This window comes from Cygnus atratus, chromosome 3 (genome assembly GCF_013377495.2).
Source record: "Cygnus atratus isolate AKBS03 ecotype Queensland, Australia chromosome 3, CAtr_DNAZoo_HiC_assembly, whole genome shotgun sequence".
Lineage (NCBI taxonomy): Eukaryota > Metazoa > Chordata > Aves > Anseriformes > Anatidae > Cygnus > Cygnus atratus.
Window position 1 is genome coordinate 64,254,199 of NC_066364.1, and position 238,803 is coordinate 64,493,001.

At 41.9% G+C, this 238,803-nt stretch overlaps 6 protein-coding genes across 9 annotated transcripts; 4 read left to right on the forward strand and 2 right to left on the reverse strand.

Annotated features, from left to right (window-relative positions):
- Positions 1 to 29,469: 29,469 nt before the first annotated feature.
- ADAT2 (adenosine deaminase tRNA specific 2) lies at positions 29,470 to 40,360 on the reverse strand. 2 transcript variants are annotated; one of them, XM_035538322.2, is made up of 6 exons: positions 40,244 to 40,360; positions 40,050 to 40,154; positions 32,721 to 32,871; positions 32,059 to 32,165; positions 30,483 to 30,555; positions 29,470 to 30,370 (listed from the first exon to the last, which is right to left on the reverse strand). In XM_035538322.2, exons 1-6 carry the CDS (start codon positions 40,292 to 40,294, stop codon positions 30,330 to 30,332), a joined length of 528 nt encoding a protein of 175 aa, XP_035394215.1. In that variant the 5' UTR covers positions 40,295 to 40,360; the 3' UTR covers positions 29,470 to 30,329. The 2 variants fall into 2 exon arrangements, 1 of the variants encoding a protein (XP_035394215.1); XR_007707953.1 differs by lacking the exons at positions 40,050 to 40,154; positions 40,244 to 40,360 and adding an exon at positions 34,573 to 34,899 and having other exon boundaries at positions 32,059 to 32,871.
- PEX3 (peroxisomal biogenesis factor 3) lies at positions 40,357 to 60,954 on the forward strand. Its single transcript, XM_035538321.2, has 12 exons — positions 40,357 to 40,515; positions 46,779 to 46,910; positions 48,331 to 48,412; positions 52,733 to 52,776; positions 54,161 to 54,285; positions 55,987 to 56,053; positions 56,134 to 56,188; positions 56,447 to 56,603; positions 57,493 to 57,563; positions 58,333 to 58,455; positions 59,632 to 59,728; positions 60,159 to 60,954. Exons 1-12 carry the CDS (start codon positions 40,443 to 40,445, stop codon positions 60,240 to 60,242), a joined length of 1,110 nt encoding a protein of 369 aa, XP_035394214.1. The 5' UTR covers positions 40,357 to 40,442; the 3' UTR covers positions 60,243 to 60,954.
- On the reverse strand, positions 60,156 to 72,542 carry FUCA2 (alpha-L-fucosidase 2). Its single transcript, XM_035538318.2, has 8 exons — positions 72,324 to 72,542; positions 69,821 to 70,008; positions 67,953 to 68,292; positions 67,107 to 67,317; positions 64,982 to 65,172; positions 63,634 to 63,742; positions 62,081 to 62,217; positions 60,156 to 60,808 (listed from the first exon to the last, which is right to left on the reverse strand). Exons 1-8 carry the CDS (start codon positions 72,512 to 72,514, stop codon positions 60,511 to 60,513), a joined length of 1,665 nt encoding a protein of 554 aa, XP_035394211.1. The 5' UTR covers positions 72,515 to 72,542; the 3' UTR covers positions 60,156 to 60,510.
- A 3,937-nt stretch (positions 72,543 to 76,479) lies between these two features.
- PHACTR2 (phosphatase and actin regulator 2) lies at positions 76,480 to 210,539 on the forward strand. Of its 3 annotated transcripts, XM_035538778.2 has the most exons (13): positions 131,903 to 132,033; positions 160,737 to 160,904; positions 171,980 to 172,060; positions 174,815 to 174,973; positions 184,923 to 185,159; positions 188,842 to 189,394; positions 190,706 to 190,905; positions 192,688 to 192,844; positions 195,312 to 195,367; positions 201,148 to 201,209; positions 202,333 to 202,470; positions 204,724 to 204,800; positions 208,929 to 210,539. In XM_035538778.2, the coding sequence occupies exons 1-13, from the start codon at positions 131,991 to 131,993 to the stop codon at positions 208,942 to 208,944; spliced, it is 1,947 nt and encodes a 648-aa protein (XP_035394671.1). In that variant the 5' UTR covers positions 131,903 to 131,990; the 3' UTR covers positions 208,945 to 210,539. The 3 variants fall into 3 exon arrangements, with proteins under 3 accessions (XP_035394672.1, XP_035394671.1, XP_035394673.1); XM_035538779.2 differs by lacking the exons at positions 131,903 to 132,033; positions 184,923 to 185,159 and adding an exon at positions 76,480 to 76,701; XM_035538780.2 differs by lacking the exon at positions 184,923 to 185,159.
- Positions 210,540 to 217,322: 6,783 nt separating this feature from the next.
- On the forward strand, positions 217,323 to 226,718 carry LTV1 (LTV1 ribosome biogenesis factor). Its single transcript, XM_035538503.2, has 11 exons — positions 217,323 to 217,584; positions 217,734 to 217,865; positions 218,652 to 218,840; positions 219,815 to 219,902; positions 220,838 to 220,958; positions 221,723 to 221,972; positions 222,701 to 222,828; positions 223,802 to 223,941; positions 224,208 to 224,260; positions 225,041 to 225,241; positions 225,838 to 226,718. Exons 1-11 carry the CDS (start codon positions 217,582 to 217,584, stop codon positions 225,949 to 225,951), a joined length of 1,419 nt encoding a protein of 472 aa, XP_035394396.1. The 5' UTR covers positions 217,323 to 217,581; the 3' UTR covers positions 225,952 to 226,718.
- Positions 226,719 to 226,867: 149 nt separating this feature from the next.
- On the forward strand, positions 226,868 to 235,886 carry ZC2HC1B (zinc finger C2HC-type containing 1B). Its single transcript, XM_035538680.2, has 8 exons — positions 226,868 to 226,885; positions 227,604 to 227,640; positions 228,964 to 229,028; positions 231,086 to 231,205; positions 232,001 to 232,139; positions 234,137 to 234,261; positions 234,991 to 235,096; positions 235,783 to 235,886. The coding sequence occupies exons 1-8, from the start codon at positions 226,868 to 226,870 to the stop codon at positions 235,863 to 235,865; spliced, it is 693 nt and encodes a 230-aa protein (XP_035394573.1). The 3' UTR covers positions 235,866 to 235,886.
- Positions 235,887 to 238,803: the final 2,917 nt, after the last annotated feature.

Here is a 238,803-nt window from a genome sequence, read left to right on the forward strand (position 1 = left end):
TCAAGATAATTTAGTTTCATGAGTACTGATGTCTAGCTGCTCCGGACGAAATTACGTTAAAGGACATGAGGTGGGTGTTGAACCTTGAAATTTAAAATATGGGTTCTATAAACTTCATCAAACAGATGAAATCTGAGTGAATGCTCCTATAGTTGGACCTTTCCAGCCAAGCTATTATGACAAGTGCAGTCCTTAATGACTGTTCTACAGGAAGGCACTGTCAAGTCACTGCAGTCAGGCAAGTCTAAGGAGAAGCTAATGCATCCTGTATTTGTCTGCTCTTTGCCATCGCATGGTCAGGTCACCACTGTCAGAGGACGTGGTGCTAGTGCAGCCCGGTAAGGGGGCTTCTGGCTACCATGAGGCAGTAAAGGTGTTCTGGAGAGCAAAGTGCAGATGCACACAGGGCTACATCAAGCCCAGTGATATGTGTTGGTGCTGCTGGGTGTCTGCAAGGTGTGCTTGAGGCTGAGCAGGGGAATTACTGCTTCAGGAAGAGCGTTGGACCTGGGCTGACTACGTTCATTTGTGCATTGCTGTGGCTGAGCTAAGAGCTCTCGTCAGTGTGTGGGGGATGCAAAACCCTAAAGCTTCTCTTGACAAGACCAGCACTGAGGTGGTACCAGTAAACCCTGCTGGCCCCAAGTTGACTGAGCAGAGCACAAAAAATGGTCAGCACTCCCAAAACTGAGAGGGCACCTCAAAGAAACCTGGCCCAGCTCTGCATGGAACTGGTTTGGGTTCCGTGGCTCCATGCCAGATAAAAATGAGTACCCTGCCTGTGCACTCAAACTGGCTTTGGAAGCAAATTAGCTATAGCCATGTGGCCTTACAATAAGGTTATTAAGCTCTGCTGGACCTGAGCGGAGTTGGCACACATGCACAGTAATTCTGCAACATGCTCTATCCACAGATAACTGGGCTTGATTGTAATAGATGGTTGTTATTGGGGGTGGTTGGATGTCTGTTACTTGCAACAGGCTTTAAAAACTCGGGAAGAGAAGAAAGCATGGATTCAGTCGTGTTTCAGTGAGGTATGAGCTGTTTAAAGTCACTGCTCCTGAAAGCTTTGGTGGCATGTGAAAGTACTGATGGACAATAAATGTGCTAAAGACTGTAGCCGTACTTTCTGACAGCAGCAGTAACAGTGACACACACGGCATTGTGAAAAGATTATCAACTGTGGCTTAGGGTGGGAAGCTCAAAGCACAAACCCTTTACACTGGTCATTTGGAGAACTTGCATAAACCATGTTCTGCTGTTAAGCCTAGCACATTTTTGTGTTTTTTTTTTTTAATTTATTTCACATGGATTGTTTCCGTCACTGAATTCAGGAGTTCATTCTGATGGAAAAGGGTTAGGTAAAAATAAGAAATTCCAAAATGCCACACAGCTATACACACACACTCTGCTGATTCTAATGACTAACTGGATCCACAGATAGGTATCCAAGAGGAAGAAGACTTCTGTTCAGAGGTGCCACATGGGGAAAATTAAAATTATCTTCCCTTTTATCTGTGAAATTGTGAATATTCAGCACCTCAGAAAAATAGACTGCCAAGCTTAGATACCAGTTATGGGCTTAAACCCCTGAGGTTGGAAATATTAGCCAAAGGCAATATATGTGACACAAAATGTGATAGGTTTAATTTGGTTTGAGGAAATTTATAGTATTTGGAGAAGATCTGAACTCAATTTGTCTTCTCAGGTCTCAGAAAGTTCTCCACCTCCTATGAGCTTTGAATCATAGTATTTAAAGTCAAAAAAAATTTAGAGCATTAAATCCAACCTATGATGTATGAACAACGATATAAATAACTTAGGGGCCTGTGTAGCCAGAGTGTGCTCTTCTAGACTGTGTTCATTCCCTTTAGAATTACACAATCCATCATGCTTAAGAAAGATGATGGATGAATGATGACTAAAGTAAAAGTCACTTGTAAACTTGCCAAATTTCAACCATCTTGGCTGAAATTGTCCCTGAAAGGTATTTCTCTTGGGGGAACTATTTTTTTGGTGGAAAACTTTTGTCAGAACAAGTCATCTATTTCCAAGTGAAAGTCTATGAAAAAGACTTTTTTTTTTCTATGTCTAGAAACTTTTCCCTACTTCTGCTGTGGAATTGGTTCTGTGGAAGAAGGATAGCAATTATGTTAGTAACACTTTCTACTTTATGACAAAAATCTACTTGTCATTGTCCAGGTTGTAGGAAAAACATGCCTGCACTTCCCTGTAGCACACAGTTAATTCTCCAAAGTGCTTATGCGTATACAGAGTTTGACTTCCAAGACGCACCAGAATGGGGACTTTGATCTTGGTTCCCATGTATCGTCAATACAAATCTCCAAAGCTGATGCAAATAAAGCTGCCTAGAGCAAATATGAAGGGGACAAAGCTTTGAGGAAAACTTGAGCAATAGGTTGTAGATGAATAAGCTAAATGGAAAGACTCCTAGCCTTTCCCTTGAGAACAGCAGTAAAATTAAATTATTAATATTTGTTAAGTATGTCATAGCTATAATGATAAACCACATAGAAAATTCTGTGAAGGAATCATTAGTTTTGTTGTCAGAGAAGAATATAGCATGCAGTAAATAAGGCAGGCTGCCACACCTTGAATCACAAGGAAAAAACAAAATATGGTTTCATCATTCAGTGAGCACCATCCATCATGTGTTATGAATGAGGCAGAGGAAAAAATATTGTGTGATCATCTAATTAAAGGCGATATCATAATTCATACTCACAAGGGGCCAAATTAAGGTTGAACAGACGGCCTTAATTTTGACATTACCTCACTCTTGAATGCCTGACTTTGCAATCTTAGTAATACTCTCTTGACTTAGTATAAAACATAAAAAAAAAAAAATGAGATTTATTTAAAGCTGGTTAGAATGACTAGCCACAGAGTTGCCATGAATTCGAGTTCAACTGTATGTCCTGTTTGGCTTTACAAAGCTCATTCTCACTTTCTGTGTGCATTTAGATACCCTGAAATGTATTTGCATAGCTCACATACCACTCTGTTACAAAGAGATTGCCATAATTTGCTAACTTTTGCCGCAACTTCAGAATGAAATTATTTTAGTCTGTAATTTGACTTGTGTGTGATAAAGCCATATTTTGCTTTCTCTCTATAGCAACCGTTGCCTTATTTTAAAGGGAGCTGACAAACATTTTCCCCAATATTAAGTTGTTTCTTTGCTTCTCTGCCCACCAGTAGTATTTGCTAAATTGCTACCAGTGCACGTCAAGTCTACTTGGACACTGTGTGTAGAGTGAAAAATGGCTATCCATTCCACAGGCTCCCCAAAGGCTCTTTGTATTGCTAGTAATGATATGATATACAAATGATATACAAAATGGCAGCTTGTAATGATAAGGCATATGTTCTTATTTAATTGTTCATTTTGAATTTGCTATTCAAAGGCTATTTCAAACCGTGACAACAATTTCTTCTTCACCTTTTACTTTCTATAAAGATTGGCCAGTCTGCAAGGCTCTGATACAAGCTTGGGTAGCCTTTGAGGACTCTGATACCATTAGACTGAACACTGAAAGGATTTATAATCTAAAACTTGAGATAAAATATAGTCCTGAAAAGACCATCAACCTGAGGCTAACATCACTGAGGTAGGTTTGGTGTTCCTGCCCTGGGAATAAAGGAGCAAGCAGTGAGAGATGTGTAAGTGTGGTCGCTTCTGAATGCAGCCTTGGAGGAGATATGTTACCAATCCTGTCTTTTAATGCTCCTGTTTTTAATGTGAACAGGGGCAAATGATGGTGACAGATATTTTCCATCAGCAGCAACAAAAGAAAGCTCCTAACCAAATCCTAATGCATACTAGTAGAACAGGTCATTATCCACTAGGGTATCCCAGCTGCTCTGCACTGCTCCTGTGGTTTGGAGCTTCACATGCTGCTTTAGCCAACCACTTAAATGAGGGTCACAGGTGTTGCAGTAAAACCCGGGAGTTTTGTTACGTATTTGGGCCGTTATATTTGGCCCAAGGTGTTCATATGTATTGTAAAACTGCAAATGTCTTCAATGTGTCTGATTGCAGTATTAAAGGTGGGATTTGCACATACAGCTTTGAGTATTTCAGAAGTCCCAAGAAATAAAAGGATTTGCAGGTTTGGTTAATTTGTGCAGGAGTAATGAGCTCTCTTTTTTTTGAAGCAAGAGGAGCAAAGGGGAATGAAATTAGTCTGGAAAGTAAACAGATTTAGCTGTCAACATCTGTTTAGAAACATCCTTAAGCACATGCTGAATTCAAAGCATAGGCACAGGTGCTTTTCAATGCAGAGGCTTTGCTGAATGAGGGTGCAAGCAGACTTGCAGGTGGGATGCTTTCTGCAGTGCTCCTAATGACGTAGTGAATTTGAAGAGCTTTTTGTGCTTAGAGTCTTTTGAGTACAGTGACCTCCTCTTACTTGTATTATTAAAAAACTCTAAAAACAGAACTGTCCAATTTACAGACCATAAACAGCAAATATATTTAATGTATATTCTCCAATATAGGCAATTTTATTTTTATCTAAAATGCACTCTGTTTTGTTCAAATAACAGATGGAAATCAATGGATTTTAATGTAACCCAGAAGAGCAAGATGCAGTCTTACTCCCTTAAATGCCCTTTTCTTGTTCAGACCATGGCTGTAAAAGGATTTGAACCTCAGCACAATAAATGCCAGTACGGAAATTTGAAAGGTAGGCTACAGACTTCTTGGCCCACCGGAGGAGCTATTTGCTGTTCCTTAGAGCTGTGTAAAGAGAGACAGAAGTAAAATAGAATCTGTTTCATATAATCTGTATTGTAGCTAATCATGTTGTCCAAGTTTGGCATTTCATATATAGCTTAAGTATTAAAAAGTAAACATCTACCATTAGAGTGGAGAAGTATCTCTGCAGTGTGCATTCTAAGTAGACTGCTACAGTACAGTCAGAACTAGGACACAATATCTCTTTGCTTTTTTAATATGCAAATGGTCTCCACAGTATGTATATTGTGTATGTCAAAGTTCAGCACACATGCATACATCTATATATACACACATGGCAACACAGACACACATGATCTTCTGTAGAAACAAGTAATGACAGTCAGATGTTAAATGACAGTTACTTGCTTACCATGGAAAGAAATCAGGAGCTATGAAAGGTAACATTCTCGACATGGACAGTAATTCCATCCTATCCCCAAACTTGCAGGTCCTTGTGCTTCCACTTTTCCCCTCGGTGTACGGCTTCTGAGCTGCAGGACATGCTGCCCGTAGCAGTAGGGGCAATCTGCAGCTGCACCACTCTGCACTCCACTGTGGGCAGTTACAGATAGATAACATTTACAGACTGTGCAACTCAGTGCAGTTTGCGTTGCTTAAGAAATTTTTGCTTCTGCATTTCTGGATATTTAATTTGATTTTGCAGGCAGAGCAGTGCCTGGCTAGCCTTCTACATGTAATTGTCCTAGTTTATTTGCTATGTAAAATAAAATAATTTGTTCTTATTTAATAATACTTCCCAATTTGGCTTCCAAGTTTGCACCTGACAGATGTAATGGGATAAAAGAGGGGAAGGTCACCCCTCGTCTGCTACTGGTACTAAGCTGCAAACCATTTTCTCTAGGGGTGGCTTTACCAAATAGGATTATTATTAGTCACAGAGCAGAAGGTGGCAATTAAGTGAAAAATACTTAGGCAGCAAAAATCATGATAATGGGGGACCTCAACTACCTGTATATAGTATGACCAAGAGTCACCATGGGACAAGTTATAAAGAAGGAATTTCTTGAATGATAATTTCTTGAGCAATCAGCTGTGGAGTACACAGAGGAAGAGAGTATTCTCAAACCTGAGAACCACAGAGACTCCTTCAAGATGTAATCCCAGGTGAACCATTAAGTAATATTGACCACAGCATAATGACATTCACCCTCCCTGGGGCAGAAGGGTACCTAAGCTTTGTACAGTGACCCTAAATATCAGAGGGGAGTGGCAGGGAGGACAGGAATGAAAGGGAAAAAAACAAGGTCATTAAAAAAAGCTGTAAAATTGAAATTAGATTTACAGTGTACACGGATTTTACTAGCAAAACATGTGAGCCTTATAGGTCAAGAGCACCAGGTGTGCATGGGGCAGCTCCCCAGGCTGTGCTAAGGGGAATCCCACATGTGCAGACCAGCAGGGCTTGTGTCCCACAGGATGGGCACACTCAGGACATTTTCCCCCAAAGGTCTCAGGCTTGGCCATACCCTCGCACCCATCTGAGGGTGACTTGCCTCCAGCAGAGCCATTATACAAAGCAACTCTCTCGGCACAGACAGTGGCACCCTCTCCCACGCAACAGGGACATCTTGCAGTGAACACTCATGAGGCAGCTCTGCGGAAGCTGTGTAAGAGACAACAAGTGAAGATAAAGTAACCCAGTTAGAAAAAAATCACCTAAGTGTAGCCAACAGCTGGGTGCCTCTCCAGAGAGATGCACTCAGTCAAATTGGGTTTCAGTCTCTCTCTACAGAGACTGTAGATTTATGCAGGATTTTGAAAATGGAAGGAGCTGCTGAGGCCAACCCTCATGCGGAAGTATTGTGATACTTTAAATGTCAGAACCACTGCTGGGATAGGCACAATTAGAGGCATATCTGTGTAGCGGTATGATTGTAGAATCAGAGACTCATCTAAGTTGAAGAAGACCTTCAAGATCACCATGTCCAACCATCAACCTGACCTACATACTATATTCCAGCTATTTCTAATGTTATGGGGTTTTGGAGGGAGCCACAAAACTGAACTGGAGCTAAGCTTAAGTGGTCCACTGGATGGCCTACGATATGATTAAACCAAGAACACCTGTAAAATCAAATATCTGTCTGCTGATGTTAAGGTTACAAAGGTGGTTTTGCTGCACAGATGCAGCATCTTGTTTGTGCTGGACCACATCTTAGCTCTGTGTGATGTGTAGAAGGACCTTTCCTTCAGCAGGAGGTCCACAGAGCCCAAGCTATTCCAGGGGTTAGATGGACATTGGCTGGAAAACCATTTCCAGCAAATACGCTGCTGTGGTTGTGAACGCAGCTCCCATAGGGTGACATACATATTGGCAAGTACCATAGGTATGGTTGGCATGTGTGACTGGAGATTTCAGACTAACTCAAAACAAAACAAAAAAAAAGGAAAGAGAAAAAAAAAAGAACAAGAAAAAAGATGTAAGGCTTTGTTTAATAGAGCATTAATTATGCAGGTACTGGAAGATTTCTAATTCCTTTCAGCACTTTTACTCAGAATTTAGATTCAGCTGGATATACTTAATTTTTTAAAGCCTCTACATTTTGCAGTTTACGCATTTGCATAGCGTAGGACTACTGTCAGGAACATATATCTGCAGATCTGGGGCATGAGCTGTTCTCATCATTTCAGTGGGATGGAGAGAAAACAGTTCAAAGGAGGAGGATGGGGGAAGGGAAGCATTTCCATATATTTTTTTAGGAATCATAAAGAAACACAGGCAAGAGTGTCAATCATGAGACATATTTCTCTCTTTAATATTATCAGGAATACAAAAGTTCATAGAGCACATGTGTGAGAGGATGCTGCGCTGCCTTGACTACATGATCTGCATGATACATGTCAGAAGATGGGAATGTTGCTATGGCAATTGTTCCCGTTCCTGAATACTAAGTTGACGAATAAGCCAGTCCACAATCAGGCAGGCTCATTTATGAACTTATCTGCTTGGAGACATTAAGTGATATTTTCAGTTTCTCTTGAAGAGATGCATAATTTTCTGCCCTGGCTTCTTAAAGCCCCAAGCTCCTCAGCTCCCCCCTCTCCCCTCCACCCAGGGTTTCTGTGATTTGGAAGCTACTGAAGACAGAGATTTAACTGAATTTTGTGCTGAGGACTGTTGGGGTTTTTCCTCAGCTTATACAGAGTTCTTCAATTTCCAGCTTGATAAGAAAGCAACAGACAAATGGCTCTTTCTGCTATATGCTACATTTCCAAAAGCCATCTTGCTATTTTTTTAAATTCTGTATAAGGTAATCCATAAATCTTTACTTTCAGTCTGGAGAAGACTAGCATCTTTCCACTGCCCCCTGGCAGAACAGTAAGGGAGGGATTGGTAGCCTGTTACTTCCCCATTTTAACATTTTAACTGTGCCACCCTGAGATTCCGTCCCATCCTCCCTTGTACTACTGAGCCTTTCCCACTGTGCTGTGTGTGTAGTGTGACAGGAAAGCAATCTCTTTACCATTGACTCTCCAAATTCCACCATTGGTTTCCATTAAAAACAGTATTTTCTTCTACTTTCTGCCCTAAAAATCTGTATAGCACTTCTTTGTGTAATCAAATCAACTAGCATCATCTTTGCAGAGGTGGCAAACTTCAGTAGATACAGTGATTCCTGTATTACTGTGATTCCCGTTGTCCAAGTTGTATCATATTTTCTAGTAGCAGACTGATCTCAGTTATTTTCCTTTTACTTAATTTCATTTTGTGGACTGGAATTTTCCCTGCTAGGAAAATTCTACATGTTTAGTTCAGGCTGAGTATCGAGGGGAAATTTTCTAGTAAGATGGCTGAGGCACTCTGGAATGAAGATAAGGAAAAAAATGGGCTGTATGGCCCATATCAGAAAAAGTGCCTTTGAATTAGATGATCATACCATTTAAAAAAAAAAAAAAAATGAGACTTTTTTTTTTTTGTCAAGATATATATTGCTTTAGGGAACAGTGCAGGGAAGGAGGCTGTAAAAGGCTTATCTGATGTGTAGTAAATGTTCCTAGCAGGACAAGCTAGGAAGTGAAAGAGGAGGAATCCAAAAGCTGTTCTGAAGAACTGGATCCTCTGCTTACATGTGTGATGTTGGAAAAATTACTTAATTTTACCCATTCACAGTTGGCCAGTAACTTTATTTACAGTCTGAAATGTTTATTTAGTACCTCCCATTGGCTCTAAAAGTACTAAAACAAATGAGTTCTGAATGAGCAAATGATCAAGACAAAAGGTATTATTGAAAATTATGGCAGCCTATATGTCAAATCACTCAGATACCCACCTCAAAAAGTGAATGTACCATAAGAGCATATGGATTTATTTTATGCTTCAGTATCCAGATATTAAATAATAAAGCCAATAGAAAATAGAAACGTGACCAAAACAGCAATGAAAGAAATTTTTTCTGTCAAGTTTAATATATGTGCACAAATTCCAGTACAAACCAACCCAAGTGTCTCAGACAACTCACAGGTTTGTGTAGACCCATAGGGATCCACAAACACAGGACATCTTTAGAAACTGCAAGAGCAGGTGCTCTCCATAGAAGTCTGACTTCCTGATGTAACATTCATTCATTCTCTGTAGGAACATGAAAAGAGTGGAAGAATTTCAAATTTAAGGCTTAACTCTGAAATGCTTGTGCAGACTGTCCAGCTGGTCTGAGGTTTTTGATACCCATCTGACTCAGAGACAGAGAGCCTAGCTTCAAACGCAAAGACCAGCAAAGAGATGTCAAAAACTTTCACAGTGCAAGGCACGAAGGCGTAAAAAGCATTTACTTGTTTAGCAGGATTAACCGAGTAAGGACACTTAGCACTTTACCACTATAGAGACCTAGGTTTTTTAAACTATGCATTTATTTCCTTTCCATACGAACTTGTTTTGTTTCCAGAGTTTTAAAGGATGAATTTGAGAAGCCACCCATGCTGCAGGTACTTTCCACGTTTCTGAGCAAGGAGACAAGGAAAAACAGCAGATGAAGTTAATTTTTTACAGTCTTCTGCACCAGATAGGAAAGATGATGTGCTGCAGCCGAAAATTAGATGCAATTTTAGTATACAGAGCAGCTCACCCTGCTGAATGGGGACCAGTATACACCACTTTCTGATAAGCACCACAGCCATGCTCTAGGCCTGTTGCCCAGAGCAGGTGTGAAAGTTGCATCCAGAAGGGCTGAAAAGCTTAGATTTCTCTTTGCAAAGAAGCTCTGCCAACAGCTGTCTGTGATCGGGAAGCATTAACTGGGATGTGACCATGGCAGCTTCCTTGGCCATGCTTATTGCAGGCTACTTGCCTCTCAGGTGACCGCAGCACTATCCCTTCACTTTCCCCACCAGAGCTGAGAATCACTTGCCTGTTCTGAGAAGAGCTCCTCAACATTCATGGCCATGAAAAACCACAAGAGCTAGAGTAAAACAAGATTTATTCAGAAAGAGGCTGTGAATCCAATTAGAGCAAAACGAACAGTCTATATGACACATTTCTTTCTCACCTCTGCAGAAGCTAATCTAGCTAATCCCTCTGTGTTGTAACAGGAAAATAATCAATACTTTACAAATCCACAGCGAGTATCCGAGGACGCAGGCAGCAAATAGCAGCTGTCTGGGCCTCCAGCCCATTCAGCACTGTATTTGTAAGCACACAACTGCCTCTGGTTTGCCCTCCAACTTTCTGCTGCGGTGTCTACACGCAGGCACTGACTTCAGGCCACATCTCATTTTCTTATTCCCAAATAAGCATTCCGCTTTGCTTTGCCATCGTGATGTGAGTTTCCTAAATAAGAAGATGTTCTGGGAAAGAGATCTTCCTCCGTGCTCTTGAGAAAAGATAGTCATTTCTTTCGGAAAGCTTGGCATTCGCACAGGCTGCACTGACATCCTGTGGCTCGATTTCCCAGCCTGAAGTGAAGGCGAGTGCACAGGGACAGCTTCGCCCCCGTTTCCCATCCCTTCTCAACACCACCCCATCTGAGCAAGTCCCTGCCCTGGGCCAGGCTGGCAGAGATCCGAGACCCAACTTCATCACATCCACCATTGTGCTAATGCTGATGGCCGGGGGAGTGAGCTAGTGCCCACCCACCTTTTTGGTGTCCCCTGAATCACAGCCTGCTAAGGCAAGGCTGGGTGAGGGTGAGCTGCAGTGACCCATCGCTTGGTGGGATGTTGCTGGAAGGGCAAGGGCGTTTTTAAGGAAAAACTCATGTAAACCCCTCATACCACACCTCTGCCCACAGGCACCCCAGATAGAACCTGTGGCTGGGGCTAGGCAACCCCAAAGGGTGCCACAGACCCTGGTCAGATGCTGTGTGAAACAGCACCCAGTCCCAGCAGACAGCAAGCCTGATTTTACCTTCCCACTGGGAGCAGCATTAATCTGTAACTTTTTAGGCATCACTCGATCAGCTGAATAACAGCTATTAGCTTTGGACTCTAGGCATTTTTATGAGATATTGGTTCCAGGGCTTGTGGTTTGGCATAGAAAGCATATTATTCACACACAAAACAACGGCATTAAAATAACATTAGGAATCTGGCTTAAACTGACAAAACCTAGGAAACTCAGAATTAAGGCTGAAAGTATGTCCTTAACTCACCCACAGCATGCCTGCTAGGGCAGTTTATATTGCACGTGAAATCCCCTGGCGCTGGCCCCCAGTGGGCCTGTGCTCAGCACAAGACTCGGGGGGGAAACCAGGGCCACAGCTCGCCCAGGACCAGCCAGGGCCACCGCCACCATCACACCCTGGGACAGCCGGGGCACTGCTCCACCTTACCGGGTGGAGACGCCATGCAGCGCCGCCCTGGCAGGCGGCAGCCATTATGTGGCGGGTCAGGCTGAGGCTGCTTTCCTCCCCTCTGGGCCTCGTGCCTGGCCCTCCCAAGCAGCAGGGGTGAAAGGAGACAGACGTGTGGGCTTGAGCGGTGTCTCAACGTGCTGGGGACAACCCAAATGAGGGGAATATGGGGAAAACTAGATGTGGTGAGCGCTGCCTGGAAAACAGCCCTTTCCAAAGCGTGTGGGCAAAATTCTTGCCTTTCATAGGTGCCACTGAATGTGTAGGGAGGCCAGCAATGAAGGGCATGAGCTTTCAATAGACATAAAAAATTATACATCCAGTGCTCAAATTCAGGATTTCTGTGTGTGTGTACCTAGACAGCTGGGTTTCCTACGCTGCCACCACCACCACTGCAGTCAGAAGAGAGCTGCTGAGAAAGCAGTGCAGGCTGAGGAGAAGTTAGTCCAGCGTGTGGCCAGGGGTGAGGCATGAGCCGGGCATGCCAGCCCATGTGGCAACTTGCCCCGATCTGCAGTTGATTTGCTCTGATTGATCGAAGTAGCACAGCCAGGATGAAACGTACCCGGGGCAGGGACTGCCAGGTGATGCCAGGACAGTCGAGGCTGCAGAGGCGGGTTGGAGTAACACTAGAGCAGAGAGGAGGACATGGGCCTTTCTGAAACCTGCCAGGGGAAAATCCTTGGCCCAGAAAACACCTTCTCATGTTCCCTTTGTGGATCATGTTACCGTGGGGGACCGCGGCCAAGTCGGGGCACAGGGACACAGGTTGCTGCCATGGAAGCAGAGGGGAGGAGGGGAACTTGACACTACCAAGCTCTAGCTGTGCTGAAGGGCTCCCTGCCACAGGCCTGCGGTCGGAGGACACCACCATGAGGACCTCAGGAAATTTGTGTCATGGCACCCAGTGGCTGAAAAAAGGAGGGAGGGTCCCCAAAAGAGTCAAAAAACAGCAATTCTGGGGTCATTCCTTGTAGAAACACCTGCTGTGATCCTGTTGTCCTCCCCAAACCCTGCCTTTGGTCACAGGACACAAATATCAAAACCCTCAACTGGCCACTGGCTTTCCAGAAGGTATATCTGAGCTGGAGGTGATCTCAGTTGTGGCAATAAAACAAATAAATGAAAACAGCAGCCACGGCAGTATCAGAGGTCGCATACTCCCAGAAGAGCTCCCTGCAGCTGCCTAGACCCTACGGGAAGGCTGCCCGCTCTGAGCCCTGGTGACACCACCAGCCCCACTCATTTTAAAGCGTACTGCCTCCAGACTGCAGCTAAATCAGCTCCTCTAAAAGCACATTTCAAATAAGTTTCATTTCTGCTGCTCTGCCTATTCCTTTTACTTATGAGCTCTGCCATTTTGTAGGAAACAACCCAAGACATTTGTGCATCAGGCATCTTTAAAGCAGAAATCACATTAAAAAAAAAAAAGTCACAGCCAAAAAAAAGTTGTTCAAATTGCAAGGTTGTCACACTGCTTAGTAAAAAGGGGTGCACCTTAACCATATTGGGTGTGATTTTTTCCTCTCAGTGAGGTGAGAAAGACATTTGCTATTCACGTCTTGGAAGCAAAACAAATAGAATAATTATTTCTTTTCCAAGCAAAGGCAAATGCAGTTGAACTTAGAGCTCTGTGCTTTTTACTTTTATGCCATAAGCCAACACATTCCGTTGCAAACTGACATTTGCAACACACCACAAACACGGTGCTATACCTGGCACCAAATTTGTGTTTGGGGTCAGAATTGAAACATTCAGATGATAAGGTGAAGAATGCTCCTCCTCTGGACACTCTGTCCCAGAAACACTGTAGCTAAGTTTATCACAGGATAATTCCAGTTTAATTCTTAGGAGGCCTTTTAGTGGAAAACAAATGTTTTGCTTATTTTGGGATCATTCTTCAAACATAATTTTGGACCCAAACACCAGATTTCCTTGGTCCTCTTTTAAAGTTGCTGAGTGCCTCCATGTCTCACTGAGTACAGCTAGAGTCACTGGTGTTCACTGGTTTAGAAAGACAGGTCTGAAATGAGTGGGCACTGGCTGCATGAAGTAGGGTACGTGTCCAGAACACGAAAGTGATGACCGTATGTGACTAAACCCTAATCCTCCTCTGCACTTCATAAATCTTAGCCTGAAAATAGAAAATAGCAAAATCTCCTCTGCATTAGGCCCATACCTATCCATGTTGTGTGGGTCAGGAGCAAGTGCAACACTGTTTCTGCTTCTTTGTTGTGCTGCACAGACAACACCATACAACTGAGAGTATCAGCTACCATATTTCTGTATATCATTTCAATTTCACCTTCTGAGCAAAATGGCTTGAATTCCAAAGAATCTGCATACAGGGGCAGCTGCCTCTCTGTGTGACAGAGTCAATGTGACATGGTACAGAGCAAACACCTGTGCCTTGCACTTCCAGAGCTGCAAGGTGCTATGCATTGCCTCCTCTGCACATGAGCTTACACTCGTCCTTTGGCTTTCATGAGACAGAAGTTTGAAGCTGCACCAGTGGGTGTCTGCCAAATAGAAAGTACATGCATGTGTACAGATACACGCAGTGTGTTTACAGAAAACGATAGAAAATAGGCCTGAGTGTTTTTTTAGGGGCTACCTGGAAGGTTTTGTCCCTGCCCATGGCAGGAGGGTTGGAATTAGATGATCTCTTAGGTCTCTTCCAACCCAAAGCATCCTATGGTTCTATGATCAGTTATCTCACCTGTGCACTTGTGCAATCACCACAAATATGTTTTTATTAGAAAACAAAAAGAGGCTGAAACTTCAGGTGTGTGCATCTTATTAAGCACACTATGCCACTTTAAAAATACAATTTAGATGGCAGGTGATTGTTTCCATATTATGGAAGGCTTGAGAATGACTGACAAGATCTGCTTTTGCAGCTCTTATTTCTGCCAACCAAATTACTGAGGACAAGAGTGAATAGTGCATATTTAGAAAATGTATTTTTGAAGTTGGGCTTTGGCTGAACAGTAACTTCATGAGAAAGTGAAGCCTCCCCTTCCCAACTAGCTGTGACTAAAATACAGCAAATGAAACGGGGAAAAAAGAAATGTAGTAAAGAACTGAAGCTATATAACCAAAAGGAAGTTTCACCAGACATGCGCCAGCACCCTGCACCCTCTTCACAGGCTTGGGATCAAAGCTGGGTGCTCATATCCAAGGGCTGATTAACCCTTTCCCGATTAACTCTTTCCTCCCACCCTGGCTACCTCCCACACATCAGATCTTTGACAGTCCCCTCCTTATCTGCTTTTGCTGCCAGGTGGTCTGGCATTCACTTATCATGGCCTCAGAGGACTCTATGCAGCATGGGGGATTAGAAAAACAAACCAAATTCTTCTTCTGAGCCAGGCAGGTAGGTCCCAAGGTGCCTGTCCTCATTACAGAGATTGCTGTGGGAGCTGGATCCAGCTGGCAGAGGTTTCTCATTAGGATGGCAAGGCTGCAAATGTGAAGCTGGAGGGAAAGTATGTAGCTGTTGAGCAGAGGCGGCCTTGAGGCTGGGGTTAAAGAGGTGGTGGAAAGATTTTTATTCTTTTTAAATGAAGTGCTCAGCGTCGTGGGGTTCTGTTAGTTGTGGAAGCAGCAGCATATCTTCGGGTGTGTTCAGGTTTGTTTGGATTCCCCCCCCGTTTCCCCTGCTCTGAAGACATTATAATCTTGCAAGTGTTAAATTTTGACTAGTTCTAGCATAGACTTAGGACAGGAAAAAGCCTGTTTTAGGGCTGCTGGAGTCTGGATCTCATGCAATATGTGGGAGTTGTGCTCCAGCTATTTTTCTATTAAGTATATGAGGAAAGGCAGGGAGAGTGGGAAGAGCTCAGACTCCGCTTATTTTTGTGCTAGCAAACAGTGTAGCTCTGGCAGAGGGGAAAAGATTTGAAGTGTTGACCTGGCATATGAAAGTCATGGGTAACTCCTGGCAGCATTTTCTGTCTTAGAAGTGTCACAGACATATAAGAAGGTGGTCGAGAACATGGGCTGCTGATACTGCCCTTTTGACTGGAAATAGTAGATACCAATAGAATAAAAACAGGGGAAATAAATAAGATGTGGGGCAACAACAGAAGCTTTAGGGGTCTTGGAGACCTAGTGCTTCAGGCCTGCCAGCCCTGCAGAAGCTCTTTCTTGTTTAACATGGTTGGCTCTGTTGCCTGTGTGACAGCTCCCCGAGCAGCTGCTGGGCTGCCTGAGGCACTTTTACAAAAAGCACTTTGTGGGGCTAGTTGTGAGCTATGCAGCACTCTTACAACTGCACAATATTTACTCGTTGGCATTGCTGGGCCAGCTGGACCATTATATATACAGCCACGTGTCTTCCCAGAAGTCGGTGAGGCATGTGTTTGCACATCCAAGGAAGCTTTGCTTGGAGTGCGACTCCAACGTGATTATTTCAGTGGGTTCTCTCTCCCTTGGCTTTGTGCACAGAAGGAGATGTGTTCTGTGTGACTCGGCCAAAAATGGCCAAACTCTGCTCTACGTAAATTTCAAAGGATCAATAAGTCTAGCAGTTGCACTTACTCCGTGATAAATGGCGATAAACACTAGCTGAGGAAGCTATCATCTGTTGAGACAACGTCCTTGTGTCCACTGGCTCCTGGTGTCTCTTATTGTGCTCTTTGCTCTGATGGTACCTGCCAGACCCAGCGTTGCCTCCATGCCAGCTGACCGCAGGATCTATCCATCCGATCGCTTTGCAGTAATAAATTGCTGTATCTGCTGCTGGCTGCATATGGCAGGCCAGTGGCGGTGCCTGGCTGCACGTGGTGAGTCCGCATTGCAGCTCCTGTTTTCTAAAGAATATGCCTGGATAGAGGGGATTTAAAATGTGAAAATAAAAAAAGGACATCCACACAGGTGAAATACTAACGGGGAGAAAAAGAGAGGAGTCTTTTAGTCCTCAGCTCTGTAGCTTAGTTCAGCCGAGGGCATAGGAAGCTGGGCAAACACAAATGAACGGCCAGGCTTCAAAACTAGCCTACCTCGCCCGTCCCTATCCCCGTCCATTGCAGGGAGGTTTAAAATCCCCATGAAGAAAAATGATTATCGTTGAGTCACGCCAATAGCTGCGATGCTGGCTGCCTGCCCCTGCCAGCCTGCTGCACAACTTGTGTGCTAATGTTTGGATTTTAGTGGTGGGAAATGAATGTCAGCCTGTACTCTCTTCATGCACCATTGAGCTGTGCTTATGGTTGCTCTTGGCAGCACCAAATCATTAAACAGATAAAACCATCAGTCTTTTTATTTCCAAACATTAACCTAACTGCTAATAAAGCACAGCCCATGTCATCCTTACGGACTCTGCAGAGCTGAGTCACATTGAAAACAGGATCTGAACGTGGGGAAACGCCTCGTCCTCCTTCCCCGCGCCTCCTGCGTGAGCAGAGCCCGCCTGGAGGAGCTGTGCCTCGGGGCTTTAGTGCAGGAGCCGTGTGGGGACGCTGGCAGAGCTGGGCTCCGGCTGTGAGCTGTGTGGTGTGGTGTGGGTGCCCGGCCTCCCTGCCTCTCCTCTCGCTCCCAGCACCCAGCAGAAAGCCCCTCTCGGCCCCCCAGGCAGGTGGGGAAGGTCTGCCAGGCCCGAAGGTGGGGAGGAGATGGAGTCATTCTTCCCCTCAGTGGACTTCGCCCTCCGTGGCTGAACGTCTTTTTCCCCAAACATCTCCCAGCAAAACCGGAGGGGTTTTGTAAATTCATTATGTCACAGAGGAATCTGTTTAATCAGCTGCCTTTCCCCGGAGGCGCTTTACACTTAATGAGACACTTGATGGAAGGAATCAAAATTGGTTTATACAAGTTGAGCCTCAAACCCCCCAGCTGATGTATTCCTGAGAGCGCTGTAATTTAGAGGAGCAAACTGAGAGGCCGAGCAGTTATCACTCCGTTTGTACAGTCAGTGGAAGAGGTGAGAAGTAAAACCTAGAGCTCTGCACTGCATCCTTCCTTTCCTAGGTATCGTCACGATAAATAGCAAAGGTCTCCATGCTACCAGGAGCCTGATCTATGCCCCCGGTGTAACTTGCCGAGCACTCTTCCTCCCCGTCACAGTTTGCCAGTTATGCACTGAGGCATATCTTCGTCTAGCTTACCTGTGGCTGAGGGTGTCCAACTAATTCAAAAGGTATCCAAACGAGGAATATTGCATGTTCGTGGGAAGGGCATCAAGAGCCTTGTGAGCTAGGTAGTGGGACTACAGAGCTGGAAAATGTAGCAGTTCCCACTTTAGTCTCAAAATCCATTACTAAAATCTTCATGCGTGAGGTTAATGCAGAAGGGAAGGGCACATCTTTGTTCCCTCTCCTTGTTTGCTTTCTCCAGCTGCCCATGCTATGCTGAGTCTTGGGTTAACTTGTGGCCTGCCTTCTTAGCATGGTGTAGGCTGGTGTCGCAGCTTTTCCACTACCAGGCTATGTGTACAGGTGCAGGGTCCTCAGAAAGCTCTCTCTGAAGGACCCTCTACAAACCTGTACATGATGTTGTGCCCTTAGAAACATGCAAAGTATTTTATTGCTGTAAAGTAATTCCCTTTTCCAGTATTTCATTAGCCTTCATCTTGTAGCTTTTTTTTTTTCTTATCCTAAGTAAAGACTAAATTATTTGGAAGCCAATTTTTCAGCAGCGTAATTGCTGTGCTAGCAACAGCAGAATGCTTTTCCTACAGAGGAGGGGATCAAGACACTCTGCCGGGAGTAGAGGGGTGGTTCATCCCTGGTTTTCAGACCTCTCAAGCAGCCAGCACCTGTGTTTTTGCAACACTGCCCTGCTGCACCCCTCAGGTGGCTTTCAGGGAGATGATAGCCAAAAGCCAGAACCTGCAAAACCACTGGCTGCCTTTTGATCCGCTCTGGGTGCTAGCACTCTGAATGTTGAACGGTCCTATATTATGAAGATGCTGTCCCGAATTACACCCCAGAGCTGCATTTATTGAAAAAAAATTTGGAATTTCACAAGGACGAATCCATTAAATTACCTGTCCAGGCATCCAGATGCACACCTGAGGCATCTTTTCTCTGTGGAATTCTGTTTAAAAATTTAGTGGTTTATTACTCATCCGTGCATAGTTTATAATACAGTTCTGTGCAATTGCTTGTTTCTGGGATGTAGATGTTTAGATTTTTGATACAGCTAAAATATACGGTTTGTTTGTGTTAACTTTTTAAAATAGCTTAGAATAAAAAAAAAAAAGTATTTTTCTCACAAAGATGATATGTAACGGATGGTAAAGTAGAAGTACATTCATCACAACGCATTTATTTTACTTTCAGCTGCTACAGTTGATAGTTTATGTAACGTATGCATATGAGTTTTTTTAATATAAATATGGGTTTGTAAGAGTGCCATTTACCATAGGTCTTTAACACATTAACTAGAGATTATTTATGGACCATTGGCATCTTTTCTTTTCTTCTTTTTCTTTTTTTTTTTTTGGTTAAAGTTTAAAAGGACTGAAGATGAAAGCATAATTTAGCATGGAATTGATTTTACATCATCTGGTTTTACAAGAAATAATATTAAGGTATTAAAGAATTGCATTGTCATCTCTTGCTGTGAAGTTGCATTATGTTCTGTAGCCTTGGCTCACTTTTAATCCCTCAGTAACGCACACTTAATTGTTCAGCAAATGACATAACGTGACGAAATAATACCTAGAATGTGATTTATATCATTTCAGGCAAAGACACTGAGAACTGGATTATTTGCCTTTGTTATTCATACCAGAACAGAGAAAGAGCCATAGGATCTGAAAACGGTGGTCAGTTCAGACATCAAACATATTCAAAACGCACCCTGGAAATAAAAGTTATGTCTGCTCTATCAGTCATGCTCAAGCCCAAACCTTGTCTTAAAACTAAACACACACACGATGTATTTACATAGGCATCCTGTGGAGGAGAGGTTCCTGGTGTCTGTGAACTCATGTATTCTGAGCAGGTCAAGCACTGGTGGGATCACCAAAGCCCAACACGGGTGCTGTACACTCACCAAAAGGAGCAGACCTACAGCCAGGTAAATACAGACCGATTCCAGTGGGATACAGAGACACTGAGCCTGCAGGACTTGTAGGGGGCGAGGGAAGGAGGGGCTGGATGAAGAGAAGTGTTTTTTACAACAGATGGGGTTTCCCACTATGAGTCTACCTAGAGTAGAGAAGCCACCTTGCCAACACAAGCATCGGTTCACAGGTTCCTAGATAGTGGCTAGAAGTGGTGGAGAACACAGTGTACTAGAAATAGTTTGAAACAACTGGTTCTCCCACAGCACAAAGATTGCCTCCAGCCCAATCCCAAACTTTGGCATGCCAGACTTTGAGTCTCCCCAAACACAGCATGAATTAAAGATGGACTGCTGCTAAGATCAGTAGAGTATGTAAACTGTGTGGCTCTTTATAATTACATCTCCTTGTGTCTGCTCTCTGCCTTGGAGGACAAAGGGTACAGATCTTCTGGTGCAACCTGCTGTGGAGGGTAGAACCAGCTCAGTCCCTTTGTTCTCCCTTCAGCCTCCAGAAATAGCTCAAGTGCAGAAACCTGGTCTCCACCATCTTCCCTGATTGCATGAGTCATTTGTTTAATTAATTCAAACTCATAGCTTTTATTTTTCTTGCAACTCCATTGCACCCATTCCCCTTGCCTTTTCCCCAAAGTAATTAAAACAAACAAAAAAAAAATACACACACAACTTTTTTTGCAGAAGCAAATTAGGAGAGAGATGTATTAGAAATAGGACTGTCAGCAAAACAGGCTGCCAGGTATGCCCTACACATTTCACAGGATCAAGGCTTTAATGATGTTGCATATTAGCATTTTGCATGTGTAGCACATTGGCTTGCTATATCTTTTGGGTTTATTTGATTTTTTTTCTTTCTGTGACATTTTTTATTAGTCCCCTCTATTTCTCACCTTTTCCTTTTGTCAGGAAGAAAATAAGCATGCTGTATAGAACCAAGTGAAATATCCTGAGATTGCATGAAATGCTGTCCCCGGAAGGCACTCCTTGGGAAGTGTTAAGGCAACGGTAACCTAGTTCAGCCGAGTTTCTGAAGTGTCTCACGTGTTATAGTCCAACTATCTGTAAGAGGTTCTAAGCTCGTTCACAAGTTCAAACCTTGTGTGCCATCTACACAGCTTTTGAGTCTAGCTTGGTTGCAGGCTAGGCTCTAGAAGATGTCTGAAGGGAAGTGCCCAAGCTCTCTGTTAGGTGTTCTGGATGACTCAGGCATGGGCAGACCACAGATCAGGCTACTAGCAAGTTCAGAAAGACCTGAGTTTCATTTGTAGAGTGTGAATGCCCGAAAACAAACTACCTACATGATATACAGAGCTGACAAAGCGGACAGTATAGAAGGAAGGTTGGAGGAGTGGATCACAGAACAAGCAATACTCTTCACCTCACAGTGCTTTCAAACATCATAGGGCTTGAAAACCTTTCCAGGTTCCTTGCCGCAGTATGGGACAGTCCCGAAATCCCATGAAGAATCCTTAATGTTGTTGATTTTCTTGATTCATCTGCTTTGAATCATCAAGCTGCATGGTATTGAGGAAGCAGGATAGTGAGGGTCTCTCATTTGATGTGATTCAGGTGCACAATTGCTTTTTACTTACATTTCTACGGGAAGCAAAAGTTGAGAATCTTTTGCTTACAAAATGGTGGAAAAGCAGAGATTAAGAGCCATGAGGAAATGTCTAGGAACTGCTGGCAGTACAGTTCAGGAAGGAAAGCACAGGGTGTTATGCTGTTCCTGTGTATGGTCATCTGTTGTATGAGCTACAAACTCTGTGGACCTTAACGATGTCTCCTTTGAATTCTAAAATCCTGTAACTAATCTGAGTCATTTGCACAGCTGAACAGACTCAAGGTCTCTTAAGTAAATTGGAAATACCTATAATTCTGCAGAAAATTAGAGAACAGTTAGGTAGTCCCATAGCAGAGGAAGAAATAAAAAGGAGTCATAAAACCTCTGGTCTCTGGGAAAGCTCTGGGTGAAGATGAATTTCTAATAGAATTTTCAAAACTCTTTCAGTCTCACTTGGCTCCTGTCATACGGAAAACATTTCAGAAGACCAAAGAAAAAGGGTTCCATTTCAGCATTAATTGCAGTGTAGGGTTTTCTTAACTCTCTTTCCTAGGAAGTAACTCATTGATGCACCATTTGCAATAATTAAATTACAGGCCAATTCTTTTGACTAATGTGACTCAGAAGACCTAGGTTAAAATAGCATCCAGAAAATTTCTAAACAGCATACCTTATGGATGAGAATTTAGCATATATCTTGAGGTTCACATTAATCAGAAAGCTGCTACAGAGTCTATAGGCCTGTTATTATAATTTGCTATTTTTAAAATTCTCTGAAGTAATCAGAAAATCAACCAGCTCAACATCCCTAAAGAGAGCTGTTTCCCACCCACCAGCAGTGGCTGACTTCACTGTTGACATAAAAACCATGAAGATCTCAGTCTAGTATTCTGCCATGTAATTGTATCCTTAATTTTGGCCTTGTTGAAAGTCTGCTGGAAAACTGAGCTTGTGTGTCCTCATTAGAAGCAATTCATATGTAAATCATTGAAGATTTTCTTTTAACTTGAAGAAAGAAAATGTCCCTGTGACTCAAACATTCTGCAGGCTCTTGCTCCTCTTGTGGTTCCCGTGTGGCTGTGACTCTTGGCAAATCCGATGCAGTGTGAGAGGGTTGCTGGCCACACTCCTGGCTGCTCTTGCCTTAGCTGCTGGGGGAAGGATCTGTCAAGAGACATTACCTTTTGACAACCTTGGCTTAGTCATTGAAAGGACATGAGGTGAACTACGCTATCTTCTGCGCTCTTGTGCCTGGCATATACCCACAGAAGGTGCTTCCTTCTCTTTGGTCAATACTAGCCATCTAGAATCAGCTTTTCTCCATATTAGAAGGCCTCATTTTTCCTCTTTTACATGCAAAAATAAGCTGAAGGGGCAGCTTAGCAGTAGTGGAATAATATCCTAGTGTTAAAAGGGAGTAATGTGGAAAATACATTAAATAAGAAATGGTGAGATGAGTTCTCTGGACAATAAAATTGATAAATATGAGGTAACAGCCAAGTGCTTGATAAGAGTACAGCTTTGATAAAGTTTGAGCACCTCTTTCTTCTGAGCATTTCTGGGTTTGGAAATGGAAGTTATCATAAGTATACTATTGAATATGTTGATATCAATTTGAAGGTGGAAAGGAATGGTGAGTCCTTGCCATGATTTCTGTGCTCTTCAGTTGGATGAGCTCAGTCCATTCACATTCTTAACTGTTCCTGAAATATAACGTGTCTGAGGTATTTGTTTGTAAGAAAGGTGAGTCTTGTTGCTCATGAACAAATTTCAAACTATTGGTGTTCAGAGAATCCCTTTGGCATCTTCTTACTGTAAATATAAAAAATGCAGAAGAGGACTAGGTAGCAGATGATGAAATTCAAGTAAATGAAAAATTGTGTGTCAAAACCTTCTGTTTCCTGTTGTATAAATAATTCTACATGAAAAGGTTAAAAACAAAAGCTAGAGTCCAAGGTAATCTATGAGGCAGGTAATTGTTTATTGTTCGTGACATGTCCAGTTCATTGCAACAAAAAATTACGGCTGCTAAGAATCTGACCTTGTGCCCAGAAATTGTGTAAAAGCACAGCTGGCCCTGTCTAGGCTGGAAATCTTTAAAACTCATGGCAAAGACTTTATTTTGAGAGAGTATTTAGCTTTAAAAATGAATAGGGGCTGCATGTTCCAAATGTCACCTGTCAATTTAACAAATGGCAACTATATACGCATCTCAATGCCAGATTGCTGTTTCATTAGGCTCATTGTGGGTTATCACTCTGTAGGAACTGGCATTATTCTAACAGCAGCAGCAGAAATACAGGAGGGCAGGGGCTCCTCATCACTGTTGCTCTCAGCTATATGGTGCGGCTGTGTATGGCTTTTGGAAGGCGGGAAGGGAGAAAAAGGGCACAAAATGAAAAAATGTGCAGCAAGACGGAGAGGGAGGCATGTGCTTCAGTATGGCTGCGTTGAACTCAGCATAGCACCAGCCACAAGGCATCCTTCAGTTAGTTTTGTAGCTAACTCAGCATGCAGGAAAAGTCCTGCTGGCTGCTGAATAGCCCTGTCTAACAGTGGTCGGAAACATGAAATGAGCAGGCAGGTGGCTCGAAATGGGAGCATTCTGTAACCCTGTCTTAGGGTATAGGTAGCAGGAGGATTTACAAGTTGCCCTACCTTGAATACGCCCTGCAGGAATGAACCAAACGAACTGCCAGTACAACACAGTGAAGCGAACGAGCACTGAGGAAACAGCCATGGCACAGGATTCAGGTGAAGATGGGAAAGGGATGCACCTGAGCCGATCCACTTGGCCCAGCTCCAACCCACCAAAAGGCGATTCCCTAGCTGCCCTCTGCTGCACAGGAGAGCAACAGTTCTGCAAGGACTATGGAAATCCATACTTTAAAACTCCCCAAGCTGCAGCTGCCCACGCCAAAGCTGCCAGATCTTCCTGGTGGTGGAAACGCTACCGAAGTGCCCTACAGTGTAAGTAACCAGGGTTTTGTTGCCACCGCTGCAGAGAGCTTTCAGCCCTCCCTGCTGTAAGTGGCAGCTCAAACGTCCTGATGGAGCTCCCTGACAGGATAAGCGCTCAACTATTAAGAAGTGCACTTGCCAGGTGCCGTTCTGAGTGACTCATTCAGGCTGCTACTGCTGCTGCCAGCACAAGTGCTGCACAACATGACTGGAAATAAGTTGCAGAGGATGAGAAAATGGATTTCTTAGAAAAGAATTCCTTGCTGTCTGCAGGGTCAGGTTTAGCAATAACAGACTGGCCACGACACAAGTGGAGGGTTTCCTTGCTGGGTAACTCTGAGTTCACAGGTGAGGCCAGAGCACGGGAAGGCAGATAGGTAATTTTGTTCCCAGGCTAAACCTACTTCATTTGCTTGTACCACAGCTTTCATGGGAGTTCACTCGGAGATTTGTAAATCACAGATTACACAACTTACTGTTGCCCTGTTCCACAGCACTCCAGCAGGAAGCTGCTTCTCCCTGAGAGTCCCCCTGCTCCAGACAGCGGTCGCAGCCACAGCAGCGGGGCCGCTGCCATCCCCTGCACACCAACACGCATCCCGTAGGGCGAGGGGTAAGTGTGCTGCTGTACCGAGCACCTTGCTGGGAGTCTTGCGGGAAAGGAAAACTGCTCAGGGCCTTCACAAAGCGCTGGCCTGACCCATCTGTGCAAAGGCAGCAGAGGGGGGCTGCTGGGGATTCCAGAGCAGTTTGCCACGAGTCCACAGACTCTTCCAACTTCTTTTCTTAGTCAGACCAGGTGATAGTCAAATTTGTCAAGATGTAGGTGTGCAGGGAGATAGTATGTGGATACATGTACTTATTTTCATTTTACTTTCATTAGGTGTGGGGAAAAAGCTGGTAAGCTATTGAACGCAGTGTCCCCATGGCTGGTTGTTGAAAAGCTTGCCTGTTTTTTCCAACTGTATAATTTGGCTTAGTAAAAGATATTGCCTCTCCCTACAAATCTTGTTTCTCTCACCCAATATGGCTGCACTGATAATGGCAGCTGTTTATAACCTCACAAATTAATGCAACTTTAATGGCTACCTCTCAGACTTCAAAAGGAGAAAGTAGGAATCAAAGTCATGTCAATTTTTATTACACTGCTTCTTTTTTGTAGAGAAAGCTCTGAAGATTACAAAAGTGCCCCCCAAAACCTTCCACCATATGTAAATGTGAAATCCTGACACCATAAAAATCGGTGGCTGAACAATCCCTCCCCAACAGCACTAGCATCTGAGTCATTTCTTAATTTCAGAAACTGCCCCTACTTTATCTAGCAACTCGAGCAGCCCACACAAGCACCACACGAGCTGAAGCTGGCAAGGGTAAGTGCAGCTGAGGTCTCTGCGCCTCTCGTCAGCGGTGAGGAGCCCAAGTTGCTGCTCTGGTTCCCCGCTTGCACAGGCAGGGAAAGACAGAGTTAATTACACCATGCCACACATTCAGGTCTGCAGAGCCCTTCGTTTTCTGTTATCGTCCTTTTTTAAACCGCTTAGATTTTCAAAAGACAAAAGTAAGGCACCATGTAAAAACATCGCTATGGAAACATCACAGGCTCACTTGCACTTGACTGCCAAGCGACTACCTAACTGAAGTTTTACATCCTATTGGATCACTGCTGGCCATCTGCTCTCCTTCAAACTTCTCTGAGTTCTTTATATCCCTGAAAAGTTCATTTTTAGAAAGGAAGGAGGAGGAGGCAAGGGGAGAATCCGGCATTCTTGGCTATCACAGAGCTATTGTGAAAAAGGAAGATAAACTCATTTTGGGGCAGCCCCTTAAAAAGACAAAGATCCATGTTTTGTGAAGTAATTTTGTAGAAAACACCCCATTTTGAGATGCACTTTAATGATAAGGGTGTATATTGGCAGCCACAAGGCAAAACAAACAAACAGCTGCTTCTAGTACTCTAGCACTAATTGTCTTCCTCTCTCCTTTTCTCATTTAGTGTCAAATGTATTTTCTTCTAAAATGTAACAGTTACTGCCTACACTGGAGTTGTTGGCTGCAGGCTCCCCAGTCTTGCTCCAAATAAAACACAGAAATAGATTTCCTGCCAAGCGCTGGGGAAGTTTGAAGACTTTAGTTTTTAAAAATATAATCTTTTTATCAGTGCCCTAAGCCTGCCAAAGGTAATTATGGGCTATGGCACATTTACATTAACGCATAGGACCTACAGACATTTCAAAAGCTTAATGGAGAAACTCCATAAATGTACATATTGAAAAATAAATTAATTAAACTGTCATGTAAAGATATCACTTAATTTTGCAGAGCGGAAGGCGCTCTTAATAGGAGTGGAATGGATCAGTGAGCATTTCAAAACCCAAAGCTATAATTTAAATTCAGCCTCTCTTCTAGTGTGCAAGTCACAAGACATATTTATTATAGCCTTGGATTGTCATTGTAATTGGTTTAGCAGAGACAAAGCCGTGTTGTTTTGCTTCCTTGCCCTCCTAGCTGGGTCAATATATTTTGATGTCAGACTATTGACAAGCAAACCAAATGCTGAAATAAAACCATGCATGCCTGTGATGAACTGGCAAAAATACAGTCCAAGGTAAATGTAATGCTGAAGCCTACATATTTATTTATCAAGTAGCAAGGGAAAAACTGTGATGTGAGGCATTTAAACCTCTTTAAGTAAACCAGTTGAATATATTTACTGCTGCTCTTGAGGCCTGCTATGCAGCAACAGACACAGATATAAATAAGTAAAAGCATCGTGAAAATGAATAGCAGCATTTATAAGCTGCTGCTCTGGGTTTTCCAGGTGGCAGCAACAATTAAGGTTGTTGCACTTGACACTCTTTTAGGGCTAGAGCCAAAGCCTTAGGTCCAGGCCCCTAGCAAGCAGACAGCAACACTTGTTCCACATTGTGTATCAATCAGCTATTGATTCCTGGGGTGCCTCCGGCTTGGTTTGCTGCAAGATCTTGTTTGGTAGCAACAGTTATAAACCAAGCCTGTGCTTCTGCAGCCATGAGCAACTGTCTCCTTCTTGCTAAATAAGCAATCCAACGACAATTTAATTCTTTTTCTGACATTCTTCTTTCTCTATTTCATTAATACTGTTTCTTGTAAGATCATTTTCTGATTTGGGCCAGCATAGCTGGTCAGCTGATCTGGTTGTAACAGTGGTGGCCACCTTCTACCTTCTTCCAGCCCATGTGTACAGGTTGGCCATGGAGATGTTACTCTGAGCCTGAACCAAGAGCTGGTTGCCCAGGATCTCAGACGTCCTTCTTGTGAAGCATTCAGGTTTGTGAATCTTACTCTGAACAACAAACTCAAAACTTACTGTAGAAGTTTAAGGGGGTTGTGTGCTCCGTCTTCTTGATGCATATTGCAGGAAAACATGTTTCTGATAGAGGGAAATAGGGCCAAACGAATTGCGGCCCTAGCTCGGAACAAGACATCTCGCTGTCTGGCTTTGAGAACGCTCAGATCAGACAGAAGCAGTCACCTGCCCACAGAAAATAATTGGAATGATTTCCCCTTCTGAAAAGGCTCTCGGTCCACTCATACTTAGGAAGAGCTGCAACATGTCTGAGACAGGAACAACTGCCCCAGGCACACCTCTGAAGGCAGTGGCAGGTAGAGACAAATAGGACCAGCCTCTCTGGATGCCTGCCCACAAGAAGAGCAGCAGGAGCTGCCGCTACCATTGTGGGAGCCTGGTGGTTTACAGGTAGAGAGGAATAGCACTGAGGAATAGGTGGAAGAGAGAACGAGAGGGCTGCACACATGCAAGTTGTCAAGATGTCATGCCATGGCTCTGCTGAGTGGCTTGTCTTCAAACACAAGTAGTTTCTCTTATAAAAACACCTGTGCATCTGCATTTGTTCTTGCTCACGTAAGTAGTAGGATGTTAAGGAGAATGGGCTGCATTTTTGCTTTCAATGTAATCTTTTAGCAGTCTGTTCCCTAAGATAGTTGAGTATTGTACTTAAAAACCATGCATCTGCATGCGTCTTCCAATACTACTACTACCGCAAATAGTAAACAGAAGAATCTTTTGTAACTTTTCTGTAATACATTTTTTACCTTGCTATGCTATTCTTTCTTGTCCATTATCTAAAATGCACGCTGTTATCCTTGATTGCTCTTCACAGAAATTTTTGACACCCTCTTCAGTCTCCCTGAGCTCAGAGCAGGACTTAAACTGCTTTTTAAACAACAGGTTACCACCAATTCCTATTAAAAAGTATTTTTTATTCCATATGTAAGGATTGTGGAATTGGACACAGCTTTTAAAATGTTTTTTCTATTACCAATAATGTCTGCTTTTTTATGTGGCTCCTACTGTCATAATATGCAAATATCAACACCATTCTTCTTTGAAACAACACAGTGGGGAAGGAAAGTGTTCTTAGTCACTCTGCAGAAGAATAGGTGCCAAGAGACTTAGGTTCTGGTCCAAAACAATATGTAGCTTCCATTTCCTACTGTCATTGGTGTCTGTGAGAGTCTAGAAGCCTAAAGTCTTCCTTTAATTTCAACTTCTTCAAGATATGGAAAAATTATAGTTCAGCTGAGAATTGAATGTATGTATCTGTATGCAGAAATAGCTACCTTGTATTACTAACCAAACACAGTAACCACAGGTGTGACCATTTCTTGGTCATTACAGTCATTAAAAATGGTCTTTTTCTAAATAGCTTTTCCACCATTACTGTCTGTTTTCTTGCAGCTCAGAAGGGGAAAGAATCTCTATTTGTAGTCATAACTACTTTTCCTTATGGAGGGGAAAATATCTGAGTGTTGTAAGTAATGGTCATGGGGTCAGGAGGACAGGATAGGTCACAGATGTAACTTAAGGGGCTCACGTTAAAGGAAGAGTATTTCTAAACTCTGAGATTAGATATTACGGTAAAAATGCTCCTTTCCCTTTTCACTGTGTAAACAGTAAGTAAATACAAAAATATAAATTCTAGACTATTAGGAGCAATGGTGACAAAGTAATGATTTTAATGCTCTTAAAAAAAAACCTGAACAACCTCATTTGAAATCTCTAAAAGGTTTAATTGTACTCAGTTTTTATAGTCATAGAATTCTAAACCACTCTTCCACATTAAAAAAAAAAAAAGTTAAGGCATTTCTCAAATTTCTGAATATCAATGATTTAAACTACATTTCGTGTTTAAGATAACTATCCACTAAGAGCAACATAATCAAGATTGAACTGGGCTTGTATTCTTAATTCATTAGTGGAACTGCAAGGCCCTCTTCTGGATTATAAATTACTGCATGGCTAAGCAAAGTACATGGAAATGACAAAAACAACCAGCGCTATGAAAAGATACAGTATCTCAAATATTTTATTCATTCTATTAGCAATTTCATGTCCTTGTTTTCACATGTATCTGACCATTTTAATTAGTATAATGCAGTAGCTAACTCTTAGCAGATTCTTAATGATAAAGCATTTCTTGTGCTAATATTCATGAGAGGAGTGGATAGTCTGATGAGATTTCACATTCTCCACAACTTTGTATGAAAATGCTGCTGTATGAAAAGCCAAGTGATGTCTGTTTATGCTTATTAGCAATAGCATATGCAAATTGAAACACGCTGTTTTGCATATATCCATGTCTAGATATCTATACGACTTTTAGAACTTGTTTGAAATTTTGGTGTATGCTAGAGGGGGTGTAAAAAACAATGAAGAACTGTTACAACAGTTTTATCTCAAATCTTCAAGGAACATACAGTGCCTTATAGTCTTTTGATTAAACATATGCACCAGGACTGTGAAGGCCTCACAAATGTAACCTTCCAAGAGATTTACGTACTTCCCTAAGCAAACATTTGCTATTGAAATGCAAGATGCTTCTCCAGGCAGAAGAAAATATCCTAGAATGTGCTGTACAGAATGGCTTCATTTTAGTGGGTCCATCTGGCTGTAAACATCTCAACCGGAACCATAAATCTTCCCCTCACCCAAGAAGAGTCACTTATTCTTCTGCTTGGTAATATATAATAACAAGAAATCACAGACATAGGCAGAGACGCAGGAACAGGTAGTATCTCATTAGTAAAAACACCACATAGAACATATTTAACATAGTTTAATTTGACCATACATTCTGAAAAAGAAGGATGCTGAAGAAACCTTCACACACAATGTTTTTGTAAACTTCTGTTTCACATCAGCGTAGGCCTACTTACGATGGTCTTTTTTCCGTACTTTTGATTTTGGTGCTGCCATGAAGAAACAGAAAGGGAGAAAAAACATCAGAAGTGAATTGCAAAATATGAGTGCCAGCATTGCTTTAAGTTGGGAACAAAATAGATCCATTAATGTGAAACCTACCATTAGGATTTTCTTGTCTGTAGAAAGCTTTTAACAGTTCCACTGCTTCTTTGGCATAATAGCCAGAAATGCACTGTTCAAATTAGAATAATGTTTATGAGTGCATCTGAAAATAACAGTCCATGCTTCAAAATAATGCCTTAAGTACAGAGTAATTGTAAACAACCGTACTGTCTATTCTGCTAAGTTAACATGTGCCTTTAACTATTTGGGGGTCAGAAAATCATCTTTCCAGGCTGAATACCTAATATATTTTAAAAATACAATGTCAAGACTCAGTAGAATAAGCCATTTCCCTAGTAACTTAAAAGTTAGGTAAAACTCTCTTAAAAATTAATGCATAAAAATTTTACTTAAGTTACTTTCATGCATTTTCAACTTACACCATATACTTGGCAAGCACTTGGAAATGTAAGAGATGTATATTTGGGTATTTATAGAAATTACCAGAAAACATTCTTTCATACACCATTTTTTATTCCTAATAGTCACCTCTTAGACCTTTTTGGTCCTTCCAAAATATTTTTCCCATCTATGAACATTAATGACAAAGCATTTAAATGTCACTAACACTAAAGGAAATCCCCATCCACAATAGAAAGGAATTCATTACACCTATGCATCCCATTGCAGCTGCCTATAGAAACGAAGGATCTGTAGTATCATGAATCTTCTCCTTTCTTTCCTCAGAACATATAGAAAAATTAAATACCACATGCCAATGTTAGCAAATGAACGCTCCTGCAGTATGGACAATACAAATTAATTCAGATGATAGTCTCACAAACACCCTGACAGAAAGATGCTTACTTAATATGTTAACAGTAGACTGCCAAACTTAAATTCTTTCTGAACCTAGAGCCTTTAGTGTTTATTTACAATGCTGAAATGTACCACCTTTTACATTCATTAAATCATAACTGTTAAGTGCAGAAAAAAATTCTAAGAACTCTAACCTTAAATGACAAAGATGTCTCTTTCTCCCCACTCTGTTCCAATGCTTCATTATCCTTATGGTTCAGAAAAATTTCCTGACACCTAAACCTCTGCTGCTTTTGCGGTCCATATTTGTTTTGGGATTTGAACTATATGAAGTCAATGTAAGGTAATGCATTTCACCTCACGTATGAATAGACCAGAAGCATGAATGCAATCACTTCCAGTGGTTCAGCTAAAAAAAAAAACCTAGTAAGTTGCTGCTACCTGATTTTTATTGATTATATGTTTATATATTCTACAGCTTAAAACAATTTTTCCCTTGTCTCCTCCTGCAGCTGTTACTGTTCTGAGTACTGCCCATCTTTTAGATATACTTATTCTTCACCTTGTACCATGAGTATAATTCTTTCCTCTCTTCTTTGATGCATCCTTTTAAATAATTTATGATTATCAGGCTTTCCCTCAATTTTCTTTTCTTTAAGGACGTATAGTTTTCTTGTTAAGTCAAGTTTACTTGACATCTGATCATCTTTCATCTGGAACCCCTTAAACTGATCCATAACATTCTCAAAGCATAGTACCCTAAGCTAGGCATATTACCCTAGCTCTAAACAAAGGAAAACATTTTATAGCTTACTTCAAATGGTTCTCCTGTGTCTACCATATCATCAGATGAGATGCTCAAAACTGAGCCACAGCCTCCAAATCGCTCATTTTGACAGCCATATATGACCCGTGGAATTTATGTGAATGAGTTAAGGTATTAAGTGAAAACCAAGCAGGAAGTAAAGTAGCCTGATTAAAGTAGTCATTAAATTTCACTAAAATGTACTTGTGCTTTTCAAACTACATTAGTCTGCACTGTAATTCCTCCCTCCTAAAATCAGAACTTATTTCTGAATAATCTAAGATGCGCTGCCGAAGATGCATAACGTTCCTCAGAAGCATGAATCCCAAAACAGAGACATACAAAGCCATGTTTTACTACCTCTTACACTGTTCAAAACTGAACACTGAACTGAGACTAGCTGATTTTATGTAATAGCAATTATTTCTAAAGTGTATTTTTATATCGCTAAGAGAAATCATTGTTTGTCGTAACTGCAACATTCCTCTTTTGTTCTTGAATCTCTCATTACTTACCATGCAGTAAATGGAGGATGGCACAGATTCTCAAGCAATAAGATGGTAACCCTGTTGGCTTTGCCTGACAGTGTCCAGCCCCTCTCTGTAGGCTGGCTACCAAACAACTAACATTTGGACGTGCGGTTTCCCAGCATGAAAACCATTAAAGGATACTCATCAAGCGCACGGCAGCCGCACACATGATACAAGGCTCTACGGTTACGTACAGTACTGAGTTTGAAAACACTTCCTCGTGATTTTTATTGTTTTGCCGGCACCAGTCCAGGACCTGATCAATTGCCACCATTTCTGCATGTCGAGTAGCCTAGGAGATAAAAATAAACATTTTCTTAAAAGTTTGTATTGATTTAGAGCTTTAAACTTCTCACTTATACAGACACAATGGAAATAGAATACAGTGTCATAAAATTATTCGTTCAAGTCAAAGGCGCAATAGCCTGATGTCTAATTTATTAGTAGTGCAATTATTTTCACTTCTGTTGAAGAAGTAACATAAGGCTTTCTTGAGAAGTCCCATGTTAGCACACCACTTTGCTTGTCAAGTTGCAGAAGAGATTTTATGAGAAAACATTTTCAATTCTGTGCAGCCCAAACTGCAGAAGAAATACGTAACCCAAGTAAGAATACATTCAACTTCAATCTCATATGCAGCACATCAAGATCCAGAAGCACACACCTGTTCTTTCTTCTACCTGTTTATAGACAGAGGAGTCTGCTTGGAAATTCTCCTCTCTGTCAAGCCAGCATAAGAAAAGCTCTATTTGCAGATCACGGGACACACAAAGCCCACTAGAACAACTCATCCAGCCCACAGCTTGCTTCCAAGACCAAGAATGCAGGTCAGGTGAATTTCTCTGGCAATAGTAAGAAACTGCTCTTAGCTGGTACCTTTCCCTCTGACAATTTTTAGTGTGCCTGCACAGAACTGAATATATTGTGACTACTTAATAATTTCAGTGCATTTCTGGAATTGATTGGCCTACTATGTAGGCACAGCACTTTCAGTTTGCATGAGGTTTAATACTGGTCAGGAATACATACATACACAGCAAGTCTCTCACCTAATAGGCAGGGACTGCAGCACATGCCTGATTACAAGAATATTGATTTCTCTTTCTTCTATCCAAGATGACTAAATGGTAAGTAGCACAGAGGTCATAGCAATAGGTATGGCACAAAAATGTGAACACAATAGACATGCTGAATTTAATCGCAGATAGCCCCAGAACAATCTGTATTCTCCCAGTATTGCTCCGTAATGGCCGCAGCAGCGTGTTTTGCCGATCAAATGTTACAGTAAAAACATGACAAAGTACTAGCTATGAAAGGAGTCTCCGGTTACAGAGCCTGATACGTATTTGAATTAAGACTGTATTTTCCTTCTTTTTAATCTTCTTGGGAAAAGGGATGTTTCTGATCCAGAAGCTAGATTAAGACTTCAGCAATACAAATTCTACTTCTGCTACATGTCTGTGTGATCTTAGATAACTTGCTCTCAGTACATGAATTTGGGTTAGTTTCAGTACTGCAAAGATAAGTGGTGATAACTGCAAGTTGCTGTACACTATATGGCAAAGGACTCATGTATAAATAAGTTAGTGGCAAGTTTAATATTGTCTAAAAATGTTTTAAAAACTCCTACAGAGATCTATGTTGCCTGTGCCTACATTAACAACAGGAGCATGTCCACAGAGCAGAACAGTGCTGAGGACTTGACACCAATTCAAGGGAGTTCACACTGGACTAGCTCCAGTTTAGTCGCATGGAGTATATTCCCATCAACAGCTGCAGAGCATTAGGTATGCTCTTTGAGTGCATCTTTTCAGTATAGCTTCAGCTGAAAGGAAGAGTTTGCTGTCTCCAAGACACAAACCAAAGCCTGGTAAGCACGCAAGAAATTTATTCCAGGCATGCACTTGTAATTTCAGCTAACATAGTAATGAGCCCACTAGGAATAAAAACATGGATCTGAATCAATATGCAGACATGATTCCTCCAGACCTACTAGTGAAATGGTGTCGTGAAGGTTCCCTTGTTGAATAAATAGATCACGTCAGCTGAAGTCTCAGTGCAGACACATTATGGAGATACCAAATGCAATGCCCTCCTGCAGAATGATCCCTCAGAACTACTACAGCTCCTGTAACTCAAAAGCGTAAGTTGAGGCTACTCTAATTTTGTGCCCCTCAAATCAGAGACGTAAACATCATGGTAGCTTTTCAACTCCTGAGCATGAATTAAAAAAATACAAGCAATCAGCCCTTGTTACCAGAGCACAACATGACTCCAGCCTACAACACTGCTTTGTATAGAGTAAACAAAGTGGCTTTTAGGCCTCTGCTGATCTTGGGAGCAAAAGTTAAGAAGAGCCACGCAGTCGGTGTAAGTCATACCAGCTTCTGTGGTAACAGAAAAGAGAGACACAAAAAAGATTATTACATTACTATAACACAAAACATTACTAGTTCCCAGTGCAGCCACAACTTCAGTGACGCATACTGTTCTGCTGTCCTCACCTCATCAAGTTATGGGAGCGCCAGAACAGATTTGCCACAGGGTGGAAAAAAAAGGTGGTCAAAGTCACAGAACAGTCTCCGAACAGAGACTAACGAGACTATGTCTCTTAAATCACCAGATGACACCATTAGTTTTCCAAGTAAAGAAAACTATGGCAGAGGTTTATAAAAATAATGAAAAATGTGGAAAAACACAGTAAATTTTGATCTATTAATTCCCCTAACAAGTGGGGACCCAATGAAATTAGCAGGCAGCAAATTTAAAACAAACAAAAGGAAGTACTCCTTCACAAAGCTCGTAATTAAATTGAGGAACTCATTCCCACAGGATGCCATGGAAGCCAACAACATAAAAGAGTTCAAAAAAGGTTTAGACAAATTCATGGAGGATATCTGCACAGACAGCTATCAGAAGCAATGATCCAGACACAGTCTTGGGCTCTGGAAGTCCTGAAGCTATTCACTTCCAAAAGTGCAAAGGATATGCAAGGGAAGACTGTACACTAGTCTTTTCTTGCTTCTTGAGCTTCTTCCCTAAGCATCTGCTAAAGGTCACTCCTAAAGACAAGACACGGGGGGAAAAAAAATGGCCTTCTAGGTCTGTCTTAAGGTTTTAATTTATATTGAGCTGTGTCTAGATACTCATTTTTTACTGACATGCTGTGTGTAAAATAACATGAAAAAAGATGATTTTCATCTTGAGTCACTGACTCAGTTCAACGTGTTCTATAAGCCCTATAATTTTTTAATTTGCCCCAGTCTTTTATGTTACTGTAAAGCCAAAACGACAAAAGCAGGTAAAAGTAGAAAGCGGAAAAGAAAAGAAAACTGTTAGAGAGTGGCGAATGGTGTTCCAAGGAGGAATGAGAAGCTGATGTCACCAGGGAAAAAGCCTTGACACTATTAAAATAGTACCCCAAACTGTACAAATGTCTTTACAGACAAATAAAGATATCATCAGCACCCTCTGAAACTCAGACAAGCATTAACAAGTGAGAACAAAGGGGGCCAAAGCTCCAATTTCTATATTGTCCTGCGGCTTCATTAGTAATTTAAGAGTGCAAACAATACTTAATTTCCAATTATCACGTACTGTACATGCAAGATGCTGTGGGCAAAGACATATGCTACAATGACCCAACAGGAGATAACAAAGATGAGAAGCCTGCATGTATCAACAAATGACCTAGAAGAAAGAACATTTCAGTGAGAAACATACGATTGCAACATACATGGAAATAAACACGCCAAAAGACAAAAAAAGCTCTAGTTGGGAGGGGTCACATACATTATAAGGAAGAAAATTTTAAGGTTGGTCTGAGGCAAGACTGCGAACAAGCAAACGAATGCGGGAGCTGCCAGAGGGAACACAGAACTGGCACAAGCTCAAGAACTATCGCCAGGCTGTTGAAAACGAGCGTCTTACACAGACATTCGTTGCACTATTGCCCAGTGAATACAAGTAGTGACATGCCTAACTATTTTGAAGTGCTGACGCCACAGCCATGCTCCTAAAAAATAAATAAATAAATAAAAATAAAAAAACAGAACTGTATGTAAACTCCGGTCTTCCAGCATCAACTTTTTCCAGAAGAGTATGATGATGATCAGTGATTTTGAAAATTACTCCCACAGAGTAAGAAGTAGTATCTCTAATGTTAGTGTGTTCTGCTATGGACACGCAGGGCAGAAAAAGTATGCAAGGTGACAAGAAACAGACTGAAAAAATCTGAAAGCTTTCAGCAACTACATCTTTTTGACAAAACAAGCAGTTTAGGAACTGGATGAAGGCGTAAAGGAGATACTACCTGCACCTAACGCCAGTCAGTTACATCAGAGGACGCAGGGACTTACAGAAGGATACAGGAAGATTATCTGACACAAAGCTTAGTGGTAATTTGACTTCTGAGCAAGGGCAAAGCTGTAGGGAAGGACTGCAGACCTAACTGGATAAATGACTGTTTTTTCAAACGTGGAAAAAGTTTTCTAGGGATGAAGAATGCCATCATGAATCTACATTTTGGATGTCAGCAAGCAAAGACTAAAGTAAGAATCACCAAAAGTCGACCATGTAATATAAATTATGTAAATAGTAAAAATGTCTTGAGACGAAACATGTAAAAAGGTTAGAGCTACTATAGTGACTTTGGCGTGAGACTCAAATATAACACTACTCCAAAACAAAATTAATATTTTGGCTCTTCAGTAAAGACGACACTGAGAATGGGGTGGAAAGGCAGAATAAGAGTACAGAAATTACAGTATGTGAGATACAGAACTGAGACATTAAAACGCTGAAAATACCTGAGGCACAGAATAGGGGCAAAAACCAAGTTGACAGATCATATCCATCACAGAAATACCAAAGAACAGATGCAAGTGGCTGCCAGTCCATAGCTATGCTTTTAATACATCAAGGGAAGAGTATCGCATCACTGAAACCTGTCAGAGCAGAGAGAGTCACTGCAACAAAAAACAGGAAGGACAAACAATTCTGACAACTACAGATCCGGGCTGGTCTCAAGAGCAGAACAACCAACGCAACAAACTTTGAGCATATTATAAGGACTAGTCTGTAAAAGGGAAACAAAATAAAATACAATGTGGATTTGCATCCAGTAGTTGGCACTAAATTAAACTAGTAACTTTCTCTGCCAAATGTTTTTTTCTAGGCAAAAGAAATATCGATCCCTACTCTCTGGGCTTCAAAAAAGTATCTGGCATAGCACAACATAAATAAGTATTGTCGGTCTGGGGAAAACAGAACAGTATGAAAAATCTAAGGTGAGCAAGCAAAGAAGAGAAGTTGCACCGAGAGGGGAAATCTTTGCACAGAGGAAACTTATCAGTAATGACGCTCACAGACTATTTTGATATAAACATTTTGATTATAAACATTTTCAGCTGGGACACTGGCATTAACTGGAGAAACACCTAGATAAAATAGCTAGCAACATGTGATGAAGACATCATCAGAAGAGAGTGTCAGAGTATCACTCAAGAAGTGGATGGTCTTAAAGACAGGAGTGGGGAGAAAACAATACACTAAATATAACAAAATGGCACTAAAGACAAAGGCAGCTCCAAAAAAGAAGGGCAGACTTACTTCCAGGAAGAGTGGAAGTATTACTGCTATCAAACAAGGCCCAAGAGAAAGTCCATCTGGAATAAAACATACAGTTCTGGTTAACGGAATTCCAGAAAGATGAATCAAAACTGGCATGGATGTACAGAAGAATTAGAATGAACACAAAAAGAGAGCTTGTCTTCTGAGAGCCTTGGGAAAAACAAAAGCTGAGAAGGGTTATGACTTTAAATACATCCAAGCTATGTAAAACAAAGGACGATGCTGGCGGGAGAACAGATATAAATGGATCTTAAAAAGTTTAAACTGGAAATCAGACGTTTTCTAGCCATCTAAGGAATGATGTTCCGGAGAAGTCCTCCAATATGAGATGAGGCAAAAAATTAGATTTAAAGTGGAACTTGACAAATTTATGATGTCTGCTGGAACTGCCTCAGTGGTTCCAAAGTTGTTTTTTTTTCCCCCTTCCTCTCCAGGATTGTTCCTAAACAATGCCAGAAGTCCTCACGAGAAAACTGAAAACACTTTCCCACATCCACATTTCCCAGTAAGTGCCTCTCTGGAGCTCACAATTTCTTTCACACTATACGGAACAATTAACTGCATGATCGGAAACTTGGATGCAATGAGCACATCCAGCATTTCCTGTCACTATAATGTAAATGTTTATGAGAATTAAGTGACAAAAGAATTGCAACTTGAGCTAAACAGAAACTTAAAACTGACTTGGCTTTCAAAGATACTAACAGCTTACTGTTTCCAAAATGCAGCTGGAATTTTTGAAGTCAGGCCACTTGGATTTATGTATGTACATTCAAGCAAACCTGATGCTAATATAAAAAAAAGGCAGAAAACTTTCCTAATATTTTAAATTGATTATGATTTTGTTGTCGGTCTCACCAGTTACGTTCTGCTCATTTATTATCATATGATTTGTATGCAGCAGTAACTCTGGCACAATTTTCCCAAAAAGTATCTGCTTTCCTATGGTGTTTACACGGACAGAATCTGAAATACCTATCTTCTATGCCACCTAACTTTCTTGAGTTGTAAAAAAAAATATTTTAATACTTTATGAATGTCTTATAACACAAATTAGTATAATATTTCATCTTTACTGGTATATTTTTGAACCTACAAGACTTATTTGCACCTTTTATCACATTTTGAGAATAGAGACATTAAATATAAATTTCAGCCAGATCCAGCAATCAGATCCATTTACACAGATCTTCCAGCTGCACAAAATCCTCGCTGACTTTAACGTGTCTCTCAGCATGCATAAGATCTAACTTTATAGCTAAAACTGCAAGCATCATGTCTAAAATCTAAAGGTAATACTTTTCAGAAATAACAGCTTTATGAAAGGAACAAGAGTGGAAATCAAACATCAGGTTTTGTTAGCCTATGCGCTCTGCAACCGCACACAACTTCCCAGCTCCTTGTCTTCTCCTTTCCCCCTCCAGAACGATTCCTCTGTTTGTACGGGAGTTTTCCTAGAAAAGCAAGAGAGCTGGATTTCCCGTTTACATTTCACGACCTTTCAAGAAGCTTATAGCGTAATACGAAACTGGGGAGCACTTCTTTGCGGAGAGGCAGTGGAGCAGGAGTCCTCGGGTCCCCGGACAGGCACGAAGGGAGGCCGTTTAGCGACGGGACCCGGCAGGTCGCGCTGGCGGGTGGCCGTGACGATCCCGGAGGCCTTCCCATCCCAGACGACGGCTCGGTAGCACCAAGAGGCCAGCCTGCCGGTAACACCAACCTCTCCCGGCCCCGCTGGGGGCAGCGTGCCGCCGGGACGGCCTCGCAGCCTCCTCCCCCCGACCCTCCCCAGCCTCCCCGGGACGCGGGGCCGAGACCCCCCCGCTCCCCCCTACTCACGTTTTTGGTCTCGTTCACCTCGTTCCTGCCTTCCCCCAGCACCCGGCCTTCGTACACCAGCAGGCAGCCCACGGGCACCTCCCCGACCTCCAGCGCTCCTCGGGCCTGCGGGGGGACACACACACGGCCGGGATGAGCCGGGAGGCGGCGGGGGGGGAGCACGCGAAGCCCGCCCGGCCGCCCCCCGCACCGACCACGTCGAGGGCCCGCTCCATGAAGGCGACCCGCGTCGCCTCGTCCTCCATGGCGGCCCCGGCGGAGCGCGGCGCCGTTTCCGGGGGACGCCCGGCGAGGCACCGCAGGCGGAGCCGGGGCCGCCGCCGCCGCCGCCTCCCCTTCCGCCGCCGCGGGGAGGCGAGGGGCGGCCGTGCCGAGCCGAGCCGAGCGGGCAGGATGCTCCGCTCCCTCTGGAGTTTCCTCAAGCGGCACAAGAAGAAATGCCTCGTCCTCGGCACCTTCCTCGGCGGTGAGCGGCCGGGGAGGGGTTCGTCCCGCGCGGGGGGGAGGAAGGAGAAACCCCCTCGGGTCCCGCTGCTGGCTGGCTCCGGGCCCCTCGGAGCCCTCCCGGCCGGCACGGGGTTATTGGTAGCCGGGATCGGGTTCGGAGCGGCGCCTCGGGTCTGTCCCTGTGCCGTGTAAACGTCTGGTAAAGGGGGGGTCTCCCGAGACTGGGCGCTTCTCACGAGGTACAGCCCCGGCTCTGCCTGCTCAGGCGTCACCTCTGCGTGTGTTTCCTGCGAGTGGCACGGGTGTAAATGTTACTGAGCTGCCGAGGAAGGCTTGGTTTGCTTATACCCCCCGGAACATGCCCAGGGGGTTAAATATTGGGGGCTGAAGTATTTCTGCAGCACATCTTGGCTCTCAGCGTTTGATTCAGGTGAGGGCTCTTGTGGAGGTGTCTGGGTGTAATTCTGACTCCCCGTGGCTGTTGTGGCCTCCGCAGCCTCTCAGCGTGAATTCCTTCGGTAATAAGTTAGGCAGCGGTTACTGAAAGTAGCTGTCGAGCCCCTTTGCCCCTTCTCCTGCGCGTTTTCTGGCTCTATAAGTACAGCAGAAAGTAATATTTATCAGCTTCTGAGCCACCCCGCTTACAGCCCACCGTGGCAAGCTGAGCTGATTTACTTTAACGTGACAAGCTGAAGACTGTGCCCGCTCCCCTTAACTGCCCGTGTGGGAGTGCCAGGTGGGCAAATGGGTCTAGTAAAAGCACAAGTTGGCCTGGTTTCAGCTAGCCAACGTGCAACAGTGTCTGGATGGGCAAGCAGATATCATGGGGCTGATGGCTCTCAGTAGTCCTGATAGCCAGAAATCCTAAATTCATCACACATAAGTGGCCTTCTGTCAGCCCGGGAACCATCCTAGTGTCACTGAACTTGCAGTTTTTTGCTTACGATGGATGCTGTTGAGGTACAGTTTGGTACGACTGTCACTGACATGCTATTGACTGTGTGAAGTACACTGAAAAGATAAAAATTTGGGACTCTGTAGTAAATTGGAGCAACCACGAGCAGGAGAACATCGTTAGCTGCCATCAGCTGCAACTTGCACCATAATGTTTTAAGGCAGCTGGGGAGATGGAGGGATTTACTGCAGAATGCTACACTACACTTGTTTTGCAGCTGAATCACGTGCGCTTTGGCCACCTGTATGTTAGTTATGGATCAGACCTTAATCTAACTCGAGGAGTTATGTCACATCACTGCTAATGAATGAGAACCCCAGAATCCACAACTGATTCTTCAAAAAACATTGCTTAATGCTGAAAGGTAGAATGCAACTTCACCTGATTACTTTTATTTAAAGACAGAATATTCTGAATTGGCTGAATGATGTGAGAAAAGCAGCCTAATCATCTGCTGATACAATGTCAGAGAGTGGAGGCTACGTCTCTCTGATCTATTTTTCTTAAGAGCTGTAGTTGCAGTTTCTGGGAAGGAGGATGTAACAAAGGAAAATGGGACATCGCAAGCTTAATGATTTTAAGTCTTTGACTGGCAAGCGTTCAGAGATTGATGTGAATATTTAATTATTCATTAGACAACACAGGAGAATCTCTACATTATTACTGGTACAATGTTTTATCAGTGTTGCGTTACTGAAGAACCACAAACATCTGAGTTGGTTGGTACCTTTTCTCTGCTTACAAATTCCATGCGTGTTATCAGTGGCTGTTGTTCTTAATGTAATTTGTGTGACTCCCAACACTCATATCTTCATAAATAGAAAAATCTCTTGCAAAACCCTTGAGGTAAGAGCTCAAACTGATGGAAAAGCAATTGAACTGTGTGTAATTTTCGCTTTGATTAAGAAGACCTCAACTTTGCGAAGACCTTAGACAAACCCATTCTTCAGGGGTTTGTTCTTTTAGCAAGAACATACTTGAATTTCTTCCAGCAGGTAAAAATCTAGTGTTCAGGGATCAGAAACATTATTTAAAGAAGAGAGAGTTAGCATGTCTGAGTTCCAAGGACACGAGAGATTCACTTGTTCTTGATGGATGGGTAGATTTAAAGTGGTTTATATGTCAGTGCCCAGCGCTGAAGGCAAGTTAAAATGGATACTGCAAAATGATTCACTGTTTAAATCCTCGTTGCTGTAGAAGAGCAAGTTCAGCGTGTTCGAAATGCATGGTTCTGATTTCAATGGTGAATGAGTTGTTACTCAATTTCATCTGTTGCAACCTTCAGCTTGCAGAAAGAGCATTTCAGTTCAGATGTCTGTCTGCTTGCCCAAGACAGTTGCGTTGGCTTGTGAACGAGTGAAAGGGCATTACATGGGTTTTGGTAGAAGTCAGTGGTGCCAACAGAATAAGGCTTTGGTGCTTTCCTGTTTTATACATAATTTTTAACCATAATGAGATGATTGTATGTCAGTTGATGCATGGTCTACTTGAACATAAGAACAAGCCACAACTTAGGGAGCTGCTGATGTTCTGAAAGGATCCAGGCTTCTGTGTGTTAGCACCGTTTCTAAATAACGAAATTCTTGGAACTGAATTTGGGGGGTACGGGAGGAGGGAGATATGGCAGCGAGAGTGAAAGTTACACAGGGGCAGAAGGAGATTTCCTGAAACTTGATGCCTCCCAGTTGCTGGTTCCACTCTTCTGCTCACCTTTCCATCCCACCTGTGAAGAAAGGAAAGGGCTGAGGGAGAAGGTCATAATTTACACGATGTAAGAGAGATCCCACCTGTTTGAGGCCACTGGCATGAACATGTGAGAGCTGGTGGATTTCGTAAGCTGCTTCCGTTACTTATGTTTGGATGGGAAGAAACTACACAGCAGTGATAATTATCTCAGTTCGCTGCTAAGAGGAGAATCAAAGTGTCACTTCTGCAGAAGATGGGTATTGTAGACCCCAGATATTCATGTGGTGTAGGACAGCCAATACAAACGTAAATGCATTTCACTTTGTAGATCAATTTGAGTTCAGTGTGAAATGTAGTTGGAGAGCCTTGCTGAGGTTCCTGTACCTGAATTCATCGATGTCAGCTGCCATAATCCTTGTTTGTATTTTCCGAACCGTGCGTGGTTCAGAAATGCTGGGACTACAGTTGTTTGTGTAGTTCATGAAGAAGAAAAAAAGATTTACGTAGAAATTATCCTTTGCGCAGTCTCATCATTGCTCAATTTTCTTAACTCCTGGTTCTGTTTGGGTCATAGGGGAAAGGTACTACAAGAAGTTCTATCTGTACAACTGTGTAGCTAATAAGACATGAGCAAAATGTTGCTGCTGATACTTTTTGCTGAGTTCCTATCCCATACTGAGAGGTAAAATTGAGATGCCTTACCTATTGTAAAAAAATGGTGTTTCCTCTGCTCTTAACAGAGACTTTCAACATGTCAGTTTAGTTTCTTACCATCACGTTAGCTGATGTTGACGTTATGGCAGTTCTTAGGACGTGGCTTCCTCTGGTCCCGCTTCCAACTCTAAGCGATGGTACCGTCATGTAATGCATTCAGCCTGGGCTTCGAAGTCTGCATGATTTTCTCGTCTTCCGAATTACTGTTCTGTATGTCCACACAGATACACACAGTAGTTCTACAGCAAACCGTGAACACATGCAGACTCCCAGGCTGGCAGCTCCTTGAGATATCCCACGATCAGGAAGCTTGCAGGGGCTCTGCTGCTGAGCGCAGGCAAGAGTGACCTGTGTGCAGGCATCCCTTGTCTTGGGGCTGGAATTTCCCAAGTGCACTGTCAAGTTCTCCCAGCTGCTTGGAGGCGCTGAGGAGAGCCCTTCCAAGCCATGCAGTTAGTAACAGACTCAGCTTGCTGCTCACATGCATGTTGTGGGTTTTTTTTGTGCCTTTTTTTGTTTTTTTCCTTAAGCTGCGTGCGTGATGCAGCTTTTCCCTTGGCTAGCTTCTAATGTGTTGCATTCTCAAAGATGAAACTGGAGTGTGTGATACCGATTAATGATGGGTCAAAGTTACCACGTCGTTCTGGGCAGGAGGAGAGAAATGCAACTGCTGATATCTGGTGTTGCATCACTTGAACTGAGTGTCTTTTTTTCTGGAAACTCCTTGTTAAACCTGGGCGGCTGCTAATGCAACTTTGGACCCTCATGAGACGCAGCAGCTGGTAGCGCAGAACACTCTCACTGCTTTAACAATCAACTGTTAAGCAATTAGCTGTCTCAATCTTAATTATAAAGGTGCTGCTCCAGCCTATCTCTAGGGCATGCACATGATTCCTCTCAAGTTGTTGTTTTGCTTCTTGTGGTCTCATGACTGCCTGTGCCCTGTATACATACAAGAGCCTTTTTTTTTTTTTTTAAACCTGTGTAACCTTTCTGCCAAAAAAATGGAGGTACATGATTTATTTGGGGCAGAAAAATGAAACAAATGTTGTCTTTTGGATGAACGGTTATGTCTGAATGCATTGTGAAAAATGAGGTGGAAAGAAATGATTGGAAAATATTGTTTTGAAAAACTTTGCTTATACTAAAAAAAGCTAATCGTTGCTGTTTCAGTAAGCAGCAAAAATAAAATCAGTACACTGAAGGTCATGTCCGAGATACACATTCTTGGCAGGAGTGGATTATTCTTTGGAGAAAAGTAATTGTTAGTTTTGAAGTCTCGTTTTGGTTAACAGTTTACAGTGGTGAAATTGTATTTAATGTCTATGGAGCCGTAATATTGAGTTTGTGTCTGATGGGGCGAATCTTCCACTTGTGACAAGTGGTCAGTCTGCCGAAAGGTTGAGGCAGGAGGGACTGATTTCCACTTCTTTTTATTTTGAGGCTTTGAGAAAATAAATGAAAGTGATTACATTTGTTCTGAACCGATCTGGTTTGTAGCTGCCGATGAGGAAGCACACTACTGATACAAATTACCAGATTTGTTTTGTGACCATAAATATTAGGGCACAGACTTGGCAAGCCTCTTGAAATACTGATGATAGTTCTGGAGAACATATTGAAAGGTTTTAATGGTCTAAAAATGTAGCGGAACTCAAAATCGGGGGTGGTGGTGTTAGTTTTTGTGGATCGGGTTATAAAAATAGTTCCATAACTTCCAGGGTGCAGTAACTGTTAAAAGCCTCCTTCATTCAGATAATGATTTTGGATCTTGAAAAGTGGATTTCAAACTGTTTATGACTTTTGAAAGTGCTTGCTGGACAAAAAAAACTCAATTTGATACTCAGATTTCTTCTGTGTAGCATAATTGACTTGAAAGAGTCAGATCTGGCACTCTGTGGAGGGATGTCAATATTTAAGGGATTGCCCAACTTGTACAGCAGCCTTTTCTGCTTGTTTCTTTTTCTCCCCTTTTTCTCCCCACCCTCTCTGCAGCGGGCAAAGGTGCTGATAGGAAGCACAGAAGGCATAGCGGCACCTCGAGGGATGGCTCAGAAAGGGAAGTGGAGATGAGGAAGGATGAGAAGAGGGCTGCGGGCCGGCTGGGGACGCCTGCAGACCCCCAGAGGTGTGGGAAGAGCGGCTGGGGGAGTCTTCAAAGGGATGTGTGGTGGGAGGGGAGGAAGTGAAGAGCAAATATTTTTGGTAGGTCTTTGTGGAGATTCATAGTGAGGGTGAGGTAGGGTGATTAGATCCTCAGGGGTTGCAGGAGATTGGAGCTGGAGAGTAGGAAGCAGGCATGGTAAGAAGTAAGACCTGAGGATGGGAAGAGGGAACGGAGGAGTCCTTGGAGTTGGCGGTGCGCTGAGGGCCACGCTCAGGCCCTGCTAGCCAAGGTTCTTCCTATGTACACATTACGGACCAACGCTTCCTCTGTTTGGTCCTGAAATGTTTTTCTTATGTGATTTTTAAGACTTGAGTTTTATCTTTAACTTATGCTGCTAATTTTAGAAAGATATCTTGCAAGAAAAACCTTTCTTTTCATCCTTTTCCAGGCTTGTGCATTTGATTTTCTTTTCTGTTCCTTGTTTCTGTTACCCTACACCTTTCTCTTCATTATATTTTCTTCAGTCCCTTCAATCCTAGTTGCTCATATTGCTGTAGTACCAAAAATACCTTGTTTGAAAGGAAACATATCTCTTAGAAATGTTTCTTATACTGATTAAAGGCCTTACCCTTTACATTTTACTTCATTTTGAAAATGCTATTTCTGATTATTACCTTTGCTAATTACCATTAAAATACTTGAGACTTGCTTATCTCCCTCAAAAACACTCACCCTTATGGTTTAAAACCAGTGAAAAGGACTGAAGGGGGGCTTTGCTCACGTTTTTAAAGCAGGTTGTAATCTGAAAATCTCTCTGTAGGAGTCTATTTACTGGGAAAATATGGACAGAAGAAAATCAGAGAAATCCAAGAACGAGAGGCAGCTGAATACATCGCCCAAGCACGAAGGCAGTATCATTTTGAAAGTAATCAGAGGACGTGCAATATGACAGGTAAGATAAGGAAATAGTTACTGTTCTCAATAGGTGGAATTATTTGGGGATTTATACTACATAGGGACAGGAATGAAGAAGAACAAGAATTCAAAATCTTCATTAAATACTAGTACGTAAATATAGTCATCTTACAGCATCTTACCGAATCTGAAGAACAGAGGATTGAAGAGATTTTGGGGGGTCATGTCAACCCTTAGCTTGAATATCCCCATTTATAATACATACAAATATACATACAGGCTACGATTTTTGTCAGTTAAAGACCCTTGGTATATTGCCCTAAGCTGTACATAGTATAAGGTGTGAAGCAGCACCCAGAATTTACAGCACAATTAATTATCGTATTCATTATAGTAAATTGGTAGTAAGCTACACAGAGATCTTGGTGGGTAACTTTTATTTACAAATAAGAAGCATATCAGTCCAGTAAATCCCTACACTTGAACAGTTAAAAGGTACCTCACTATATATGGGGAGGAAAAATGAAAAGTGATTTTATTCTAGCATTTGTCTTTAGATTGTGGAGAGGACATGGGTAGAATTAAAATAATAATAATAATAATAATAATAATCCCTGTCATTCTTACAAATAGTTTTGAATGGCTTGTATTTCTATAAAACAAATTGGGCAGCATTTTCTTCTGTTGGAATTTGTAATGGCTTCTCAAGTGGCTGCAAATGGTTTCTGTGTCCCTTGTTTACCCTGACCAATTTGTATTTCATTTTTATCTTTTCCATTTGGTAGTGCTGGGATTGATTTTACTGCAAGGACTAAGTTTTTCTTTGCCATTCTTTGTGCAAAGTACATTCTGTCTGGCAGCATGCATTCTTGTCAAGATTTTTCATATTTTGTTCATAGTATTTATTATGTTACCTGCATGCTTATTTACTGTTTTCTGTTTCCATTGTACAACTGCAGATGAGACCTTGAATCTTCTGAAAGTCAAGGACTTTATCCCACCAGCTTTCCTTTGTTTAAAATGTATCTTTCTTGAGTTTTCTTGTAAAAAAAAAAAAATAATAATAATAATAATAATAATTTTAAAAAATCAAATTTTTCTTCCCATTTGGAGAAATGCAGCAGTGTAGATTTTCACCGGTTTTTCTTCAGCAGAGTTGAAGGCATGTTTATGCAGACATGCAGGATGTGAGCACATATCTGCAGACAGACTAGGAAAAGCTATGTAGCCACATAATGGCATCATTGTGCCCAAAATGGTAAGAGGCAAGCAGGTAATTGCACTTCTGAGTACTTCCAGGACTTCCTATGTTGCTTGTCCTCCCAGCTTTGCTTGTTGAGCAAATAGGACCAACGCTGTAGCAGCTATTGAGAGAGAGTGGGGTATGGATTTATGATTTTTTTTATGTTGACAGATTTTGGTTTGTGTTTTTTTGTATTTTTTTCTTTTAATAACAGTGCTGTCAATGCTCCCAACATTGAGGGATACCTTAATGCATCAATTAAATTCTGAGAGTCTCACATCTCTTCTTAAAAATAGGTAAGACTGTCTCATTGTGTTAAATATAACTTGTTTTGATCACAAGATCATTTTTTTTTTCAAATGATGTATTTATAATGTAGAGAGCAGAAAGCATTTTGTTCTTGTGTCCCACTGAATCACGTAAAATATTTTGAAATTACCACATAAATATTGTGTGTCATGTTAGATAAAGTTTGATGTATGAAGTATGGCTGGCATTCTACAAACATTACTGGAAATAATTGTTACTTTAAGATGCTGCAATGGGAGCCATGGTTTTTGTTGAGTTTATTTAGGGTAGATAAAGTCCTTAAAGTATCTAGTCTTCTCTTAAACTGCGTCTTGACTGTGTTGTTGTTGCATTTGTAAAAATGTTTATGTAATCTCATCGAGGTCAGACATGTGAGCAGTAGTGGAAAGTATCCAAAATGAGGTTACAAATGGAAGTGAGCTATAAGAAGCAGTAGGGGCATGTCATAACTTTATACAAATCACTCCCTGTCAGAAAACACCTTTGTTCTCATTATAACTGCAAGAACAAATGGCATATTTTTTAAATACATAAAATGCATAATAGTATACCTTAAACGCTGCTTGACATTTAGCAAGGAATAGAAGTGTTATGTAGGAAGTTAACACAGGGTTTTTGACTCACTCGAGACTGTCTTTCCAGTTTACCTCCCACTAACTTATTTATATAGCTTTAACTTAATTTATTAAATGCTGGACAGATTACCTATCCTATCATTGTCTTTTTCAGTCAAAAAAAAAAAATCTCTTACAACAATACAACAGAATGTGATATTTAAAATAGGAGTTAGAGCCTAAATTATGTTTTTGTAATAGTGGATCTAAGAAGTGGATACTGTAATTGAGGATTATTTATCCCAAACAACAAGAAATTGGAAAAAAGTTAGCTTCTATGGAACATTTGTTTACCAAAATAAGAATTTTACTTAATAAAAAATTAACCTGAATGAACGAGAAATGTTGTGGATGATCAAATTTGTCTTCTGAACTGTACAGCAAAATATTCTACAAATGCTTGTAGTCCCTTGTTCTCTGGTAAAGACAAGTAATGGCTTAGTTTATTTTCTGTAGCATATATTCTTTTATCAAAACATATCTGGTATCTCTAACTTGTTTGACTAGTTGGAGCAGTTTACAGGTACAGTGACACGCTTCTGAATTCCAATAATACATGCAGCTGAGGTCATGAGTATCCTGTAAGTGTGGGCATCCATTTAGAGTCTATCTTAGAGTTTGTGTCTTAATGCTTCCTTTTTTGACGTACCCTTAGAAAGTTGTAAATAGATGCTTACCCTTTTTGATCTGAAAGGGTAAAAAAGAGGTTGAATGAAACGAGGCTTCAGAATTAGCTTTAAAGTGAGTCTTTCAAGGAGCCTTCTTGTGTTACACGTGAAGGTATAGATTTGTTTTCTTTCCACTTTGATTTCAGAAGATGAATCAAAGGGTTCCAGACCCTTCCAGTGTCAGTCAATATATAAAAGGGTAGATGTGGAGATTTACCTTTCTTAATGTCTCTGAAGATACAGTCTCTTTGTTATATTATCTATGAGAAGATCTTATGTTATTCCTTAAATCAACTGCTTTATCCTAAAATCCTTTCAGTTCTTAAATTTAAATCCTTTTTACATTGTTTTAGTAATTTGGTATGGCCAAGGTTAGGCTGGACATTGTCGGTCTTCCAGAGAAATTTTTAAACAGGGAGCACCACACAAGACCACTGATGTTCTTGCTCTGTCTGCCGTCCTCCTCTTCTCAAAGCAATGTTATTGAGTGAGATCAGGTGAAGTAGTTGCTGCTGTAGTTTGCGGGTGTTACCTATCTCCCACTTACTCAACACTAAGTTTTATTCCAAACCTCTAGTTTATTTTTGCATTACTTCCTGCCTTGCTTCTGTAGCCGATAATGGTTTTCCAAATAAAGAAATGTGAAATAAAAGTTGAGTAGCAGCTGAGTATTAGTCAGTTGCAGCAAATGAAGACTAAAATATCCATTTCCACTTAGGCTTAATACTCACAGTATTAAGCTGTTACCTGGTTGTTGCCTTATGTTGTGAGGAGGAACTTGGTAAGCATGAGCTCTAAATATGTTTTGACATAATGGGTGGAAATGTAGTCGGCTGATGTTGATGTATCGGCTTCTTTGTCTTGCTTCAGTTGGCATGGAAAACTTACCACTTATAAGTAAAAGGTGTAGTTTTGAGTCCTATCATGTGTTTCACCTACAGAAGTATTACTGTATCTTCTCTTTTTTCTTTTTTTCTTTTTAACTCTTTGTTTGACTTTTGAATGGCTTTTAAAACTGTTGATTTTGCTTGCATAATGTAAGGTGTGTAAACTGTCCTTGTACGTGCTATGGATCCTTCTTGTATCTCTTCTATCTATCTTTTTTTGATCTCTCTCTACTTTCTGGAGTTTAATAGTGCTTTAAGAGATTTAATAGTTTATAATATCTGTTCATTTGCCTTATTTGATAGCAATGAGCTTAAAAATTAATTGTTTATGTAATTGATATAATGGTCAAACGAATGCCAAAGTACATATGTTTGTTTCAGAAAGATAAAAGCATTCCTTAATGGTTAACTGGGCCTGTAAGGAGAAATGATTTCTAATGAAAAGTGTGTTCTTTGAATAAATTATGTTACTGTACAATCTAAGCACAGGTTAATCTGAACCATCTGTGCTAAGTATTTAAGTATTACTTCTGATCCCAAGAAATTACCAAATGTTTCCCTAAATTACTTTCACAAATTGTTTCCTCCACAATAGAGATCCAGTAGCCTTACTAACAGTGCTTAACAGAAGGGAATGGTTGATTAAATTTCTTGGATGGTTAGCTTGCTCTTACCTCTGCTACTGCTGCTGTATTGTTAAAATTGTGTCTGGTTAGTAGTTTTAAATTTGTCATACGTCTTAGGTGGTCCAGATGTCTTTATACACACACAGAGTAGGGGACAGGAGGCTGGAGAGCAGCCCCACAGAAAGGGATCCGGGTGTTTTGGTTGACATCAAGTTGAACGTGACCCAGCAGTGTGCCCAGGCAGCCAGGAGGGACAACCATGTCCTCGGGTGCTTTGGGCACAGCATGGCTGGCTGGTTGAGGGAAGGGATTGTGCTTCTCTGTTCTGTGCTGGTGTGGCCTCACCTCGAGTGCTGTGTGCAGTTTTGGGTACCACAATACAAGAAGGACGTAAAACTGTTAGAGATTGTCCAAAGGAGGGCTACAAAGATGGTGGGGTGTCTGGGGGGGAAGGCACATGAGGAGCAGCTGAGGTCCCTTGGTTTGTTCAGCCCAGAGCAGCGCAGGCTGAAGGGAGGCCTCATGGCGGCCTGCAGCTCCCTCACGAGGGGAGCGGAGGGGCAGGCGCTGAGCTCTGCTCTCTGGGGACAGCGACAGGACCCGAGGGAACTCCATGGAGCTGGGACAGGGGAGGGTCAGGCTGGGGGTTAGGGAAAGGTTCTGCACCCAGAGGGTGGTCGGGCACTGAGACAGGCTCCCCAGGGCAGGGGTCATGGCACTGAGCTTGACAGAGTTCAAGAAGCATTTGGACAACGCTCTCAGCCATAGGGTTTGCTTTTTGGGTGGTCCTGTGTGGAGCTAGGAGCTGGACCCAATGATCCTTGTGGATCCCTTCCAACTCAGGATATTCTTTGATTCTATACAATCTGCAGTCTTGCTTTTTGACTGCAGAATATATATAATCTTAGGAATCAGTCAGGTCAAAAAGGTAAATGTTTTTCAAGAGAAGAAAAGAACAAACCCTTGCATTTATGTGGGTAGTGCAAGACTCCTTTTCCACAGATGGTCATGATCTATTTGTTTTTAGGTGATCAAGGCTGAACTTCAATAGAAAGCCAGGCAATGGTAAATCCTGTAAGAAAGTAGGATAGAAATTCTGATCCTGTGCTGCTTACGCACAAGTAGATTACCTGTGCATACTTACTGAACTGAAGTCTGTGTTAAATATAGCCAGGATCAAGGCCCCAGAAAAGACTTACCGCTTTGTACCATCAGTGGGCTTTTTCTAACTGCTTAACGTAGGAACTCAAAATTGATAATGTAACTGTATGTAATTGGCATCAATAAACGCTATGCTTACACATTGAAATGTGAATATTTTTCCTGTGACTTCATAATGCATAGTTTATATACTGTTTTCTTGAATGAGGCAAATCAATGTAGGTGTAATCTGATGTGAATAATTATAATAGTTAAATTAACTTGCCTTAGAGCACTGCAGTTATTTAATATGTTTATTAATTTCCAAGTAAAATATACAATGGCTAATATTTGCATTTATTTTTCCCACAGGCCAGCAAACAAGTTAGAAATATGGGAGGATTTAAAGATAATAAGTAAGTGTAAATAAAAGATTACATCTACATAATATCTAATATAAATTTTAAAATCTTTTATACCCTTTAAAATGTGCACTTCACGCTACAGTGAGTCGTCCTTTCAGTAGATACGAAGATAATGTAGCATACTACATAGCAAACTCCTCCACACTCTGCCAAAGCTCCTCATTAAGGATTTTTTTTAATATCCCCCAGGGAAATCAGATGCTCAAAAACCACCTTGAAGAATCTTATTGGCCCTCATGTTATCCTGCTCAACAAAACTTTGTGCAGACTTTCTGTACCGCCACAGAAAAATCACATCTCTCAGAAATGCAGGCCAGCCATTATATGGCCAGTGTTTTTCTCTTTTTAGCCTGTTTGAGATAACCACCACAGCAGTGGTTATGAACCCTGCCGTTCATCATCTTATGTACTGACTGGTGGAAGCAGTGGAAGGAAAACAATAATAGTGAAGTCAGATAATTATGCAGTGAAATATTACTGAGATGCTGTTATTTTTTTTGTTCACTACTTTTGATTCCTTAGTGCCATTTGTTATCCCCGCCACCACCACTGCCTCTCTGGTTTTCTTTCCTTCCTTAGAGTTATCTTCTTTTCACAACACACCTATAGATCCTGCTTTTGATCTGGTTTGTTTTTTCCTGTGTCCTTGCTACTCAGCGCTCATCCAAATTTATTTGTTACTTCCACACATCCTTTGCTATCTGGTGGCTGGTAGCTGATGCTCATTTTCATTTTCTTTATGCAGATATTATCTGCTTCTGCCTTAGGTAACATTTTTCTTTCTCTGAAACTGCTGTTATGCCTTCTGTGTCTTGACTGCATGATGAGGGCTAATATGCTCTGTGTATTTCGTGGCCTTATGACGAAGGAGGATTTGACAGCACTGCTACATGATACACCTTCTGGAGCAGCTTGTACGGTGTTTTTTTTTTTTCCAAAATAACTTGTGTAACATGCTAAATTATATTAATGTAGGACTTTGGGGCACTGGTACAGGCTCCCCAGGGAAGTGGTCATGGCAGCAAACTTGATGGTGTTCAAGAAGTGTTTGGACAGTGCTCTCAGACGTAGTCTGATTTTTGGGTGGTCTTTGTGGAGACAGGAGCTGAACTAGATGATCCTTGTGAGTCCTTTCCAGCTTGGGATATTCTATGATTCTTGGATTTAAATGGAGCAACACCTTAGCTGTAGCTGCTGTGCATGTTAGACTCATGAACATTTTGGGTATGTTATGAAAGTACATGTTATTACAACCAATGAGAGAAATTGCTATGTATTTAAGAATCATTAGCACTTCTTGTGTCTTGGAGAGTACTCTTCCTCCTGACTCACACTTTTTTCATTGACTTTGAAGTATTTTTTGTCTCTTTTCAAGGTTTCACAAGAAGTATTGTAGCAGTGTACAGTACCTGTATGCTAGTAGTTCTTTTGCGAGTCCAGTTAAATATTATTGGCGGTTACATCTACCTAGATAATGCTGCAGTCTGCAAGAACGGCACAGTAAGTTTCTTGTTTTGTTTCAAAAGTTGAAATTCCACATTCTTGGAGGTGAAAGAATTACTTTGATAAAAAGGGCATAGCTTGAATGAAACTGCGAGTTTTCTAAGAGTGGAAGATGTGAAAGCAGTACTGATAGTAAGGTATATCGATAAATTATAAGAGTTTCTAAATTTGGATGATTTGGTGATACTGTTGCTTACAAAATACTAGCAATATCAAATAATACCTTTTTGTCTGTGTTTGTATTGCTTAAAGAAGGCTTCTTCATATCTGAACGCCAAACTAAAATAATTTTTGCTTTCATTAGTCTTTTGTGAAACAGTAATACTCTATGAATGATCCAAGATATGTAAGCAAGTATGTATAAATGCTTAGCTCTTCATAGCTTGCACATTAATTCCCCCAGTTATTTTTTTTCTGGAGTTAAAGAAAAGCGTTGTCTTAGAAATTTTGACTAGTTTTTAACTCCAAAAGGTCATTTACCTAAATGTTTCTTGATGGGGCCAAGCAAAGTAGAATGGGTTTTGTTTACATGTTGTGCCTATTGCTTAATAACAGTAAATCCTAGAGTAAGCAAATACCCACAGTAAGATTTGTAAATTATTGAACAGATCACCTGAAAATAATGGGTGCAAATCTTGATTAGTTGTCATATGCTCCTCTGTGATACCTCTTGCTGAGAGTCAAAGAAAAGCAGCCTGTGAAGGCAGGTCTGAGGGTTTAGAAAAGCTTTCATTAGGGAGGCCAGAGATGATGGAGGTCATGTTTCATTTTGTCAAGTCCGAAAAAGCTTTTTTAGGCAAGAGGATCTGGAGTAGAAATGTTTCCTTTCTGTCACTTTTCCAGTAGAGGAGTGGGTTGACAGGATCAACTCTGAGGCACTCTGCTGCAGCAAGTTGGGATCCTCTCTCAGTTCCTGAAAGCTGCTTTTCCATCAGCAGATTTCTATGGCTTTGGTTAGGGTTGAGTTTAAATATCCTATTCCACCAGGTTTAATTCTTAGCATGATGGAGGGTCTCATTCTACTTGCAATACAGTTTTTTAAGAGACTTTCCTACATGAATGAAAAGTGAAAGAAGATTTTTAAGATTCTGTGCTACAAAAATGGAAGAGATGTCTGTATAGTATGGAAGAGAGCAATGCGATAGAACTCAAAGACCTACAGGTTGATGGCAGGAAGGGAGAATCAGAAGCTACAGCCTCCAACTGGTGAGAGAGGAGATGATTTGGGACTCGTCTCCCAATTCAAATATGACAACCTGTAAGTGCATATCCGGATCTTCTGAAAAGTGTCCTGCTGTTCCTTGCGGTCTGCTTGAGTATAATGACAAAGTTGGTAGGTGGATGGGCAAGTGCTTGGCCATTACATGTCTGACTGTGATGATTCAGATGTGATTGGAAGGATGGCCACAGCAAACTGACAGGGAAGTCATGATTTATTTTTGATGTCCACTTTCTAAAGTTTTCTTTTAAGAAATTTTTCATCTCCTTATTCTGTTTTGAAACTACTGTGATAAGAAGGAACCTCTCTTTAGCAGAGAAATCAAATGTAGTTGTTTTCTAGAGCTGCATTGATAACGGGGGAATCCATCTGCTACATGGTATTAAAATATTAAGGAAAGTGTTTGCAACCTGTTTGAAATTGATTTTGTATTGTTGTCTACTGTTGATGGGTCACAGAACTTTTCTTTTTCCCCACAGACACCGCTAGCTCCCCCTGAAGTTCAGCAGCAATATTTATCAAGTATTCAGCACCTTTTAGGAGATGGTATGGTGCTTACAAAGTGCTACTTTTTTTCTAGACTTGAGTGAAACCTTAGAATAATTCTGACACTTTTCTTGTTCTAGGACTGACTGAATTAATAACTATTGTTAAACAAGCTGTGCATAAAGTTTTTGGAAGGTAAGAGTCTGTATTTTTCTGTGGTTAACTTTTCATCTTTACTGTGATGACAGTTCCCAAAACAATGAGTTTTATTAGAATCAAAACCAAGGGAGGCATTACTGACTTTATTCAGGCAAAGATTTTGGCAGGCTGAGAGCCTGACATTGCAAACCAACTTTGCAGATTGGGATCCTGTTATTTGTGAGCATATAATCAGCAGATAAACAATGCATCATTACAATGTTGGCTGCAAAATTAACACTTTTTCCTTTCCAGTATTTCCCTTAAGCATGCCCTTTCTCTTCTGGAGCTGGAACAGAAACTTAAAGATATCAGGAAAGTAGTGGAACATAAAGATTCAGATCAGAGTGCACCTTATTCTCCCTTATGTCATTATTTGATGCCAGATGAAGAAAACCCCTTGGCTACCCAGGTACTTGTTTCAGTTTTTCATCTGCCTTTGTTTATTTTGAAGAGGGAGGGGTGCATAACAGTCCTCCAGTTGCACCATGGTAACTGAATCCTTGATAAATGACCGGGCCTCCTCCTTTGCAAGTGAAGTGTCCTTCTCTTACCTTCTTCAGACTCGATTGAAAACAAGGGTCTTCCTCAGCACGTCAGCGACGAACTCAGGAACATAGCCAGATTAGTTGCTTTCAGTCTGTGACGTATGCTGTAACATAGTGCAGCTTAATGTAGTCCTAAGCCAAATTGTATTACCTTGTACTTGTGTACCAGCAAAGAGCGTGGCCAATTGTAGCATCTCTGAGAGAGGTGCTTTGCTGGAAGAAAGTGATGGTGTGCTGGAGTCTTTGGTTGTTTGGGGCTGGAAAATGAAGTCTTGGAGTCAAGAGAGAAGTGTATCTAATCTCAGTTGTAACACTAATTTCTGAAATTTTCTGAAGGTGTTTGTCTCCAGCCACATCACTGATTGGTGAAAACTTGTTCTTAGTTTGTATTATTGCTGGTATAAAGATGAAACTGAGGCTTCATTGTGTGACCGCATGCATTAATCCATTAACTTATGCTAACATGCAGTGTTTATGTCAGTTTTGGTAGTCAAAAGTAGAAAACATATCCTGCTTGATCAGCCTGGCATTTCTTGCTAGTACTAAAGACCAAAAAAAAAAAAAAACCACAGCAATCTGTGCACATGCACAAATTATAAAGAATCTGATTTACTATCATAAATCTTTTCTTTTAAATATATTTGACTTAACACTCACCTTGACTTAATTCCATGGTGCAAAACTATTCTACTTCTGCTCTTAGAGTTGCCAGTATATTTCTCACTAAATAGCATCTGTCTTTGCTTTTTCCAGGCCTGTGGACTCACAGAAAGAGACACTGCTACAATTAAGCTACTTAATGAAACTAGAGATATGCTAGAAAGGTATGCAGAAATACTCTATGCATATTAAACTCCTCCTTGCAACTAGAGTTTATATAAGACAGTTAGTTTCATATAAAAAGCTGGTGAACTTTCATTTGCAAAATATGACCGTTCAGCCACCGTGCTGCATTAAATATTGATTTATATTCACTAATTGCAGGCTGGGATTTTCAAAATATGAGTGTTCTGAAATTCATTTATAAAAAGCAATCCTGCCTTAATAAGACGATGAGGACATCTTTCCCCTTATCTCCTCCTCACATTTTCTGTACTTATATAGAAACAGAGGAGTACTTCTCTTCTGTTATACCAGGGTAAATTGAGAGTAATTTTATTGCATTTACTTGCTCTGATAAAATGAACACCAGTTTTGGCTTATCAGAATTTGTTTTTAATGCACGGTTTTATGAATGGTCGTATGCATCCTTCTACAGGAGCTACTGCAGTGAGGCTTTTATGGTAAGCATTGAATAGGAGTGAACTGAGCCAAAACATTCTTAGAATTTAACTGCTAGAGATCTGGGGCATTTTAAGGACAGGTCCCTTCTATGTTACTGCATAGTAAGAAATAGAGAAGTGAGGAATGCTGTAGGTTTATGTCTTTTAGTGACTCGAGGGTACAGTTTAGGTTGTTGACTGGTTTGCTGTGGAGACACTTGGGGAGCTGGTCTCTCTTGAGATTTGCAGGGTTTTTTAGTTTGGAAAAATAAATCCTAGGAATGAAAAAATGAATCCTAGGAATGAAAACAGCACTTACTTACTTTTTCAGTCCAGACTTCAGTACAGTTTTGAGCACGTGTTTAAACAGAGGATTCAGTCAGCTGCTGGACAACATGGCGGAGTTCTTTAGACCTACTGAACAGGACCTGTCTCAGAACAGCTCTGTAAATAGGTAAATGTCTCCTTTTGTTGTGGTTCTTACATGGTAATTCTTTCGGCCTCATAGTGAATTCTAAAAAGAGCTAGTGATTTTCTTGCCGTGTTGAAGTTCTCATGCTGGAAAGACTTCTGTTTCCTGTTTTTCAAGACTAAATACCATCCCCTCACTTCAGTCAAGCAGAGACCTAGGAGTTACTGCATGTTTCTTCTCACCCATGAGCTTGCTAGAATTTTCCTGAGGTATCTTCCCCACCATAACTTGCAGATGTAACAACAGAAATCGGAAGACCTATGCTTACCAGTGTTTCCTAGTGCTGTACGAGCAGACTGCCTTTCTAGGTTGGAGGATTTACACCACTGGTGGTGACTACTGACAGATGTACTTGTAGTACTCCCCAGTGAGGCCAGGAAGAAAGATAGCTCTATATGCCCCACTTTCTGACTGTTAATTATTGTAGTTCTCAAGGAAGTTGGGCATATTCTCCAAATATATGTAAGCATAAGTACCTACAGAGTTTTTGTTTTCTGACTGGTATGCTGAAAACAATGCTAACATTCAGGATCTTCTGCCTCTTCCCAAAAGACTGTAAAAATGTAGCTTTTATTCTGAAGTTAACTTGCTTTTAAAACAGTAGTGTGCTAGAAATCTGAAAGCTGAGTTCAAATCCTAGAAATGTAATTTCTAAAATATTAAAATGAAGACTTTGAATAATAACTAGCTTATATATGTTTATTTTAATAACTAATGGCTCTTGAGTCATAAGTTTGTATTTAAATGTAGACTATTTGCAATGCTTAGAATATCCAGAAGGCTTTAGGTTGGCTCTCTCTTGGTTTTGAGTTTGAAAGAGCGTGAGATTGCAAACTGACACTTCTAACAACAGTTTACACACACACACACAGGCTGCAGCTAAACCGTGTTTCCCTTGCGTGCAATGCAAGCGTGGAACTGTGTGATAGGAACACGAACAGGCAAGATAAAATTTGCTTTGGTAGTTCTCTGTATTCAATGAAAGACTTAATAGGGACAAAACCTTCCTTTGTATACTCCAGTTTGTGGTCTATGCAAAAGTAAGTTGTTCCAACTTTTACTTTTGAAGTAGTAATTATTTAGAACTGTAATAATCACCGTTCAGTAGTTTTACTGATATCAGAGCGGGTCTAAGTCAATATCTTTGTTCTCTTCTAGTCTTTCCAGTGTCAGTCTTCCTTTAGCCAAGATAATTCCAATAATAAATGGACAGATCCATTCAGTATGCAGTGAAACACCCAGTCACTTTGTTCAGGTAAAAATCATACTTTATTTAAAAGATCCCAAATAAAATTTTGAGATGTTGTATATTTCTTTTTAGGTAACATATCACACTTCGATTGCAATGGCTTAGGAAAAAAAAAAAAGTAGGAACTGGCATAACTTAAACTTTTTGTAAAGTTCTATCTTCCAAAAAGATGTTTCTTTTTTCTCATGGAATCTCTTCCTTGTACTAAACTGTGCAGAAGAAAAAACAGGTCTCAACTTTGTTCTATTTGGAGTTCTCTTCATCAACCTTTCTAATGCAAGAAATCTGAGTTAAATCTCTGTGGGAGTGCCAGGTGTTTTTCTCATGATGAGTACAATCATGTAGTGCAGCAAAACCAGAGAAGTGGCTGTGTGCTTTTGATTAAGTGGTGGGTGTGTTTTTGATTAAGCAAATTTATTCCTTAAATTTCTTCCAGGACCTACTGATGATGGAACAAGTGAAAGATTTTGCTGCTAATGTTTACGAAGCTTTTAGTACCCCTCAGCAACTAGAGAAATGAGCTGCACACTAATAGGAATATATCATGTATTTATAACACAGCCCGTGTGACTACTGATGAGATTTGGGTTAATTTTGTAATGGTGTAGGAGTGGTAGACCAGCAGAAAGAACATACTGAAAAAACTGGGAGCGAGCCTATATTTGTTCTATCTAATAGAATTCTGTTTCAAACACCCATTAAAAATATTCTTGTTGAAAGAATCACTGTATGTAAAGACTTTTCTATTAAAAAGTTGTTAAACTCTTGCATAATTCATTTGATTATTTTTATTGCATCTGGAAGGCATCTGGTGGCAGTATTACAACAAGATATTTAGGAAAAAATAACTTGTTTGTCTGGGGTGTGTTAGGTTTTGGGAAAAACACGAATGACGGTGATCTAAGAATAGCAGTATGAAGTACGGCTTTTCTATTCTTCCACCAGATTTTTCTTTCTGTAAAGAAAAACTCTTCTTTCCTTGACTTTACAAATGTTATTCCAGAGGGTTTCTCATTCTTCAGAAAGCCTTTGCCAACGGATGCACGTGCCTCTTGAACAGGCTGGGGGGGGGTGCTCTCTTTGTTACTGAAAAGAATGTGGATTTTTAGAAGTTCTTGTTTATGCTGTTGAAACAGCTACACTGTACACATTAACTTGTAAATATTTTAGCTTAATTTGTATTAATTTTGAGCCCAATTGTCTGTATTGTAATAAAATATTTTAATGTAAAATTTGTGCGTGTGATAACGTTACTAGCAGAAAAGGCAATACTTTATTAGCCCATTACTTAAAAACTAAAATAGTTGGGCATTTATTAACATTACTCAGGAAAATAAGTCTATGCAAAACTATTCATGCTTTTTGTTGTCCTGTATCTCCCCCTTTTTGCAAACCTCACATTGCAGGTCTACAGTTACTAATCCTGACGCATGATGAGTTTGGGAATTTTTCAAATTGGACACAATCCACTCTCTGCTTAAGATGCTGTCTTCCTGCCAAAGCTGAGGATTCCTAGCAACTCCTCATTATTTCTCAAAAAAAAAAATATTGTTGAAATATATGGGGGTTTTGATTGTTTAGTAGTCCACAGAAGGCACCCTGGTAACTGTAAAAACAATGGATGTAAACAGGAGTCAGCCTTAACCTATGAAATTATACAAAACAGAGAAAGAACTCCCCCTTTACTCAGTAGACAGAATTACTCAAAGGTAGGAGTGTGTAAAATTAGTGATTCTCATGATAAAGAAATTAAAATGTACATATGCATTGCCTCCATGCATTGGTGATGAATTTCTCACCTTCGTAGGATTGTTCTTGCAGATGCATTATTCAGCTCATCTGAAACTACCAGCCACCGGTTGTAGCAAACAATGGGGAAGTTCATTCTTTCCTCTAAAACTGACAGGTTTTCACAATGCAGTTATGTGGAAGTTAGATTTCTTGCTTTAAAGAAGGTGTACAACTAACTTAGGTGTGCAGTTGTCTGATCTGTTGAATATGAGCTTGATTTAGCTTTTGTTCTTTCTCATCGCTTTAAAAAAAAATATACTGCCCTTATTCTTCCCTCCTTTTCAACTTGACCTCTTTTTCTTTTGGCCAGTTTCTTGGCAAGGTAGATGCTCAGTTATTCACACAAGTTCAAAGAAGCAAGTTGTACACAGATATAACGATCTAGTGCTGGATTTCATTTGAGGTCCATTTCATTCCACCTTTTACAATTTATTTATTTTTTTAATAAAGATAGACTGTTACTGATATTTCTCAGTCAAGCAAGTAAGAATTAAAAAACAGTGCAGCAAAGAAGATGGGCAGGAAAAAAACAAACCCTACTAGCTAAGGCTCCAAGGTATGGCTCACTTTATGTCAGTCAGTTGCAAGGTCCAGCCCCACTGACACGGCAGTTGTTTAAGTGTTAACTGAGGTAGAGCTATCATCAGTCCCTTTTCTCCTAATGCAATCCATTTCAGTGGCTCCTTGTAGCCAACAAGCTTCACCTGAAATAGAAACCAGCAGTACACTTAGAACAATGGCTTTTCAAAGTACATATAACTGCATTTTCATCAGGGGAAGCGTTCTTCCATCACTACTATTTGATTAGCCATAAATGCTATTAACAACCAAATTAATGTAAGACAATGAATAAAAGTAAAGGAAAAGGATTTGTGACATAGGTATATAAGTAATAAAGCTAGTGATATTTTGTCTAAATCAGTAGTTAGGTCTGTAAAAGGTACATAAACCTTCGTCAGCAGTATTTGGGATGGGATTTGGGTCTCAGCAGGTAGGTAGGTAGGTTATGAAATGCCTGTTTCCTGTGGTGGAGCTTGTAGTTGTGAATAAGCATCAAATTTCTTAGAGTGCAGCCAGACATTTCAAAGCTGACCCGAAGAACCTGCCCCACTAAAAACAATGTTTTGCAGGGAGACTTGTACGCTAGCTAGTATGAAATGCTAAAAATAGTGGAGCAGCTTAAGAGAACAGTTGAAAATGTCTCTGCCCCTGAGGAACATTATTTTTTTGTGCACAGATAGCCCAAGTGCCTCTCCAAAATGCAAGATACATCTACATTTGTATTCTACACGATGTTTGGAGTGTTCTTGAAGTGACTCTCTTCACCTTCTCACAGGGCCATCTCACTGAAAATTAGGTATTTTTTCAGATGACACTATACGAGAAGCCACAATCCAGAAAAACACAATGCATTTCAACAGCTAGTGGGCATCCAGTGCACGAGACCAGAACTGACCTAAGCCAAAGCAAAGCCTTTAAGTGCAGTAGTGTGGATATTAAGTCCTGAGCACCATGTGTTCTGCTCTATAATTCTGCTTCTAACGGGTCAGGCTACTTGGAGGTGTGGTATCAGCATCCTCAGCTTCTGACCCCTGCTTGCTCTGAACTGCACATTTAGAGTCGCATCCAGTAACTGTTTCATACTCCCAGGCAACCGAAGCCTCTGTGTGCATTCCCTTTGGGCACATGAAACTACCAGACCATTACAGCAATTACAATATCATGAGTGGATATTTATAAAGAAAGGTCATCCTGGGGTAGATTCTACAGTGGAAATGAGAGAGGTGGCCCTGTTGTTTTCCTGCTATTTAGCCTCTTTTTATGATCCTTAGTTTGAAAGGTAAGCTATATCCCAGCAACAACTCAGTCTAACTTTAAGAAGAAACATCCCACTGGGAGGACTATGACAAGGAAGGTCCCAGAACAAAAAACAACATGTTGCTGGGTCTCTTCCAAAGTACTCTGTATGCATTCCCAAAGATGCCAGAAACTAAAATAAACACTGATGGATCATGACAAATCCCGGAGTTGTTTTCCACATCCCTTCAGAGTACGTTCATTTCTCGTAATGTGTTAAAAACCTCACTGTTCTGAGCACAGGGTGGGAAGAGTCTTTTTACCTGTGTTTCTCCAAGCTTAGCCTGTGGCTCACCAAGTTCCAGAGTCCCAGAGATTGGCCAGTTAAGGAAGATGGCATTAACTTTGCCATCTGTGGGTCTGAATGTGTACCTGGTTGGAAATGGGGAACAGACACCCGTTTCAGTCTTTCCTTGTAAGTTTTCTGAAGCAATTTATATCATGCTTTCAAGACTGGAAAATAAATGATTTGCAAAGTCAGCATTCATTACATTTTCACGTGCATAACCTTCACTTCATATGGTCTATACCCTTTAATAAAGTACTATTCCTTGAAAACACATGCTGACAAACTGGAGGTAACAGAGATTATTAAAGAAGTTTATTTAGAAGTAAACATCTGTAGTAACTTCAGCAAGCTTATTATAATTCACTGCTGCCTAGTCATATAAGAAAGAAGATCTGGGGGGTTAAGGTGAATCATTAACAGATACTTGTGGGTTATATTCAGAAAAATGTTGTAATTCACATCTATAGACAAATATACAGATTTTACACTGAAGAATTTCCTAGGAGCCCGTGCAACAACAAAGCTTCCACTTGGCATTGTTAATTTTTTTAAAAATGAATTTCAGCAGACATTATCCACATTATATCCTTGTATATCTTGCACCATACGTTTGAAATATTTCTCCCACCTTCCTTCATTTTAGTTACATTTTTTTTATTTTTCTCAAAAGTGGTTCTACTAAACCTTCAACAATTTCAAGGCTACGGCCAGATAGCAAAAGCTTACTTGGAGCAGGACTAAAGAAAGCCAAGTGAGGCAGAGAAGAGGGTCAGAACAAAAGCCTCATGGATCACTATGGCGCTATAGCAGCTAGAAAGCACAAAGGCACAGCAGAGCTCAGAGGCTGGCTGAGCTTTTTACTGACCAAACAATTGCTATTATTTTCCTGTGTGTTTTTACCTTAAAAAGAAATGGATTTTTCTAGTTTTCTAGATTTCTAGTTTCTCTCCTCTCTAAAGATAAAGCATTCCTGTTATACAGATAAACACCACCTCATAGCAGTTTTGTGTGTCTGGATTTTTTATTTATTATTTTTTATTGTTTCGGATTCCAGCTCCACTAATAAGCACAAGGTCATTAAGGAAACTCTTGCAACCCTCCTTTCAGCCCTGGCATCATCCCAGTACTACATTCTCTGACACCCACTGTCCACCTACATTTTTATACACACTTCCATGCAGTTTCTTAAATAGACAAAAGGGTTCATTTCTTCAGCGCACACAAAGCAAGCTGGTGATTTCCGTAGTATCACACCATTAAGAATTTAGCAATTTCCACACACACTGCTGTACACAGCCCGTATATTGATTCAGTCGCCTTACCACACGTCTGGTGTGACCGTGTCGTTCTGCGCTCTCCACGGCTTTGTCCCATAGATGGCGTCTCCGTTGACTTTCAGCCAGGCACCCATTTGCCTCAGGCGTTCCTCAAATACAACAGCGATGCGACCATCGTGAGTGGGCCCGATATTCATCAGGAGATTTCCTCCGCAAGACACTGTTTCTACAAGTTGCTGAAATGTTTTTAAACACATACGCAGAACATATGGTCACGGCAAATGAAATCATATATTTGAAGTTCTTACTAAAGCCTGGTGTGCTGCTTCAGAATGATGGATTGGACTAGGTACGTTACTGCTGCGTGCTCAGACTTTGGACGTCATCCCAACAGTCGATGCAAAATTGAAGCTCCCATAAAACAAAGCTCTACTGTCAATTTGCATGGCAGGAAGTGGCCCCAAATACATTTGCACACCAGTACGTCTGACTGACTCTACATTAGAATCAGATCCTACAACTTTTTAACATTTTGACTTCTCAATTTCATGAGAGATTTCCCCATAGAACAGTTATAGCATTATTTCTCTGCATGAGAGGAAAACAGGGCTAGTAGATGCCACTTCATTTTTTACTGAAGCAGGGAAAAGCAATTTCATATTCTTCCTCTGTTTGATGCTCTCCCTGTTTTATGGAGACATCTGTAAAACACTATGAAGCTTTACATATTTAGTACAGTTTTCATAAAATATTCAGAAGAAAATGAAGCGGTCTCAATAATTTACGCAGAAAAGAATAAATCTTGTCTCTGAGAGTACTATTAGGATCTTCCTAGTAGTCTACCTTTTACAAATGGAGCCAGTGACAGAACGGGTGTTCATTTTTATGCACAGTAGTCATAGACATTAGTGCCTGTAAAATTCACATTGTACGTAACTATTTCTGTAACACACAATGCACAGACTGGGATTCAAATGAAATGTTCCTACCATTAAAAGAATGGGATGGAGGAGGATGAAAAAGGGGGTGGAAGACTGAATGTGTTTTCATGTCTGTGCACATGGTAGTAATAAAAAAAAAATCCTATTGAAAATCTAGATTTTCAAAGGGTTCATTCATCCTGGAGTAGAGCTTTTCCCAGACCTATTAATCCATGAAGCAACTTAAACAAAAAGAGGCAGACAATTTTACTAATACTTTTTTTTTAATCTCAGCCTCTAAAGATCACATGTTCTAGCACTGAGTCTACACTAATGCCATATTACGAACTTGACAGTCTGCAAATAGACTGATGATCCTTCTAGCGAGTCCATAAATGTTTGTGTTTCCATCCACACTGCCCTCCAGAGATCAGCCTGAGATACACAAGTCTGAGGAACAGACAACTGGAGACAAGCTATTGAATGAATTTAAGACCTTCTCCTCTGAAGAAAGGTTACTTCAGTTTGAAATTATCTTTTGCAAGGACAATACAAAGGACAGATTTGGATTAAGCAACAACAATCTTCCTCTTCAGTAGCTGAGTTTTGCAATTAAATGCATTTTATCTGAAAGATAAGTCTTCCTTTCATTCAGTTCTTCCAAGCTTCAAGTCTTCTTTTTTAATACCTTAGACTAGCAAATTGAATCAATTTTCCATTAACACAAGCTATTTGTATTTCTGGGGGGGTTGTTTTCATTTTTCTTTTTTTTTTTTTTTTTTTAAATATGAAGTAGAATGGAAGGAACGTTTCTAGCTACCAGATAAAAGACTGTTAAGAGTTATAAAATGTTTCTAGCTAGAACGGGGAAAAAGACATAGCCTTCAGACAGGAGTCTCTGTGCAACTGCAGCTGTTTGCTTCTTGTCAACTCAACAGTGCAGTTACTAGAAAACAAAATCCTAGAACAAAGATTATCCAAATCAGTCTTTGACCAGTTCCTCATAGAGGAAATAGCTTCTAAGAAACTGACTGAATTTTTACTAGATAATATTTTTCATAGTATTTTCTATAAAATTAGTAAGAATTACACGGATATTCCATGCTGCCATTGTTAGGCTGCAAATGAACAACATTATTTCATTGCTTCATTATTTAATTAATAATTTTCCTTAAAATAGATGTATAATTGAAATGTACAGTCTAACATAATAACCAGCAGTTGGAGGCAACTCCTTTGTCCCACCGTACCTTCACCAGTTCCTCAATTGTGAGGTAATCGTCAAGCTTCGCGTTCCTCCTGTACCCCCAGGACCACTTGTCAATGGTCATGCAGTTCTCCCACTTGTGAGGCAGAAGGTGTCCAGGGTTGTATCGGTCACTGCACGTGTAGAAGCCACCGTGCTTACAGATGCTGCCGACTCCCCAGCGGTCATTGGTCACAACGGTGTCCCGAACTGGACTGAAAGCAAGGAATACTTAAGTTTATGATTTTTATTCTAGAAATTACAGTCACAGCTAGCATAATCTCTCCCCACCACCACGTCCCTCCCAGAAACTAACATTCTGATGAGTTCTGCGCTATTAATTCATTACTATTAGATTAAGTGCAATTTCAGGAATCCAGTTCTCATCCTCTGCTAGTAAAAAGTCCAGATTGGCATTGGTGGGGAAATATGCTGCAGACTTTCATAGGAGGCCCGCCAGAAAGCAGTCTGCACTTCATACCCACTGCCAGATGTTCAGTGTGTGCTGACAACAATGCACCCCTGTTCTCAAATTATCCCCCTATCCTGTTTGCCTATGCAGCAGACAATACTTCGGAAAGAAAATGACGAGGTAGAATAACCATTGCCATCTTAACTGATGAATTTGCAGATGTGGTTAAAAAAAAAGTACAGAAGTCTTTTTCTAAAGCAAGCTTCAATAGTTTTAGGGAAGACCTGGATTCTTGGCACTCTGAGTTTCAAGAAAATTAAGATTTAATGAAGTCCCCATAAGCAGAGTTTAAAGGTTCTACAAAATATACACAAAACGAGACAAACTAGACACAGAGCAGAATTTCAGATTAGGAGCTAAAATAGCATCATGATACACCTGTCATTATACAGCCAAGCTAGAAAGCCAGTGCTGTTCCAGTAAGTATCTGGTGCATTTCCATCCCCATCAGACCAAACTATTTCTGGTTGGTACTTGGTCACAATTTCATAGAGTTCTGGTAATGATTTACTGGTTGGAAACTTTCTTGTCTTGAAGACATTGGTGGCATCTTCACAGAAGAGAGGATTAAACCATTCAAACAAGGAGTGATACAACCCAAAACGCAAGTCGGTCCTGTTTCTAACAGATGTTGCAAGTTCGGCCACAAGATCTCGTTTTGGTCCCACATCAACAGCATTCCAGTTCCAAGAATATTTGGAACCCCACAAAGTAAAGCCTGCAAAAAGAAAATTAAAAGATAAGAAAGAGAAGCAGAAGAGGGGACATAACGGTTCTTCCTTCTGGGAAGTGATTTAGAAGTATGTTGCAAAAGAAAACAAAATAATAATAAAAATAATACATGTACTAATACAGTTATCATGGTATAAAGCATGCCTATAATCTGTTTATGCACTGTGGCAGTAGCCATAACATCAGAATACAATGCCTGATACATTTATAGATTTTATACATAAACATGCATTTTCTAGTACTGTACTGCTCAGAATAATTATTCCTTCCTCTTTAGTTGTTCACTCCATTCAAATGTCCCAATTAAATTAACCAAAACTACAGCAACTTCTGAGGCAACTAGAGTTTCACGGAACGCGGTAAATACGAACTCTGAATACACATTCAACAACTGGAAGATGAAACACTCCCTGTTGCAAAATACACAAGCTATCATTTGCGTTCAGACTACTCTCCTCCCTTCTGTTTACATCTTATGCAAATGTTCGCTAGTCATTTGTCTCGATATTTAGAACAACTCAGGACATGTATATAAGCAGAGTGCAAAAGCTCTTGAAACAGCTTTTAAAATATCAGCATTAGGTATCAGGAGAGATTTAACTTTTCAGGCATTTGGCAATCCAGCCTGAGCACTTCAGGTACTACTGCGCTGCAGACTTAAACCACTGCCAGAGGAGCTCTGCTCTCACCCTCATGGTCATTGCCTAATGAATCTTGCAGTATTTTTGTGAACTGGAAACGTGTAATCATATCAACCAGACAAACAAGCTAAAAATTCATGCCCAAGGCTACAGGACAGACTAAACGAATTTTGGTTCTTTTGAAGTCAGTGGGAATTACGCCACTGGCATCATCAGGATCAGGATTTTGTTGGTCAGAGATGGGATTAAAATTCACACGTTACTAGCTGCAACTCTTGAGCCCACATCTCCCCAACACATTCACTAAATGCACCCTCATATTGCTGCTTAGCATTTTACACTTTTCTTTGATATTATGTTGCCTTCTAAACCACTTCCTCTTTCTTTACTTTTCTCTGCAGAGCATCTTGACTCCTGGAACATACTGCTAAATTCCCTGGGGAAACCCACAAAGCTAGTTAACTGCCTGTACACAGCAGCTCTCTGTACATGAAACAGTGCAGGATGCACTTTTTTGCTTGCTTGAGCAATAAATTACACAACAATCAGAAATTAACTCATCTAGTTAATTCAGAAATTAACTCGTCTAGAAGCTCACCCCGCTTGCCCCCACCATTTCAGGCAGTCTTACCTATAAGAAGAGAAACGCGGCACAATCTACTCTTCCTTCTATGCAAGCTTCATGACCATAGCTTTGTGCATGCATTTTCCTGACTCTAACACATTTCCTAGGCATTTTTAAACTCTCTGGCTGGATTGGGGCAGGTAACTCTGTAGCTTTCTCTTTCTCTGAGCAGGCCGGGAAGTCACCGGGATTTTTCTTCAGTTAACAGAAATGCAACAATTGCTAACATTCACAAGCTTTCCACTTACCTTCATGATGTTTTGAAGTTAAGACCACATATTTTGCACCTGAAGCCTTCAGAATATCTGCCCACTGGTTGGGATCAAAGAATTCTGCTGTAAACAGTGGCCCAAAATCTTCATAACTGAACCCAGGTGGGTAATTTGCCTCCATAAATTTCACATAGGGCTCTCTCTTTTCCTTCTGCCAGTACCACCTACAAAATACAGATAAAAACCACATATGTTGGTGATGTTTTAGACAAAGAAGAGAGAATTGAAATGATCAGCTCTTACTTGTGTTCATGCTGAGAGTCATGCACACTGGAGGCATATGACACTGGCAACCAGATAAACTGCTTCAGAACACAGCAATATTACTAATAAAAGACTTCCTTTTCTCCGTCCTCTTTCCCCATGCTCTGCATCCTTTAGTCATTTCACTTTGGAAAGGTCACAGAATTTCATTTGTCAAGTCCTGGTCCAGTAATGTCACTACTCCAACTGTTCCCATCCACAAGATTTGGAGCTGCTCTGTGGCCTGATGGTGGTCTCTCACCCTCACCATGGGCAAAGCTCATAAACTGCCAATACAGCATTATTTCTTTTCGGACTGCTCTCTCTCTCTCTCTCTCTCTCTCTCCCCTACCTAGCAATGAAAGAGGAATTCTACAGACAGCATGCAACAGTCCTTACAGAATGAACAGCCTTATTGCTGGAGGCCTTCTAACAATATATATTGTGACTGCTAATATTTAGGGGAACAAGGTTTGAAAGCATTCACCTCCCTATGAATTAAACCAAGCAGCAAAGCTCCTGTTGGCAAATTAAGGCATAAATGAATACACTTTGAAAGTGAGAGAAAGAAAAGAAAGAAAAGAAAGAAAAGAAAAAAGAAAGAAAAGAATGAAAAAGGGAAGAAAAAAATGAAATGAAAAAAAGGAAAAAAAAAAGAACAGAATCTGAATGTTTCAGATTGTGCTTCTCTCTCCCATTCTGAGCTGGTCTCTGACCTCAGCTTTGCATGACCACAGCAGCTGCATGAACTTGTTGTAACCTTCCCAAACAGACTTCAGCATAAGCAAGCAATCTCTAGCAGCCAATGAGAGAAAAAAAAAAAAAGGGAAAAAAGAAGAGGCTGTGACAGTCTTCCTCCATGCAAGAACCTGAAAAAAAAAAAAAAAAAAAACACCTCTGATTTTAAAGTATGTAATTGCATAAAGAGAGGTAACATCCTTCCTTCTTTTTGTTTGTCAACACTTCTGCTCTGACAGGATTAAGTTTTAGAACTGTACTGACCAAGGCTGTGCAGCTCTGAAGGGAAGAAGGCAGACTGGGTGACCATTGGGGTTTTTGACTTTCCCTTTGAAGGTGTCAGCAAAGGACCTCAGCCACCTGGCTGTGCATGCTGCCAGAAGGCCCTGGAGCAGCTCCACACCTATACATACCTACGGATGGGAGGCAACAGGGACATAAACAACTTTATCAACTAAAAAGAACCGGGGGTTGTTTTTAGAAAAACAATAAAAAATTAATATTTGAGCCTGAATCCGTGTACGAATCCTACTCTGGGAGCACAGCACTCAGAGTAAGGCTTGATCCAAAACTTAGCTTTTTTTCACCCCACAGAGTCATTACTTAGTAAATAGAATATACATTAAAAAACTCCTGGTACCCTTAAACATAACTCTGTAAAGAATAAGCCAAATACTGCCTTCAAAAAAGTGGTTTGCTTACGGGGAAGTTGATTTGTTTTACAAATGTTGCATTTAAACTTTACTGTAGCTCTGCTGGAGAGCTGTTGTTAACCTTCATACTGTACATGAGGCAGGACACCTCACTCCAAGTCCTACAGGAAGTATTTGGTAGAGCACGGAAAGAAGGTGGCAAAACAAATAGCTACAGCCAAAGGGCCTGAGCCAGCGAGCACTCAACAAACCCAAGGTTTCATCCAGCCTTTGAACTACAATTACTTGAAGGATCTGGTCTTTCGGTTAAGTGGATAATACCACATAAAACCAGCACCAGCACAAAAGGCGCACAAGAAAACAGGAGGCAGTGTGCCAAGCAAGGGAAGCAATGCGGGGAGCGACGGGCTTCACAAGGGCTGCTCGAAGCCCTCTCAGAGGCTGTGGGGATCTGCAACACCTGTCCTGCACAGATCCTGGGGCAACCTGCTTCTTCTGACCCTTCACTGTGGCACCTGAGTGGTCTCCCTCTAATGCTTTATCTCCTTCACGAACATTGCAGAAAAAGCATCCTCCAGCTCTGGTCCCCCTGCTCACCGGGCTGACGCTGGCCCACCCGCTCAGCAGTGCCAGAGCTGCACACACCGCTGGCCGCACGTACCAGCCTCAAGCCCCTTCCTAACCGGGGCCATGAAGCCCGAGGTCTCTCTGCTCGGCCCCACCTGGGGTACAACACCCTTGGGCTGTGACCCCCGTCCCCGAAGCGCTGCTCCCCGGGCAAGCCCCGTTACCCCCGGAGCGGGGGCCGCCATTTCGGGGGCGGGGGGGCGAGGCGGGGAGCTCACCAGAACCACTCGCTGCCGAAGCTGGGCACCGAGAACACGCCCCAGTGGATGAAGACGCCGAATTTCGCCTCGTCAAACCAGGCGGGAGGTGGCCGGGCATCCAGCGAGCCCCAGGTGGGCTGGTAGCGGGGCCACCCGCCCAGGAGCCCTGGCAGCCCCAACAGCAGCAGCAGCCCCAGCGGGGCAGACATGGCGGCGGCAGGCGGCCGGGCGGAGGCCGGGCACAAGGCGGGGCCGGGGGCGGTGGCTCCTGCCCGCGGGGCCGGCCCCTGCCCGGAGCGAGAGCCCGAGCCAGGTTGGGGCTGATCGGGCTCGACCTGGCCACGGTCACCCGGGTGTGTGCCGGGCTCCTGGGTGGTTCCTGCTGCCATCTGCGCACCCCTCCCAAGCCTTGCTCCTTCCCTGCCTGTCCCCAGGCTGGGCGAGTGAGCCTCGTGGTTCTGCTCTTCTTGTGTGGAAAAGCACACAAGTCGAGGTGTTCCTGCCTGTCAGTACTCCTTCACTTGGCTGCTCTATCAGCAAGGGTTGCCTGAATAGGAGGATTTTAAGGAAAAAAAAAATAATAATTGGCTTCTGTCTTGATCGACATCCAGCCCTTCCTCTTCCTCATGCCCAGGAGGATGGCTGCATGCTGGAAGTGCCTGGCCATGCATGGCTGGTGACCGTCCCAAACACCCAGCCTTCTCCCTCAGTGTTTACCCAAAAAGCTGCTTGCAGGGAGCAGCAGGGCCTGCAGCCAGCACCAGAACTGAATGTCGGCTCTGCTGCCAGCACGCACCTCAGAGGCAGCCCCAGCAGGCTGCCCAGCAGCTGCCCCATGTTAGATAAGGGCTAGTACAAGTTGGCTCCAAAAGGACCCGCTGCTGACCGGAGGTGAGCCATGATGTGACATTGGTTGCATTTCTGTGACAGCAGATTTAAGGAAGGGAAAAACAAACAAACAAACAAAAACCTGCTCTGCAACAGCAGCTGGGAAAGAGAGGAGTGAGACCCAGCACTGCAGACCCCAAGGTCATTGCAGAGGAGGGCAGGGGGTGCTCCAGGCAGGCAGCAGCAGTTCCCCTGCGGCCTGTGGAGAGGCCCCTGGTGGAGCAGGCTGTCCCCCTGCAGCCCTTGGGTCCCACATGGACCAGATCTCCACGCTGCAGCCCGTGGAGGAGCCCCCGGTGGAGCAGGTGGATGTGGCCTGGAGGAGGCTGCGGCCCATGGAGAGCCCCCGCAGGAGCAGACCCCGGGCCGGAGCTGCAGCCCGTGGAGAGGAGCCCACGCAGGAGCAGGAGGTCAGGGGGGGGCTGCCGCCCGTGGGGGACCTGTGCTGGAGCAGTTTGCTCCTGGGGGATGGACCCTGTGGTACAGAGCCATGTGGGAGCAGTTGTTGAAGAGCTGCTGCCTGTGGGAAGCCCATGCAGGATCAATTCAGAAGGACGGCATCCCATGGGAGGGACCCCACGTGGAGCAGGGGCAGAGTGACCATGAAGGAGCAGCAGAGGCGAAGTGCTACAGACTGACTGCAGACCCCATTCTACTAAAAAAGGTAATAAATTTCTCTAATCTCCCTACACTGAGTCTGTTTTGCCCATGCCAATAATTCTTGAGTGATCTTCCTGTCCTTATCTCAACCCTTGAGCCCTTTCCATCTAATTTCCTCCCCCTTTCCTCTTGAGGAGGAGGAGTGAGAGAGAGGTTGTGGTGGAGCTCAGCTGCCCACCTGAATAAAACCACCACACTCACCTCAGCAGGTGATGCTCAGCACTTGTGCAGCAGATCATGGGTTGCAGGCACCTTCTTTAAAACATGTTTTTTCCAGCATCACTTTTGCCCAGGCTAGTGGTTCTCCACTCTCTGATGCCCAAATTGCATATATTTTCATCAGGCCCTAGTGGCCACTGGATGGTCTTTGTGAAATAATTTGGCTTAATCATAAAATAACAGCTTTCCAAAATCATCACGAGTGACAATTTCTTTGGCAATCTTATCAGAACAGTTAATAAATAAGTAAATAAATAAATGAGCAGTCAACTAAATTAATCTTTCTCCACGTCAGAAAGATGTATACTGCTAAGGCTTTTCCTGATCAAGGGAAATAGAACTTCAGTTTCCAGAGCCATTAACCATGGCTGTTACATTTCATCCAAAATTATTGAAAGGGCTGTGTAAAAAAGGGAAGTACCTTTTTTTTTTTTTTTTTTTTTTTTTTTTTCCGGGGGAGGGTGTGGAGGGGGATGGCATTTTCAGTTATATACCTCTATGAGTGTAAGTTGCAGGGTGATAAAAAAAACATTTTTACTTCCATGATATAATTTTTCTGACCGATTGTTCACATTACTCTGATCTACAAGTGCACTTTGATATCACATGTAGGAGCCCTTAGTTTTTTTTTTCGTCTTCTACCTCTTCGTATTCAATACTGACCTACTTTCTCTGGGTCTTCTTTTACCTTCATTTCTGTCATTTTGCTTCTGAAAAGAAACTCTTAAACACCTTTGACCTCTTGCTATGGTATCTTTTCTAGTTTATCTTTAGATTTCTTCGTATTCTGCAACCTTTTCTTTTTGATTGCTGCCAACAACAAAGGATTAGATATGGAGTGGCTCCTTAATGTGGGAGTTTTAAAGTAGACTCTGAAGCTTATTCTGTACAGAACAACAAAGTTACAATTGCTCTGTGGCCCAAAATACTTTGAAGGAAAAATAATCCAAAAAAAAAGCTCCAGGGTCTCACTCAAAGCTCACCGCCATCAGCGAACTATTGACTTTAGTGAGATGTAAAGCATGAACTGTGTATTTTGTTTTATGACCTTTCTCACATTCTTTGAATTACATAAAAAAAAAGGTAGAAAACAGTTCATTAAATAGAAGTCATGAGTACACTTCCGATTAAGTCTTGAACAGGTTCAGAAAATGTCACCAGCCCACACATGCACAGCTGCTGACATCTCCTGTGAGAGAAAAGGTCCTCAGTGCACAGCCACACCTGTAACAATGCAAGCTGTGAGGGGTAAATCATGAAAACAGTACATTATGAGACTTGGAGAATAGTGCAGGACCGATGTCCGTGACTTTACAGGAAGCTTTCTAAATGCAATTTTTCCTGCGCAATGCTGGAGTAACCTGGCCCCCGCAGGAAGGTCTGCAAGCATGGAGCTCCCTGCTGCACCCAGCCAGGAGAAGCCCCTGCCTCTCCCAGCACAGCTCCACTGAGAAAGCTCTCTGCAGATGGGGAAGGAGGAGAGGAACTAATGAAGGCAGTCCCCTGGGAGGCTGCTGAGCAGAAAAGACCTGCTTAATTGCTGACATGTGAGCCTCATGTACTGGATCACTTGCTCGGGGAACGGCGAGTGGTGTGACTGCTGGGAAGGCTGTGAAATGAATGCACCTGGGGAGCTGTGAGGGCTTGGCATTGCAAGGAGTGCCCGGTTCCTGAGCAGGAAGCAGGAGCCAGAAAATAAATGGACGTGGGCACGTTTCAGACCTGATAGGATTTGGTTCAGACTTGGTGAGGGTAGATGCTAGGGTGTTTTCACGTGGTCTGAATGGGACTTTGCACTGGATAGTAGGGTATGCGACAATGGCTGGGTTAAAAAATATTAAAATGTTTAAAATGCCCTGTTGATCTTTGCCATTAATGAAACTTAGGGTTTTCTTTAAGGCAGGATGTGAACTCACTTGCCCAGAAAAAGCAGTGGAACCATTCTTCTGACGTCGCATCACATTCGAAAAGTATGTCTGCGAGACAAACAAACAAAGAATGGAAACCGCAGGGCTCGGTTTCCCTTTGCACCGAGCTGAACGGGGATCCTGCTTCTGAGATGAAAAGCTTCCTAGCCTGCTGGGCAAAAAAAAAGTTGAGCTGTGGGGTTGCAGACTTGTCCCTACAGCGCAGCCAGAGAGCCGGGGTGCGGGTTTGACTCATCGCGGCTATGGGGGGGGTGCAGAGGGATGGAGGGAGGGGACGCGGGGGACCCCCGCGTCCCCTCCCTCCATCCCTCTGCACCCCCCCGGGCTCTTCAGCATCCCCCTGGCGCTCTTCTCCCCCCGTGGCACCACGGGGTCTGGATGCTCGCAGCCTCTCCGAAATCGCACACCCCCAAAAAACCCCATCGCCCTCCCGGCGGGGCGGCTCCGCGGCGGGGCGGTCGGAGCCGAGGGGCGGCTCTTCCTCTGCAAACTTTCCCTCTGCCCTCCCCTCCGGGCTCTCCCTCGCCTCCCTCCCTCTCTCGGCTCCCCGATGGCGATGGCGGGGCGGCCGGGGACCGGAGCGGGGGAGCCGCATCCCGCCTGGCCCTTGCCCGGTCCCCGCGGCCGCTCCCAGAGCGACATCTCGTCCTTCTCCTCCTCCCGGAGGAGCTGCCTGCTCAGGTCCAACGTGGGCGGCTCAGGTAAGGGGGTGCAGGGGGCGAGGGAGCGGGGGGAGGAGGCAGCTCACAGGCTCCCCCGGACCCCCAGCGCGGGGGTCGTCCTGGTCCTCTGGCCAGCGGGGGTCCCCGCTTTGCTGCCCCCCAGCTCTGCCCCTCCAGCGTCGAGCTCCTGGGGTCAGCTTTCTGCAGACCCCAGGGCTGAAGCTTCCCCGGGTGGCAGGGCAGAAGACCCCCGGGAAGGCTGCGGGGAGGGTTGTGCCGGCAGCAGAACTCTTCCTGCTGTCACCTCGCTCATTTCACTCGTGTTGCGTGTTGGGATTGTACTCCACACGCTGGTGTTGCCTTCAGGGTTTTCGCTCGCTGTGCTCCTCCTGTTGGGGTTAACCCCTGTGATCGCGCGTGGGGTGACGCGGGGTTGGAAGCTGGCCCTTTGAGGCAAAGCAGGCTTCCTGCAGGATTAGGAGTAACTCTGCTCTGTAAACGAGAGGAAGCGAGGATCCTACTTTACAGCGTGGATATTTACAAGTGGCCAAAGTAAAATAAATACATACTTGGTTAAGGCTGCTCTTTGCTCAGGCTGTTTCCTGAGGTTGGGTATTAAGGAAAACGAAATTCTGGTCTCACATTTTGGAAGCGTGTGCTTGCCCGGTTACAGATCAGCACTGCCCTGCTGACTGAAATGAGACTGTGAGCGTGTCCCTGGTGCTGTGGATATTTTGGATGGGCTCATGCACTGTTGCACAGAGGTGCCTGTGAGCCCCATCACCATCGGGGCTGTGTGAGCGAGGCAGAGCAGCTCAGAGAGCCCCAGAGCACGCAGGGACCTCCTGTGCCACAGCATCGTCTGGACAGCATGGTGCGTGGTTGGGTCTGCACCTCTCACGTTTGCTCCTCAGGGGGCATTAAGATGAAGCAGACCATTTGCCTGGGGAAGCTCAGATGTCAGGGCACCTGACGAGTAGAGAGGGAGGGAGGTTTGCATAGTCAGGTAGGTGCAAGGAGCCTGTAGCAGATTGAACTCGCAGGGCTGGAGGCCGCAACCAAAAAGAAGCGTGCGTGCCATCTTCTGCATCATTCTCTGCTTTGTGTTTTTCTATTTTTCTACGCAAGTTACATTCAAGCAGATGTGGGGCATGGGGAGGGAGGAAGTGTCAGCGCTGTGACCAAACCAGAAAGGACTACTTTCAGGTGTAAGGTGTTTCATCGGGAAGGGCGCTGCGTGAACAGCACCCTCCAGCTCGATGTGTACGCAAGGCGTTTTAACCTGGACGCAGAGGGATCGTCACAGAGGTGGACAGGGCTGAGCCTACGTCAGTGTTAGAGCACGCTGGTTGTCAGCTTAACTTCAAAGACTGCTAACGATGAGCTGGGTGCTTTAAATGAGAACGGTAAATCCAGTAGAGGTAAAAATGGTGGTGTTTCCAAAGATGCATAGTTATCCGTAGTTTTCTCAAGCAGAAAATTTAGGCCTCCCTGTTGCCCTACTAGATTTTTTTTCTTTTAATTTTGAGGATGTGCTTCCTGCCAGCAAGTGACAAGTGTTGCCTTCTCTGGTTTTTATTTTTTCAAAATCTTTTCTTTCATTCTATATTTTCGCCATTGCTGCTTCCTGTATATCCTTCTGGCTGCTCACTGGGCACAATAAAAATACTTACGTGCTGGCACGCAACTGTTGATTCGCCCTATAAAAAGGAAAGCATGCATTAAAGATTGAAAGCTGTTTAATTTTTAACATGGTGGTCAGAGAATTGTTTTTGTACAGAGATGCCATTAAAATAACCTGCTTTTTCATTCCCCCACTAACCTGGAGAGCAACCATAATGGGGACAGAAATGTGAAGCACTTAGGGGAACCGTATGAACTGCCTTATTATTATTGCTTCTACTTCTTTCTCTGGCTGCATCATTTGATTAATTTAAAGTAGGTCACACATTTACATCAGATGTTACCTGTGCTTTAGCTGCCCCTTTTAGAAAAGAACAACTTGCATTTAAAATAACCTGCAAAATGTTTGCTTACTGCCTGTTCCTAGAGTAGTTCAGCTCCAGCTGTTAGTCACAAGTTGCAGTTTCTGTTGTGTGTTTTCTTCTCTTCTTTTTTCTTTTTAGATTTTCTAAATTCCGATGCTGGTTGCGTTGGGAAGATGATTTTGTCTGCTCACGCTCCCACGGTGATGGGTTGGTACCTACTAATGGTTCACACCATCATTTTGCCACCTCCCGACCCACCACTCTCAATGCAGGGTTTGTCAAGAGATGGTATCTGTAGAGGCCCTTCTAGTTAAGGAAAACAGATCAGCCTTTCTAAAAGCAGCTTTGGCAGTAGTTTGTGAAATCCGCCTGTCTGTTATTCCAGGTCAGAACTGCGCGTATCTCATTAGCACAGCGAGTCTGATGAGGTTCTCCCAATGCTTGTGCTGCATTTGCTTTCTTACCCCCCCGCCCCCTTCCTCTGTTGCTAGCATGTGCTGAAAGCAGCAACTTCCTGGTATCGCCATACAGAATCTCACTGCATCAGCCACAATCCAGTTAGTGAGGATAATAAATTTTTGGTTTTCCCCTACTTCTTAAAGCTGGTCTTTTAATTTAGGGTTAGCAGTAGAGGTTTACTTACTTTCCCTCTCTGGGCTGCGTCACATGCGTCACATCACCCACTGTTGTGTCAGGCCTAGCCTTTACCTTCAGGCACTACTTCTGGTGCAACCCTGGGGAGAAAAAACTCATCCTCGGCATGAGTAGGGGTAGCACGACCTAGGCTTCTGATCTATACCCAAAAAGGTTTAATGTCATACAAGTCTGTAGGCTTTGTGGAGGGCATAGATGTGAATCATTTAAGCATCTTGGCACACCCTGCCTGACAAGGGGCTGTAAGAGCATCTCTAGGAGATTAGTGAGGAAAAGACGCTCTCCTAAAACGTCAGAGCAGTAGTGGTGCCACTCCAAGACCACTGCTTGGGTTGTGTACCCTTATGGCCTCCCACATCGAGTGACTAGACTGAAACCCACCTGAGGGGCAGGTCACATTAGCTGTTTTTCTTGATTTGCCCAGCACAGAGGGGACTGAACTACATTTGAAATGCAGACTCTATTCAAATGCATGCCCAGAAGTTATTCAAAACCCAGGTTTGGTGGCTGTGGGGCCGAGGGCAGCTCTGAGTCTGAGTGGTGGGACCCAGGCCCCAGGCAGAGGGGGATGCCTCTGTTTTGTGTCAGCTGCCTGCAGTGCGGTTCGTGACAGGCTTCATGCACGAACCCCAGCTGCTGCAGCACACAGCCAACATGTAGCCATGCCCGCTCTTTATCTGCATGTCCACGTAGGCAGTTTTTGGTTTGCTCTCTTGTTGTGGGTTTTGCTATATGGCCTGAAGCAAAGAGTCTTGCATTTTATTCCGAAGCTGGTGAGGTTTGTGGTGAGGTGCGTCTTCGTGAAAAGGGAACTTCACTTCTCAGACCAGAAGTCAAAAAAAAACATTTCTCCACTCCATTTAGTGTACTTTGTGCGATTGACACTGTCATATTGTTGCAGTTCCTCTTGAGGTCTTACTCTTTAGCAAGAAGTAGACATGTCAGATAATTTCTTTCACTGCTAAGAAGTGCACCTTTCAGACGGAGAGGTGGGCTCCTAATGCTTGTTTCCAGTCCTTTTTTCCTGTCTTTCCGTTGACTGATGAAAAAATCTACCTGAAAATTCAGACAGCATTCTTCAATATATCAGCCGTACACCACATGCACACCTTTCAGGTGAAAGGTTGAGAGAAAATGACAGTCCTGACTCAAAATTCATGCATCCCAGGTTTATTCTGGGAATTTGTGGCTAGCAAAGTGGTCGTTTGCACATTAACTTACTCAAAATGATAATGAGTAACAGCTAGGATTACTCTTTCTGCTGCCCCCACAATAGGGTGGGCGAAGAGGTGGCTTAAAATCACCCCCTTCATGCCATGACCAGAGCATCCGAGTGGCTGATGTTGGATGGGAAGGAAATTGATGAATTTTGGACATGTTGGAGCTTCTCATAAACAGAGCGCCCCATTTTGCAAATTTCAGATTCTCTTCTTAAAGTGCAAAGGTTTTGGTTAATGCAAAGAAAATAAAACGTTTTTGACAACTGGAGGTATTTTAGCATCTAGCAAGAGCGAAACCCAAAAAACCCTCTTATTTTAGATGTCGGCCTGGCTATCTGGGGGCATAAAACTGAGGGAAAAAGGTAAATGATGGGTAGGTAAGTAGCCGTTTATATTTGCTTGTATTTCGTTATGTTTGTAGAAATATTTGCCAAAATGGCTACAGCTTCCAGCTTCTTGGGTCTTATTGCCATATACACCAAACAAGAGTCCTACCAAGGTCTGTGGGAATGGAGTTCAGTGTTTGTAAAGAAGACATCAGACGTGCTTTGGGAGGGCTGTTAGGAAGACTGTGTCTTTCATTTATCACTTGGGGGTAAGGGGGGCACAGCCTCATGATGTGGGAGTACACTCACAGCTGAAGCAACTCATTTTGGTACATTATATGAAAATAAAGGAGTTAGGGGAAAACATTTTTCTATTGGACTTTCTACAACATAAATCAAACTACAGAATTTGGCAAGATAAGGCAGATAATTCAGGGTAGAAAACTATAGTCAAAGTTAAGACAAATCATCATTCTTGTGATTTAGAGACTAAACTCAACACCTGTGACCGGACTGTGTCATTTCCCTAAATCCACATTGATATTTTCCCACCAATTTGGAAATTTGAACTGTCAGGAATAGGCAGCAATCACAAGCATATACAATTTGACCTGTACTTATACAATCGGAGCATCTCCTCCTTTGTAATGAACTGGAAAAATGCTAAAACCATCATCCCATAATGTTAAATCTGATTCCTGCCATTGTTCTGTGTAACTTGTAGTTTCCAGACTGTGTTGAGGAAAAATCCAGGAATAATTGAACATTATGCAACGAAGTGTCTGCCTGTTTTATACTGGACTAAAAGACATTATTCCACACCAGCTCCTGCAGGATAACTGGAGTAAATTCTTGATATGAGCTCAGCCTAAGCATTCAGATTAACTCTACAATTTACAATACGACATTTACATATGACACAGTTTCTGGAACAACAACTTTGCAACCAAATATTCAGACTTGGTCTGGATGAAAAAAAAGAAGAATATTTTCTAAGTGTGGCAATAACCATTGTGGTTGGCTAAGTAGAGATTGGATTGCAAACATTTGCAGCGTGTGATTGAATGCGTCTTTTGCAGCAACAGATCAGTAGCTCACTCTGTGATCTGTTCAGCATTTTGCCACAGTGTGTGTTTTAGTTTCTGAAGGCCCTTTTGGCATTTAGCACTTCCTGCTGATGTGTGGCTTCTAGCAAGTAACCATTTAGTATCAGATCTCACTTCAAGTCAGAAGCCAGAATAAGTTATTAAGTGGCTGAAGGTGAATTTTTACTCCTCCTTTTGCTGAATGCAAGTAATCAGTTTAAAAAAATAAATACATAAAAAATATAAATTGTTTCTAGAACCTAAGTATTTCATCAGTCAAATCCATCGTTATTATACACCTCCTAGCTTTCTTGCCCTCTCCCGGCCTGGGATGTGGGAATTTTTCAGTGCCAGAAATCCTGTAGGATTTCGGTTTTAACTAACATTGGTATTAGTCTTGCCTCTGAATTTTTAGTGGTTCTCACTGAATATATTCTAGCAGAAGACTAAGATTTTACCTAGTAAGATGCAATTTTTAACAGATGCCAAAGTTTTTCCCAGGTACAAAGCAAGTGGTACAAAAATGCCCAGAAAAAAATAGGAAATCCTGATTTTGTTGGTTTGAGTTCTATTACTTCTTAATTTTTCTGTGTCTGTCTTCAAAAATTGCCTTTGATTAAAAAAAAAAAAAAGTCTTAAAATTGTTAGTCTTAAAACCCGGTACAATAAGAGAAGCTTTTGAATTTCATTCACGTGCAAAACATCATGGTATTCCTGAAATACAAGCAGAGTTTATAGGCAGACAACACTTCCCTCCATAGTCAGATAAGAAAATTTGTTCCTGGTTTTGTGCAGTTTTGAGGCAGAAGTGGACTTTTGATACGTAGCGTTGTATGAATTCTGAGTGCCATCAATGTTAGTAGGATTTTTGAGTTTTGAAAGGCTGAAACAGTGAAATATTAGTAAAGTTTATCTGTATCAAGGACTTTAATATAGCCTCAAGCTTCATTAACTCAATGATAAACTGCAAGTCGGCCTCGCTCTCAAGTAGAGTATTTTGTTAGAAGTGTGGCTAAGGAGCAGCTTAAACCACTGACGGCTTCAGTGGTAAGGTATTTTTCTATCCCCTCTTCTTTCTTATGTTTCTTACATATTTCTGGCAGAGACTAGATTGCCCTTCCCATTTCTTGTGTTATTTCTTGTGTTAAAACCACTTCGCTGTATTCAGAGAAATACGCAGCCAAAACACTGGGGGCTGAGAGGCGAGTGAGGAAGGGGAAGTGTTCTGCCAGTGATGGCAATGTGACTGCTGTTCAAATGCTAAAACACTGTGTGAATATGAATTCTCATTAAAATAGTCATCATATTTTCACTAAAAGCTTTATTTTTCAGAATACGTAGCATTGAATGGTTATTTTTAATTAAACGTATTTTACAGCTTGCCCCATATTTTTTAACATTTGCAGAATCTTATCACAGAATCACAGACTGGTTTGAGTTGGAAGGGACCTTAAAGACCACCCAGTTCCAACCCCCTGCCATGGGCAGGGACACCTCCCACCAGACCAGGTTGCCCAAAGCCCCAGTGAAAAGGCTGAACTCTGGCACAACTCTTTCAGTATTTAAAGTTGTTAAGTTAGCAAATATTTTTTGAATAAAAATGCATGCTGCTGGAATATGGTCTTGTAAAAATCTCACTTTTTTGTCTAAACAGTTCTGATATCAGTCAGGTTTCTGTATTTTTCAGGAGAAATACTTGACAAAGTTTGAAAATGTTAACTTGTCACTTCATAAAATCATTCGGCAATTTTTAGAAAGTTTCATCATATGAAAACTCAATATATGATTTTTTTTCTTCTGATTTGGGGAGCAGGAATAGGAACAAAAGCAGCAGAGAAGTGTCAGAATTTTCCTGGCACAGAAATTTCGCTTTGGCAATTTCATGCACCCCAACCACCTGCACAGGGAACGTGTGATCAGTGCCATTTTATTTTGTTATGGCCAAATTAGTAGATAACAAATTCTTTAAAGGTTATAATGCCTTCTTAAAGGAGTAAGAAAGTTCAGTATTTTCATGGAGCCAGAACCTAGAGAGCATGCTGAACAAAGGTACCCCCCCAGTGCACGTGTTTTCTTTTCCCATTTTTGGTGGAGAATCACAGCCTTTAAGATATATCTGTGACTAATACACCCCATCCTCAAGAAAATTACAGACACTGACTAGAGTTGGTGTTGAGGTATTGTCTTGTATCATCTACAAGCAGAGTAAAGAAAGGGGTTGTGGTACATTTGTAGTTGAACGTGTCCTAATTGTAGGCCTTCTTTGTGTGCAGTCAGGGGCAGCTATATTTAAACTTTGCGAGTGAAAGGATAATTAGCAGTCATCTTTTTTCTTTTTCTTTTTTTTTAAATTTATTTATTTATTTTTTTCCACTCTTGCCTGGCGTCACCGTTGACAGCTAATGTTAGTGGTTTAAGCCACTGTTGAAATGGTGGTTATTTTTAATCTGAAAAAAAGATGAGTACTACCAAAGCAAAGCGTGAAAAGGCCATGTCTGCAAGACATAATTCTGATTTTCTTTTCTGATTAAGAGCAGTTTGGGCAAGATCAGAGTGCTTGGATTTGAAATATGTCCTTATGCTTACACAACTGGCGCAAGTGTAATCCATAGCAGACGAGTGGCAGTCCTGAGAACATCCCAAGACACGACATTAACTGCTCCAGCCCCAGAGATGGAGCATGGTGTGTGCTGCTTTCATTACTTGGGCTGCAGTTTTATGGTGTTTCTCTGAATAGACTCCCAACTCTGAGTTCTTAGGAGTGAGCAGAGAGGGAGATTTACAGATCCCCAGGGACACAGCATCCCCCTTCCATCCTTTTGACTTTTGAGTCCTGAACTTTTTCTTTTTTTTTTAAATGGTATCTTCCTGTTATGCCTTGCTGCAAACAAAACTGAGTGGCGATATTTCACATGATGTTTATTTCAGTGGATGGCAAATACAAAAAATATGCTGCCACCTAGCTACCCAGCTATTTAAGTCTTTGGAGGCACATCTGCTATGAATTTTGTCATATTCTTTGGAATTTGAGAGATAAACAATGGTTTCTCATCTGCAAATAGCAAAAATCATTTTGGAGAAAATTTTCCAAAGGACTGATTCTTTCATTTTCAGAGCTTTCTCTTATTTACCTGATCAACTTGGGATTTGTCCAGAGGGATCTTCACATGGTGAGCAAGTCAATGTGTATATGATTGTGTAGGTGATTGTAGCTCACAAGCCAACAGCACCCGTTTCACTGTGTGGCATGGATGTTTATCGCTGGGTATATGGTACGGTAGGTTTTTCTCTAGGATAGAAAGACAAACATATTTTTAAACTCTAACAGAGCTTTTAGTACATATTAATATATTTCTCCTCAGAGAAAAAGGCCAGTGCCTTCTACCGTGGTTCAAAGCAGAATCTGCTTTTTCAGCCAAGTCCATCTAGCTAGCACAGCGAGTTAAATTGTGAGAGGAAGGGCAGGAGCAGTTCTGAAAAAGGAATACAGCAGGTTTCTGAAACAGCTCTCCAGAGAGGGGAATATTTCTGCCTAAGAGGTTTCCTTCCCACTAGCTGCCACATATCTGAGGGTCACAACTGACCTCCGAAAGAGCGTGTTGTGCATTCAGGGGTCTGTCAGAAAGCAACAGAAAGCTACGGCCTTGTCGTGCAGAGTCAGCCAGGCCTGGAGGGAAACAACAGCATGAATTATTTTATTTCAGCTATCAGGCTGATAGACCTCGGGGTGAGCTCGGGGCTTCAGACATGCCACCAGCCCTTTTTTGGCTCCGTGTCAGAGCTCTCCTGACCATCCCCAGAGCCTGGAAGGAAGTTCCTCCCCTTGCAGCTTCCACGGGGACGCCCAGCGCCAGCCTCTGGCCATGGGGCAGCGCCAGGAGGTGGCAGCTCTGCAGCTTCGCCCGTCCTTGGGCGACGTGGTGGCACATGATCTCGAGATAGCAAGGTCATTGCCTAATAGCAAGCACGGCAGCTACGCTGAAATCGCTCCCAACTCACGCTGGGTTAAGTAAAACGCAAACAAAGCCACTTTTTTTACAATGTCGAAAATTGCACAGTTGCCAGTGTCTTGAAAAGGCAGAGGAAACATCTCTGACAGAGTGAATGCTGAAAAGATGTCTGTAATGGGTCTGCTGAATTCGGGGCTGAAGACCCGCCAGTATGGGTCTCAGTGTCAGTAGTCTATAGAAAGAGCTTCTTTACTATTTTTTCTTATGTCTTCCGTAGAGTTTGTAATTATATTTTCTGTCTGGGATGTTTTTGCACTCTGGTGGTGAAGTTATCATTTATTAAAATTAGAAATTGTCTATTGCAAGAAGCACACAAGCTGGTATCGCATCAATTCCTGTCAAGTAAGAATACCCCAGTGGAGCTCACAGCTTTTGCAACTTTATTGCAGTATTTCGTAAACTCTGTGGGGAAGAAGATTCTGGTTGCCCTAGTTCTAGGCCAAGACTGGCAAAGCGGCCTGAGCATAGACAGGGACGTGTAGAAAAGAGATTTCTTGGGAGTGGGATTTATTGGGTTGCGGAATAGTCTCCTGGGAGAACCAGGGAAAGCCACCCTGCTGGAGGCACTCGGAGTCAGAACTGCAAACACGCTAAAAAGGATGTGGAAAGAAACAGCTTTGCACTGACAAGAAACAGGGTCCTTTGCAGCTGTGGTGTGGTATGTTTTTTTAAATTATTATTATTATTTATTGTCATGTGTTTAGGCCAAGTACACAGTGGGCTAAGGAGGTAAAGATGAATCTTGGGTTTTGGCTGGACAGAAGATGCACATCTGTGTCTTCCTGTCTGTGGCAGGGTGTCCTCTCCACCTATAAAGGGTGTTCCCTCCTCCTTAAAGGCCAAGGGAAGCAAATGAGAGGGGAAGAAATCTTCTAGAGCAGCCAAGGAATAGCTGACAACAAGATGAGAGAAGGGAAAAGGCAAAACCAGAGGAAGTTCTCCCTCTGTGTTTTGAAGAATTGTGTTACACTCACCTTTACCCTAGGATTAAGATAAGCATACATTTAAATGAAGTTAGATGAATATTTAGGATATTTAGATGTTTAGATGAATTCTAGTCAACAGGATCTTGGCAGTGAGAAGTCCATCGAATAAGTTTTGTCTGTCTTCTAAGCCCATCACTAGTTTTAAAGACATGATGCCAAGTAACTTCATACTTCTGCTTCAATTAATTTGTTCCATGTATACCCCATAGGGGAGATAAGACCCAGAAAACTAAACTTTGTGCATATTATGCATGAAGTAAATGAGGTTTGATGCAAAATGTTTTTGTACAAACACTGATTATCATAACAATGAGGGAGACAAAGCCCAGAAAGAGCTCTGTAAATGGCAAATGTGCGTCTGTCTCAGACTCAGGATTAGATGCTCCAGATTATGCACATTTGTAAAAAGGGTATGAGTTTGAAAAATGCATGCAGATAGTTTCCGATACTAATCCTTTTAAATGTCAATAAAAGCTATCAAAATATGCATACCTTCCAATAGGCCTAATCTCCTTTTTTTTTTTTCATGGGAGCTTAATCTCGAAACAGGGTCGTTGCAGCAATAGCTTTCATGTTTGGAGGCTATTTGGGATTACTATGGAAATGATTTGGCAGTGTAGTAATTGTATTGAGGAGAAATCAGAAGCTAGTTTCCTTCGCATTTTCTGGATGCCAGATGTCTGCGTGATTCACTCTGGCGCTGAGGACTCCTGCAGCAAAGGCTGGGGTGTTTCAGGGCACCAAAATTCCTTGCTTGTCTCCTAACGGCATGTCTTCCCTTGGTGCTGCTCTGAAGAGTGCAGTTTCCCAAAGCTTACTGCTCTGAGCCCAGGAATTTCAGAACAGCACTGAACATAGCTCGAGTCGTATGGATAGTGGGCGTTGAAAAACTTTGATACACACCTGCAGGGTGTTTTACAGTAGAGGAGTATATTTTACATGTAAAATTGCAGTGTGGGTTCCTCTGTTGAGAACTCAGGATATGCAAGGAATAAGAGTGCACTAGGTGTGCCCTGTCCATAGTCATTGACAGTTTCTTGGTATGACGATGTGTGTTTATGTGAAGAATGTAATTACCCACCCTCAGTTCAGCCCAGTTCATTTAAATGCCGTTTGTCTAAGTGACTGAAGTGTAAACATCGAGCTGCCAGGCTGGTAGGGCCTTGCTTTCCCTGCTAGAAAATACAAGTATGCAGTCACAGGTGAGGAAGGACTCTGTTGGTACCGATCGGGCATCTGCAAGAGAAAGGCTGAAGGCTGCTGCATGGCCCCCTGCTCCCAGCAGGGCGGCAGGTTTTGGTCACTGTGCTTTCAGACTGCCACTGAAGGAGAAAAGGCTGAGCACCCGCTTCCTTTCCCCCCGCCAGCCTGCGCTGATGTCCTCCCTCCGATTGCAGTGTACTTGGTGTAGCGTTAGTATGTTACATGGACATTTTTATCCCCCAGGGAGTACACTGGCTTTGAGAAAAAGAAGACCCAATGCTTTTAGCAGAGAGCACTCCTCCAAGGAGCTCGCAGCTCGGGTGGTGGCAGCGTGCCAGCCTGCCCCAGCCAAGCCTTCGCCGCGGCTGCCACCCACCCACCCACTGCCCGCCTTCAGCCGCTGCGCAGCCGCCGCCTCGTACCCCAGCAGGATGCTGCTGCTGAAGGCCGAAGCAGAGTTTCTGGTCTGAGATTTCATTAAGGCTTCCTGGCCTTTACTGCTGTTTTGGTTGGGCTCTGACAGTCGTCTCCTCAGTTGTTGGTTTTAGTGGCTGCTGGGCTTCTTTGGTGCAGAAAACTTTTGAAAACATGATCCTGTCATGCTGAGGCATTCAGAAATTAGAAGAAATTAGAAGAAAGAAACATAGAAATCTACTGTTCTCTTTTTTTTTTCCTTTTTTTTTTTTTCTTTTTCTTTTCTAAATTAAGTTATAATATTCTTTCTAGGTCATCCTCATGTTTCTGGAGGCCTGATTCACGTCTGTAGACTTGTGGCTGGCAGTGCTGCTGTCGTCTTCAAGGGGCTTTGGCTCAGGCTGAAATATATTGCTGCAGCTTTTATCCCAAAAAGGGCCCTTCACAATGCTTTACAAAGACAAGGTGACTTGTAGCTCGATACCACAGTCCTTTGGGAGGCTGTTTTGTTCTGTTTCATTTCCCAGTACCAGTCTATTGAGAAAGTGCTGATTTGAATAGACATGAGAAGTATGAAGACATCTTGTGATCACCCAGGCTTAGCAATGATTGAAATAAACGTGCCATCCTAAGCACTGGGAGATTGTTTTCCAAGGGAAAATAAACAAGGAGCAAGTGGAAAGCATCTATAACAATTTGATAGTAGGTAATGTTATAGAGCAACTTCTAACTTCTTTCTGTGAAAGCACGATGGAGGTACACCTGAGGATGTCGGGTGTCCAGGCAGCTTACCTTCATGCGAGAGGATTTCCTTGTGGGATGAGAGCCCTGCTTGGGCTCCTTGTTATCTTGATCAGGACAGGGACAGGGTGGAAATGTCCGTGGTGCATGGAGTTACTCCCACCTCTCCTTCCTGGGAGTGGGACTGAGCAGAGCGTTGGTTCTCTTCTTTGGTAATCCCACCATTATGTCCACAAACAGAGCAAGTGACTTTTTTCTAATTTTATTTTATTTCTTTTTTGACTAGAAAAATCATTTTATTGTCTTCCACCTCTTCCATTTTATCCCCAGCACGCCACCTTTTGCTTCTGCCCCCTTGGCTCCTGTTCAGTGGAAAATCTTTGTTCTCCAGACCTTTAGTATTGCAATACCCAACGAGTATGGAGAAAGCGGGGAAAAATAATTGCTCACCATCTAGCGTTGGTTACTGCAGGAGCCCATCTGCCTGTGCCGGCCAGCAGAGCTGATGTGCTGAACCCTTACCAGCTCTGCCCATCCGTGGAGATGAGGAGAAAAACTGTCCACGTCTCAGGATTTTTTGAACAGCCGAAAAACACTGTGCCTACAACAGAAAACAGCGAGTGAGAAGGTTGTTGCTTTTAAACAACTGGTTTGCATTAAAGTAAGTTACGGAAGAGAGTCTCACTCACATATGAGTGGTCTTTTTTATTTCTCCCTATGCAGTGGACGTATAAAGAAGCCCTTTCACCTGTCCAGCTCCTCGAACCCCTCCAGCTGCAGGGCTGGCGGCCGGGGGACAGCCGTGTGCGGCTGGGGGTTGGACCCGGTGATCTCTTGAGGTCCCTTCCAACCCCTACAGTTCTGTGATCCCTGTGGCCGATGTCGCTGCTGCGTGGGGCCGGCACGCTAGGTGGGGCGGTTGTTACGCCGGATCCCAGCCCTTCCCGCGGCGCGGAGAATTTGAAATGTCGGGTTTGCTGTTGTCAGCGCACAAACCCTTCTGCGGCAGCGTGAAGAGACCGCTCAGAGCCGGCTTTGTTTCACGGCTGCGCCTTTCTGGATGTCCTGGCAGAGCCTTTGTTAGTTTTGGGGTCTTTAAATGCTAACTCAGCAGTCTTTAAAGGCATAAAACCGGAGTGGGGTAGGATAGCATGGCACTGTTTTACACTTCCTGAAGCCCACCCCCCCCCTTTTTTTTTACCTTCGTTTTCTTTTAAGCAATACAATGTATATTTATTTAAACAATACAAAATGTTATCATCAGTCATCTGCCCTTCGCTCAGCCGAGGTAATGCTGCCGGCTCGGCATTATCGGTTGCACTGGTGAAATGGGATCTCCTTGCAGCATTGATTCTGCTGTACTTTGGTCCAGGCTTGTGGTTTCTGTATTGATCCGTCAAAGAAACTGCTGAGGAGCAGGTGAGCAAGGTCTGTTGTCTGTGCTGTTTGGGAACTAACAGAAGCTATTGTTCTTGGTGGGGAGCCTGTTGCACACCTGGACATTGATCCGTTATGAGAGAAGTCTGCTTCAATTAGAGCCTCGTTTTCCAGTATTCGTACAGAGTGCTTCAACTCTGCTCCACAGCAAGGTCATAAATGCAGACTTTCAGGCTGAATTGTTCATTTATTATGTAGTCTTCTGAAAAAAGAACCATTAAAAAGAATCAGACTGAAATTTTTGTACGTGCTGAACTCTGAAGTAGTCTTTTCTAAAATGAAACTCAATGGGATCTATACGATGTATTCAGAAGTACATACTTAGACTTCGGTTGGCAATGTGCATGGAAGCAGATGCTGCTCATCTTGGTGTTTTCCTGGCCTGCTAGAGATTTAAAGGTTATGTATGCAGCTCTAAGGGCAGATGTAAAATCCCTTAACTGAAAGATCCTGAAAATAGGAATTCCTTCTCTCAGCCTGGACATTCTGGAATTGGAATGACTTTCCCCAGAAGCATAAAACAGAAACATCCCTCATTATTTGCAATTCAAAAACAATTTCATGGCAGGAAAAAACAAAACAAAACACTTTTTTCTTTCTTTATTCTTGGAGGAGGATGCCCTGTCTAGGTTTTTTGCTTTTAGGCTGTCTTTCATGATAAACACCCTGGCAATGTTAAGTGCTTCACATACAATTGATAACTATCACAGATAACATCAAAATATTCGTGTATGCTAGTACATGTGCAGCAGAATTTTCTTTTCTATGAGAAAAAACAGAAGTATAAAGACTAAATATGACTACAAGTAAACAAAGACATTTTCCCTTGTCATATCCTCATGCTTTATTGTTTTCCAAATGAAACATAAAAAGAACACTCTTACTAAATTACCAAATCGTCTCTCAGTAATTTATTCAATATTGGCTGAAATGATCATGAAAATGTCTTAGTCATTTCTCACTGAGTCAATTTTATAGAACGTACTCCATGTCCTATAAAATGATGGCATTAGAGTAGTACAAACAAAATCAGAAGTTCAGTAAATTATATCTGTAAGTTCTGGCCATGTCCCATAGAGTAGTACAGATTAATATAACAGGAAAAAAAAAAAAAAAGGTGCCCTTACAGTCTCTCTTATTAGCCAAGTTCTGTTTGAGTACAAGCATCTAGCAGTCGTACACCTCCAATCACCCCCCAAACAGCCATTGCAGCATTTACAAGGCTAATGAGCCCCAAATGCCTCACCCCACAGCAACCACAAGAAGTGCTTTGTGTCTTTCAGCTTCAGCGTCTCAAGAACAGTCAGGACCGCTGCTGGCTTTCTGAAAACTTTGGGGTAGGCTGTGTTGCTAGAGCAGCATGGTGAAAGGTCCTGGACTCTGGTGGAGGAGGCATGGTGTAGTTCCATCCAGGTCACGAAGTGTGTAGTTTTATCCTTACAACAGAATATTGTTATGTCAGGACATAACAGCATAGTTGTTTATTTACTGATTTGAAAATTATGCACGAACTTATTTCAGATTCAGACATATCCTTGACCTAAAGATGCAATAAATAAGGTGGCCTACTTCACTGCCTGTTGCAGCCTTAGGACGATGTAGTATCTGAACGCTTCCTTTTACGTTACCTGTTCAAAATGCTGCCAAAGTGATTTAATTCTTGATATGGACATAAAAGCCTGTTGGAGACATATATCAGAGAATCAGCATGTCCTGGCTAAGCAGATTAGAAGGATTGCACCCAACTTTTCTGCCATCAAATAGAAATGTGATAGTTGAATTTGTAATATGACAGTTTCTTTGTGGACTGGTCTAGTTAAAAAAAAAAAAATTTGTGCTTAGTTACCTTTAAACATCACTGTTTTCAAATGAAGTATGGTAAAATGAATACCAAGTCACTAAAAACATTAAATTTCTGAAATGTTACAGGTCTACTATAACTGTGCAGAGGATGACTGGACTGCATGTCTGATTTCTCACATGGATAAGCAATTGGCAGGATTGGTCCTTTATTTAATATGGGCTCACTGAAATATGCAGGACAAGCACAATCTTTTTCAATCGACTTCATCTCTGCCAGGGTATCTCGTAGACCACACGGCAGCAGCTTGAGAGATTGTATCATCCCAACTGATTTTTGTTTGTATTCATCATAATCACTTCATTTACATTGTTTTCTTCCCCTGTATTTGCTGGGCCTCTCTATGGGTTCTTGTGCTTACTTTGTAGGATTTTCAGGGACAGGATGAATTGTTTTTTATTGATTTCTGTACATTAATCAGAACCTAGTACTGGGAAATCCTCAACCTCGATGAATAGGCCATGCTAGTCCTGCTACAAATTAGTTGTAGTAAACTGGCTAATCACCGCCACTGAAAAGAGGTATGAATTCATGAAAAACTTGATGCAACCCAAGAAAAAATCCTGTCCTGGTAACTCTTGTTCTGTGCTTTCATCAAGACAGTAGATAGTGAATAATCACTAAACATTAGTCGTTTGGGATTTTTTGTTTGGGGGTGGGGGTGGGGACGGGGGGAAGTAGGGTGTGAAGAAAGCTTCTCTGCTGCAAAGAAGAGTATTAATGAGTGACTTGGTATTCCTCTGTAAAAGGTGTATTGAAAGGGGGAGTGGGCAGGCATGTGACTTACCGCCATGTTTCTATGTGGTAGCTGCAGTGTTTCTCCAAAGTCAATAAATAAATGAGACCAAATGAGTGGCAACTCCATTCGCTTTTCTGCTTTTGGAGGGTTAAGTAGCCTACTGAAGGAAAACACTAGATGTATCTTGATTTGATATGTCTTGACTTCAAAGAGGTTTTGGGACTGCTCCACAGGACTGTGTTTTACTGATGAGCTAAGGAAACATGGCCTAGATGTAATCTCCATGAAGTGGGTGTACAACAGGTTGATAAACTTGTCTCAAAAATATTTCTCAGTGGTTTTGTGTCAGATTAAAAGGGCATCTCAAGCAGAATCTTGCAGAGGGCTGTCCTTGACCCAGTTCTACTCAATATTTTAGTTTTGATTTGAATGTTGCAAAATTTGCAACTTTTAGCAAGCCAGAAAAGATGCAAGTGCTTGAGAGGACAACGCTGGGAGTCAAAGCAGTAGTCGCAAGCTCAAACAATGGGGTAATGCAGCTTTCCATTAGTTGGTATAGTCCTTCTTTGGGCTGATTTTCGTGTAAAACATTATCAAAACATCAGTAAAATTCCAACACGCTTGAAAGATTAATCATTGTCAAGTAATTTGTGCCCAACGGTAAGGTTTTGCATGGATTAGAATAAACATGTCTGAAAAAATGCTTTGGAGAAACACAGCAGTTAACACATAGAAATATGCCATTTCAAGCTTTCATTGAAACTCTTGGAGTTCAGGACTCTCCAACTTGAAAACTGTGGCATGAGAGGGCAAGTAAGAGCAGAAGGTTTGGGAGGTTATGGCTATGTATGATCGTGACACAGTCCCACATTGCTAAACAGAAAGCAAATTAGAGGAAGGGAATTATAGAAAGCCAGTATGCCTGTGCTTGAAAACCAAGATGGGAAATTGTGAATAAAAGAAGACACAATCCCCATTGTAATCCCATTGTCCATACTGACTGCAATGACAAAGGAAAAAGATATCAGCAGTGAAATAATTAGCTATTTCAAATTCATTACATTTTAATAATTCAAACATTATCAATAATGCAGATAAAAAGAATATTTCAAATATACTTTTTGCCAGGGTCCCTCTATAATATTCTCCTCCTCACTGAAACAAAGCAGATTATGCTTCTCGCCACCCTGCAATGTAAAGAGAAGGGCAGTGTAGCTCTAAAATGCCTAACCACCTTTTGTAACAGTTTTAATGAGCTTTTCCATATTGCTCTCAAGAGGGCAGCTTTCCCTGCATTTCTAAATATGCTCTCTGGGTAGATTCAAGCAGCAAGTTCCTGATGAAATTTTGTTATTTTTAGAAATAAATGAAGCAGCATACATCATTTTCCCTCCCACACCTTTGTTGATGCCTTAATATAAAGACCTGTGTTCAGAAGTTAATTACAGCATCCTAGATTGCGCACCAAATAGGCACTGCAACGGCAAGTGGGTGCTATTGTAACGGGAAAATAAAAGGAACAATGCCGTACAAATGTCACTTTGGAGTTCTTTTCAGGTCTGATTACCACCCCGGGAAAACAGTACTGACTTGTTTGCCACAAAAAGGATTAAACTGCCTAACGTGACACTCCGGGAATGGATGCCCAGGTGAAAGGCATATTACGGTAAACAGGGTATTTTGGGTAATAGCTAAGAAAGGAAAGAAACATCACAAACCAACTTGCAATACGTATTTGGTCCCTTTTTGAACTTTTATGCAATCTAATACACTGTTTCACGTAGGAGAAGGAATTGTTAGTAGGAACAGGAATCACTTTGGTTTCTTCATCTGTTTGTACGCCAGCTCCTGCTTCCGTGAAGACAGCAGGAGTCAAACGACAGGGCATGGTTTCATTGCTCACAGCTCAGTCTTTTTTTCAGCTGGCATTTGGTGAAGAAGCTCTCCCTAGATTTTCTGGGGGATGTTTTTCCATAGTTCCCCTGGCTACACTGTGGCCTCCTCGGTCAAAGTTTCTGGTCTTTCTGCCCTTCTTACCTGGACACTCATGATTTTGAGCAAAGTAGCACTTGCTCCCAGTGTTTTTAACCAGATTTATGACATTTATAACGTGTCATTGAGTTCATCGTGATGCACCTGTAAGCAGTGGTGCATCACCAACAGTTACCCTCTGCCTCTGTGTGCAGCAGAACGCTGTCAGAGTTTTGACTCAGGATAAAAAGCTTCAGCTGCTGAACTATCAGCGGTACTACCTGAAACAGCTGTGAGGGGTCATTTCTCTTCTGACACGTTGGACAAACACGGTCTGTTGAAAGTACGGCCTATGGTGACACAACCGCATCCTGAGCTGGAAAATATTTATCTTGTCTGCTCATTCACCAAGAGCAAATTGTCGCTAATGCGTATTTTCCCAACACCTGAATATGGCACGCTTCCAGCTTGCCAATTTGTCTGACGTACTTTGCTGATATCAGTTTTGCTCTGTGTTTGTTACACACGTTTTGCAGTAAGTTCTGGCAAACACGTTCGTTATTAAATCACAGTGAAAATAGCTAATGCAATTAACTAGCCTTTTCCAAGGCAAATGTATTTTTATAAGAATTGGAATATACCTGTCCTTTTGTTACCTTCGAAGTGCGTTTGAACATCTGCTTTGTCGCTGGTTTTGGAAAATCACCAAGCTGTGTGAGGTACAGCAGTCCTCTACACGGTACCTAAAGCAGTGAGGACAGGAACTTAGCAAAAGTGAAAGAGAACAGACACTTGTATGACTAACAAGGGTTCTGGGGGTTAAGTAACACATCCATCAACAGGCAATCGATTCACCACACTTTCTGCACTTGAAAAGTGAAGTCAATCTCTGACTATTAGTCATTAAAAAAGTATCCTCTGGTGCGAGTGCTAAGCACCTCGTACTGGCAGTATATGGAGCCGTGATGCTGGTCTAGACGGATCCCTCGAGGAGCTTGATCAAATATAGGAAGTTCTAGTGCATAAATATCTCACTTTGCATCAGGAAACAGCAGGTGAAGCAGACACAGGGAAAAGCATGGGTGTTTTGTTTCAGGTGTCTCTGCAGGCATGATGTAGATTAATCCACTTGGGCATGGTTCACAGTTACACAGCCCATTCAGCTCACGCTGCTGCCCACATAGGAGGAAAGCAATCCTTGCAAATCCATGGAAACTCAGGGGCTGGAGTGATAGTAATCCTAAACTTGAACAGATGAGACCTGAGTCCGTCGGACCTCATACAGCTGCTCAGACAGATGCCGTGACTTGGACTTTAAGTGGGTAGAGTGAATCCCTTCCATGTGGAAGAGAAGCTGCAACTAAGAGAGAATCCAATTCTAGTTCAGTAGTATAGAAAGCAATTTCATATATAAATATAGTGAGATATTGTTTAAAGTTATTTAGGGAGACACACTCAAGCAGTGTCCTTTGCTCTGCTTTGGTTAAGTCCTCCTGCCATTCTCTTGTTTCTAACATTGCAGAACATCTGGCAGCACAGAGATGCTCCTTTATTTAATGGCAACTTCTGGCTGATGGATTTTACTTTTTTCATGTAGAGAATGTACAAAAGCCAACCCTTAGCAGTGAGAATGATGTGATAACTAGCTGGACCTCAGGGGAAGAGATAGTAAGGAAACAAACTGAAGTTATAGCTGTCTTTGCTGGATCTTGTCAGGTGTCTCCTCTGGTTGTTCCTAATTTATGTTTGTTCAAATTTCTGTCTCACGAATAAAGTTATAAAACACTAACTTCCAACACTAACTTCCAAAGAGGCAGTCAAGTTTGTCTGGCAAAATGTACAGTTTATAATGTACAGACCATTCACAATAGCTGTTATTCATCAGCTTTCAGTTTTTGAAAGACTTCTTTTTCTCACTCAGTATTTATCTGATGATATTCCTAAGAGTGGCATTTGACATTTAAGTGATAATTGTCTAGCTGTCACTTGCCTAAATTTTACTCCAAGTGGGAGAGAGGGATTAAGCCAAATGTCAATATAGATCTCAAATTCACTCCTCAATTCCCTTGCTTGAGTCTTTCTTCTTGCATTTTTACTCATACTCCTATCCTTAACACAAACCTGACCACAAGTTTTATGTGCAGAGATAAAGTCCTGGCGCCACTAAAATGGAAATTTTGGTGCTCGCTTGACTGTACTTGGGATCTCACCTCAGCTCCTCAGACCAGGATATATTGTCTCTCCTTGGTCTCCCTTTACTGAATTATCTGTTCACACATTTTAAGAGAAAACAGAAAGAAAGCTACACTTACGCCTCTCAGTAAGGTTAAATTCCCTCTCTTTTTACTGTACATAAGATTACAAGAGAGAAATCTGCAGAACAAAAAAGGGGAAAAGTAGTGAGCAGAAGCTGAGAATAAGGTCCCAAGATGAGGAGCAGGGTAAAAATGTTTTGTAAATCTATTACGTGCAGTCATTAAGGCATGATAGAAGCCTGGTATTTCATTTCGGCAGGGATAATGAAGACTGGCCTTTTTACATAGATTCATAGCACCAATGACAGAGGCGTTATTAGGTCTGATTCGTGCAATACAAGCCCTTAAATTACTCTCATTTACCTTTCTGTTGAGCTAAGTAACTGCTGTTTGATTGGTGTTATCCAGAAAGACACCCAGTCACGATGTGATGACCTCGAGAGACAGAAAACCCACAGATAGCCTTGGTAGCTTAATCACATTTGCTGTTGCAATAGATACTTGCTTTCAAGTATCTACTTGATAGCTACCTACTTGCCTGTTCTCGGTTTCCAACCATTGTTTCTTATTGTGACTGTCTCCGCCAGACTGAACGTCCTCTTTTTAACCTGGTACTTTGTCCCTTATGCAGCAGAAGGCTGCAGCATCTATGTTCACGGGAGCCATCCTCATCCAGTCAAACGCCAAGAGCGGCTGTTGTAGCCGGAGCTTCAATTTTGCCTCTTTGTGCAAAATCTGTCCAAATACAAATATTGCATCTAGCCAAATACCACGATGGTTTCAGAACATTCAAAGATGTTCATGGATTTTCAAAGCCAGAACATTTGATAAACAGGCTTGATAATTGCCTAGTCCAGGTGTGGGAAGCTTGCAGCCCATAAAATGGGCTTTGAGTCTGGGAATTTATTTTGCATTGTACATATGGATACAGATTTTCTAGTTTTTCTTATTACTGGATAACACTGAGGATTATATCATCCCTCTCCTCTACAATTACATTCAAAATTCTTATTTTACCCTGATTTGCCCCGTTTCCTGTGCCTGATTCAGTCTGGCGCTCTGGATAGCAAAGGCCAAGCTCTGAGGTAAGGCTTCTGTTGAAGCTCATCTCTGTTTCCATAGGAATTGCAACATGTTTCAGTGCACTTGTTTGTGATATTTAAAGAGAAAAGGAGAGAGGCTATTTCAGTTTGCTTGACAGAATTCACTTATGTGAGCAATATGTTATATTAACAGATGAACACCAATAACAGAGATTATAAATATCTGTCCAGGTCTTATAGTCTTTCTTGCAGAAGAACATGATATCCCTAATTCCTCCATAGCCATTCGATTTTTTTAAGTCATTTCCATTTTGGGGAGATGTCAGATAGCAAACAGCAGGACACGTTTGGTTTCTGAGGGTTAACGCATTGCAATTCTGTGGAAGATGTGGCCATCTGGGGCCCATGCACCCTCCCTCCAGCCCCGCTCAGGCATGCAGGAGCTGGCACACGGGGGGCTCTGAGAGCTCGGGGTGCATGTGTACGTGGGTGTGAGATGGAGACAGGGCAAGAAGGGTAAGTGCTACAGCAGTCATGGCTGTCCGAGGAGGAGGAGAGGGCATGGATGAGTCTGAGCATCCAGGCGTTTTTACCAGCATGTCAATTAACCCTGGCTCTGAGTAGATTTAATTGGGCTCTGAAGGCAGCCAGTCTGCCAGTAGTTTGGAGCTGGTCTAAGGAGCAGTAAAAATGTTGGAAGCCATGAGCTGGCTTGTTTCTGGGGCTCCCCCTGCCAGCTGTGCAGCTGTGGTCACACAAGCAGGTCTTTCAGTTTTGGTTGTGTCAGGGCATGGAATAACTCGTTAAAGCACAACCAGCTCCAAGAAGTCCATGGCTGGGTGGGCAGCGAGGCAGGTACGGAGCTGCCTGATGCCACGGCAGAATCGGTGGGAAAACCAAAGGAGAGAAACAGGTGCTTGTTTTTCCAGAAATTTTCAACAGTGGCTTGTTCATTGCAAATAGATGCTGTCTGTGGAAGAGTAAAACCAAACACATACTGCACTTCTTTCTAGGTGTGTGTTTGTTAGAAGCAGCAATTCAGGAACAAGTTAGAGTTTATTTAAAGAATGGAGCCTTTAGGGGTGTTCTTCTTGTCCTTGCCTGTATCTCCTGCTGAGCACCCCACTTCACGACATGCTGAATTTTCCTTCTCAACCTCACCCCGTGCCTCTGCCTTCCCCTCCCACCGCCCCCGTGCCTCCCTCCACCCAGCCTTTCCATGCTCTCCCTGCACCATGCGCTGCTGTGCCAAGCCCCTTCCTGCTCCCTCTGCAAACCCATCTGTGCTGTGAAACTCCCCACCTACAAAGACCACACGCTGCTGTCTGGATCCCACTCTCTTCTTGTTTTGTATCAGTTTAAATCTGTTGGCTTCAATGGTGTTGCTTCTCCCCTTGCAGCTTGAAGCAAGAATCACAACTCGGTATCTGGCCGGGCTGTTCAAGGATAAAATCTTCCTGGGGAACAAAAGGCTCCCATTGTTTTCTCAGCAACGTAAAGCTTCCTCTGCACTTAGAGCCACGTGTTGTTAATCAACGTTTCCAGGTTGAACTGTAGCTTTTTTCCCAGGCAAAGAGCATCTTTGCTTGTTGCTGTCCTGCTCTCAAACTCTTCTGTCTCTGCGAGGTGGGGGAAAGGTGTTTGCAAACCCTTCTCCCGCTGACACTGGGAATTGTTGCTGAGGCCGGACCTGCCATGTCACAAACACAAACAATGTCCCGGGCCCCGGGAAACGTGCTCCAGGTACACCACAAAATGTACTGCAGGTACACAGGTTCACTGCTTCCTTGAGAGGCTCTCCCTCATATACCTAGGGCCTGAAGAACGTGAGTCTAATTACTGCGTTATAGGGATGTTCCTAATCACGGGTTTTGGTGCGTTGTACAACACATTCTCTTAGTGGCAATCTTGGTTACTGGCTGGAAGGTTGGAATTTGGCTATAGCAGAGCCCCTTCCTTTACCTTCAAGGTGCCCTTCCTCCTCTCCCCCATGAAACCACCCCACCGTTGGCAAAGATCAGGAGGATGCTTCACAGAAGGAAACACCTCTTGGAAGGACACAAATCCCCTGCACTGAGAGGTCGTTGTCCTGAGACTTGGTCGGTACTCAGAAGAATCGCATGGAGCTGTGTGTTTAGAGAGTCGGCGTTGACTATAAAAACCCACAGCATCTAAAAACAAGGACAGCTTCTCCCAGAGACACCTGCACGATGGTTTCTGCGTGGGAAGAAACAGACACAGTGAAAGCGAAGCGCAACATTTTGCCCGAAATGGCATCTTACCGAGTTGGAGCTACGCAGTGACAGATCTGCGCCCAGCCAAGCCAGCTTCTACATTTTCTAAATGTATTCTCAGGCGCCTTTGTCATGATTGGAAACACCACAGCTGAAGCTGTGCATCGATTCTGTGGGTTTGTCAACCTAAAGTGTTTTTGATGGCCGTGCGGCGAGGTATCTGTTTACCCTGCTTTCTCTATTTGCTTCTTACCTGGGCAGATTGCTGAGCCTCTGTGAATCCTCATTGATTTTCCTGGGAGCGAAATGTCATTACTGCAGCGGGCTGCGCACATCAGGTACATTGAAGAACGGGATCATTAGGGGGCTGTGTCATTAGCTGCGCTCCTAATGTACTCCACAGTGCTTTCTTCTCGAGGAGGTGGCACTGATTACCCGAGCTAGCTGCCTCATCTGCTCTCAACACGGCACCACTGGGTCTTGCACAGCCTCTGGCGTGTTTCTCCCCACACAGCTCAGGTGCAGGGAGCGAGCAGGGTACGCAGCGTTCCTGCGGGAGGTCGGATGCTGGAGGGACTTGCACAAAATCACTCAGGAAGTCTGTGGCCAGGCAAGGAACTGAGCCCAGGCCTTGAAGAGCCCACGGCTGAGATGAACGGTGAGGCAGGGCCGCCTCGTAGCTGGAGGAAACTGTGACACGGGTTGGTGGAGAGTGAGATTTTGGGAAGCAGAGCAGACCTGGTCTCTCAGTCCTTACCCAAAACTGTCCTTTAGCAGACTGGGGTATTGCGGTATCGTGCAGCTATGGATTGTGACGGGGTTGTTCTGTACTCAGAGTTCAGTTTATGCCTGCAATATACGCATGTTTGGCTTTTAAACAGCAGTCACAGCCTGCTATTCAACCCCGCCTAGTATCTGTATCTTTCCTTTGCCTGTGTGCAGTCAGGGAGATATGGCTTTGATCCAACAACTGCATCTGATCAGACACATCTGTTAATTCCTGTTCAATAATCTAATTGCCTACAAGAAAAAATTGCCGTGTGTTTTGTAAAGTTTTCTATTTTTGGAAAGTTCCTAGTGAGATATGTTCAAACGGCAGAGATATAGGTCACAAATCGTATTAAGTTTCCATTTTTAGTCATCTTTCAAGAGTTAATAACATTTTACTTGTCACACAGCCCTGATAAAGCACCCAAACTCATGGCTTATCAAGCTGTTGCAACTGAGACTTCCCACACCCTAGTTAGCACCTTGCAGCCCTGATCCTCAGCTGACCTGAGGCTGCGACTATATCTGAATTGCATGTCAGGGTGGGGTCTGGGCACACATTATCACCTTCCAGGGCTTCTTGGGAAGGAAACGTGTGCGTGGGCAGGAAGGGCCATGTGGCGTGCTCCCACAGGTCTTCTTGTCTGCGTGGTTGGGGGTCCAGCACCCCGAGGGACACCATGAAGCCCATCTGCCCTGCAGGTGGGGGTCAGCCATGGTGCACACACTGGGACCTGCCCGCTACGTAGAAATAGTCACTAGGATTTAAGATGCTTGCATGCCCTTCTGCCCTGACATGGCTTTGTCACCATTCCTGAGTCTTGTCTGGGCTCAGACAGCTGTAGGTGTTGCAGCTCTGCAGAGCCCCGTCTCCAAACCAGGGGATCTCCCCTCTCACACAGACAGCTTGCTTTGCCCTGGGTTGGCTCCATAGGTAAATTGGTCGTTTTTAACCTCTTGCATCGGTGTGGTTACAGCTATCTGAAACACATACTAATGCAACATGCTCATGATAGCTTCTTTTTTTTTTTTTTTATAAGCTCTTTATAAGCCACTTATAAATAGAACCTTAATATGAAGTGTGACAGATTTCTAGTCTTTATTCTCTCCTTAGCCCTCCAAGCGCTTCCTTTCTGTAATACAGAATATATCCAGCGTGCCCTAGATATTCTCCATTCTTGCTGATGACTTTAGCTCTCAGCCATTGATTCTCTCCACTGCTTTATCAGTGCAAATGGATCAGGGCTGCAACTGTCTTTTCATTTAACATTTAGAAAGGACAAATAAGATCAAAGGGGCAGTGAAGGGGTGATGAATGGACGATGTATTTTGTTGCTCATGTGATGCTCTGAGGTTGAGGGGTTTCATGTCAATACAGTACAGACACAAAAATCTGTATTTCATTTCCATTGCAGCAGAGAGGATTGGAGTAGCCGAGTGAATTATCGAAAAGAAGGAGAAAAACATGGCGAGGACGTTGTGTGACATTTATGTAGTGTCAGTACTTTGTGACGTTATGTTTCACCAATGAACTTCACCAAATTCAGTGCATAATGGTCTCCCTTTCACCACGGGGCAAACACAGTGGCACCAAATGCCCAGTTTAGGGTTACACAGAAAAGCAGTGGCAAAAGGGGGATGGAGCCCACATTTACTGTAGCCTCCAAGTTCTGCTTCTGTTCACCCTCTGCTACCAGGAGAGAGATTTTTTATTAAAATAAATTACTTTTTTTTTTTTAATTTATAAGGAGAAAACTCTAGAAGTGTATGAAAGAGAAATGTTTAGAAGTCTATTCTGGTTTTGTTTGTTTTTCTATGGGGAAAAATTCTGTGCATCAGAGACTTGTGTGGTGTTGAAAGTTTAGGAGTAATACCTGTTCATCCCAGCATATGTTGTTCAGATTTTACTGAGCCTAGTCCCTTCAGAGTGCTTTTACTTTAACATTAAAACAAGTAAAGCCCTGTTGTTTCTCTTCACCCTTTCCTTACATTTAGCTATGAACAGTATAATGATGGATGTCTTGAGACAATTAACAGATTGGCATGCAGTTGCAGATAAGCACATCTTCTGTGTTTCTCACTAACCACAGAGAACGTCAGGTGCAGAACTTGTGGGATTTAAAGCACAGCCACAGCTGAGGGCTGCAGACTGTAGTCTAACCTAACGCTTTCTCAGCCATAGATTCCTTCCCCTTTATTTCCTTAAAACTTTTGCTGTTGCGTCACTGATAAATCATAGCCCTTTGCTTTCTAATATATCCCCTTTTTATTTAAAGTTTTGCCTCCCTACCCATTAAACATATCCTCATTAGTGCTGCTTTTACTTTTCAGAAACGTATATTCAATATTATAGGCTCGGAGTTCTTTTGTTTTCTCCCCGAAGAGGTAAAACCCTGGGGGATTTAAGTATCTACTTGATAGGCTCACACAATCTTAATCAGCCTATAATGGAGCTAATGGCTGTTTGTCATCCTTGGAGATATAAATTTCCTGGTGATGTCTACTGCAGTCAGTGCATGAAGTATGCTCTGACTGCCAGCAAGGTCTAATAACCAGGAGAAGGGCAGCCAGCTTCAGCAGCGAGAAGGAGACCGTACTGGCTGCTTTTCTGGGGAACTCTGCTTTTTCAGTACCGAAGGGGGGAAAATGGATAACGCTGGTAAGTGAAATAAAACAGATCTTCCTTCTTAGTGGAGCTACGGGGCTCGTTTTCCTTCTCTCTCACTTGCTGCAGGAGATGTGTTTCTTTAGCCTTTAGCTCCTTCCGTTCCGATGTCCTTTATTAGAGCAAATTTCTATGTGTAAAATGCGACACGCTTAAGTTTTTAACCCTTTATCAGTCAGCTTTTCTGTTTTAAGTCTGTTTTTCCTTGAAATGTGATCAAAACTGTAATGTAGGATCTGCCTTCTTAAGGTTTTCGGTTCTGTTTGAAAAGCTATATGCAGGAAATGTGGAAGGAATGGGAAATGCATATAGCTGAGTAGGAAAATATCTTTCACAGACTGCAATAGGTGTGTATAGGTAACTAAAAAAGCTGACCAAAAGTGGATAGTGCGTATCTCATACCTGCATTATTTTAAGCTGCTTCTATTCCCTCTATATACTAGTTTGCTCTCTCTTATATTTAGAACATAAAATACTGAATACATTTGCACTTTTTATTGTTTTCTTTGATGTTCCAACTTTAGATCATGCATTTTCATGCCAAATAATGCGCTGCATGGTTTCTAAGGAGGTGCACACAATACCAGCATTGCATATGTGATGAAATGGGTTATTTGCATTTCCCTCTTGCATTACCTTGTATGCCTAAGCGTTACAAAAAGTGCTTTTTGCGATGGATGTTTTGCATGTGGCTTTGACTACTGTAAAACTTGAAGGTGTCAGTGTCTCAGTGATTCACTGATAGCAGGACAATTCGTACTGGGATATAGAATTTGCAGTAGACTCAGTGACCTTTGAAACCTGCTCCAATCATCTGATTTGTCTAATATTAACCTTAAAAGTGATGATCACCTCCACAGTGTATGAAAATAATTCTACAGTAGATTTCAGAAGTGATACTATGAGTGCAGCTTTTTTATTTTGTCTTATTTTTATTATTATTTTTAAAATCATATAATAATAGGAAAACTCATACCTATATCAGCTCAGCTGTCCAGGTCAATCCCATCTCAGGTGTGTTGTCATCAATTTCTATGACAAACAAATTCTTGCTCTTATCTCTATAAAATGCAAGACCAAAAATATCCCCTTTTTCTGAAATTAAAATGTTGGCATCATGGAAATTTACATTGCTGGTACCTGTGGGCTCAAAAACTGACTCGGTCCTTGTATAATGTTCATTCCTGCGAAGTAAGATGAGGAATGCTCTTTGCGCTTGGTGCTTTGGCTAGCTCCTGAAAAGACTTAACCTAATGAATGCTAACAACGTGTGTCTGATATTCCATGACGAGGCAGAATTTTCCAGTTAGAGGGGAAGGATCCCTGTTCCCCAGCACAGAATGCCTTTGGGCAAGAGATACCCTAAGCAGTTAATTCCTCCAGGTTTTTAAACTCTCCAGCATCAGCAACTAATACTATGGAAGACAGAGCTATCACTTTAATCCAGCTATAAGAATCTGCTCTGGAATGAGTCACATTTATTTTAAAGGCCATTTTTTCTGGAGGGGGGGTGAAGAGGGAAGCTGGTATCTGAAAACCATAGAAACAGATTTTCCTATGCATTTTTTTTCCACCTTAGGAAGATTCCAGTTTCCTTGAGGTCTGCAAAATTTGGAAGTTAAAGTAAGGCTTTGCCCTTCTGCACAACTTTGCCAACTACTTGCAAAGCCTCTTATAAGGCCAGCTTGCTGAATAGCTCCAGATTTATTTATTTATTTATTCAATTTCGTGCAGAAACAGTGACTGATACTCTGTTTTGGTTGGTTAGTTACTGTTTTTAAGAAAACAGTTTATATACAGTTGAACTTAATTAAAGCAGTGGGAGAATAGTTAAGGACCGGGTAAGAAAACCCAACAACTGGTGGCAGTAAGCCTCACTGAGAAGGTCAATTTGTTCCCAAAGCATCTGCAGAAAGACTTTTAGGGCACTTGACCCCTAATTGCAACCAGAGCTGGGTGCCAGCATGGGAAGTGCACAGCTGGCACCTCTGTGGACCTGGTCCATTCCCCCCGTCATTTCACAGGGATGCCCTGTGCTGCAATCTGGGCATTTCCCAGTTGGTGATCAAACAGAAAGGAGCGGGCTATCTGCAGCCATAAAACTAAGTGCCCCATCAGTTTGTTCTCCAGGAGCTCGCCAGTTGAAATGTAACCATGCCAATGTATACAGACTGGATTACCTGCCTGGATTCCTCTTACAGAGATGCCGTTTCTGGCAGCACAGAACTGCAGAGTCCTAGCTGAGCTGCAAGTTTTAGCCACCGAGCGTCAGAAATAACAACTTAGCTATCGGTGTCAGTGAATCAGGCCTTTGTTATTACATTCATCATGCTGCCAAAGAGACTTTCAGAGTCAGACCATGGATAATTGTTGGGCAAAACTCCATCCCCTGCTCCACATAGCAGAAATATCTCTGTAATTCATCAGTCATATTCTGTGCCATCATCAAAATCATTTTTCTGGCCCAAACTGTTATTTAGAAAGATCAGTGTTGCTAATAGGTCAGCTGATTAGGTCCATGCTACTTCATGGTTTCAAGAAACAAGGTTTTCATTTAAGAAGTCCTTTCATTTCAGTGCTGGATTGCTTATTTTTAATCCATGCCACTGAGACGGCTCCACACAACTGTTGTCTCATGTGCTCTTTTAAAAGCCTTTCCTGGAATAACGATAAAATATTCATCAATCTGTGTATGGCACGGCAGGGCAGTTCTAGCGGCATTTTTTTGCCTGTTTTGGCAGCACTTGTCTCTGACAGTTTGGCCGCAGGTATTCAGCTGTGAGAGTGCCTGCTGCTGCGGGGGGGCACCAGCAGACCCCTGCCCGCCTCCCCCAGTAGGTCCTGGGCTGCAGCTTTGCTGCCTGCCTCTGCTTCGATCCAGGCGCACGGCTGAAGACAGTAATGATATAACAACACTCACGTCAAAAAAAAAAACAACAAGGGAGGGCTGGAAATAACTCATGGGAAAGAAAGAGAATATAGAAGTAGCAAGAAACTTGTGTAGCAGGAAGAGAGGAGCTTGCGGAAACAGACGTGCTCCCAAGTGATGCTTTTTTTGGGATTTCCTGCCAGGAGGAATGAGATCAGCACTACCCCTTCCCCCAGAGCTCTTCCTCCACTCTGTCCTGCCTGCTGGGCATCTCACCTTAAAGCGGACGAGTCTCACGTGCTAGTTCATAACCACAACGCATGCTGGTGCGAGGTGCCTGGGGGCAGGGGTTTGGCAGGGTGAGCCACACCACGGCGAGGTGCCACACCGTGCACGCGATCCTACCCTCAAACAAAACCAGGAGGCCTTGTTTCATCTTTCTTGGGGATTTATGTGACTTCTTTGCACTTGGAATATTATTGTAGCCGTAATGAGCTAGCTGTGGTTAATTGTTACCCTGAATTATGTCGGCTGTATGGCTGGGGCTGCAGCCTGTGTCTCCCAGTAAATAAGCTGTTTTAAAGGGACTGGTAGTCTTGCATATTGAATATCCTGCCTTTGAGGAACATCCAATAGCACATTGAACTTCTTTGACCAGCAGTGAAATTTAGATTAGCCCACAGAAGCAAGACTGCACTCAATCGTGGCGGGGCAGGGTGAATAGCAAGTATCAGCTGAGCCTTCTTCGGCATGGTGGCACGTGTCACAGGAAGGTTAGGAGACACAGGAAGCTGTCTGCTGGCTGTAACTCCCTTGCTTTTGAATTAATGCATCATTTTTGTCTTTCAGTAAGTCAATAGGACTTATTTAGCATCCTTTAGATGTAAGAATGCCAGGATTGAAAGCTCGTTAAGAATTTGACCTTACAGATACCTTGTAATGTCTTACCTGTATTTGTGGCAAACAGTGGATATCTTATTAAAGTATAAGGAAAAACATTCAGGTAGTTGGAAGAGGAAGCTGAGATTTGGGATTCAGATTATGTTCCTGGTTTTCTCATAAACTCTCCGTGTTCAAAGACCGATGTAGAGCAGCTTGTCTGTGTGCAGAATCAGCCGACCCAACAGCTTCACCATGTTCTGTAAGGTTCACTTGGTGCCCATAAAGGGCTCTGAAATCCTTTGGCCATCCATGGCTTAGGCTTGGCTGAATTGTCCCTTTCCATCCGTATCAATTTGGAAACCTGAAACAAAACCACTTGCCGTGCAGACATTGGCAGTGTAACTGTGGGTTTGCCAGCTCTTAACGGGATGGCAACTCCAAACTCCAGCAGCAAAATCAGCCTTGTCCTGCTGGCAGCTTCTGTTTTGACCTTGGGTAGTACCTTGCCCAAGTGACTCGTGTATGCTTATTTATTTTCTCCCCCTACCCCTCCTTTTTTTTTTTCTCTGACAGTGTGAAGATGCTTTTGGAAACCACATCAGCATCTCTTTCGTCTCCATCCCACACTTATGTGTAAGTTCACTCAGTATCTTTGCAAAGCATGGTTATCAGTGAAGTCATGCTGAGTTCTATTGGGTTCACGTGCTGTTTGCTATAGATCACAAAATGGTTTGCACTTGGACAATAAAGTACAAAGCAACGATCAGCTCTTTTACACTACACTGTGTCTTCATTTGCCTCCTATTTGCATTCATGGCCTCAGTTGAGGCAGATGCTGTAGTGTGTCACAGGTCACCACCGTCTGCTAGAAAGCTGACTTTCTTCCTCCTGTAATTTTAGAATAATACCCATGGCATATGCCCCTTTACCCAGAAGCTGGAACAGTACATTTAGAAAGTCATATTCTTGGAAAATGTTTGTCAGGATTAAACTTTCCCGTGAGGATGCAGCTCCCAGTCCGTTTTCAAGTTGGTATTGATGTAGCCTCTGAGTAACTGTACAAACTTGTGTAGGACTAAAATGACGGTGCATCTTCTAACGTAGTGATGGTCCACCAACTCTACTGAGAATGGTTCTTGGGTATCCTTGTGGCCAGAAATGCTGTGGTTGAACTGCACACTCATCACACTCCAGCAACAATTCCAGCCTCCACAACACTTCTTACAAAGAAGCTCCACAAACTCTGGCTGCTTTGGAGAGGTGGTGTGGTGCAGATTTCATTTTCTAACAAATTCTGATTTTGTTCCCTGACCAAAAGAGCTAGCAAGCACCAGCCCATCAGGTACTGAGTTTGTACCTTATATTTACATCTACTGGTCGTGTGTTTTTTGGCAAAACGCCCTCAGACCCCCCTGTTCTGAGCTCTGAATCATCACTGCCACCTGTTGTGAAGAAGGAAGTGTTGTGCACGGACGTGGAAACCCAAATTTGACAGGTACTGTTTCCTCACATGCTTCTAGCAACAACCAGGCCATTGCTGCAGGAGCCAACCATTCTGAGAGCACAAGGGAGCAATCAGGAGGAGGAAAGGTTGTGTTAAGAGGCACTGGCACAAATCGTTCGGATAAAAGCAGCCTGGGCTCCAGGGGCTTGGAAGACCCCAAATTGAGGGGCTTGAAGTTATCCACAAAGGGGGAAGCAACATCATGTGACCAAAAAGCAGGTGGCTGATAATAAGGATCCAGTCTGGTGCCGTTTAATCATCGTTCATTGTCTCTAGCTGTGAATCTTGTAGGAAATTCAATGCTTAATTATGGAGTGCCTTGCAGGGGTATTGCTTTGGGCTTTAAAAGCAGACTGGATGGAATTCTACCAAAAAGCCTCCCCTCCCAGTGTTTAACCATTTTTTATATTTTCATATGAAACATTTATAAAACTTCCTCCCAAAGTAAAATTGGGAAAAAAAAAAAAAAGCTTAGGACTGTAAAGCTGCCTCGCAGCCTTCCCCCAGTAGACACGTGCCAGTACGGAGCAAAGCAGCCCAGCTGCTCTCATCCCCTTCTGCTGGCAGGAGGGGCCAGATGACCTCGACCCTGGCCTGTCGGCAATGGGGTGTCTGAGTTTCTGGGAACACATGGCTCAAACAATGGATTTTGGGGCGGGATAAGGTCCCCGATCACATCTAGTTTTCAAATAAAGCAAAGGGCCCAGGAGAAACAGCTGGCCAGAGCAAATACTTAGTTATTTTTAGTTTGCTCAGCATCAATGTTTCTGTAACATAATTATCAAAAAATAGCTTATTAAATTCTAAAACCCTTTAAAATAATTTTCTGAGTAGTACCAGGATATTTCATAATCACAAAGACAATCCCAGGGTCTTTATGCTCTGCAGGGATGCAGATGCAGTGGGAGACACCTCCAGAAGTAAGCCTCTAATCTCTTGCTTGACCTGTGCTAGCAGAGCACAATTCCAAGAAAATTCCACAAATTCCAAGACAAATGTGACAGCAGCTGGTATTGCCACAGGAGACAAAGTTGGGACGGATTCGTCCTCGCTGCAGCTCCTGCTGACTCACGAGTCCCTTCTGTCTTTCTCCCTGGGGCTTGAGGCGGTCCAAAAAGCGAGGGGCGTTTGGTTACGGAGGCTCGCGTGGAAGCCGTGTGGGGAGAGGAGCCGACAATATGGCTATCTCGAACCAGCAGAAAACGCGTGCTGCTGGGAGCTGCTCGTTGGCATTTAGAGCACAGTCCAGCGACGCTTTGCTTTGCTGAGCTGGGGCCTTGCTGCCAAAGGAAAAGGTCTGTTAGTGCAGGAAGCCTACGGAGCTCTTGTGCGTGCATGTATCGCGGAAATAGTGCGTGTATTTTCGCTTCTTTGTTTGTAGCTGCAGTAGTTATGTCGCTTTTTATCTTTTTTTTTTTCTGTTTCTGTTTTTGTTATTTAATATTATTAAAATAACTAACATGACGCATTATTCTGTTTTAATTTCAAATGAAATTTGGCAACTTCTAGTGGTGGGATAAGGTTTAATTGCTCTTGGCATTTTAAAAAGAGATGCAAATGACAAAGACATTAAACTGACAAATTATGACAGCTCACATAACACTTTTTTCAATGGATTTTTTCCATGCATTTTTAATGCCCAGAATAGTCAGCCGTAATACTACCATATTTACAATAAATCATTATTCTAATGGAGACATTTTGCTTTGTCAGGCAATACACAATCAGCAGTTTTCAACTGAGAATCTGAAAACTGTTTAATTCCGTGCCACAAACTTATAAATGCCAGACAACTTAAAATTGGGGCCAACGTGCTGCCCTTAAATTGGGATATTAAGAAATAATTAGAGCACAGTAAGGGCAGGTTGCCAAATGTAACTTTTAGATTCCCTAGTTCGTGTCACTTAGCACAGTGATTGTAATGTGTTATACGTCTTCTGGAAGGCATATGCATGCATTTCCTACAGGGCAGCTTAAGGTTTTGAGGGGTGCCTGCAAGAGGTCGAAGTGGCTGCTTGCTTCAACGTGCGTGGCTTCAGGAGACGTAAAGCATCACAGAATTTAGGAACAAGGATGGGTTGGGGCTTAAGGTGGGAATGGGAGCCAGTAGCAGTCTCCACTTTGCCTACTTTTCCTACAAAGCTCAGCAATATTTTTTTTCCTTCAGCACTCCATGTGGACTGTGTCAGGGCAAGTTTAGACAGCCTAGACAGTGGGAAAAGTGCTTTCTTACCTACAAGTAGGAGGCTCTGAGGCTGTTGTGAAGTCTTGAGCAAGATTCTGGGATCCATCAAGGTGAGCGATTTCCTCTGCAATGTCAGGAACATCTGAGGGTGACAAATATTATTTTGTTGTCCTCCATTTCAAAATAATGCAACATCTATTAATGGTCATTGTTTTAGTGCTGGGTATTGAACCTTTAACACACATATCACAGGAGTTGAAGTATTTGTATGCAGAGCTCTGGATTTTCAGTTAAATTTCTGTCACCTGGGCAGCCTCTCAAATTCCGTAGGTGCTGTGGGTACTCTTTCATACGGTGTTCAGGAAACTCGCCTGCAAAGTAAGTTGGGCACGTATGATATTGGCAAAGTAGCCAGATTGCTCAGCATAATGTAGAGTGTTCTTTCAGGAGAAAGAATAGCCAGCGTCCTTTCCACCTTCCCACCCCAAAATGTTCCCAGGGAGGGATAAGAGAGGGTGGTGGGACCCCTTCCCCTCTCCGGTGGCTGCCTGCATCGCTCTTTCTTCTGCACCGTGTGTGAACAACCTAATGATATGCCACTGGCGTGAGGGGGCAGATCGCGCGGCCGCTGTTTAAAAGCACTTTTCTGAGAGTAGTGTTCTGCTGTCGCATTAGCAATGCCGTGCGTGCGTTGGTAAAGGCTGCTTCTCTCTGCAGCCCTCTTACCCGTTGTGATGCTGTTGTCTACATGACGCAATGCCTGGCTAATTCAGTGCCATGAAAAGCTCGACTGATGTAAAGGTTGACCTGAGATAAGCTCCCTCACCGCTGCTTGCAGTCACAGCTGGATTTTGTTGCTTTTTTTGTTTGTTTGTTTAAATTAAAAAAAACCCTGAGGGCAAATCTAGCTTTTCTCATCCGTTAGTGCTGATGGCTCTCACATGCTGAAGTTTGTGCACCTCTTCTGGATGTCAACAGACTGAGCAGTAATTTCAGAGGACCACCTCCGGGTGAGCACCAGGTGAAGGCAGAAGTTAGCATCCTTCCCGCGACCAGCACTGAACCATGGTTTTGTGGCATTTCTGCCTCTTGTGCATGATCTCGGCTTCCTTTGCTTTGCCTTGAAGCTTTTTCACAGGTCAATAAATGGCACCTCAGGTAGTACCTCAGACTGCCGATGGAGAAGAGGGTTGTCACTGTCATGAAAGACAGCTGATGTGTGTTTGCCTGAAAAATCAACAAAAATAAACTTAGCAGCAGAGTGTGGATGGAGCTGTGTGACCTCAGTCTCGCTCTTTCTCCTCTTGACTTTTGCACCTTTGCCTTTTTATGGCTTAGGAAACACCTAAAGGCCTGGTAGGATGCAAAGTGTCTGTTGCCTGCTACTGTGATGGACTTGTCCTGATAAGTCCCTTGGTGCCCTCCACTCCCATTTCCACACTGCTCTGCATGCTCTGTGCAAACCTGCACAACTTGGGGGGCTTCTTGTTTGTTTGTTTTTCTTCTTCTGCCACCCTTCACAGTCGCGTTGTATTATAGGCAGAACGAAAAACAGAAAAAAGTGTTTCGAAAATATTAGTAGCTTGGCAGCTGAAGCTTCCCGAGGCTTTGCAGAGGGATTTGGAGTACTTATTTTCTGTACTTTCACGAGTTGTGCTATTCACTGTGCAGTAAAGCTCCAGCTCCGCAGCTGATGCCATGGAAGTAGGTTGCTGTGCTCAGATCTGGCATTTGCCTGTGCATCATCTTCCAGGTTCAGCTTTAGCACTGGCAAGACCACACCTGCACTGGGGGCTTAGGCTGCTTCCCCTGTGGGTGCCACATTGCTGTCTCACGCTATTGGGAAGGGGAGAAGGTGAAATCTTAGCAACAGTTTGGTTTCTAGAAACACAAACAAATTTGGGAAGAGAAAACTTACCTGTATCAAACTGGGCTTCTTTTCAGCTGAGAGAGATATCAGAGAAAGTTTTCATGTGCCCTATGATTTCCCTCCTTGTCAACTCCCTGATCACATTGGCTAGGCACGAACGCACAGAAACTGGATGTTCTTCATGACTGGTACGAGATCACTTCCCACAGCTGAGAAGTGGTCCCTCAGCTATTTTGGATTTTGCCGTGTCAAAGATGACTAGTCCATCTTACCATCTTAAAAAAGCATATCAGCTCCTCCACTTTGCTCCCGATTCTTCTCTCCCGTTTTAGTGAATGTTACATGAAATCACATTCTGTTGCTTGTTCATTTATAGAACAAGCTATCTCTTTGCCATATTTGTGCACAGCTGCATCGCCTGCTTTGTGTGGTTCAGGAGGCATTGCAAATGCATGGGAGCAAAAATGCTTCCTGAGCAAAACAAGGCACCCTGCAGCACACGAACACTGACCTGTGGAGGTGATGCTCAGCCACCGCATGGAGCCTGTGGAAAGCTGGACTGCTGAGGGCCACTGCTGGAGGGGGAGTGCTGGGCTGGATGGACCTTTCCTCTATGTGTAGGAGGAACATGAGCAGAGCAGAGAGATGGAGAGGTCCCAGACTGCTGCAAGATGTGTTAGTATATCATAGTGGATGGGGGATTGTTACCAAAGAGCGCTTTTGTCTCCCTTGTGAGAGAGCTGCATGCTTTTAAAGAAGTGATTATTAATCTGTTATAACAATTTTTAAAAGCAGTAAGTGAGATACACTAGTAATCATTAGCTGGTGAGTCTGACGTCCACCCTGAGCAAAAATATGGAACAGATGATACAGAGACTGAGCCAGAATGAATGAAGGGACTGAATATAAATAATTCCAATTAACATGGGCTTGAGGAAAAACAGGTTTGGGGGAATTATTTCATACATCTAACTTGCTTCATTGGAAGATGCTTGGCTTGGTTCTGCTGTGTAGACCCTAGATATTATCCAATTAATATGTTATGTATCAAATGAGTTATCCAGTGCCTAAATACTGGGTTTCAAAATACAAATGTAATTTGGGAATTTGTTGTCACCCATCTGGTGTGATTCAGGAGGTATCCAGCAAGAGCTGGTTCTCTGCTCCATGCTGTATGGTGCTACTAGAAGTGGCTAGCAAGAAAATATAAAACTATTTTCAGGTGAGAAACCGATGCATTCAATATGGACAGACTCTATAGGCTCTATAGTCTCTAAAGGCTCTATAATCGGGGGGGGGGGGAATTAATTAGGTCATAGTTACAGATTGGGAGTCTCAGCATTGAGAAGCAGTGATTCTGAAAGATACTTGCATAGAAGCACAATGCTGGAAGCACATGGTCAGCCAACAAGCTGTGTCCCAGAGAGCTAATGCACTCTTTAAATGTAGTTGCAACACTGAAAGATAGTGTCTTACCCTGGTCTGAGCACTGGAGTGACGGCTCCTGGGATGTTCGATAACTTCTGGTGTCCCCCATCTTGCCTGGAACATGAAAACCTAGGGAGTATTCAGGTAAGCTTTGTAACTCAGCAACTGGAGTCACTGTGAAGGACTGACCAAAGCAAAATTTCTGATATTCTGAACCTTCTTTGCATCTTACCCTAAAATACCTTTGCACTTCTGTAAGTGTAATCCTGCAAAGAAAACTGTCTCAATAATGTTTCTTACTAGAAAACATTAGTTTGGACCTTTTCATTCACATCTGTGACTAAACATCACCAAGATCTATCTGTAGAAGTACCTTGAGAACTGTACAGATTAGAAAAAGGAAGGTAACTACTGAATACCATCAGGGGAAAAACAGTATTTCAGAAGTTACAGCTGACAGACTGCTAAATAGGCTGAAAGTCAGGGGTCCCAGGTGCTAGAAAGCCTCCAGCAGGATGCTTCCTAATGAAAGCTCACGATTCCTCCTCTCAGTTTAATAAAGCTCCTGTTTACAGGGGAGCTAGCTGTATCTGCCTTTATTGCCAGCTGTTGGACACTGCAGCATGGTAACACGGAGACATACAAGTCTTGGCTACCTCTCAGCATGAGAAAGGCTTCTTGAAATCCTGCCCACTGTAGTGTTTTTCAGTGTGTGTGCAGTAGTTAAACGAAAGATGCTCAGTTCTTTCTCATCATCGTGGAGTCAGCACTGGCCAGGGTTCACATGTAACACATTAACTCGTGGTACTTTTATGCGGTAAGTACTAACAAGTGGGGCTGGTGGGAGAGGCCAGAACCAATTAGATTGATCATCTTCACTTGCTCCAATGGAGGGCGGATTTTGGTGCTGTTGCAGTGTCTGAAATCAGGCATCATCCCCATTTCTCAGTGTTGCTGTCAGCCTGGTGATGCGGTTGGAACTCGGACAGGGCTGCAGTGAGGCCTGGGATAAAAAAAAAAAAAATCACTTTGCTGTTTTGTCTGGTAGGATGGGCTTGCTGACTAAATCTGGCTGCTTAAAAGGCAAATTACTGGTGCTGCTGTTCAGGCTGCAAGGAACCACTTCCTGGCTATATTGCTGTTATTTTATGTAGATGGCATGTTTCTCTCCTCTGATCTGGTGAGAGTTTACTTACATTTTATTTTTCATGTGAAGATTGTCAGCAGGAACTTTAATGCCCTGTCATCCTTCAGGTTTACGATGTCTTTCTCTGGGCGGCACCTAAGGATCCTAAGCCAGGGGCAGCCCTGCGGGAGAGGCCCCTTGGGGCACAGAGCTGGAGGCAGCCCAGCAGGTTGTGGTGAGGGTCAGCGTGCACCAGGGTCTGCAAACTCCACAGTGTCTGAAATAAGGAGCAGTTTGTTAGGCCTCAGGTAACACAGTGTGCGATAACGCAGACTCCTGAGTAGGGCACTGAAAACACTGAAGCATTTTTTGGAAGGAGTACTAGAAAAAAGATCTCTGCCTGAAGCATCACCAGTGTTTCCCCCTAATCCCAGCTGGGAGGACAGAAGTCCCTGAGTACTTGTATGCACCAGCACACAGGTCTGCTTGGCTTGGCCATCAGGAGGAAGGAGAAGCAGGAATTAATCTCTTCAGGCAGAAAAAGGAATTGAATCGAGGCTGCCAGAACTGTTCTGTGCCCTGCCCAAGCTACTGTGTGGGTAGACAGGAAGGGTGCCCCCGTCCGAATGCCGGCCGTGTGTGAGATTTGGCCTGGGGGGAGAGCCCTGAGAGTGGTGAGGAGGTGTGTGGAGCACCTCTGCTTACAGATGGGGTTCGTGACCAAATAGCAGGGCACCTTGCTCCCCAGCACCGTGTTGTCCAGGCTCCTCTCTTGGGAATGGAGCCACCCTATGAGGGAGGATAAGCTTCACTGTCCACAGGCTTTTCCCCCAGGCATGCATTCCTTTGGCAGCCCCGTATCACTTGAAAGCAGGCAGGCTCCTCAAGAAGCACCAGGCTGCTCTCCAGGACTGCGTTAAAGGGACTGGGCAACACTTATCCAGCGGTGTGAGTGCTGACAGGGCACTGCTGTGAGGAAGGCAGCCATGTTGGGACCCGTGTGGACGTTTCGGTACCAAGGAGGAAAGCTTTCAATGGTGCTCGTGTGGTTCAGCAGCAGTGAAGGGGAGGGCTGGGTACTGTGGAGCTGCGTGTTTGTGGGTCTAACCACAGTTCTGTGAAAGGGAATAATTTATCAAGCGGATATCCTGCTACCCCCTAGATTATGCCTGTAGCAGGCCTATTTGCTGGGTTCTGTGAGGTACTCAAACATTGCAATGATGGGGAGCCTGAGACTTGCCTTACCACACAGTTGGTGAGCTCCCATATCTCACACCATGTCAGCTACACAGTGCTTTCAGGAGGAGCATGCCCCTATACCTTGCTCTCTTTCAGCCTGCAACAAGTGGCGTAAAACACTGAACACAATGGAAATACCCTCAGAGTTACTACACACAACATGTGCTTTCTTCATTGTGAAGGGCAGAGGAGTCAAGAAGCCAGGTCTGAGCGTAGGCTGTTGTTCTAACCTTTTGCTCACATTGAGGAACAATGACCTATTGTTATGTTGTTTCCTGCAGATTATACTAAGAACCAGCAAGCAGTGAGGCATGAAAAGTGCTTGGGTTTCTTAGATTGAACTCTAACATAAGAAAGTGTGTCAGCTTTTTAAAGGCCAATCAAAAATGCACAAGAAGGCAAATTGTATAAAATAGAATACAAGGAATTTTGCTGTAACTCTCAAAACTTGAAAACTTCCTGGAAGAAATGGATTTTATACCTTAGGGCCCATGACACTTCTGTTCTTTTCAACTATTTTACAATTTGGCAATTATATATAATATACAATACACATAAATTATATATATAATGTATATAATATATAGATAAATTATAATATACAGTATACATAAATTTCTCCTCTAAAAGTGTAGTCTAATGTTGGTAGTCAAGCTTTCATAAAGGCTTGATTATAATTAAAGCAGGATAGGATATTTTTTTTGTACGTGCAGCATCTATGCAGCGTGCAGTAGGGTATGTGCATTTTCTCTACAGCACGTTTTAGGAACACAGTTGTTAAAAAATCTAAGAATTACGGTCACAGGACACCAGAGTTTGCCTTTCAAGGTGGGGAAGAGTTAGCAGAATGCATCTGGTCGTGAGAAGATGCTCCGTGCTGTGGGATCCCCTTGTCTGTCTTTGGCTGGCAGCAGCAGCAGCTGAAGGTGTTGGGGAGGGAAGGTGTGAGCTCTTATGGGGGTGTTACTTTGCTGGGCAGCTGAACTGCACCACAACCGCTCTCTCGCTCCCCCTCCTCAGAAGAGGAGGGGAAGAAGAAAAGGAAAGAAACAACTCATGGTTTGAGATAAGGATAATTTAATTAAAGGAAAAATAACTACTAAGGGAAAATTATTATTAAATAATTTAACTAAAGGGAAAAGGAAAAAGGGATTACTCTCTACTTCCCACCAACAAGCGATGCTTGACCACGTCCTTGAAGCAGGGCCTTAATGCACGTAGCTGTTGTTCGGAAGGACAGATGTTTTCACAACGAGAGCCTACCGCTCCCGTCTCCATCCTTTTTCCACCTTTTATTGCTGAGTGTGACAACATGTGGTGTGGAATATCCCTTTGGTTGGTTTAGGTCAGCTGCCCTGGTGATGTCCCCTCCCTATCACTTGCCCACCCCCAGCCTGCTGGCTCTGGGCTGCTGCAGGAGATGTTAACTCCATCCCAGCCAGACCCAGCACAGCTCTGTGCGCTTACTCAAGTGTTACAATTATTTGTGCACCAGCAAGTCTGTAATATATTAGGTATAAAACTGATTGTCACTGAAATAAACTTTAGTGACTTCAGTGATATGGCACCAAAGATGCACTGAGTGATGTTCAGCTTACATTTGGGCAATTCAGTAACAAGCTATTAGCAGCAGACTAATGATGTCTGCATGTAAATGTTCTGTCTGCAGAGAAGGTCACGCTCCTCATATTCTGGGTTTTCATTTGTCCTTTAGGGCTGGCTTAGCTTTTAGTGAGCTTTAACCTGGGAGGTGCAAAATATCATGGCACTTCAAAGGCTTTGCTGTCAGACAAATGACGTTCAGTGCGAAAATTAACAGGCAGACAAGCCCAAAGTAACTTCATTGAGGGGATGGGTTTTCCTTACTAAAGCAATGTGGTCCTTTAGTTAACCAATGCTACTAAAGAGCTTACACAAATCAAAAATCCCTTGCTTGAATTGTGAATCCAGTTACTTTATATTAGCAAAGTCAATGTGACAGGGACAATTAGTTATAAAACCAACTAATATTTATCACATGATAAGCAAATACCAAATCCGTGCAGGCTGCCTGCACCATAATTTCTTTACCTACTAGTTTAGTAACAGAATCTCTCAACACTCAGATACTTAATTTTCTTTCTGTTAGACTGGTAAACAGGTCAGTATGATACGTTTCCACACTTTTCCAGTGGATCTGAATGGCACCAGATCTCTCTGTTGGAACTCCTATTCATACCTATAAAAATGGTTTAGGATTAACAGGATGCTGTAACACCAAATCTGGGCACACAGAAAATTTTCAGCAGTGCTGGCTAGAAATTTCTGCCTTTTCACCTGCATTAACATTCAACTGACTCGCATTAGTTTAGCATACCTACTCATGGATAAGCATAAGTTTAGACTTATGATGTTTACTATGCAAAGACGTTTACTAAATAAATGTATTTAAAATCATCCAGCCCTTGTCCACAGATGTCTTATCCCATGCTGATTCATGTGGCTTTTGTGGAATTCAGCTGCACAAAACGAAGGTGGCCCTGTTTTGTCGCTCGACTAAAAGGCGCTCTCTCCTAAGAGCTGCTTTGGAAAGGGGCAAGAATTTTCTCTGCACACATTAAAAAAAAAAGTCTCTGTGTTTTCCTCAGATGCCAGTTCTGCACTCTGATTTATTTTCAGCAGTTTGGGCTAATGAGGATGGCAAACACAGTACACGCTTCTCAGTCACGTAAATAAGTTGTAAAACATGCTGAAAGTTTTCGGCACATCTTCAGCAATGGATCATTAGATAGGAGGAATAAACAAAGGGACCATCAACATGACCTCTGCATAATGCACTTAATGACTGCCAGCTACATTCATAAATTTGCAGACAGTGGGTTTTATCACCACATGTAAATCAAGGTCGAGTTTCATACTTGCTGTGGAGATCATGAGAAAATTGGAGCCTCTGACATCTTGCGTTGCATTTTAGGAGTTTGAGTGAATGGGATGTGGGCTTGAGGGTACTTGGGTACATCATATGGTTAGATGAGACTTTATATAGACTTCTACTTGCTATTTTGGTGGAAAATAATTATTTACTGTGGTACACAACAACTGTTTTAAAATAGAAATGATCTTGTTTGTCTTAGTCTTTTTGGTGTTCTTTTTTTTCCCCTTTTCTTAACACTATTCAGACAAATACAATCATTGAGCCAGCATCGCATGCCCCAGTGACAGGAAAGCCCTACACCGTATAGCACTGGCTCAGGGGACTTCACAGAAAACACTGGAGCACAATGCCAAGCTGGATTTTGCCGATCAAACCCCACAACTGAAGGTATCCGTGCTGCAGCCAGTGGGCCCAGTTCAGGTGGCAAGTGACAGGAAGTGAGGAAACGTCTTCAAGTTACACCAGGGGACGTTTACGTTGGATATTAAGTAGAGTTTCTTCATGGAAAGGGTGGTCAAGCACTGGAGCAGGCTGCCCAGGGAAGCAGTGGAGTTCCCGTCCCTCCCCGGGCAGGCTGTGTTCTTGAAAAGGTGTGTTTTCTTCCTTTGGGAATGGGTCTGGTTGCATTAACTTTTTTCAGCACTCAAATACATTTCGGCACAATAAACACTGTAAAATTAAGTCATTTTTCTCCCAGTAAGTAACATACCAGTAAAGATCTCAGTGCTGGCTCTCCCACATCAGTTGATGACATTGTAATTCAGTGAGCCACAGAACTATGGATATATCTGAAGTATGGTTTCTTTTAAATTGATTTTCTTTACAGACAAGTTTTCTTCCTGGGCATTTTTGTGAAAGCTTCTGTCAACCCTATTTAATTGAATTTGAGCTGAAAACAATAATAGTACATTTACATTAGCTCTAAAAGTCTCTGCATTTTTTCCCCTGCAGCCCATCTGGCTTTAATGCCTCTAAATTTTGATTTAATGAAATTTGTTCATTTTAACTAACTTAATGTGCTGCATTAACGATCTGCTGTATTAAGCAGGTAGTTTAAAAAAAAAAAAGTGTAATATTGATGTTTAGTCTTGGTAAAAGCACTTTCCACAAGAACAATACAGCATTCCTGCTTCAGTTCGTGTAATTAGTTTCCTTCTGCGTGGGTTTTGTAACTGAATGAACCTGAGCTAAAAATGATCTGGATCAGCACAAAAAAACCAACATGACTGGCATGATTACAGCAGGCCGGTTCCCCTGGCCACCAGCACGCAAACGAATGATGCACGAGTATTTAAAAAGCAAAATCGGCCCCACAGATTTACACTTGATTTAAACTATCAGCACGCAGAGACCAAGTGTGATGTGTATGGGAGTCGTTTCAGGCAAACCTCGCCACGCCTTCTGACTCATTAGAAATAGAAAGCCTGCTCAAGGGAGCTGTTGTCGGGTTACTAGAGCAGCATTCCTCCACACCCATCAAAAAGGGTGCGAAGCCTGAGCCTCTGAAACCCTCCCTATCCACAGTCATTCCCTCAGCAGGGAGGATGTGCTTCCCGGCATCGAGGACGGCTCTAGCAGAGGCTGTTAGGTAAAACCTGTCAACAGCAGAACTGCATCCAGTTAGGAAAATTGTTGAAGATACTGAAAGACGGTGGCTGGTTTTGAAGACCAGGAGATGGGGAGCTTGCACCAGACCTGGCAGAGGAGAACCAGCCTGGATCAGTGCTCTGCAGGCACTCAGCTACCTCTGCGGGCAGGCAGAGAGCATCAAGGCCCCAGCAGAGCCAGCCTGGATGGGTTGTCACTCCCCTCTGAAACCTGCAGAGAATTCCAGTGGCAGGGAGGGATGCTCTGCAAGCACCCCTCCTTAGGGAAGCCTCCCATCGGTATTTGCATCTCACTGCAAGGCAGGAACATTGAGCAAAAGCCACAAATCCACGGATCAAAAGTAAACGAACAAACAAACAGGCTACACAAAAGCGGGAGATGTATTTTACACCCTCATTTAGAACCCTTTTACTCGTTGTGGGTTTTTCTAATGAATCCGCAAGGATGCAGGCCAAGTACCACAGCTGTAATTGTGGTAGGTGCAAACAGGGACTTTTCCTTGATAGCCGTAGGAAAAAACTGCCCAGGGCTGGGCTAAATGCCTTGGAGCAGCTGGAGTAAGCAGGCAGAAAATAGCAGGCAGGCTCTGCCAGCAAGGAAACGGGGCTGAGCACAATACCTTCATTGCTTCTGTAGCCAGCCAGACACCCCGAAGAAGGTGAGGTTGAGACAGAGATTTAGGAATTTTTGTTCTGGACGTCGTCTGGGTGGCCCAGCCTGTGCTGGGGAGCAGATCTGTCCCTTCGTGACATGAGCTGGCAGCACTTTCCCTGCTTTTCCCCACAACGCTCCCGATGAAATGTGGAAATCTGACCTTGAGGATAATAATATATCCCTAGGACCAGAGAGGGGTGCTCAAACACTGCAATAAAACACGCCGTATAAGTGCTGCAGATGGAAAGCGGATATGGGTTCAGTATTTGCCAAGTGGGAATAGTAAGGTCAGGCTTGCAGAAGACCCTTTGGGGAGCATGCTGTGCAGCAAAAAGCCCAGCCCGAGGAAAGGGGAGCACCTCCACTGCTGGCCTGTTAGCTGCTTTGCAGGTACCAATGAATTAAGCGTGCAGCGTCGTGCCGCGCAGAGTAAGCGGACCAGCCACGGGAAGATGTCTGACATACATTTAGAGGTGTATTTAATATCGCAGCGCTTCCGGATTCCACTAACATGCTAGGGATTTTGGCATCGGGTCAATGTTTGCATCAGTACCATGTGTCTCTGGAACAGCAGTGCTTACTTTAGAGCTGGCTATGAAAATAGTTTCCATTATAACCCCTTGTTTTCACATGCTTCTTACTTTTTTTTTTTTTGAAAATCCTCTTTTGAGTAAAAAATTTCCATTCTGTATCTTTGCCAAAAGGTGAAGTTCCCCCCCCCCCTATTTTTCTTAAGCTTAGAGGAAGAATCTTTTGGATGTTTTTGAGTCATGGGAGAGTGGAAAAAAAATGCATTTTCCCAGTAGGGAAAGAAAAAGATGCATATTTTCGTAATAGTAGAAAAAAGGGGGAAATGAAACTGAAGGCTGAAACTTGTATTTTTGGCCTAGAGATTTCTGTAGTTAACTCGCATCATAGGGAATGACTTTGATTTAACAAAGGCAGAGATTATTCTGACTTCTGGCAGTTAATCAGGCCCAGGTCCAGGTTTCAAACATTGCTGGTGTTCAGGATATTATTTAAGGTTGTGTCTTTACAGCTGCCCATTTAAAGGGGAAGAAGCTGGTCCCCTGTGGTCTCCTGCCCTTCGGAGCTAATTATAGTCCAGCAGCACATTGAAATTCATTCCAAAATCTCATTGAATGGAGAGGAACTAGAGGAACGGTTGTGCCAAACACTCTCAGCTTTTCCAAAGATGAGAGTTTTCTCAATTCTCGCTCAAGCCAGAAAGAGCAAGTGGATGCGCATTCAGGGCGTTCACGTGTGGCTGGTTTAAGCAGCTGAGAAACTTCATTTTCTGAATTTGCTAATTTTTTGTTGTTACTGTTGCTGATGATGTCTCTTTTCCCCTTTCATACAGGCTAGGAAGCATCAGTGTAAAAATCTGCCGTGCTATGTATAGTTACATTGAGTCAGTTAATGAGCAGACGAGGAAGGAAAGAGATAGGCATCTAGCAGCCACCATGGTCAGTGGGCCTCTGCTGGGCTGCTTTCTGTTACTGGTTTTCCTGGTGGGAGCTGTAGCTGATGCATTCCTGGTAAATCCCCTTCCACACGTCCCACAAAATATACCAGGGGAGCCCCACCGTTGGACTGATGGTACCGTTGTGACCTTCAGATGTGCATTTTCTGGCTTTTTTTGCAACTTTCAGCTATGCAGCCTGAACATTTCATTAAATGTTTCACTTTCTATCATTTAAAACCTGCTCTAAGTGTACGTATGTTTGGCAGAGACATCCCAAATGATGTGTTTATGTTGCTTCGGTGCCAAAAAGCAGTGATTCATTAAGAAGCCTGGAGACGTGGAGGGAAAGCTGCAGCCAGCAACCACGACACATGCTCTGGAGAACAGAAAGCTGTGTTTTCCTACGGAAAATGGTCGGTGCAGTGGGACGGGTATCATAGCTGACTGAAGGGAAGAGGCACTGCTGGACAGGCTGGATAAGTTCTCCTGGATAATTTGGCTTTGTTGCGGCAGCAACAGCCAGGAGGCTGCCATTAAGCACAGATGGGAGAGGGAAAAAATATCCAAGCGAGCCAGTGAAGCTGGTAGGAGCCTTTCCTTGCAGTGCTGAATTGGGGTGTTCCTGTGCTGGGAGCACTGCTACGGTGAAGAAGAGTTGGAGGAGGAGTGGTGGTGTCCCACAGTAGGAACAGACCTCCAGCTGCTTCATTTTCTCTGCTGGGACTATGCCAGCTTCTATCAGTAGTGGGGCCTGCTCACTCTATTTATTGTAACTACCGATATGAACTCCAAGTGGCTGAAGTCTTTGGAAAGCTGGCAAAACCCCAGCTCTTGAGGAATTCCACAACCCGGTATGGCATTTTTACACCAGCGCTCTCTTCTTCCCCAGTGGCCTGAACTAGGACAGGCGGAAGGCTATTAATAATTTTTAATGCAGTCCTTTTTGCCTTTCATCGTAAATCTGGAACCACAGACAAAACTGATACCCGGTGATAAATACACACTTGATTGGAAAATTTCTGACGGTTGTTTTCTGTTTGGAAAAAGGAAACGCTGCCGTGTGCTATCGTAGCGCTGTCACTGCGCCGCGAAGCTCAGCGCAACAGGCAGCTGCCGGGACTGCACAAAGAGAACACGTAGGAATAGCACAAATATTGATAGTTCTTATTATTGACAACAGTAAAAATGTAGAAGAGTTTTTGAACATTTACGGTTTACAATTTAAACCTGAACTTTAGCATTTCAATAAATATATTGAGGTGCTTCAATTCACTTCAATAAGTAAGACCTAATAGACTTTGGATAATACATCATGGGACATCTCTGTGGGGTTCATCTTTTTTTCAGGAATAGCCGGTATAGGGTTAGGGACAAAGTGGGATCGAGTATGTCCGTTCCCCTTTGTGCTTTAAGCAAAGACAGAAGCTAGCTTTTTTTCCCTGTGTGCACAGCAGAGTGCTTTGCTCCTGTTTAAAGAGTAAAACAAAATCTGAGCCCTGAAGAACACATTTTAATAGTGTATTACCTTCCAGTAAGTTCAAAACAAAACAAAACACAGCACTGTTGGTGTCAGAAGGGTCTAATTAATCATCGTCTGAACTGTTCATTTGATCACCTTTCATAATCTTGCACAATTGGGCTCAGAAATTATCTAAAACCTAGATTACACCACTCCTGCTACTTGTGTCATAAGGCTTCAGGTAGCCAGTAACGCCTAAAACAGTAGATGTGAAAGTAATAATGCCCCAAATACTTGTTGAAATACTCTGGGTCTGTGAGTAATGGAAGGTTCCTGTGTAGGTCAGGTTTGCTGAAGCAAAACAGCAACTGACTTCACGTATTTTCAAGTGGGGGAAAAAAAAAAAAGATTGGCAATGAACACAGAATAGAGAAATGTCATAGAATTTAGAATTTGCTCTTATAGAATGTTAAAGAAGGAAAACACTGTAAAGACATTGTGGGAAGTAACGGGGATGGAGGCAAAGCATGTAGAAGCTATTAGAAGGCGGCGCAGCAGGAGAGCAGGGCAGTTTCCGAAGCTGAGGAGCACGGTGCATGCAGGAGGCGAGCACATTTACTTTCCATGCCTCCAGAAACATCTGTGCCAGGACCACGCTCTTTCTGTTTTCTGCCTTTCAACCACACGCGTTATGTAAATTACTTTAAAAGCTCTGTGCCACGAGAAACTGCAAACTGTTATTAAAATGAACACGGGGATTTTTCAATATACTCGCAACGTTCACTTCTGTAGAAGCCTTCCCTAGAACAACTTGCCGGGCACAAGTAACATAAGTCGAAGGGTACAACAAAAGCTACAAATCAGATGTTACAATCACATGGGTAGATCTATAAGCATTCATCACCGACCATTTAAAATCATATCGATGCAGCAGCTATTGTGAAAGTTCCCTCTAGGTACAGACAGCACCGAGTCAGAGAGCATCGCCAGGGCCACACAGCCGGGGGTGCCTAGCACACGGCCCGGATAATAAATTATTGAACTGCTGTGGCAATGAATTGTTTACGTGATTAACCACCGTCTGAAATTTGCCTACAAAGTGTTTGGTGAATAATTTAGGCTAGCAAACAAGTTTGTAAATGCACAGCCTATTTGCAGATGATTTGTGAGCAGAAAGAAAAACTGCCTGTGCCAAATTGCCACGGATAAGTTTGCCCAGCTGTGCTTGCGATGGCAACAAGCTGGGGAGGACAAATACGAGGAGATACTGAAACAGAGCCGAGATCACCTGAACACTGATAAAAGTCTCAGCCCCTCAGACCTCTCTTAGGTAAGGGCCAGCCTAGTGCGGTCTCCCAGCGCAGCCTTACTGCTGTACAAGCAGATCCCATCCAAGGAATGCCCACTATTTGTTTTAATCAGAATAGTCCTCATTAGCATATTAATTGCATTGGCCTAAGGCTTTGAACCCCTAGCTTCCAAATTTAAAGACTGAACTACAGAGGTTCCTCTCAGCTAGCTGCTCTGCATAGCTCCCTTTCATTCGACTATGCAGAAAGTATGTATGTGGGGTTGTTTTGAGGGGGGAAGGGGAAGCCATAGATTGCTGATGATCTCTCAGACACAATGGCCTCCTTTTAAAAAGAGACTTCAAACTCTTCTTGTGCTGTGTTTGTGTATAGGAAATGGGAGGTGACACTGCGAGAACACAGAATTGCTATTGAATGGCTATTCAATATAAAAAAAGGACACAAACATATTTTAAAATATTTTTTTAAATTTATTTCCAAGTGAGAGAACAATCTAGGGTTTTTTTTATTTTGACAGCACCTGTTTAAGAACTACATCCAGTCGATGTTCTAGTCTTGAGCAAACAGGCTCGTGTGGTGCCCTCTCCAGACTCCTCCTGTTTGTAGCTGCAAGCTCTCTACAAGCAGGTACAAATTCGTTGTCCTTGTTATAAACCTTAGTGTGAACCATGACTAAAAAAAAATATTTATCTTCTTGTTCATGTTTGCTCATATCATAACCTTTGCTTTGTTCGCTTAATTACACAGTTCTGCAGTCTGTAGGATGCAGTGCTGCTCCTCTTCTACCAGCTCTGCACTGTATTTTATTTCATATATTTCGATTAATATTTTCCAATTATATATTTTTGATTAATATTTTTTCCTCTTACTAGGTTGAATACTTTTGCCAGTCTTGCATTCTGAATCCTCTGGTTAAATATGGTATCCTCTCCCTATAGCTTCTGTTATGTTTAGTGCCATAACTTAATCTCAGTGACTGAAGGAAGAGTAATATAAATTCACTTTTTAAAAATGCCTCTTTACCGAATGTGATCCTAAAGAGCTCTAAAGATGGGACAACAGCATCCTACATGTTGTAGGTCATGTATTGCCATCAGTCGTCCCAGTATAATAAGCCCACTGAAATACAGCCTTCTTTGAAGCTTTACTGTTGGGATGGAGTTTGTTCTTTGATGTATGAGAGAGGTTAAAAGCTGTGCATTATTCCACTCTCCCTTGGAAACTATTTTGAAATTTTACATTCTCTCCAGTAAAGAGATCTCATTCTAGCCATTTATACAACATGCAGTATTTGTGTTCTGCAAACGCTTCTGAAGTTCACAAAGAAACTATTCTTCCTCTTTTGGTGGAAGATTTGAGCAAGTGCGGAGTTTAACAGAATTCCCTACAGAACCCAACACAATAACTTGGGACAAGAAGGGAAGAAAGGTGCAGGTAGCACAATGCAATCAGATAACCACAGTTCTGACACCAAAACCTAACTAGAACACTGCATCCACTGACCACGTTTATGAGAATGTTGTGTCAGGGCAGCTGGGCACCACTTACTGGGACCTGTGCCACCTATCAGCTGAACCTCAGCTTCCCCACCTGGCTGGAATATATGTCCATGTTTCAACATCTTCTTGCAGCATTTTCCTCAGTACAAGATTATCCCTGGCTAAAATTAAAGTGGAAATTTTAATCCTGGAAATCTCGCTTTTATGTTTTGGGACATTTTAGCTTTGCTTGTAATTCTGGACTTCAGGAAACTTCAGTTCTTCAAAGACTGTAACAACTACAAACGACTGGGTAGTCCATTTGCATCTCATCTCATTATTTTTTTAAAGATGAAGTGGAAAAAACATCTAAAAAAAAAGTGCATTCATACAAATGTATTAATTGCAATCTCAAATCTCTGCTAGAATCAATTGTTATCAAACATTATCATATTCTTAAACTTTTAACTGTCCTGAAAGCCAGCTACATGGCAATAAATTTACTACACAGATTAAAATATCTCTATCATACTGTAGATTGAAAGTCTCTAGACAACTGAATACTAAATGTATGTATTTTATGTGGATGCTCATAGGGGAATGTCAGTAGGATGCTAGAATCTCTTCTATGTGGAGCCAATTGCATAAATATAGCTCTACATATGAGAAATGTAATATATAATTGACTGTCCAGTTTCTCTCATAGTTGATACTGGTAGATGTCTTCTCATACACTGCTGAAGATTCAGAGTACCCTCTTGTTAGTGAGTCATAAGGTGAATTCTTCAATCTAACACCTTAAAAAGCAAGATTTAAGCAGAAAAGTGATGTTTTTTCCACCAATTTAAGACCGCTAATGACTGTGACTGGAGTAGCCCAACAAATATATGTTACTTTTTTTGCATCTCTATGTAGGAGATAAAGCAGAAAGAGACATAAATGTTCTATAGATCAGTGCTATTTTAAATATTTTATTTTTTATGAATATTTCATATTTAACTAGTATTCCCTGTTTGGAAACAAGAGGGAGTGTTTGCTATTGCCCACTTTGCAAAGGCTGAATAAAGGATCTATAAATCTCCTTAATAAGACCTTTAAATGTGCTAATGCAAGCAGATTATTTCTTGTTGAATGTTTGCTCTTTTGGTACATTTTATAATCAGAAGCTTCATTTTGTTATTCTATATGATATGCCTACAGTCTGTTAGTATTATAAATTAATATTTATCTTCCCTAAACTAGAACTGAACTCCCTGACTTTGTAGAGTAGTAGTCCTACCAGAGTAGTTCTGCAACATACCGCTAACCACCACTGAGGTATGGTGGTGACAGGACTCTTGCAATGAGATGGCTGCAAAGAAATGATATAAAAGAAAATCACAACCATCAATTAATTTTTTTTGGGGAAAAAAAAAAAGTATTGGCAATTAATACACCTGGACTGGAGGATGTGATAGCTATACCCATTTAATGTGCTTACGAATAGACTTTGAGGAGTTTATTACCTTCACGGGAATCATTGCAGACAGATGATCTATACATTTGCATTGTAAACGGGGTAGGGGAACACAAATTCCTTTGATAAAATTAATGAGATCCACCAGAGGCAGACAGGAGCACTTTTATGTTCCTGTTTACAAGTAACTCCAAAGGGAGAATTCAACTTTCTCAAAACAAACCCTTTTAAAGTCATTTTTCAAGGTAATAAATGTGGGGAATTGTTGGGAAAAAAAAATCGTCTTCTGAGAAAGACGTGCTAGGATTCAGTTGTTTAAGAAGCTTCAGGAAGCATCTCTTTGCGTGGAAGGAGGGATCATCAGAGCATCTCCTCTAGTCTCCTTCTTAACTCCTGCTGCATAGCTCAGTCTGGTGTCTCTGTACGTGTCCCCATCACTTTTCTACAACACAGTGCTCTGCAGGGGGCTCCTGGATTGCCAGGAGTGCTATAATACTTGCTCTTCTCGCACTTGTATATTGAAATGCAGTACCTGTGTCAGTCTTTCCTGTGCACATCCACACCAAGCCTTTTGCTGGAGAGCACTTGTTGCACTTTGCATCTCATCTTGTGGACTTTGAGTTGTCTCCCAGCTTTCAAAGTTTTTCTAAAGCTGCAGACAGCAGCACTAGACACCATATAGTGTTTTTCATCTGATAAGAAGCACAATGATGTAACTGTATCTCTACTTACCATTTTCCTATTTGCACATCCAAATGAGAATATTACCTTTCCTTTGCATCAGCAGCAGCTCACATGCATGAGCTTTCTCAGATACAGCTCCTGCAGGCTGCATTGCTCAATCCTTTGTGCCTGACTTCGTTCTTCTGACCCTATTCAAACTTACTTGAACGACCTGAGTTTATTAAATAATCCAGATAAGTCTTTGACTGCCTTGTCCTCGTTATCACTCTGGTAATATTTACTCCACCTAAAATTGCTACCAGGAGTGATTTATTTAGCCTTTCAGAGCTGTTTGAAATAATTCCTCTCTAGATGGCCGATGAAAGCACCAAGAGCCTCCCTACAGCTCCCCAACAGAAGCACCCTCGTTAAATGTTAGTGCCCCGCAAGCAATTGGTCTTCTTTTCATTTATCTAGTTCTTCATCTGTTTGTGCTTTAGCAATTTTGTGTTGTCCTCACTTTTTCCTCTCGTACTAAATCAAATAACTGATGGAAGTCTATTACACTCAAGCCAGTACCTTTGGGAACTGGAAGTGTTAATCGCATCGAACAAGGGAATAGGTTTGTTTACTAAGACTAGTTTTCTATAAAAAAACATGAAGATTGGTGTTAGTTGTATTCTTGTCTATTTGTCATGTCTTAGTTGACTACAAGACTCTTCCGCCCATGACTGATGTCAGGCTAAGCGGCTGCTGCTGTTACCTTATTTGCTTTCTGAGCACGGGCCTCACAGTTCTGCATCTCCCGAAACACCATCGCAGTACCAACACCGTGATGTTGGAAGGCCAGAAATCTCCTCAGCCACCCTCTCTAGGACTCCCATGCCACTCAAAACCATGCTAACTTCACCCTGTGTCTCACTAACAGATGTTCCCTGGCGTGTTCTTCACAAGAGCCTTCTGTGTCCTCGTGTGATGCATCTTCCTGCCCGTTCCTAGGTACTGAGCAGCAATAGCCACTAGGCACTTGAGATGTTTGGTTTTTTTGTGTGTTTTTCTTTTTTTTTTTCCTCCATCGGCTAACAGTTACCTGTTTGTTCTAGGATTAAGCCCGCAGCAGGGCTTGGATTACGCATTAAAAGAAAAACAATAACGAAAACTAGAAACTTTGTTCCCTTTGCCCTGCCTGGTGCTAGGCAGGATGCCTCCGTTTGCCCCAAGCCTTCCCCCTTGGCTGATCCCCCTGGCCGCGTCCCTTCTTCCACTTCTCACAGCAGAGGGCCGGCTGCCGGGGGCTGCCGTCCCGGCCCACCACCCGTCACGGCCTCGGGGAGGGCCCCGAGCGGGGCCGAGGCGGTGCCGGGGGCGGGGGCCGCGGTGGGCGCGGCGCCGGGGCCTCCGTCCCGCTCGGAGCCGTGCCCCGGCAGCATGAGGGGCGGCTGCCGGGACACCGCCGCCGCCGCCGCTGCTCCGGGAGCAGCCGCCCCCCGCCAGCCGGCGGGCGGCGCGGCCCCGGCCCCGGCCCCGGCCCCGGCCCCAACCCCCCGGGAGCAGCCGCGGCGGAGGAGGCTGCGCCCCCGGCGGGCGGCGTGACGGCGGGGCGCCTCCCGGCCGAGCCATGGGGCAGACCTCGGTCTCCACGCTGCCCGAGCCGCACGGCGGTGAGTACCGGAGCTCCCCGAGCCCCCCGTGCCCGGCCCGGCCCCGGGCTCCTCCTTCCCTGCCCCCCGGGTAACTAATAGGAGGGAGGAGAAGGGGGCAAAACGGGGAAAAAAAAAAAAAAAAAAGCTGGGGAAGGAAAGGGCTGCTGGCACCTCGCCCGGCAGCGCGGCTGGTAACCCGCCCATCTGGCTGCGCTTGGCTCCGGGACGGTTCGCTGTGTGAGCGGTATTTATTGGGAATAAATAAAGAGCATGTGAGGGGAACTTCGTCTTAGTGTTGTTAATAGAGGAGCCGCAATTACTTGCGGAGTGACTTTCTGGAGGTGGGAAGGAGCCGTGGGTCCCTTCCCGCAGCCGTGGGATGTAGGGGCTGAATTAGTTCCAGCAAGGTCTGAAGTTTCCTGCAGAAATGGCATTGCACGCATGTTTTTCCTCCACGTCTATTTCCCTTGTGTTCATTTTAAAAAAATAAATCCCATTGTAGTCCTTTGTATCAATTGTCTTCTGAACTTCATTCTTAATTCTCTCGCTGCTTTTAACGTAGGAATGTTCTGTCTACCAGGAGACAGTGCAACAGATTTCCTATATCCCCTTTTCCCCCCTTTCTTCTCTTCATGGGACATTCAAGTATAGCTTTAGCAGTAACACCCACGTTTTCAGCAAAGCTTCGTTGTGTTGTCAGTGGTGCAGCTTTCCCCTCGTACCACCCCAGGAAAAAATCTTGGATGATTTTTTCTTCTGCCAAGCGTTACGTTGGACCATTTCCAATGCATTTCCCCATCTTGCTGAAGGTCTTGCCCGGCAGCCAGCACGCTAGGATTGTACCGAGGTAGGCACTGAGGAAACAGCTGTGAGGAAACAGATGTACGGGTTAAAAGCTTTTGTTAAACTTCCTGTACCAAAACGTGTCTGAGGTGCTATGTGCAAAAGTGTATTTTGAGGTTATTTTGGCAGGAGGGGGGCCTGTATTTTGACAAATCATAGCTGGGCTTGCGTTGTCTCCGCAGAATGTGACTGCGCTGTAACTGGGCTGGATTTGTAGGTTTAACTACAAGAAAAAAAGGTCACCCTTGAATATTTCCCTAACAGAAAATGGTATTTCCAATGAGGAGCAATAAGTTGCAGTTATCTGAAGGTGTAGATTATAATGATGCTACCTTGGTGCAGCCAAATAAATTCTTGTCATCACCCATTTAAGAGCAATGGGCTTGAGACACTGCTGGAGCCTTCAGGAGGTCTCGCAGAAGAGCAGTCCCGCTGCAGGTTCAGCCCCATCGGAAATGTTGGGAGAGCATGTCCTCAATGAGAAGCCCTTGGGGCAGGTACGTTCGTGGGTGCCCTGGGTTCCTGGGAGGGGCAGAGCCGTGTATTTTCTCTCATCTGCTGTGCGGGCATGGTCTGAATGCTCGATAAATCACGAAGTTTGGAATGCCTGGTCCAGCTCAGTCAGGGTGGGGGCTGGCTCCCATTGCTTCCGATTGAGACTGATCGCCCCTTACGCAAGGAATCCTAAAATCTTCATTGATTTTGGCACGCCGGCCAACGACAAGCTGTTCAAGTCTTTGACAGCTGCTAGAGATTAGAGTTGAAGGAGATCCCTGTCTTGTACGCACAGTTTTAGTGTTTTAGTGCCAAGGAATCAATAGTGCATTCAGATCCCTAGTGAGCCAAACAAAAGCAGCTGTGAGAAGTCGCTTGCCTGTTGGCTCCATTCTTCTCCCCAAACACGCCAGCCTTTAGGGGTTGTGATCCTGCTCTCTCATGCCCTTCATGTGCCCATGTGGGGTTCAGAGGACTGTTTTCTGGGCACAGCAGGGCACGGTACTGGTGGATCACAGCGGGGCCTCAGCTGGACTGTTAGGCTGAAAATGGTTTGATACAGAAAACTCAAGTAAAAGATTTTTCCTGAAAGGGTATTATAATAAATACAATATACTGTATATTGTATACTCAGTACAAGCACAATTCAATGTCCTGCTTTTTTTTTTCCTCCTTTCTTTAAAGATTTACTTTAAATAAAAGATTTTACTCTTGGAAAGGGAAATATAAACTGAAATATTTAAACAGCCCAACGTCCTGTTGGCACTTTCCCGCTGGGTTAAGTGCAAGACTGAGGCCTTCCTATAAAACTCTTAAGTTCTCAACTCAGCAAATGCATATTCACACCAGCCAGAGCAGAGCTCTGTACAGAGAGGAGGAATCGTGTTTTTGTGTCCCACTGCCTTCCAGCAACTTCTACATGCAACGTTTGTATGCAGCAATGCTCTCTCCTGGGGTTTGCTGTCAGCTGTGGGTGTTCAAGTATTTTCGACAGAAGAACCAGGGCTTTGGTCTCCTCCCCTAACTGTGATGGGTAGATGGACAGCAAAGCAGGTCTTAGCTGTCTGTGGACACCCAGCAGGCAATCTGTTGCTCCTTCTCCCCCTCAGTTCCAATTTCGCTGGCATTTAGATTAATTTTCTAAAGCTTGTTTGTTATTTGTCGTGGTCTGCAACTGTGAACAGAAAAAAGGAATTGGCTAGTGATAGCAAGACAGCACAGATACGTGGAAAAGGATGAGTGCATACTGTCCTTGTTCATCTTCCTTCCTCTTCTGTGATTATCCCATGCCTGGCAGGACTTGATTAAAGTGCTCTCTCTTCATTCATTGGCTAGGGTTTGGTGCTTTTTGGGGTTATCAGCTATCATATGCAAAGGCTATTACTTCTTTCTGATAAAGAGCTTATCAAAAGATAAGAGTTGTGCGTTTTTTCCTTTTGGGTTTGTTCTTGGGTGATTCAGTACCACACAGAGTACTGGCAAACAGCTGAGTACTCAAGTGGAAGCGTGATTGTCATATTGCGAAGCAAACACTTAAAGGAAAAAAAAAGGAAAAAGGGTATTTTCAGTGGGGTAGAAAAGATTTCTGGTGATTTTTTTTCGTAGTTATGACTTGTCAAAAAATGAGGCATGGTAAAAATACATCTACAGGTGTTCCTAGAAGGGCATCCGTCAGTTCAGCATGGAGTCTGTGGAGCACAGCTGAGTGTATAGAGGGGAAGGAGCAGGCTGTAAAGGGCAGGTCTCAAGAACCTCCTGCCCTGATGTCAGGGTGTTCAGCTGTGTGAGCTGAAGACGGGGGCCAGATCCCTGTACTGATCTGCAAAGAGCCGCGTACGTGCGTAATCCATGAGTCTGTTTACTGTGGGATGGGTGGGAGTTCCTTTCATCTTATACATTTAGCAGAAACAGAGCACAAATTGTCAGGCTTGGGTTCATCCTGTTATAGACCAGATTTTTTTTTTTTTTTCCAGGACATGAAAATGTACTTCGACAGCACAGGAAAACCATTTCCCACCCAGCTCACCCCATTAGATGAAAGCAGTTACTCTCAGGATCCTGTTGTTTGTTGACTTTGGCACTCAGTGAAATAATTACCATAGGTCGAAAGTTAACATGTTTCTCAGACTGTTCTTTTTCATCTCTCTTGGCATTATGGGATTTCCTCTTAATTGACAAGAAAACAGCAGCTTCACCTGTGTCTGTGCAGAGAAATTGTAATTGCCTTAACTGGGCAAACTTATCTTAATTCTGAAATGAAATGGAAAACTGATGTTTGTTTCAGCAGTTCCAGGTGTTGACAGACAAATTAGTTGGTTATCAGTGCAGCAATATCAGGGTTTGTCGTGGAAGAGAAGTTATTCCAGCAGCACTCCACAGTAGTAGCTACTTCTGAGCTGTACTGGTGATGCTGCGCTGGAGCAAGAATTTCTGCTCCTATGGAGATATTCAGCAACAGCCTTAATTTTTCATCCTGACTCAGTCCACTGCAAATCTGAAGGTGCAGACAAAGCGCTTATAGTAATAATCCCTAATAGGGGAAAAAAAGTAAAGTTTCTTTTTCTCTTCCAGCTTCTCTTCCTTTTAAAAGTGGAAGAACTTTGACATCATTGCACATTACAGCAGGGTATCTCAAAGCATTTACAGGTGCACTGAGCTACTCACAACACACCTGTTAGCCGGTCATTTCAGTTACTGGTGCACTTTAAAGAAAGGAAAGGCAAGATATTCAGCTGCAAAGTCAAGTCCTGTTTGAGGTGAAGCACTAAATGAGTTGCCCACAGTCTCAAAGGACATTCTTGGCAGAGAGCGTCATCTTTGGTGGTTTTTTCCCAGGTTTAAATTGACTGAGGGCTCTGAGGCTGAATCCTCGCAGTACTGCACTGGGAATCCTATTCTTTTTTTATCCCTTCTTTATGGTTTTGTAAATTCTGGAAGAGTTGTAAGTACGATGTAAAGGGAAATCTGTTTTCAGATTCTGCTAAATTTGCATCCAAAGCTTTTCTGGCTTTGTGGATCTTGAGCATGGGAAACTCTTTCTCATCTTACCTGTGTTGTCAGATGGGGCTGCAGATGTGGTAGCTCCAGGATTTGGACTAATTAAGTGGGCAGTTTGCCCCAGGATTTGGGCTGAGGGACTGAATACTTTAGATGCTTTGTCAAAGGCCCAGAAAGCCCATGTTTTCAGACAGAATGGATAGCCACAAATTCACCTATTGCTAATGGGATCTGTAAGTGTTTAGACCTTTTAAAAGTTGGTCCTTGTGTGTTGTGGGCTGAAACACCAAAATAATAGAAACTCCTGGGTAAATGTGGGTGTCAGTACCCAAAACCACGTTCTGGTTTGTGCTGTCAGGGAAGGTCCAAGTGTGACCATGTGAAGTGAATCACTATTTATATATGGGGCAGTGTGTCACCTCTTCTCACTTTGAGGCTGCTTCAAGGATGCCAAGAGTTCTCCCCTGCTGCTGCCAGCAGAGGTGACCTTTCGTTTCAGGCATGCTGGCTGAGATGGCTTCATGTGCTGATGTTTGGTAGTCACTGATCACCTGTTCGCAGCGTTAACCATCACCTTCCTCATCTGCTATGAGGAGAATGAGAACCGACCCCAAGGAAGTCAGCGCTGACGGGGCTGCGAAGCCCTGTGTGCTGACCGGGTTTGTATGGAGTTGTGTTATCAGATGGCCACCCCGATACCTCCCCCAGAAGCTCCCAGGAGCTCTCATTTCCCCCTGAGCCCCCTGTGCTAAGGCACGCTGAAAACTGATCCCACCCTGTAAGATCTCAGCCGCCCCTTGGATCACTTGTCCTTCCTTCCTAGATCCTCTTCCTCAGCTTTCTTACTGCTCATGGATAATGATGCCTTGTTCTTAGATGGCGTTTCTCATTACAGGTTCCAAAACACTTTCCAGTTGTTTCATAATATTCCTTGATTTAAATGGGAAGACTGAGCCTGAGGAAGCAGGACAGCCTACTTGAAATCACTCGGTGGGCCTAAGACACAACCAGAAGGAGAAAAAAAAGATCTCCCAAGTCCTCGTCAGTGCTTGAGCCCTATCACAGACCCACCTATTAAAAGCAGGAAGTGCTTGAATGTTAATATCTCTCTTCGTGTGTTTTTACCTACTTAGAGTTATCCTTTAATTGTTTTGGACAATGACGCGTTTCTAGGGCTAAAAATGAAGAAGTGGTAACATTTCTGAAAAATACTTCTGAATCACTGCTGGGTTGGGATTTATTTTTTTGCTTTAGTTCTTTTAGAACATGCTGAGGATTAAAAAATAGAGTTCATTTAAGGCTTTGGAGCAATCACTGATGCATTTTTTGCAAATACTTCAGCCAATACTTAGCCTGCTTCTGGAATTTACTTTCGCCTGTAGTTTTTCAGTCGAAGCAATGGCTAGAAAAACATTTCTGATCCACAGAAATGCCTAGACCAGGTGCTATTCAGTCCCATATGGAGGAGGAGTGCTTCTTGAAGAGTCCCTTCATTGCCTTCTCTAGTTGGCCTAAGTGGGATTCCTGATCCTGTGCTCTTTCTGATGGGAACCGTGACAGTGTGATAGAGGGATTTTCATGTGTCTGGGCAAGGCCAGCGCTAGGCATAGGAGGGAAAAATAGAGGTGGAAGTTTGCCGGTGATGGTTATTTGGCTCTGGTAACAGGCAGTTTGATGTTGCATGTGCTTGTGAGTCGACAGAATTTGGTTCTGCCAACATTGCTGAGAAGCCTTTGGTCAGATCTGTTTTCAAGCCACATAATGATATTGATGTTAAAAATACGTGCAAAGAGGAAGAGAAAGAAAACAGGAATACAGACCATCATCAGGCAAGGTAGGCAGGCAGTGAGGGTTTCTTATTTTTTTCCCCAAAACAGAATCAAAGGCAAGCTTCGAGTGTGCCTTTGAACCAGTGAACCAAATTGGGTCATTTACATCTGTTCTCGGGTGATCTCTATAACTCCTAGGTTGCCAGGTGTATTTTTTGGCAAATCTAAAACTATGCTGTGGCTCTAGAGCATGTTATTTTGTATAATGTTGTATTATGGAAATGTTTCAGTAGGAGCAATTCAGGAAGGTCCCTGTGAACATCAAACTGATACAGGTTGTAAAGATGAGCTGTTTTCTCGCTATCTCTGCCTAGAATCTCATGGGTAACAGTGCTGGGTGTCCTCTCTTGGCTTTTTTGGTGCCTTTTTTTCCATTTTCTGGGCTGGGTTATAACAGTACACTTTGTGAATCAATTTAGCCTTGCCCATTTGCAATCCATACGGTGTTTTGGACTAACAGTCTGTACAGACAATGCAGTTACCTCTGTCCATCACGTGGAGGCTCGTTATTAGGGAATTTGATTCCAGACTTGAGTTGCTCACAGGCCTTATACAAGGTTACTGCATAGGAACAAATTTCTTCTGTCTGTGGCTTGGTTTTCAGGCACCTGGAAACAAAGTCTCTGTCCAAAGTGAAAGTCCAGTTTACCTTTGTGTTTTCTCAGTGCTTTAAACAGCCGTGATGACCAGTGCAAGTGGGGAAAAAAAGCTAGGGAGAAATGAGGGTCTGGGTTGCGCTGCCATTTTGTACGGTAGTCAAGGATATGCAGACAGGTTGCATGCAAATAAAATGAGAAAAAATGTGAAGATACTGACTTACTGTCTGGTTTATGGTGATTGGCTATCTGTGAGTTGGACACCACACTTCTATATAATACTGTAAGCCTGTGATAACACTGTCGCTTGGCAGGTCTGACTATTTATACAAAAGCCTGTGACAACGATACCCTTATGAAAATGAAGTTTTATTGAAAAGATGTAAACTGCAAAGTGTGTGTTGCCTTTTCCCTCTCTGATTCCTGCTTTGGTTACCAGCGAATCTGCGTGATGTTTCCTTGAACAGAACCAGGCTGTGGTACCGCTCTCCTAGCTCTGCAAGCTGTCAGGAAAGCAGGTCCTGTTCCCAGAGCTCAGCCTGCACCCCTGCCCCTGCAAATGTGCTTTTTAATTCGTGTTGCGAGATGTCTGCACTCTCACTGCCCAAACCAGCAGAAAACGGTGGTCAAGGCAACTACCTGGATAGGCAACAGAAAGCGATCTGGATCCAAGCTTGTGTTTGGTAGCTACCTGAGCTACATAAAATAGCACTTAGTGGGAGTGAAATTGGGTCTGGGAAGCCAGCTCTGTGTGCCAGCGTCCTTTTTTTGTCCTCAGCAAGCTGCTACCTCTGCTGATGTATCCCAGATCCTAATCTATGTCGATGTGTGTTGTTGCACCGATGCCAAAAGGCACAGCAGTTCATGGCGGAGTCACGATGCTGTAGGCCCAAGTTACGTCCTAATATGCCCCCAGCCAGTTTCTGCAGATACTATAGCGAGTGAGAGGCCTGAGATACTTACTCCTAACCAGCACTTTGTGACCCATGAGGCTTTGGTAAACCTCAGTGTAGCTTGTAGGTCTCCAGCCTCTGCTGTTTAATGGACGCATGGAGATTTCTAATGTTTGGCTGCCAAACAGGCGATGTTAACCAACGCAGTAGCATCCTGAGGCAAAAACACGATGCAGCTGCAAATAGGAAGGGCCTGTCAGCTTTGTGACTTTCATCCTGTACGTTTTCCTTGCTTATAGCCCCCAGGGATCAACTTACCTGAAGCTTACCTGTCATAACAAGCAATATAAAGTCAGCCAGGCTGAGAACTAATCTCCTGGGGGCTTTTTTTCTTTAAACACTCCCACTCCATTCACCCCCTCCCCAAATCCTGTGAGTCAACAAAGAACTGACACTTTCATTTTGCGTTTATGAAACATGTAGATTCAGTGGGGTACAGACAAGCAGTTAGACTTGTAACCACTTAAAGTCATTATAAGCTGGTGGGAAATGATTTTTAGATACTGGCTGTCTTTATGAGGAAAAAAACCACCAAACAATTAATTGCCAAGAAATTGGGCATGTTTAAAGTATACATGTATAATGTGTTATAATTTATTTCATTGGTAATAGCTCAAAACTGGCTGTGTATTTCCTTTCCTGTAAATGTATTCAATGTGTCTGAAGATTACTGGCTTGTTCCTTGCAGTTTTGTAGATTTATTGCATTTCTGAGTGGAAGGAAGTGTTGGTTTTGGCACAGATGCTACGAATATTCTTGTTCTGAAAATGTGAAGTAGTGTTCTAGTACACCGTTAATCTGGCCTCTTTTATGTTGACACAAAGAAGGGTGTAGTGGCTTTGTTGTCCTGTGTGTTATACCATCGTGCATGGTCCTCCTTTTCTGATGAATTGTTCAAGTGATTCATAAAAAGAAGGAAAATACTAGTATTAATAATTCGTATTAAAAATGCATATGTGACTTAAAACAGCTTCATTAATTGTAGAGTAGTTCCTGTGCTTAAATACTGAAATTGAGAAGTTTTGAAGGCTGGTCCAACTCTTCTTAGAAGATAACAGATTTGGTAACTTGGGAAGAAAATGCCGGTTTTGTTTCTTACTTGAATATTGCCACTTTTGAAACATGGAAATGGAATATGGAAGAACTACATAAGGCCCGATTGTGAGACATGAAAGAAGCTATGTCTGTGCAAGTGAGTGAACAATAACACGGACAACTTGAGGTCTGTGGATAAAGCCAAGTTGTCAAGAGCTGGACAAGCACCAGGCAGAAATGAAAGATGGTCTATAGTTTAGTTGGAAGGGAAGTCAGGGAGAGTAGCAGAACATGAGCCAGCAGGAAAAAGGAGATGTGAACTACAAAGCATTGCACAAACTACATGACCATGACGCTTGGCTTTTAAAGCCTTTTGTTTGACAGCGCCATCATGTTTACTGTATGGTGAACATGATTCTGAAGAGAGGACAAAAGTTTTTGCGGGAAGAGTTTGGGGGAATCTGCAGACACCTGAAACTGAAAAATACGTCCTGGGTACTTACGGCAACACCTCTGCCTTAACTCCCCTCTGGTAGTGTTCATTCTGCTAGTTCCACCCCCAGGTGCTTGCTTACCTTCCCCTAAGCAGAAGCTGCTCCTTGCTTAGCTCAGCCCTGCTAGTGTGTGAGTGTTTCCCAAGCTGCGTCCCAGTGCAGAATAAGCACGGCTAGCTGAAACCCTGCATCAGGGTGATTGAAGCTTTTCCACTGACTTTGCCCTGAAGTGGGGTAGGGAGCGTTTGTGTGATCTCTTAGCACACAGGAGTGAAGGCCCCAGCTCATCACCCTGGCATGGACTAGGAAGGTTTGTGTCTCCCAATGCTGAAGTCTTCCATGGGCATTAACCAGTCCTGAAAATGGCCATTGGGTAGTAAATATTGTCATCCTCTCTCCTCACTAAAAATGGAGCATACAAGACCTGGTGAACTGAAAGCTATAGACCAAGTAACTAAGTGAGCAGAAATGAACAAAGTCAGGCCCCGGATTTTTGCATTCACATCTTTCAGCCAGCTGTCCCTGTAGAGAAAACATCTCTCTCCGTGTTGCTCAGCCTGCAGTACATCCAGGGTTTGCTTAACCGCAGAAGAAAAACACTGCAAGAAACATCCGTAGAAGATGAGGTGAACCAAAAAACAAATAAAGTCCTTCATTAAGCGAGTTGAGGGTGGTGGAGGACTCCATCTGGAGATAGTTAGTCACAGCACAGGGTTAACTTGCTTGCTGTCCCTTCAGTTTGTCAATGGGAACAGCCTCCTCTCTCCTCCCACATCTCTGTTACTCTGCCTGTGGTTTAGCAGATAACATAATTACATCATGACAGTCCCTGGATGGGAATGCTGCTGTTTAGCATAGTTGGCAACCTGTTTTTTCCCTGAGGGCTTGTTTCATGGGTTGTATACCAGCAGGGCAGAACTGAGCCTTCAGTGTCTTTTCAGCAGCACAAAGCTGTCTGGCGGCAGAGATCGGGTTTTTTTAACCCCTAAGAACTGACACACCGTCTGTGTTAATGGGGCCACAGGTTTTATTACTATGTTCCAATTTAATTTTTTACTCTTTCTCTTTATGCACTAAATTCCACATGGGAGTGAGAGGAGAGTGGAGGAACAACACAGGAGGCAGAGCTAATTAAATTAGCCATTTCTTAAAAACAAATACCAGGCAGTTCAATCTCATTTAAAAAATAAATAAATACCAGCACGTAGCTCATTTTTATTGGTTCAAGCAGTTACTTCCATGCCCAGATGTTAATGCAGGGACAAATTGCGATTCCCAAGGGGTTTATTTTGTCTTACTCTATTTTTTTATAACTCACTCTGTGCTCCCACCATTTTTGGCATTTTTATTTTTTTACACAAGGGGTGGTAGCAGAAATTTTGAGACAAGCCAAAAATTGTTGTTCTTTAGGGGGTAAAGAAAAAGGAATGTGTTTGGGGTGAGAGAGAAGGGAAATTTGGGTAATACTGAGACAGTGCACCACGTCACCCTTCAAGAGGAGACGGCAAAGAGTTGTTTTTTTTGTTTGTTTGTTTGTTTGTTTTTCCTGACATACTGACAGGAACTTTCCTTTTCTAACCCAAGGATTGGGGCTGGAGTCCCGCAGAGAGCTACACACATGTGTGCAGTCACATATATTTGTAGAAGTTTTTACTATCCGATTAAGACTTATATCCTTGGTGTAAACTTCTGTGGTGAACTTTTCAAGAAAACTGTGACATTTTTCAAAGTATTTCTCGTCTCTTATCAGTTAAAACAGAAATGCCAGAGCTCCGATAGCAATCACTGCAAATGGTTCTTTGTCTAAAACCACTTAAAGAACTGGGACATGAGACACTGAGCAGCGCTCCTCTGTAGCAGGATATAGCGGATTTACGGTAAACCCTGCTACAGCAGGGTTTTGCATAGGTCTCACCAAAGCTGGGTAGGTGCCATAAGCTGTGTCATAAGAGGTGAAAAGGGGTCCTTTAGTTTGGTGGACAGAGCCCTCCGTGTCACCTAGTCTTGCTGTAATTACCTGAGAAGAGAGCCATCTGTGTTACAGAATCACAGAATCGTCTAGGTTGGAAGAGACCTCCAAGATCATCTAGTCCAACCTCTGTCCTAACACTAACAAGACCTCCACTAAACCATATCACTAAGGGCTACATCTAAACGTCTTTTAAAGACCTCCAGGGATGGCGACTCAACCACTTCCCTGGGCAGCCCATTCCAATGCCTAACAACCCTTTCAGTAAAGAAGTTCTTCCTAATATCCAACCTAAACCTCCCCTGGCACAACTTGAGCCCATTCCCCCTCATCCTATCACTGGGCACGTGGGAGAATAGACCAACCCCCACCTCTCTACAGCCTCCTTTAAGGTACCTATAGAGAGCGATGAGGTCTCCCCTGAGCCTCCTCTTCTCCAGGCTAAACAACCCCAGCTCCCTCAGCCGCTCCTCGTAAGACTTGTTCTCCAGACCCCTCACCAGCTTCGTTGCCCTTCTCTGGACTCTCTCGAGCACCTCCATGTCCTTCTTGTAGCGAGGGGCCCAAAGCTGAACACAGTACTCGAGGTGCGGCCTCACCAGAGCAGAGTACAGGGGGACAATCACCTCCCTAGACCTGCTGGCCACACTGTTTCTTATACAAGCCAGGATGCCGTTGGCCTTCTTGGCCACCTGAGCACCCTGCTGGCTCATATTCAGCTGCCTATCAACCAGTACTCCCAGGTCCTTCTCTGCCAGGCAGCTTTCCAGCCACTCATCTCCCAGCCTGTAGCGCTGCTTGGGGTTGTTGCGCCCCAGATGCAGGACCCGGCACTTGGCCTTGTTGAACTTCATACAGTTGACCTCAGCCCATCGGTCCAGCCTGTCCAGATCATCCTGCAGAGCCTTCCTTCCCTCGAGCAGATCAACACACGCACCTAGCTTGGTGTCATCTGCAAACTTACTGAGGGTGCACTCGATCCCCTCATCCAGGTCATTGATAAAGATATTAAAGAGGACCGGCCCCAGCACTGAGCCCTGGGGGACTCCACTAGTAACCGGCCTCCAACTGGATTTGGCTCCATTCACCACAACTCTTTGGGCCCGGTCATCCAGCCAGTTTTTAACCCAACAAAGCGTACGCCAGTCCAAGCCACAGTTGTTACAGTGAACATTAAATTTGACCTGAAATGAAATTGTTGATGATAACTTTGTTCTGAAAAAAACCCAAGCAAACAAGTTCTGTTTTTTATTGTCCACCAGGCACTTTCACCCATTAGTCACCTGCTTTTACTGGCGGGTGCTTTCATGCTTATAAACAAAATACCCAAATAACCCCCCCAAAAAAGTCCTTTGACTCCATATAAAATGTCAACTACGTTCTTTTCAACAGGTTGAATGAAGCACACCAAGGGCAGTATTCTGCCAGCGTGTATTCAGCTCTGCATTTAAGCTCTGTCTTGTTTTAGCCAGGAAATAGGTGGGTTCATCAAAATACTTCATGGAGGCAAAGGTCCTCTCCAAGAGCCAGCATGCAGGGCCGTGAGCTCCAGAGCAGCTATGGTTCTGAAATCAGTTTGAAGACAGGTTTAAGACCGTGGGGGTGCTGACTGTGGAGGACGCCAGTGCTGGTGCTGGAGCTGGGCGGGCAGGCCGCTGGTGGGACCGGGAGCCTCACTCAGCGTGACAGGGCTGTGTCTGTCTGAAGGCCTCTTGAGAGCTGGTGGTGTGACAGGGACCGAGAGAAACCTGGCCGAGCTGTTGCAGTGAAGTCAAAGCGTAAAGCTGGATGAGAAGAAGGGAATGGCAGGACAATCCTGTTAACATCATTACCCTGCCACGGCTGGGCCTCCTGCTGCTGGACACCTGTCTGAACCCCATAGGGCAGCCTTTAAAATAGGAGGTTATATGGTCACTGCTGGCTCCTGTGCGTTCCCTCGTGGTCATAGAATTGTCTCCGTGCTACTGCTGACCCTAGACAGTCAAAAATGATGGGTCAAGCTCATTAGGTCACGACGCATCAAAAATAAGGCTCTGGACCTTTCCTTTTCTTTCTTTGCCACTTGGAAGTCGCTATCTCAAGCTGTCTCTTACAAACACGAAGCTGAAAACTTTGGGTTTATTTTTAAGCGAAAAAAATTAAGTAGAGAACCAGTTCCCAGTGACTTGCTATTCATAAAAGCATGAAATTGCCGTAAGATTTGCCAAGAAGCTTTGAGTTAGTTACATCATGCATACCTCTGGCAGGAGCACCGCGGGAGCGGTGCGGGGTCCCCTGCCCATCCCCTTTTGGGTCCCTGCCGGGTGAAAATTGCCGCCCTCTCGCCGAGCCCGAGCCCGGCAGCCAGCTGGGGTGGAAGGAGGCGAGCCGGGGAGTGAGCACGGGGCTTGGAAATGCTGAGTGCTTGAATGTTTGCACGAGCAAGAGGGAGGTTTAGGGGGAATTATAAACGTTTTTCAAGCCAAGAGAAGTGATTGAACCCTTGATCACTCCTTTTCATTTCCAGAATGTCACAACCACTCCCCTGAGCTCAGGAAACTTGCAGTCAGTTGTTTGCAAGCTGCTTGAAAGCGCTCTTTTAAAAAATAATTGTTAGCCTCTCTGTTTCCTAACCTGCTTTTACACCAAGCCTGTTGCGCTGGAGATGAAGTTACGCATCAGCTTTGTTTGGCGTGTCAAAGAGGGTTTTTTGGGAGGTGTTTTCTGAGGGAAGCAAGTTGCAGCTGGCTGCTGGAGGGGCCCCGTGCCTTTGGCAGGCAGGGAAGTGCAGAGCTGAGCGGGCTTCAGGTGAGGAAATGAGGCTGCAGAGCTGCAGCACCCACGTGAGCGAGGGTGTCCATCGGCTGTGGGCTCCCTTCTTTCCTTTGCCTCCTGTTCTGGGGGCGAGCAGGGTGCTGGGGGAACAGCCAGGCTGTGATGCCTGCTGTGTTCCAGCCAGGAATGCGATTGGGATGCAATCCCTGCGGCTGCTTTGTGCAGCTGTGTCGGACAGCGGGGAATGCCAGGGAGCCGTGGCTGGGGGGAAAGCAGGGACCCCAGAAGCCTGCTGGGAGCAACCCCAGAGAAGGACACCCGTGCAAACACCACCAGAGGAAACTCAGCATTTGAGGCTCATTTCTTTGTGGGAGAACTGATCCACATAGTTTATTAAATGAGCGGATAAATAGCTCGCGCTCTCTGTTGTGGTGACCGCAAGCTGCCAAATCTGTCACGTGAAAGCCCACGATGAGAGTGTGAGGAGCAGTCAGGGCAGGCAAAAACTGAGAGTGGCACTTTCTGGGGTATTCCTGTGGGCTTTTCAAAGAGATGGCACACTTTCCCAGGGACCTCTGGAAACAGTCGTGTGCTCTATCACATAATGTTCCCTCCCTAGGAAAACATTTGGTAGTAGTTTAAAAAAGAAAACTTCAGAGAGCTTATGTAAAGCCGAAGTGAATTTGTTGAACCCTGATGCTGTACATACTTTACTTGGGATGATGTTGAATTTCCAGTGCTGGTTTGAGCTGCTAGCAATAGTTGCAGAGCCTTCCAGTGACGCTCAGGCTTTTTGTACTTTTTTTTTTTTAATCAAATCCTTTTAAACACACAACTAAATACTAACACTTCTGTGTTTTGTTCGTCTGGATCAATGTGGCCACAGTGCTCACAAAGTGGGAAAACTTGACCTTTGTCCTCAACCTTATACACACTTTTTACTGCCTAATCCTATTCCTATCTTTGGCACAAAATTGTGTGTGAATTTCTTCTATAAGCTCTTAAATGTTACGCTTGTTCAATTCACTTTGAAGTGTGTTATATTTCAAGTATGAATGGGTTATTCTTTAATACAGTATTATCCTCCTGAGGATGTGCTACCAGAAACATTGATCTTCCCAGCAGATTATTTTATAGAAATATCCAACAATATCAGCTGCACTTCCGACGTATTCAAGAACTTCAGCTGTCTCCAAGCCCATGACCCTGTTTTGCTTTGCTTCATTTCTCCAGTGGCACTCTGTTTCTTCTGAATCATTAAGCAGCAATACTCTGAAATTTTCAAATGTGTAGGGCAGCTTTAAGTTTGACCTTATCGTCAACAAAAGTACAACAGTGAATGATATTGAAGTTGAGTTACTCATGTTCATAGCTGGTTTTAAGTTGATTTTTGTATTGCTTGCAGTGGCCACAATATTTCAAGTTTTTTTCACCAAGGTACTGCAGAATCGAATATTCATGTTTGTAGCAGTGGCACGTGCTGACGGAGCTGGGTGGTTGCAGTTCCTCCATGTCAGGCAACGGAGCATCACTGCTGAAACTCAGATCAATGCCATGTGCTGAAGCTAAGCACTGCGTGAATGTTGATGGTGTAGCATGAATATGCAGTGTCAGGAACAAGATGGGGTCTTGTGTTGTATAGCTGCTTTGAGGCTCAAGGGATGCTCATCCACTTCCAGCTAAAATAATTCAGTTTAAACTTGTTCGTAGAAATTCAAGTTGATGCTTTATTTTAGCCTATGGATTACAAAGATTGTTCAATGTCAATGTGTGACTGAGGGAGGTTTTAGAAAATTATACGCTGTAAAAAAAGCAAAACCATTTTTTTGTTGACATCTAAAAAATCTTTAAGATGCAACAGCTGAGCAGGTGGCGATGAAAAATCAGAACTCTGCTATTCGAGCTCTTTTCTTTCACTTTGTAGTTAGAGTTGGTGTAAAAATGGTCTCTCTGTTTTTTTGTTTGTACATCTCTTGTCACAAACAGGTCCTGATCTATGACTACACCTCTTAAGCACTGTGATAATACAAGTCATTTATTATTAATGGAGAGCAGAGGAGAAGTGGGGACCTGAAATACAGCATGAAACAAGGAAGTGAGGAAATGAATGTATCAATTATGTATTTGCTGTGTTTATGGTGCTCTTAGAGTTGTTGTTTTCCCCTAAGGGAAAAAGGAAAATTCTGCTGTAAAAGCTGAGCATGTTCTCAGTGCCTTTTCTGATGACAGGATGGCTTCTCCCCATCCAAGGCCTCACCAAGCCATGAGAGCCTCTGGTTGGCTTTGTCAGGGACCTCCAGGAACAGAGACCTGAAGGGGCACCCAGGCTACTTTCAGCCCCTGCTCTGCTCACCTCTCCAGGCTCAGCACCTGGGGCAGCTCGTGGGGCACCTCCCATAAATGCTGATTCAATGGAAAAAATAAAGTTCAAAATGTATACCAATCGGTCTTCAAATCTGCTTAAAGATGATTCTGTAATTCTGTGGTGTTTTACGGTGCCATTAGGTTGCTTGATGGAATTACTACTTCGTGGTTGTGTAGGAAAGGGAATATACCATTTTTATTTATTTAAAGTGTAACTAAATCCTATCGCAAACTGCATATGGACCTTTTTTTTCATGAAAATGCCCCTGAGCTTCAGAGTTTAATTTGGTAAAGGAAGAGCAGCTGGGCTGACAAATATGTCAGCTTGTGTCTGATTTTCTCCACCCTGGCCCTAATAAGGAACAAGATGCAGGGAATAAAACAGCTGTGTGCTGTGCAGCGAGGCATGAGGAGAGTAATGAAACATGATGCTGAAGAAAAGTCAGCTGCAACTTGGCGACTCCCATTTTCTCCTAGCAAATAAGATAACTTCAGCTGTATTCAGGATCCTGGTATTATACACACAGAAAAAATATGAACAGTTTTTGCATGCTGTAGCTTTAGAATTGACAAATTGACATTTTGACTGAGAGGAGCTATGTTTAATCATAAGTAGTTTCTTGTGAGTGTGTTGGAGTTGTATTATTTTTGTTTATCCAAGCTAGTATCTAGCAACAAAGGCAAACAGTTTAAAGGCAGCTAAAAAATAAACTTAAAATAAACACAGTTTTCTCTACAAAGACTGCAGGACTAATAGCCTGCAAAAACGTTTGCAGTGACAGCAACACTCAGAAATTTGCTAGCTGGATTTAAAAGTGTCCTTGACCTCTGCTGGGTTCAGAGGCCAGCTGGGTCACAGAAAGAAACTATTTGCTTCAGGTTTGACTTGCACACTTGTGGACAAGTGCAATATGCTGTTTCCTGTGCTAGAAAAAAGGTGTTGAAGTAGTGCCAGTGTGAAAGAAAACGTCACCTTTAAATGGCAGTACAGCGAGCTCCGGGCTGTGTGCAGGGAATTTAATTACACAGCTGATCAGATTGATCCTAGGATTTTTTGTATGTAAATGTTCTGTTAATTGCAGATCAAGAGCTCATTATTTTACCTAAATGTGAGGAAGCGTTGGGATGGGAGTCCCCCAAAACCAAACCTGCTTTCAGATTTATATACACGTTAACTGTGGAAGACTTGGTTAAAGATGTACGATAATGGGAAAAGCACACATGCAGTGTTCATGCAGAACTGTTTTTGGCAAGGATGTTGGGTAGTCAGGAATGAATTGGGATGGGTGAGCGGGGGAGGAGGGATGCGTAACTACCTTCCCTGGCTTCCTTCATGTGGAAGAAGGAAACAGCCACCACTGTTAGTGCTCCAGGCGGTCATCACGCGAGCCTTTGATGTGGTGTGGGGGTCAGGGCATGCTGCTGTGAGGGCCCCTCCTCTCAGCTCTTGTATCCTTGTGTGAGACCTTACACCACAGGCAGTGAACTGGGGCACTCTTCCTGCTAGAACTCTTCCATCTCTTCCCAAACTCGTCCCCATCCCCTCCTGTCCCCTCCTGCTTGTTCCTGACTGAGCTCCGTGGCACACCACACAGCTCAGTCTTGTCAGCACGCTGTTTAGCTGGCCTTCCTGTGAAGTAGAAAGGAGCTGATTTGTCTTTAAAATTCCATACAAAAAGGTTGTTTTTTCTGCTGGCTCAGCACAGTGATAAAGTGCAGCCTCACAAAGAGCGACCGACATGGTTGTTCAGCTGATGTTTCCACCAAGACGCTGTGAGAACACAGGCTGAAATAGCTGGAAATACGCCTGTGGGCTCAGCATCTCTAGAAAGCCATATCTGCGTACCTACTCCACTGGCAGTGTTGATGCTTTCTGGAGACGTCCCACTGCTCATAGCACTGTGGTGAGCAGTGCGGTTCTTTGGGCGCCAGCTGTGAGGAAACACCTCTGTCTTTCCACATGTGCTGAGGGAGGGGTAGAAAGGCATCGGAGAGAGATCAGCAGCCGAGTTGGTTAGCCTGCACAGCAGGCCGGACGAGCTGTTGGCAGCGTAAAATCCTCGCTCAGGATGATGTCAGGCTCCAGGTGAACCAGCCAGCTTAGATCTGAAGCAGCCCCGAGCTTGTGGCTGCTTAGGTATGGAGGGGAGTGAAGCCAGACAGCCTTCGAGGAAAAGCCCAGAGTAACTTTGGCTGTGCTTTGCCCGTTTTGCAAGGTTTTTGACTCAGCTGTAGCAGTGAGTCGCTCAGACCATCTGGGGGTGTGCTGATTCACGCCCCGGGCTGGCTCCTGAGAAGAGCTGTCGTTTAGCGGCTAGAGCTGCAGGGATTCAGCAGGCTGAGGGGACGAGGACTGCCCAGCACGATTCGCACCAGGCTACCAGGCTGTCACTTGCCATGCTTCTTTCAGTTTTTCTTCCAACAAATTCCTACTGACTGTATTTCTCATCAAATTCCTGGGAGCTCTGGGGATGGCACATTCCAGTTTAGTGATGACATAGCATACCTATTACGTTTGCCCCCCTTTTGTCAGGACAAACCAGCACCGGGGAGCAGCAGGGGCACGGCCTTCCGCTGTCTTCCCTCTCCTCGGCAGGGGCTGCTGCTAGGACAGGTGGTACAGGAGCTGCTGGCCCCGCTGAGCAGATGGAGAGTAACTTTGCAGCTAGCTGGAGGAGTGGGAACAGGGCCAAAGGCTTCCACGTGGCACACTTGGCCTGCTTTTATCTCAGCGTCAGTAGTACATACGTATTAATTACCGCAAAAGATGTTTTTATTTTTATTCCTGCTTATTACCACATAGGAAGAAGGGCCGCGTACTCACTTCAGATTATTTTCGATAGCCAGTATCTGTTGGGAAGTTTTATCACTTGCCTGTAGCTAAAAATATCTGTTGTAAATTTGTTGTAGGTATTTTACTCCCCTGTATTAGGACTACATCAAGTCATCAAGAAAAGTCAGTCAGTAAGGAAATATTTCCAGTTCTGCAGTTCTGGTTTTCAAATGTGACGTTAAAAATATCATTAGGGAATTTAACAAGATGAGTATGTGCAGCACACTTCTGGGTTGAATTACAGAATTATTCAAAAAGGTTTTAAAACTATAAATAGAAATCTATATACCATTGTACTTCAAGGAGATTTATCCCTTAATATTCTGACACACAGCATTAATTTTCAATCCTCAGCCTTTCAAAGCAATTTGGATGCTCTTTCACATGTACTGTGTTTTTGTTGTTGTTGTTTCTGTCCTCCCACATCTCTGTTACTCTGCTTGGATTTTTTTCCCCATTTTTGTGGAAGTTGCTTGGATCTAGAATGCAACCTTTGACCTGATGTTTCATATATCTGGAAAACGTAACTGTCTGGAAATTTTCCGTTTGCTTCTTTTCACTGGAGTGTTGGGGTTGAGAAGAGAGGAGCAAGCAGCCCGCGTTGAACTGCTGATCCCTCTTCTTTTGGTCTGAGCCAGCCGCGTTCCAGTCAGAGAGCAGGTATCGAGATGTTTGCAGCCAGATCACTTTCAGACCTGCATAACGGGATTGCAAAGCATTTGTTTATTCCTTTCTTGGTAAGGCAAAGGGATGGAAGTTAAACACTGGGCTGGAGAGCAGGAAGTAGTGCAGATGTGCTAATACGGACTGCATGATGCCAAAATGTAAATTCTTAATTTGCAAACACGTTTGTGGGCATATTACAAGCATAAGGTCAGGTCCTTATTTTTATTCAATCCCTAAGCAAAATCCTAGTATGTTTTGACACGAGAAGCAGATGAAAATAGAGTAGGTGAGATTACAGAGGTAAAACCACAGTGTTAATGCACCACAGAACACCCCCCATTTGCTCAAATGCCTGTGCAGATGTAGTTGGGAGCCTTGCACAGATATGGCAAGGGCAGTTTACTCAGGCAAGGTAAAAAGACAAACAGCTAAACAAGCTCGTCCAGGCTCTTAGAAATTAGTCCTAGGTTTACAGCTGAGAGAGAGAGCTGAAATAAATGCATGTGGGAGACAGCACCATTGCTCAGACAAATCTGAAACGTGTGACATGGCTCATGATCCTCCTCTTCTGTGCACAGCATCAAAGGAACGGGTGGCAGGGTGTGCCTCTCCTAGCTTCAATGCTAACGTGCTGTTCTCCAAGGGGTTTAGAGGTGCCTGTACAGGGTTAGTACGGTGCTGGCTGTGCTTTTTGCGGAGCCCAGGCAGGGACTTACCAAAGGGGAGAGCAGAATATGGCCTTTTGTCCACAGATGCAAAACTGGATTTCCCTTTCTCTGGCTTTCTGCAGCAAGGTAACGCTTTGCCTGTGGTGAAATGGGAGTTGCATGGTTCACCCCTATAAAAATTCATCTCTCTGAACTTTGGCATTGCTGGTCCATGTGCGACTCTGACAACCCGAAGGGTGTCTCTGCGTATACCCTTGCGGAAGCCCGGGGGGCACTCAGGCTGCAGCTACCCGAGGAGGATCCCCCCGCTACCCATGCCGGCTGCTTTCAGGCAGCAGCCAGAATCCATCTGAAGTAGCCGCTGCCCACCCTGTTTAGCTCATTGCCAGCAGGAGGCCCAATTAACATTTTGCAACATTGGCAGTTCCATATGGAAACTACCATTCAGCCGCCTACGTTTGAACTTCAGCTCTTTCCTTTCATTTAATTAAAACACAATCAAGTCAATTAGCTCATGACAGAGTTTCCCCAAAGTTAAACTCCAGATGTATGGCAAGGCAAAAGCATTCAGATGCCAATTCATTGTGCTGCTCTGAGGTAGATTATAGCTCTCCTGTTTGTCAGTTTATCCTCTGGGGATTAGTTTCATTTTTTTCCCTTCCAAGTAGAAAATAAAAAGAGAGAAAGAAAAAAGACCTGTCTTTCCATCTGGTTGGGGTCAAGAAAAATGGATATAACGTTACGGAACTGGAGAGATTTTTCTGAAAATGACATTGATAGTGTCAGAATGACTTCTGTTTTTTAATGACCACGTCAAACATTTTACCACGCAGTGTCTTGATTTTTTTCCAGTAAGCTCCAGGAATAAGTGGCTTACCATACTCTATAGCAAGTTGATGAGTTATTGTTCTTGTCACTAAATTGGGATAATATACAGCTGCACAAACATGTTGATTTTGCTGGCATGAAAACCGTGACTTCAAACTCTGTTCCCTTTGGCAAGACTGTATAGAAAATTATAACACTGTCAGAAAGGGGTTTTGAGGTCTCAATAAACCAAGATGACTTTAGCAGCACATCCCTGCAGGACAGCTGGGTGCAGTGAGAGGAAGAGAAAAATAACTGAACCAACTAACTGGTAGGTAGGAAGTGTAGAAATCCTGCAGACCAAAATCCACACATAAGGTAGCCTTCAACTGAAGCCATTGCATCTTCTGTTGCATTTCTCAATTCATTCATGATTAGATATGGCAATCCCCTGAGTATTGCAGCAAAGGTTATATTGACACAATTTAAGGGTGATGGGGTGATACCACATTAATATTGCAAGTGAGATACCCAGTGCCAGTGAAGGTAATAGGTACTGGTCCTACCACAGCATGTCGGTGTCAGTGGAGCACTTGGTTCTGTGCCTTTTCCTACTTGGTGATTCAAGTGGTGTTGTATATTCTCATCTAAGCAGAGCAACAATTTTTCTTGCAGAAGGCCCATACTTATTGCATCAATGATGTACATGTGATTTCCTATATCTCTATAAATTAATTAATTTAGCTACCCAAGTACAGCATCTTCTTCCTTCTTCCGGCTCTTGCTGTTGGCTGAATGGCCTCCAAACTGCTTTTTGCAGAGGACCATTACACTCCCAGGTAGGGTGTTCCTTGAGAAGGAAAGGACAGGAGGTTGCAATGCTATTCATTTGGGAAGGAGGAGGAGGAACCCAAGTCTTCTGCCTGCCCTGTAAATACTCTAGGCAAATATATGCTCATTTAGTGGATTAATCTGGGCTCAGGCACATGGTATGTGCTAGGCTGTTTAGTGCTGTCAGGTCCATGGCTACAGTTTCATGGTATTCTGGCTGCAGCTGATTTAGGCTGTCTGCCCAGTCCAATCTGGCCCATGCCACAGCTCTCTCCTTATCCGATCCTGACACTTCAAGCATTTGTAGGATTGTGCTGAAGACTATATCACTACAGTGACCCAGATTAAAAGTAATCTTTCAAAAAAGGAAAGAGGGTAGAAAGGGGAGACAATTTTTGTCTGGATCATTGAGATCTACTTGAGATCAAGCCCAATGAACAGTTGCATTTTTTACAACTGAAAGGATGGAATATTTTTTTAGGGTCAGGAATGAGCAGATGGAAGAGCAAAGAAGAAAATTCCTTCATCACCAAAGCCAGTCTGCTGTGAGAGTCTGGTTTGGGCTTATATTTTATGTGCAGTAAAGCAGAGTTTTCAGATAATTTTAATCTCATGACTTGCAGCACCTGCACTTTCAGAGTCAGGGCACTTCTGATCAGAGTTCCTCAGGTTCCCAATAGCACAACTCTTGGCATAGGGACCTAAGTTCTGCCTTATTTCTGTTGTTGGGTGTAGCCCTAAGAGCTTTTTTACTCCAGGATAACAAGTATCATTGTGACAAGAATAAACTAATTAAAATTTGCTTAGAGGCATTGATTCCAGTGTACTTGTTATTTAAACCACCTTTCAGATGAGAATTATTAAACAGCAGTTTTGTAGGATATTTCATACTCACAGCAAAGTCTACCTAATAAACTCCTTCTCCTTGGGACTAAATGGGAATATGGACTAATTAAAGCTATTCAGATTCAGTAAAGGACTCTTTAAAAGAAAATCCGAGTATACACCTACCAGCTACTTAAGCTACTTGGGTTTTATCTTTGTTAAATCATCACTGACAGAAGTTACTAGCAATAAACTACAAGCAACAAATTATGATCCATTACCTATTAAAATGTGGTTCTACTAGAATAAGAATGCCATAACAACATCATATATATTTTTTTATATAATCTGCATGACTCTGATTATCCAGTAGTGAGGGTAGATTCTTCTACTGGCTTTCCACTTTCACTGCCAAGAATAAAAAGTACAGCACAACCTATTGCATAAGGTTAGCCCCCTTTTTCTGTTCATGAATTATCTTTAAAGCAAATCTTTAAAAAGAAATGGCCTAAATGCATTCTAGACCAAAAGGCATGGAACCAGTAGAATCACAGCTATTTATTTCAAAGGTATTTATAGTAGACTTGCTTGAAACAATTTGATGGATAGTTTTTGTTGCATTTTGTAAAGTGAGTTCTAAGTTCTTACCTGAAGAAGGTATTTGTGTGTTTCAGTGCTGACGTGAACATCGCAGTGCTGAAATGCACCATGCTATGGAAAAACTGCATATAATCCATGCTGCTGCTGCAGCCACACAACACCTCTGGAGATCATTCAGAGCAGAAAAGTGTCTCCCAGGCAGCTACAGAGATCAAAGTTGTTTTTTCCAAGTAGCCTTCCTAGGATCAGATGCGTTCAGGCATTTCCATCTTTGGTTGTTTATAGGAAAGTTAAGGTCATCCCTAAACCAATCTAATCTTTGCTGGCTGCCTGCAAGCTCAGGGAAGGGCTTTTTATTTCTTTCATCGAGCCTGTGCCAGTGAGATTTGGCTTTGCAGTGTCTCAGTGTTGTAGTTGGTCTTTTACAACAGAATTTCCTCTTGGAGATTGATATAATGCTTGGGATGACATCAACAGGAGTGGTTAATAGACTTACAGGATGATGATTTTTGATTTATTTCCCTTGCATCTTCTGCTACCTAGAGTGAGAGGTCCCTGATGATACTGATTTAAATGCCACCCTCCAGCTTACAAGAAAGGTCAGAAATAGATGTGTCAAGCAGTGCAGAATCAAATGCCTTGAACCTTTCAAATTCCTTGACTGAAGCACTGCTGGTACCAGTGCATTGTCTCATTTTGTTCAGACTATGTCTACATTGGCAGGTATTGCGGTGTGGTGGGAACGAGTGTGTAAAGTAAAACAGTTGCAGCTGTTTTGGTTTTAGCTGGCTGTAGCCTGGTACCCCAGACTGATTGCTCCTCAGCACAGGGAGCACAAGATGCCCTCCTGGAGTTCATCTTCCAGTTCAGTTGCATGCTTAACAAAACTTGTTCATGCTCTTCATAGCTGCTGTGAAATACAAACCAAAGCTTAGCAAGTGGAAGCAGTCTGGAGGTTCCCTTCGGAAGCAAAGTCCTGATGCAAGCAGAAAGACTGACAGAGGCATGCTGTTGCTTACAGTGAGTGTTTGGGGAGCATCAGCACAGAACTCATCCAGGAACCTAGAGCTAGAATATTAATGTGTAAAGTTCCAGTGATAACCCTCCCTACTTTTTTGTTTTGTTTTGTTTTAAACTGTGTTTTTCAAACTCCATTTTGTAACCTTCTTATTCTTGGACTCTCAGTTCAGAAGAACGTGTGTATAATTCTCCAGCCCACCGTTTTTTGTCCCCCAGAATCAAAGCACGAATGGCATTGCAGCATTGTCACTAGTTTCCATAAAGGAAGTCCAGTGAAATAGTACGCAAACTCCAAAATGTGTCTGGCTAGCCAACAATAAAGCTATTTATTTTTTAAAAGCAAACTTCATTTAAATGAACCTTCTTACATTTTCTCCAACATTCAGTATAATCAGACACTTATCCTTCAGATGGAAAATCTGCATCTAGGATAAAGGACAGCGATATAACAAAATAGACTATGCAGGTAGTATACTCAAAAGTCCTAATGTCAAACTTAAAAATTATGTTTGTTGAAGGCAGTGGAATGACTCATTGGCTTTCTGACGATGGTGGGAAGAAGGGAGGTCTTCAAGACACTGTACAAATAGAAAGAATAACACAAGTGACTAAATTCCTCTAATCTTGGAAAACTAAGGTGTTTCCTTTCATCTGAGTGAAAGCGTATAGCACTTATAATGATTAATAGAAGGTACATAAGCTCTCTGAGGTGAAAAATACACTCCTTTATTCCTAAATAATACATGACCTATAAAGCAAACAGTGTAAATCTTAAACACCAATTTCCTGCTGAGTGTTTCGAAGATGAGAACTAATAGCTTTTGAAAAGATCTTTCCATATATGCTGTGGAACGTCATTGCTGAAATTCTTTTTTTTTCCTCTAGGCAACTTATTAATTGCTAAAATATGCTACTTTACTATTGCTTTTGAATTTAAATACGTCCTTTTTCCTAGAAGTGTTACTTTATCTCAGATTATTTCTAAAACCAACCCATGATGTTTGGCCATGCTTATTCTTTCTTTTCAGATACGTATTTAGATCCTTTTTTTCCAAATGAAGGAAGTGGTACAAGGTCAATGGATGAGTAAATTCCTAATTATGAGCACTTACGGAGCTCATTTGATAAATGAACTCCTCGTGTTTTATGGTCAGAAGGAGTTACTGTTGAATCCCCTTTTCAAGAGTTGCAGTCTTCCTAGACAGAAGTATTCACCACTGAATTGATCCTTTTTTTTTTTTTTTTATTTGGTATGCTGGCTAATTTGAAGCAGACAGATTTCTTTAGCTGGGATGAATATCATTATTTCAGAGTTAAATGTTTTCAGCAGAGGGAAGGAGTGATCCAAATCCATGTTTCTCTGTGGGGAACTATTGGAACCATAATCCTCCATTCCCTCTGGCAGGCACAGGAGAAAAAATTCAGATGAGCCTTTTGTGAAAGTGGTTGCCTGCACCAGGCTGGACTCCATGACCCAGGAGGAGTTGAAAAGAGCTATGTTCTAGTATTTATAAAGACTGTGCTGTCTATCACCAGGGCGCAGGCTCTTCACATCAATAACCCAGCCTTTCAAAGCCAGTGAAGACAAGAACATGGGTTTTGTCCTGCTGCAGCCAAGGAGCGGGTAGCCTTTCACTAATGAACTCATGGACTGCCTCTGCAAATGAGATAATGCTTGGCTCCTGTCCCGGGACAAAGCTCTTCAGCTACCAGATCCTCATCTCTTTCCTTCAGCACCTCGCTCCTGAGTCTTTGGGTTTGCTAGCACAGATTTCACAAGCAACCGTGGTTTTCCACATCCCTCAGCACTGCAGAAGCATTGACTGGGAGGTGAGTTAGTCCAGCCTCTCTGAGCAGGATTACTCCTGACAGGAGATGAGGACAGCCCTGACTAAGCCCTGGAAACCTCCGAAGGCAGGGATTCCCCAGCCTGCACCCTCCTCCTGGAAGTGCATTCTTTATGTCCAGCCTGGCTCTCTCCAGCCACCATCTGTGGCCCTTGCACCTCGTTGTGTCGCCTGGAATTGCCAAGAAAAATTCAGTTCTCTTATCTTTGTAACTACCCTTCAAGTAATTGTACTTCTCCATTAGGTCCACAGTTTGCAGCAGAGGCTTCAGTATTCAGTACAGGATTATAAACTCCACAGGCAGTGACTGGAAACCTAGAAAGAAATGCAATCCCTAATTCCAGACAGGACACCCCTGCAGAGGTCCTGCTGCTGTCCCATGTCTCTCTCTTCCTGCCAAGCTCCTTGCTGGCTTGCGTTGGTGGTCTTCTGATCCCCACCTCTTGCTCAGACTCTCCGACCCACCTCTTAGGGGCTCATCCATTGCACAGGAGCGTCATCTTAAACCTCCCGAAGGATCACCCTGATAACGTTTTCCAGGATGTGCAAGCAAGGAAGATGGGGTTTTGTACCCATGTGATGGGTAGACCTAGACTGGCCCTTACGAAAATCTTGGCTTTTTACATTTCAAGCCCATTTCAGCACCTTTCTTCCATCTTATCTCTGTGTTACAGGCCAGAAAGTACCCAAGGAAAACACTTGAAAAATAACTTTAAATGTTGATGTATCTGAATAACAGTAATTTCTGCTGGAAAAGTTTTCTTAAGCTGTTTGCTCTGTCTCTCTGACAGTACAGAATTTGTTGCATTTTATGGCATAACTCAGATTTATTGATTTGAATGCTATCATTTTCATACAAATTCATCTCTGGTTTTTAACTTCATAGATTTCAGTTAAGTTATACAATGGATCTTTTTTTCCCAGTACTTCATTTCAAGACATTGGGAATGAAGTTTTTTGGACTCTGATTGCATGACATCAGCTTTCTCACAGAAAAGATTTTTTTTAGCATCCTATATCAATCTGAAGTCTAGGACAAATATAGGTCTCATTAAATGCCATTTGTCTGAGAAACAGAGTAATAAGATTTCACCATGATGTTATGTGTCTGAATACATATCTTCTTAGCAGCTAAGATACAGTACCAGGATTTAGGAAGCCATTTTGACAGACATGAAATTAAAAACTTAACTGTTCCATGCCTCATATTTTCCATCTGTAAAATGGGAGCAGCGATATTTTGTTCTTTGAATAGCACTTTCTTATTTAATGGTCTATGATTATCATTATTACTGTTGACAGTGGCATCAGCTCTGTTCCAAACTGGTTATAATTGGAATGTTTAGGTGAATGACAGCAATTACAGAGCCATTATGCTGCAAACATTTAAGCCTGTGATTAATTTTATGTACGTAAGTAATCGCGGTTACTTCAGTGAAGCTACTCACGTGAATAAAATTAAGCCCATTTGAAGTGTTTGCAGGATCAGGAGTGGAATGCTCGAAGAAACCTTAGTTCTTATATAGAAATAGATAATAGTAGACTTCTCAGGGAAATTTCTGGGAAATTTATTTTAACTCTGTGCTGCTGCGTGTTGTTCAACGAGCACTGATTTGGTTCACAAAACTCAATGTTACAGCCATTGATTATAAATACTGGCTTTGATATCACTCAATATGTTTTTGCAGAAAAGTGATCCTTCCTTATATTTTGGCTACAGCCCAAAAGCTAATTGTTAAATACATTTTCTTAGTATAAAGCCTGACTCATGGCATGCTCCACTGTGCGCGACTGATTACCAGGGATATCAAACTGAACTATTTCCATTCTGCTGCCAGCACAGTTATCATTAGAGCTCTTTTAAAAGGGGATTTGCTTTACTCCAAAGAAACGGTTTATGTTTTTACATTGTGCGGATTTTGTTTTCTGTATCATGATAGCTAGTTATTCAGCTTTACCAAAGACAGAGAAAATGTCACATAAACATGTGTTGAAAGGAGTACTTCAACAGAGATGAAGAACCAGAGAAACGCGCACATGCCAGAGGCACATTGTGAGCAGCCTGCTCTGGCTGGCTCTAGTGGGGATGCTGAGCAGAAGTGAAGCATGGGGCTAGCTAAGGTGAGGACTGGCTTCTGACTGCAGGTGTGATAAAATGCCTGTTGACTGCCTTCTGGAGGAGAAAAATGGGGACCGCCACACAGCCTTTTGCAGTCTGATAATGGAGCGCTTTACCTGTTAGCTACCACTTTATTTTCCACCCTTCAGTTACCTTTGCTTTTTTTGTTTATGCAGTTGATGGCTTGGATAAGGCTTCAATCGCTAACTCGGATGGACCAGCCCCAGGATCCCAAACTCCTCCCTTCAAGAGAAAGGGCAAACTCTCTACCATCGGCAAAATCTTTAAACCTTGGAAATGGAGGAAGAAGAAGACCAGTGACAAATTCAGAGAAACATCGGCAGGTATGCACGTGGTCCTTTGGTGACAACTAGTAAGAAATGCAGTAATAGCTTTGAGGATAATGCTTGAAAAGGTCTTAGATGTTAGATGGCAGAAATAATTTAGGCACGGTATTTGACATACACAAAAACTGTTTGATTCTTGGCAAGGAAAAACCTTACTCAGCTTCTGTCCTGAGCCTGTCACCGAAAATATGCAATTTGTTCATTTAATATTCATTATATATGATATTCTTTTGATGTTGAAAGTATTATTTTTTAACTAAGAAACACTGGACTGTATGCTACATGTTCTCAGGAATGTTGGAAGTGTCTCTGTCTTCTCCTAATAGCCAATGGCTTGGGTTATGAAACAAACCTTGCCTTCATGGGGACAGAAGTTTGGTCTGTTCAGAGGTGAGAAGCATATGTGGTCATGCCCAGCAGGAGAACGAGGATCAGATTTGCTACCACTGCCTTCATACTGGCTGCTCAGCCCCTTCAATCCCCTATTGGATAGGCTTGAAGAACAGTCTGAAAGAAAATGCTGTGACTGAATTATGTTCCTTCTGAAAATGAGCAAGATGGAGGGCTAGGATTCAGTCAGCTAAACACAGGTGCTTGGTGCCACCTGAGGTGCTCTGGACATCCTGACTGCGCTCCCTAAAGGTTTTGCATCATGTTTGCCATCCCTTTGCAGATATCCCCAAAATCTTGGGACATCTCAAGTGACTGTAGAAAGTCACGCTTAGGAAACTGAACCCAATCATGCATGTATGTCTCTGTGTGTCAGAGCTCTGTCCAAGCTTTCTCCAGAAAAATCCCCAACTTCTATTTGGGGATTCAGATATTTGATGCTATGCTTTTCTCAACTTGAGCTTTATCAGAGTTCATGGAGCATCTATGGGCTTTTCAGATTCGTTTCCACAGTACAAGTTCTCTGTCCACTGTCTTCCGTGCCTTTAGGTTAGAAAACCAATATTAACCTCCCAAAATGTCCCTAATAGGCTCTTCTGAACTCTCAGGAGTCCACTGTTTTATATTTTAAACCCAGCAACTGATAACAATTACAGAATGGAACTCTGTTGTTTTTCAGTGTAACTTCTAAAACATGCTATATTTACTCAGAAGGCAAAAAGAAACCATCCTTTTCCTCTGGGTACCCTGTGACAACCCCACCACAATTTCTTCTACTACTGCAATCAAAAAGTTCTCCTAAGCCTGATAACTCTTGCCTTGCTTCCAGTTTCCTTCAGCTTTCCTAGTACTTTTATCATATTTCTAGGGCAAAGTTCTTCCTAGTTAATGACTCCTGAATGTTCTACCTTTAGGGAGGTACATGGTCAGATATGCACTGAATTCTTCAGAATAATCAGTATTTTTATTACTGTATACAGACATTCCCCAAACTGTCACCACACATTACCTTATGTTAAATTGTTAAGCCATTAAATAACAATGCATGTGTCATTTTGCAGTCATTTTTTACAAATTTATATCTGATATATTCACGTTAAATACAGTATTTCTTACATTATGCTATCTTTAGCAGCCTCAATACAATCATACAAGCATGACATCAATTCATATAATACCAAGGCAAAACACACATTCATATTTCTTTTACAAAAGGAGGAAATGAGGCACAAAGAAATTGAGCTCAGCATTTCCAAAAGTACCTGCTTTGTTACTTGCATATACTTAATTTGCTTGTGTTGTTTTTGATAGCTTAGTCCCTCAAGTCCTTCCACAGGTGTGAGGAATCCACAGGTACCACTGGCACTGACTTCAGATAAAGTTATTCAGGGTGAAGGCATCTTAGATTGAGCACCTGAACACTGGAGATGCCTAACAGTTGATGTAATGGACAGAAAACATTAAATAATTTCAGAACTGTAATAAAAATCTGGCTTTCAAATTATGCTATAGGTTTAAATAAACAAACTCTGAGTCACAAAATGCCTTTTTCAGGTGCGGTACAGCAACACCAGTTGGTAATAAGGGATGTTACCTCTTTCCCTGAAGTTTGCTGCATTTATATGCACGAGAGCTACAGTATTGTTCGCGTTACAGCAGAATATGTTGAGCACTTTACATTGAGTCTCTGATTTTGCCCCTGTGTACTCTCAATGCATAGCTGCGTTTATTACTCTTAAGAAGGAGGTAATTACTGGGAAGCAGAGTCTATCTCAACTACCTTATAGCTAATTTTCAAGTGATACTTTGTCTTCTCAGTTATCTCAGCCATGTCTGTTTTCCACTGCCTCCTGCATAACGGCATCCGTTCTGTGATGAGTAGATCACCAACCTGATCCAGCAGAAAGCTAATACAGCAAACCATAACAAGAAGTAGTAGTTTTTAATTTTCTGCAAAGGTTACCACTTGGACTTGTGGTCTTGCATTGTGATTACTGTCAATAGAGCATACTGAAGCAGAGAGGAAACACAGAGCCACTCTTTTGGAAGACTTAAAATTTAGACAACTGATTTTTTTCATTTATTTCAACTGCAGTTATGCATCACTGCCTTTCAGATCTGGAAGCTAAAAAAATAATGTAGATTTCCTTGTCTATTTTTCCAAGGTTAGAGTTTTATTTTGTGATAAATCTTTTCTTCAAAATGAGGAGCACCAGTGTGCAAAGAGAAATCCATGAATGTTAGGAGAATTTGCACTATGAATCGTCAGAAGAGTAATAGAGTCAGTGGTGAAAGATCAATGTAGTCCATAGATCATGTAACCGGGAGCTCTTTTGGTCAATTGAATACATGACTGTATATAATTATGTATTGAAAAGTGGAAGTTAATTATCGGCACAAATGAAGTATCTCTATAAATGTTGTAGGGCATGGGAAAAGTTCAATGCAGGAGGAGGTAACAGTTAAATAATTAAAGTCCCCACTCTAAGTTCAGTCACAGAACTTTATATTTAATAGTTCTTTTTGAAAAAAGAAATCTACTAGCGCAATTGATTCGCTAGAGTGCCTAATGTATCTTGTGTTGAATATCTTCTATATAGACTTTTAAATTATCCTTACAAAAAATCATTTTTATTTCATTGTTTAGATAACATCCTGCTAGATAACCATGTAGTGTGTACCCAAGCTTTATACTGTAAATGCTGTTCTTATGTTTAATAACATAAAGTAATGTAAAACTCAGCTAGTAAAACACAAAAACATTCTAATCATCTAAATTATACAAACCACAAATTCAGTGCGTGTCTTGGTGAATAGAACATGATTTTATACGCAAGTTTGGGAACTACTTATATTTTTTCATTATTTAGTAGACTGTTTTTATTTTCTCTAAAGAGTCCGTATGCTCTATTTTTAATAAGGATTTAATGATCTATCCCACTATGCTGTAAAATTTCACTAATCTGTGTGGGATTGTGCAAATATAGTGATATAGGGTATTAATTTCAGGTTTTGGAAGCTTTTGTATTCCTTTGTACATTCAGTGTATGACCAGCTTGCATTTGTAAGGTTACATGAATTTTGCCAACCATCACAGTATTTACTGCCTTTATTTTTTTTTTCTGTAAAAGTGAAATTCTGGGAGTTATGTAATATCTGAATGTCTCAACTTTCACCTAAGAAATAGCAAGTCTGGTTCTCTAAGCTGGAGAAATGAAAAGAAAGTAAATCTGGATGACATGAATTGTAAGTTTTAAAAGTAAATGAAAGGTTCCCAAATTAACTTCCATCTACTTGTTATATTGGAGTTTTACCCCTTGTGGCTCTCTAAGATGTAACCTTTGGCTAGGTGAAAGTGGCACCTAATTGACCATACTGACTAATCTCTACAGAGTGAAAATTTTGAGTACATCTTCAAGGCAAATTTAGTTCATAGCCTTGTTTAGATGTTATTGTCGTTTACTCTCTTGTCTACCATCAGAACTTTTTCTTCCAAGTCTGGCTGTACTGGTCTTATGCTAGTAGCCTGTTTTGAGCTAGATACATCTTTCATTCATACTGATTGCCTACTAGTAATACTGGTAGTGCTGGCAGGAGTACACATAAGTCATTTATGTTGACTTCCAGTGTCCTCCTGCAGTTCCTCCTCTGTCTTGGCCAGAAACACAGATGACCTCCTCACATAATTCCATACAGAGAAATGATAGGGATAAATCGTGCTGTTTCTGCAGCACTAAGGGATTGTGTCCTCAGAAATCCCAGAAACAGACAGGGTGCCAGCCCCAGCTGCATCACGAATGAGCTATAGCTATTCAGTGCAAATCGGGTTAGCTTGCACTGAAAGCATATCTTGACGTGCCTGGGGGCTATTTTGCTGTCAGGAAACCCCAGAGCTGTAGGGAGATACTCCTTTGTTTTTAAGCTCTATGTAAGGAAGGTATGGAACCACTTACATTTGTATACGTCTTTCCTGTGAGGCTGGAATTTGAAATGAAAACTAATTTGGATTGTGTTCATCCTGCTTCAGCTGGTTGTTTCAGAAAAAAAAAAAAAAAGGTTATCCTTTTATTTCTTGAGGAAACAGATCCAGGGCCAGCAGAGATTAAAAAGATGCATTTACTTGGCAAGTCGCCCCTTGTTGCTGGTTAATTGACACAGCAGAAGAAACTTGCTTATCTAATATGAGAATGGGGAAAACATCCGTACAAAATAAAATTCCTACAGGAAATCCTCTTCCTCGGACAACTCAGACAGATATATTTACATTGCAGAACGGTGTGTGTACGTGTATCTCACATGCAGGAGGCTAATCTCTTGTTCTGAGACCATGGGAGACAGTATGATGGTCATTGCATGTATTGCTTATTCTCTTAACAGGGCCAAAACTTGCTAAGTATGGATGCAGCTGAAGAAAGCATTTCTTCTAAGACAGAATATGGGATATTGGAAAGAATTTCTATTGGTGTAACTGGGTTTTCAGTCAGCTTTTGGAAAGGTTCATGTTACAGATTTGACAGGACTGTACCATGCAGTGTGTTGACAAAATCTCATGTGCCTGTATTATGCTAGCAACTGAAAGATATTCATAAACAACAAATACCACAAACAGCAAAAAACATGGAGAACTAGATGTGATGTGGAAGTATTTGGGCCAATGTAGGAATGATGGCTGGAATTTTTTCCTTCAGCAACATATTCTCCATGCTGCATCTCAGAAAATCTGTTCTCAGGGCACTGGTTGTATACTTTCTGCCCATAGGGCTTTCAAAATTAAGTAAAATCAAACAGGAGATGGCATTATCTCAAGGGCTTCACCCCGTTCCCTGCCTCAGTGTTTCAATATGAAGGCAAGCAAGGCAGCAGTTTATGTCTTGGCATGAAGTAGATGCCACTTCAAAGCCCCAGTGTGGCGGTATGTGCAGACAGGGAGCAGTAGGCAATTTTAGCTCTTACTGGGTCAGAGAAAAATTAAAAATCGGAATTCTCTCTTGCTTCTCTTGGACGGGCAAAACTAATGACTGGAGAATATCCAGAATCTCACATTACTCTTTAAATAAGAGGATGGTTTTTTAAATTGCTTGAGGTTTGTAGCTGCTGAATGTCACTAAGACTTCTCTTTTGAGGAGGCAGTTAGGAAGTGATGGAAACTGCCTTTTGAGGTAGACTGTTATTTTGATTGGGTTTACTGTTATTTATATTGGGCTAAAAATACACGTTTGTGGGATCCCTTGGATGAGTAAAATTTACTCAGGTAAATGAGGGCTACAGTTCAAGGCAACATAGAGTGTGATAAATTGACATGCTTTCTGTTAGTTACACCTGAAGTCAGTGGAAACTTCACTCGTGATTGCAGTAAGAGGAAGATTTTGACTCGAGATTTTTTAAATCTCCTGGAGCATGATGTCTGAGAGCTAAGCTTGCCTCACCTCCAACTTCCTCAGCAGGCAAGGGTTGGTAACCAATTACACTTACAGGCAGGACTGACTCGTTTGTATAATTGATCTCAATATGCACATGTACACAGGTGGAGAAATTGCTATTTCCATTTCATTATTGCTTACTGTTATAGACAATATGTTACTGTGAATGTTGGGAAGTGTGCATATATGTAATATTTCTATATACGCTAATTTATATACTTATAGATATCACAGATGCCTATAAGATTTATATATATTTATACACACACAGACACATTATTATAGAATCACAGAACGGTTTGGGTTGGAAGGGACCTTAAACCCAGTTCCAACCACCTGCCATGTGTAGGGACAACTCCCACCAGACCAGGTTGCCCAAAGCCCCATCCAGCCTGGCCTTCAGCACCTCCAGGGATGGGGCATCCACAGCTTCTCTGAGCAACCTCTCCCTGTGCCTCACCACCCCCGAGTAAAGAATTTATTCTGAATATCTAATCTAAACTTACACTTTTTTAGTATAAAACCATTACTCCTTATCCTACCACTATACTCCCTGACAGAGTCCCTCCCCAGGTTTCTTGTAGGCCCCTTTTAGGTACTGGAAGGCCACAATGAGGTTTCCCTGGAGCCTTTTTTTCTCCATGCTAAACATCCCCACCTTCCGCAGCTTCTCTTCGTAGGAGAGGTGCTCCAGCCTTCTGGTCATCTTTGTGGCCCTCCTCTGGACTTGTTCTAGTACATCTATCTCCTTCTTGTGCTGGGGGCCCCAGAGCTGAACACAGTATCCTCAGTGGGGCCTCACAAGAGCTTATACACATATGACAGAAAAGATTTGTTTTAATAAGATCCGTTGGTCACTCAGCTTAAGGATTTCCACCTGATGGTGATACAGATAACAGTATTTGTCATATAGTTCTTCAAGGATAGTACTAGCCTTCTGCTCCTAAGTGAGGAATAGTAATAACCTGTAAGATCAGACATTGCAGGAATGAAGATCAGGAAGAAAGACACAAAGGTGTGATTATGGGAGAAGCACATGAAAAGCGTATGGCAAGTTCTGATAGAAGAAGGAAGAGAAGAGAGTTAGGTCTGGAAACTAAAGAAGATTAAGCTCTTTCAAGCGAAGGAGAAAGACCATGAATAAGTTGTTACAGAGGTGATGAGAGGAAGGAGCATGCCAAGAGGGACAGTGGTGTAAGCACCAAACTACAGTACTCTTCCTGTACTGAATTCAGGAGACTTAACTGTTTCAAAGGTGACAAATAGTGATACCCATCCCAGGTGGTTCAGATAGATTATAACTGTTTCTACAGTTGTCTATGGCATTAGCTCAGCAGGAGATCACCTATGGTCATGTCTTTCTTTCTGTTGATTTTATAAATAGTCAATTTAACCAGAATTCCTATGGCTTGGGTTGTTGGTTTGTTGTTGTTTGTTTGTTGTGTTTTGTTGTTTGAATTATCACAATTTTAATGTGGGAAATTATATCTGAAAATTTACCTTGAATTATACACTTATTATCAAGCATGCTGACATTTATTATGACTCAATTATGCTATGGCCAAAAGTTGCCCAACTTGTATCTCACATGGGCATCAAGGAGAAGAATGTGCTCTCTTTGATTCAGTTTGGTAAAACTAACAGTTTTCTGTTCAAATTAATGTTTAGGTTGCTCCTTAAATGAGGTCAGAGCCACAGTTAAAAGGTAAGGTAAAGTTAAAAATTTAGTCAAAGAAACCATTCACTGAACACAGTGCAGTCTGTATCCTAAATGAGGCAGGGGTGGCAAAGGTAAAACATAACAAGCAAATAAGAGCTGTACCATCTGCACACTTGTCAGCCCTCATTAAAACTTTTTTTAACTTCTGAACGCTTGACTTTGTAAAGAACATTATTTTAGGAGAGTTTACTGAAACATAACAGTAGTCTAATGTGATTTGCACAACTAAATAGTTTGAGACCCTTAAAGCTCAGTGCAGTTGGGCTAGATAATCAAAATACTTGGTTGTGCAAATGTGAAATGTATTATATAGTGCAAAGACTGTAATAAGCAATAAATAATGAGTCCACCTGTCTAAACAGCAACCAGTACAGGTTCATAAGTAGACAGTCTACTCATTCCTCTTACACAAGGGTACATATTTTTGATCACTTTTATTTAAATTTAAATTCTGCCTGTTTGTAGGAATTAAAAGATATTCATAGCGAAAGCTAGTGAATTTTAAATAAATTATCTTTTCAAGCTGAATTAACTGAGCTTTATCAGTTTAAATAGAAACAACACTCGTGGCTAGCATTTTAGATGATTAAGGATTGGGGCTTAAGCTTCTTATCTGTTCATAAATTTTCTAATCTGTAAAATGGAGATAGTTATATTTAAGGGATGTCACAAGACCTATGTAATGTTAATAAAATGCTTTGAGATCTTCCAGTGGAAGTGTGAGGAGTTAACATCTTTTAATTCCATGTGACATTTTCCATGACTCTTCATTGTTTAGTTTGGTACAATTATTAATTCAGTGTTGTAGAACTGAAAAAACAAGCAAACAAAAAACATCACCCTGAAAACTAGAGAGAGACATTGATGAGGGGATCAGATCCAATGTTATTGAATTTGAGGGAAAGGACGTAATTGTTTTCAACCGGTATTGGATTAAATCTCACAAAAAGAAATACATGAGAGAGCATCTGATTTCATTGTCCACAATAAAGCAGATGCAAAAAGGAAGCAGAGATGAAAAAAAGTAGGAAGTAAATTATACTTGCAAAGTTTAAATAATAATAAGGGAGTATTTATATTGCCAGTGACAAAACAGGTATAAAGTACGTGCACAAAGAGTTCATCCTTGGGGTCTGTATCAAAGGAAATTGCACTCTGCTGATAAATACACATACTTTCTGGAATGATTACAGCCCTCAGTCAGTGCCTGCCCACAGTCTTCTGGCTTTGTTGTTCCCATTCTCTTTTCCAGAAGTCTTTCTGGGAGTTGACCTACATGAAAAGCTCCTTGCTAGAATAGGGCACTTTCCTGTGTTTTGTTTGCTGTGCCAATAACTTGTGTGGCACACAGTTGCAGGATATATACCTTAAAAAGTTATTGGGGAAAACTGGAAGAACTCCTGTTTAATTTAGGAACGGAACCCAGGGCAGTCTCAACTCAGGCTGCCATACTCTCCCCCATTCCCAGCTATGCTTTTCTGCCCTGACTTTTGCACCAACAGTAGTTTTTGTGAGCAGTACAGTCCAAGTAGATGCTTATCATGATTAGGATCAATTTCCGGCATAAAGGAAGTCAAATTAAGTTGGCAGCACTGTGCTCCTACCTCTCTAGTGCCCTGCTTTATGCCCGCACTCTTGTTCAACCAATTGTGCCAGGAGCCAGTTGAGGGAGTTAGACTGGCAGAAGAGCACTCCTGGTGTGTTGGTTTAAGGGACAGCTTGTTGTGGTGGCTAACTACGGGGCCAGGTCCCACTAACTGCACTGGGGAGGACAGGGGAGTGGGCAGCTGAGGGGGAGAGCTGGAACAACACTGGCATAGGTAGGTTGGCTTGTGCAGCTGTGCAATGATGCTCATGGGCTCCGTTTTATTTGAACACAGCAAAAGTTAGACCTTTAAGAGACAGACTTCGCAAAGTATATATAAATACAGATCTAAAACCGGCTTATACGTTTTTGAGCCAATATTGTTCTCGTTCATGAGCTCTTGATCTTACAGGAGTGTGTAGCTTAAACCAGGATGGTCATAACGGTTACTACCACCAGTTCTTCCAGAAGCTGGTGTTTTTTTGGCAGGCAAATGCATCCCACATGGAGCAGTTGCTGTATCCCCACATTTTGCAGTGTGAGAAATAAAACCAGTGCTGTAAATTTGAGAAGTGAAGAATCTGCTTCGTGTTCTGCTCGACCATCCCCTCCCCTGGCAGAGAAGGGGAGTGGAGAGCTGGGAGCAGCGATTCCTTTAGGTGTCTGAGCTCAGCCAGCTTGCTTGCGAGCCAGCAACCACAGCTACCTGCTGCTGGGAGAGGTGTTTGTCAACTGCTATGCACAGAGGGTAAATTTCTCAGAAGTGCCGAAATGTGGGTGAGGACTCTTGTGTGCCTCACAGTAGCACTCATTTTGCCATATGACTGCTCACTTGAACTAGGCCAGCTCAAGTGAGATAGGCAATACCTCTTGCAGCATTTAATCTACATACAGCAGTTAAACTTGCACTAGAGAGTAATTGGATTACCAGAGTGTTTGAATTAGTTGATGAGATAAATTACCCTATCCCACAGCATTAATAGGATGAAGTCCAGCATTGCTGAAGTTTTGCCGCGTGATCTCAGCTTGTGCTCCAAACATTACCTGGGTTTTGATGCCTATGTGTAAACACGATCAGGATGGGTGATTAACTTTTACTAACAAAGCAATGAAAAGGAGATTTTACAACAGTGATGTTCACTGGACCACGCACCATGGTTCTATAAATCATTGCAGTGGCTTCCCAGATCACTGACCAAAATCGTACTGGTTTGGGGATGGGATGGAGTGGGGAATTACTCTATTTTGCCATCTGTAAATGCTTTTCCCTATAAAACTATTTAACATTTTCTCATGGAAAATAAACATAATAATTAAAATGTTTGATGTCACAGTCTTTTTTTTGTGTGTTGTATGCATTTTTTTTAAACCTAAAAACAGGATGCTGCATTTTTTTCCATGACAGCCAACCAGCCTGGATGAGAATGTTATTCCATTTTAGAACAGAACTTTCTAACTGCTGTTTAAGATTTTTTTTTTCATTTAAAACAGCTTGTATGTCACAAAGGCATTTCTGTGAGCAGCTTTGTGACTTGACTGAGGATATTGCTTGTTCTGAGCATTCTCTCCCAACAAAAAAGGTCTACAAAAACAGATGAAGGTATCTTTGGCTGACCTAATCACCCTAATTAGTGAGAAAGAGGTGCTTTTAAATATTAAATGTCTGTGCTAGGATGAGTTGAGTTTCACTCTGGAAGTACCTTTTCCTATTAACTGTAAAGGAAGCCTCATGGAGTCTAGCTCAGCTGAAGACATTGGATCAGGTGATTCCCACCTTCCGTGGCTGAAGTTCAGCAAGAATGTTTCCAGAGGGTGTCCGTGAAAACCCAGGCCACTTCTCCTGCAGAGTCAGAGGAAACAATATTTCTCAGGGTTTCTTAAAAGTCTTTTTCTACATTTTTCACAAGCATCAACAAGTATGAGAATAAATCTATTCTTAACTGTGCTTTTTCTTTAGTGTTGGAAAGGAAGATTTCGACAAGACAAAGCAGAGAGGAGCTGATAAGAAGGGGAGTGCTGAAGGAAATGCCCGAGCAAGGTGATAACACATTACCTAGAAATTAGCTCCTAAGTGCTAAAAATGGATGGTAAAACCCCTATTGCATTGTTTCCGTGTAGTGTAAATAGGTGTAAGTAGAAGCTGAAAAGTGTGAAAGGTAATTTGAGCCAGCTGAATAATTAAAGTTGGAGTCAAGACATATATGTTCTATAACTGCTCCTGGCAGGATGCACCATCTGAGTTCTGGTCATATCCTCAAGAATTTTGATGCTCCCTATAAACAGAGATATTTCACATATCAAAAAGTACTAGTGCTGGGATCATGCAGATCCCACCACTGTCACACAGACCATGTTCACAAATGGCACAAACAAGAGATTGTGAGGAAGACACCACTTGTTTCAAAACAATTTGAGGTTAATAACGGGTAACCAGGGTTTGTGCTTGGAAAAGCATGAGTAAACTATGGTCAATACCGATGCGCTAGGTCTGATTATGTTTCTGAAATGCTCCTAGTGGTATTCTTTCTAATATTCTTGAGCTTCTGTAAATCTAAATGTAATTAAAATACAAATGATTGAAATAATTATCAGTAGCTTAAAATTGAAGCATTCATCATTTTACCAAGAATTCTGTGAACTCCATGTTTTCCAAAACCAGTTTCACCTAGAAATTGTATTACTGTCTCAGCTGAAGAATTGTGCACATTGATATTTGGAAGTAAAGGATTTGTTTGTTGACATGTGACATCACTTGTATTTACAGTGTTTGTCTAATTACTAGACTATGACAACCAGCATAGCTGGCTTCTTAACTTGTCTCTGCCACTGTCTTTGACTCAAAACAAGAAATGTAAGCTCTCCATACCTCTATTTGTCCATCTGTGAATGTGTATATTTTTTGCTACATGTTTTCTGGGCAGCTGTGTGACTTTATTGACTGATGGTTGCAAATTTCATTTAGACTGTTGGGACACTTAATGAAATGTGTTACTTGATCATTAGTGTCCTTGACCTGCTATTCCACCCTTAAAAGGGGATGGTACTTTGTATCCCTTACAGAGGCTGTATTGTCCCATTGGCTCAGAACAAAGTGAGAGAAGGATGTAACGGTGAACAAATTTCACCCCTTCCTCCCCTCTTAAGAAGGCCATCAGTCCAGTCTGTGCTGCCTTCATCACATTGTGCTTCATGTGTGATGAAAATGATAATCTTTAAGGAGCAGTTTGAAGGAATATATGTTTGGTTTGATTGAATCTCTAAAAACAGAGATATAGGACAGATTATAGGTTGAATCTCTAAAAACAGAGATATAGGACAGTTAGCAGTTGGGCAGTGAAGCAAGTTGGAAGGAATAACTACAGAGATGAAACCTAGATGAAGAAACGACACGTAGTATTGAAATGTAAGAGGTAAGAAATGTGAAGAAGTGACAGTTTCTCAAGGGATGAAGAAGAAGGAGGTGGAAAGCGTCAAGGGCGTAGACAAGATGTTTGCAGAACGTGAATAAAGTGGGAGTGTTACAAGCGGAGGCAGAAAGGTCAGAGTGGATTTATGAACATCTGGAAGGAAAAAGCTGACACTGAATGTTGCAGTCAGGTAAGAGGGAAGCCTTGCATAAATAGCAGCTATAGTGAATGAGACAAGGTTAGGAAGGCAGAACTTAGTTTTTACACATTGTTTGTACACATCAAGTTAAAGTTACTGTGTAGGTGAAAATGAAACCATCAGCTTAACTCACTGAGCAGCCTAAGGGGGTGAGAGAGAATCTGCATAATTGTATTGAAATGAGGGAACTGCCAAAATCCAAGTCTGACAGCATACAGCAATGAAGAAGAGGAGACGAAGAACCATGATTAATGAAGAAACAACAGGAGGAACCAGAAGAGATGCCAGGTAAAGTTGCATAATTTTTGAATGGATGGCAAGAGCACCTTATAGGATGAAGGCAATCATCTATGTGAACTACAGGTGAGGTGTGGGCAACATAAAGATAACAAATCTGAGAAATGACCAGAGAAGAAAATCAGCAGAGATTTTAAAATGCATGGAATAGAGAACAGAAATCAGGGAATAGAGAAAGCTGTGAGCCAGCAAGAGTACGTAGCATTTTTCAGGAATATAGACACAAATAAGGAAAAGAAAGATTTTTTTTTTCATGAGAAAAAAGCAAACATAGCTGGGGTAGTCCAGGTAAGTGAGTAAAATATCATCAGAGCTGGGAAAGAATTGGACTTGCAAAATTCAATAACAGTATGTGATATGATACAGGAGGACCGTACCTTGGTTCTTAAGATTGGATATTTACTTATTAATAATAAAGTCACATTCATTAGCTGGGCACTCATATTCTGAGAATTCCTGCCTGATTTACCTACTGGGATGCACCATAGTAGTCCTGCAACTCTACCCCATAACTGTCCAGATTTGGGACCTATGGAAACATAGTGCAGCTACATTGTGTTACACACACACGTTTCTTAGCTGCATAAGCCATGATGTGGGGAGGAAGAGTATGGGATGCTAATGTGTATTGAGTTTACACCCCAAGATGGAGTCATGAAGATAGATCTGGAAAGTAGGCCTGCTGCAGCAGAGGTATCCACCCAAAGACCTGGCAGCCTACAGAGGTCTTTAGTTACTTTTCAGAGCGTATTTACAGCCTGTTTTACATTTCAGTAAATCTTTCTTCTTTGCTTCCGTGGAAACTTGAAAGCAGAGAGACGTTGTGTGTTGTCAATGGGTGCTAAGCAAGTAGTTAATTTAGACAATGGCTTTTTCATTTTCATTTCAGATGGTGATGTAACAGTAAATTTTGAAACTTCAAATGGACACACCATAGCCATTGGTGAAGAAACCATACAGGAAGAAAACATAGTAAAAGCCAGTGGAGATAATGGTACTTTATCAGAGAAAGCTACTGCATTGGAAGGAAAAAAAGAAGATCAAAAAGGTAAATGAACACATTTATCACAAATTGTTTTTCACCTGCTTAAAATATTAACATGTTCTTCCATTAACACTAACATGCTGTGAGTTCTGTTCTGCAACAAGGATGCCAGCAGAACCTGCCGAGAAGATAGACTTGTGAAACATCAGTATTTCATCACTGGTAGGCACGCTTTTTACTGTGGATATAGTAAGGTAATGAAGAGAAGCATGGTCTGCGCATGAAAATACATGCAGAGATGTTTGATTTCTAAATTCCCTGTGAGCATTTCCTTGAAGCTGAGGGCAAGCTCTGGTTTCTGGTTTTCCTTTTGTGAAAGAAGACACTAAGTGCATATGCATCACCTTGCAATATCATTGCAGAAGTGGCTTGTGGCTTAAATGTTCAAGTGTGTTTAAGCTACTTAAAAACCATGTGTCATTTTGAAAATAACTTCAGCAGCTCATTCCCAGTGGTTTTCATTACATCCTGAACACTTGTATTCCAAGTTCTTCAGAAATATTCAAGGGAATATATTGCTACTGCAAAATGAACCTAGGTCATTTATGGAAAATGTACTTTATGACCCTAGGATTTTTAAAAATAAAACGCACGTAATACTGCTAATATTTATTATGCACTAAATCCTAAGGTCCTTATTAATTTTGTTACCGTTATTCAGATTCACCTTGGTAAAGGAGCTTGACTGAATAAAGAAAAGGTAAACGCTAAGGTGGAATCACAAGGGTTTGGACTGCTTATAAACTTCTTTCTCTAGCATCTTGAATACTGGACCACTTCTTTTCCGTAATCCCCCCCAAAAAAGCATTCTTAAATGCTATTCCATTTATTGGATTTTTCTACAGGAAAGAGCAAGGATACAAAAGACCAAGAACTTCATGGCTGGCTGTTAGACTGAGCAGTCTTTCCAATGTTTTCTAGTAACTTCTACCTAGTGATGAATGAGCCTCTGGAGGTTGAGAGGGCCAGTTCAACAACAATTTGAATTCTTCTCTGAACTATGTAAATCACTTAACTATGTAAAAAGTGGCTGGATATCTAAGCAGAACTGCCTTTCTTATGAGATTTCTAGTACTTCCTGTCTCCCAGCAAGCCAGAAATACATGATTAGCTTTTTTCATGACATTTAAATACATCTATCTTTTGATGCCAACTAGAACCAGATGTATATTGGGTCAAGAAAAAAGAGTTGCAAAAGCCATGGAAAACTCCTTTAAAATGGTTCAGGTTAACTTTGGGGTTAGATCAGATCACTTATTATTTTATGCATCCCTAAATACAGCCTTCTGGAACTGTCAAATTTTGGAAGTTTTCCTAAGGTGCTTTTTTTTTTTTTTTTTAGAAATACACATTTCTAAAATCCCATTTCTGAAATCCCATCTAGCTGACTCTGCAGAATGTAGAACCCTAATGAAAAGGGGAAAGTTCAGTATCTATTTCAAACACGTTATTACACTCTGCACACCCTATATATTGCGCTAACCTTAAAGAAATTTGAAATGATTGCTGTACAGGAGTAGGCTTGGTGCCAAAGAATATATAACTATCCCTCCAGTCCCTTCATACTACATTAAGCAAGAAGGTGAGCCTGTCTGTTGAACTCAATGCAAGAGTAAGGACCACAGAGTAATCTCACCTAGCAGATTAATCCTTGGTGCTTTTTTATAGCAGGTGCCATAAGCATGCGTTGCAGCTACAGCCACTGGCAGAGTGAGAAATGACCTGCTGATGGTTTGATATTTATTTGATTATATATTGATATTTATCTGCCATCTTACAGAGCATCAAAACCAGAGCTGCACCAGGACTGCAGGAATACCAAGGGTGGTGTACCCTGCTCAGACCATAAAACATGCTCCCATTTCACATCACAATCCTCTGTCAGAGAACTGAGATGGGTGGAATGAATACTAACCAGACTGCCACAAAAAATGGATTCTAGTTCATCTTTATAGAGGCTGATGTTAGGCTTTTTAGAGTCATGAACTCTTCTTGTTCGTAAATCTTAAAGGAAGTTATATACACTTTGCATGTTTATAAGACCTGAAGACAGGATTAATTCCTGCTGTTTAGTAGCTCGCTATGCTGCAGTTCAAACTCCTGCCAAAGGAAAACGTTCCTAAAAATGCATCTCAGCCCCTGAAAGCTATGAGGTTATTTTAAAACTCTTCTATGAAATTGTGGTGGTTTTTAGTTGGTCTCTAGTTCAAGTGGGTCTTGAAAATGAACTTCCAACATAAATATGATAGCTGCTGACACTGGAAGTTTAAAAAGGGTGACATGCATGGTGATCAAGTGATGAGAGTTGGCAGCAATGCGTAAAAGAATGGGGAATATGTTAGGGGTTAAGTTAAGTTACAGAAAAAAAGCTGTTTCAGCATGAGCCACGGAAATGCAGTGTCAACAGGGCAAATGATAGGCTCAGCCACACAGCACGGAAACAAATTAAGCAGAAGGGTATAAAGAAAAAGCCTGAAAGCTGATCCCTGTGCTGCCAGACAACTATACAAACCTTGCACCCTTCTGCTGCTTGTCAGCTTGCAGGTGCCTTTCATATTTGGGGAAAAAAATCCCTTTGGAAATTTCATAGTGTAACTATTACTGTTTGCAGTAATGATATGTCAGTCACCCGAGTGGGATGTTTAAAAGGAAATTTCTCCTTTATGGCAGGATAATAAGAAGCTGGTGACAGTTTTACAAAAACAGGTGATTGAGTGATAAAACTTTGCAGAGGAGAAACCAGACTCTGGATCTTTTTTTCTAGATCATTTATTCATATTATACATGCACTGGCTTGAATTCTGAATTACTATTTTTTTTCCTGTTCTCACTAAAAGTCTCTAGTATCATTTGTCTTTTGCAGAAAACACAAAAGTTAAACTGTAGCCTTTCTCTGTGAGCACCCTGGAAGGGATGCAGAGCAGCAAGTGGACAGGCAGCGTGCCAAAGTACCTGCTGGTTGTCTGGCCAGCAGTCTGGACCATGCTGTCATGCCAGGGCTCCAGACCTCTGGCACCTCTGCAGCCCCTGCAGACTCCAGTGCTCCCGGTTCACAGTGGGGTATGGGCATCGCATATGGGATCCAAAGAGGCTTTCTGCCTCCTGTCCTCTGCAACAGTGGTGGAGAAGAGCAAAAGCAACATCAGTAGAATAGATGTCAAAATTGTAGCTGTTGTAGGTACAGGGACATAGCATGATGATACAGCATACTTGCTGCACATTTTAAAACTCCTGGTACTGTGTCAGAGCTCCTTTTCTCCTTCTTATCCTCCCAGGATGTCTCTGGCATTCAGACATATCAGAGAACACTGAGTTTGTATCTGAGTTCTGTTTGTAATTTTTTTTTATCATGGGGAGCTAAATATATTTTCAAGATTCTGGTAGATAATTTCACATCTCATTGTTACCTCGGAGTTGAAGAAGTGAAAGGTTCAGTAACCATTAGTAAGATATGGCCTGGAAAAAAGTAAGAAGAAGTTTCATTTTGCATACCATCAGTCAGGTATGTGTGATAGAACTCTGATAAATAACTGCACTGCAGGAAGCCAGAGCGCCTTTGTGGGTGCTGTGGGTGTTGTGGGAGACATGAAGCATAAGCTTCTGAAATGTTCCTATACCATTTATAGCAGACCTGAGATCCTCTTAGGACCTTCTCTCATGTGTTTCAGTGAAGGAAACAATTTGTTGTCCTGTTTTCAAATGAATTCATAGGATCCATGTGTATAATGCTTTTCCCCCACCAGATAACTCATCTTGAGAGCTAGCAAACATTCAGGTCATAGTATGTTGGGTTCAGAGGTTCTTTCCCTTACACTTTATCAGCTGTCTCTTAACTCTGCCTTTAAATTTAATCTTTTGTTTTTCTGATGGATAAACAGAAAAGGAAAAAGGGAATCACAAGCTCTGGTCTTATGAGTATGCATGCTTGCTGACCAGCACTCTAGTTTGCGTACAAGGGAATGTTCTTCAAACTAAAATTTTCTAGGTTCTTTTTCTCAGAGGTCTTTGCTATATGTCATTTTCTAGGGTCTTATACAGGAGCCTCTCAACAGGCTTCAAACCACTCACTGTGAGAGACAAAGCAGACTTTTCTCCCTCTTCTGTGTCTTGTTGGCTTCCTACAGCCCTGAGCTCTGTATATCATCGAATCGTCTATGAGCACAATACATAAAAGTTGTGTTGTTTTTTTTTCTTGTTGTTTTGGTTTGGTTTTTGTGGGTTTTTTTTGCCTGGCTCAAAAGAATCTTCTTGTAGGTCTCAGTCCATCTGAGTTATTTGCTGGCTAGAAACAGTTCTTCTAAGAATAGTATATTTTCTATTCATCACCTGAAGTATGTAAATGAGGCTGAATCCAAGTCTTCTTAAAGGAAAGCTACTCTAGATAAAGCTCTGTTTGGGCAGAGACTGTTTGCTAAGTCAGCCAGGCTATCTCATGCCAGTAGGCTGATGTGAGAGGTGCAGGCTTTCACCCACATACGTTGAATGGCAGAGAAAAGCTCCTAATTTGTAAAGCTGCCATTTTTATTATTTTTTTTCATTTATAGAAAAGATATCCTAACTTGGCTCCAGGAATAGGATTGTAGACAGGATTTTAGAAGACTAACCATTGAATTGTTTGAAAATATCTATACAAAAAGTATAAGGGAATGTAGAAACTAGCATGCCTGTTCACTTTCCAAGTCTCTGTAGAATAAGAAAAGATTAAAATATGCAGCTAAAAGTGAAGATGTTTTAGATATTCTGTCTTGATTTAATAGCTTACTTTTTACACCGCAGTTGGGCAGTTAGCAGTGTAAAATGATAGTCAGTGGATTTGGGTTGTTGTTTTTTTGTGTTTCCTTTTTTATCTTGGAACCAATGTGAAATATTTGAACATGGTTACTTTAGGTCAGATGTTACACCTGGCCCTTTCTCCCTTCTCCTTCTGATTTCTACATTGTCTCTGTTACAAGGCCTCTTGCACAGGGTGCTGTTGACATTGTACAGTAGGCAAGATCTGGAAGTCTGCAGATGTACAGATCTGCTCATCTGTCTTCAGGAAGGATGCATTCAAAACTGGAATTAATGCAGATAGGGCTGCTAGGAGCGTCATGAGACAGCTGTTCTTGTTCAACCTAGCAAAACAGAGCCTTAGTCTGAGTGCATTCAATGAATGTGACAAGTTGGTATACAGCCAGGAGAGAGCATGGCTGAAGGACAATGCTGGCACAAGTAGAAAGGAATAAACAGTGGCTTTAAATACGTTTCGAGTGGAAATTAAGGGAAGCTTTCTAACAATTAAAATGGGTGTTTTCTGAAACAGAATTTTAGTAGCAATAGCAGGAACAAAAAATGGAGCCGGTTAAATCTGAAGTTTTTGAAAGCATCTGAATGAGTTGACCGCCTGCGTCAGCACAGTCAGTGAGTCCAAAAATGAGACAAAAGACACCTTGTGTTGTCTGTCGTCCCATGTTTCTGAACGACAGCTTCCTGGGTTTTGATTAATCACAACACAGGTCTTTGCGTAGACTGGAAAGGAAACTCTCGATTCTCAAAACTTACTGAGTTTCTCTTTACAGGGATTTATTCTGCAAAAGGCAACAAATCATATGTTATTTCCAACTTCGATTTTATGTAGTGTTACTCCACTGAGTTATGCTCATCTTCCAGGAGAAGGGTGCTTTGCAGTTGATACAGATTACATGCTTGCATTGCAGCAGTATTGGTCCTTTGTGAGCTATCTTCGTATCACTGCTCTATCTGGAAAAACAAAAGCATCAGTACTGTATGACAAAATCCTGGGGTAAAAAAGCTTGGACCTTCAATTCCTTAGAAATTCACAGAAGTAAAGAAAACATACATGTATTATACAGCCTGGTTATGTGTGGTTTCCAATACTATGTCAAGGATTGACACAGTTCTTCAGAACCACCATTTGGTCCACAGTTTACAAACGGTGCCACATTTAGCTTCCAATATAAGTCATTTGATTTTCCAGTGAATAAGTGAATACTGCATGTTGTAATCTCTGAAAATCTTTAAGACTTGAAGGGTTTATACAAGAGCTGCTGTACACTGAGTATTTTGTAATCCTGGCCATCATTTAGGTGTTTATATGAGAAAACAGCATTCTGAAAAGCCTGGCCTCAATCACAGTTTCTGGGAACAAGAAAATCTGATCTCAAAGTGAGCTTTCTTGAAAATCTGGCCTTTGGAAAATTTGTTCCAAGCATAAACATATTATTGATCCAAATGCTTAATGAGACGTTAACATTTTTTTTGCTTTCCTATTAAAAATAATTTATGGGGAGATTGCTTTTACAGCAGATGTCTTGATTAAGGCAGAAGTGAATAAAAGATATTCCTATCTGATGGTCATTTGGAGACCTTTTGTTAAAAGTCCAGTTAGTGATGAACAGATCTGTAAACTAAGAAAAGAAACAGCAATAAAAATACATCGCAGCTGGTACTGAGATACCTTGGGGATGGGCTTGAACAAATAGATGAACTGAGCTGATTCAGCTAGCTCCTTGATTTGGCAGTCTCAACCGAGATGAGAAAGAACAGTCTTGAAGACCAAGGACCCATATTCAAGTAGAGTCATGCTAGGGATGTACAATTACAACATAATTTTATCTTGAACCATTTACAGACATCAGACAATTCCTGTTGCTGTTCAAGAGCGTTCCAGTGTTTCATTATTAGCTGTTTGTGTTACTGCATTACTCACACACAGACCAGGAATTTATTTTATGGTGTCTTACATAAGTACAGAAAAACACAGAAATGTCCCAGTGGACCTGCAGCAAAAGAGAGGACACTGTGGTTAGACACTGAAAAACAAGAGGAGACTGCACCAGGATAACAAACACAATGCCAGCAGCTTAAAAATTGTCAGCTTTGGCATCATAATAGAGTGTAATGTAGGAGACGACAGTTGATAGGTATATTTGTGAATGTTGACAAGGAGAGCCTTCCAAACCTGAGGGCAGCAAACGAAAATCAATGAAATACTGTCTGCTTCAACATGCGGCTTGTTGGCAGCAAAAGCTAGCGTAATGGCCTAGTCAGGTGGGAACTGGGAATCAGTGTCTCAAGAGTAAGTGAGAAACAACAGTTTGGGCAGGATTGGACTGACGTTGAGGGCCATTGGGCTTGTATCTGATGAGATAAAAAGTGAAGCTAACAAAGTTAGTAAAGACAAAGATAATATGATAATATGACATGGTAAAAGCAATGGGAAGAGCAATTGTCTTCACCATGGCTTTCCTCGTGGATACGAGACGACTCACTGGTCAAGGCCAAGAAAAGGGCATCTACGGTGCAGTCAAGATTCCAAGGGAGCTGTAACTATCTGAGCAAATAGGGTTCTGCTGTGCAAAAAGAGTCTGCCAGACTTTGGTATGATGTACATAACAGTATGGAAAGAACTGTCCTAGATAAAGAGATGATATCCCAGGGATGGTGAGGTATTTCAGTTAAAATCAATATTATATAAATTGCCAGTTTTAATCACAACTGAAGTCTGCAAGCAGGGACTTTGTTTTGAATGAACTGTTCTAATTTTGTTTTTCATTTATAGCTTTTAGTTATTTTTCTACAGAACTGAAAATTATTGGTTGGGTGTCATTAAGATATTCTTACTTGCAACTAAGTAAAGATTTAGCCTTGTATTTTGTACTTTTTTTGCTAATACATAAGATAAATTCTGTGACACATTATTTAATCACTTATATAGTTGAATGTTAATTGACCAAGATTCTAAATAATTGCACTGCATTTCCTTAGAATATGGTGGAGTATTTCTTTTTAACAGGTTATTATTCTCTTCTAAAGATTTTTTGTATTAATATGACTAGAAGCAGAACACAGTGGCAATGTATAAATACACAAATTTGCAGTTGTTTCTTGTTAGTAAATAAAGTTTTAACATGCTGGACCCATAAGAAAAAGGTATATCAAGGAATGGTTTACACTTAAAATTATTTCTGATCATCATGCCCTTCAAAATTTTATCTTATCTTGCTATGTTTGTATAATGGAACTAAAGTTTTAAAATGTCCTGCTTTTTCAGAATTAAATCAGTTTTTCAGCTTTGAATGAAGTTAAGTAGACTTTCGCAAGGAGATGCTGTTTGCTATAAAAGAGGAAAGCAAAATGTAACAAACATGTTTTTTTCTTCTTCCAAAGTCTTTCTCTGGTCCAGAAGAAAGAGGTAGGAAAACAAAGAGGTCATACAAGGATCTGTGCTCCAAAGAATCTGCTTGCTAGCTTTAAAACAATGGTTCTTGTACAACATTAGCAAAAAGATATTAGTCTATCATGTGATTATATGGGCTGGAAATAAAGGAGGAAGACACTGGACTGTTAGTCTTAATTCCTTTGGTTGTTAAAGAGACACGTGTGCATGTTTCTCTTAATATCTGCAGGTGATGCATTAGGTTCATGTTAACAAGCCTTAAACTAGAGTTTGAAAAGGCTTTGTTTCTCAGATAAAGAATGTCATCATTGTCCAACACAATTTTTGTTTTTCATTTACTAATCTTAAAATGAAAAGATGCTGCTTATCTCTTGGGAATCTTTCACAGAGGAAGAAAGAGGGTGGAGAATGGGCAGAAGATCCAGGAATGGCCACTTAATGTGTGTAAGAGTAAGGCTTTTGTAGGAACATACTTCAAGAAGTGAATTGGTTTCCTCTCGAGTCATTAAAACAAAAAAGAGATTGTTAGAAGTACTTTTGATATGTGCTTGGCTTCTTTGTTCCCTGACCATTGTAAATTATACTAACATGCAAGTAAAGCCTATATGATTTTGATGGTATGATCTTGGTTTTATAAAATCCTTTTTCCAAAAGGCTTGGAAAGGCTATCTTCAGCCCAAATGGGCACAGAGTTGGTGTGATGGAATAAATAAAGATTCCCCTCTGACTACCAGCTACAGTCTAACAACTGTAGAGATTATATTGCAAAATTTTGTGCTGACTCTGAATGGCTCATCTACATTAGTGCTAGGAGTGCAGTTTTAAAGTGAATTTCCAGCTCATCCCTGCTTACCATTCTTTGGTTTGCAGAGCACACAAACCAGGTTCCCTTTGAATGAAACTAAAACCAAAGTTGCATTCAGGAACTGGTGGTGCTCCCACCACATCTGGGCATGTGGTCTACAGAACTAGGCTGAAGCTAGTCCAAAGTAAAACCTCATGATGTGCGCACAGTATGGACGTAGTGTCCTCAGTGTTACCTGTTTTCACTCTGCAGAGCCATTCCTACTGGACTACACAATGTCGATAAAGTCAGGATTTCCATGGGCTAAGTAACTGACAATTCTTAAAACTGCAGCCTTGTGACAGTACTTGGAGAACACGCAGGAGAGAAGAGCGTTCCCATGGCAAATGACATCCTATTTTAATTTAGCTTCATCTCTTCCTGAAGAGTAGAAATACCCTGGGGAAGATACCCAAAATAAAGTTGCTGTTTCTCTGAGCAAGCACGCTGCAGCTTAGGAGAATGGGTTCCTGCAGGGGAAAATTTCAGCTGTATAGCCATATTTGAACCTGTGGCTGAGGGAATGGCCCTGTTCACATTCAGATTCACATGAATCTGAGTTTTATAGCCTGTTGATCTCAAGAGGACTGGAAAGAATCTAAGGGAATTTGTGAGAGGAGTAAATGGCATTTCCCGTGCTTCGTTTGCAGCCAGCAGTCTAGTTGGGGATGTTGGGAGTTAAGGAGGGTTCTTGGAGATCTAGAATAGGTGAGAATGGGAGAAGTGCCAGACAGAAGTCTTCAATGAGAAGGACTTGAGTGGAGACAGATGGCAATTTTTTTTTCTAAAGTAATACTTCAGAAGATGAAGAAGTCTCTGCTGATTCCCAAGAGCTCAAGCAACAAAAAGTAGTCATTGTCAAGCTTGCTATTAAATGTATGTGGCGTATGTTTGTGTCAGTTGGCTTCTATTCACTTTCTTATCCATAGAGAGCACTACTGATCACTGCCCAGAAATACCGGCATCCCATGCTCCACCACTACCCAAGTCTAAGCCTAAATCTAAAAAAGCTCCGCTACCACCAAAAAATGCTATTGCTGCTTCCACCACCACCAGCCATAAGAGTAATGAAGCATCTCATGCTAAAAAAAAGGGAAAGGCTCCTGCTAAGCAGCCTCCTCTCCCACCTCCAAAGCCAACAAGTCACAGTGCAAATCGGGAAGCTGGTGAGTACTGCACAGGCAGTGCCTGTTGCAGTGGGTGCATGTGCATGGGGGTGCTTGACTTTGTCTGGTGAGAACTTCTGCTTTTGTAAATAGCAGTGCTACTAAAGAGCATGCCCCTGATGTTTTAGCTAGCTTCCCACTGAGCCCTAGTTCTGCTGTCCGCAAACACCCCAGACATCAGATGAATCTCTTCACTGTCCAATAAATGTATGCACAAAACTAAGCACAACAGAGACTATATTGAATTCCCAGGTGACATGTACGTGTTGGTAATAAAACAACCCAGAGAACTGCCAAAGAATCAGCAGGGAAAAAGGTGACTTCTGAAACCAAATACATCTGAGTTGCCCCAAAGTAAAACTATTTTGGTTTTACTGTAACTTTCTGCTGGAAGTAACAACTATTCCAATTAATGTGACAAGATGAGAAGATTTCAAAGAGGTAAAGGATAAAACCAGGAAGACATCTTTAAAGATTGTTGAGTAGTGGTTGTTTTAACTGAGAAAAAAAAATTAAAAAATAAAAATAAAAAAATAAAAAGAAGAATTATAAATCCTTAGAAATAGACGGACTTCCCTGAGCTTGTTGATAGCTTCTTGTGATTCTGAATATGCACTGAGAATGGAAAATGTCAGTCGTCAGGCACGTAATAGATGTTTTTATCACTGCACTTTTAAACCAAAATTCTGCAAAGATGCTAGATTATAGGTAGCTGTTCTAAGGTACTGATCTGGAGTTTGAGTGGTTGTAGTTTAGACAATGACCAAAAAGAAAACATACAAATATAATTTGAGTGCGAGCAGTATTATGATGAATGGACTGTATATATATGTGCATTGGCGAACTTATACAAACCTTGTATTTTCGATCCTCTTTCAGTCATTCAAAGCCTTTCAGTCACTCCTGTTTTCTCTCCAAGCATACTTCTTCATAACTTGTACATTTTGGCAAGTTTCGTATTTGAAGCACACAGAAGAGGATTGTTTGAAAACATTGCAAGACTGCTAAAGTTACAATAAAAACTTGGCCATAAAATATCCATTAACTTGGTATTAACTGTCCCTACTACATCAATAGACCACAAGAATAAACATTTTGAAAACCTAGAACTTGCTGCTTGTATTTCACTTGCAGCTGGAAAACTCAGTTCCTCCCAGGTGAAGGAACCTAATAACAGCAGACCTTTCAGAAACAGAACAACCCATCAGATAGAGAAGTGCTTAGGCAAGTGGTTGGTAACAAGCTCTGAGGTATCTCAGTTCTTAAATTAAAACACATTCAAATTCCAGATTTGTCTTTTAGTAGCCTTGCTGAAATTTCATGCAATACTTGAGACCATGCAGCTATAAAATATATCAACGTACCTCTTGTATAAAGTAGTACATTTTCTACTAGCAATTTCTTTCAGCATTAGGTACATTGTTTTCATTTTAAATAGGGGCAATGCTTAATAAAGAGAACTCACAGGGAGCAGTATTTAATACAAGAGGTTCATCAGATCCCCGTGAAAGTGAACACGTGATGCAGCCAGTGATCTAGTCCCATGAAGGAGAATAGGATTTGAGAAACTGAGGTTACTCGGGTGGTTTCCAAACTGAAACAGTATAGTTGGGAGAAAGGGGACATCAACGTAAGCATGTACTTTTGCCAAAAGGCAAATAATGGTCGTGAAATTTCTGTGTTTAATCAAAATTCAAATTTTCTACTGAAAAAGAGGCTTGACAGAAAGTTGTCAGGCAGCCCAGCTTAAAGCAACAATAGCAATAGCACTTCTGACCTGAGTGAAAGTGTGTGGGGGTGAATTTCTCTGGGAGAATTCTTTCAAGTTTTTGTATCTGATTGCAAGTCCAGGAGGGTTCTGAGAATAATGTAAGGTTTCATTCAATGGAAACATCTTCTGACGTTTTCCCAGTGATAATTATAGTGCAGCTGTATATTTGTATTGTGCTGGAGTTCTTAAGTTTAAGCACATAACTGGTTTCATTGGCTGGGGCCTGTGTTTAAGTGCTTTGCTGGATCAGAACCAGAGCCCTTTGTTAGTACCATCTACTTACTCACTGAGGTTTCTGCTAAATAATATACAGGTTGGAGCCACCATTTATTTCCACTGCAATTAGGAACTGCCGCCTGTAACATTTCTTTGTTTCCTTTTGATTTGCTGGTAAGTGAAGTCAGTTGGTGTGGCTGGTGACTGCAGTATCGGTAGATCCTGCGCCGTGCCCCGTACAGTTACCTCACGGCACAAAGAGGGACACTGATATGCCTGAAGCCATGAGTTCCTGCAAATTTTTCCAGATGTACTGAAAGCCACACGGCTCTATAAATGTTTATAAACCATAACATTCTGCTGCAGGAGAGAACGGTATAATGTGTCTTTTGAATTATTTTCCATCTTCTTTAAGACTAAGAACAGCCACGCTGTGAAAGCTATTTTTGTATCGTGAGCTTATTATGGCCGGTATCTGTATTTTGATTCTATCCTAATCTGCTGGGGTTTTGTTTTTATTTAAATGCTTATAAGTAAAGTAGGCCTTTCAGCAGATTTTTATTACAGCTTTCTGTTTTACTCGGTAAGCTTAGCTTCAAGGCTGCCGTGTAGCTTTATAATGCTTTCATTTGTGCTCTTGAGGTTAATGCATTTTTACTGCAGCAGAAGTGTTTGAGCTGGATGCATTTTGATGAAGAGGACTGAATTTTAAGGCGGTTGTCAGTTTTATTGCTTTTAAAATGCAAGTCAGAATGCTGAAGCTCCCAGTCCAGATGATGCATGCATCAACGCAGCAATCAGAAACGTGGCTGGGATGCACATGGGCATACCTTGCTAGCTGAACTCTCTTGCAAACCTGGGCACTGACTGGAGCCAAGGTGCAACCATATATGCTTCAATATAGTATCACAACAGTAGACAGCAACATTACTGGCCAGCTTGTGCAACTAGTGTCCAAATCTTGTATCACCACATTTTCAAGGCTACCTGAGTTGGTCACTGTCAAGACAAAGAGCTCCAGTATATACAGAAGGCCTTCACTGCCTCTTTCCTTCTGGAGATCATTTGTGCAGAATGAGATCAGTGGTTTCCAACTCTGTTTTATGGACATACCCATCTGGACTCAAAAGTACGTCTCATTTTACTGTCCCTCTGCTGCTTGCCATTAATGAGAAGCACACCACTTGCAAGAACATTGTGAAATGTAATTAACTGATGCCCTCAATGGTCCTGATGTTCATTGAAAGGTGTAAGGACATATTGTTCTCCTACTGCTCAGACCATAAAAATCACATAATAGAAAAGGTCAAACAATTTTCTCGGTCCAGTAGCATTTATTATTTAATTTTTTTTTAACTAGGGCAAGAAACATTTTGGGAAAAAGTAGTGGATGATGTCCAGGCAACTTCTAATGGACCAATGCAGAATGCTAAGATCAAAATCTCACCTATATCTAACGTTGGTCCCCTCCACTGGTCTTCGACAAATATTCATCATTTCAGTTTTCCCATCTCTAAAGCTGAATTGTGAATTCCAATATTTACTCGTCTCAAGCATATAGATGGAGAACTACAGAAGTATCAAGTGTAGTTTTTTCATTTTTTGAAGTATCAGCATACAAGGCAATTCATGCAGAAAGGTGCAAAAAATGTATAGTTGCAAGACTGTAAAATGCTTTTTCTTTTCTTATTTTAGCTAGTTCTAGTTCCTCACATGCTAAAAAAACACCAGTCTCCAAGTCTTCTTCATCACCATCTCCTTCGTCCACATCATCTCATTCCAAAGCCTCTAAGGAGACTTCCAGCAAATCGGGCACATCAGGGACTCCCAGGGGCAAGAAAAAAGCTGGGAAGCAGTCAGCCCCACGAACGGCACCAGATGGGGCAGCTTCTTCCCCCTCGGGTGCCACAGCCAGCAGGTTGGAAGCGAAGGCAGAAAAATCTGAGCCTGAGCAGCCTTCCATAGTAATTTCTGAAACAGAGGACGTAGACCAACGGAGCAAGCTGGTTGTACCCCCTCCTCCCACCACGTCTCCTCCTCCTCCTCCTCCGCCTCCTTTTCCTGCCGCAGCCGGTCAGCCCGCTGTCTCCTCAGATGCCCAGGATGCACCAGAGGGCTCGGTGGCAAAGCCATCCATCCCTGGATCAGGTACTAAACCTCTTCTCCAGGCTGAGCAAGGGACAGATGACAGCCTGAGCAGTACGGCCCAAGACAGCGGTCCAGATGCTAGTGGAGAAGACTCAAAAAGGTGAGATGGTCGTTGGTAAGTCATTGCTGTCATGGGTAAGTGGCAAAGCCTACAGGAACCCACATTTCTAGTGTTACCTTTGCAGAAAGGATGCTGTAGGCATGCTAACTGGTAATAATTTGTGTCTATTTCTTAGAGGCATCCCAGCATAATTTGTCCCTTGCCAGCATCTTTGAGCCATTTACCCACAATATTTAATGATTCCCCATGACGGCATTTCTCATCACATGTGACCTGTATTGCTGCCTGGCTGAATACTGACCACTGCAGTCAACAGCTCAGCTAGCCACAGATAACACTTTTATTTCTCTCTCATAAAGGCAAGCAAGAAAGGATGCTGAATTATAAATGTGTTCTTTAAAAAAAAAAAAAAAACAGAAACAAAAACTTTTTTTGTGGTGAATATCGTTTAAAATCTCATTGATAAAGCTCCCAGTTCAGTAACTGAATTCACTAGCAAACGCAATGACAGTTTTAGGCATTGGTTAGTAAATGTTTGGTTCTGCTACTACCTAATAGCTTTTCTACATCTCAGATATTATAAAATCTAGTCAAGAGCAAAGTCATAATTATATTTTTTTTAAGCAAAATAGTTGGCAGCAAAAAAGTGACTGGCTTATTAATCTGTCTTTTCCCTGCCACAAGTACCAGTGTCTTTCATAACAATCCAAGAGGTTTTAGTCTAGATGCCAGTGACCGAGAGAATTTCCTTGAAATAGAGGGAGCCTTGCTGGTACATCTGTGCCAATGTTGCATTCCTGTGCTGCTTCTCACTTTGCTCTACCCTTCGTTTACACAAAGGATTTTCCCAAGGCAGAGGGCCCTCTGCTGCTGATTTCCATATTTATCAGTCATAGAAATGAATGTTTTGCACCCAACAGCAATAAAACTATATTTGCAGTAAATAGTCAGGCTTCTAGAAGAGGAAGCTTTGCAATTCTGCCTGCTCTCTGACTCCTCTCACCCCCAACTTTATGAGCTGTTTTTCTCCTCTCATTAGCTTTTATGTACTATTGGTCCCATCCCACAAGAAATAAACAGGAACAGCCATGTTTCTTTACAAAGGCTTTGCAGCTCATCTTTTTAGACTGTTTGCATCTTTCTTCATAACATACTTACCCATAAACAGATATGTATACCCATGCACATATATATACATTGCATATGTTTTACATACATACAGTTTTAGAGAGAGAAGTTAGTTTGAGCAGCAGAACTTTTATTTTCATGCTTGCTTATGCAGTCTGTCTCCCATTCATGTTCTCTACTGCTTGCGTTAATGTGACACCGTGTCTGCTTATGAATTCATAGCCTGGCTACCAAGGATGACCAAGAAGTGGAGGCACCTGACCAGACCCACTCTGAACCACTGGAGGAGGCTTCTGATGCTGCTGCCCCTGCTGAGAGTGAAAGCAGCAGAGAGAGCCATAGCAGCGACTCGGACTCTGATGGGCCGATACTGTACACAGATGATGACGATGACGACGATGATGATAATGCTAGTGCTGAAAGTAAGCCCCTAACAAAAAGAGGGTACTGGGAAGGGGTGGCTATCTTAGGGTATATTTAATATACATTTGTCCTGGGCTGGCTCAGAGAGCCTGCAAAGCTGCTGTGGTAGCCACATTGCTAACTGGAGCTCACTGGTTGCGTGTAGTCCATGACTCCTACGCCCAGTGAGTTGTTGTGTAGATGACCCCATTAAGTTGTGGCCTGCAGGAGAGCAAAGACTTTGGGACAGAGCTGCAAGCAAGCCTATCAGTCTGTGGGTGATTCTCTTCCAGGATGTGGTGCTACTGCAGGGCATCCCACTGACAAGTTGCAGACCACCCTTTGCACGTTGTGTTATGTGACCATGCCTGACCCCTGTTAGTGCAAAGTAAAGAGAGCAGGATATGGCTGCGTGGCATGGTTTTAGATGATGTAGTGTTTTACCTAGTGGTAAATGAGAAATGAGTGTCCTTCTTCTCCCTTCCCAGACAATTGTGATCAAAAACTTGCTGGAACCCATGCAATGGTGGCACCAGATCAAGCATTGCATGGATGGGAGTGGAGGTGGGAGGAGCAGGTTCAGAAGAGGGTTGAACAAGGCCTCCACGTTCAGGCATCAGCCCTAAGTTTTATTGATTGGGGCTCATACGTGTAATGAATCTTTACCCTTAAAGCACCACTATGGCTTTGAACTGACTTGCACTAGAGATTTTGTGGGAGTCAGGTGATTGGGGAGGTTGCTTCATGGCAGCTCTCAGCTGCTGCTTGAAACTGAGCCCCCAAAATGGCTCAGAATCATGTAGCCACCATTCCAGACTGCTGGTTACAGAGGAGCACACCCACCTCCAGGAGGACTGGCTCTCACTGGACACTGTCCTCAGCAGCTTCTGGAAGGCCCTGCAGGAGACCCAAGGGCAAGGCATGTAACAGCATGAACACCGGTGCAGCAGATGGTGAAGTGCCAGATAGCTTGAGACACTGAAGTCTTCTGCAGTTCTCCCTTTGGTCTGAATACCATCCAAAGTGGTAGCAACTAAAAATTCATCGATTCAGACACCAGCAGTGCCTTAATAAGAAGTGAAATGGGAGCCTGTGACCTTAACAAACTGTCATACATCATAAAATCATGCCATCATAGGATATAGGTAGCCCTCTCTGTCAGAATAACGAGACAAGGGAAGTTGTTCCACAGCTGGCTGACGCTAACACAGGCAAAATGGTGTGTTTGTTGTCCCTACTGTATCTGCTTTATGGATAAAGAGATTGCTTCAGTGCCTGGGGCATCCTGCCTAGAATACTTTGCAAGTTCTCAGAGTATTTTTCATTTTATTCAACTATTTTTTTATTTTTATTTTTTACAAATTAGTTAAAGACAGAAAGCAGTATACAAGAAATAAGTAGCATTACATTGGAAAAAAAAAGAATGAGGAGAAAGACGGAAGAACAAGACTTCATTCTCATTTTAATTTAAAGTTTAAGAAAAAGAGCTGCATTTTGCTAACAGTACTAAGTAGGTAAATAAATCAGCCTATAATGTATCAGACTTCAAAGACACCTAAATGTAGATTTGTCCTTGTTAAACTCCTCTGTCATTTTGGTTGTTAGCTTTTTCATGCAAGTCTTCCAACTTTTTATTGTTTTGAGCTGAGTTGAAACTATTTCCCTTTTGATGTTAATTAAAATTCTTCACCTGCATGTCAGAACAAGGCTGCTTTGGGGAGGTATTAAAGTCCTTACTCAGAGTTTGTGTTTGTAACCTAAGCATGAATGAACTAACTTTACCCTCCTCTTCCTTTCCTCAGGCTCTTTGGCAAGTAAAATTCGTCGTAGGGATACTCTTGCTATCAAACTTGGCAACAGACCATCTAAGAAAGAATTAGAAGACAAAAACATCTTGCAGTGCACATCTGAAGAGGAGAGGCAGGAAATCAGACATCAGATTGGAACAAAGCTAGTGAGGTATTAGTTGCAGTGTAAATGTGTTTTTACTGGGTGGAGGTAGAGGAAGATGGTGAATAACATTGGGTTCACATTTTAAATTCAGCCCAATATGCAGTGCAGGCTCTTCACAGTAAAACAGTCTGGAAAATTGTATTTTAATTTCTCACAAACCTTTAAAATGTCAACGTTAGATTTTTGTTCTGCTGGAGACAAACCTGAGAGCTTCAGAGGCTGAGGTTTTTTTTGTTTTGTTTTGGTTGGTTGGTTGTGTTTTTTTTTTTTTTGCTTGTTTGTTTTATATGGGAATAAAAGTGACTCCAGAACAATCAGTACCATGGTTCAAGCTTTTCCTCATGTTGGTTAGCAGGGACTTGAACTTACGTGTCCCCCTCTCAGTCAGAGTTGTAGTTTCAGACACATAAAGTATGCTTGTACATATTCTTCCCTTATGTTCCTTTCCACCCTTCTCCTGTTCTCTAAATGATTAATTATTCATGTACTGGTTCCAGCAAAAGAAATTAACAGAGACTGAATTTGTAGATCAGTAGTGTGCTCACCTCTGAGCATGTCTTTCTCATGCTGCTAACTGCTGTGGGGCATACATTACTTTCTGCTCCTGAACTTGAGAACATCGCATTAAAAAATATTTTCACTTTTATTTTTACAAACTTAAAAAAAAAATCATCCAAAGTGTTAATTTTGGTTTTTACAGTCTCTGAGAGCAGACTACAATACATCTGGATTTTCCCAGGCTTGTCGTTGTTTCTCTTGTGCTTGGCAATGTCGTCCAGGCAGACTTGGAGGATGTCCTGTGTTTGTTAGATTTCCAGATACTGGGCAGTGCAGCCAGTGCTACTCCAGTACAGAAGCCCAGCAGCCCGGCACCAGCACTTAGCACATGTGCTGAGGTGCTCCATGAATTGCATGGCTAGCTAAGTAATTTATTTCATTCCCTAACTGTGAGAGGTATGCATCTTTTTTTGTAGAGCCCAAAGGTCATTTTTCTCCTGCTAATAAAGAAGCCTGGTTGTTATCAGTGTTTTCCTAACCAAATTCCAGCTCTGGTAATCACATCCCGCTTATCTGTATTCCCTCTGGGGCTTACAGTGAACAAGCCGCTCTTTGATTCTTGCCCTCAGCTCTCCTGCCTGGCATTGCCAGTTCTGCCAGGCTGGCACCCTCACCACACAGAGATAAAATAGGTGTGCAAAGCTTATGGTGCCTGGTACAATGCCAGGTGCAATACCTGTGCTCAGGTATGAAATCACAGCCAAGTTTATGGCATCTTCTTTTAAAATTCCTGATGTCGTGATCAGCACCTAAGACCAGAGATCTGGTGGAAAAGTGTCTGAAGGCAGTGGAAGTCCTGTTCCCACAGCCCAACGAGTGCTGGGGTCAGGAACTTCCTGCAGCATGGGGTTGGTCACTCCTTTCAAACCTCCTCTCAATCCGAAAATCACATGAACACAACGGAAACTTTGTACATAATGAGACCTGGAGCTGTTAAAAAAATAGAAGGTCTGATGCTGAAGCAGTTCTTTACCAGAAATGACCCCCCATAGTGTAACTGGAAACCAGTCTCTCCATCACAGTGTTTTTTCTCCATTCCTTACCAGAAAGTCCCTGTTTGAGTCAAAACTCAGCTCTTCAGTCCCATTCGATGGTCACAAGCACCCTCCACACCATCCTCTTTGTCTCCAGGTGTCACAGAAATGCTAAGCATTGTTTGAAGCAGGTGGCTTTCATGAGGCTATGAGTGGTCTGTAGTGAGCTGGGGGGGTTGCTGGGCAGAGGGGATTTCCAACTGTTAAGACATCTGCAACATCAGTTTTACTGCTGAAATTTTTCTTGCTCCTTTTCTCAAGCAAACAAGTGAACTTGTTTATTAAACACAAAGACAATATCCACCATGTTCTCCGCTATATAGACCAGAAAATTAATATCTCAGATATTTCTTAAATGGTTATTTTTATATATAAGTAACTAAATAAAATCAAGTTTTAATAGAAACTCCACAATTTTAATGTACTTGCAAATTGATGAGGAATGCTCAGCTTATGTTTTGTTTTGTTAAAAAAAAAACACAGGATTTGCATTCAAAATACCTGAGAATAATCTTATGATTGCACAGCTTATCATAATTATGATGCCTGGGAACAAAAAAGGTTTACGAACTCTTTCATAAAATTATACCTGTAAATGAGGAATTCAAATTTGCTGGTACAATTTCTGTAATATTGTGCAAGTATCACTTATGTATTCAAGTGGTGAGAATATAAATGTTAAAAGAAATGCCCAGTCAGTACTGAGGTTACATGCCCAGGTATTATAACTACATGTGGAAATTGTCTGTGGTTGAATACCTCAACTGGAAATGAATAGCTGTATAAGAATGGCTATATAAGACACCTTTTAAGCTGCATTACAAATTGTCAGGTGTTATTTAGATCTGGTTTAAAATCAGTCACTTACTTTGTTCTTACAGGAGACTTAGCCAGAGGCCTACAACTGAAGAGCTAGAGCAAAGAAATATCCTAAAGCGTAAGTATTTTATTCAGGTTTAAGTTAATACTTACTTAGAAAGTGAGCACAGCATATGTTGGATTTATATGGAGGCCTGGTCATTGTTACTCTAGTGTTAGATCCATAATTGGAGAGAAATTATGTTCTTGAAAATAACAAGTCAACACTAGACTTATATGCTAACCTGTAATGGTAGCTGTGAAAATTGCATATATTCAAGATGCTGAATTTTTCTTGTCACAATCTCACTTCTTGAAGCCAGTCCTAAAACCCAGAAATGAATTAGATACCCCTTAGAAGTAGTTCAAGGCTGGTTAAACTTCCACCTATTTTTTCTGAGGAGGAAGAGGGAATATCAGTAAGACTTGGAGGTGGGATATAAGGGCAGAGTTTGGAAAGTGGATTAAGAAGAAAGGTGAAGTATTCAGAGGAAAGGGAACAGGCATATGCCAAATGCTTCAGTATTATATCCGTTATATCCATAACTTATACCCATTTCTGAAATAAATGTATTTATTTGTCTTCAGTACTGGAACTTGGATAGTACATTCCTACTGAATATCTTTTTGATGATTAAATCATTCTTCAGTATCCCTGTACAAAAATTTAAGTCTGTGATTCAAATAGTCAGGGGCAGAACTTTGGAAAACAGGATTTTTACCTTCTATACTTATTTTCCAATTTAGTTATGCTGTTTTTGTTTTTAGGCTGTTAAACTCTTTAGAACAGGCATTTTTTGTCTTTATGAATCTTTTTTTAATATAGATGTTATCTAAACACGCACTGTAACAATTGCCATGCCCAGCTCCAGCTAGCCCTGTGTTCTTTCTGCAGGAGTGGCTAGTAGCTGATGCTTATGTCAAAGAAATAAATGATACAAACATTTGCAAGGAAGAAAATGCACATGGAAGCCTTTCACGCATAGCAAATCTCAGAACTCATCTGTTCTTTATATATATATATGGTATATATAAAACTTTCCACAGTTGATGTAACTGAAAGAGCAGGTATAATGCAGTTATTTCCAACAATTGTTCAAAAAAATATGGAATTCATCTGTGTAACCCTGGTGCACAGCATGCCAATGGAAGAAAAGCTAATAGGCTGTTTTCCTGACAAAGTCCATGGACTGGTCACTGTCACCTGCTCAGGCCAGCAAATCAAGGAGGAATAAGAATTATTAGCTTTCAGGCAACTTTCTGCGCTAATAAAATCCTATTGCTACTGTGCAAGCTTTTCAAAGTCAAATCGTGTCATGTCTTATTGAAAAGGGGAAGCTGCTGTTTATGCATTATGGTGCACAAGTTCAAGGGACTCCTGTCAAATACATAACGTGAATGAGCTTTCTAAGGACATAATTTCTTAACCTGTAGATTGCATAGTCATAATAAAGATAAAATGGGAAATACAGAAGTATTTGACATGACAAGCAGCTCACACTGAACTATGTGGGAAAGGTAATTCCAAAACATCTTTGGTGCTCCAGGATATGGACACTGAGGTGGGAACATCAGCTGGGCTTCTTGTGCTCTCTGTCTAGCTGATCTCTAGATAACTGATCTACCAACATATTTATAGTGTATTTAGTATCGCTTTTGCCATTGTTTATTCTGGTCACTGATTTTGCAATAAGTAGCTCAAGACTGGAAAGCAGTTAATAGATTTCTACTCCTGTTTCAGCTTGTTTACTTGATGTTTTTGGCAACATACCATGCTTTGCACTCAATACCCCTTCACTGTTCTTTTCCTCTGTAGCCAGCCATCCTTCCCTGCTGCTTCCCTGTGTCTGGCTTAAAGGTGCAAGGGAGAGCAAAAATAAGTGCTGAAATGCAGACATATAAATGGAAAGATAAATAAATAACAAAACCAGAGCCGCTGACAAGCACATGTAGAATACACAACTGCTTTTTGCTCATCACAGTGATATAAAATATTTCAAGTTAATCTTTAAAAAGCAAAGCAAACACAAGAAAAGACAGTGTTTGTGATGACAGTCTGACTCAGAGCCCTTTGAGAGTGCAAGTTCTTTCTCAGCTCTAAAACCTGCATATCATTTATCAAAATTATGGCATTCCCTTCCTGTGGATCATTCAGAAATGTTTACATCTCTTAAATGCCTTTGTTGTTGTAGGCAACTTTTGTGAATAAGTTGGGATTCCTTTCATAAAGCTTCCTTCCTCCTTTTTAAGTATTGCGTGGGGAAAATTATTGCTTGTATGTAAACTGCAACCAAGGGAAAGTATTGTTTTGAGTAATATTTATCAGACTTTGAGGTTACATTAAGAGGTAAAGGTCCAAATGTTTATTTCAGGATTAAGTTCAGCCCAAATCTTTCAAGAGGTTCAGAAAAAGTCAGAATGTCTTCTTTTTCTGTATTTCCATTTAAGATGAGGAAATCTGTGTTGCAAGAAGATTTGTTTTGATAATATTACCAGATAAACCAGTTGCTGAAAATCCTGTGACTGAGTAGAATTGCAAGACATTGCAGGCTGCTTTGTGTAAAAATAATTTGGATAAAACTATCCAAACTTTTGAGTCTTCCCACACTAAAACAAAGTTATGATAGCTCAAGAGTCCACTCGAAGGAATAGATAAAGCCTTGTGGTTTTAATACAGACAGGTTTCTTGTGTACTGGCTCTGAGCTGGTAGTATTTATAGCATTGTATTACAGCAAAGAAACTTTTTATTCTTCCAGGAATTTTAGATTAAGATAATTGTATTTTTTCCCGTATCTGTAAAGGACAGTGAACTTCTTGTCCGGTGCACCTGCACACTTGCCAGTACTGGCTTTGTAGAAAGCAGTGTTTAGCCCTTGGTGCTAGTTAGTTATTAATGATTATCTTTTCTTGTAAAACCAGGAAAGAGCCGCTTTTTGCGTTCCACAGCATTCCAAGAGGGAGGCACTTTGTTTGTCTTTTTCTTTCCTCAGCAAGCCCACAGAGAAGTCTAAACATAGCTAATCCCCACAGGGACACAATGGAAAGTTCAGTTTCATGCTCCTGGAGTGCTTTCTGGTCAAGAGCAGAACAGTCCTTGGGCAGAGCAAATCCTCTCTTCTCTTCTCCCCTTCTGCTGTGAAGCAGATGTCCCGCAGAAACAGAAGGTGGCAGGATTTAATGGGGCAGACGTTGCAGGAGTGATAACATACAGATGCCAGGGAAGCTGTTTGTTCTACTTTGACCATTGGGCTTTTTAACTCGGACACCATGGCACTAAATAAAATGGTTTCAGTGGGTAGTCAAATGCCCGTTTGACCTGTGTGCTGATGTGCCTCCCAGGAGCTGCAGGCAGGGAAGGAGGAAAGCCACAGCTTGCTGGGACCTGACTGGAGAGCGCTGCAAGCAAAGGGCAATTGCTCAGCTGGTCCTTTGCCAGTGCGGCAACCGTGGCAGCCTGAGGAGGGGACTTGGAGCTGGGAACACTGTGTTTATGTTTTCCTTCTCCACATCCTACAGATCAGATCTGCTTTTAAGGTGGAAAGCAGTCAGAACGGTGTTTCCGTGCATTAACACGTTCCTATTTGGGCGAGTCAGTCAGTTCATACCTGCAGCTGGAACTTAGCCTCTGGGTGGGATTTTCCACGACACCTGAAGGAGAAGGAGCACAAGGCCCATTATTTTTAGCTCAATGCATCTTTTTAAATCACTGTGGCAACTTTCAAAACTTTAAAAGACAAAAAAATGCATTATAGTGTTATTCTTAGTAAGAATTTCTGTCAGAGCAGTGTTTCTGTAGAGCGCCCCTCCACTCAGCAGTCTGGAGAGATGCAATAGGTGCTTTAGGTACGAGGGAGAGTGGTCAGTGCCAGGAACCAGGTGCATTTGGCCAAACAGCAGATTAAGGACATTAACAGCAGCCACCAGATTTCAGTCCCTTTACGTCAGCTCTTGAGTTTTCTTTCTAGAAATAAACCAATTTGAATGTGTAACTGTGTGTGTATATCCACTGATGTGCATTATCCAGTTGCATCTTTTCTGCTACGGGAGAATTTCTATGAGGTAGGACTGAAGTGATTCAGTTCCTGAAGGGGCAAAAATTTGTATGTCAAACAAATCCCAGGTAAATGGAACCCCAAATTAATAATTTATGTTTAAGTACTATGCAATATTTTGTTTAAACAAAAGCCTACAGATGACTTACCTGTCCTAAAAAAAGCTAGAGAGCTTTTGATTTTGTTAGGTGAAGATGTCATGAAAAGAGTTATCATCTAAAGTCAAGTCCTCAAATACACACAACTTGTTTATTGATAGATATGTTAATAATAATAACAAAAAAGTTTAAGTAAATTAATCTTTAACTCTCCATTTTTCAGTTTAGTCAGTTACAGATCCTTACAGATCCATTTCTTCATGGTTTAAGAGAAAAGCTATTAATAAGCCATGAATTATGTTCATATTTCGGTATCTCAATAAAATCACCGCCAACAATAGATCCAACCTAATTCTGGCTGCAAGCCCTTGCAATTGCATCTTGCCAATAGAAATCTGGGGTTGGTGTTGGGATCTTCTCCCAGAACAGTTCTTGGGCTGGTTCTTCTTATCGTCACTTTCTTTCTTTATTTATTTTTTTTTAATCACTTGTCCTTCTTCCCCTTTCCACTGTATTCTTCTTACATGAGAGCCTTTGAGTCAGCAATGAAATGTGCAGGTGCTGTTAGGTGACCTGTCACAGTGTTACCTCCAGCATACCAGCCATGACATGGAAGCTCTTTTGCAGCTAGGTTGCCTGTAGTAACTCCACAGGCTGACCGTAGCAGACAGAGTGTTGAACGACGCTGGAATTTAAAAGTGCCTTTTCGCCTATGCAGGTTGGCTGCATCCACAATAGACAAATGAGCTTTATAGTTAGCCTTGAACTGCAACTTGGAATCCATAACCACCAACCTTGAATAAAACAGGATCTGAATTCTAAAAATATTTCTAGGTGGTATATTTCAGCCACAACAAAGTTAAGCTTGCATGTAGCTATGAGGTGAATCAATAAAGTAGATAATATTATTCAGAACACACATCAAATTAAAAACATGCTGAGTCTATATGAATGTGCCCTTGTAAGTGTTCTTGTCAGTGGCACTCAAGAAATCAGGTTTGGTTAGCTCAGAAATTTATTAATAGCACATTTCAGTTTTGTTCCCAAGTACATTCAGAAAACGCACGTGCAATTTTCTGTTGTACCCATTCAGGGCATAGAAGTTATATGTTGCATTTGGTTTAGCTAGTGGTCCTTAACCAAGAATATCTGAGTAATGAATCATATACATTCATTATAAAGTCAGAAAAAAATGTTAAAGCAACAAAAGCAATTTGCACTAACAGCTGACAGTAAAAAGAATTGTCATTGATTCATTCCATTCTGTAGCAGTAGAGGAAACTCGGCTGATTCAGATACTCAGAGCAAAATTTTTTCTTTGACCCTTATGAATAATTAGACTCTTAGTCAAGAGATGGCATGTTGGAAGTAAAAGCAATAGTGATTTTAATACTAGGATGAGTAATTGAATCATTAGACAGCTCTTTCAGAGTACCTCTTACTTGCTGTTACACGGAAGCCTTCTCTTTGCTATGTTCCTGACCCATCATGGTGACTCAAGAAGTCTACAGAATTGGGGGGAAATGTGGATAGGGAAAAGAAATAAGAGCACACAAAATCAAAAAGCAGAGAATACATGCAGGATCACCCCAAAATACGAGCAAACATTAGCCAAGATTTGAAGTCCTGAAGCTTTAAACCAAGAGAAGTAAGTATGTGAAGTTATAATGTGTAAATATTCACTGCTTTTTATCTCTTCTAAAAACAGAGAAGAATGAAGAAGAAGAACAGGAAGCCAAAAGAGAAATAAAACGTAGACTCAGTAGAAAGGTGATGACGTGGTTTTTTTTGTTTGTTTTGTTTTGTATTGTGTGTTTGTGCGCATAGGATTATTTTTTTGTAAGGCTCAAAAATTCAGTGTACATACATTAATGCAAATATGCGTTAGTCATGTCCCCATATTAGAAATCTGTTTAAAAGGCAGTACCAGCCAAATCCTTCTAGGGAGAAACCCCATTCTTTCCGGTTTCCCATACCTCAAAAAAGCATACAGTCTGCCCATGCTTAATATTTGTCCGTGTAAGCAGGGGGAAGAAGTGATCTGGGAGTTTCCTCTGTGAGCATGACCACTGCTGTGACATATGTTCAAGGGCAGCCATGCCTATAGATCCACTCTTCCCTTGGGCAGCAGAGAGGGCAGCAAAGCAGTGTGTGCCCACTCCTTCACCCTTCTCCTGGCCACATCAGCAGCAGTCTTGCCTGCTCCAGATGGGATTGTGCTCATTGTCCCTGTGAAATAAAAATAATAAATAAATAAATAAACAAAACAAAACAGTGATGTGCTATTCTAGCTCTGGGGTGTCATTGTGGGAGAGGATGGGAAAAATTTTTGTACGTCTCCTTTGTCTGTCCTTCTCTGCAAAAATAGTTGCAGTATTATTTTTTTTTCCTTAATGTGATTGTCTTTAGCTGATTAAAATGAATGTTGTTTGAGGTGACTGGAACCCTGTGGCTGGGCATCGTAATGACTAAGATAGAATCCCTGACCACCAGATGTTAATTTTTTTTTTAGTTAGGCAGGTCCCTCCATATCAGGCTTATTTTCTGTATTATAGCTGAACGTTACCAGAGCGTGTAATTGTTAATGCAGACAGACCTATCATCTAGTGGGGTAAACAGAGTGACAGTTGCAAAGTCACAATTAATATTCCAGGGATAACTGTCAAGATTCTCTGTGACCTGCCTGACAAAGACTATTTTTATAATTGAAGAAATTAGGTTATGCTGCTCCCCCATTCCCATGCAGTGCTCCCAGGGTGGTGCCTTTTTTTAGACACCTGAAAGTGACCCTATTTAGAAAAACCATTAAAGTTCTCTAGAGATTACATCATACCCTCGGCTTTTATTTTATTATGTCTTATTAAGTGTACTATTTTCTGCCTTCGGCTTACAGCTCAGCCTGAGGCCTACAGTGGCCGAACTTCAAGCAAGGCGAATCCTGCGGTTTAATGAGTACGTGGAGGTCACAGATTCTCCGGATTATGATCGTCGTGCTGACAAGCCTTGGGCCAGGTTAACTCCCGCAGACAAGGCAAGGGGCAGATTTAGATTATAATTAAATTCTTGCATCTTTCACTTTTGGTTGCTTCTTCTGATCTGTGATTTCTTGGTGCAAGCATCATGCGTTTCATCTGCTGGAGACAGCAAAATTGTCATGGTGCTGTGCATTTACTGCCTGCAGCTAAGAAAACTCACTCAGGTGCCTGTTAAGGGTGTGTTTGCCAGCTCTTTTACAACAGATCAGGCCAGAATTTCTTGCACTTTTAAAGCCTTGCTAAGCCAGGTACGTGCTGTTGGCAAAGATAGCCATGATCATTGGAGTTCAGGCAAAGTTTCTGCAGGCAGAAGCCTGCATCAATATCACCAAGAGTTATTTTTGCAATCCATTGAAGTGTAAAAGGTAGAAGCTATTCCATCTTTCTAAGGATTCTTGGCCATAACTATCAATTTTGGAGATAATTCTATAATTCTATGTAGGCAGCAGTCCTGGGGAGGTTTGCCCCAAACATGCTGCAATTAATAGTTCCTCTGCCTAACTACAAGGAATGGGACAAATTATGTTGTGATTCCCTTTTAAAGGATAAATCGGCCAAAGATTGCCATAAAATACTCATCCATTTTCCTCCTACTTCAAAAAAGGAAAGTTTTATATGTTAGATTTACATATCAAAAAGTTCTGGCCTTTTAGTACTTGATTTGAAACAACTTTTATGGTAATCCTATGACATGCGCTTGGTATGAAAAATTATGTGTGCACAAATCCATTGTCTTCTGGCTGAGGACTGTGAAGCACTAATTTTATTTCAGCTTGTATTTTAGCATTAATGACAGCTCACCTGATATTCAAGGGAGACTCTCATAGCAAGTCAAGGTGGAGACATTAAAAATGTACCTAAACTGTTTCAAGATGTTGGTTCTGGGAGGTACTGAACTCTCTCTAGTCCTCATATACTCTGTGGGAGATTAGAGGACCCAGCACCTCCACTTTCACTGAGGTCCATTTTACCAAAAAAAATGGGTAAGCTTCACTAGAACAAGCAGGGGAGTTTCCTGTCTACTCTAGGGTGATGGGTTTTAATCTCAGTTCATTTTGTAATGACCAGATGACCATGGCTGCTTCTGATCCCCATGTTCGTTGGCCTCAGCAGAAAGGCAAAGCCCCTGGGTTGCCTGGAAACTCCTTTGCCCTTTTCTCCCAAGGAATTCGTTTTTCTAATTCCAGTGGGAGCAGAAGATAGTACTGTAACAATATTATGGAGCTGGAGCTCTGGTGGTTTTGCTGCTGATTTGGTGCTCAGAAATGACGCTCTCTTTCCTAGTTATTGCAGCAGCCTCGTGTAAGTGTGCTGCTGTGGCTAAACAGAACCATACCCTGCTTAAAATGAAATTTCTCATTTATGAGACCTCAGTCTGGTGATGCTGTAATTTTATCATGCTCTATGTCTGTTCTGCATTGAAAGGCTTGCACGCCAGATGAGATTTCTTTAGGGATTAATGAAATGATACTGTTTTTATTTAAAATGGGGAAAGAAAAGAGGGAGCAAGAAAAAACTGGCATTTCATTTAGCAGTGAAGGTAGGAAATCATTTGTCATAGAAACAAAAACCTTTCTAATATACAGTAGAATTTTTCAGAAATTATATGTATTACCTGATGAAGTAAATTGCTTATTGTTCTTCTAATGTAAGCAACAAGCACTGGCATTTGTAAAGTGCACTAAATTTCTGCTGTTCTTTAGTATTTGCCAACTGAAAACACAAGCCTGAAATGTCCAAATATTTCATGCAATTTTTCATAAAATTAATCAAGCCAAGTGACTAATTCGCACTTAAAAAGTGCTATTCATCTTGCATCCCTGAAGTCCTGTCTCCAGTGGGAGATACAAGGATCCTGCTGTTCGTACAATTACCGTGCAGGACCTGTGATTCACTGGCTCCTCTTGGGCTTTGCATGGAGATACAGTGCCCTTGTAGATGCATATTCAACAGGTGACTGTTGAGGTAACAGACTCCCTTCTCCTTTTTTCATCTGTAGCAAGTGCCATATTGCAGTGCGGGGTTGGCTTGCCCACTGCAGTATATTTTGTCTTTATTTGTTGTTGTTTGATGCTTTGGTTTTCTTTGTAAGGTACTGCTACAAATAATTGTAAGTGGAAAGAATTCATTCACGTTTATGATCAGAAAGGTGTGAGAGCCACCAGAGTAGGGCTAGCTTCCTCTCAGACTCTGTACTTTCCTTACAATTCATGTTTCTTATGGTTGAATATATATTTATTGTTTATTAGGCAGCAATACGGAAAGAACTGAATGAATTTAAAAGCACAGAAATGGAAGTACATGAGGAAAGTCGGCAATTTACCAGGTGGGTGAATCCATCTTTTTGCATAAGTCAGAGAGATGACAGCTGCCATCTGCTTTTCTTCAGGTCCTCTGCAGTTGTCTCATAATTAGTTCCATCAACAGATTCCTGCCATGAGTCTCCTTGAATTCCAGCTGAATCCCAGCACTGATTCTGGTGGGATGCGCAGTATTGCTGATGCAGTCCCTGAAGTTGGTAGGGCAGTGAAGGTGACTGCAGTGGATTAGTTGCTAAATGGAGAAAGATTGGGAAATCTAGACAATAATCCTTTGAAAGGACTCAGCTTTTCTCCCAGATGAATTTATCAGTCCTCAAGCATATAAAAGGGTCTTCTGGCAGTACTGCCTTGGTCATGGAAGTATGCATTTTTGCAGATACGTTTGGTAAGTGAAAACTAGATGATGTGTTGAACCTAAGTCTGTCGATATTATGGGGAGCTTCCTATGAGTCACGTAGGCTCCTGCCAATAGTTTCTGTGGAACAAGGCAGACTCTGATATTCTTTGTTTGCTGCTTGTAATGTTTTAATCACGAGTTGTTTCATTCTACGTACTGGATAACACCAAGATGTTGTTTGAAGCATTATTGTTTAAAGAGCTCTAAAGTGTCCATAGTTTTTAGTAGGACTTAAAAACTGGCAGAATTATTCCTGGGAGGAGAGAGGTGCTTTCTGCCATCCCCATGGCATCTGTTCGTAAATTTTGAAATTATAAAGGCTGAAAACTGACACCAGCAAGCAGAACTTGCTGTTAGGATCAACCTGCATTGAAAACATAGTATTACTGTCTTCACTTCCACAAAGAGTTATCAGATACAGCTGGCCTAGACTAGGTCTCACAATTTCAGTTAAACTTAAGATCCTAGCAGGTGAGTGTGAATCCTGTAATTAAAGAGAGTGTCAAAATGAAAATTCACAACGAGAGATGGATGTTTGGTGATTTCTGGCATTTCCTTATTTAGAGCTTGGTTTCACAACTTTACTGATCTTTTTTCACCAAAACATGATTTTTTATTTAATAATATATACACACTTATGTGTAGATATAACATGAAAAAATTAATTTTCAAAAAATAAACCAGTTTCACAGAGAGCAAAACTAAGCCAGGAGATGAAAAAAGAGGCAGGGTTTTAATGAAGTGTCACATTCTGACAATTAGAAAACGTCCTTTTCAGATATGAATTTCTATATTCTCGTTTGGCTTCTGGGGTCATTATCTTTTCAAGTAGTAGGAAGTGTATCTTCTTCAGAACTATAGCAGAATTAATTAAAAAAAATAGACTTCACAAGTGAGAAAAGGAAAATGAGCAGGAATAGAAATCTTTCTGTGTGCTGAGAGAGATGAAGTGCAACCCCTTGCTGAAGTTGTTTGATTTTCTGAGTTGCATTGCAGTATAGGAGCAGAAGTATGGATACGCATGAGTCACACAAAAAGAATCAGATACTTTTTCACTAGAATTGAAAACAGTTGAGACTGATTACAGTAGGATTCTTGAAAGCTGAACCAAAAATCTCAGGGATTTTTTTTTAAGTGAAAACTTTTTTTGAGGAGGGCATTGAAAAATAAAGTCAAAAACAGGCATGGCCAGATTGTGATAAATATAGGCAATGATTCTGTAGGGTCCTGGAGGAATTTCAGCCTGAGGGAGATCAGATTCTCCCTGCTCCCTCCCTACCCTTTATTTTCACTGGATGTGTTGTGGAGCCACTGCACAAAACTCTAAATAGAGTAACACTAGGAAAAGCCCAGTAAGGTAGCTAAATTAATGCAGATGTTTTAAGTCAGTTGCAGTTTTGAACATAAAGAGGTTCAGTTTCCTCGTGGATGTCTCATTAAAAGTGATGTAGTTCACAATTACATTTGGATTGATGCAACAACAAAGTGATTTTTTTATGAAAACTGTAGACAAAAGTCTCCAGCCAGAGAAGAAGTCAGTCTTTTTTTTAAAAAAAAGGTTTTGAAGGATGATGACTGAGATAATTCAAACTTGCATGGGCAGCAGGTTAACAAACGTTTATTTGTGAAATTCTATGATAGAATGAGACAAAAATAAAGCTGCTTATTAAACAAAAATGTCTTACAGCATACAGTTAATTAATCAATATAAGAAGCTTTATTATTATAGTCAGTATTCACAGTATCTTTGAATTGTTCAAATTTGATGTTAAACTTGGAAAAGAAAAGCCACTGTTTTTCGTTTTTCATGATTTACTGTAATGACTGTCAGCAGAATGGTTTTTCTACTCCTAGTAATTTAGATTGATTCCTTCTGTTATTTTGTAACAGAATCCAAGAAACTGAGTTTCTAAAAATACAGGAAAAACAAAAGTTTGGGAAGAGGATATTAGCAGATGTTTATAAAGTGCTTCTAATGGAAATGCTATATATACTCCAATATATTGTTGTTCTACACAAATACAAAAACGCCAAGTCTTTTTTGCAATGTACTGTACCCTCACTTAGCAGATGAGCTGCATCCTTGTGAATGTCAGCTTTTGTGTGTATCTCCTGTATTTGAAAACTGCACCCCTGTATTGTGCTGTACCACATTGCCAAGGTAATGTGGGGCTTGTTTTCTTTTTTCTGGATCTATTAGGAGAAAATGTGTCAAAAACTTTCATAAACCCACTGTGGTAGGTGGATCATTAACTGTTCTGTCTTAAAGTTGATGCACCTTTTACTCCTCTGTGGACACACGCACTTTTAAAACCATTTAAACAGATTTAGAAATCTGGTAATGGATACACTGGGCACCTGGTATCAGCACCCTCCTTCGTCTCCCTCTTGGATTCACTCTGTTTAAGCTAAGTTAGAAGTGCTGTTGCTGTAGGCTCCCAACTTATTCTAGAAAAGATTGGTGACACCCTTGGTGCAACCCATGTCTCTCTGTCCTTCATACAGGTAATCTGGAGTGATGTATATGCCTTATCTAAAACTCTAAAAAAAAAAAACGGCAAGGTGTATTTGGGCCTTTATCTGCCACAGCTGGCAAAAATAGGAAAAAAGCATCTGCAGTGCTATAAAATCTGTTTCTTATTTAAAAAAAAAATCTAAATATTATGTTAGCCTTATTTGGCAGAAGGATTGAAATACGGAAAGTTAAGTTTTATGGCTCAGCAAGGCTTTTCTGATTTACTGACAGTATCTCCAAATAGTACATGCAACGTGACTCAGGCTGTGCTGGTAAACAAAGCGGACTGGAAGCTCTTCTCCAGCCCTAAGGCCAGCAGGCTTGGCATGGCTTGAATTCCTGGGGCTAACCTCTTCCCCACCACCACCAGGCGAGTTGTCATAGTGTCCTCCCATGTCCAGTCTGCCCCTTGGCCTGCGTTCACCCTGCCATGCCAAGGCAGTATCTGGAAGAGCGGTGGTTGACCCAAGCAAAGCTGTGCTAGGGACCATGGTAACAGGTGAATCATAGAAACATAAGGTTCGAAAGGACCTACAAGATCATCAACTGTCTTCCTGTCACCAATACTACTCACTAAGCTACTAAATCATATCTCGTAGCTCCTCGTCCAGGCGCTTCTTGAACACTGCGAGGGACGGTGACTCCACCACCTCCCTGGGCAGGCTGTTACAGCGCCTGACCACGCTGAGAGAAACAGCTTTTCCTGATATCTAATCTAAATCTACCTAGGCACAACTTGTGGCCATTTCCTTGAGTCCTATCATTAGTTATCTGGGAGAAAAGGCCGACCCCCTCCTCATCACAACCTCCCTTCAGGAAGTTGTAGAGTGCAATAAGGTCTCCCCTGAGCCTTCTCTTCCCCAGACCAAACACCCCCAGCTCCCCCAGCCGCTCCTCACAGGACTTGTGTTCCAGGCCCGTCACCAGCCTTGTAGCCCTTTTCTGGATCCATTCTAGGGCCTCAATGTCCTTCTTGTAGTGAGGGGCCTAAAGGTCAATACCGTACTCGAGGTGTGGCCTCGAGTATCACAGAATCACAGAATTGTAGGGGTTGGAAGGGACCTCCAGAGATCATCGGGTCCAACCCCCCTGCCAAAGCAGATTCCCTATAGCAGGTTGCACAGGTAATTATGGTATGGGCAGACATATGCCAGTACCTGAGCCTCACCATAGCCCTGTGTCAGTTGCAGAAATATAATTCTGAATGGTTTATCATTTCAGGTTTCATCGTCCATAATTGTTCGACCACATCCCATGTTTCATGTAACAATTTTCTTTGGGGAAATCATTGCGTCCTGAAGACCCGAGATTGCACTGGAACTTGACTGAGCGTGAGCGTGTCTTGCAGCTTGCCCTGAGGTTAATGAAGGATGTGGCCCTTGTCTTTATCAATGAACAAATGATTTGACTAGGAGCAGAACCTATATGAAGTGTTTGTTTTAACAAAAATACATCTCGATGCTAAGACAGAGCATGGTCCTGTGGCCAGCCCACAGAGACAAGTTGATGGCCTTTTTCCTCGGAGCTTGACAAGTCAGGAAGAGCAGAAGACAATCGCTTGAGAGCCTACGGCCAAGATCTCATCAGAGCTTGTGGCATTGTGACTGAGGGTAACTCAGGGGGGAGCATGAGAAGGACTGGGAGAGCAGGGGGAGAGACTTCCCTTGTCAGTCAGCAGAGAGCAGCGGGGTGGGTGGCACTGCGTAGGGATGCACTTGGCCAGTGGGAGGAATCATTTAAAAGAAAAAAAAAAAAAGGAGAGTATGAGCAGCTGTGCATGTAGTTTTTAGTGGCCACAGCCTGTCTGAGAAAGACAGAAAGCCACAAGTCCTCATGTCATCAGTACTTAGTGAAGAACTGTAATTTTCTCTGGTGCCAGTAAATACAGTTGCCAGAAATTAGTCCTATTATAACTCAGATGTCTTTTTTAAAATCCTGATGAGCATGCTTCAAGAAAATACATTGAATGTTCATACAGAACAAGTCATATATTTTTCATTTTTTAATGTTGATGTGCTCTGGATCCTCGGAAATACGTAAACAGGATTCGAAGGACAAAGGACACGCGACACTATGAATGCAATGAAGCGATTCGTGTTTAGAAACACTCCTTTCCACCTGTCATTTGTCATTCAAACCAGAGGGATCGTTATCTTCTGCACCTATGGCAGGCAGTAGTGGCAGCTTCAACATCACGCTAGTGTGAGTCCAAACTCAGAATTGGAATGGGGCACAGAAGTCCTTACCGGCAGGTTTGAGCAGTGATTGCTGATGTGATGTTTTACATGTGAGAACCCTTGCACTGCTTTTAGGAAGGACTCGCAGGGGAATCAGCGTGTCTTCAGCCTGCAGTCTCATGAAAGCTAACCGAAAATCCTTAGAGCGTCTGCAGCCTGTTGTTGCTCAGTGTGAAGAATGCTTCTTAGATCCATAATTTTTTATACTATCTTGAAATTGTGTATGTGAAGACAGTGCTATTCAAATTAAGTGGTATGGAGTGTGAAAGGCAATACATGCTTTTTGTAAGTTGGCACAAAAGCCTATTAAAAAGCCTGTGGCGTTGTTTACACTAAGGAATTCTCTGTCATATATTAGCACTTATTTATCCTTTGAATTAATGTACACAACATTTGGGGGGGGGTCTGGAATTCACATATACATACATTTAATGCAGTATTACAATATATATGCTATTTATCCTTCCTAATGTGTGTACATATTACAATTTATTTTTGTCTTTTATGTGCCCTGTTTAGTTTTTTAATTATGAAGTGTAAGTATTTCTTTTTCAGGCAATAAAAGGTCTGTGTAGATGTGATTCTTACCTCAGAACCTGCAGTAGATTCATGTGGAATGTTTTTACGTTATAGAATTGATGATTTTGTTGTTTTAGATGTCAGCCTAAAGGCAGGAAGGCAATTTAGTTGCTTTAATTAGATCTCCCTCTTTACTGATATTTACAGCAAGATCAGGTTTGCATAAATGTGGTGGATTATTTTAGTAAAGAGCACTTGAAGTAACAGGAGAGTGCTTTCCAACAGCTGGCATCCTATTATTTTTAAATGATTTGACAAACCTTTAAAAAAAACACAACAGATTTATATAACTGTTAGGATCGCGTACATCTTAGTAAAAATCCAATGACGTACAATCCAAAAATATCAATAACCAAATAAAATAGCCACCTACTTGCTTGTAGCAAAGATGAGGGACGAGCACCTTCCTTTTTTAATGGAATCAATAAGAGGCATTAGGATTCCATTTGCAGAAAAGAGTTCAGCTTCTGCATGGCCCATCATTTTATAAATATAGAAACACCACTTTGACATCAAGGAAGCAGTGAAAATGTATTCTTTGGCACTAAATTATACAGAAATGATCAGGCCATTAGAGTGAAGGTTTGTCAGCAATTCTGGTAGAATCCTTATTCTTATTTTTAGAATTTGAAGACCAAACTTAAAAACTTACACTAGCACTTAATAAATAATTCTTCTGCTTAAGGCTTCTTTTTTTTGTTGCCAAGTTTGGAAGTGTGTGTCCAAAATCCTATAAAGGTCTACTATGTTGACTTTTAAGTATAAAACACAATACTTCAAAGAAAACAAGTTGGAACAATTAAGTAGACATTAGTGCTGCCTTAATCACTTTCAAACATTTGGAAGTAGCAAAGATACGCAAGGCAGAAAGATGGCTGGGGCACAGACCAACAGCTTTGGCCAAGGTCAGGTCAGACCATATAAACTTGACAAAAGATAGCTATTCCACTGACATGCCAGGGTACGCAAGGGCTACAGAAGTGAACTAACATTTGTTAGGCTACTAGGATGAAGTGAACCAAGTGACGTTACAAGAAGACATTCCTCCACACCAGACCAGGAACACGAACAGCAAGAAACATGCTGCCTTCTCATTTCAGAACTAAGACACAGCGATGAGGATACAACTTCTGGCACAGGCATTCTCAAGCTGTGTTTTGCCATAAGGCATGAGGATACATAGGTGAGGCATCACTTAGGCTATCCTCCTCCTGGTTTCTTTTTTTTTTTTAAAAAAAAAAAAAAGTATTCACTACAAGCCATTGCTACAGGCAGGGTACTGGCCTGGCTGGAGATGCTGAGTTATCCTTTATTTCTCATGTAATTTCTTAATACTTCCATGATAATCAGATGCATTCTTTGGCCCGTGGTTCATCCAACTACTTAAGCAAATGTATGTAACTGGACAAAAAGAGTTGCCTTTATTGGGACTTATGTAAAAATGTAGTATATATGCAGAATCAGAACTATAAACTATCCATTGTGTATTGTACTCATGCACAGGCTTAGAATTGTACATATTATTTTTATATTCTAAGTATCAACTGGCAGGACAGCAACAGCTGTAAAGTGTTACCCATGCAATAAAAGTGAGATTTTGGTATGTCACTATGAAGCAAGTTTGCTTTACCTTATTGACCTGCCTAAAGCAGAGCTTCTACTATATCTCCTGGTCCTCTGAATTGATTTCAAACATCTTCAAGTTGCTACAACAGCCTGTTGGAAAGAATATGTGATGTAACTAACTCTCCATGATGCTGCATGCCAGTCAGCAGGAAAAATCGGGACAAGTTCTGAGAAACTCCTGAGTGAGCAATCCTCGTGGAAAAAAATTAGAAGATGTAGAAAGGGCAAAGAAAAAAACAGCACTTCTCATGCAACAAGTAGTACCGTCGAGCTGGCTAAAAGAGATCAACATGTTAATTTTTATGTGATTGGACGGTTCATTTAAATGTCATCCAAAACATGTGAGAAACCTTACGCACATACCTATGTTCCACAAAGTCAGATGTGAACTCAGATGTCTGCACCCACGCAAGAGAAAACGAGTGACCAGAAACTGTGGTTTCTGAACCCACCCCCTGGGTCATGTTTATTGGCATGATTGTGCATTGCAGCTGTAGGTGTAGGGGAATGGATGCTTAGGCAAATCCTAATTTGTTCTTCACAAGACCAATTGAAATGGTTCTAGGATGTCTGTCTACTTTCAGGTAGCATGAAAGTCCTTATAGTTAGTCCTTATAGTTGAAATCTGTTCTTTCAAATGAAAAATACAGTATTTGAAGTCCCTTGAAATGCGATAAATGTGCAGAGTCAAAAAGTAGGGAAAAAAAAAAAAAAAAAAGCTAAATGCCAGTAATTATTTAAGCTAAAATCTATTTCAAGCAGTGGTTTGAAATGATGTAGGACCAGGAGCTGTGACTCTTCCAAATCACTGAATGTATTCACAGCCACTTGCAGGTCTGCAAGGCTGCATTTAGTTGCTGGATTTATCATTTTCCTACAGCTCTGCCTGCTCCTTGCTGTGGGGCGGTACTTTGGGCAGCTCTCTGCCTGGTTATAAATACGGCCTGAGCCCCAGTTTTGTATCATCACAGAACAGATGATTAAAACATCGTGTTTAATCAGGCCAGGCTGGGCCATGGCAGCCTGGGTGCCCCACAGCCTGCACCCCAAGGACCCCCTGTCTGAGCACTGCTGGTGTCCAAAGTAGGGACAAGAGCGTGAGCCCTTCTCCTCATGTGCATGCTAATGCTTTCATCGTAACGTAAACCAAGCTCGAAGCCTACATTTGTGCATTAAGTTGCCAGGTATACCAGGACTGCGATATTTACTGCTTTCACATCATCATTTTTCATTTGTATCTCATGGAGTTAAGACCTGTGCCACTGCTGTGAACTAAAATAAAGATGTACTCAGGGTGAAAAAACAGAATAAACTTGCCTCCTGCCTTTAGGAGCTCTCACATTTAGCTCCATTAGTGTTGCTATCTGTATTTTTATTGTACAAAGCTCAGTGCAATACTCACTGCTGGGACCTAGCTTTTGATGGACAACAAAAATAAAAGCAATTCTGAAAGTTTTTATTAGGTTGATACTAAAATATTTCAAGGGTCAAATAAAAAGAAATGTAAATTCCCCAGAACACATCAAAGTTTCTGTTTAACAGGCACCTGGAAAAAGTATGGAAGTGTATCTATATAGAAAAAGGGAGGAACAGAGTAAAAACATATTTCACTGTAATGTTTTGACAGGTTTCTATTTATTAACTTTAATGATTAATAAGGTCTTGTTTCATTTTGTCAGTGTTCCCATCTTGTTTCAGGATTTTAATGGAAATAGAGCTCATACGAACTAGATATGCCATTTCACCAATATTTCATTGTTTTCTAGAAGCTAAATATTGCATTGGATAGGAACAAAGAAATTAATGGTATTCTCTGTATCTCCTTGTTCAATCATTAATTCTTTATATAAAAAGTCTTGCAATACTATGTCAAATTTAACCACATTTGAGCATTGTTATAGTAAAATGTTTCTAAACATCTTCTCTTCCTTTCACTACTTTGTGTGGTGGTATATTGATTTGTAAACTTGTATAAATTTTGGAATTAAAGAAATACTGTGTTTTGGACAATTATTTTAGCTGGTATGATTTTAAACAAAACTAAAAGATGTCAATGGATTGTCTCAACGGGCATCTGGATGATTTGGGGTGGGAAGGGTGTGGAGGTGGCTCAAGTTTATGTCCCCTTCCAGTTTTTTATACAGCAATTGCTCGAAGAATAGAATAGAATAGAATAGAATAGAATAGAATAGAATAGAATAGTTCAGTTGGAAAGGACCTACAAAGACCATCACGTCCAAATGCTTTACTCTGTAAAGCAGTATTAATATGCCATGTTTCATAGACCCACCTTTACCTTAAAAAAGGGGCTTTCAAGAATCTCTGTTTTCTGTGGCAGAGCTGCAGCTGACGGCCAGGCCCAGGGCACTGCTCAGTACTGAGCATCCTTGTGCACTCAACTCTCACTCCAGTCTGCGAGGGCACCTCTCAGAGGTGACGCCGGTCCGAGGGCTGGGCGACCCATCCACCGCAGGCACTGGTGGGTCAGCTCCAGCAGGGTCTTTGGAGGGTCTGGTAAAGCCAGGAGGTTTCTACGTGCTGAATTTACTGTGAGCAGGATTGTGGCTACAATTGCCTGAGATGAAATTTTGGTCGTACTGCCTTTTCACGGGAATTCATTGGAACTATTATTTTGCAGCATGTAATGGAGAGTGTCACCTACCAACAGGCATCGGGACAGTTCTTTAATGTTTTTATTAATATGATTAAAAATAGAAACTAACTATGCTCAAAGTAATGTGCTTGAGCTTCATTAGATGTTCCCATTTACAAGTAAAATAAAGCAAACAAAATTCCTGACATGATTCCCCCCCTGCCCATCACGCTTGATAGTTATTGATGACTATAAAAAATGTACATGAAATGTTAGCAAATTAGAATTGCTGGCCTTTTGAAATGTACTTTCCACATGTTCAATGACTTTCAAAAGATGGGAGGCTATGGGGAATCAATACTCCCAAACTTTTCAGCTTATGCAGTATTTTAAATAACAATTATAAAATTAATGCATTTACTTGTATTTTAGCTGTTTGACCTAAAGTGATTGGTAACTCTAAAGAAGTAGCTGGTCTGATATTGCATTTTACACAGGTGTATGGATATTTGTGAATGTAAATAACTGGAAATGTTACAAATCATAGCTGCTTCTTGAGGTTTTATCTGTATGGTAGTATGTACCTATAAACACATACACACACACACATATATTCCAATATTGTTATCTGAAAAATAGAATATGTACTATCTTTTTTTTATACAGACTATGCTTCTTTTATGGTGTTTTTATTTCACAAGCAAAAAAATGCGTGCTGCCTAGTTGTACAGTACTGTAGGATACTCTGCTGTGCACAGTTCCAAGTGCCTTAGACAAGTGTTTAGCTCTGACTTACAGATATATATGAATGAATATAAGTAAATATAAAATGAAGAAAATTACCTCAATAAAATTGTTCAGAAAATCTTTACAGAAAACATTTCTGTTCTTGAATCTTCTGGCAAGCACATGGGTATGTGTAATGGAGTTAAATTCAGAAAGCAGTTTCTTGCTGGGAAGCAATCTCCAGAGATTGAATTAAAAGTCACTCTGCATGGAAATGAAATGAAAAAAAGTTCCTGAAACCTTCCCTAAAACTTTGGGAGTCCTTCGATCATATCTGGTAGCTCTGTTGTTGGTGGTGTACTCCTGCAGAGTTGCATTCAAAGTGGAGATATGTCAAAAATACAAAGTTAGGGTTGTAGCTTGGTGGTTCAGAGGCCTAATTTATGCTCCCAGCTTCAGATGTTAATTTATCAGCAATCTGAGTGGAATAACTTCATTGACATCAGGTCAGCACCACAATCCCACCTACAGCATCCAGACAAGTCTGCTCTGCAGAGCTGAGGGCTGGCCTAGCCTGCAGCCTGCCTGCCAGGCCTTCAAAGCGATGGATGGCAACTTTCACTCTGTAATTACTTCGTAATACCTTTTGCTTTGCAAGAACTAAGAGAAAAATTACTAGCATGGATTTTCTGACATGGAAGGCAAATTGTTGATAACGATAAAGGCGGACTTCCAGCACAGTGCTTTTTGGGCAGTAGTGCCTCTGCAGTGAGGTGCTTTTTGATGTGTTGAGCCTGCAAGGTGCCTGAGCAGAGGTGCCTGGCAGTGTGCAGGGGGATATATGGCCTTGTAGGGCTTTGGTGAAAACAGACACGTAGGTGGAGTCGCCATCTGAGAGACACCCTCACGCAAATTTCACGTACAAAAGGTATTAAATTTGGGGTTTTGATAAATCCGAAGCCCATTGGAACGAGGTGACTCAGCCTTAGGGATCAGCAAAGGAGCCCGTATGCTGTTTGTAACTCCTAATCTCTCAGTTTTAAAACTAATCTCCAGATATATCGCTGTTGACATACACTATCAGCCTCTCGTGATAAGGGGGCCTATTGTTTTGAACGCAGCACGCAGCACAGTGCCTTCCCCCACGCGCTTGTGGGAGGCGCGTGCAGGCAGGAGACACAGCGCGGGGTTACGAGGTAGGGCAGAAAACCCTGAGGCCTAAAATACCAGAGAGGTAACTTTAACTTGTGCTTGTGGCACACATGGTGAGCAACAGAGCTGAGAGTGAAAGCTGCCGTGTCCCTGGGCCAGGTTCGGGACACACCACGGTTCCTGAGGGGCCTTGGGGATGGCTGCCAGCACCCCGCTGCCCCCCACGGGCTGGGGAAGCTGAGACGGGAGGGGAGGGGCAGGGCTTTTTGTTCACTTTTTATTTTTTATTTGTTTATTTTTTTGCCTTAGCACAGCAGAGCTCGGCCGTCCCCAAGCGGGCGCCCCCCCCCCCACGGGAAACAACCCCCCCGCCCCGTGCACACCGAGCCCCCCCAGCCCCGCCGGGGCACGGGGCTCCGCACCGCCCCGCACTGCTCCGCACCGCTCCGAATAGGTGCGGCGGGGGGCGGGGCCCGATCGATAAGCCACGCCCCTCGGTAGATCGCCACGCCCCCTCTGTGGATCGCCACGCCCCTGTGGCGGATAGCCACGCCCCCTCGACAGCCCGCTCTGGCCCCTTCCTCCGCCACCGCCCTCCCGCGACTGCGCTTGCGCCTGGCCCGTTGGCCCGCCCCACCGCCATCCGCCATTGCGGCCCGCCCGCGGGCGGAACCACTCCCCGCTAACTGGGGGGGGGGGGGGAGCTGGGGAGGGTGTGTCTGTGGAGATTGGCCACGTGCCCTTTATGCGTTTAAGGAGCTCACTCTCAATTTAAATATCAATTTTGTTCCGAGAAAGCTTGTCGTTGTTGTTACTTGAGGGAAAATCACACCTTTTCCCCAGTGGCACCGTATCGGGTCCCCCCCCTTTCGGCCGGTGGTCGGTGCCAAACCGGAGGCCGCCGCTCGGCCGTGCTGAGGCTGGGTCCGCGTGAGCGTGAGGGGGCCGGGGCCGGGCCGCCATGGTGAGCGCCGGGCGGGGGGGGGGCGCGCGCCGCCCCCCAACGGCCCCCCAACGGCCCGGCCGGGGGGAGCCTCGGGCCCGCGGCAGCGCTGAGGGGGCCGTGCTTATCTTGCATGTTTTACCGGTGATTAACCAAATGTCCTCCTGCAGCCTCACAAGAAGAAGAAGCCCTTCATAGAGAAGAAGAAAGCTGTAACGTTTCACCTAGTGCACAGGAGTCAGAGGGACCCGCTCGCTGCTGATGATACCGCGCCACAGAGAGTTCTGCTGCCTGCCCAGAAAGTAAACGTTTGCTTTTAACGTTGGGGTTCGTTCAGATAAGAAGTGCTGCAGGAGGGAAAAGTGCTACACAATCGTACAATTCAAACCCGTAGCCTGAAAGGAGATATTGTTTAGTCCAGCTCATTAAAAAGAAGGAGATGTTGCAGGGATTGGATAGTTGTGAGTTACTGTCTGATGGGTTAAGGAGGACTAACTGACACTGCTTTATTTCTGTTTTAAAATATATTCGTATCTACAAAGATTGACCAGCCCAGCCTGGAAAAAACAGGCTTTGTTAGTTTTGCTGCTTATGGAAGAAGTTCTTTAAGTTCCTGCTCAGACAGCATCCAACTGCTGAAGCAGATGGTTACAGCATTCTCATTTACAGTGCATTAGGATAATGAGCAGAGAGGTGACTCTAAGAACTGCTGTGGAGTCAGCATAATTGGATCCAAGTTCACTTGGATCCAATTCAGAGAACTCTAGTTCTTACTCCTAATGCATTTTTTTTGTGTAAGTGAACATAACCAGTGCTCTTTTAATCAGGGTTTTCCTTTTCAATGTACCTTCACCCATACCTTAAGCCTAATTTTATTCCTGCCTCTTTTGATTTTTTTTTTTTTTCTGCAAGCTGTTTTCAGCACGGAGGAATTAGGCTGGTTGTTGTGGTCTTTTGTTTGTTTGTTTGTTTTTGATTGGTTGGTTCGGGTAGTTCAGGCATTGTCAATGAATGCATTGCTTTCCTTTTTGCTAATAAGTTTTACATGGAATTAAATAACTAATTGCATTTTTTCTTCCAATTCTAAGGGTCATGATGAGCAGAGGAGAGAAGAGCAGCGGAAGTATGGAGTCTTCTTCGATGATGACTATGACTATTTGCAGCATCTGAAAGAAGCCTCTGGTCCCTCGGAGCTTGTCCCTTCTGTGCGTGGACAGCAAAGCAGAATTATCATCACAAGTGAGGGTCACATAGAGGATGAAATTCAACGAATTGCAGTAAGTTGTACTTTGCTACTAATCATCTTATTTTTGTACTGTTTAGAGTAGCAGCCTGTAGACAAATTAGTCATATTCAACAGGTGTTATAGTGGCTGTGGTCTGTATATGAAGGATGCTCTTGATCCACAGTCAGACTTTCCTACAAGTAAAAATAAAAGTTGACAAGCCAGGTCTGTTGCTACCACGGTGTTAAAATATCTTATGTACTCGTGATAAGCTTTTCTTGATGGAGTATTGACCTCTTACAGACGTATTTGGTTGAACAAATTGTGTTGCTCTGGGGTTGGCATTTGTTCTGAAGAATCTTAAAGCTTTTGAATGTTCTGGGAGTTAGGAATATGGGGTACTGCTAATATAACCTGGTATTTTTTTTTTTTAAGTGGAGTGTATCTAAACCCAGAGAGGATATGAATGAAGTTTTCTATTGCTGGCATAACTGGGTAATGTTGGAATGGGAAATGTCCTTTTAAGCAATAAAGTACGCAGTTGCCAGTCAGTCGCTTTTAATTGAGGGAGTTTGGTCTAACAAAATACTGTAATTTTAGTCCAAACTGATGTTCTTAGTCGGAAGTACCTTTCAGGTCCAGTTTGGTGACACTGCATAAGATTTTAAAGTTACTTTAAAGGTGCACGTTAGCAAGCCTTTCAATAAAGTGGTAATTTCAAATGTATGTTAATGTTCTCCTAAAGAAAATTAAAAACTTCGTTGTGCCTTCTATTCCTCAAAAAGCTTCAGAGATACATCTCAGTACCTAGAGAATATTGATATGGTAACGAATACTGCCAACACTTTACCTAGCTTTCAGTGCATAACTTTGAAAATTTGACACCAATACAGTAGTGCTTGTCGTAATATTTAAGTAGCGCTCACAGAGTTTCTTTTGGTCACATGATTATCTGCGTGTTGTTGAGCTCAGCTGAGAGCAAGTGTATTGTGGTATGGATTCTGTTTGTTTGTTTTTTGTTTTAAGGCTCCATCTATTAAGTTGCCTTCCTCAGTATTTGCCACAGAATTTGAAGAGGATGTGGGCTTACTAAATAAAGCTGCTCCTGTTTCAGGTATTGTTAAGTCTTTTACCTTTCTATAGCATGAGTTGCCATCTAGGTACTACTTGGTGATTATGGCTTTGATTACAGTGTTACTAGTCTTGTTTTAGAACTGACTGATGAGTAGACATAAAGAATAATCTATAGGAGATCTGCGTTTCCCTTTGAGACCTATTTCTCTGAGGCAATACTAATTAGCTTCTCAGCATTGCTTAGAGGAGAAAAAAGCCATGAGTTATTACGATTATGTAGCAGATATGAACAGGGAAATGTCTTATAGTTCTAACAATGCTCTGTACATAATGCTGTTGATTTATTGCTCAATCTGTTTGAATGCATGTGCAGAACTGGATTTTTACTCAAAATTCCCCTTTTTAAATTCTGAAAGGTGTTTCCTTTGCTTCATTATTATAATTTCAGTGTTACAGGCTTAAAGTGTGCTTTTTATGAATGTATGTTTGTACTGAACGTTCACTTTTGAGCTATCTTATTTCTTTGTAATTAATTGTGATTGTTCTCTCTGTCTTTACAGCAGGGTGCTAGAGACATTTCTGTTAATTGCAGTAGAGAAACGCTTTCTGACCTTTTGTAAAGTAAGGGATTTCAGAGGGGAGGAGCCAACTAGGGTTGGCAGTTCCACACTGTCAGTTATATACTGGTCATACGGTACTCTTAATTTGGATATTTTTTCTCCTATAAGTAACCTCTATTAAAAATACATTTTTGGAAGGTTAAGACATTTCTGAATGAGGAGAATTGACAAGAGGGTGGTGATTTGCCTAGCAATTTGAATAAAATCTACAAATGTTTTGTTATTTTGACTCTTAAGTTTAATCTTTTCCTAGTGCAAATTAACAATCTATTTGGATTGCTGTTCATACAGGAAGGTAGCTTCATGATATCACAGCAACTTATATACTTACATCTTTTTCTTTTTAACTTTCTAGGACCACGGCTGGATTTTGACCCTGATATTGTTGCAGCTCTTGACGATGATTTTGACTTTGACAATCCAGAAAATATTCTGGAAGATGATTTTGTTCTACAAGCAAATGAACTAAAGAAAAGGTGCAGCTTCGTAAAACTGTTTGTGTCACAAGTGAATAGGAACGATACTATTTGGTATTTCTTGTGGTTGTGTTGTAGGAAGCAAGAGTGCTTTCAGATTTCAAATTGAATACATATAAGTCAAAGGAATAATGTATTTCCATGTACTGTGTGGGTAGTAGCTTAAAAAATCAAAATTTCACATGGTAGCCAAGATAAGAGACCTTGAGACCTTGAGCTCACACACTGTAAGTAGTTGTTTACATATGTGATGTATATCATAGGTTTCCTGAACTGTATATAAAAACAATACTATCTGTCACATTTAAAGTACTTCTGTTAGTCTTGATCAATATTAGTACTGGTATTTCCAGGACCTTTAGAAGTGTTTCAAGTGATATTCCACTGCATATTGTTTCTATTTTGGTATCTTTAACATTTTATGAGCAGTGATAAATTTTACTAGTTCTATTATTTTTTTCCGCTTTGACATACTTAGTAGAACATAAACATAACCTTACTCTCAGTGTACAGATGTGTGATCTAACAGTTATCAGAAACATTTTTATTTTTCAGGCAAAAGTAGTATTATGCTGACTGTGGCAACACTTTCATTGCTAGTTTTTTTTTTTTCTTTTACTGGCTTGAGAATAATCAGTTTTTAAACCGTTGCCTCTCAAAACTTAAATCTGTTGTTGACAAATTGTATCAGATAACTTAACATTGGGCAGAGTTGTGGAAAGGTCCGTGTATTATTCTAAAGCTGTTTCATACTTCTCCTTTAGGGGATCAGATGCTGAGGATGACGATGAATGGGAAGATGTGGACGATGACAGTGATGAAAAGGATAGTTGTTGTAATGATGAAGATTATGATTCAGAAGGTCCTTTATCAGATGATGGGGTTAATGGACAGGGAAAAGAATTTCTTTTTATGCAAGAAGAAACCAGGAGTCGTTTCACAGAATATTCTATGACTTCTTCAGTAATGAGAAGGAATGAGCAGTTAACCCTGTTGGATGACAGATTTGAGAAGGTAAAGCAGCTCAGGAATGTAACTGTTAAACATAAGGGTGCTAAACGTTTCTTTGGTTTGTCCCATACGGTGGTGTCCTGTACGCCTGTGCAAATTCTTCCTGCCTTTGGTAGGTGGGGCCTCAAACAGCTGTTACCTGCAGATACTCCGCATTTAATATTGTGTGCGGTAAGTGGCTTGTGTTAAATAGGTTGCAGTGTTAACTGAGTATTAAAAGGTCTAACATTGATATAGTTAAATTATTCTGGCGACTATAATCGGCGTTCACAGTTGTAGTTACACTTCTCTCTGAGAGGCTCCATTCCACACAGTAAATGATGAGTTTCTGGTGCAGATTCACTTCTTTCACCCATTCTCCCCACTGTGCCAAGTATACATTCAAGAAATGATGTCAGAGCAGGGGAAATAGGGTGTAACTTTTCTTTCTGAGCAGTGACAGGCTTTTTAATGTACCAATTGATAATGAATCAAAATAAGAACCATTTTGCAGAAGCTGACTGTTATCTTTCAAAAATATACATTATCTTGCAGTAACTTTGTTACTCCCATGATGAAAGAATATCATCAGTAAGAAGGAAATCCTACCACAGATGTGTTTTGTAGTTGTTCAGCAAGAGAGAGGGGAGAGGAAAAAGGGGCAAATACAAAGAAACGTTTAACTGTTTAAGTTACCAACAAGTTGAATGATGAGTGTGGTCTAATTAAAGATATCCACTTCTTTATTTTAGTTTTTTGAACAGTTTGATGAAGATGAAATTGGAGCCTTGGATAATGTGGAATTAGAAGGCTATATTAACACGGACAACACTCGGTTGCAGGAAGTCTTGAATGATTACTACAAAGAGAAAGCAAAGAAGTACGTAATCCCAGAAGTACTGCTCTGCATACATAGTTATGTAATAGGAGCTTTGTGCTGAAAACTTGGGTATGTTATTTCCTGTGCAGGGACTTGAAGGTTGCATCCCACAATAAAACATTTTCATTTGAGTAGTATCCCTTTTTTTTTTGTCGCTGAATATCAGTCTGAAGTTAGTAGATGATGAAATTAAGTGGAGACATTTTGTTGGTTTATATGACATTATGCTCCTTTTGTATAATTTTATTACGTCTAGTATAAGTAATGTCTAAAGGCACTCTTCCCTTTTTAGTGTAACTTAAAAACAAACTTTAAGTTATAAGGAGAAACTTAACAGACTCTGTAGCTAAGTATATCCTTTCAGTGCTGGTATGCAGCTGATTCCACTGTGTACCTAGTTACATGATTATAAACTCAAAGGTGACTGTTACTCGTGCAGCTGGAGCATAGCCAAGCAGCCCCATGCCGATGTACTGAATTTCCACAGTATATGCACTTTCTCTTAAAAACAAGCGATATTATCTCAGAGCTAAATGTCTAAATGTTCACATATCAGCCTTGCGCTCCCTGATTGAGAGTGAAAGGTAATGTGTCCCTTGTAGTGAAGTACGACTGGTCACTAGTGGAGTACATGATTACCTCTAGCACTGCAGTGCTTACAAGCTATAAAGTATATCCTCTGCCCTCCCTCCAGTCACAAATATTCTGTGCCAGATGCTTTTGATACGCAGGAGTAATTACTTTGTCATCTGTCTCTTGCCTCATGTTTTAGTTTGTATTGGAGATGCTTATTTTTGTTGCAAGTTGTATTAGGAATAGCTCGCTTTTGGCTTGGGGTTTTACTAAGGGAAGACTGGTTTTACGTAATTAGGCATTTTCAAGAAAAGGTGAACCTTTTTTTTTCTTCCCAATGTCAAATTAATTTGGTCATTTTTTTTCTTTTGCCTCTGTTTTTCTCTGGAATTCTTCAAAGTTGTGTGAAATTGGATTCTCTTGAACCCTGTGAAGATTTAGACTCTCCTGCAAATGAAGAAAGTGAGGAAGAAAAAGAAGAAATAGTAACTCTAGTTATTGAAGAACCAAAAGAAAAGTGGGATTGTGAATCCATTTTGAGTAAGTATTTTGGAGTTCTCTTATTTGTTCCTAGGATTTCAAAGTAAATGATAGGTGATTTGGGAATTTTTCTAACAAATTTTGGAGGTAAAATAGTATATGCTTCTGGAGCACAGCAGCAAGAATTCTTGCTAAATAAAACTATTGCTTTTATGTAGATTACTGAATTCTTGCAACTTCATGCCTTCAAAGACTAACTAGTACTACAGTTCATAATATGTTTGTCTAATTTCTTCATTGCTACTTTTTTTGTGTGTGTGACCTAGGTACATATTCAAACTTATATAATCATCCGAAGCTTATTATGGAGCCATCAAAGGTAAAATCATTAAATTTATTCAAGGTAACAATGTGGCTTGGGAAAACTTGAGACAAAAATGATTGCTTTCTCAGTGGATGTCTCTTTTTAAAAGAAGGCAGAAAAACAGGTTGGGGAGGGTATTGGCCTCTGGTATTACTTCTTCACTGAAGAAGGGTTTGGATATATATAAAACATCAAAAATATATTAGAGGGAAATCTGACTAAGACCTAGGCAATTATATCACTAGAAGTTCAGAATTTCTGTAATAACTAAGCAGAATCTTAACAAGAAGGTAAGTTGTCGCTCTCTGTGATACGACTTTATGTAATTTATTTCTTAAAACCACATATTAGTTTTTTTTCTTGAAAATAGGTTTCTATTTCCATTTTACAATTTGAAACAATGTACTCTAGTTCTTTGGCCTTCCAGAAGCTCCCCATCAGAAGTAGAGCACAGCTTGATGTCCTAGCTGTGTGATTTTTAAAGGAAACCTTTCTCTTGAAACCCTATAAAGAAAATATTAAATGCCTGTTTAAGTCCTTTTTCAGTAATATTTAAATAAAGGGAGAAAACTTTTTTTGGTTCCCTGGTACAAGTTCTGCTTACAGGTGTGTATGATTTCTTACTTTGAGATTAATGTGCATCTTTCTGAGGGAAGAATATACAAGGTTCCTCGTACTATGTTTATTACTGTCAAATCTGAATCTAATCTTATTCTGTGCAGATAAGGCAGTGCAGTCTACACTTCCTGGAGAGAAAGCTGGGGGTCATTAATGCATATGCACTCTCTATTTTAGCCCAAACCAATAAAGATTTCCCAGAAGACTGGAATTCCTCTACATGTCTTGCCTCAGAAGGGTCTCACGGCTAAGCAGATTGAGCGTATGCAAATGATTAATGACAGTGACCTGCCAAGAGCATCAACACAGCCTCGTTCCAAAAACGAAAGCAAAGAGGAGCGCAAAGCCAGGAAACAGGCAATAAAAGAGGAGCGAAAGGTATGCCCTATTTTAAATAAACCCTATGAAAACGTGTTATACCTTCAGAATTCTGTTTTACAAACCTTAAACCCCCTTTGTTTTTTTGTCTAGAAATTAATGTGTAAAATTTCCTGGTCAGAAGGGCTAATTATTGCTTTTTTCCAAAAGAAGATCAAACAAAAAAACTAGAGAGAAAGCTAATGTTACAATTCTGCCATCCTAATTTCCTATATGGAAATTTGGGGTCTGTTACTGTGGCCACTATTACGTAGGTAGCTTTGGAAGGAGACCTTTTATGTCACTATTATTTAGGGAAGCAAAGAAAACACTAGTAACGTTTCATATAACAGAAAATGAAAAATCTCCAAAAGACACATGGGAAATGGGATTGGCCACATTGATAAACTAGTTTTATCTAGGACCAGAAATTGTCAGCATATTAGAAACTTCAGCAAATTAAAGATGATAATTCTGGAGGTATACAGATTAATCTGACTACCAATAAATAACGCCATAAATAAAATCGTTGGCCAGGTGGCTGCTGTTCTCATGATCTGGAACCATTAATTACAGTGTTTTCTATTTTGTACATTTGTAATTATTCATATGCACAGGAACGCAGAATGGAGAAGAAAGCCAACAAGCTGGCCTTCAAACTGGAGAAAACAAGGCAAGAAAAAGAGTTGCTCAATCTGAAACAAAACATTCAAGGACTGAAGCTGTCTTAACAAAACTGAGGAACTTTCATTGTGGAAACATCTTTAAGTTTGCATCTGTATCAAGAAGGGAACTGCTAACTGATAGAGTTGCCAGTCATGTACGGTGGGGGTTATTCAGATATTACTGTAACAAGAACCAGAAATTCTGTCATTCTTTCTGAATTTCTGAAATGAATTTATTCCTTAAACGATGCATTAGTAATGTCTGTTTTGTCATGAGTGACATGGCAACTGTTGCAAACTTCCATTACACTAGAAATGTATTTAAATTAAAAAACTATATTTTTCTTATAAGCTGTCACCGAACAAAAAGTTTCATATATTTTGAATGTATTCAGCACATCAGCAGAATCCTACAGATTTAATTTGATTAGATTCTTCTATTAAATTATTTGAGTTTGTACAGAATATATCCATTTCTCTTCTCTCCCTTATCCTGATGGTTAAATATAGTGCCTTGATATTGCACAGTTTTGTAAATCAAGTATTTTTCACCCACTCCGTAGTTCTTTCTTAGGTTGGTTATTTATAATTTGAATACTGTAATGAAAGAGGTAAAATAACCTTTTATAAATGTGTCTGAAAAGCTGTTGTGTAGCTAGACACGTTACCTAACGTGAGTTGACATTTCTTAGCAAATTAATTTTTTTGCAACGAGCATTGCAATTGCAGTAGTCAACCCTTATTGTTGCTTTTGAAAGCAACTTTGCTGCAAGTAGCCAGTCCAAGTAGTGTGGCAAACAAGGTGTAATAAACAGCAAATGTTTAGAAGAATATGTTGCAGATAGCCGTTGTCTTGATTTTCCTGAAATACTATTCTTCAGGTCTTGCATTCAGTGTGGTTTCACTGAAATACAAACTTGTAATCCAACACAATTGTTTGTAAAAAAAAAAAAAAAAAAAAATTTCTGAAGGTGGGCGAAGGATGAGTATGATAGACTTGGTATGTTAAATTTCTGTACAATGCATATGAACTACTGTTGACTGTGACTGGTCCATACATGTGAATGAAATGAACAAGATTTTTAGTCAATCCCTCTGAAATCTGAGGTTGGGTGAGCAGTTAACTGTTTTAGTGGTAAGAAACACAGAAACCAACACAGTAGAGCGGATCGACTATTACTAAATTCAAAGCATCTGAAATATTCTTTTTTCTGAATACTAAGTAGGGACAAGATAACAGAAGGGCTTGGGGGGCCTTTAATGTACAGAAACCATTCAAAGTGTTTGCTTATATTGGGGAAAAAAGCTTTTTGAAAATATTTTAGTTGATAAGGTAATGGGGTTTTAGAGAAGGAATAATCAGGCAACTAAGTCTACAAGTTTCTTCCTCACTGCTCAGAATGCAAGTGTCAGTATTAATATCAAAATTAAGCATTTTATAGAGTTGCTGAAATTCAATCAATCAAATAAGCAGAAATCAGCTGTTAGATAAAAAGTTTTGGGGCTTTCAATTAGCTTATATCTGTGCTAGTTCTCATATGTTTCACAGGCTTTAGTAGGTTCTGTCTATGTCATAATCGTTCATTATGCGCTTGCTGATGCCTGGAACTTGACCTACTATAAACTGTGAGCTTTTGAGTAACGAAAGCTGGCCACCTAGCACTCATGACTTCCAACAGCAGTGCTGAAGAGTGCATTTGAGAAACTATCACATTAAGATGAGTCAGATACCAGCAAAGGAAATAAATGGAACAAGTGAGTAACAGATGCTGTTCAGTGGTTTAAGTGGAGCGTAATTTTGTGATTTACTAAAAAGGAAAATCATTTACTAAAGACAGTGCACATGTTCTTTATTAGCCCTTACCTCATCTGCTACTGAACACGTCTAAGGTCACTGGTCCTTTGGAGCAGGCTGTCCTTTTTCCCGGCTTCTCATTGCTGATACGGTGATATTGTGCTTGTACCTAAGTTTGTTTGAAAAATTAAGTTGTATCAGTCAAAATTTGAGGGGATGAGAGCAGGATAAAAGAAATGGGAGAGGTACAGGAAGACACTTGGAGAGCGTAGTCTGGACTAAGCACAGACGCAGAAAGATATTTCTTGGGAACAAAAGTGGGGTGAAATTTAAACAGGTAATACAGTCAAAAAAGTTATAGAATTGCTTTGTTCATCTGCACTTCTAATCAGTGAAATACTGTAGTAACTACTCTGAGCCTTGGAGTATGGTAACATGAATGAAAAGGTAACAAAAGCACTCACACATCTGCTCCTGCTCAACAATACAAAGATTTCTTTTGTTGCAGCAAGAGCAGGTAAGGAACACTTAAATGTAGAAGTCTTTCCCTCTAGATTACAAGTCCTGTGAAAAGGGCTCTTTGTTATGTTCAAGTTTTTCTAAAAGCTGTTTTTGTTTGATACAGGAAACATCCCTGCAGTGAAATGAGAATATGTAAATAGCAGTGGAGTCATAAAGGCGTAGAACTACTTTGCATACAACTTAGGTTGTGGTTTGTGTTTGTTTTTCCAAAAATTACTGATTTAAAAGCAGGGGAAAGAATGAATCGAGAAAGAAAGATCATCTTGGAACGCTGTTAAGTGCCTCATGGAAACGTTCTGTCTTCAGAATGAAGGTGGTGTCACACTTGGTGTGATGCCTGGTAGCTTCTGGAATGGTAAAGGTGCTGCTGTTAATGACTTCCTAAAAGAAAAAAAGAAACCTGAGTGCAAATGACCTGCTCTTGGTTTTCCTCCCAGGGTTCATGCATCAGCAACTTAGTAAGTGCTCTTCAATCATCCCTTCTCCCAGTCGTGATGCCACTGGGGAAGGACATGCTTGAGCAGTCATATGGAGAACAAAAACCTGTCACTCGTAGTAAGGGAAAGCTTGTGTTTTGTGGGAGCAAGATAAAGTGGTCCTGCAAAAAGGAGCCCTGGCACATGACTGCAGACATCCCTTTCTGACAGAGAAACAATTGGTTTCAGCGTGTTAAGGCTCAGCCTGCACGTCGATTGTATTGTCGATATTACTGCAGTCCTGTACTGTGTAACTGAGACTTTGCTGGTTTGAATTTTATACAGCTGCTGGAAGCCAAGATTTGGTTCCTTGTAGAATCTGTGGAAGACATTTTGCACAAGATGTTCTGGTAAAACAATCCTTTTCTTTTAAATGGGAGCATCAATGCAGTTAGCTGAAGGGGGTGGTGAGCGCTGGGGAAGAAGGAGGTGGCTGATTAGTGGAGAAATGGGTTGAACACATGTTTAAAAGAGCAAATGATCCAGTAGCTGCTTTCATTAGTAAAACTGATTAGAGAATAGGTGAATGCTCATAAAAATATTGTGACTTAATCTGCAATCTTGCGCTATCTTAATTTACCTGCTCTTCCAAAAACTGCTGCTTGCTGCGTGTCACGTTTAAAATACTGCATTATCTCTTGGTAAGACATAAATTGCTAACCTGAAGCTTCCTTTGTGCTCCAGGTTTCCAGACAGAATTTGTTATTTCAGGCTTCCTGGGAAAAATAGACTAATAAACCATCTGATAAGTAGTCCCTTTGACAACATAATGTAGGCACCAGGCTCTGTTCCAAAGCCTGCTGAAGTGAATGAAAAGATTCCTACTGACCTCACTGATCCCTGGATTACAGGCTAAATGGGTGGCTTCACAATTTGCCTAAAACAACCCAACTGCAGGATTTTTCTGAAAGGGCTGGCTCTGCACACACCCCTCCCCCTCTCAGATCAGCCCCATGATATAACTAAAAAACAAATTAGAAAAAAAAAAAATGGGAAAAAAAGCAAAACTGAGTAACTATGAGCATCAAGACAAAGTTGGAACCAATAGTTCCACATCTGGTGTCTTAGATCAGATGCACAAAGCACATGATGGCCTAATCTGGCAAATTTCTTTGAATAGACAGCTTCTCTGTGGTTTTGGGGGTGGGGGAAGCGGGCAAGTTTCTTGTCAGTATGAGTAGCCTGAGGTACAAGCCCTGCAATGCCTCTGATGATACAGGAGTGGTGTGCTCATCTGTGAGCAAGACGCAGGTATCTGCTACCCTGTTTGCCCAGCAGAGTCCTCCTCCTCTTGGTTTTGTTGTCAAACACTTTTAGAAATAGATGGTAAGGACTTGAAGCACAAGAGTAGAGAGGTTCAAAGGGAAATGAGTTACTAGAAAGGTATGATATACTAAAAAGGCAATTCTTGGCCCAGGTGAACTGGAACTGAAATGCCTTGCTCAGTCAGAGGCTTAACTCAGATGTGATAGAGAAGAAAGAGAATGGCAGGTGAGGGGACAGCACTGGGAAGGTAGTGAGACGGTCAAGAAGAATAACTGAGAACTGGGAAAAGGAAGTAAGCAAAGGACGATAGGAATGGGGTCTTTAATATGCTACCTGCAGATGGACTCAAATGGATGTGATCCTCAGCACCAGAGTAAGGATGTAGTTTTTTCCTCCCTTTCACTGTGTTCCTCGCAGAGCGAAAATTGGACGTTCAGTTGCAGAAGAGTGAGATTGATGCTAAAAATCTGTGACACTTCTGAATCATAAAACCTTTGTTGTGAGGCGTGGTTCTTCCACGAATTCAGCACTGGTTATATATCTACTTAAAACTTCTGTACGCTTCCAGTTACAGATGGTATTCTGAATTGTCAGGTTACTGCATGCTGTTAAGCAGCAGCTCCCTTTCAGCTTGCGGCTGTCCCTGTTTTAGTGGTGTTGATGGGAAGAACAGTGCTGTTGTTTGCCAGAGGATCCCTGAGTCTGGAATACTTATCTAAACTCAAAGAACTAATAATGTAAATATCAGCCCTTTGAACAGGAGCACTCTGTTCTCCCTCTTAGCCATGAAAGAAAGAAAACTGAGTGTGGCAGGGCCAGGGAGAGAGTCCAAGGAGACAGTTCCTGTTCACGGGCCCATTCTGTTATTCTCTGCAAATATTTATTTGTGCTGTACTCCAGCATGTCCCTGAGCAGAACAAACTGGAAATGGGTTCAATTTCTTTTTTTTTTTTTTTTTTTTTTAACTGCAGCTGTACTTGAGCATTTTTTTTAAGTTTTGGTGAATTCTTTCAGGAGTAAAACTGAACCTGGTAAAAGTACTGCTTCAGCTCCCTGAATACAAGTAATTTTAAAGCCTAAGCAGCACCGTTAACAAAGCATGACTTCAGCTCACAAACAATTATTTTTCTTTGCATCCCAGCTGAGACATGAGCCAATATGCAAGAAAGTCTTCAACAAGAAGCGCAAGCCCTTCAATTCTTTTAAACAGAGACTGCAGGGAACAGAAATCGGTACTGTGAAGAAGCAGCCCCCACAAAAGGTATAGTTAAAACTGAAGAGCGCGTGTTATCTCCATATGAAGCCTTTCATTCAGCAAAGCTATTGTTTCCTCCCGGGACAAAGCCTGGATGTTGTGGATGAGTCTCACATATGTGCTTGACTCAGTGCCAAATTCTTTCCTCCCCCTCTCTGTGGTGCTAGTGTTTGAAAACATTTCTTAGTTCAGAAGCCAAAGTAGTAGGTATTGTGACTACTCTGGGAATGTAAGTGTCTTTGCTTTTCTAGGAAATGAACATTTATGTATTTTAAAGACTACACAAATCTCTGACATCTTCCTCTTCAAGGTTTTCTTCATGTAATGGTGATGATGAGGGGAATACACATGTCCATATATGTGTATATTTTTACCCAGAGATGCTAATTGATTGCTGATTTGGTGTCCATGCAGGCTGACATGGTAAAATATCCTTTAAAGACAGTTGTGGAAAGAAATAGAAGTGCACACAAGTTTAAAGCAAGAAGAAGAATCTGAAAAGTGGGCAAGAAGGGAAGGCACTCGTCACAGTATCTTTTCTATTCCCTTTTAAGCACCCTTTGGTTTGCTATGACCAGAATTTTTTTGCTGGAAGACATTATTCTTTTATCCATCTTCTGGTGCTGTCAATGGATGGCAAAGGGCTAATTTAGTTTTCCTGTGCCTTTCAAAAAATCAAGTTTCTTTTGTTCGTAACGTTTTTTCCTTTCTCTGGGAAAGGAAGAACCCTCACTGTAAGACAATTCTCTGTCCATTGCAGGCAGAAAATATTGTTTGTATCTTCCTTTATTTCCTTTACAGAATCAGCAGGTGAAGAAATCTAACTGGAGACAGCAGCATGAGGATTTTATTAACGCTATTCAATCGGCCAAAGAAGTCACAAAAGCTATGCAAGAAGGCCGTCCTCTTCCGCCTCCTCCCCCACCAAGTATCAATCCAGGTTTGTGGTTTAGTTTATCTAATTATTGATCTTGTACTGATTTTTAGAAAAGCAGTGAGCTCTTGTTATTCACAGCTGGGCTTCACTTTTGCACCTCCCTGCAGAAAACAATGTGAACATTTATTCCATCCATACTCTCTATTTTTCATCTGTATTGGCTTAAGTTGAGTAGGAGAGCAATGAAGAGGTGGTGGAGAGGATGAGAAAACTAATTCTACCTTTTAAGCCTATAAAGGTGGCGAGTCTGGGGTCTGATAATTCATCCTGTAGGAATAAAGCTGGGATGCCTGTACTCTAACACAAACTGTACTGTCATATAACAAAGGGCGAAACATATCCCCTCACCAATCAAACTGAATGTAGTGTACGCAGGCCTTCCCACTCCCATGAGATAGCTTTTCCACTATCACCTCCCCATCCCAACTATGCAGTGAGGGAAAGCCATTTAAAAAAAAAAAAAAAGTCTGTTTTACTCCTAATAGCAGGTGTGGTCTCTACGCAGAGCTCACTGTATTAGAAATTACAGATCCAGAAATATATATATCTACAGCCAATATTTCTCATGATAAGTGATATATGAAATGTGGGAGCAATCTTGGAAAGGGTCTCTGTGGGTTCCCTCCTGAGCGATAAAGGCAGAGGGATGGAGGGCTCTCTCGGTTCCCTTACAGAGCAGGAATTCACGACTGATACCAAAACCAGCTGTGAGAACTCCAGTCTTCCTCCTCTTATAGATGACAGCAATGCAGTATAAGCAGCAGGACACATTTTCCTTCCTTGATTGGGGTCATGTTCCTCTTTGAACTTCCACTGTTGAGTACTTTAATTACTCTGTTATTTCTTGTCTGACTCCGAGAGCAAACCGCTCCCTTTCCTTATCCTTCTTTGAGCAAACTGGAGTTGTGCAAGAGCAGGGGGAGTTCTGGAGAAGGGAATCAGAGAGCTGCTTTTCAGGAAACACAGAATTCCTGAGGGGCCTAGTGACACCTCAGTGTGTATATCCTATAGCATAGGACTGGAGAGAAAGGGCATGGGCTGTGGGGAGAAGAGAGAGAGGTTCCCCTTCCTTTCTTCCTTCTCCTCCTCCAGAGTTCAAGCCCAGATCTCCCCATTTTCCCGTTGTGCTGGTTCCCACTGCCACAACCCCAAAGTTAGACAACTGCCTTGTCCCTCTCCCGCCCCTCCTCCGTTTTCAGAAGCATTTTGCCCACACAGCTGATCTGGAAAAGCGATTTGCAAAGACTTTGTACCTAATAATATTAAGATAAGGACAACTGAGATACTTTTGTGAAAGGTGTTGGGCAGGGAGGAATGGCTTGAGAATGACAAGTGCAATGCAAGGGCTGAAGACGACTTTGTTGAATTAAAAGGACACTGACCCCGAACCCTGACCATTCATTGAACTGAGTAGGCCCGCACCAGTGCTAAATGTAGCTGAACAGCTTTCTGCAGAATCCAGGCTGTAGCACTGTCAAAAGCAGCTCTAGGAAGCAGCACTGCTATGTGTTCTTTACAGTACTGCTTCACACCCAGAAACCTGGTTCTTTGGTGTCTGGTAGGCACAACTTGTTGAGCAGTGTTTTGCCAGTGCCCAAAGGAAATGTATTTCTTGAAAACAAATAAAAATCTTAATAACCACCCTTAAAAAATAGTCTTAAAATATTTTTCACTATTCAAGGAATTTCTAAATATCGCTTTTCCTGCAGACTTTTTAATTATGAGATTTTTGAGGGAGGGGGCCTAAGTCAAAGATAATAAAATCTGCTTTCACTAATTCCTAGAGATTTCTTTCTGGAAGCAATTATTGTTTGCTGTATTAATACCATAAGCAAGGCTTTTAGGATCCCAGGTGCTTTTCTTGTAGTTCTAATTTTCTAATTTGGGTTACCTGATGGAGCCAGGTTTTGAACTGCATCTTGAGTGCTCCAGTAAAGTAAGGCAATTCCTCTGTTGCAGTATATAAGCTGTGACATAAGTTGTTCCTTTCTTATGATCAGACTACATTCAGTGTCCATACTGCTCAAGAAGATTTAATGAGGCTGCAGCACAAAGGCACATCAAGTTTTGTGAAGAACAAGCTGCTCGCCATGCCTTTGCTGCAAAGACCACCAGACAGGCTGTGGTAAGCAAACACATTCATACTTGCATTGTCCTGGAGACAGATTTGCCAAAATGTATTTTATGGTGAGCAAAGACCTGTATTAATATATAACCTAAGGTTAGAGGAAAGTTGGTAAACTCTTAAGACAAGATAGGAGTAGGTAGGTAGGTAGGCGTTACCTGAAACTGGAGTCCTTTTTCTGATATAAAAATTGGTAGAATATGATAGTATGAAAATGTTAGACAACAATTTCAGTAACAATTGCAGGGAAATGGAAATCTGGGCAGCTTTTGCAAGATATAGATATATCTTTTTGTTCATTAGGATTCCCTGCTGTTTGCAGGTTTGCTGTTCCTGCAAATGTATATCTGATTTACTTCCTGAACACTAGGCTCAAGGCCAAAGAGCTAGGCCCCTTTGGGGAATCAGAAAAGTGGAGCTTATTGGCAGTGTTTTGAAGTAAGCTCCTATTTTAGTGCAATTAGAAATATGTATGTAGGAATATTTAAGCAATTCCTTAGTGAGGACAGTGATTAAAAAGAAAAAAAAAAAAGATGTTTGAAAACCTTGTTATCTATTTCAGGCATAAAAACAGCTTCCAAATGGGAGGGGTGCACTTTTTCCTGTTCCTTCCTAGCACTGCTTCATCAATGATTTGGTGCTTTATCAATGATTCAGAGAGCTGTTCTTGGGCTCCATATACTTCTTGCTAGACTTAAGTGTGCACTGTGCATCTTACTTTCTTACTAGGGCAAGCAACCAGTGACTCAGAGAAAAAAAACAACCTTAACAACTGCAGCATTATCATTTCAGAAGAGAGTACAAGAAGCTGCCAATACAGATAAACCTAGTCCAGGTAAGGAGTTCAATCAGCCATATTTATATTTGTCTTTGTCTTGTATTGTATCTTTGTATTTATATTTGTCTTACAACGAAGTCTACCACTTCCAAATGGATGTTGTTGATATCAAATGGCTTTACAAGTCATTATCCTGATCCATTGAACCAATTGTATACATAGAGGGTTTCATGTAGGTTCTAAGAAGGGACTTGGCCTTTTTGGTTAGAGGTTCTCAAACAGAAGTTCCAACATAAACCTAAAATTTGCAGTCTGGATGTCCAGTTCCCTCTGTCCCATAAATGATTCCTAAGTTTTAATTGTTGATGTTAAGATTTATGACATATCTTTATCTTTTAAGTCCACGTAGGTGTAGCACCAAGCTTTGCTTGTTGTTCATTTGATATGACTCTCCCTTGTTAATTCAGTCTTAAAATTTATACCACCACATCCCTAAAATGGTTCCCTTTAAACAGGATTGACAAAATATATTTGCTATTTAGAAGATGATTTATAAAGTTATTTTAGTGGCTATTTGTTGTGTAATCCATGAATGATAATACATACTGCTTTTTGTATTACCAGTAAAAATCAGTATCTTTGTATATCCATATCTTTTATTACTGCCTTTCTAGAGTTTATGTTGAATTTATGTATGTTAGAATTTTTTATGTCCAATAATATTTTTACATAATTATTTGCAGAGACCCCTCATGGAACACTACAAAAAAACAGAAAACCTTTGGGTGTATCTCCTGGAAAAGAATCTTCAAGAGAGTTCAGGTAAGGATATATTTTTTTTTTTTCCCAACACAATAACATAGTATTACCTCATTTGCTTTTGTGTATATACAGTATTCTGGTGCACTGTTTACATTATCAATTACATTATATTTTTTGTCTTAATTAAAGCAGTTGGTTGCACTGAAATTTTTGCAGAGCTCCTCATGTCCCCAGTGTAGGCTGCTGAGAGTTGTTTTGGCATGAAATGTTCTTTGTTTGGAGTAGCTTCATCTCAAGTAGGCAGTGACCATGTTCTGCCTTAACAGCCATCTTGAGGGTGTTTGCTTCTTGACAATGCAGACTTCTCTGAGGGAGATGCCAGTATCTGTTTCAGTTATCACCATGTCAGGATGATGGTGTGGAGGTTCTTCCTTCTCCTCACTGTTTCCTTTCCCAGACCATGATGTTTGGTGTTTCTGCTCTTTAGATCATGCAGTCAGAATTGTTTCCATCTTGGTCCAGGCAGAGCCATGCCAGATCAGCCACTAGGCCTCACAGACCCTGCCTAAGATGGCTGTGGTACCATAGTACAAGGAGATGGCTCAGATGATAGGCATCTGGCACCCCCACCAGAGCAGAAACAGAGATCTTGACAGGGAATGTGGCCAAGAAGGATTCCCTATAGCTGGCAAGATATTTTGAACCTGGGATATGAGCTTATTAGAGTGGGGGATGACCAGAAATGTGCACAAAACATTCTGTTGCAAGAACTCAAGTTTGAAGTCTTTGCAGGGCCCAGCTGTGTTGAGTGTCTACATGAACAGTGTAGTAACTCCTATGGTTATCGTGCAGGGGTTCACAGACCACCAACAGAGACTTACTGATACCACCACCATTCTCAAGGTTTAGCCAGTGAACTCTTACACTCTTGGCTAGACAGCCTCGGGGAGAAGGCTCCTCTTCTCCTAGTGGCACTGATGAGAGAAAATGTGAAATATTTTTCTCTTGCTGTCCTTTGGCACTATGTGCTTTCCCTCTGGTGTTTCTTTCTGCTTTCCACATCTCAGACATCCCCTTTTACCTCCCCGTGCCGGTTACTAGCTAAGTGTTCAGCCCCTTCTTCCTCTCTCTCTTCTGAATGGCTATTAGTGACTGCCCCATCCAAACAGCATCTGTACGGTGTGATGTGCTTGCTAAAAATTGTGTAGGCTGTGGAATGGAATAACGCAGAGAAGGACTTGTCCAGGCTGCTAGCTGCTATGTGCATGGGATATCATGATGGGACCAGCAATGGAAAACATACACCAGAGACGCCATGGTCGTGGACTTGCCCTGATGCACTATTGGTGTGGGAAGAAAGCATGTCCCCCCTCCTGTTCTCCCAGGCATGTTGTGAAGGAGGGACCTGGTTCTGAGTGTCCCATTTTGTCTGGGACAGAGCTGAGATGCTGCTACTCCAAGCCCTGACATGACACAAGGGAGCTGTGCTGTCAGTCATGGTCACAGCCAGAGACACTGGGGATGAATGTGGGCGGTTTCCCCCCAGCCTGGGAATGAAGAGTCACCTCATGGGCTGCTGGAAATTGCTGTGTTTTCTATAAAACTTGAGCTTTTCCAGGTGCTTTAGAGAGAGCATTGGGCTACTAAGAGCTAAGTTTCAGTGCAAACCAAGAGTGCTTTATAGCTGAGAAAGCAGACGTTAGAAACAATGGCTTTGAGTAGTGCAAATCTCTCTAAGGACTATTCAATCTGAAAGGCAATGACAAAAACAACCAGTTCTTAGACTTGTCTAGTTCTCACGGACTGTATTTAAGCTAACTGAAAAAAAGGTTTCATAAAGTTATTTCACTGACTTAAAAATGTTATGAATTCAACCTTTGTGCAATTATTTGGAGGAGGGAGAAGGCGCAGCAAACATCTGAGAAGGGGCAAGAAGACTGCTAGAGAGAGTAATGTAGGGTAGCCACTAAAAGCTTAAATGCCAAACATTTAAAAAGATTTTAGTAAATACATACATTTGCTTGAAAGATATTAATCATGAATATTTAAAAGTAAACCTTTTTATATACTATTGCTTTGGTTTAATCATCTTATGTAAAATGAAGTTAAACTTTTCTATGCAAGTAACACGTATATGGCTTGCTGCTGCTTTCAGACTGCAAATGCACAACAGAAGATAGAGTGGCTGCTTGCCGAGGATGTGTTAAGGCTTTCTACTGAAGCATTACAGACCTTAACAACGCAATCCTCCAGCTCCTCTTCCACTTTGAGTGCTAAAGCTCAATACACTGCAAGGCGGCTGTAACAACAAAATGGTTGCCACCTTCAATTAAAAAGAAAGCAAACTGAAGTTCACGGTTCTCCTTTGTTTTTTTCCTAGGCTAAAAAGTTTATTAGGCTATCCTGTGAGATTACCTGTAGCTGATGCCAAAATTTAATTAAATAATCACCTAAAAGGGGATGGATCTTACCAGTATTTCATGCAATAGTTTCAACAAAATGTAGTAAGAGCCAGTGTCATGCATTTTTTTTCCCTAAAGCTTTGCTTTGAATATATTGAACAAGATAAATGAACATTTTGAAGTTGCGTGTGTGTATTTATAGAATCTTCCAATAAGTGATAAATGGTAATGATAAATAAGTGATAAGTGATATATGGGACATCAGCTTCAAAGCACTTCATGTTCAGCCTAAAACAAAGTCTCACTCTCCCATAAAAATTTTTAATTGCTATTAGAAATTGATTAGTAGTAAGCCAGAAATATGGTGGATCACATCACCCTCTAATTTTTGGCCACCTCATTTACTAGCAGCCTTAGACCACCTTGCATAAACTTCCAGTATGCAGTATGTTGGGGTTTTTTAGCACAACAATTTCCAATAAGGCTTTCACTTAAAACCCATAAGGAATTTTTTCTCTCCTATTAAATGTTTATGAAGCAAATGAAGATGAAAAGTACTTGGACACAGCAGTAATAAATACGAGACTTTACTCTTAGACT

Bases quoted from the DNA above. Each gene is read 5' to 3' on its own strand.
- ADAT2 (XM_035538322.2), bottom strand. From the start codon at position 40,294: ATGGAGGACGAGGCGACGCGGGTCGCCTTCATGGAGCGGGCCCTCGAC. The intron at 30,556-32,058 runs GTAAGCTATAAA...TAATTTGAACAG, and splicing joins ACACAGGAGAACCATTTGAA to TGCATTTCTGGCTATTATGC. The intron at 30,371-30,482 runs GTAGGTTTCACA...TCTTCATGGCAG, and splicing joins CAGACAAGAAAATCCTAATG to CACCAAAATCAAAAGTACGG.
- PEX3 (XM_035538321.2), top strand. From the start codon at position 40,443: ATGCTCCGCTCCCTCTGGAGTTTCCTCAAGCGGCACAAGAAGAAATGC. The intron at 48,413-52,732 runs GTAAGACTGTCT...TTTTTCCCACAG, and splicing joins ACATCTCTTCTTAAAAATAG to GCCAGCAAACAAGTTAGAAA. The intron at 59,729-60,158 runs GTAAAAATCATA...AATTTCTTCCAG, and splicing joins CACCCAGTCACTTTGTTCAG to GACCTACTGATGATGGAACA.
- FUCA2 (XM_035538318.2), bottom strand. From the start codon at position 72,514: ATGTCTGCCCCGCTGGGGCTGCTGCTGCTGTTGGGGCTGCCAGGGCTC. The intron at 70,009-72,323 runs GTGAGCTCCCCG...TGTATTTTGTAG, and splicing joins TTCGGCAGCGAGTGGTTCTG to GTGGTACTGGCAGAAGGAAA. The intron at 60,809-62,080 runs GTGAGCCATACC...CATTCTTTTCAG, and splicing joins TTGCAACTGACTGACATAAA to TAACAAAGAGAGCACCCCCC.
- PHACTR2 (XM_035538778.2), top strand. From the start codon at position 131,991: ATGGGGCAGACCTCGGTCTCCACGCTGCCCGAGCCGCACGGCG. The intron at 132,034-160,736 runs GTGAGTACCGGA...TTGTTTATGCAG, and splicing joins GCTGCCCGAGCCGCACGGCG to TTGATGGCTTGGATAAGGCT. The intron at 172,061-174,814 runs GTGATAACACAT...TTTTCATTTCAG, and splicing joins GAAGGAAATGCCCGAGCAAG to ATGGTGATGTAACAGTAAAT.
- LTV1 (XM_035538503.2), top strand. The intron at 217,866-218,651 runs GTAAACGTTTGC...TCCAATTCTAAG, and splicing joins TTCTGCTGCCTGCCCAGAAA to GGTCATGATGAGCAGAGGAG. The intron at 221,973-222,700 runs GTAAAGCAGCTC...TCTTTATTTTAG, and splicing joins TGGATGACAGATTTGAGAAG to TTTTTTGAACAGTTTGATGA.
- ZC2HC1B (XM_035538680.2), top strand. The intron at 232,140-234,136 runs GTTTGTGGTTTA...TCTTATGATCAG, and splicing joins CCCACCAAGTATCAATCCAG to ACTACATTCAGTGTCCATAC. The intron at 235,097-235,782 runs GTAAGGAGTTCA...AATTATTTGCAG, and splicing joins TACAGATAAACCTAGTCCAG to AGACCCCTCATGGAACACTA.